The sequence below is a fragment of the Pinus tabuliformis genome, chromosome 3_2 (assembly GCF_031772625.1).
Source record: "Pinus tabuliformis cultivar Carrire ecotype Pingquan chromosome 3_2, CPIR1, whole genome shotgun sequence".
Taxonomy (NCBI): Eukaryota; Viridiplantae; Streptophyta; class Pinopsida; order Pinales; family Pinaceae; genus Pinus; species Pinus tabuliformis.
The window spans coordinates 223,063,047-223,351,404 of NC_142302.1; positions in this window are offsets into that span (position 1 = coordinate 223,063,047).

A 288,358-nucleotide genomic window follows, 5' to 3' on the forward strand; every position below is an offset into this window, starting at 1 on the left:
CACAAAGGGGGATTTCAAGGGTCACCTCACCCTTTGTTATAAATAGAACCTCATAACTCATAGAACAGGCTTTTGGGAGCCAAGCTTTTGGCTAAGCTTAGGCTTAGAAAAGGCTTGGGAGTATTCTGACGAGCCTTGTCTTCTCCATAGCATAGAGTGAGTACACTTCTTTGGAGGAGGAGGTGTTCTTGACTATAATGTTCCACTATTGGGGCTAGTGGTCATCAATGGTGTATGTATGGATGGAACTTTAACTTATAATAATAATACCAGAGCCAACACACTTTCATGCATATGTTTTTATTGTAGTTGGAATATTCTGGTTGCTTTAGCAATTTATGTTGTTTAAATTACATATTTTCTTATGAACTACTTTGTATGAAATTGTATGAATCTTGTTGGTTGCGTGTTGTAGGATTAACCCATCACTTTAATTTGTGGACTATTTCTCATTTTAGCTTGTGATGTCACTCCACTCGCGTGTTCCTTTCAAGATGTGTACTATTACAGGATTTGAAGGGGCACACTTCCTTTCCCCCTCGGTGTGTCAGAACATTCATGCATCGAACTTGACTCTTCGCAGGGTCACACACTTTCTTCCGCCCAACGTTATCATCCTTATCTCTGCGTGCTATCGCGGTCAAGGCATTACATTACTAGCCACTACTAGGAATGCTACTCCAAACAATTTGAGGTCTAGTTGGGACTTCTTATCAGGGAGATCCCTTGAATGTTGGCGGGTCCAACACTGTCAACAATAACTCTACCATGACTTAATAGAATTTAAGTTACTTTCTCAATACTAAATGCATCATCTCATCATGAGTACCATGAATCAAAATTTCATATGCATGAGCCATTTGTGAAGGAGACATTCTCTTCATACCTTAGGGATTACCTTGACATCCAATATTACAGTTGAAACATAACATTAAAATAATATACTATGCATACCTTGTAGTATTCAAATACCCACACACCTTATTTTACATAGGAAACTTGTAGCACTTTGTTACCTTTTCATCAAGTGACTTTTTGCTAGTTCTTATTTTCTTGCACTAGCCATCATCCTCGGGAAGGATCCACTTATAACAACTTATCAGGAGGTTGGAAGCATCCAAATACTCAGATATACATGAAAAAATTATAATTAATAATCAAAGAAGTCGAAGAAGAGGTTATGAAGAAGAGGAAGTCGAAGTGCTAGGCCAGATCTCTCTCTCTTGAGAAGGTCGAAGTTAGGGCTTCTGTGTTGGGACCATCTTTGGTTTGATCTTGGAAGAAGAAGAGAAAGGAAGGAAAGTGAAGGTTTATTAGGGTGTCTCATTAGCCCTAAGACTCAATAAAATTCAAGGGACGGGAGGAGAAGGCTAATCAAGGGAGATAGAAGTCTCCAAGAGAAGCATCAAAAATTCCCGAGAGACAAAATTTTGGATCTACAATGGGATGTCAAAGTTAGTGTAGCAGGAGACTGAATTGATCTTGATCTTGGAGGGAATTTGTCTGAGTCACTAGGTCATGGTATTCATCAATTGAAGAATCTATAAGAAGAGGAGATTTATGGGTTTCCCCCTCAAGAGGAGGGGTTTTGGCCCTGACTTGTAGTCTATATACTGTGTCACTATTATTATTGTCTTGGTAGCTATTTGATGTCATGCACACTGTTATAATAAGGAACAAAGCTAAGAAGTAAAAGGGTAACACGAACAATTATCAAGTTAAGAGAATTAAGATATTTACTACCTTATTGAATTCTCAACATTGAATTAGAGCTAAGGTTATGTTGTAGCGGCTCCAACCACCCTCCAAAATTTGTGCTCACATGAAAATTTTGGAGCCTCCCGTGGATCCTTTGATCGATCTTTCTTTGGTCACGTATTGGTAAGGCGATGATCTGAAGCCCCATCCTTGATATTAAGATATTTTTCATGTTCTCATCTTTAAACAGTATGTGTCATCTTTGGGCATCGATATTACTCTTTTTCATGCAAAGGGAAGATTTTTATGCTTTGAGGGGAAATATTTTTTTGTATGGGTTGTTCTCATCACATAGACATGTTTCACACTCACTTCATGCACTCCTCACATGAAGGTTGTTGCATCAAGAAAAGTATGTTTTATAAATTCTGGATGGTATATGTCATATCACTAAGTGTTCGTATGTGATCATAGTCAAGTCCTCTCACTATTTACACAAGTTTCACAGATCTCACACTTATTCAGTTTTTCAATCAACCTAGCCTCATCTCGCTTTCCAGAACTTCACACTCTGCTTCTGTAATGCTCAAGATTTTTCCCTTGCCTGCTAGAACTGCGCAATGTGCGGAGACCCCATCCTCCCTTGGCATCAAAAACTACACAGTGGCTTCCTCTAGTGTCCTTCCCCCAGCCTTAACCCACTGTCATTAGAAATTGCGCAACATTGTCCCTCATTTGTTCAGTTTGTCTTGCAACCTGAAGCTATGTAGTTGTGTCCTCCCAAGACCCAACCCGCAGTAGTTCCTTGCACTTAGAAACTATGCAGTATTGCCTCTCATTTGCCAAGGCTGCACTTCACTTAGAAAATATGAAGATGTGTCCTCCAAGGACCCATCCTGTAGCAGCGCCTTACACTCAGAAACTGTGTAGTATTGTCTCTCAACTGCCCAGGCTGCAATGAAATCAGAAACTGCATAGAGGTGTCTTCTCAGGGCCTCATCCTTGTAGCAATCACTCACCGTTGAAATTGCACAGATCTATCTCTCAGTGACTACAAGAGAGGATGAAATGCTAGATCACTCTCAAGGAGTTGAGGTGAAGGACCAAGAAACTAAGTTACAATAAAAGATCGGGACTATATCCAAACTTCATTGGATGCAAGATCAACATCTCTTAGTGTAGATTGAAGGACAAATTTTCATTACCATATCATTTTCTCTTCAATAAAATGCATGTTTGCAAGCACTAAAATTCATTCCATGAGTTTCCTCTACGTGTCTTTCTTCCTTTTTGCTTGTTGAACCAACTATCATCTTTGGCATGTTGATTGCTATGTCATGCTTAAGATTCAGTTTTGGTGACTTCGAAGGTTTGTATTTGTGTGTTTGGGTTGTCTTAGCTATGTGAACACCCATCACACTCACACATAATGTTGTAAGCACCGATGCGCAAGTGTCGCCACGGTTGTTTGAAGGTCTATCTCAAGTGTCGCACTTGTCGCTTTCACCACTAGACCTCCCCATAGAGGGTCATGCTTTGCTATGTTGTACCTATGTTTTGTGTTTTCATGGTGTCATGTATGATAAGTGTGTGATTACAATGTTGAGTTATCCCTAATTCACTTGTTATCACACTTAGCAATTTTTCTTGAAAAATTGTCTACTGGAAAACCTTCCTTCAACAGACCCTAACTGAGATGCATTGTGTGGTCTCAGCTCTCATTGACCCTGCTATACTACCCAGGAATGCACAGAGCTTGAGGCTATCCTCCGAGTCAGCTTGCACTATGCAATCCTAGAAGTGGGAAAGCTGACCGTCTCCTATAACTGTGCAGAATTTTTCACCAAGTTTTATCCAATCTGTGCTTCCTACAAGATCACTCATCAAGCCTTCCTCTAGTCTACTAAAAACTTGAACTACACTATGACCTGGGACTACACTACTCCCCAAAGTTGCACAGAAGTTTCCTAGCTGCTTTCCTTGTACTGTTTACAGAAACAACATAGTCATGTGAGTCAGGCCCATGCTTTCTTTCACTGCACTGTTCCAAGGAATTCTGAAGATTTGACTAGCAGATCCCTTGCTGGCTTGCCCTATTCTCCCTCTTATAATTGCGTAGATCTGACTTACAGGCCCCCTCCAGGCTTTTCCTACTGTCCCTAAAAATTGTGTTATACTGGCTGGTACACCTGCTACTACCTCACTCTGCATTGTTTCCGAAAAATTTGCAGCAACTGCCTATCCTGCACTATCTCCCAAAAATACATAGTTATGAACATCAACTCCCCACAACATGGCATGCCTTGCTCTATAAAATTGCGCAAAATTTCCTGATAGTGTCCCTTACTACTCAGCTCTATCTCTCTTAGAGAATCTACGCAGATTTTTAGTAGGACCCTGAGTGACCTGACTAATCCTCACCTTGAAAAATGCGTAGAACTATCTAACAGTTTCCCTGGACACCCTGCCTTGTCTTCCTCCAAGGAATTGTGTAGTTCTGTCCAGGTGGGTTCCACCTTGTAGTTGTCACTGCTATCCTAGATTGCAGAAATCTGCCTCCTAGTGACATCTGTGCAATCATGTGAGTCGGACCATTGTTTCCTATCACTGCACTATTCCAAAGACTTGCAAAGATTTGACTAGTAGGTCCCTTTTTGGCTTGCCCTGCTCTCCCTCTCAGAATTGCGTAGATCTGACTGATAGGCCCTCTGTTGGCTTTCCCTACTATACCTGAAAATTGTGTAGATCTGGCTGGTACACCTTCTACTGCCCTGCTCTGCACTATTTTTGGAAACTTTGCAACAACTTCCTATCTTGTAATATCTCCCAGAAATATGCAGTTATGACTAGTAACTCCCCATAGCCTAGCATTCCCTTCTCTCTAAAATTGCACAGAATTTCTTAACAGTGTCCCTTGTTGCTCAGCTCAATCTCTCTCATAGAATCTGTGTAGATTCTCAGCTGGACCCCAAGTGATCTGGCCAGTCCTCACCTTGAAAAATGCATAGAACTATCCAACAATTCCCCTGGACACCTTTCCTTGCCTTCCTCCAAGGAATTGCACAATTCTATCCTGCTGGGTTCCACCTTCTAGCTGTCAATGTTGTCCTAGATTGTGCAAATATACCTCCTAGTGACATCTGCGCAGTTTTTCCCAATAGTTCTCTGGAGCCTCTCATCCTGGCCTGAGATGTGCTCTGCGAAGTTTTAGTGTTTTATCCATCCTCCTTTTCACCTCGACCAGAAACATGAGAACAATGTATCATGCTAGGTTAGGAGGTTTTGGATTTGATGTCATCCCATCATGAGTGAATTGTAGGAACAAGTACATTGATGTATCATGGCACGATGATGAATAAGATGAAGAAGGATTGCACGCTAGAAGACTTTCTTGTAGTTGAACATACATACGAAGCATATCAAACAACAAGAGAAAGAAACACATGCATGGAATCATCTTGTGAAGACAAAGACCATTGAAGACCCCGCAACACCAAGCTATGCATAGATGAAGACAAAGTACATTTAACGACACAATCATCACTTAAAAGCACAACAACTTGACAAGGACACCACAGTTAGCCATTACATGTCAAGAGTGTCATGTCGAGTTGTGTTATGATTTGTTTCAGCCAACTCACTACTATGAGTCGTAACTATTGTCATTATATGTAATCTAAAGTGAAATTCCAAGTGTCATTAGTGGAATGCAAGCAATCATATTTAATGTAAAGATTCATATGTAATGAAGTTGAAGAGTCATGAGGGTAGTCCAAGAGTCTCAAAGGGTAATGTCAAGGGTCACCCCACCCTTTGCTATATATAGAATCTCATAACTCATAGCAGAGGATTTTGGGAGCCAAGATTCTTCTAGGCATTTCTTAGAGAGGGCTTGGAGAGTATTGTGATGAGCCTTGGATTCTCCTTAGTGTAGAGCGAGTACATCTCTTTGGAGGAACAAGTGGTGTTGACTTTAACGTTGCACTATTGGGGCTAGTAGCTGTCACAGTTGTATGTATGGATGGAACTTTCACTTTTATAATATAACAAAGCCAACACGTTTCATGCATACATGGTTATTGTAGTTCAACTATTCTGGTTACATTAGAAATGTATGTATTTTTAACATACACATTTATGTATGGACTATTATGTATGTGATTGTATGAATCTTGTTGAAGCGTGTTGTTGGTTTAACCCATCACTTTGGATTGTTGACTATTCTTCTTTCCAGCTTGTGATGTCATTCAACTCGTGTGTTCCTTTCAGGCTATGTACTATTACATGCTTCTAAGGGGCACACTTCCTTTCCCCCTCGTGTGTTAGAACCTCCCCGTGCATCTCCCTTGACTTGCTGCAAGGTTGTACACTTGCTTCTAATGAAGATATCTTGCTTACCTCTGCACACTATCACAGTCAAGGCATAGATTTACTACCAATTGCTAGGACCCCTACTCTAAACGGTTTGAGGTCTAGTTGTGACTTCTTACCAGGGAGATCCCTTGACATGTTTGCAGGTCCAACACAGTCAATAGTTATGGCACTAGAAGGAGGGCCAGATGACAATCTAAGTCCTCAAATTCTTTTGTGAATCTTCGCACATCTATTATGACTTATGTTAGAATTCATCCTCTGAGATGTATGTGTTATGGGAATGAATTTGAAATCCAGATGACTTATGGAATCTCTTGTCACAAAACACATATGAAGGTGAAGGAAGAATGACCTAGCTTAGACACATTGTTTTCTTTGTTAGTCTCTGTGACAACTACGAAGTCCATGAGGATTACATGATCTACACATTGTTCTTATTCACGCTTCATGGGCACCCATTGTAATGGTGTGTCACACTGTCTAGTAAATCCATTCACTCTTTAAATCACTCTGTTGCAAATATAGCCAATGCTTTCCATCATTTTGACCATAAAACACTCAATAAAGAAATACTGAAATTACAGAAAGCACCTAATGAATCCATTGAGAAATTTCACATATGTTTTCTTAATCTTTCATTTTGATTTCCTGAAGATGAAATTGATTGGGAATTTCTCAATGGAATATTTAAGTATCTTCTTCAAATATCCGAAAATCCACAAATATTAGAATAATTTGAACCCCTCTCGGCATACCTTAGTGTTAGAGCTTCCAAATCTAAGACTTACAAGGTTGTTGTCACAAGTGATTCTTGTGGTGAAGTAAAATTATGAGTGCAGACACAAACAATTCCTCTAGCCTAATAATGGGTCTAGCCACAACTGATACATTCTATGGAAGTTTTCCTTAGGTTAGAACCAATTAAGATGGTCTACCTCTTAGTACACTTATCCTATTTTACGATGACCTTTCTTGCTCGCTCCAGTTAACTCTCGTTTCCTTCTTTGAACACCTGAAACTAGTAACAGCAACAAACAACAACCGTGATAATAGACAAATTGTAATTCAACCTACTTAAAAAGTCAAGAAACATTAAGCCATAAACATGTAAGATGACACATCATGTAGGAAATCAATTGATAGTTTCATATATATTAAATCAAGAAGAGATTACAACCATTGTCTTGATGTTGTTGTTCTCCTCCGACAAATCCAGGTTCCAACACACTTTCGTTAACATTCCATGATGGCCTCAACAATGATAGTTTTAAGGCTCTTCCATTTAATCTTGACACTAAACCAAATTCACACTTCTCCCTCACACACAACTAGAGAGCTACAACTACGGGTAACTTACTGATCACTCCAAACTTAATTAGCACTAGCACATCAACACTAACACTAGCACACCAACGTTAACACTAGCTTGTGCTTGGGAAAAATGGAGGTTTATATAGCATGAATGGATGGGAGATGGATCCTCTTCTCATGGGAGAAGGTCTTATCTCTAGAGGTATTTCCATCCTTATAGGGGAAAGGAGGCCAAACTGACATCCTCGACCCCATCTAGCCAAAAAATTTACCAAACTTCTATTATGAAGCTTCTAGAGCTGGAAGTTTCAGCTCCTTATTTAAATAACGTTCCATAAAAGGATCCACGTAACTAGAACAAAGCTTAGTCACTCTTATTAGTGCTAAGGATAGTGTTAATCCCTGCATATCGGCGAGGAGGACAAGGGTTATTAGCGTCGGTCTTGTAAACTGGGAAAAATAGAAGAGTTTGGAGAAATGGTGTAAAAGGGAATTGTTTTGCTCATGAAGAGGGACACAATGGGAGTTTCTTCATGAAGGGAAAGCCTGTAGGGTTCATTGTAGAGGTCCTCCAGGATCAAGGAATGAGGAGTACAAGGATAGTGAAAAAATGTTGTGTAATAGATGCCCCCTAAAGGGTGAAGGCTGAACTAGAGTGAGGGATGAAATGCTTTATGAATTGGTAAGGGGAACCGGAGTCTGTCGTCGGAAAACCTGAAAGCAAGTACATATACATATACATAACTGAAAACTCTATCAAATGATACATGAATCATGACATGGATGCAACAATCTAGAGAATGATCATGTAAATGGATCCAGGTATGGGCACAACCATCCATTAAAGAGGATCATATCGAAACCAAGGTATGGTCACAATCATCCAATAATGAGAAGGATCACATATGATAACTGATGGTATGGTCGCAACCATCCATCTGAAAGAGACATGTATATCAACATAACCATGTCACATCACTTTGCAACCTAGATGTTTGTGAGTCCAGGGTCTTGCGCTCCAACACGACCCGATCAAAGTATAAATCCTAACATGTGAATAGATGTGTTGATATTGAACATGCTAAAAATTCACTTGATTACCAGTAAATGATGTAAACTATTAACACACACGAGTGAAACCACCAATTATGACAATGATCCTCAAGGTACTATCAACACTATTATCACAAAACCCAACCCTGATAGGCTGCTAATCAGGAAGACTCTGAGTAACTATTTGAAACCAACTTTTGGCTAAGGCTTAGCCTCCTCAACCTAAGAGGGCTCTCTCACTAGGTTAAAGATTTTGATAATGGATTAGATGGCTAACTCTATGAAAAAAGTGAAAAATACGAATGGTTGAACATGATCAGTAAACATCCATTCGAATTATGGAGTCAATAAATGCTTCAATATTACAATAATATTAACTTTACATGGAAGTCAGGGCATCTAGAGTTCAACATATCAGTAACACATCAAACATATGTAGGAAGACACAGTCTACAAATACATGAAGGAAGTTAGAGCATAGCCAATGAGTTCTAAGTATTCATGCATTCATACTACTGCAAGCAATGAAATGAAGACAACCATATGACAATTTAAACATTGAACTCTTTCTGAATCCTGAGGAGCAAAATCAAATACTGTATTACTTAAAATAGAGTCTTACACAAAAGCACAATATGAGAGTTTCTCTAAAAAATTTCCAACCCTTAGTGCAGTACATCTTCTCCCACATATAGAGTTCATTACATGACTTAGATTCCTTCCTCCAGCATGAGGGGGATTTGAATTCTTCCTAATTTGACACCTATTGACACTTAAAACCAACTATTTAATATAACTGACTGTTAACTAGTAGTTCAAGAGACATAATACAACTAGAAGTGTAACTCCTTATTATGATTACAACAACCTTATCTAGGAATTAAACATTCATTTGACACATATAACTCCATGAATTAGAATTTGATGATGCCCATAACCCTCCATCTAGCCTTTAATAACTTCTCCTTCATCTGTCCTAAAAACTAGGACATTGTTCTCTGCTCTATTCTAGCTGAAAAATAGGTGTTGGTATAGAGCTCGTATCTCCTCATAAAAAATGTATTTTGAAAAACTAAAAGAGGCTTTTGTAGACCACTCTGTGTTGAACAAAAATATCTTTTGGTTTTTTACAATACCTTTCGTACTGCCTAAAAACTGTCTTTGAATATCAGGTATAAGTTGGAAAATTGTGATTTTCTGAAAAACTGCTCCTATAGCAGTTTCATAGCGCAAGTTGATTCATCAATTTATCCCAAATAATAATGAATTTGAGGAAAATGAAAGCGTTTTTGGTAATTTAGTATGTTAGGAATAAAAACCTCTTTCAGTTTTCCAAAATATGCTTTCAGCTGCTCAAAGAACCTCTTGGAAGTTGACTACCTAAAACAGTTTTTTCTGTTGAAAAAAGGCTGCTTCAGTGATTTCGTAGCGCAAAACTAGTTTTTTACACTGTCTGCGCTACGAAAATGTGGATTCGTAGCTAGTTGCAAATTTTTCTTTAAAATGGCTAAACATATGACTTTCACAACATGATATGAGACCATAAAGTGTAAAACAAGGTTGTTGAACTTTATTTGATGATGGAAACAAGACTCCCTTGTAGGTCCTAGACTCTAAAACAAACCATGGAAAGACTAGACCAAGACTAACACCAATCTTTTGGAATCAAACTTATGTTCAAAATTTAGGAATTTTTCAATGATAATAGTGGCTCCACTTGGGATAGTGTGCCCTTGTGGTACACTAAGAACCTGCAGTTCCAGTGCTGCTATCCATCTTTTAGAATAGAATTTTGAAATGCTGCTCAATCTGCTTTCCAAGCATAAATGATTTCTGCAAGAGGGACTCAATCTGTACCTACTAAAAAAAATTCTCAGTCAACCTATCCTGAGCTTATTTTCATATTCCTACCTAACCTATCAGCTGCAATTTCCACTTTAGGTCAGGCAACATGATATTTCCAATAAAGCCAATCAATTGTATTTTTTTGATATTTGAGGCTCTTGACTACATTCGAACTCAAAATAACCATGATAGTGAGATGACCAAATCAACTTATAATGTACCTAATCTTCATAATGCAAATGAAAATGAAATATTGGTGTGCAAAGCTTTGCCATGTATCAATTTATAGGGTCAAAGAGGACATGGTTATTTTGATGATCATCATAACATTCTACATCTTCAGACAACTGATTCTCAATGACACAAAATTCCTTTGATATGCTATGCAACTTCTTTTCTAAATGATTCCCACAAACAGTGTAATTTTCCTCATTATTATGATCATTCTTTGATAGGCTGCTGCAAGGAATTACAAAAATGAACAACCTTTTCCTCTGCCTGAGGGTTATAAAAAATTTCTTCCATGATTTCTTCTTGGTGTTTGTAATCATTTTCATACTCTTTATGATCAAAAGACTGACAAGTTTGTTGCATCTTCACATTAATCTCAGAGGATGTAACATGGTTTTCATAAGTAAAACCCTGCTGATTTTCATGTTGCATTTCATGGGATGTTATCCTTTCTTCTATTTGTTGAAATGTATTGTTATGAAGAACCTCTAACATTTCTTCATCTATAAATTCATCATCATCGTAACAATCCTCCAAATATTGAATAAAACTCTCAGAATGTTTACAGCAATCTTTGACCAGCGATAAGGAGGGATGACACTCTTTATACATGTCATAGAATACATCATGGAAATCAGCAAGATAATATATTGAACCATTTTCCAAGCTTTTATACCAAGACCATGCTTTTCCTTCTAAAGTGGTCATAAACATCTTCATGAGACAATCTTCAGGGAACTGAACTTTCAGACTGTGTACATGCATATGGAACCTAACTAGATGAAGAGTAGCATTGTCTTTCTTTTCATCACTAAATATTAAAAGATCATCTAACCAATCAAACTTTGGCATAGGATTTGGAAAACTAGGGATATTAGACCGATTCATAGGGGCATACCTGGCATTTATTCTTGCAATGGAACTCATATTGAAACTTCATCAAGCTATTGATCTTCTAGCAGTGGAGTCACCTTCCAATTTGTTATTTGATGTGTGGAGTCGCCAAGGTAGTTGCAGCCTCAAACAACGTCCTGAGCTCCTGCTACCTTCAGAAGTTCAGCACTTTATTTCGGGAATGAATAATATTCAGGCTCCCAGCAGACGCACCAAAATGTTATCACAAAACCCAACCCTGATAGGCTGCTAATCAGGAAGACTCTGAGTAACTATTTCAAACCAAATTTGGGCTAAGGCTTAGCCTCCTCAACCTGAGAGGGCTCGCTCACCAAGTTAGAGATTTTGATAATGGATTAGATGGCTAACTCTATGAAACAAGTGAAAAATAGGAATGGTTGAGCAAAATCAATAAAAATCCATTGGGCTTATGGAGTCAAGAAATGCTTCAGTATGATAATAATATTAACTTTACATGGAAGTCAGGGCATCTGGAGTTCAACATATCAGTAACACATCAGAAATATGTAGGAAGACACAATCTACAAATACGTTGTAGGTTTTAACCCCGTACAGTAATTACCTGCATACGAATTCTAAAACATAGAAAATAAACAATGCGAGAGCATAACACATATACACAAAGATTTTCCCCTGGATCACAAAACCGGGACTACTAGCTTGATTTTTCATTATATTCCTTTCAATATTACAATACATATTTATACATGCCGAAGCATCCAATACCATGGACCGAAAACCATCGCGTCTAAAACCATGGACCAAAAACCATAGGTAGGTTTGCCCAACCTAATATAGAGTCCAATTTTTTTTTTCCCAGGGCACTGCCCTAAACCCCGTAGAGGGGGGCTACCCGCCCCCCTCAAACCCCCTAGATAGGGGGGGCTACCGCCCCCCTGTGACCCCTCCACTGTGAAATCAGTGCAATGAAGGGGGGGCTCCGCCCCCCCTCTAACCCCCCAGTTCACTATGTGGGTTAGTCATGGAAAGAATATAACACAACCCAACAATCTCCCACTTGTTTTTTTCTTTACACACGGGGCCACAGGAGAGCTTAGTCATTTTTCCAGCCCTGAAATGCCCATTGTTTCTCTACACCAAGAAAACGTCTCAGAGCTCACAGATTTTGTCAATGCATCTGCAGTATTCTTCAAAGTGTCCACCTTTACCAGCAACACCTTTTTGTCTTCTATCATATCCCTCACAAAGTGATACTGAACATCAATGTGCTTTGTCTTTGAATGATAAGCAGGGTTCTTTGCCAAGAAAATTGCACTTTGGCTGTCACAGTCTATTCTTATAGCTCTCTGTACTAACCCCATACTTGAACACAATCTCTGCAACCAAACTGCTTCCTTACTTGCATGAGTGGCTGCCATGTATTATGCCTCTATAGTTGATAGTGCCACTACAGATTGTTTCTTACTCATCCAACTGACTGCACCTCTAAATAGGTTAAACACATACCCACTTGTAGATCTTCTCTAATCCAGATCTCCAGCCCAGTTTGCATCAACAAAGCCACGAATATCCAACACTTTGTCCAATCCTGGTCTTCCTTGGTAGCACAAACCATAATCACTAGTGCCACGCAAATACCTGAAAACTCGCTTCACTGCTGTCCAGTGCTCCTTCCCTGGTTTTGACATAAACCGACTCAATACTCCCACTGCATGTGCAATTTCTGGTCTAGTATACACCATTGCATACATCAGGCTACCGACTGCACTCACATATGGAACACGGGACATGTCCTCTCCCTCTTCTTGTGTCTTGGGACACTGTTCAGTAGATAACCTCCCACTTATGGGAATAAGAACCTTCACCGGTTTACTATCCTGCATATTAAACCTCTACAGTATTGTCTCGACATACTTCCTCTGGTTTAACCAGAGCTTCCTCTTTACCCGATCTCTTTTAATTTCCATGCCCAAAATAAAGTTTGCAGCACCGAGATCTTTCATGTCGAATTTGGAGGACAATTGGGTCTTCAAATCCTTGATAATTTCTTTGTCATTTCCAACCAGCAACATATCATCCACATACAAGACCAGATATATAACACGATCACCAATTAATTTAAAATAAACACAGTGATCTGCTTTGCTTCTGGTGAAGCCAAGTCCCCGTATAAATGTATCAAATTTCTAATACCACATCCTTGGTGACTGTTTTAACCCATACAGAGACTTCTTTAACCTGCATACCAGTTCTTTCTTACCCTTCACCGCAAAGCCTTCAAGTTGCTTCATGTAGATTTCCTCTTCCAAATCCACGTGAAGAAATGCTACCTTCACATCCATATGTTCTACCTCAAAATAAAAAGTAGCAGCAACAGATAAAAGTAAACTAATAGAAGTTACCTTGGCAACAGGAGAAAAAATATCACCAAAATCAATTCCCGGCACCTAGGAATAACCTTTTGCTACCAACCGAGCTTTGTATTTCTCCACCTTCCCTTCTGCATTTGTCTTCTTTTTGAACACCAATTTGCTGCCAATGGGTTTCCTTCCAGACGGCAACTCCACCAGATCCCAAGCCTCATTTTTGTGCAAAGATGCCATTTCATCAACCATGGCCTCTTTCCAGAATTTTCCATCCTTTGAATATATTACTTCCTTCACAGTTCTGGGATCATCATCAGTAATAGATAGAGCAAAATTTGAACAGAAATCAGAAGGACTATACCTTTCTGGCTGCCTTCTTTCTCAAACTGATCTTCTCACAGCCAGAGTTTGTGGCTCTTCATCCTCTGATTCCTCCTCTGCTGCAGAGTCTGATTCTTCCTCCTTTAGCTCAAACTCTATCTTCGCATGTTCCTTTTGTTGGGTTTCATGTTTAATAACATATTTTACCTCTATGAACACCACATCTTGGCAGTACACAACCTTCCGTGTGACTGGGTTCCAAAGCTTATAACCCTTTAAACCATCCTTATACCCAATAAAGATGCACTTTTCAGATTTACTATCCAACTTGGTTCGTTTCTCCTTTGGAACATGTACATATGCATCACATCCAAATACCCTCAGATGTGAAAGAGAGGGTTTCTTACCATTCCATACTTCTTGTGGAGTCTTATCCTCCAACGCTGATGAAGGTGACCTATTGACCAAGTAACATGCAGTATCCACCGCCTCTGCCCAGAATTCCTGTCCTAACCCGGCACCATTGAGCATACTTCTTGCCCTTTACATCAACGTCTTGTTCATTCTTTCTGCGACTCCATTTTGCTGAGGTGTATATGGAGTAGTCTTATGCCATGCTATACAACACTTCTTAGATAATTCTTCAAATTCCTTGCTGCAAAGATCTCCACCATTATCTGTCCTCAGCACATTTATCTTCTTCTCTGTTTGATTTTCCACCAGAGCCTTAAATTCTTTAAACCTGTCAAAGACTTCAGATTCCTTCTTAAGGAAATATATCCATGTATTCCTTGAGAAGTCATCTATAAATGATACATAGTACATAGACTTACCCAGTGATGGAACCTTCACAGGTCCAAACACATCACTGTGCACAAGCTCTAATATCTGTTTCGCCCTCTTAGCACTAGAGGGGAAACTCACCCGATTCTGCTTCCCATATACACAATTTTCACAGAAATAAAAATCTAGAGAGCTATTACTCATACCTTCTACCATACCTTTACCATGAAGTATTCGAAGGCCCTTCTCTCCAATATGTCCAAGCCTTTGATGCCACAGCATGGTCTTCTCTCCAGAGACCACTAGATTTTCAGCTCCACTTTCAGGAACCACAAAATTGTTGCACCCATCAACAGTAGTGCTACCTCGCAGCTTGTACAGAGTTCCAGTCCGAATTCCCCGCATCAATACCAGTGCTCCCTGAACCATCTTGCAGGTATCCTTCTCGAACACTATTTTTACACCTACGTCATCCAACTTGCTTACAGAAATCAGATTTCTGGCCAATGCAGGAATATGCAGAACACCCGGAAGTGTTCTAACCCTTCCACCTTGCAACTTCAACTTTACTTTTCCGTGACCAATGATTCTAGCCTTCCTATCATCTCCTAAGAAGACATCACCACCATCGTATTTCTCATACTCACAGAACCACTCTCTATGGGGAGTGAAGTGAAAGGATGCACCTGAGTCAATCAACCATGCCTCATGATCTACATGTGTACTTGAAGAAGCCAAGTACACATCCCCACCTTCATCTGAGGTGGTTTTTGCCTCTGCAGAAGGAGCATCATCATATCCCTTTCCTTTATCAGGAGCTTTAGATTTATAGTCCCTTTTGAAGTGCCCTTCCTTTCCACATTTCCAGCACACCACCTGTTATCACTAGGAACTATAGTTCATGTATATAAGAGTGTCCATAAGTTTTTATAAAGTATTGAGGTCTTGTAAATAGGTTTGTTAGTTGATGTCAATTTCAAATTTGAAATTCAAGAGTTGTGGATAAGAATTCGTGTAAAGGCAAGATCATTAGACACCCTCCATCATTGTTAGTTATGTCATGTCATGTCATTGGTACTTTGCGCAGTTTCGCAGCGCGGGTATGATGTCTTTGGTACTTGCGTAGTTTCGCAGCGCGGGTGTGATTGGTCAGTTTTGCTGCGAAATAATGTTTGCGTGTTTTCGTAGCGCTCTGTTTGTCAGTGATTTCGTAGCGCATCCTCTTAAATTTGAACTGCCCGCGCTACGAAATCGGAGTTTCAGGGTTTTTTGCAGCGTTTTTCTCTGAATGTCTAATCCGAGAGTAGTGAGTCACAAATCTGGTTATGATTGTCTTTTCACACCCTTTCTATGTCATGATTAGCCATTATTTTGCCATAAGGTCCGAAGTCATATAGTTGTGTGTCAGTTTGTAGGACGTTATAGGGGGTGGTCATTCCATAATGAGTTCTTCATATCATATGAATGTTTTTGCTCTATGAAAAGCCTGAGCTTTGTTTTAAACGGACTACTGCAAGCGAGCCTGCTCTCTACAGCTAAAGATTGTTTTCGTGCTGCAAAACACCGTCATTCCCTTGTGTAAAAATACTTAAAGAAGCATGGAAAGAAAGGAACACCGTTCGGGTAAATGTGTGAGAACAGAGCCAGAGGGGTTAGATGTAACTCTCGGAAATGAGGAGGTAGCAAAGGCATTTCGAAGTGCTGGTTGTTGGCGATTTTGTGAAAAATTAAAGGGTGGACATGCAGAAGTGACCAAGGCATTTGCATTGAACTTCACTGGACTGAATTCGAAGGTGGCCATGTTGGAGTTTCCGGTGTCCCCTGAAGTCATTTCTACTGTCACAGAAATCCCGAGGGGTGGCCAAGAGTGGTTCAAGAATTTCAAGTTTGACATGGGTCCGTGTAAAGAGTTCTTGAAGGCACCTTATGTAGATGAAGATCTCACTAAAGCTGTCCCAAGGAGCTATCTAAAGGAGAATTATGCTATGCTATTGACATGTATCCAGAAGTACCTGACATGTGAGGGTAGGTACAACAAAGTCTACTCATACCACTTCAAGCTACTGTTACACTTCACTGGTAAGAGTTCAATAGACATACCTTTTTACTTGTTCAGGAGTATTAGCAAGATGTGTGATAAGATTCAGTTAAAGAAAGATGCTTATGAAACATCTCTTTTTCATCATGGTCTGGTTAAATTGCTGGTGTTGGATAGCCTACATAAAATTGGTAAAGACTGGGATTCATTTGTGTTTATGGCCGGTTTCCCAAGTAAAACGGGCCTCACTCCATTACCTGTAAGAGAAAGAGAAGAAAGGAGTGAGGAAACTACTTTGGCTGAAATTAGGAGAGAAATAACAGACCATAAGAAGCCCAAAGCTAAAACAAAGAAATCAGAGAGGTCTGTAACAGTTAAAGAAACACCTGAAGCATCAATGAAGAAAACTCCTAAGCCAGCAGTTAAAGAAACACCTGAAGCATCAGTAGATAAAACTTCAAAATCATCTAGAGTATCTGAAAAGGAAACCTCTAAGTCATCTCCCAAGGAAACACCTCAGTCATCAAAACAGAAGACTCACAAAAGAAAAGATGAAACTAAATCCAGTGAAGTTGAAAGGTTTTCAAGGGTGAGAACTAGAGGCCAGCTAAGCAAAGAAAAAGGAAAGTCAGCCCCTGTAGAAGAAAGTCCTATTTCAAAGGGTAGTTTAAATGACTTACTTGAAGCCATTGAATTAGAGCAAGATCATCCAATCCAAATTGAACCACTTGAACTTGAGCAAGATCAATTAGTATCACCAATGCATATTGATCTAACACAATCCTCACCTGAAAGTTCTAAGAAGTCAAAGGCTTCTAAAAGATTAAAGTTTGAAGAACCAAGTGAAGAGTATGCCTTTAAACCACGCAGACCAATGACTAGAAGGCAAATGAAAGAAGTGGAAAAAGCTCAGAAAGAGAAAGCACCTTCAGAGATGCCTAGGACAGAGGCACTTGAAGTCTTCTCTGAAATAGTCCAAGCAGCTAAAAACAAGAACAAGGATAATAAGGTTGTTATCAGTCAAAGTGGAAATGTGATTGCCATTAAGAAACAAGCTGAAGCAAGTAAGGAAATACCTCAGGTTCAAAATGTTTTTAAAGAAAAGGCAGTAAGATATACAAGCTATAAGAAAGCTGTAATGAAAGGTAAAACAAGTTTGATCAGTCAAGCTAGCTCAGTATCTGATGCCTATGTATGGACAGTGCCAGCTCTGAAGCAGGCGAAGACTATGAAACAAATAAATGCAGGTCTAAGAGTAGAGAACAAGAAGTTGAAGGAAGAAGTCATCAGCCTGAAAGAGAAGCTAGACAAACTAGCTAAATGATTCAAGAAGGGATGTGTTTTCCAAATTTTGATATATTTTGGCCATCGTCTTTTTAAAGCTTTTTGAGACTTTTTGATGTCTTTACACCTGTATAGAATGACTGAAGAAATCACAGACTTGAGTTATTGTTGCTTTAAGGTTCATGTATTTAATTTTGATGACCTACAGCAGTTTCGTAGCGCGCTACGAAACTGCTGTAGATGACTGGTTATGTTGAAAACTTGAGTTTGAATGCTGAGGTCAGCAAATATTTAAAGAGATGACTTAATGCCAGCATGGAGGTTATAGAAGGTCAGTCAGATATTTAAAAAAGGATGCCAGGTGTAAATATTCGAAGAAAAGGTGAAGTTTTGTCTCTTATTGAAAGTTTCACTTTATGTCCGAGTTTTTAGGGTTATGATAGAGCTGCTGAGGTGTTAAGTGATACACTTGTCTAGTTATGGGATGGCCAGATCATGAGTTTTCTTCAGTCACACGGGACTATCCAAGGATTAAATGGCTTGAAACTGGATCATTAATACATGAACATCGATGGGAGGCAGCAACCGAGAATATAGGCTTCATTTTCTTATTGGTTGATGAATCATCTATGCATCAGGTATCCGGAGCTGTCCATACATTGAATCTGCTTTCAGTTTGGGTTTGGTTATTATTGTAATGCTACAGGTGGCAAGCTCCAAGAACACAGCAAAGTATACGAGGAGAAAGACTTAAAGTGCCAATGTGATGGAGTCCTCTGTTTTCGTAGCACCATATCTCTTGTAATCAATTAGTTTGTTTATGATATAGTTAAGGTCATTAATGTCTAAATTCCGAGCTCCCTTCATGCTTGTTGAGGAGTCTCATGCAGTAGTGTTTTGATTGGCTATATATAGGAATAACTTTTATGTAAAAAAGGTTGGATACTTTATAGAAAAACAGTGTTGTTTTGGGCCATTGTAAGGCCTTTTTTGACAGTAATAGTAAAACAGAGTTATTCTCTTCTCAAGATTCTCGAAGGATTGTCATGTTCAAATGTAGTGATGGTGTTTTATACTTTATGTTCTTTTATAGTCTTGTTGTAATGCAATCACTCAGAATTCATAATTATATGCTCTGACTTCCTGTGTATTCAGCAAGCTATGTTTTGGTGGAGTATGTTTGACATGTAATGCTAAGATCCTTGATTTCCATGAGATCACTGTGTTTTCCTTGTTTACTTAATATTATAGACTCCATAGCCCAATGAGAGCCAGTTTGATGTGTTTCCAACCAGTTATGCTTTCATAAGTGAATAAAGAGTTAGCCATCTAGTGTTTGAAGGATTTTATCAAGAGTTGTGAGAGAGCCCTCTCTGATCAAAGAGGCTAATCTTTGGTCTAAAGATAGGTTGAAATAGTTACATGAAATCTTACTTGGTTGCAGCCCTCAGTAGTGATTTTGTGATAACACCACCTTTATAGGTTTTCCTGGAGATTTAGATCTCCCTCTAGATTTAGATCTCCCACTCGATGACTTATTTTTGTTTCTATTCTGGGACCATCCTCGTACAGACAAGGAATCACCATTCTGGATCTCCATATTTTTCTGTCTCATCTCCTCCGTCAGCAAGGCTGAGACGATTTCATTAAACTACAAAGCAGTTGCATTGCTACCTATTGCAATAACTAGACTATCCCATGAATTTGGTAGAGAACACAACAAACTGATGCACTTATCTTCATCTGAAATTTTAATATCAACAGACACTAACTGACTTACCAAAGTATTAAATTCATTCAGATGCTCTGTCACCAAGTCTTCATCTTTCATCCTCAGGTTATACAGCTTTTTCTGCAGGAACATTTTATTCACCAGCGACTTAGATTGGTACAAAGTCCCTAACTTGTCCCACAAAGCCTTCGCCGTAGCTTCCCCTGATACATTCAGCAATACTGAATCTGAGACACACAATCGTATTGTTCTCTTTGCATTCCGATCCAAATTTTTCCATTCTTCATTGGTCACTCCCATTGGTTTAGTACTTGGATCTACCATGATCCACTGATCTTTATCCACCAACAGATCCTCCATCTTGAGTTTCCACAACTCAAAAATCTGACCATTGAACTTCTCGATCTCTATATTTCCACTGCTCGCCATCTTCTTTCACCACTAGAATCGATCTTGCAGATATCCCACTGAACAGGGTCTACCACAAGCCCGAGCAAAACCCCTCAGCAACAAAGGTGTCCCCTTGAAGCCAAAACAGCTTTGATACCAAATGTAGGTTTTAACCCTGTACAGTAATTACCTGCATACGAATTCTAAAACATAGAAAATAAACAATGCGAGAGCATAACACATAAAACACATATACACAGAGATTTTCCCCTGGATCCCAAAACCGGGACTACCAGCTTGATTTTTTATTATATTCCTTTCAATGTTACAATACATATTTATACATGTTGAAGCATCCAATACCATGGACCGCAAACCATCGCGTCGAAAACCATGGATCGAAAACCATAGGTAGGTTCGCCCAACCTAATATAGGGTCCAATTTTTTTTTTCCCGTGGTGCTGCACCGGACCCCGTAGAGGGGGGCTACCCGCCCCCCTCAAACCCCCTAGACAGGGGGGGCTACCGCCCCCTCTGTGACCCTCCCGCTACGCAATCGGCGCAACGAATATAACACAACCCAACATGCAGGAAGTTAGAGCATATCCAATGAGTTCTAAGTAATCATGCATTCATACTACTACAAGCAATGAAATCAAGACAACCATACGACAATTTAAACATTGAACTCTTTCTAAATCCTGAGGAGGAAAGCCAAATACTGTATTACTTAAAACAAAGTCTTACACAAAAGCACGATATGAGAGTTTCTCTAAAAAATTTCCAACCCTTAGTGCATTACATCTTCTCCCATACATAGATTTCATTACATGACTTAGATTCCTTCCTCCAGCATGAGGGGGATTCAAATTCTTCGTAATTTGACACCTATTGACACTTAAAACCAACTATTTAATATAACTGACTGTTAACTAGCAGTTATAGAGACCTAATACAACTAGGAGTGTAACTTCTTATTATGATTACAACAAACTTATTTAGGAATTAAACATTCCTTTTGACACCTATAACTCCATGAATTTGAATTTGATGATGCCCATAACCCTCCATATGGCCTTTAATAACTTCTCCTTCATCTGTCTTGAAAACTAGGAGACTGTTCTCTGCTCTGTTCTGGCTGAAAAATAGGTGTTTGGTTAGAGTTAGTATCTCCTCAGAACAAATGTATTTTGAAAAACTGAAAGAGGCTTTTGTAGACCACTCTGTGCAAAACAAAAAAACTCTCTTTTTTTTTGCAATACTTTTCGTACTACCCAGTTTCATAGCGCAAGTTGATTCATAGCAGTTTCATAGCGCAAGTTGATTCATCAATTTCTCCAAGATAATGATGAATTTGAAGAAATTGAAAGAGGTTTTTGTATTCCAGTATGTTAGGAATAAAAACCTCTTTCAGTTTTCAAAAATATTCTTTCAGCTGCTCAAAAAACCTCTTGGAAGTTGACTACCTAAAACAGTTTTTTCTGCTGAAAAAAGGCTGCTTCAGTGATTTCGTAGCGCAAAACTAGTTTTTTACATTGTCTTCACTACGAAAACGTGGATTCGTAGCTAGTTTCAAATTTTTCTTTAAAATGGCTAAACATATTACTTTCACAACATGATATGAGACCCATAAAGTGTAAAACAAGGTTGTTGAACTTTATTTGATGATGGTAATAAGACTCCCTTCTAGGTCCTAGACTCTAAAACAAACCATGGAAAGACTAGACCAAGACTAACACCAATATTTTGGAATCAAACTGATGTTCAAAATTTAGGAATTTTTTCAGTGATAACAAGCACAATCCACAGAATGTGAATAGAGTAATTGAAGTCAAACACCCATGAAATCATTTGATCAAAAGCCAATGATGTGAACTTGTCATCGAGTGCAAAGAACTTGCCATTAGGACATGAAATATCTAAGGTATAGGAAGGGAATCTCTCGCTCAACTTCCTGGATAATGAGTTGAAGTCGACAGGAAGTGACCGTGTCAAAGGAGGGCCATAATGTATCCCACACATCGATACGAGAGAAAGGGATGCAAAATGATTTTGGATGATACAGAGAATCAGAGGTAAGTGTAACTGTAGAAGGACAACTGTTGAACATATCGGTGACATAACTGGAAGTTTGGTAGCTTTTGGATCCATAGGATCAGTGGTCATGATGACGTGGCAGAGATCAAATGGAAGGAAAAAGTAAATTACCCAACCCAGGGAGGTCAGGGATAAAACGTAGGATATCCCAACCCGACATGAAGCAAAAAGTGTCATGTTCAAGAGTGAGCTGCCGATACAACCGATTAGTTTTCCAAATTCCCCCCACCATTTTTGGTAGGTACCCCAATTATTTTTTAATCACAAGCTTGAAGGGGATATCATATGATTGCACTTTAATTTCATCCTTCAGATGAATCCAACCTAGCAAGTTTAATGAGCCCTAGGAAGGAGAAGCTCATGTTCATCATGGTGACGAATTCAATGTCATTTAATACTTTAACAAGTCCGAGAAAGGCATAACTCGTTATATTTTTCATGTTTAGAAAGTTTGAAAAAGACATGGAAAAGAAAACTCCACATGGTCCCTTTTCGTACATTTGTGTCATACATTTTGTTCTCTTTTACGAGTCAAAAGGGAAAAATACTCGGGAATAATTTTCATGTGAGTCTTATGAGTCGAGAAAAGAGCTAAAACGTGACTCGACATCATCATCAGACATCCATCACTTGTCGCTACGCAAAAAGGTAAAGTGCATTATTCAATTCTTGAGGAAAAATAGGTCAAAACATTTACAAAACCTAATATTTCATGAAACACTGAATAAAAGGGATGAAAATTAAATATTTTTTACCATTTACTATTTTACCTTTCTATGAAAGACTTTTCACCCACTTTTTCCCTAATTGTTCTGGAGCAAGTTTTGGGAGATCATTCGCCAAGCTGCTAGTTACAGGTAAGAGCCAAAGCCCTAAGCTTCATTTTCATACCATTTATTCTTTTTTTAAACCATTTTTTGGATTTTTGAGGTAGGTTTTGTCAAAAAAAATTGCCCTTAGTCGGCGCAACTTCCAGGCATGGAATCAAGCCAGCCGAGGGTAATTAAAATGGCCTATCACACCATTGACACAACTATTTTTAAAACAGGTGCGCTGACACCATGAATAGGGAAAAATACAATTTCCCCTCAAAACTGCTGTTGGAATCTGAATTTTATGGGCCAAAAATGATTATTGACATAAATCTATGGTTTTTGTAGGAAAGAATCGTCGAAAATAGTAGACTGGAAAGAACATGAGCACGAAGATGTGGAAACTCAGGCACTGAATGATCCAAATTGCCAGAATTCTTTGAGAGACTGTTGGCTCCTCAAGTTCTTTCTCACACTAGGGATGCAGGCCCAACCTGAGCTGCTTTGGTACTTGATTAGTCTCTGGGACATAAATTGAGAAATATTCATCCTTGGTGACCAGGAGCTAGAGTTAGAAACTTCCAACACATATTTCATCACAGGATTTTCCCGGAGAGGGGAACCAATCAACTTATATGGACCATGACTGATTGGGGCAAGCATATCAATGTTGCTTGCCAAACATTGCCCTGAAGCCCTCAAATCTAAGAGTGGCAAGATTGATATTTCCACGGTGCAAGATCTAACACTGAGAGTGCTACTATTGACTATCAACAGAGTGGTGGGGTCCCAGGTAGTGCATGAGGCTAACAAGTCAAAATTCCTATATGCCATCGACTGCACAACACCGATGATCTTCAATTGGGGGGAACCCATGAAAGTCAACATAAAACACTAGCTGACAAAAGCTAAGTCAAGGATTTTGAAGCAATGTTGCTTCAGATCCTTACTAGTGACCTTTTGCTTGGAACGAGTGCCTTTGTCTAGTACCAGTTGAATGAGGTAGATCCTCCAATCCCACGCAACCCGTGGATGGCCCGTTGGAGTCGTTTGATGCCTAGGATCACTGGGGGCTAGCACATGTCATACAGGCTTGCCTTGTTTCATGGCTACGATGATAGTTGATCGTCATGGAGGACTAGCCATACAGTTGCACTAATTTCCATTGAGATTCGGGCATGTTGCTGCTAGATGGAGAGGATTTTGATGACGAAGGTAAAAAAACAATTTTTTAATTTTGTGATTTCTTAATTGTTTTTTGATATATATGTGTTTATAACATTTCATTTTCTTAATGCAGATGTTGGACCAGAGTGTCTTGTTGGGATGTACCCAATAGCTAGGCACGTCACTTGCCAGTTTGATGTTGTCGCTCCTTATCAGGAGGGGAATGACAACGAGGACGAGATCACGAGGAACCTTGAAGGGTTGACTCGTTGTATCCCAGAGTATGCTCAGGCGGGAGACGTTTCTTACCAGTACCAGAGACACACGGTGGGAGTATAAGATCGGATCCGCTGATTGCTGACTCGTATTGCACGAGCCGTGTCATGCTACCACGATCACCATGTTGATTACTTCCTAGGTCCAACATTTTACATTTTTTAGGCCTGCGTGCCACGGATATATGAGGCCTGTGAGCCGCTGATGTTATTTTGGACACACATATTATATTCTGGGGTATCAAACATTATCACCGTATATATATGTTGTATTTTCTTTCTTACCATAGTACAAATGATTTGTTAAATGTCTATCCAACACATAATTAGCTAATGCATCTGTCAATGTATTCATGCGTCGAGGAATATGATGATATGTAATGTAATCAAAATGCCTTTCCAGTAGATGAATACGGAGATACATTCTCAATATCTGAGGATTTTTGACAAAATATTGCCCTTTGATTTGAAGGACAACAAGCTGTGAATCCAGGTTGACAACCAACTCTCAAATTTCAAGAGCAATGGTGTCTGACAACAGTTTGATGACTGCACTATATTTAGCAATGTTGTTAGTTGTGTGACCTAAACAGATACCTTGAAGATCAATCAACTCACCGTGAGGGTCATAAATAGCCCATGCCGTGGATGATAGGTTTCGGGTACTACGGCAAGCACCATCAACGAAACCGATGTGGGGAGTCACAAACATATGCAAAGCAGGGAAAACATAGTAAACATGAAAGCTATTTGAAAACTAACACACCAAACCATACTACACAGACACACTAATGTACACAAGTAACCATGCAAGATGACCTAAGCATAGTACTTCTTGAGGTAAAGCCCATTGCGGGGCTTGTCCAAAGGATTTCCTTCATAATTGATAAGCTCATAGGTCCCTTTTTGCAAAACATGTTTCACAATGTAGGGCCCATGCCACATGGGATCGAACTTGCTTGTCCCTAGATTATCATTAGCTTGTTCGTATAGTAAAACCAAATCACCCATAGAGAACACGCGAGGGGAGACCGACCGATCGAAATGGGACTTGACTCATTTATTTTGTGCTTCGATAACCAAACCAATGAGACAAAGAGTCTCATCAAGCGGTTCTAAATATAACAAGTGCTCTACTTGAGGTGATGTTTTGGGGATAAGTTCGACATCTAGCTTGAGTGAAGGAATCTCGAATTCAATCGGCAATGTTGCTTCCAGACCATAGACAAGTTGGAATGGTGTGAAACCAGTTGCATCTTTGGTCTAAGTTTGGTAAGCCAATAGATCTGAAAAGAGAACGAGATGCTAATTTGACTTGTGCATCCCAATAGTACGCTGAAGCATTGCAACCAAAACCTTGTTCACAACTTCAACTTAGTTGTTGGCCTGAGGGTAATATGGGGTTAAAACATCGTGGTGCAAACCCAACACGGAGGTCAGCTCAGCCATCATGTAATCTCGAAAATGGGAGCCATGGTCTATGATAATGGCTTGAGGTACACTGAACCTAGAAATAACATGATTGAAAAGGAATTGAGTCGTCGTTTTACCGTTTGCAGAGTATGTATGCATCGCTTCAGCCCATTTGGTTAAATAATCCACAACAATGATAATATAACCATGCCTCTCGGCCAAACAAGGGTTACATGTCATATAGTCGATGCCCCATTTGGAAAAAGGACCAACGGTAATGACGGGGTGTAGGTGAGTGGGTGGGGTGCGCATCTTGCATTGTTAAATTTAGCATTCATGGCACTTGCGAACAATAAAGATGCAGTCCTTGAAAATGGACAGCCAGAAATAACCAGTGCAAAGGATTTTTTGAGCAGTAGTATAGCCAGACATATGACCTCCACATGCCTCAAAATGGGAGTCATTGAGAACTCTCTTAGCTTCCTCGAGAGTAAGGGAGAAACAAAGAATTGAATCGACACCAACATGGTATAAAGTATCGCCAATAATATGGTAGGGTTGGGAGTGATGCCGAATCCATCGATGGTCATCCTTAGTCAACATGGACCAGAATGTGGACGTCTAGAGATACACGATGATATCGCCATACCATGGGTCAAGGGTTCTGATCAGGAAAAGAGTCTCATCCAGAAGCTATTCATCTGCACCAGTAGGGAGAGACGTAGAAGGAAGGGAACAAATCAACTCGAAAAAAACTAGTGAATTCTTAGATTTGGCAGTAGTAAATACCAAATCGAATTCTTGTAGGATGACAATCCATTTAGAATAATTTCCCCACAACAACTGATGAGTCAGGATGTTGGTCATGGGGTTGCATTCAAAAATCACAGTAGTAGTGCATAAGAGGATGTAGTGTTGAAAGCGTTGAACATCCTGGACGATAGCCAAAGCCAACTTATTGACATGGGCATAACACGTTTCAGTGCCGAGGAGATTACGACTAAGGTAGTAGATAACATGTTCGTTTCCTTCGTTGTCATCTTGGACCAAGACCATAGCAATGGTGTTAGGGGATGCAGCTAGGTAAAGGAAGTAATCTCGATGATAATCTGGGAGATGTAGCAGAGGAGTATTTACGAGGATAGCCTTGAGATCATCGAAAGAGTTTTGGGCAACCTCATCCCAGGAAAAGGGCATTCCTTGTTTGAGCAACCAACCTGTAGCTAGCCCAGAATAATTGGGTATGAAATGATACAGGAAATTTTCCTTTCCTTGCAGGCTCTAGAGTTGGTGCAATGAACATGGAGGGGGTAAATATAAAATGGCCTTGACTTTAAGTAGATCAAGGTGAATACTGTCATAGGAAATGATAAAGTTGTGGATTCGTCCAGATTTTACATAGAAAACACATTTATGCGTGTTTAACCAAATGTTGTAGTGTCTACAACGAAGAAAAATCCGTCGAAGATGGTTAGGGTGATCTTGGCGGTTACGAGAATGAGAGGGAAGGTCATCCAAGTAAGTTTGAATGATGTTGTGAATATCGTGAAATGCATAAGACATCACCTGTTGAAAGGTAGACCCAACATTTTTTAGGCCGAAAGGGAGATTTTTGTACACGAACGTACCCCATGGATAGATAAAAGTTGTCTTTTCTTGATCGGCCGGTGCGATGTTAATCTGATTGTAACAAGAAAAATTATCCATAAAGGAAACAAGTTCGCTCTTAGCACATTCATCAATGATCTGATCAATGAAGGGAGTAGGGTACTTATCCTTAGGACAGGCACGATTTAGATCATGATAATCAATGCAAATGTGGATCGTGCTTTATTTTTTCGTCACTGGGACAATATTTGACACCCAATCTATAAGAGGGATCGGATAGATGAATCCAACTTTGAGAAGTTTTCCAACTTCACCCTTGATAGCGGTGGCTTTCCTAGGGTGCACTAGGCAGAGCCATTGACGAACAAGCTTCGCGTGAGGATAAGTTCATATTTCATGCACAACAATGCTAGGATCAATGCCAGGCATTTCTTCATAGGACCACGCAAACACATCACAGAATTATTGAAATATATGAGTATAGGTCTTGATCTCATTCGAAGAACAAGTTACCCTGATATGAACATCTTCAACAATAACAGGCTTGATAGAAATATCAATCAATATCATTTGGGTAATATTACGTAAATTTCCTTCTGACCATACTTCATGACTCATGATTGGTGGCAGAAGCAAGAGGGAAGGAAACTGAGAAGAAAACTCTTCAAGATTAGTAGACATGACCATCGGGCGAGGCAGGAATGAGGAATTTGTTATAACCTGGATTAAGCCTCAGGCTGAAGGAAGGCAATGCCAGGGTAACCGCAAACCACTCTTAGGCAAGTAGCTAGCCCTACTAGGCTGGGAGAGGGCTCTCTCCATAAGGATCTCAGCCAAGATGACTGGATTAGGTAAAGGATATTAGGCTAGTTATAGTGGCACAAGGTTTGATTTGATTTTTAAGGGGTTTTACTAGATAAGGAGGAGCCAGACAGTTAGGGCTAGGGAATTAGGCCAAAATTACAGGGTGTTCAATGGGGAAAGGTAGGTATAAGGCTTAGCACTATAGGGCTTGATGGGTGAGGTGTTTTAAGACTGGTGAGGAGCTAGGAAGATCATGTGATTACCATGGATCCTTCCTAGACTGTAGAAAACATATAATGGTGAATATTTCCCTAAAGTAGAGCAGTGATGTTATGAATTATGTCTATCAAATTGAAAACATTCACTTAGAATCAATGAAATGATTAATGAAGTACACAAAACATATTAACATATGATCACAAGAGAAGAAGCTGAACTAAAACTCCATACCACATGGATCCCAAAGAAATAGCTGCAATTTTTATTAATCTCCTGCTAAACTGCTACAAAATGATGTACCATCAAGGCATAAGCATCCAGCTGAGTCCAACCCTTTACAATGAGAAAGAAGAAGAAGATATAGGCATTGTTTCAAGATCATCCCATCCTCAGGAGTTGAATCCCTAAGAAGTGGAGCTAATCTAACGAACACTAAACAAGAAACTGGAATATAGGCATCCTAACAACTTGCCTATGAAAGTGAGAAAACCGATTCATTTGTGCTCAAATTGACTTTTAATTTAATGAATCTACCTTCTACTACTAATTATACATGATATTTACAAGCTAAGTAATCATAGTCAAAACATAGAAAAATGGCCATCCGATGCAAAATTTGTCATACACGCAGCGCCACTGGTCCATCATGTAGCACCAATTTTAGGTCCTTTTTGGAGGCCTTCCCGACATCCAAATTGAGCTCGTGATAGCTCATTAGAATATATTCAAGTATACTTTCCAAAACACCTGTAATTTCTTCATTTGAAACTCATTTGACCCCTCAAAAGTTGATTCTCCCAAGACTGCTTCTTTGTGACTTAAAGTGGAAGAAAGGTCATTTTTAGGGTGTAATTGAGGGAGAATCTAGGGTTTCAAATTTTCCAATGTAAATTACCTTCAAACAATTCAATTGAAAATCAATGATGAGGTATAGTGAGGGCACTCACTTGTTTGAGGGATGAGAGGGTGATTTTGGAAGTTTTTATGAAGCTGGAGGCTCTTTTGGTCCTTGCTACTCAATGCGCAGCGCCTGCTATAGACACAACATGCCTCCTGAATGTGTAGTGCAGTGTTATTTTACACTGCCAAAAATTCCCTACGCACAACACTTAGCTTGTACGAGCAGCACCACCCCCTGAACGCATAGTGCCACCTTCATTGCCTGAAACGCATAATGCCAAACTCTAGAAGCGTAGTGCCACTTCTCCTTGGCCCAAAACTCACTCAAATTCTCCTCTTTTCTTCACTTTTTGACTCCTTATTTGCCAAATGAGAATGCTGAACTTGAAAATGAAATGTGACACGTTATATAGGAACAGATTTTGATTTTCACTAGAAAGACCCGCTTTCTAATGTTTCTTGACCTTTTTCAAATCTCTGTTTTTAATGCCTTTTCTTCTTTGTTCCTTTTTAGGTGGATGATGCTCAATTTGAACCGATTTTTGCAGTGTTTCTTTTTCTTGTAGCAAGGAGAGATGCATTGGTGTAGCTGGGATCATTTATTACATAAAGTGACTTAAAATTACATAAGAAATATAAATTAACTCAAAATACTATGTTTTCACCTCAAAAACATGTTTTCTGAGGTGAAAATTACATTAGTTAAAATGATAATTATATAGTGACTATGAATTACTAGCCATCATTCTTGATTTATTTATCATCCTCATCCCCTTGATTCCCTTTATTTACACCTTTAAATCATGCATTTGACCTTGGAAATGAAACCCTAAGACCTAATGAAAACATGATTGCATTTTGACCATGAAACCATGACTGAAGACAACCTGAAGATGGGTTAGCAAATATACTTTATGAGGGAGAAAGTAGATTTTCTAAAGAGAAGACAACCATCAGTGGATCAACTTGACATGACCTAACGAAATGATGTAAAAACTTCAGTATGGGACCCCTAAATGAACATGCAAAGAACAAATTTGATCTCTGATAGAAGTATGCAAATACTAACACTAACATTGGCCTTATTGGGGATGGCAGCTCCTTGGATGTGTCAATAACACCATAGACCAAGTGCCTAGCTGATTGGGCCAATACGGTCAAACAAATAGAAGACTAAAAAAAAAAAAAAAAAAAACCCTTCTTTTTTTACAATTTTAAAGAATAATGACCCAATACGAACTGAAAACTAACTCACAGCTGACTCTAAACTTGACTAAAAACCAAATCATCCAAAATCAACACAAATCATTCAAGCTTTATAGCCTTCACTTCGGGCCCCAAGCTCAGATGATAGTGTAGTTGAAATCTTGCAAGGAAAAGTAAACCAGTATTCACAATGACGGTGAAGCAACTTCAGGGAACAACATCAAAACTAGTAGTGTTTCAAGAGCTTACCATTCACTGGTCCTCCTGAGCACTCTTGAACATCCATTTCCTTTAAAAAATATGCATTCTGCCCTTGATAGGTTGATATCTTATACGGTCCTTTCCATAGATTGTCAAACTTACCATGCTTTCATTTTTCTTCATTTTGTGCATCCCATCGTAACATTAAATCTCCTAGCTGAAGCTTTTATGCCTTAGTTTTGCTGTCATAAATTTTCTTTATCTTCTATTGCAACCAGAAAGTGTTTTGGGAAACCTCTTCCCTTGTTTGTTGAAGGTGAATCATTTGATTAATTCTGCGTTGAATATCATCCTCTTCTCTGCCGGCTTCCTGTAATAATCTCATGATCGGGACTGCAAGTGATGTGGGAAATATCGTATCAGTACCATAAACCAACTCAAAAGGTGACACATCTATTGATTTATTGCTTCTCACTCTGTCAGCCCACAAGGCATTAACAAGATTTCTATGCCAATTCTTCTTGTTTTCCTCCAACATTTTCTTGATAATTTTCACCAAAGATTTATTTGATGACTCAGCCAATCCATTGCCCTATGGGTAGTATTCCATGGAATGACCCAATGTAATATTGTACTTGTTGCAAAAATTGACCATCCTCTTTGACTTAAATGCTTCTACATTATCTGTTATAATATTGTTAGGGAAACCAAAACGAGACAAGATATTAGATTCTAAAAACTGGATAATTATCATGTCCATGGCTTGCCTTGTTGGAATGGCCTCAATCCACTTGGTGAAGTAATCGGTAGCTGTCAAAATCCATCTGTGTTTTGCTGATGATGTAGGATGGATTTCTCCTAGGAAATCAAGTCCCGACTGTTGGAAAGGTGCATTTACTTCAAGTGGCTTCAGAGGAAGAGGAAGCAACTTCCATTTTCCTTGAAAAACTTGGCATTCATGGTAGCTCATGACTGTCTTATATAAATCTGAAAACAAAGTTGGCCAATAATATCACGCTCTCAACACTTTGTTAGCTATCATTTTCCAAAAAAAATGACAGCGAAAATCACCTCTATGAAAATCATTAATCGCCTGCTAAGCTTCATCTTCAACCAAACAATTAAGATAAACCCCTCTTGGATCTTTCCAATAGAGAGCACTATTTAAAATGCTGAATTTTGAATACTTTAGTTTTAGTGATCTACCTTTACTTCTTGACATTCCAAGAGGCGGTGAAGGATGCTAAAGAACATAAACTATATCGGAATACCAAGGTGATTTGAGAAACATTTCTGATACTTGAATGAGTGAGCCACCATCTTCATCATTTGACATTTTTGCAATGAGATTTATGTCTAGAGCGTGCAAATTTGATTCAGCCATCAGTTTTGCCAAGCCTTATCCTTTGATTAGTTTGGTAGGCTTAATCTCAAGATCATACTCCAACATTGTTGCTATCCACTTACCTCTTCTTCCCTCCAGATCAGTTTTCATGATAACATATTTGACAGCTGCGTTAGGAACATATGCTATGGTATGTGAATGCAGAATGTATACTCTGAAATCCTTCAGTGCTTTTATAAGAGCCAGAGCTTGTTTTTCAATGATATTGTAATGCAAGGAAGCATCTCTAATAGTCCTGCTGAAAAAACCAATGGGTTGCTCCACCTAATCCCTCTTTTGCATCAACATTGCAAACATAGTGTGCTCAAACGCAAATGAAAATATAATAAAATCATGGGTATAATCAGGACTAATCAAAATTGGGGCCATGGTCGAAGAAAAATTTACCAAGTTGAATGATTTCATGGCATCCTTGGTCCATTTCATAGTGTTGTCCTTCTTCAACATATTTGTTAATTCATGTAAATGCTCCGCCAAATTTGGTATAAATCTGCGTAAGAAATTCATCTTACCATTGAAAGCTTGAATCTCCTTTTTGTTTCACGGAAAGTCTATTTGCTGGATTGCTTCCACCCTTGAAGGATCAATGTGAATACCATATTTAGAAATTATATGACCAAGGAGTTTACCTTCTTCCACGGAAAAAAGACTCTTTTTCGGGTTTAGAGAAATTCCGAACTTCCTACATTTCTGAAAAAAAATCCTTAAGTGGTGCAAATTCTCATCATCAGAACCAAAGATTACCGTCAAATCATCTAAATATACTACCAAGAAAACATCCTTCTCATTAAAAAAATCTATGTCCATCGCCCGCTGAAAAGTGGCTTCGACATTCTTCAACCCAAATGGAATCTTGGCATACTGAAAAGTTCCCCATGGTGTTGTGAAGGCAGTTTTGTCTTGGTATTTTTCATGCCCCAAGATCTGATTATAGCCAGAGTAGCCATCTAGTAGTGACATCCGTGATGCTACAACTACTCTTTGTAGAATATGGTCCATATTAGGAAGAGGGTAATTATCCTTTAAGGACACTTTGTTGAGGTTCGATAAATCTATGCACAACCTTATTTCTCCAGTCTTCTTTTGTATCAGGACCAAATTTTAAATCCAATCAAAAAATCTAATTGGAACAATGATGCCAACTTTAAGCAATCTATTTACCTCTTTCTCGATGGATGGTAGCAGATTTGGATTGATTCTTATCAACTTTTGTCTAAAAGGTTTTTGATCCGGCTTGATAGGAATAGTATGTTGAATGATGTGCTTGTCATACACATTCAAATCCGAATAATCCCACGCAAAATCATCAGAAAATTCAGAAAGTAACTTAACATACTTAGCCTTTACTTCAAGAGACAATGTTTTTGATAACTTTTCAAGCTTGGGCTGGTCGAATGTTCCAAGATTTACATCTTCAACTCCTTTGTCTGTAGGAACCAAGGTCGGTTTTCTCGCCACATCATCTTGATCAAAGAGCTCCTATAAAGGTATGGGGCCTCTAGGAATAATATTATCCTTTAGCTGTAAAACCTCTATCTAATTTACCTCAATATCTTGTTCATCGGAATCACAAACATCATCAATGAAAGAATTATTAAACTTTCCTTCATTCTGCAAAAAGGCATTAATTTCATTGTCATCCCAAAACACTTGCCAATACCTCAAATTATTAGGAACAGTAGGCCTATGTTTGCCATGAATTTCAAATTTATTGCAGAATTCATTGGAATCATCAAATTGGTGGCTACAGTGGCGAGTGAACCTGCAATGATGTTTTGACTCTGGGGTACCGCTGTCAAGGTGTATTCTGGAAACATCTTCAAAATATCCAGAACCGCATTTCTGTAGGATCTCATCCACGAATTCTTTGCTTGATATTCTCCTTTTACTTGCTTAATCACCAGCTATGAATCACCATAAACATAAATCCTTTTCGCACCCAGTTTCTTCAAAATTTTAGACCTGTAATCAAAGCCTCATACTCCACTTCATTATTAGAGTAATCAAAAGCTAACTTGTAGGAACATACTCTAACATTACTTGGGACTTTGGTAGGCTGGAAAGCAAGGCTTTGAATCCAAATTCCAATACTGGCACCATCTTTACCCACAACACCATCGAAGTCCATGCTCCAAAGGCTGGCTTCATCTTCTAGATGCTGGAATTTTGTTTCATTCTCAATCTTACGTTCATTGATTACTTCATTTTTATACTCTTCACTGACCTTTTGCTGTTGTGTAAGTTGCTCAGAAGAAATTGCTATTTTTTCTTTTTCTTGTTTAAGAATTGCTCTAAAATTCTTGGAAATTTCTGGTACATCATCTACTTATACAAGCTAAATATCTACATCATTCAATCCACTATCAGAGTACAAAACAAAAGACTCTAAATTAGTATGTACAACATTTATTGGATGATTCACAGGCTTCTCTTTACTAGTGATCATATACTTCATTTTCTTTTCCCGGTACAACTTCCTCAATTGACCGAAAATAGGGATTGTAGCATAAGGGAAGTCAAGTTGTAATGTGCCTTTGAGTTTAGCTCCCCATGATCTAGATAAGAGCATACCAAATCGTCATGGTATATCAGAAACTACCACCTCCATCAATACATTTTTGGATAGGGTTTGATCTAAAGAAACCACCAAATCGTTGATGAGACCAATGCAACGAACTCTACCCGAATCAAATGAGTACAAATCATGATATTTCTGGGTGATATCTATGCCCAACTTTTCCATAATGGCTTTGAGCATCAAATTGTGGGAAGCTTCGGAATCTAACATGGCATTATGGAGAATATACTCATGCAGTATAAGACTCAAATAAAAGGGAGGGACTTCACTATCTTCAGGTTGACCTTCTATTGCTGGACCAAAAATGAGTTCAGGATGATCATCCTCGACATTCACCATGTCAGACAAAGGATCTATTTGCAATATTCTAGATACATGGTGTTTATAGTTTCTATTCTTAACAAGCTCAGTCAAAGGAATGGACACTTTTAATTTAGAAATTTCACTTTCTAAATTAAAAGATGAAACTTTCTCTACCTCTTTCTTACCAATGTCATTCTTATCTATTTTCTCTTTTGTTGCACTATCTTTTTGCTGATTGTTCTTCTCGTTTGCAGTGGTACTTGTTGATGGTACCTTGCTGGGATTCAGATCAGCAAACTCTTTGCCTTTCTTCTGAGTTTTTGAGGAATCATTCTTTGATTGCACATCCTTTCTTTTCTGAATGGGATTGACCAGTACATCTCTACTCCTTAAAGAGTAATACCTCTGCTATGCAGTCAAAGCATTCATATAACCACACTGATAATCATCAGATTCAGCCTCCAAAACCACATAATTTGCTAAGATGTAATCCTCATCCCTTTTAATGTTTGGAGCTTTTGAATATTCTTCATCTTCAGTTAGAAATATGGGAATACCATCAACAATGAAAAAGTGATTTGTTTCAATTACCAGATTGTCCCCATCTTCTTCTTCCATTCCTTGAACATAATTCTTCTGTAAGGGAGTTCTGATCTGTTGTTGTTGTGCTAGTTGCTTTGGTGCTTTTTGTTCTCTCTATTTGATTCGGAATTGGGGCTGCTGCTGTCCTCTAAAATTTGGATTCTGAATTTGAGGTTCAGGTCTATCTATGATGGATAACCAGTCAACCATCCTTTCCACTATTCGAATCAATGTATCCATCTTTACATTTGAAGTAGATTCTTCTTCTTTCATGGTCACTCTTTTCTCGGATCTCATTCTTGCTCTTTTGGCCAACAAGTTTGCTTCTACACTCACAGCATTCTTTTGCATGTCTTCTAGTGTTGTAGGATCATGTTCCCACAACTGATATGCCATATTAGTATCGAAACCATCCGGAAACTTGAGCAAATCCAATCCCTCCGATGGTTTAATGTTTGCAGGAATAGCATTGTATACTGCATTAAACCTCACACAATAGTCTTTTACACTCTCGCCAACATTTCTTTTGATGTTCTCATACTTAGAAAAAATATGAAATGGATTCTTCTTCACCTCCCAACGATCTAGGAACTGCCTATGGAGGATTGGTAAAGATGTGATAGAAGCTGCTGGTAAGGCTCTGAACCATTTCCGAACTTCACCTCCAAAGCATTGTACAAACAAACTCATCGTCACATCTTCAATTTCTACTTCATGGAGGTCAAATAAATCATTCATTGTATCTACATGTTGTTGGGTTGTAATGGTTTGAGTGGCATCAAAGAAAGGTATTTTGGTTTGATAATCAGCGGGCATGGCACTAAGATTTTGAGGTAAAACAAGGGGTGCATATTGGGCAGCCATAACTCGAGGTGGGGGAGGTGGATTTAAAGCAAGGATTGGGGTACTCAGTATATTCAAAGGGGAATTAAGAAAAACTGGAGTAGTATGAACAATCTCTAAAGATGAAAGTGTTGGCATTATGATACAAGTATGATACAGGTGTTCTCCTTGATGGCAACTCACTCAGATGACAGATCATAGTGCAATAGACCAATAGCAAAGAATTAATGATCAGACTACAAAGAATAAAGAAAAAGAGGTATACGCAAGTTCACCTTGACAAAGGAGCGTATACACGCGGGTTAACAGACCAGAAGAAGCGTATAATGTACACATGCACTTTCACAGAAGGGAAAGCGTGTACATGTTGGAAAACTAAGTTTTGGTCCGTGTTATTTGGTCCATGGTATTTTGGTCCATGTTATCTGGTCCAAGGTATTGACCCTAGGTATTTGCTCCAAGGTATTGGTCCTAAGTGGTTTTGGTCCATGGTATTGATTAAGGCCTAAAAATATATAAGGAGGAGAAGATCATTAGGCCAAGGTGTGCAAGTGGTGCAAGTATTGAATATCTAATGAAGTGTGAGATCTAGTATGTAGGTTATGGGTTTGTGAAGCTTTGCTTGATCTGAAACAAGGATGCACCTATGTGGATGATGATGAATGATGGATTGGGATCATAAGGCTTGGAATGTATTATCATTATGTGGTTTGATCATGGATAGACTAGATCTGAATTATTGACGCATGTTTATCCTATAAATGTTATGATCTAGGTATAACTGATGTCTGGAATAGTTGCAAAGTTATAAGTTAATATTTGCATATCTATACGCGGGTTTGCTTTGGAAAAAGTGCGTATACACGCTGGTTTGGTTCATCAAAGTAGCATATGCATGATGAAGTATGATATTTGAAGTTGTAGTTGGATCTGGTTGTTGTTGCAGAGTTCTATGTTCTGCTCTGTGTTCTGGTGACTGTGTTTTGTTGACAGGGTTTCAGTAATTCAATGTTGGGTGAATTAGAGATTGATGATGCAGGTGTAGTTGATGGTTGTATTGTAGTGGTGATTTATTTTGTGCTTCAATGTTTTTGATGGGTCTAGTATGAAAATTGGATGAAAAATGGCCTTCAGATTATGGTGTTGTGCTTCAGGAGTATCCAGTATGAAAATTTATGAAACGTGGTCCCTGGAGGAAGAGAGAAGGTCGTAGCCTTCTGTAGGCCAGCACCTATGTATTAGTAAATATATTGGCCAGTACAAGAGCCAGGGGGTTGGAGCTCCTTCCAGTGGTAGCTAGAAAACGAGTGAAGGTTGGAGCCTTCAGTAGGTCGGCGTCTACGTACTAGTAAACATATCAGTTAGTACAAGATCTAGGGGGTTGTAGTGCCCTTCCAGTAGACGCGGGAGAACGAGAGAAGGTTGTAGCCTTCTATAGGTGGGTGCCTACGTACTGGTATGAGTCTGCACTAGTACAAGATTGTAAACAAGTGGTTTTTGTCCCGCATTGGGTTTCCACCTTATATCATGGTGTTCATGTGTGTTTCTTATGTGTGATGATTTGTTCTATTTTTACTGCACCTAGTTACTGTTTATATGGTTAACGAAGTTCTAATGCACTGATTAAAGATCAACATATGATGAATTAACTAAATCATAAGTTTATTGGATATATGCTAGTTGCATTAATCATAGTTGTGTGTACACGCGAGTTCCCTTAATTGAAGTAGCGTATATGAATCTGATTATGGAAATGAAAAAGTTAGTGATTTTCTAATACTGATTCACCCCCCCCCCTTCTTAGTATTATTTCCAACAATTGGTATCAAAGCAGGTCCTTTGGTAGAAGCTTTATCACTTGAAGGAGATCCGTAGAACAATGGAAAGAAAGTGCGTAAGAAGAAGAAGACAACTCAAAGGAACAATGACAACCTGCCATTAGGTGGAAGCAAGTATTCAGATTCTAAATCACCTCAAATTGAAGATGAACAAGCAAATGAAGCATTAGATAAAATCATAGATCAACAAGATCTATTTAACAAGAGGGAGAGTGCCCTCAAAGAAGAAGTTACCAGATTAAAAGCTTAGCTGGAGTGTGCCTTCAAAGTATGTCAAATGTTGCAGGAGCAGAATGAAGAACAAGAAAATGAGATTCACAAAATAAGGAAACAAGTGGAAGAAGGAAGAAAGTCTGAACAAATCTTGAAAAAGCAATATCTGGAAAAGGAAGAACAACATCAGGTTGAGGTAAATATCTTGAAAGGTAAATTAGAAGAAAAGGATAAACTATTATGATTTCAAGACAATACTAAGATTTTGGATGATATTCATAGTAGTCAAAGGTCACTTGCTATCAAAACTGGTCTTGGTTTTTATGAATATGTTGAAGGTGAATCTAGCTCACAAGGTGAGGCAAGGAACTCTAATGCAAAATATGAAATGTTCAACAAGGAGACGAGAGGTCAACCCCATCAACAACCAAGGAAAGATAGTCTTCAAAGAAAATCTTTTTCTCCTAACTGTGGAAGTGATAGACGTTTATTTCCTTCGATGAATAATGTTGAATGTTATGTATGTCATAATCTTGGACATGTTTAAGAAATATGCAGAAGTAGAATGGTTCAAGATCGTCGCACAGAAAGAGCATCACATTCTAGGTACTTTAAGGGGAATGTTTTTCTTGCAATATGTTTGGTCACAAAGCTGTTAACTGCTACAGAAGGAATATGAAACATGTAATATGTTATGCATGTAAAAATCTTGGACATATAGAAAAGGAATGCAGGAGAAGATTTTGGGAACCATACCAAAATGAGAAAACATCATCACAGTTGAAGATATGGAAGAAGAAGGAAGTACAGTCAGAAATATGTGGCATAGCAGAGTATACAGACATGATAGACTCAGAGAGAGCTAAAAGTGTGGAACCTGTTAACACTCAGGTTGTTCCCTTTGACTCCTGAGGGAATACGGCCGGGGTAACCACTAACCAAGCTTTGGATTACAGGTTCTAGCCAACCAGTAATCAGAGAGGGCTCTCTCTTTTAGTTTTTACTTTCTTCTTGAGGATCTAAGGCTAGTTGTGAGGTATAGGTTTTGATTTAAATTTTTGGTTGAATGATGTCTTTCAGTGCCTAGGATGAGATCTTTAGACAGTTTCAGTCCATTGGGCAATGGAGTCTGTGATTGTGGGTTGTTTGAGGTGTTGAGTGAGATTGCTTGGAACTGCAGGGCCTTTAGATATGTCATGAAACAAACTTAAAATTGTGGTGATAAAATATGATTAGCCAGTGAAAGGCAATTAAGAATTTTTCACTAAGCTGGTGACGTGAGAAAGAGACATATCACCCAGGAGCATATTTGAATTCCTGAATAATAGTCTCTCTGAAAGTTTTAGTCTGAAGGTGCAACAATTAAGAATTACACTTTCACAACTAAAACTAGAGAAAAACATTCATAACAACATAGATTGAGTTTAGGGTATTCGATGAATAAATCCTGAAACTATTCTTTTTCTGTGCTATTAAACTGTGAAACATAGAGCATGAACGGATTATGAAAGAATGAAATACATAACAAGAAGGTTGAAGAAAACTTATTGTGCCATGAAATATGCAGGAATCCTGTAGCAATTAGCAAACACATCACAACGCATCAGACAACACAGAACTTTGGAAATTCCATTAGCTCCCTATATTAAACTCTGAAATTTACAACATAGGCTCTTTTGAAGAGAAAATCAACAACCCTGCAAGCTTATGCGAGGGGAAATATATACAATCGGTTTTACAAAATATCTTAATCGCTGAGTCATTTGATAAATAAATGCGTTCACCAACTTTCAAAATAGCAGATATGAAAGTTATTGTTGTCTTAAATTTATAATGAATGTCCTTTACTTTTGTCAGAAATATTTTGACCTTTGGAGGCCACTGAGTCGGTTGAGCGCTCTTCATTAATTTTGAATGATATGCTTTGATGGCTCTGTCGTGCTGTAGCTTTCTCGGCCCTGTCATCTGCACCTGTCACTGTTGCTTCCGTGGCCGAATTACTTTGCTGAGTTGGCTCATCCCAGTCTTTTTCAGTCATACTGAATGCATTAACTCTCTGAACCTGCTGATTATATATTTTTTATGCAAAAACTTGATGAATACCTGTTGGTTCACAACAATAGCTGTATCATGCTGCTCCACCATTCCTGTGTAGGCAACTGATGCCTCAAAATTGTGCCTAATGTTTCATCTGCCTCAGTATATTTGAAGTAAGTAGGAGGCACTTCAAATAGATGCTTGATTTCATTCATAATAAAAAACAAATTTTCTACTTTCTCATAGAGGCTCTGCCCAGATGCAGGCCCTGCTTCCTCTGGGACACTTGATCCTGCAGTGATCTGATTGGCGGCAAATGTGTTTACCCTTTTAGCTGGGAAGGCCTCGGCTGTGCAATGCTGTGAATTTATTAGTAAATTTGTTTACCTCTGTTTGCATCTCCTGGCACCTTCTATCCAATGTCTGCAGTAGATTTCTCAAAGTGAGGACCCTCTTTATTATCAAGATGGTGTCAGTTCTATTGGTGATCCCTATTGCTGCCAGATGAGGGCCTGTGCGGTTATTAAGGACATTTATCATTCTGTTGGCTATCTCAGGCATATTGCCTAGAGATGCCCTTGCTCTTTGGCTTTCCTTGTGTGCCCTGCCTATGAGCTCCATGTGCTCATGAATGGTCTCTATGTACTACCATTGATCTGTTATTGATTGGCCAATATTGGCCCATAGGACTTTCTTGATCTCGGCCACTACTTTCTCAAGGGTGAGTTCTTTCTCTAGCTCTTTTATTTTCTCCTTAAGAGCTTTCACCTCTCTTGCTTTCTCAGCTACACTTTGCTTGGATTTATCATATTTCTCATTAAGTGTGGCCAATTTCTCCTTGGCTTCATTCAGCTCTGCCATCTGTGCCTCTAGAACCTGAATTTCTTTCATCATCTTCTGCATGTCAAGGCTTTGAACCTGTTCTGATGTCGTTGCTGGTGCTGATGTTGATGGGCCTGTTTCAACTGTCTACCCTGTGGGAGGAGTGATAGTTTGAGGGGGCTCCTCAAGGTTGATCACTGGCTGAGGGGGCTGAGATTTTTGGCCTTCCCCTTTTTGCTTTAATGCCTCCTAAAGTGCAGCCTCTGTCTCTACCAGCTTCCCTTCTGTTGTACCAGTTGCTTATGTAGTGTTAGCAACATGGCTGCTACACCCTGGTCTTTTCTCTGTTGAGCAACCTCTTCCGTTTGAGGGTGAAGGGTTGTTGGGATCTTTATCATTTTTCTCAAAGCTGCAATGTCTGAATCTCTTATCTTTAGCAGTGCCTATATAGCTTTGGGATCCTTTGGGTCATGCACAAGCTCTATAATGATGTCTTCCAAAGACCTGATCCTATTGTCTTTGGCCTGAGAGGATGCCTTCTCCAACTCAATTTGAGCAGTTGTATTATGCAGACTGTTTTGCAACTTATGTGCCAGGAAGGTCTTGTCTGCAAGTGTTGAATAGACCATCTCACCCGTTTGCTTGTGAAGCTCTATCTGGTCCATAGGGTGGATGTCTTTGGCAAGAACCTCAAGGTTGGTCCTTATATAATCTGCAGCTGACTGTGGCTACAGCATGGTAGGCATGAAATGACTCATGGTCATTTTCCCCTCTGTTATGTCATATGCTGACATAAGCCTTTGTTGGTTTGTAGGGGCCATTTTAAGCAGGTGATTATAGAGTTGGAGCCTGACTGGCTCATTTCTCTTTTTGATGTCGATAAACTGCTGCTTTATGCCTGATTCAACTCTCCTTTGCTGGCTTGAGGAGCTGACCTCTCCTCCAAGGGTTCGTTCTTGTTCCTGCTGAAAGGAACTGGCATATGCCTCCATGCTAGGAGGGCCCATACCCAAGGATTGCCCAATAGGAATCTCCTCTTCAGAAAGAGGATTTAGTCTCTGCCTTTTCTCCCCTTTATTTGTGGATGTGGTGAGGGGAGTTTCCTGTTCTCTATCCCTCTTCCTGCTTTGTTCTTCGTTGAGTGGAGTTTGGAGCATCGAGGTCTCCACTATTGTTTCTTGCCTTGGAGGGACATTTTGTTGAGCCTGCTGCTCTGTAGAAATTAGGGCCTCAGCTGTTTCTTCTTGCTGCTTTGGCTGCTCTTTTTGTTGTTCTGCTGTAGGGGGTGGCTGTTCCTACTCCATCTCCTTTTCTTTACCCTTGCTGGCTGCCTGATGAGTAGTTTTAGCTGCTTGTTGGTGGGCTGTAGAGGATGAGGCAGCTGCTCCAAGTTGCCTTTGATAAGAGGAGGAAACCTGCCCACAAGTTTCCAAGTCAGCTTCTTTCTCAAGATTCCTAGCTTCTCTTTGTAGTATTTCTTCTCTAGGACTTGCTTCCTCTAAAGTGCCCTCTTTCCATCCTAACAGATTAGCATATTTTTCAATGTGGGGCAACCTTACATGATCATAACTAGCCAATTTATACTTGACCCTTCTAAGACTAATGAAGTGATTAGGGTCATAGGGTGACCAGAGGAAACTGGTTTGCAATCGGAGGCCCTCTAGGAGCTTATCTGCTTCTTTCCACGCCTCTTCTCTTTTGTTGTAAATGAATGGGCCTAGATGATTTTTGACCTTCAGCTGTACCTTCTTGTTTTTGCTGTGGAAATGGACCATGTCTGCATTTCCAAATTGCCTGAAGTACTCTAGGGCAAAGAGTCTCATTGGGACATATCTTGGTAATCTATGTGGGGCTAGCTCACAGCCATATATCCTGATCACTGTGTGGTTTTGGTAAAAATACCAATCCCCAATGCTGTAGGCATTTGAGAGCTGGAGAATCCTTTGCATCTCATCTGTTAATCTTGGGGGAGGGGTACCCAATAGCAAGGACATAGCTGGATGGATAAAGAGGTCTATGAAATCACAGTAGCTGTATGGTGAATAAGATATGTGATGAAAGACTGAAGTCCAAAATACCACAGACCTTGGGTTTCCCTGAGCATTAGGCTTCTTGAGAGTAATAGGGAAGCTATCTGGTTGATAAAATAGGAACAGGTGATAGATGTATGAAGTGTATCTAAACAACTTCTCCCTTTCTAGATTCATCAATTGCTCATGAATCTTGTTGGCAATGTATGCAGCATAATCATAGTGAACAGAAGGAGGCATTCCAGGGGAGAAAATAGACATCATTGCCAGAATGGTTTCATCAGCATCCTCAGCTGATCTGTAACCCAGGACATAACTGATCAAATCTACAAGCAACTTGCCCAACTCATTGAAATATACATTTCGTATAGGAGGGGTCCTCACAGTTTCAGAGCCTGACTCAATGAATAGCTGATTAATCTTTATGATTTGGGCACTAGATAGCTTGCCTCCTTTCTTTAGCAAGTCCATCATGGAAAGAGGAGTCAATGGCTTTGTAGAGTGAAAGTTCAGCATTTGATTTATAGCCTCAGGGGTGACATGGAACAAAACTGCACCTAAGGTATTGAGGACTGCTCTTTGACATGGGTCATAGTTGGCACTGCATCTGTGAATTAAATCTGGAAGGACATTGACTTGAGGGAGGTTATAAATGGGCAAATTGGAGTCCCAAATCCCTAGAATATCAATCCATTGAGGTGCTTGGCCTTCAGCTCATTGAGCATATGAATATTATATTTGGTGTGCATTGAGAGTGTTTCTGTTATCTGGTAATCTTTGTCACCTAGGGCCTGCCATTCCAGCTCTCTATGTGGGGCATTAAGAGGTGCAACATTCAGCGCAACTGGGGTCTCCATGTTTCACTAACACTTGGAAATGGATTTGAGCTTGATTTTGTAGGCACAGCAACACAAGGCAGTGAATTTTGCAAGAGCAAGGCGATTTGCAGAGGAAAATAGGTGAATTATGGTGAAAATAAGTCACAATGCTCCCGAAAGAGGTTCAATGAGCAGATATTGAGATTTATAGGTGGTTTTCCCGGTGAATTAGTGCAACAGAGGTTTAAGTTCACGAATGTGCAAACTGACTGTAAATTTATGGAAATTTGGCTCAATGTGGACGTCTGTAGGTGAATTTCGACCTTATAACTGAAGAAAAATGGTGGTCCCCGAGGATTTACTGTAGGTTACAGTGTTTTTCACTCCTTTTAAGCTTGCTTTGGTGAATTATGCACAAAACCAGGTGCGGAGGGGAGGTTTTGGAGAAATACCTGGTGAATTCTGGCAATGGTGGCAAATGCAGGCAGATTGAGGGCGCCCACGGTCTCTGAAATTGATTTCTGCAGGTTGACGGCAAAATGGTTGTAATGTGCATGCAGAGAGCAAAAAATAGTTCTTTTGGCAAAAGTGATAAAAAACGCGAATTTTGGTGAAAAAATGGGCATTTTGGGCTATTGGCGCTTTTTTGGATGACGTCAACATGATGTCATTGGGTGGGGTCGGGTACGGACGGGTGACGTGGCGGCCTGTGAGTGATCCACGGGGACTGGTGAGGTGGCGGACAGGTTGGAGCGATGGCAGGCCGGGCGCTGATGTGGGCAGACGGTATACGGAGGGCGGTAAGAGGTTCTATCAGACCGCTTATGGTACGGGGGCAGTATTGGCAGGCAGCCTCCCGATACACCATGGGAGCGACGCGTGGCACAGGCCTGACGTCATGGTCTGACACTTTTCGGGAGGTAAAGTCCGGACCTCGGGGGCGGCCCGATATCAATATGGGCCATCGGATGGGAAAGCCCAGATCAACGGTCGACGGGTCAATAAAATAAAGGACGATACGACAGCGGGGCGGGGAATAATTTATTATATTTCTTGAAAGGTGCGCCCGGGCGGTACTTTGGAAATCAAAGAAATATGGGTTTTTTCCAATGTTTTTTGTTTTCAATGCGCTTTAATCAAAACTTTGGGTTAAGGGATAAAGTGGGTTTATTGGTGTTTTTTGCAAATAGCGCGGGTTAGACATAATAGCTCAAAGGGGTTGTAAAGGGAAAACGAGTAGGGCCTAGGTTATTAAACCAACGTGGGGTTAGTTTAATCCCTGATTTTGAACAAAACATCTTGAACCAGACTTAGATTCTGCATGGTTGTCCAATACTTGGACATATGGTTATAATGCCAAAGGGGAGGGATATATACAATTTTTGGGGTTTTATACACCATGGTGTTATAGTAATAGGGAGGGGGAAGCATAGGGAGTTAAGTATAGAGAGAGTCAGTAGTTAGTTTTGGAGGGGAATGTGAATGGGAAGTGATAGATACTAAGTTTTTTAGGAAACAAACTTAGTTAGGGAGTAGATCAAAATGAAAAGAATTTTACACAGGAAATGTGGCTCTTTATGAAACAAGAATCAACAAAAGAGTTTGACTTCTCTTATGAATAGAGGTAGTATTGGGATGTTAGCAAGGAATGTGATGGGGGATGATTGGGAAGTTAGACATGCATCATTTTGCTACTACAATACTGCTGAATAGGAAGATCTGCACTGACACCATGTTTTTCCTTTGTTTAGGCCAGTGAAGGGTCATAAATCATGCTTCTGCAACCCCACCTACCTACCCATTCTATTGCCTAGCATTTTTTGTTACTTCAAGGAGGGTGCATTTAGACTTGCAAACCCTCATGTGCCTTTTTTTTTCCTTTGGCTTTTTCTTTTGATTTTCTATCTAAGGCTACCCTTATTACTTCCAAGGCCCGAGATTAAACAGTTGGGAACCTTCATTCTCTACCTAACTACTTTATCTGCCAAGATTGAACAGTTTGGACAAATTTCTTTCTCTAATCTACAACAAACAATTGAAACATGGCATGGCCCAACTTAAACTGTTGGATCACCCATTCAGAAGTAGGACAACATCAATCAACTGTAGGTATGTGTCATTCACAAGAATATGAGATCTTTGCATCACCAAAGTAGATCATATTGGCACTTCCCCTGCCAATCATGAAAAATGAAACCTATTGGTATAGGTAGCTAACAGTGGCTCCACTTGGGGATGGTTTTTCTACTTGAAAGACCAAGAACAGCAGGTCAGAATGCCTTGGCTTTTGAATTCTTCTCAAAACTTACAAATTTTCTCTCTGGACCTCAAAAACTGGAACCCGTGACCATTGTGGAACTTGCAGAAATGAAAGCTTTTTCCTGCTTATTTAAAAAACTTCTTGAACTGCACTATTTATAAGCTGAAAGGTAATAGTATATACAACTAATTATGTACAGGGGAAAAACCATGCTATATACATGCAAAGTAATCAAAGTAGTGCTTTAGCATCCGGCCATTCACAGGGCCCTCTTCAATTTCAGTGCCATCCAAACTTTCTAAGAAATAAGTGTTATTTCCTTGTACTGCTTGAATAACAAAAGGCCCCCTCCAAAGGGAGTCAAATTTGCCATGCTTACCCTTATCTTCTCTTCTTGAATCCCATTTAAGCACTTTATCACCCATAAAGAAATCTTCAGCTTTGGTTCTTCTATCAAAGGCTTTCTTCAGTTTCTCTTGAAGGATTTGAACTCTGTTATACACTTGATCTCTGGTTTGCTGCAAACATATAACCTGGTTTATTCTTCTTTGCATGCCATTTGGTTCAGCTTGACTTTCTTGAAGGAGATTCATGACAGGGACCCCTAATGATGACGGGAATTTGGCTTCCATCCCATAAACCAACTCATATGGGCTGACCCCAATGGATCTCTTGGTTGTTAGCCTGTCTGCCCATAAGGCATTTACAAGCTTCTTGTGCCAATTCTTCTTATTCTCCTCTAGTATCTTCTTAATGATGTTGATAAGACTTTTGTTGGATGATTCAGCTAACCCATTGCCTTGAGGATAGTATGCAGTGGAATGTCCCAAAGTAATGTGGAATTTGTGGCAAAAGTTCACCATTTTCTTGGATCTAAAAGCAGCAGCATTATCTGTTATAATCTTGTCAGGACAACCAAATCTAGAAAGGATATTAGTCTCAAGGAACTGAATGATAGTAGAATCATTTGCTTGTCTACATGGAACAACCTCAATCCATTTAGTAAAGTAATCTATGGCTGTTAGGATCCATCTATGTTGGCCTGAGGATGAAGGATGAATTTCCCCAATGAAGTCCAAGCCCCATTGCTGAAAGGGCCTTTCTGTTGCAATAGGCTTTAAGGGAAGTGGTAGCAACTTTCTTTTTCCCTCAAACATTTGACATTTGTGACATGAAGTGGTAAATTTTTTTACATCAGAGAAGACAGTGGGCCAATAGTAACCTGCCCTTAATATCTTGTCCACAGTGGATTTCCAGTACAAATGTCCACCACAATCTCCTGCATGGAATTCTCTCATAACATTGTTAGTTTCATCCATATTCAAACAGTTTAGCAGTATACCTTCATGATTTTTCCATAGTAAATCACCATTTATAACACAAAATCTTGAAGCTTTCATTTTTAGAAATCTAGATTTGGTTCTGGACAATCCTGGGGGAGCACACAGGTTTTGCAATATATAACAGATATCAGAATACCACAGGGATTGTTCAAAGGCTACATTGATCTTTGGAGTCGCCAGCTCTAGTTCATTGTCCAGTTGGTTAATATCCAAGGCTTGGAAATTCGTTTCAGACATTAATTTAGCCAAACCTTGCCCTTTTATCAGTTTTGTAGGTTTTATTTCAATATCGAATTCTAAAATACTAGCAATCCATTTTCCTCTTCTTCCCTCTAAGTTTTCTTGAGTTAGTATATCTTTCACAATGGGATTTGGTACATAAGCAATAACATGGGAATATAGGATGTAAATCCTAAAGTCTTTGATGGTTTTGACCAAAGCATAAGCTTGTTTTTCCATGATCTGATATTTCAGAGGTGCATCTCTAAGGGCTCTACTAAAGAAAGCAATGGGTTTTTCGTTCCCTTGATCATCTTTCTGTAATAAGACAACAACAATGGTATGCTGGGAGGCGAAGGAGAAAATGATAAATTCTTTGTCAAATTGAGGATTCGTTAAGACTGGGGTTTGGGTAAGGGCCAATTTAATACCTTCAAAAACTTGATTTGCTTCTACTGTCCACTTCACTTTTGAATCCTTCTTTAGCATGTTGTTTAATAATCTGATCAGTTCTGCTAAGTTTGGGATAAATCTCCTTAAAAGGTTAATCTTTCCCAAGAAGGCTTGTAATTCTTTGATGTTTCTTGGATGGGGCATTTGCAAGATGGCCTGTATTCTGTCTGGGTCAATTCTGATGCCATCCTTTGAGATGATATGACCCAATAGCTTACCTTCTTCCAAACCAAATAGAGACTTCTTAGGATTTAAAGAAATTCCATACTTCCTACATGTTATGAATATTTGTCTCAAGTGTTTTAAGTGTTCTTGGTCAGATTTTGAGAAAGGTGTAAGGTCATCCAGGTAAATAACAAGGAACTCATGAATCTCTTTAGCAAAAGCAATATCCATTGCTCTCTGAAATGTGGCTCCTGCATTTTTCAATCCAAAAGGAATTTTAACATATTTTAAAGTTCCCCATGGGGTTGTGAAAGCTGTTTTATCTTGGTCATCAGGGTGAACTAGAATCTGATTGAAACCTGAGAATCCATCAAGTAATGAGATTCTTGAAGCCCCCACCACTCTTTGGAGAATGTGATCCATTTTTGGTAAGGGGTAATTGTCCTTAAGGGATACTTGGTTCAAATTCCTTAGGTCAACACAAAGCCTAATCTCCCCGATTTTCTTTCTTGTGGGGACTAAGTTTGAAATCCAGTCTGAAAACCTGATTGGTGCTACGATACCAGCTTTAAACATTTTTTGTACCTATTTTTCAATTGAAGGGAGGAGCATAGGATTGATTCTTCTCAATTTTTGCTTGAATGGCTTTTGATTGGGCTTGAGAGGGATTGTGTGCTGAATAACAGAGGTGTCATAGGATTTCAAATCCTCATAACTCCATGCAAACACATCTTGGAACTCTTTAAATATATCAATGTATTTAGGCTTCTGGTCAGGAGGTAAAGAGGCAGACAATTTTATTATCTTGGGTTTTTCACTAGTTCCAATGTTGCATTCTTCAATAGCAGCATTAAGGGGTTGCATTTTTGGTTTTCTAGGAACATCATTTGAGTCAAAAATGTCTTCCAATGGAGTTAGGCCTATTGGTAGAAAGTTATCTTTTAGCTCTATGATTTCAACCTCTGTACCAGCTGCTTCATCAAAATGCAATTGTTCAAGTTCTTGTATTTTCTCCTCGTCAAAGTTTGTTGGACAAAGTATTTGATTTGTTGTTTTAGGTGATATTGTTGTTTGGTCCTTATCACTCACTGGCTGTGTGTCTTTCACAGTGTCAACATCGATGTTCAAGCTTGAAAATTCATGCTGCAAGGTTAGGAAACTATTTATTTGTGTGTCATCCTCAAACACTTGCCAATCTTTGACATTGTCTGGGACAGAAGGTCTGTGTTTTATCTCAGCCGTAAAGTAGTGATTGGGTTCAAAAGGCAATTTGCATGTACTGGCAAATGTAGCTAAACTGTGAGCATGAAGGTTGTGAGTCCTAGGTATTTTGGTTATTTGAAATTCAGTGAAAGCTTTGAGTATTTCAATAGTAGCAGCCCTGTATGACCTTAGTCTTTTGTCATTGGTGACAAAGTTTCCTTTTACTTGTTGAATAATAAGGTCTGAATCCCCCATGATTGAAACTTTTGTGGCCTGAAATGATTTTACCAATTTGAGGCCTAGCAAAAGAGCCTCATACTCTGCCATATTATTAGTACATCTGAAATTAAGCCTATAGGCTCTACCCTCTGCATGATTGCTTTGTTTGTTATGAATCCACACTCAGCTCCTACCCCTAATTTGTTGACTGATCCATCAAACTCAAGAAACCATAAGATCCCTTGGTTTAGGGGAGTTTCAACATTTTCTCTATGACTTGGGATTATAAGTTGGAGCTCTTGTCTTTCACCTGGTTTGCCTTCTAGAACAGTTTCATCACTTGATTGTACCACCTTGATTTCTTGGGGACTGGATTCCTCACTCATATGTAGATCTTGTTCAAGTACGATAGATTCATTACCACTTATTGGACGTGTATCATCATTGAACAGAATAAAGGAATCCATATCGGAATGGACTGCATAAATGGGGAAATTTTGAGGTTTTTCTTCACTGCTCACCATGTATTTCATGAGTGACCCTCTATATAGCCTCTTGGGTTGCCCAAAGACAGAGATAGTGGCATATGACATATCCAATTGCAGGGAACCTTGGAGTTTAGCCCCCCATGATCTTGATAACAGCATTCCATACTTGGGTGGGATATCAGCAACTACCACATCCATTAAGATTGTTTTATTAGGGTACTGGACTAGGGACACACATACATCTTTTATCATGCCTAAATACTTAACTTGGCTGGAATCAAATGAAAATAGGTCCTTATATGGTCTTGTAATATCTAGATTCAATCTCTACATGACTGATTTAGGCATAAGTTTATGAGAGGCACCTGAATCAAACATTGCATTGTGTAATATCTTATCATGAACATGCAAGCTGACATAAAAAGGTAGGATTCTAGTGACTGCTATCTTTCCATCAACCTCTGGACCGAAAAGCAGTTCTAGGGTGTCATCCAATACATTGACATCATCTTTGTGGTGGGTCAGTTGAAGGGACTTCTTGATTTGTTGTTTGTAAATGTCATGCTTGGCTAGCTCTGGAAGAGGAATGGCTATCTTCAATTTTCCAATTTCAGCTTCTAAGTCAAAAGGTTTTTCAGATTGGATCTTAGTATCCTGTTTAACAACCTTTTCTTTGTTAATTAAGTTTTCTTCATGATTCTCATTTTGCTCTTGAGGCTTGTCTTTTCTGTTTACCTTTTGAAAAGTGTTACTTGGATTATGCTGTGAAGGAGGTGTAACCATTGGTTGTTTATTCAAGGGAAATGGTTCGGTTACCTCTTCAACTGTTATTTCATCTGTAATTGAATCCGTCTTGTTAATAGGCTCAGCGACAATAGCTTCCTTAGGCTGCCGGCTATCCTTTGTTTTCTCAGGCTGTGTCACATTTATAGTTCTGCTCCTTAGCTTGTATTGCTTATGAACTTCATAAACGGCTGTGTCATAGCCTTGTTTAAAGTCAAATGACTCACCTGACTTGGTTTGGAACTGCTTGATGTCTTCATCTTCATGATCCTCTTGGCTTAGAAAGACTGGCTGATCATTGTTAAGGCCCATCAAATTGATGTGGGTATCATCTACCTGCTCATTAGCAGTGGATGTTTCAGCATAGTTTTCTTGGAATGGGGGTCTAATTTCTGGTTCAGAGCTAGCCTTGCCAACATTAGGATTTTGGTTTCTTCTAAAATTGGGATTCCTGATAGGATTATTCTGTGGTACTTCCCATGATGACTTCCTCTCAATTGATTCTACTCTGTCACCTAACCTATGCATGCCAGTGATTATTGCATCCAATTTCTGATCCCAGCCTGAAGGCTCTTCTTTGAAGGTAGTCTTTCTTTCGGTTCTGGTCCTATTTCTCCTAGCTATCAGGTTGGCTTCTACGCTCACTGCTATGTCTTGCATTTCAGCTAGAGTTCGGGGAGCTCTTTCTCTTAATTGGTATGCCATATTTGAATCAAACCCATCAGGAAAAGTGTATAAAGCTAGGTCAGGTGGGGGTTTGAGATTTTGGGGAATAGCATTGTAGACATTGTTAAACCGAGCACAATAGTCCAAGACAGTTTCTTGGGGACCTCTTTTGATGGTATTGTATTCAGATAAAATATGAAGTGGATCCTTTTTCTTCTCCCATCTGTTGATAAAGGTTTGATATAGGGCCTCAGGGTCACCTATGGAATTTACTGGGAGTCCTCTAAACCATGTTCTTACATCACCTGTTAGGCTTTGCACAAAAATTTTCATCCTAACCCCATCATCATCTATCTCATAATTTTCAAAGTAGTCCTGCATTTTCTTAGTATGTTGAAGGGCTGTATAAGAGCCAGTACCATCAAAATATGAAATCTTGCTTTGGTAATCTTGAGGCATAGGCCCTGGATTGGCAAGTAACTGCAGTGGAGCATATCTATTAGCCATGTCTGGTGGAACAATAGGGATAACAGGAATGAATGTGACAAGTGGAGGAAAGGGGATGAGCTGGGTATGTGTAGTTGATGGAGTGGCTGAAAGGATACCTTGTGAAGTGGATGAAGAACTAGGAGGTTGTGGAGTAGTGGTGTGAGGATGTGGAGAAACCTTAGCAGGGGTTGGAATGTCAGTTTGAAGACCTGCTTCAGAACTTGAATCTGATAGAGTCCCTTCCGATTTGTGTCTCTTGAGGATTCTTGGAATCAAGTTTGGATTTTGGAATTCAGGTGATGGATCAGGATCTGGGTTTGACCTGGTGTAGCGAGTTTTCTTCTTAGGAGCCAGTTTCTGTAAATTTCTTCTAGGAGAATATTCTAAGAGATAGTGATATTTGACAAGGACTGATCACGCATAGCACATCTGTATGGAACTTAAGACTGAATAAAGATTGACTGAGGCAGCTATCTGACTGTCACTCAGGCTTTATCTACCGTTTTAAGGATCAAACAGGGGTTATAAAGTTCATTCAGGTCCCCAGCGGAGTCGCCATTTATGTTAACACCCAGGTTGTTCCCTTTGACTCCTCAGGGAATACGGCCGGGATAACCACTAACCAAGATTTGGATTACAGGTTCTAGCCAACTTGTAATCAGAGAGGGCTCTCTCTTTTAGTTTTTACTTTCTTCTTGAGGATCTAAGGCTAGTTGTGAGGTATGGGTTTTGATTTAAATTTTTGGTTGAATGATGTCTTTCAGTGCCTAGGATGAGATCTTCAGACAGTTTCAGTCCATTGGGCAATGGAGTCTGTGATTGTGGGTTGTTTGAGGTGTTGAGTGAGATTGCTTGGAACTGCAGGGCCTTTAGATATGTCATGAAACAAACTTAAAATTGTGGTGATAAAATATGATTAGCCAGTGAAAGGCAATTAAGAATTTTTCACTAAGCTAGTGACGTGAGAAAAAGACATATCATCCAGGAGCAGATTTGAATTCCTGAATAATAGTCTCTGTGAAAGTTTTAGTTTGAAGGTGCAGCAATTAAGAATTACACTTTCACAACTATAACTAGAGAAAAACATTCATAACAGCATAGATTGAGTTTAGGGTATTCGATGAATAAATCCTGAAACTATTCTTTTTCTGTGCTATTAAACTGTGAAACATAGAGCATGAACGGATTATGAAAGAATGAAATACATAACAAGAAGGTTAAAGAAAACTTATTGTGCCATGAAATATGCAGGAATCCTGTAGCAATCAGCAAACACATCACAACGCATCAGACAACACAGAACTTTGGAAATTCCATTAGCTCCCTGTATTAAACTCTGAAATTTACAACATAGGCTCTTTTGAAGTGAAAATCAACAACCCTGCAAGCTTATGCGAGGGGAAATATATACAATCAGTTTTACAAAATATCTGAATCGCTGAGTCATTTGATAAATAAATGTGTTCACCAACTTTCAAAATAGCAGATATGAAAGTTATTGCTGTCTTAAATTTATAATGAATATCCTTTACTTCTGTCAGAAATATTTTGACCTTTGGAGGCCACTGAGTCGGTTGAGTGCTCTTCATTAATTCTGAATGATATGTTTTGATGGCTCTGTCGTGCTGTAGCTTTCTCGGCCCTGTCATCTGCACCTGTCACTGTTGCTTCCGTGGCCGAATTACTTTGCTGAGTTGGCTCATCCCAGTCTTTTTCATTCATACTGAATGCATTAACTCTCTGAGCCTGATGATAATATATATATATTTTTTTATGCAAAAACTTGATGAATACCTGTTGGTTCACAGCAATAGCTGTATCATGCTGCTCCACCATTCCTGTGTAGGCAACTGATGCCTCAAAATTGTGCCTAATGTTTCATCTGCCTCAGTATATTTGAAGTAAGTAGGAGGCACTTCAAATAGATGCTTGATTTCATTCATAATAAAAAACAAATTTTCTACTTTCTCATAGAGGCTCTGCCTAGATGCAGGCCCTGCTTCCTCTGGGACACTTGATCCTGCAGTGATCTGATTGGCGGCAAATGTGTTTACCCTTTTAGCATAATTTTCATGTGATAGGAGCCTTCCTGCGCTGTTCAGTAAGCTGGGAAGGCCTCGGCTGTGCAATGCTGTGAATTTATTAGTAAATTTGTTTACCTCTGTTTGCATCTCCTGACACCTTCTATCCAATGTCTGCAGCAGATTTCTCAAAGTGAGGACCCTCTTTATTATCAAGATGGTGTCAGTTCTATTGGTGATCCCTATTGCTGCCAGCTGAGGGCCTGTGCGGTTATTAAGGACATTTATCATTCTGTTGGCTATCTCAGGCATATTGCCTAGAGATGCCCTTGCTCTTTGGCTTTCCTTGTGTGCCCTGCCTATGAGCTCCATGTGCTCATGAATGGTCTCTATGTACTGCCATTGATTTGTTATTGATTGGCCAATATTGGCCCATAGGACTTTCTTGATCTCGACCACTACTTTCTCAAGGGTGAGTTCTTTCTCTAGCTCTTTTATTTTCTCCTTAAAAGCTTTCACCTCTCTTGCTTTCTCAGCTACACTTTGCTTGGATTTATCATATTTCTCATTAAGTGTGGCCAATTTCTCCTTGGCTTCATTCAGCTCTGCCATCTGTGCCTCTAGAACCTGAATTTCTTTCATCATCTTCTGCATGTCAAGGCTTTGAGCCTGTTCTGATGTCGTTGCTGGTGCTGATGTTGATGGGCCTGTTTCAACTGTCTGCCCTGTGGGAGGAGTGATAGTTTGATGGGGCTCCTCAAGGTTGATCACTGGTTGAGGGGGCTGAGATTTTTGGCCTTCCCCTTTCTGCTTTAATGCCTCCTGAAGTGCAGCCTTTGTCTCTACCAGCTTCCCTTCTATTTGTACCAGTTTCTTATGTAGTGTTAGCAGCATGGTTGCTACATCCTGGTCTTTTCTCTGTTTAGCAACCTCTTCCGTTTGAGGGTGAAGGGTTGCTGGGATCTTTATCATTTTTCTCAAAGCTGCAATGTCTGAATCTCTTATCTTTAGCAGTGCCTGTATAGCTTTGGGATCCTTTGGGTCATGCCCAAGCTCTATAATGATGTCTTCCAAAGTCCTGATCCTGTTGTCTTTGGCCTGAGAGGATGCCTTCTCCAATTCAAGTTGAGCAGTTGTATTATGCAGACTGTTTTGCAACTTATGTGCCAGGAAGGTCTTGTCTGCAAGTGTTGAATAGACCATCTCACCCATTTGCTTGTGAAGCTCTATCTGGTCCATAGGGTAGATGTCTTTGGCAAGAACCTCAAGGTTGGTCCTTATATAATCTGCAGCTGACTGTGGCTGCAGCATGGTAGGCATGAAATGACTCATGGTCATTTTCCCCTCTTTTATGTCATATGTTGACATAAGCCTTTGTTGGTTTGTAGGGGCCATTTTAAGCAGGTGATTATAGAGTTGGAGCCTGACTGGCTCATTTCTCTTTTTGATGTCGATAAACTGCTGCTTTATGCCTGATTCAGCTCTCCTTTGCTGGCTTGAGGAGTTGACCTCTCCTCCAAGGGTTCGTTCTTGTTCCTGCTGAAAGGAACTGGCAGATGCCTCCATGCTAGGAGGGCCCATACCCAAGGATTGCCCAATAGGCATCTCCTCTTCAGAAAGAGGATTTAGTCTCTGCCTTTTCTCCCCTTTATTTGTTGATGTGGTGAGGGGAGTTTCCTGTTCTATATCCCTCTTCCTGCTTCGTTCTTCGTTGAGTGGAGTTTGGAGCACCGAGGTCTCCACTATTGTTTCTTGCCTTGGAGGCACATTTTGTTGAGCCTGCTGCTCTGTAGAAATTAGGGCCTCAGCTGTTTCTTCTTGCTACTTTGGCTGCTCTTTTTGTTGTTCTGCTGTAGGGGGTGGCTGTTCCTGCTCCATCTCCTTTTCTTTACCTTTGCTGGCTGCCTGATGAGTAGTTTTAGCTGCTTGCTGGTGGGCTATAGAGGATGAGGCAGCTGCTCCAAGTTGCCTTTGATAAGAGGAGGAAACCTGCCCAAAAGTTTCCAAGTCAGCTTCTTTCTCAAGATTCCTAGCTTCTCTTTGTAGTATTTCCTCTCTAGGACTTGCTTCCTCTAAAGTGCCCTCTTTCCATCCTAACAGATTAACATATTTTTCAATGTGGGGCAGCCTTACATGATCATAACTAGCCAATTTATACTTGACCCTTCTAAGACTAATGAAGTGATTGGGGTCATAGGGTGACCAGAGGAAACTGGTTTACAATCGGAGGCCCTCTAGGATCTTATCTGCTTCTTTCCACGCCTCTTCTCTTTTGTTGTAAATGAATGGGCCTAGCTGATTTCTGACCTTCAACTGTACCTTCTTGTTTTTGCTGTGGAAATGGACCATGTCCGCATTTCCAAACTGCCTGAAGTACTCTAGGGCAAAGAGTCTCATTGCGACATATCTTGGTAATCTATATGGGGCTAGCTCACAGCCATATATCCTGATCACTGTGTGGTTTTGGTAAAAATACCAATCCCCAATGCTGTAGGCATTTGAGAGCTGGAGAATCCTTTACATCTCATCTGTTAATCTTGGAGGAGGGGTACCCAATAGCAAGGACATAGCTGGATGGATAAAGAGGTCTATGAACTCACAGTAGCTGTATGGTGAATAAGATATGTGATCAAAGACTGAAGTCCAAAATACCACAGACCTTGGGTTTCCTTGAGCATCAAGCTTCTTGAGAGTAATAGGGAAGCTATCTGGTTGATAAAATAGGAATAGGTGATAGATGTATGAAGTGTATGTAAACAAATTCTCCCTTTCTAGATTCATCAATTGCTCATGAATCTTGTTGGAAATGTATGCAGCATAATCATAGTGAACAGAAGGATGCATTCCAGGGGAGAAAATAGACATCATTGCCAGAATGGTTTCATCAGCATCCTCAGCTTATCTGTAACTCAGGACATAACTGATCAAATCTACAAGCAACTTGCCCAACTCATTGAAATATACATTTCCTATAGGAGGGGTCCTCACAGTTTCAGAGCCTGACTCAATGAATAGCTGATTAATCTTTATGATTTGGGCACTAGACAGCTTGCCTCCTTTCCTTAGCAAGTCCATCATGGAAAGAGGAGTCAATGGCTTTGTAGAGTGAAAGTTCAGCATTTGATTTATAGCCTCAGGGGTGACATGGAACAAAACTGCACCTGAGGTATTGAGGACTGCTCTTTGACATGGGTCATAGTTGGCGCTGCATCTGTGAATTAAATCTGGAAGGACATTGACTTGAGGGAGGTTATAAATGGGAAAATTGGAGTCCCAAATCCCTAGAATATCAGTTCCATTGAGGTGCTTGGCCTTCAGCTCATTGAGCATATGAATATTATATTTGGTGTGCATTGAGAGTGTTTCTGTCATCTGGTAATCTCTGTCACCCAGGGCATGCCATTCCAGCTCTCTATGTGGGGCATTAATAGGTGCAACATTCAGCGCAACTGGGGTCTCCATGTTTCACTAACACTTGGAAATGGATTTGAGCTTGATTTTGTAGGCACAGCAACACAAGGTAGTGAATTTTGCAAGAGCAGGGCGATTTGCAGAGGAAAACAGGTGAATTATGGTGAAAATAAGTCACAATGCTCCCGAAAGAGGTTCAATGAGAAGATATTGAGATTTACAGGTGGTTTTCCCGGTGAATTAGTGCAGCAGAGGTTTAAGTTCACGAATGCGCAAACTGACTGTAAATTTATGGAAATTTGGCTCAATGTGGACGTCTGTAGGTGAATTTCGACCTTATAACTGAAGAAAAATGGTGGTCCCCGAGGATTTACTTTAGGTTACAGTGTTTTTCATTCCTTTTAAGCATGCTTTGGTGAATTATGCACAAAACCAGGTGCGGAGGGGAGGTTTTGGAGAAATACCTGGTGAATTCTGGCAATGGTGGCAAATGCAGGCAGATTGAGGGCGCCCACGGTCTCTGAAATTGATTTCTGCAGGTTGACGACGAAATGGTCGTAATGTGCATGTAGAGAGAAGAAATAGTTCTTTTGGCAAAAGTGATAAAAAACGCGAATTTTGGTGAAAAAATGGGCATTTTGGGTTATTGGTGCTTTTTTTGGATCACGTCAGCATGAAGTCATCGGGTGGGGTCGGGTACGGACGGGTGACGTGGCGGCCTGTGAGTGATCCACGGGGACTGGTGAGGTGGTGGACAAGTCGGAGCGATGGCAGGCCGGGCCCTGATGTGGGAAAACGGTATACGGAGGGCGGTAAGCGGTTCTATCGGACCGCTTATGGTACGGGGGCAGTATTGGCAGGCGGCCTCCTGATACGCCATGGGAGCGACGCGTGGCAAAGGCCTGACGTCATGGTCTGACACTTTTCGGGAGGTAACGTCCGGACCTCGGGGGCGGCTCGATATCAATATGGGCCGTCGGATGGGAAAGCCCAGATCCGACGGTCGACGGGTCAATAAAATAAAAGGACGATACGGCAGCGGGGCGGGGAATAATTTATTATATTTCTCGAAAGGTGCGCTCGGGTGGTACTTTGGAAATCAAAGAAATATGGGTTTTTTCCAATGTTTTTTGTTTTCAATGCGCTTTAATCAAAACTTTGGGTTAGGGGATAAAGTGGGTTTATTGGTGTTTTTTGCAAATAGCGCGGGTTAGACATAATAGCTCAAAGGGGTTGTAAAGGGAGAATGGGTAGGGCCTAGGTTATTAAACCAACGTGGGGTTAGTTTAATCACTGATTTTGAACAAAACATCTTGAACCAGACTTAGATTCTGCATGGTTGTCCAATACTTGAACATATGGCTATAATGCCAAAGGGAAGGGATATATACAATTTTTGGGGTTTTATACACCATGGTGTTATAGTAATAGGGAGGGGGAAGCATAGGGAGTTAAGTATAGATAGAGTCAGTAGTTAGTTTTGGAGGGGAATGTGAATGGGAAGTTATAGATACTAAGTTTTTTAGGAAACAAACTTAGTTAGGGAGTAGATCAAAATGAAAAGAATTTTACACAGGAAATGTGGCTCTTTATGAAACAAGAATCAACAAAAGAGTTTGACTTCTCTCATGAACAGAGGTAGTATTGGGATGTTAGCAAGGAATGTGATGGGGGATGATTGGGAAGTTAGACATGCATCATTTTGCTGCTACAATACTGTTGAATAGGAAGATCTGCACTGACACCATGTTTTTCCTTTGTTTAGGCCAGTGAAGGGTCATAAATCATGCTTCTGCAACCCCATCTACCTACCCATTCTATTGCCTAGCATTTTTTGTTACTTCAAGGAGGGTGCATTTAGACTTGCAAACCCTCATGTGCCTTTTCTTTTCCTTTGGCTTTTTCTTTTGATTTTCTATCTAAGGCTACCCTTATTACTTCCAAGGCCCCAGATTAAACAGTTGGGAACCTTCATTCTCTACCTAACTACTTTATCTGCCAAGATTGAACAGTTTGGACAGATTTCTTTCTCTAATCTACAACAAACAATTGAAACATGGCATGGCCTAGCTTAGACTGTTGGATCACCCATTCAGAAGTAGGACAGCATCAATCAACTGTAGGTATGTGTCATTCACAAGAATATGAGATCTTTGCATCACCAAAGTAGATCATATTGGCACTTCCCCTGCCAATCATGAAAAATGAAACGTATTTTTATAGGTAGCTAACAGAACCTCATAGTTCTAAATCTCATATGCAAGTTTCATGAAGACAAGTCATGTATATACATGATTTTGAAGATACACAGTCGCGCATATGTTAAAAAAGTAGTGGGACAGACTTAGGAGAAAGGGCCTGATATGGATCAGTCAAATTATTTACTCTGTTTGATGATGGTTACAATCTGCTAATGATATGAGGAAAGATGTTGGTACTCATAAGATGCTATTTAGAAGTGCTTTTAACTTAATATATATCTGATTGATGATGATGCCTTGATACTTCTTGCTGATATATGCATGATCAGATCTGACAGTGAACATATGGAATAGGTTCAGGGATAGCATATGATTCAAATAATGCATTGTTGGAATTATGGTTAGAAGTCTTTGGTGATGATGCTTATGTGGATAAATGATACATCTTGCTACTTATTATTGGTTGGTCGAGAGAATGGTATTGCAGGTTACGGGTTCAGATGTTGTTGACAAATGCTTATGGTGCAGATCATATATGGTGTATGATAGTTGCTGATGACTATCATGGTCTTGATTGCTGGTCTTTGTTAAAAATGTCATGTATGTATTTTAAAGACCCATGGGTCTTATGATGTAATTTGTAACCTCACTATTGATGGGATGGATGATGTAATGTTTCTTGTTTTTGACATGTATAAACATTTGGTATATCCCCACTTGGTTGGGTGGTTGATTCAAAATGGTGTATCCCCACTTGGTTGGGAGACTTATGTATGTATGAGTCATTGGTGATAGGAAGGTCATACTCACTTAGTTGAATTGTAGAGTCATGTTATTCTTTTGAAAAATATTTTTGCAGACTCTACATGTGCTCAGGGGGAGCATGGACGGATTGGTACATTTGGGCATGTACAAAGGGGGAGTTAGATCAAATAATTCAACATGTGCTCAGAGGGATCATGAACGGATTGGTACATATTAGCATGTACAAAGGGAGAGCTCAATCAGAGATTTCAGCATGAACTTAGGGGGAGTATGGACAACAAAATGTATATCAAGGGAGAGAATATCTTGGTCCACCCTTTGCCGTTGATGTCAAAGGGAGAGAGTGACTTGGTGTTGTTGTTTCCATCAAGTCCAAAGGGGGATATTGTTGGAATTATGATATAGGTATGATACAGGTGTTGTCCTTAATGGAAACTCACTCAGATAACAGATCATAGTGCAGCAGGTCAATAGCAAAGAATTAATGATCAGGCTACAAAGAATGAAGAAAAAGAGGTATACACGGGTTCACCTTGACAAAGAAGCATATACATGTGGGTTAACAGACCGGAAAAAGCTTATAATGTACACACACACTTTCACAGAAGGGAAAGCGCGTACATGTTGGAAAACTAAGTTTTGGTCTGTGGTATTTGGTCCATGGTATCTGGTCCGAGGTATTGACCCTAGGTATTTGGTCTGAGGTATTGGTCCATGGTATTGAGTAAGGCCTAAAACTATATAAGGATGAGAAGATCATTAGGCCAAAGTGTGCAATTGGTGCAAGTATTGAATATATGATGAAGTGTGAGATCCAATATGCAGATTATGGGTTTTTGAAGCTTTGCTTGATCTAAACCAAGGATGCACCTATTTGGATGATGATGAATGATGGATCAGGATCATAAGGCTTTGAATGTATTATCATTATGTGGTTTTATCATGGATAGACTAGATTTGAATTATTGACGCATGTTTTTCTATAAATGTTATGATCTGGGGATAACTGATGTCTCGAACATCTGCAAAGTTATAAGTTAATATTTGCAGATCTGTATGCGGGTTCTCTTTGGAAAAATCACATATACACGTTGGTTCGGTTCACCAGAGTAGCATATACATGATGAAGTATGATATTTGAAGTTGCAGTTGGATCTGGTTGTTGTTGGAGAGTTCTGTGTTCTGCTCTGTGTTCTGGTGACTGTGTTTTATTGACATGGTTTCAGTGATTCACTATTGGGTGATCCAGAGATTGATGATGCAGGTGTAATTGATGGTTGTATTGTGGTGGTGATTGATTTTGTGCTTCAATGTTGTTGATGGGTCTAGTATGAAAATTGGATGAAACATGGCCTTCATATTATGGTGTTGTGCTTCAGGAGTATCCAGTATGAAAATTTATGAAACGTGGTCCTTGGAGGAAGAGAGAAGGTCGTAGCCTTCTATAGGCCGTCGCCTACATACTGGTAAACATATCGGCCAATACAAGAGCTAGGGGGTTGGAGCTCCCTTCCAGTAGTAGCTAGAAAATGAGTGAAGGTTGGAGCCTTCAGTGGGCTGGCGCCTACATACTAGTAAACATATTGGCTAGTACAAGAGCTAGGGGGTTGTAGCTCCCTTCCAGTAGAAGCTGGAGAACGAGAGAAGGTTGTAGCCTTCTGCAGATGGGTGCCTTCATATTGGTATGAGTTTGCACCAGTACAAGATTTTAAACAGGTTTTTCTTATATTAAAGGAAGACGAAAGCAGGTGGTTTTTGTCCCACATTGGGTTTCCACCTTATATCATGGTGTTCATGTGTGTTTCTTATGTGTGATGATCTGTTCTATTTTTACTGCACCTAGTAACTATTTATATGGTTAATGAAGTTTCGATGCAATGATTAAATATCAACATATGATGAATTAACTGAATCATAACTTTACTGGATATACGCTAGTTGCATTAATCATAATTGCGTGTACACACGAGTTCCCTTAACTGAAGTAGCATATATGAATCTAATTATGGAAATGAAAAGTTAGTGATTTTCTAACACTGATTCACCCCCCCCCCCCTCTCAATATTATTTCCAACAGAAAGAAGTGGGTAAGGAATTGTTTGAGTTGCAATAGATGTAAAGGAGCTATTTCAAAAATTAAAAGATGGCCTATTTTTCACCCAAATTTCTACGTTTGAAGAAAGGTTCTGCAACTAATCGAGAGCATGAATAATCTGTGACCCTGATTTAATTTATGTAAACAAGTCTTCAATGGGGCTATTAAGAGATATAGAGGAATCAACAACTATTTGATCAATCCAACTCAAATATTTATTGTGAAATAGACTTTGCTCAAAATGAACATCAAACTCAATATCTTACAGAGTGTCTAACCTTTCTGGGAGTGAATGAACATGAGGAATGAAAACTTCACTTGATTGTTCTTTTGCTACACTGAATTTCTCTGCAGCTTTCTTAGATTTCCGCCCAATTTTATGAGGATCACTAACAATGGTTGGAGGATTCGGATCTGGTGCACTTTCGCGAAGCCAGTATGCTCAATTTTGAAATTTTATATACTACTTTACAACTTTCCAATTCAGCCTAGTAAATTCTAAAACTCATCATCCACAAGCTTAAGAATTCAAATGAAAGTTATTACTAGGGTGATTAATCTTTTGCTCCCCAGTATGGTCACCACTATGTTATCACCTGGATTAAACCTCAGGATGAAGGAAGGAAATTCCAGGGTAACCGCAAACCACAATTAGTCAAGTAGCTAACCCTACTAGGCCGGGAGAGGGCTCTCTCCGTAAGGATCTCAGCCAAGATGACTAGATCAGGAAAAGTATATTAGGCTAGGTATAGTAGCACAAGGTTTGATTTGATTTTGAAGGGGTTTTGCTGGATCAGGAGGAGCCAGATAGTTAGGGTGATGGAATTAGGTCAAAATTGCAGGGTGTTCAATGGGGCAAGGAAGTAATAAGGCTTAGCACTCTAGGGCTTGATGGTTGAGGTTTTTTAAGACTTTTGAGGAGCTAGGAAGAGAATGTGATTACCATGGATCCTTCCTAGACTGTAGAAATCATATAATGGTGAATATTTCCCAAAGCATAGCAGTGATGTTATGAATTCTACCTATCAACTTGAAAACATTCACTTAGAAACAATGAAATGATGAATGAAGTACAAAAAACATATTAACATATGATAACAAGAGAATAAACTGAACTAAAACTCCATACCACATGGATCCCAAAGAAATAGCTGCGATTTTTATTAATCTCTTGCTAAACTACTACAAAATGATATACCATCAAGGCATAAGCATCCAACTGAGTCCAACCCTTTATAATGAGAAAGAAGAAGAGGATATAGGCATTGTTTCAACCTCCTCCCATCTTTAGGGGTTGAATCCCTAAGATGAGGAGCTAATCTGACCAAAACTGGACAAGAAACTAGAATATAGGCATCCTAACAACTTGCCTCTAAAAGTGAGAAAACTGATTCACTTGTGCTCAAATTGACTTTTAATTTAATGAATCTACCCTCTACTACTAATTATCCATCATATTTACAAGCCAAGTAATCATTTACATCAGTAAAACATCCTCCATGAGAGAAAATCCATGAACACCGTCAAAACACAAAAAATGGCCATCCTATGCAAAATTTGTCCTATGTGCAGCGCCACTGGTCCAACGTGCAATGCCACTTTTAGGTCTTTTTTGGAGGTCTTCTTGGCATCCAAATTGAGCTCGTGATAGCTCATTGGAAATATCTTCAAGTCTACTTTCCCAAACACCTAAAATGTCTTCATTTGAAGCTCATTTGATCCCTCAAAAGTTGATTCTCCCAAGACTGCTTCTGTGTGTCCAAAAAGTCGCAGAAAGGTCATTTTTAGGGTGCAATTGAGGGAGAATCTAGGGTTTCAAATTTTCCAATGTAAATTACCTTCAAACACTTCAATTGAAAATTAGTGATGAGGTATAGTGAGGGCACTTACTTGTTTGAGGAATGAAAGGGTGATTTTGGAAGTTTTTATGAAGTTGGAGGCTCTTTTGGTCCTTGCTACTCAACATGCAGCACCTGCTATAGGCACACAACACCCTCCTGAATGCACAACGCAATGTTATTTTACACTTACAAAAATGGCCTACGCATAGCACTCAGCTTGTACGAGCAACGCTACCCCCTGAACTCGCAGTGCCACCTCTAATGATTGAAATGCGCAACGCCAATCTCTAGAAGCACAACGCCACTTATCCTTGGCCCAAAACTCACTCAACTTCTCCTCTTTTCTTTACTTTTTGACTCCTTCTTTTCCAAATGAGAATGATGAACTTGAAAATGAAATGTGACACCTTATATAGGAGTAGATTTTTATTTTCACTAGAAAAACCCATTTTCTAAATTTTCTTCACCTTTTTCAAATCTCTGTTTTTAATGCCTTTTCTTCTTTGTTCCTTTTCAGGTGGATGATGCTCAATTTGAACTGATTTTTGCAGTGTTTCTTTGTTTTGTAGAAAGGAGATATGCATTGGTGCAACTGAGATGATTTATTAAATAAAGTGACTTATAATTACATAAGAAATATAAATTAACTCAAATAACTCTATTTTCACCTCAAAAACATGTTTTCTAAGGTGAAAATTACATTAGTTAAAAAGATAATTATATAGTGACTATGACTTACTAGCCATCATTCTTGATTTATTTATCATCCTCATCCCCTTGCTACCTTTTATTTACACCTTTAAATCATGCCTTTGACCTTGGAAATGAAACCCTAAGACCTAATGAAAACATGATTGCATTTTGACCATGAAACCATGACTGAAGACAACTTGAAGATGGGTCAACAAGTATACTTTATGAGGGAGAAATTATATTTTCTGAAGAGAAGAAAACCATTAGTGGATCAACTTGACATGACCTAATTAAATGATGTAAAAATTTCAGTATGGGACCCCTAAAATGAACATGCAAAGAGTAAATTTGATCCCTAATGGAAATATGTAGATACTGAAAATAATAGAATGATGATGAGTATCGCTCCAAGGTGGTTCCTTGAGAGACATTACTTGCATGATACTTTCATTAGCAAGAAAAGTCTTGGCTAAGGGATCAGGAGATTCCAAAGTGCCAAGCCATGGGGATTGAGAATACGTATCGAGATAGGTCTTTGAAACAAGAGAATCAGAGGATGCATAACTTGAGGCCGAAACAATCTCCACGTAATTTATTTCGGCAAGAATAAGTGGAACAAGCTCGCCCTAGGTATCAACAAGATCTGGTGAAGGTATGAACCAACGGTCAGATTTCACCGAGAACATGTTGATAGAGACACATTAAGGAGGTGGGAGCGGAAAAATTCCCATCAAGGAAAAATCTTTAAAATTACCTACCCCCACACTCTCATAGGGAGCACTAGTGTGCTTGACATATGGAACATTTCCATCCGAGGAGGAAGAGGCAAAGAAGGATAGTTGGTCGACAGTGACAATCTTCCCTTGATGGGGAAAATGAATCATGCAGAATAGGAAGGAGGCTACAACATGCATGGCATGGGTCTAGCTCCGGCTGAGTAGAAGATTATAATTGAGATTAGCATCAACAATCTCTACCTCGACTTGTACTATATTTCCCTCCAAAGTAATGGCAAGGTTAGGTAAGACATCGAAGGGCTGCGAATCATGCCCATCAAAAGCTTCCAAAGTGTTCGGGGATTGGTTCAAAGTAGGAGAACTAATGGCCTTCCAACATGCGATTGACATGATGCAGGCGGAAACACCTTCATCGATGATAGTCCTGTGGATGGTCTTATCATTGATGATTACCTAAATAAGAAAGGAAATTTGATGAGGCAGGTGCGAAACATGGTTCTCTATATCAAAACATATCAAATTGGAATCGGTAGGATCAATACCCCCAATAGTGGAAAATAAATATTTCCATTGTGATGGGAAAATTTGGAGCACCTCGAGAGCTAACATAGTTGATGGTGCTTGAGCCAAATCCTCAACAATATTATAGTGTTGAGCAGCTCAAGCGTTGGGATTGTATGAGGATTTCCTTAGCACACCTTGAGAGGGTGTTTGTATAGCAGAATTAGGGTTAGGGCGCTTGATATGAAGAGGGATAGAACTTAGGGCAGAGGAAGAAGGGGTGACCTCTTTCTCTTTCCCGACTGTCAGAGCAAGAGTTTGGTAATATTTTGATCTAGTAGCCACATTAATAGGTGTACTCATCATGAACACTTGAGATCCTAAGGAAGCAGATGATTGAGGTTGGTCTACCATTTGGGTCTACTGAGATGGAAAAGGCTCTTTCAAGATAACTGGGGTCCCTTTGAGGAAACAACTAACTTTCGATCGTTGGGGACAATCCTTGCTATAGTCATCCTCCTCACAAATTAGGCATAGATACTTGGGCTTCCATTATGAAGAATAACTAGTAGGCGACTTAGGAGGACCCTACTTTGGGGCATCGGCTTTACCCTTTCCTTTTAATTTCTTCTTACATTTCGAGGATTTGTCTACTGTGGTAGACTGGAAAGCGTAGACCTCTGAGGTTTTACTAGGGTCAGGTGGATTCTGGGAGGAACTACTTAAAAGAAGAGTTTGATATTGACTTCTATTTGGAAGAAGATTTAGTAGGGGTCTGGGACACTGAACCATTGACTCCATCAATAGGAGGTATAGCCTACGACTTCAATGCCGTGGGATCAGATGATGTCCAGGGAGCATCGGGTAATAACTCATAGAAAGTGCTAGACTGAGAGTAAACTAGATCTAGGTACTAGACACGAGAAATGGCTTGTTCTTAAGTAACACACCACCCATAGCTATATCGCGAGCAATTGGAGTTACAAATGACTTAGTGAACCATTCGGTGAGTAACTGATCAACAATCTTGAATTTGATCAGGCGACGTCTACGTCTCCATTCATGGATGTGATCAGAGATGTGTTTCATAGTATCTTGCTTAAGCAATGTGAGAAAATAGGTGCCAGTTTCATAGTGAACTAGCAACTGGAAATGCGTGAGGAAAGCAATGGCTAAAGAGTTAAAGTTATGGTAAGTACTTCGAGGAAGCTCGATGTACCACTTAGCTACAACACCCGTGAGGGTTCATTGGACAAGACAGAGACAAATAGAATCATCAACATAAGAATTCAAAGAGAACCAGAGGTGATATGTCATCACATGGGCTTGAGGATCTTCTTTTTCTTTCCCATCTAACTTAGGAAAATCGCTCAGGATCTTGGATGGAACCAGAGGCTAGTATGGCGAATGAAGGATTGGGTCATTCATAAGACGAGACACATCTGGAAACTCTAGCGTGGCCAAGAATGTCAATTGAGTATTAAAAGGCATTGGAGGTCGGTAACCGGGTCCAATCGGAGGGGCCCATCCCTGCTGGTAAGGATTTTGGCCCCATAGTGGGGGATTTTGGCCATATGGAATTTGGTTCTTCCCCCATTGTGGGTTACCTTGGACATAGGGAGGATTTTGACCTTGAATAGCTTGGAATTGTCCAGTCATAGGTTGTTGATAAGAAACATACAGGTTAAGAGGTTGTTGAGCCTATTGACCTTGAACATATGGATATTGTACCTGTTGTCCCTAAACATACGAGTTGGGAAACTGTTGCCCCTGAACAAGAGGATTTTGGATCTGGTGCCCTTGGGCATAAATATTGTACACTTGTTGCCCTTGGACATAGGGATTATGTACCTCCTTCCCTTGGCCAAAAGGATTCTAGACCTATTGACCTAGGACATTAGGATTTTGGGTCTGCTGCTGTAGGACTTGACCTTGGCCTTATCATTGCAAGGGTTGACCCTATTGATATGTATATAAGGGTTGTTGCTGCATGGGTTGGTTATGTTGCTGCAAAGTTTGACCTTGTGGTTGCAAAAGCTGCCCCCTAGGGCTGTAGAGGTTGTCCCCGTGAAGACATAGGCTGGGAGGTTTGCAAACCATACTACATCTGCTGCTGCATGGTTTGCTTCAACTGTTGTGAGGGTTGCCCCTGTGGTTGTTGCAGTTGACCTTGTTGCGGTATCATCTGCCCTTGCTATTGTGTGGATGGACCTTGCTACAAAAAAGGTTTCCCTTGTGGCTATAGAGGTTGTCCTTGCTGTTGCAAGGGTACTTGAATAGTGCCCGGAAAATTTCCGAACTGAATCTGGCCATAGCCACCTGGAAAGTGGATGAGCTAGGCTGAACGTACTGCCCAAACTGAAGGACGTAAGGTGGATTGAAAATTCCTTGAGAACCATATGGAACGTAAGGAGTTTGGTATTCAACCTGAGCCTTATAAGGCTACTAATATAGGAAATTTCTTGACCAAAATGGACCAACGGGATTTTGAATCTGTTGGTATTGGACATTGCTCGATCGAGTGGGATCAACAGGGTTTTGAATAACGCTAGAAGAAGGTCGGTTCATACCAACCATGTGAGCCTATGAACTACACACATTGGTGGAACCCGACCCCATAGAAACACTCAGATTCTGCCCCCCAGGTGGTGGTAAATCTTTGCCACTTACTGGAGGGATGGAAGAACTGGTAGAGACATTTTTCGAGACTGTCGGTTGAACCAGATGGGTAACTGGGATGGATGATACAAGAGGGTTCAGAATGGTGGGTTGCACTAGGATTGAGGTAATGACTTTTTGGGAGGTCGAGTTCACAATGAACAGACCTGTAATAGGCATGGCGCCAGATGCCCAAATAGGGTTATGGTAAAGTGATGAGGCACTAGGTGTACTTGAAACCAGTTGTGCCAAGGATGCATAATTATGTGGAAATTCCCGATGCACATTGATGGGAATTCTCCCTGTATAGGGGAAACCTTCAGGAGGAAAAGGATGTTCTTCCTCCTCGAGAGTGTGTGGAGTACAAAATTTTGACTCATCTAGAGAGGTGACTGGAGCATCGCCTTCGGGTTCCATAGCTGGGAGAAAATGACGACGAATGATCGAAGAGGTACGAGGGGATAACTCCAAAGGAACACCTGGCTGATCATACAGACTGTACGGACGTTGCGGTGATATCACAATAGGGTTGAAAAAAGGATTCAGAGGATAGATAACTAGTCCAAGTTGATCGTAAGTGGTTGACAAACTCTAAGGAGTTTGAACAAGATTGTCCGGAGATTCTGGGCCAAAATCAGCAGGTGACCCAGTATCTGAAGTAGGTGGAGGATGCAATGACAAAGGTTGAATGCTTAGAATGATTCCAAGTTCAACACCTTGGTCCTCGAGTGACTTTGGTAATTCAAGAAAAGGCTCCTCAGACAATCTTTCAGATGGAGGAGAGGAAGAGGAACTAGGTGAACCAGATGGTTCAGCCACGATGTCCTTGTCTTAGTTAACAGGAAAATAGAGAGATAAACTTCAAGGCTTTGAAATGTTCTTTAGGGGAAACTCATGATTTGGTCTATAAAAGACTAACAAGATGTTATAAGATCGTGGGCAATCAATTTATTAAGACGCATAAATAGACTAGTGCTCTTTTATTTTTTAAGTGTCAAGAAAGAAACAAAGATGACTCTATCGCTTTCGATTGGAAACGAGCTCGAAAGGACAAGAAAACGAATGATATTTTAAGTTTAATGAGTCAAAAATATCAAATGATTGCTCTAGATGATTAGGGTAGAAAGAATTAGTTGGCAACCGTGAAATGCAGAATACCTCCCAGTGAACCGAGAATTACGAGAAATCAATCTCCTCGAATGTTGTGTTCGGTGTATCACGTTTGCAAGGCATTTTGGCTTCCTATGGATAAATTATTGCAGCCTAGAGGGGTATCCTGTTATATACTCGACAGTACGGGGAGCACAAATCTGTACTAGCATTGTTTAGTGCCAAAGCTAACGACAGTTGTTAGGTTTAAAGACACCGAAACACGTCTCTAGCCTAGACATTCTAGATTTGATTGTTAGATTTCAAATACACCTTAGGTTAATTAATTTCATTTTAAAGTTGATCTTGAGTTATGTCTCAATTTTCAGGCCTTAACGATGTGACTCGAAAAACCCTGAATGCAACTAAATGAGACGAGACCCTTTCAATTCGATGAATTGCCTACACTAGAGAGGGTAGAAAACACAAAGTCAAATGCAAACAACCAAGCAACTGAAAGCAAAATGATTTTTCACTACTTCACTTTTTGAGAAAATAAAATAATGAAAATTACATTCCAATTCCTAATTTCCTGACAAGTACATTTCTAAGAGTCCTTTCAAAAGCAAAGAGAGTTCTTTTTCTTTTCAAATGCCAACATAATCCTAGTCTTCAATTACGCTAACTACCATAGCATACTGATGCAACAAAATAGAATTTAATACTTTTCATGAAATGACAAAATGAATTTTTCTCATAAAACACTTGAATGGAAAAGTTTTCGAGACAATTGGCTCTTCAAGCAAATGAAAAACACGAAAAGAGAATATCATTCAAACTAATGAGACACCGACTTTACCAAAAACAATACAAGCAATGTAATCCATGCCAAAAAAGAAACATTTAGACAAGCAAACAAAAACTTTTCAAACTTTTGTAATGGAGGTCAAAGTCATAGAAGGACCGCAAACAAAATACAGGGAGTAAATGCACCAACAACTCGACTTACTAAGTTCACAATCATCTGAATGGATGGAAATCTAGATGCCTTAGTGCGACTAACCATCCAATGACCCAAGAATCAAGCAGAAATATGACAAATCAACAAGTGAACAAATCAAATGAAAATCAGCTTTCTAGTCAAGGAGAAGATGGTCTAAAAGGCTTACATGGTTGAAATCATGAGAGAAAAACACACTGGCCAAGATTTGGGGCAAACCCTAATCTTCACTTACAAGCATCAGTGCAACTGCCTAACTGACAACAAGCACCAGAAGGGGGTCGACGCGACTGTTTCTCAGCATATCGAGTTGATCGGCGTGACTGTCAGCGAATTAAGCGCGCTAAGCGAGGAAGCCAATATTTTTTTTTTTAAAGTTGAGACCAGACTTGCTACTATGAATTTCAAACTTAGATTAGTAAGCAAAAGAAAACAAATAGAACCAAAGGGAAAAAGAAAAACTAGAAAAGTTCACACAAAACCATGAAATTCCAAGCAAACAGACAGAAGGATTGGCTCCCCAGTGGAGTCGCCAATTTGTGGTGAAGTAAAATTATGAGTGCAAACACACACAATTCCTCTAGCCCTATAATGGGTCTAGCCACAAATAATACATTCTATGGAAGATTTCCTTAGGTTAGAACCAGTTAAGAGGACCTACCTCTTAGTACACTTATCCCATTTGATGATGACCTTGCTTGCTCACTCTAGCTATCTCTCGTTTCCTTCTTTGAACACTTGAAACAAGTAAAAAACAACAAAAAACAATTGTGGTAATAGACAAATTGTAATTCAACCTACTTAACAAGTCAAGAAACATTAAGCCATAAACATGTAAGATGACACATTATGTAGGAAATCAATCGATAGTTTCATATTTATTAAATCAAGAAGATATTACAACCATTGTCTTGATGTTGTTGTTCTCCTCCGACAAAACCAGGTTCCCACACACTTCCATTAGCATTCCCTAATGGCCTCAACAATGATAGTTTTAAGTCTCTTCCATTTAATCTTGACACTAAACCAAATTCACACTTCTCCCTCACACACAACTAGAGAGCTACAACTATGGGTAACTTGATGATCACTCCAAACTTAATTAGCACTAGCACACCAACATTAACACTAGCTTGTGCTTGGGAAAGATGGAGGTTTATATAGCATGAATGGATGGGAGAAGGATCCTCTTCTCATGAGAGAAGTTATTATCTCTTTAGGTAGTTCCATCCTTATAGGGGAAAGGAGCCCAAGCTGACATCCTCAACCCCATCCAGCCAAACCATTTACCAAACTTTTGTTACAAAGCTTCTAGAGCTGGAAGCTTCGGCTCCTTATTTAAAAAGCTTTCCATAAGAGGATCGAAATGATTGGAACAAAGCCTAGTCACTTCGGTCGGCACTAGGGGCAGTGTTAATCCCTCCATGTCAGCGCGAGGAGGACAAGGATCATTAGCGTTGGTCTTGTAAACTGGGAAAATCAGAGGATTTTGGGGAAATGGTGCAAAAGGGAATTGTTCTACTCATGAAGAGGGCACAAATAGAAGTTTCTTCATGAAGGAAAAGCATGTAGGGTTCACTGTAGAGGTCCTTCAAGATCGAACAATGGGGAGTATAGGGATAGTAACAAAATGTTGTGTAACAATTCTCTATCGTCTTCTCATCAAACAACTCTAGCTCCGTAGTGCGAGGTGGGAGAAGGTGCACACTTATGTGTTGAAATGTCACATCCTCCCACCCCACCTGCTCTTAATATTGCACAGATTTGGCTTGCAAGACTGTTAGTTTTCACATGGACTTGTTTCCTCAACCTCCGTCCCCACATTTTGTTGATCCTCCAGATTTTATTGTGTTGTGTTCTCCCATTCCAGACTCCACACTTGCTAATCACGAGGATCGGGTTGTCGACAGAGTTGATGTTGTGCCTCTAACCTACGCTTTCATTCATCATGAGTGTGTGCGGGAACCTGAAGAAGGACCCGTGGTGAAGGATGACCTCCTTCTATCTGTGCCTCATCTTCTCTATCTTGACATATCTTGTGATTTTGCCACTTTAGATTTTCCTTATGAAAACCCATCACTAGGTGTTTCTAATTCCGATCATTCATAAGAAACATCAGATGTCAGTTGTTAATTGCATTGCAGAGAGGACACATATTTCTCTAAAAATCCATTCAATCTTTCATCTATCATTTCCAGAAACACAGAGGATGAACATTCTTGTTTCTCATCAACCCCTCTCTGTGATTCTTCAGATCACGAGGATGCCAATGAACATCCTGAATTTTATGATCGTGGTTTTGGTGATCTCTATACTCCTTCATTCAATCACGATGCTCGTTCACTTGTTGTTAATATTTCTAAGCCATTGGTCTTTGATGATGTATCTACTGATGAAGTGGAAACGCCTCAAGATGTTGAGGCACTTCAGCCCGCACTAATGGTTATGTCAAGCTCTCGTTATCTTGAGGTTAGCTCCACTCCTGATCAAAATTTTGTTGAAACACCTGAGGCTCCTCATTACTCTTCTGTGTTCATTGAAGATCAATATAATCCATAGATTTCACATCCTTCACCAGATTCACGTGATACCATCGCTCATGAATTGGAGGCATCATACACATCGAGCATCCTTGTGAAGTGCAAGTTGTCTTATTTCTTCATGTTTGCTCGTCAGTCAAGGTTAAAAGAGTGTACATGCTTATCATTTGCACAGAGTGTGTCACAACATCATGGTACACCTGCAGAATGCTTATCCTGCACTTTTACTCTTTTCTTTTCTGTGGATGCCTTTAAGCTCGGAGCATGTAGGTATTCACTATTTTATATTTTTAGTTTTCTAGATTTCATGTATATATTTCTTGTTAAGCATGCCTTCACCAACATGGGCCAACCAATGCACCAGTGGCTGCATTGGAAATATCACTTTACGTGAGTAGGCCCATGCACTATTTAACGTAGGAAGTAGGAGTAGTGTTTTCTTTCTTTCTTTCCTTTCCTTTCTAGTTTGCTTTGCTTTCTTTCTTTTCTTACTCATTTTTATTTCACTTTACTTCTACTCTTTGGTTTCTTGTTTTTTTTCTTGTTTGTACTCATAGGTTTAGTCTCACATGAAATGATGTTTGTCACTCAAGATAAGCCGAGAAAATATAAGAGGAATTGTACAACTATCAACACTTGGTTATATGTTGTCCTCTCTCTTTATGAAGAGCTTGTTGTCTTTAGTCGATGATACCTTGATGGAAAATATGTTTCATTCAGAGTGAGTCTTCGTGAAAACAAAACACTTGCACTATTAACTAGTACCACCTACTCTAATCAATTTTTTTGGGTTAACCCTTATCAACTTAGTTAAGTAGTGTAAGGTGAGGGGGGGAAACTTAACAAGTTTGTCAGAGGTATATATAACATACTTCTCTAAAGGGACAACCTCTTCTGCTCTTAATAAGTCAAGATGCCTCTTCTGCCTCCGAAATAAATAAGTGCCTATGCACAGTTCTTTGGAAAAATGAAAAAATGAAAAATGAATAAGGCGAAATAAGAGAAAGGCTTACTGTGTAGAGAGGTGATGCAAGTAACTCCGCCGGGGTACTAACCAGGCTCGCTGGTAGCAGAGTGATGCTTGTGTTCATGCGTGACTCCATCGGGGTACTATCTAGGCCTGCTAGCTGTGGAGCAACACTAGAGATGAAACTAAAACTATGAAAAGTATACTACTTGTGCATCCATATACCCCTCATTCCCAATCAAAACAACTCAGTTGACTTAGCTTGGTATGTGTGTTGACCAATCAAGAGAGTTGTAGGGACTACATCTTTCACTCTAGCTAGTGAGGAAGCCATGATGATCAAAGAATCGAGCAATGCTTCCAAAAGTGTTAGACTTGCTTTTCACAAAACAAGGTCTATACAGAGATATGGAGTTCTACCAATGTGTCACCATTGTTTTAGCGGCTACAACCATCCTCTAAATTTTTGGCTCACATGAAATTTTGTAGCCTACCATGGATCATGTGATTGATTGTTCCTTGGTCACTTATTGGTAAGGAAATGATCTCAACCCCCCTCATTGATCTTAATAGATTGTTCACGTTCTCATATTTATACAATATGTGTCATCTTTGGGCATCGAGATTACTATTTTTCATGCAAAGTTAAGTTTGTTATACTTCGAGGGGAAATATTTGTGCGTATGGGTATTTCTCATCACATAGACATGTTTCACACTCACTTCACGCACTGCTGACACAAAGGTTATTGTATCAAGAAAAGTATGTTTTATACATTATGGATGGTCTATGTTGTATCACTAAGTGTTCATGTGTGATCATAGTCAAGTCCTATCATTGTTTACACCAATTTCATGGATCTTACACTTAGTCAGTTTCCCGAGCAACCTAGCCTCATCCAAATTTCCGGAATTGCACACTCTACTTCTACAACCCTCAAGCATTTTCCCTTGCCTGCTAGAATTGCACAATGCACTGAGACGCCAACCTCCCTTGGAATCCAAAAATGCACAGTGGTTTCCTCTAGTGTCCCTCCCCTAGCCGGAACCCACTATAATTAGAAACTACATAGTATTGTCCCTTAGCTGTGTTAGAGCCCAGACCGACCTCAGGCTGAAGGGAGGCAATCCTAGGATAACTACAAACCACACTTAACCTAGTAGCTAGCCCTACCAGGTCAGTAGAGGGCTCTCTCCTTGTCAATCTCAGTGAGGATAGTTGCAATTATATCTTGAGATGACTGAAATGAATGCTGATTTTAGGCTAGGTATAGTAGATTAGGGTTTCTGGTTTGATTTTTAGGTTTTAGTTGCTGGATCAATTGGAGAAGGCAAATGGGTCTGGGAAATCAACTCAGGGATACAATCATGTTCTGTGGGGTGAGGTAGAAAAGGGTTTATGTACTAGAAATGATTTGAGATGGTATATTAAGATAGCATAGGAGTTGAGGAGGGCATAAAGAAACTATGAATCCTCTTCAATCAGTTGAAAACATTGAAAACAAATGCACTCCCAAGACAAAGCATATCAGTGTATTTTGTCCATTCACCTTGATTCATTTAATTTTAGAAGAGAAAGATAGATTTGGGTACATATAAAACATAAGAAAAACTCATTACAAAGAAGAAACAATACATAAACTCACTATCACAAGAATCCCACAAAAATAGTTGTGAGACCTGGTTTTATTCCTTGCCAAACTGTTGATACAAATGTTCAATGAGTGCCACCACTTCCACCAAAGTCAAACCTTTACAAATGAATCAAAAAGTACATGATATAGGAAAGGAAACTACTCATGCTAGCTATCAGGGGTCAAATCCATGAGAAGAGGGGTGGTTTCAACCATATCTAAACTAGGAACACAAAAGTAGGTAGTGGAACGACTTGCCTCTAAAACTTAGGAAACCAATTCATTCATCATGAAAACCACTTGAAATTTGATGTATCTACCCTTTGAGGTGTTTTTAATCCATATTTACATCAAATACATCATTTACCATGCATACATTTACCAAGGAATGAGGAAAAAGTCAATTTCCAAGAAAACTAGGAAAAATCCGAAAATTTAAGCAAAACTGGCAAAATCAGTTTAATGCATAGCACCATTTTAGGGCTAGTTTTGGAGGCCTTACCAGTGTCCAAATCAGATGAAAGTTGGCTTTTTGGAAATCCCTACCTATCTGGTTTCTGGAACAATTTTTTTTTTCTGATTTGGAGCTCATTTGCCCCTCCAAAATTTGATTCTCCCAAGACTGCTTCCTGTGTAGCAAAAAAGTGGCAGAGAGGGCACCTTTTGTGTGTTTTTTTGCCCTTTTGGTGACCAAGACCTTGTCCAAAATTTCTCAATATTTCTGAGTTGACTTATTTTTCCATGCTGATTCCAAATATATAGGCAATTTTTCAAATAGAGGTCCCTATCAAAAGCGATTGGAAAAACTTGTGTTTCAAAATTTAATGTGTAGCGCCCTTTTCAAACCCAGTTTTGGAGGCCCTCTCGGTGTCCAAATTGGGTGTAGGATAGCTTGTTGGAAAGATAATTGGGTCTAATTTCCAAAAAATCTTTAACTTTTGAGTTCATTTGCCCTGTCAACAGTCAAATCTCCCAATACTGGTCAAAATGTGAAAAATGAGGCTTGCTAAATGCAGAGTGTTGTTGCAATCAACTTTTGAAGGTCTGCATCAACTCCAAATTGAGCTCATGATAGCTCATTGGAAAGAGATTTGTGTCTAGTTATCATTTCACTCATCAAGTAAGTCATTTGGCCAACCAAGCTAGGATAAAGATTGATTTTCCCAAGGCCACTCCAAAGGTGCAGCAACCCTCCTGAGGCAACTTTATTTTTGACATTTCTCTAAAACCATGACACCTGTGTAAAAAGTGAAGGAGGTTTTTCTTCCTTCGCCTATTATAGAAAAAACCCTCTCTCACTATTTCCAAATTCATTTTTTATTTCCTAAAAGGAACATTTGAGTAAAACCTATGCCGATATGTGGAACAGGGGATTTGTCGAAATGAAGTGGATAAGGGGATTCTAAATTATTGAGAAATTTTTGGGAAGTAGGGAGGGATGTTAGCAAGTAGGGGAAAGTGAAACTTCAAATTTTGAGTGAGGGGAAGGGGTTCAAAAGGGAAAAACACAGGCCTAGCCTAGAAAATTGTCAAATTATAGCAAGAAGCTAGGGTTTGTGGGAAAATGATGAATTGGAGGGATATCAGTGATGGGAAGTGTTGTTGGGAAAAGTATCTATTCAGAACGCCCCTATCCCACTCTAAGGTGTGATAGTGCCTTAGCAACAAACAAGGAAAACTATTTTCGTATTCTTCTTTATGAAATGTAAACGAAGAGGAAGGATGTAACTAACCTGTGTCTTTCGCTAGTTTGTCGATCCAATCGCTCTCCTCTTTTGCTTGCTTCCCGCTGCCTGCTCCCTTACTGGTCCAGCTTCACCAAGTTCCTACAAGATCACAGAAGAGGAAAACTACACAAAAGACATAGATTTACATTCATAACTAGCTTAGGATCAGATTTAGGCTAAACATGCAAATATAACAAAGCATCATTGATACACAACATGTAGGAGAAACTCAAATAGTTTTATTGATATGATAAGAAAGTCCAAGAGGAGATACAACCAAGCGAGTCCCGATCCAGCATCTACCTCCCAGCAAAGGAATCCCTTCCTCACCTCCAACAAAGCATAAATGACCCAATGCACTAATCTCAATCTCAAACCAACAGCAATTCTCTGCAAAGTACAAAATTCCAGCCTCTGGATCTCTGGGATGAGGGATCCATATATAGATGTAAGCAGAGAGGATGAGTCAGCTTATGTTTTGACTTGTGGCTTCTCTCTGTCAGTTCTTGCTTCCACTTGGAGGCTGAGAGCCTCTTACTCATCCTTGGTCGAACTCAGTGAGGCAAGTGTCATTGAGGAAGATTCTGGAAGCTTCCATTGTCTGTACACCTCGCGGAATGACACTGCCATTTGGCATTTCTCACTCACCGCACCCTGGTAGTGCATTTAGGTGCGTTGCAATGCACCTAGCTAGTGTACTGGGGTGTTTTGCAACGCAGGCAGCTAGTGGAGCATCTGAATTGATCCTGAATTGACTGATTCTGAGTAGTTTTTGGTGGAGAACTTCTGGGAGAAGCTGTCATTGGTTGACCTTGTTCCTTTAGCGGCAGGAACAACACTTTTAGGGACTTTGGATCCCTTGGATTATGGACATTTCATGCTCAATGTTGTAAGGCACAAAAATGTCTATAACAGTTGCCCCCTAAAGTATGAGGTTGTTTATCGGGTGAAATGCTTTATTAGGAGGATCCGAAGTTCTTTCAATGCTGGGAGGAGACCTGTAATAAGATACAATACAATACATTATTTTTCATACTGTTTTCATGATCTAGCTGAGGCGGGCATTCCCATGCTCAACTTTATAAATTCATTTTTATGTACGTAGGACAGACAATCGTCTGATGGTAGACTGATGATCTTGATGAAATCACCATCCTTTTGGTAGGATGATTATCTGTGCTGCAATGTTGTACATGTAAATTTCTTTATTTTTCCTGAATATATATCGTAGCCCGGATGGATGAAACTAGATCCGGGGTCTTCAATCTCATCCGATCTTCACTCTAAGTACAAGTCGATCCATGTGAGAAATGTTTTGAAGTCGAACATGGAAAGACATCGCTTGATTACCAGTCAATGATGTAAATTGTTAACAAGCGCGAGAGGAATCACCGATAATGATAATGACCCTCAAGGTACTGCAGTACAATTCACATGGTGTGAATAAAGGACTTGGCGTCGAACACCACGCAAAATCTTTCGGTCGAAGATCATTGATGTATACCTGTCGCCGGAAGTGAGAAACTTGCCATTGAGGCATGCAAGCTTCAAAGTACTGAAGGGGGTGTTCCTAGATCAACTTCTTGGATAATGAGCTGATGTCGACAAGAAGCGATCCGTCAAAGGAGGGCCTTAATGTATCCCACATCAGTGACATGGAACGGAGCAAATGATTTTGATGGAGGTGAAAACGATCTGATGATATATGGTTCAGGGTGGCGGTCATGAAAGAATGAAGTATAATGTATGGTAGTGGATGGGACACAGGTGACTTCTCTGGATGACTTCTCTTGAACATATCGGTGACACTTATATGATGGATTGGTAGCATTTACCCCAAAGGTGGATGGTATGGTGAGACCATGGTGATGTGACCGGTGAATGAAACAACCCAACCCGACTCAGGCACGGAGTGGAAGTGTCATGTTCAAGAGCGACTTGCTACCAATAAAAGTTCTTTGAGTTTCTTCCCAATTTTTCCCCAGTCATTGCTGACCAGTACCTCTTTATTTTTGTCAAGCTTGAGGAGGATAACATATGCTTGTTCTATAATTTGCCCTTCGGGCAAACCCATCGCTATGTTTTAACGAGCCTAGCGATAGTGAAACTCGTTCTCATCTAAAGACAAGTTTGTCGCTATTAATGTTTTTAACGAGTTTAACGACAAAGATAACTCGGTCCTTTTCATTTTTAGAGAGTCTGAAAAGGTACGTAAAGATAACTCCGGAAGTCCTTTTTCGTCATCTAATCCCTTAAGTCCGAAAAAGTATAAAACAATACAGAAGAGATGAATTTTCGATAGTTTTAATGAACCGAACAATACAAGCGCTCGATCTTTTTGTGCAATAATCCCTCAGGTCCAAAAAGATTAAAATCTAGAGGAGGGATAGCACTTCCGGTCGCTTTAACGAGCTGGAAGGCCAAAACTCGGCAATCTTTTCATATTTTACGAGTCAGATGAAAAGAGCTTAAAGAAGACTCGTCTTTTGAGGAACGAGTGATAAAACGGGTAGCAGCTGATTCCAGGTAAGGGTTGGAATTTTCCAATCACGGCAGTGTCACAAGGATGGCTAGTGAAATCACTCTTCGCAGCTGTTCCTCAAAATGGGTAAACAATCAAATGGAGGTGAATGATCGGCCAATGGAAAAGTGGAGGTGACGGTGCAAACACGACCAAGGCTTTAATGGCTGATAAATTTACATTCACGGTGGTTATTTACCGGAGGATAGTTCATTTTTTAACGAGCTTAAACGCGAGTTGAAACACTTGCTCGATCTTATGTTTATTTTTTAACGAGCATGAACTATGTGTTAAAACTGCTCGATCTTATGTTTATTTTTTAACGAGCATGAACTATGTGCTAAAACTGCTCGATTAATCCAGTCGTATGATAAGAATGTCTCATTGAAGATGCGATTTTTTATGGAGCTTGCACCTTATAAAGCTTTGCCCCGGAATCCTTTCTTTATGCAAGTTCGGAAACGACTAATCCTACGAGTTTAAAGGGTTAGAGGTCCTAAAAATTTAAAAAATAAATAGCCGCCCCTTGCTTGCACTCCAAAAGGTTTGCATGCCCCCAGGTATAAAATACGATTTCAAGGTTACCCCTCAATTTGCAGATAAAACATTTGTTCTACCAGGAAAGGCCTACCTCTTTCAGGTTATTCAAAGTCTGTTTTATTTGTGGTGCAAACAAAACACTTCTTTGACGATGTCTACCGAGATAAACAAAGGTAAGCGGCGCCGACCCAGCTTACATAACTTTGACAAGAGAATCTTATTCTAGAATAACCCTCTTCCAGCATGGGCGGGGTACAGACTAGTCATATTCTCCCGCGGAAACCTACCCTATACCCAAAGTTTTCCTGCTGAAGTAGACCAGGATGCATGCCCCCTGGGTTCCAGTCATATCCCTCCGAATCACTCGCACTCATCGGGAGGACGGACCGTGGGTTGAGACATTTCTTGTGTGAAGAGACCATTTAGGGATGGTATATGACTATTTGCGATGCGTGATCTGGGAAATGAAAGCTGGTCCACGAGCTTGACCACTCTTCCTTCGTGCAGAAAACACATTACTCTAAAGAGTGAGGAGACGATGGCTCCCATGCAATAAATATAGTCTCGTCCAAGGAGTAGGTTATAATCCAAGGGTCCTTGAATGACCATCACGTTCATTTGAACGGTCTTCCCTTTCAATGTTATGGGCACATTGGGGAGGATCCCTAAAGGTCGACTGGTTCCTTTATCAAAGCCTGTCAGATTTCTCATTTCAGGCAAAAGCGATGGCGAACCAAGCGATTTCCAAGCAATAGAGGAAAGGATACTCACAGATGCCCCCTCATCAATGATGGTGCCAGCCATGACCATTCTATATATTTGAACGATAATTCGGAATGGTATGCTTGCTGGCAAACGGGGTCTGCCTAGTTGGTTCCAGTCGAAGGATACAACTAGGTTGCTTGGTGGTGGGACTAAGTAGGTGGCCGGGTATCGCTCTGACGAACTTCCTTCCTGTGATAAAGGAATGGGTGGGTTGCCCCCGTGTTCGTCGGAGTCTGTGTTGATGAAAAGAATCTGGATGGTGTCATCCTTATCCTTTTCAGTGACTATATCATTCGAAGGTAATTCCTCTGAAGGCAAAACCGGGTCGACTGCCGCCTCGACCTTTTGACTTTTGTCTGGTATGGATTCAGTTGGTTTATCTTCAATGATAGACGTTTCAGCTGACCACTTGAGCGGGCCAGCTGGATTCTCAACTAACGAAGGACTCGGCAAGAGTTTTTTATATCCAGGAGGAAGTCGTAACGGTGAAACCGGACGATCTTCCAAGACTCTTTTAGCCTCGTCTAAGAAGGGACAACGGTGGAGGGCATGGTCGCCTTCGCACAATCTACAGGGAGGTCTAGTTCTCCCTTTTTGCCCTGGAACTTCACTCTCGCTAGTTGACGGTGTACTTTCAACATGGCCATCAGAGGTTGACGACACCGGATTGTGCAAATGGGGAGACCAGTCCCTTAGTATCCGAGGGATGCAACGAAAATCTCTGTGAAAGTGGTCTCCCTTGCAAATGACACATGGCGATTTAGGCCTGGTCAGTGCTGTGTGTGGATTTTCATTAGACGACACTTGCTTTCCCTTATTTGCCTTTGGCTCCTTCTTCTTTTTCTCTTTCTTCTTCTTTTCCTTTTTCTCCTTAGGAACTTGGTTTTTAGCTTTACCAATCCCATCACGCGAAGAGGAAGGAAGAGAGGAAGAATTAGAGGAAGTAGAAGGTTGGTGGGAAATTCTGGACTCGTCTAACTGCTGATTTTACTATTTAGGAATAGTGGTGTTCTGAACGACATTGGTTGAGAAGAGCCAGGCTGGTAAGCCAATTGTCAGTCCTGGAAGCGACAATGTGGCCATATGGGGCGCACCAACATCTCCCCAAGAGGAGAAGGGACTAGGATTTCCACCAAAGGGAATTCCTTGGTTGGTAGGCTCCATTTTCTCAACCTAAAGATCAACGCAAGAAAAAGGGTATGAATATTCCATTTAAAATTAATTTTAACGACGCTTGGACACAACTTGCTTTTTCAATTTTAAAGAGTCGAGAAAAAGCAAAAGATGACTCTAGTCTCCTTCGATTTTTAATGAGCCTGAAGTGACAAGTGCTCAGATGGACCTTTTCCGTTAAGGAGTCTGAAAAGGAACGAAAGGGACTGCTCTGGAGTTCTAGGTAGAGGGTGTGCCAAACCAATCGCAAAACCGCAAAATACTTTTTAGGGTACGGGCGGTCAATCTTCCCGAATGCTGTGTTCAGTGCATTGCGATCAGTAGGGCAGCCGACACGGCTTCCTATGGATAAAGGTTTTATGCCTATAGGGGTCTCCCAATATATACTCGACGGTACGTGGGAGCACAATCCATACTGGCACTTGTCGTCTCTCAGGAGGAATCACCCAACCATCAGTGAGGCTAACAGTTACCAGGTTTTACGATGCCGGAACATGTCTCTAGCCTAGACCTCTATGTTGTGCGTTAAGTTACAAAGCGTTGTTAAGTTCATTCAATTTATTTTAGGTTGATCTTTCTTAGAAGTTTGCCTTTTTGGATCACCACGAGATGTAGATACAATTCCTAAATGCAGTCTAAAGATGATAATCAAGCTTTTATCTCTTTTCAACCATGAAAATCCTAGCTACAAGGGGAAAAGAAAGACACAATCTTTTCTCAAAGAGCATAGAGCACACTGTAAATGCACTTTTCCTAAATCAATCCATACAAACTGTCAAAATGCAAATGCACTTGTGCATGTATTTGTTTTCACTTTCTTAATATTGATGCCTAAAAAGAAAGTTGTTGTACAAATTTGAATTCGATTTCAAGTGAAAAAACACAAACAAGCTTCTTTTTCGAAATCAAAAAGACGATTACGACACTTTATGATTTTGAAGTAAACACTTGTTTCGACACTATAAATTCACAAATTCAAACCAAAAGACAAAAGTAAAAGCGCAATCAACTGTCAATAGCAAACAAACTTACTCCTAAGATCAAAACGACACTTACGACAGGTCTAGATCTAAGGGCCACAGTATGACTAGTTTACTTTTGTAATGGGAAACTGCAAATGATGTAACAAATACACAAAAACAAATACAATTTCTTTTATAAACTGAGGCAGAATTAAGGCAAAGAAAAGGGGTTTTCAGATAGGTACACACACTGATAACAGGCTGCAAAAATCAGAGATAAAAACTGAACAAAATGAAGCAGAGAACCACAGCTGCACAGGGCAAAGGCTGATCAGCGCACCTGTTGCACAGAGAAACTGAATTGCAGCACAGGTAGCCCTCTCGGGACCTGCGTTGAAATGCAGAACCTCTTCACAGAGCCTGCGCTGAAGCAGAAACGAGAATTGTCTCCGGGTTCAGGGTCACGGTTTGCAGTTTAATCTATGGCTTTTGGCCGGATAAAAGCTATCAATAAGGTACAATTAGAGGGATGATTTAAAGGAGGACTAAGAGCTATCACAAAGGGTTGTTAGAGCATTTTTGGATCAGCTGTTCAGATCATAAACAGGCCCAGTGAATGGACTAGAGTAGCAGATCTCTACTTTGTATTTGTAAATGGAAAATGCAGTTCGATTCGCCACTCCTAAGTTTATGAGAAGAACAACAATAGAAACACAAATAAACTAACTAGATACGTTCCCCAGCGGAGTCGCCATTTTGTTGTTGGGAAAAGTATCTATTCAGAAAGTCCCTATCCCACTTTAAGGTGTGATAGTGCCTTAGCAACAAACAAGGAATACTATTTTCGTATTCTTCTTTATGAAATGTAAACGAAGAGGAAGGATGTAACTAACCTGTGTCTTTCGCTAGTTTGTCGATCCAATCGCTCTCCTCTTTTGCTTGCTTCCCGCTGCCTGCTCCCTTACTGGTCCAGCTTCACCAAGTTCCTGCAAGATCACAGAAGAGGAAAACTACACAAAAGACATAGATTTACATTCATAACTAGCTTAGGATCAGATTTAGGCTAAACATGCAAATATAACAAAGCATCATTGATACACAACATGTAGGAGAAACTCAAATAGTTTTATTGATATGATAAGAAAGTCCAAGAGGAGATACAACCAAGTGAGTCCCGATCCAGAATCTACCTCCTAGCAAAGGAATCCCTTCCTCACCTCCAACAAAGCATAAATCACCCAATGCACTAATCTCAATCTCAAACCAACAACAATTCTCTGCAAAGTACAAAATTCCAGCCTCTGGATCTCTAGGATGAGGGATCCATATATAGATGTAAGCAGAGAGGATGAATCAGCTTATGTTTTGACTTGTGGCTTCTCTCTGTCAGTTCTTGCTTCCACTTGGAGGCTGAGAGCCTCTTACTCATCCTTGGTCGAACTCAGTGAGGCAAGTGTCATTGAGGAAGATTCTGGAAGCTTCCATTGTCTGTACACCTCGCGGAATGACACTGCCATTTGACATTTCTCGCTCAGCGCACCCTGGTAGTGCATTTAGGTGCGTTGCAACGCACCTAGCTAGTGTACTGGGGTGTTTTGCAACACAGGCAGCTAGTGGAGCATCTGAATTGATCCTGAATTGACTGATTCTGAGTAGTTTTTGGTGGAGAACTTCTGGGAGAAGCTGTCATTGGTTGACCTTGTTCCTTTAGGGGCAGGAACAACACTTTTATGGACTTTGGATCCCTTGGATTATGGACATTTCATGCTCAATGCTGTAAGGCACAAAAATTTCTATAACAGGAAGTGCTTAAGAAGGTAAATTAAGGATAGGAGAAGGTGAATGAGCATCAAGATATAAGTTTTGTTGATGATTTGACCATCCAAGAGAAATTACCTTCAAAACCCTAGGAGAGGAAAATGAGCCTTACCAAGTACAATTGAAACATGAACAAGGTGTAAAATGACCCATTGGAACCTAAAATGATGATGACAACTCTCTAAATGATGGTACACTCAGTAGAATGGTGACATGGATTGACATTTGGAAAAATTTGGAAGGAGTGAAAACAAACCCCAGACCTAATACCTAGTGACCAAATTTTACTTGAAGACTCACTGAAATGACAAAATTTGACTTTGACACCCTAAGACCACTTTGTAAGAGAAAATTTGATCACTAGTGGAAGGTTTCAAACACTGACACTAACATTGGCTCCAATGGGGATGGTTGCTCCTTGGAGTTGCCAAGAATCGTAGATCTTTGGGAGAGCAGACCAATGCCTTATCCATTGGGCAATATGGAATCAATATCTTGGCAAAAAAAACATCAAAAATCAAGACTCAAAACTCAAGACTCAAGACTCATAATTGATATGAATAAGAACTAAGACTAACTCAAAACTGAAACAAGACACTAAAAAGCTGAAACTAGACATTCAACGGCTGAAACTATCTTGAAACTGATGAAAACAAAAAATGACTCAAGACTTACTTAACTAAAACAAGTACTTACAAAGCTTTTTAACGGTAGCAGTCCATCGAGATTTGAGGTCTTCAAATCATGATGACGACCACCTGCCTACTAATGAAATATGTACAATCATGTGAAGTGGGCCTTCCAATGTAACCAATCCAACAGATGGCTACTCACTGAAATTCTGCTCTCACTTTCGCCGAGTAGGTAGAACGATGTACATGTAGGCAACTCACAATAACAACTGAAACCAAGGCTTATGCTAACGAACCAGGCAACATCCATCTTCTCTAGTGCTTGCAAAAGAATGCCGAAAGGATCTTGAAAGTCCTGAAGCACTAGCTTGTCTTGAGATCTAGTAGCAAAAATACAAGTACTCCCTTCATTCTAATATGAAAAAACAGTTGGTTGCTGATTGATAGGAAGGCATAGAGAGGTATAAGCTTTTTCTATCTGAGTGTTAGCTGTAAATTCCTCAAGCATGAGAAATTCTTACTAGATTTCTGGCATATTATATTTCTCAGGCTCATAATCCTCAATTTCATAGTCTAATTCATTATCAAACAGAAAACATTCTTCAAAATTATTAAACATGACAACCTTATCATCTTCATGAAAGAAAACCAAATCTATTTGCTAATCTACAAATCTAATTTCAATACTGTCATCATTTTCAAAAGTGGAAGAAGCCTCACTAAAACCTTCTTGACCATGTGCACACTGCAAACCTGCATTAGCTTGGGCTATAACATGACCTTATCTCATCTTCAGATAGAGGAGATAATACTTTTTGTTTTTTTTTTCTCAAATAGTGATTGTCTTCTTTCCCTCTGAAAGATTCACAAGGTTGTTGAATATCTTCATTAATTTCAAACAAAGGAGTATACAAATTTTCCTCATACTGCTGATTCATTTTATATGATTCCTGTTGACTATCAAGATGAAAAATTCCTTCATATTTAATCAAAGAAGAAGCTACTATATGCTGATTATGATCTTGTGTAACAGTGACTGGTTTCAATGATTTCCTCATCATCACGATATGAATCTTCTTCATCATCACGGTCTGAATCTAGATCTGAATTAGTCAACTTGACTTTATCACAATCTAAAATTGAAACTTGATTTCCTTGCATACTGTCTTCTGCTATGAGCAGATCGGAAGTAAGACCTTCTCTTTCATCATTTTCAATTGTACTAAGATCTTGAACCTGCTACAAATTTTCCTGATCATCTTGATAAGTATCGCTCTCTTTATGCTGTTGAAATGGATTTTCATACAAGGCTTCCATGATCTCATCGTCCATGAAGTCATAATATTCATAAAATTTCTCAAGACTTTTAATAAAAATATAAACATGTTTGCAACAGTTCTGAACTAAATTTAATTATGGATAAGATTCTTTATACCTTTCAAAGAACATGGTATGAAAATCTGTTAAATAGTAAATACTAGCAGGCCACAAACTTTCATACCAAGATCGGGCTTCACCTTCCAAAGTGGCCATGAATATCTTCATCAAGCAGTCTTCAAGAAAATCAACCTTCAACTTGCGAATATGCATGTGAAATCTAACCAGATGTAAAGAAGCATAATTCCTATCATCATCTTTAAACATAGTCAAATTCCTTTGCCAATCTACCTTAGGAATTTTATTTGGGAAACCTGGAATGTGATCTTGACTCATGGGAGCATACCTTCGAGCAAACAAATCCATTTTGATAACAATGAATTCACCAAGAAATTCTTCAGGCTACTGGTTCTTGAAGGGTGGAGTTGCCATAAAAATTCTGAACCTTGGGATTCTTAGACACTGGAGTCACCAAGTGAATGATTTCAGCCTTCCGGTGTCTAATCGCTGTCCACCATCAACAATCAGATCTAACTTGATACATTTTGCTGAGGAACATAACACTACGTTCCCCAGTATGGTTGCCACTATGTTAGAGCTTAGATCAACCTCAGGCTGAAGGGAGGCAATCCTAGGATAACTACAAACCACGCTTAACCTAGTAGCTAGCCCTACTAGGTCAGGAGAGGGCTCTCTCCTTGTCAATCTCAGTGAGGATAGTTGCAATTATATCTTGAGATGACTGAAATGAATGTTGATTTTAGGCTAGGTATAGTAGATTATGGTTTTTGGTTTGATTTTTAGGTTTTGGTTGCTGGATCAATTGGACAAGGAAGATGGGTTCGGGAAATCAAATCAGGGATACAATCATGTTTTGTGGGGTGAGGAAGACAAGGGTTTATGTATTCGAAATGATTTGAGATGGTATATTAAGATAGATGAGGAGTTGAGGAGGGCATAAAGAAACTATGAATCCTCTTCAATTAGTTGAAAACATTGAAAACCAAACGCATTCCCAAGACAAAGCACAGCAGTGTATTTTGTCCATTCACCTTGATTCATTTAGTTTTAGAAGAGAAAGATATATTTGGGTACATGTTACACAATAATTTGTCACTGTCTTCACTCTAGTCTTTCTACTGTGTCATGTGTCCAAGTCAAACATGCTCATATGAGACAAATGCTCTTTGATGTTGCCAAATGACCCACTTTTCCTAAGTTATCTACCTCATCGCATCTGTTGGCTAAATAAACGTGTTGAAGGGCGCTCCTAAATAGTCCAGAAGCACTGACATCATGGAAATACACCTAATTCCTGCGATGGTCCGATTTGATGCGCCAGCACGAGGTTGCTTGTAATCTTTAGCGATGACCTGACTAGCTACGTTATTCAATAGTGATGTCAGTGTTGAAGGTCAGTTATGCCCCCGCGATGATCCAGATTGGGCGAATTTGTTCCAATAGTCGGCCTTCCAGATGAATTTAGACCCGGTTGTTGGCATAGTTTGTGTCACCGTCCTTTCTCTGGCGTGGCTGTTTTGTCATTTGTGCTACCTTCCTTGGAGATAAGCCCACTCTTCCACCTTTCATGGAGACTCCTTCTCCTATTTAAACTCTCACCATTGCTATGCACTGCTAGTTTTTGGGATAGTTGCTGATAGTTGGCTAGTGGAGCAGTGCTGTTAGTTTTTGTGAGTTTGCTAGAGAGCTGGTGTGAGTGCGACAAGTATGGGATTGTTGATAGCTTGTGGAAGGTTGTGAAGTGCTCTTAATCTTGTGTAAAACTTGTGAGTGAGAGAGATTTTTATGTTGGGAGATCCATCTTCAAAGAGTGAATTCTTGAGGAACATGCTGACTGGATCCCTCTAAGAAGGCTTGTGACGTCAAGACTTTGGTTGTAAGCTTACTCTTTTTTCATTATTAATACAATCAATGATGTTTTCCTATGTCTTGTATGTAATGTACTTGATAGCTCATGACTTCTTAACTTTGTGAGTAAACAGATCATTGTTGTTTTCTGGTTACGTGCTTTGTTGTATTTCCTTTGCATTGTTTCGGGTTGATCACTCGTTAGGAGAAGGAAGCAGAAGCTGGAGTAGTGCAACGGAACTCCATTGACCACCGATTGAGGTAGGCCTCCAACTATGACTGTTTAAGGAAAGCTATTGTTGATCTGTCCTTGTTTGTGACTAGACCCACTTTAGGGCTAGAGGGGTTGCCTCTATCCACAGAGGGAACACTTTCCTGCATCACAAATTGGCGACTCTACAAGGGAGTGTTGGCCTTTGTTCTTTTTGTTTACTCTTGTCTTGATTTTTTGATTTGGTCTCTTTTGAAGTTTTAGGGATTAGTTATCAGTCTTCTGAGTTTCCTGGCCTGATCTGGGAAATGCCCTTATTTGATTAAAGATTTGACTATTTTTGATTTGGGAGTTTTGGTTCGCCTATTATTGTTTTGAAAGTCATCGCGGATTTAATTTTAACAGTTGCGCTATCATCACGATCACCTTTTTGTAGTGTCCTTTTCATCGCGTAATTACGCCTTATGGTTGCGACAGTTTTGAAAATCGGACCATCGCGGGAAAGTCGTGTACTTCCGCGCTGACATTGCTTTGTTGCTGTGGCTAGTGCTTTATCAGCACTTGTTGCTTGTGTATTACCCGTGCTGATTGTTGTAGAATTGATTTTCTCAATTTTGCCTCCTGGGTCCATCAGTCCCGCTAGCCACTTGCTGTTCTCACTTGTCTGATGACTTGTTTTTCACTGTTTATAGGTTGAGGCACTTTCTCATGAGCTTTGTTGAATGAATCTTGTTTTCTTGCTTTTGTGACCTAGTTTCATTGTTTCAAGTCTTTTGGATCAGTTTGGCTTAGTTGCTTGTTTGCTCAAAGATTCGTTCACAGCTTGTTGGTTTGATTGGGCCTTCCCCTTTTCTTGTTTTTGGTTGATTGTTTAGTGACTGTTATTGAACCTATCTTTGGCATTGATTCGATTTCTTTTCGCTACCGAACATAGATTACAATTGTTTGGGTCAACTGGTTTTTCCACACTTGCTTGTTGCTTATTTGTTTCTTCTAGATTAAAAGACATCAAAATAAAAAAGGATTGCATTCATTTAGTATAAGAAAGTGAAAGTGAATTTGCATTTCAAGTTTTCATATTGAAAAGTGAATGTTTAAATCTCTCATTAGTAGTATCCGTACACTTTAGGAATTGATGTCTGCTTGCATTGAGTGACTGCCTTTGTTGTCTTGGTTTTATTTGTTTGGGAATGATCTCTCTACCCTCCCATAGGTAGGTGTTCATCGAAGAAAAAAGGATATTTTATTCATTCTAGCTGCATCCTAGGATTTATTGTATACGCACAGTAAGGCCTGACAATTGAAACATAATCCAAGATCAACTCTAAAATGAACTGAATAAATCTAACAACGCATTGGAACATAATTCACACTATTTAGAGGTCTAGGCTAGAGACATGCTCTGGCATCGTTAAACCTAGTCACTTTTGTTTCCACTCAGGGTTGGGTGATTCCTCCTTCTGTGACTCAATAGTGGTCTAGCATGGAATTGTGCTCCCATGTACTGTCGAGTATATGTTGGGAGACCCCACTAGGTTATCCTTTATCCTTAGGAAGCCATGTCTGCTGCCTTTCAAGCCATAACGCACCGAACACAGCATTCGGGAAGATTGACTACCGTACGGAGTGTCCTTGGTTTTCATATGACTGCCAAGGTGTATATGCAGTTCTACGGATTTGTCTGGTAAACCTTTTTCCTAGTTCTCTAGAGTAGTCACTTTTGTTCCTTTTCGGACTCCCTAAAAGAAAAGGTCCATCTCAGCACTTGTCACTTCAGACTCATTAAATATTCGAAGGAAACTAGAGTCATCTTTTTATCCTTTTCTTGACTCTTTAAAGATGAAAAAGTCAAGTTCTATTCCCGTGTCTTAAAGTTTATTCGGCCACGATTCACATTTACCCTGTTAGATTTGTTTGCGTTAGATTGAGTAGGGTCCTTTCTCGTTAGTTTTCCTAGGGTTTTTGAATCATCATCCTGGGGGAATCACCGATCCTATCTCCCATTCCAAGTGACCAAGGGTCTCCTTCTTCTATTTCTCTTGAGATACCGGTTGTGAGTGATACTCTCCTTATTATTCCAAGTATCCAACCGATGAACTCTCGCACCCCAGAGAACAAGTCTTACGATATTCACTAGAACCCCATTTGGGAGCCTTCTGAAGAAGATATTCCCAGTACTCTTCCTAGTATTTCGGTCCCAGTGTCTTGTTCCGACATGGAGGACACATCCCCTGTTACGAGTGAAGAATCTGTTGTGACGAGCAGTGAAATTCCCATCTCGACGGAAACTACACCTTTTGTATTACCCCTCTTGGTGTCACATTGCCTTTACACTATAAGTCTTTGAGGGATGTTATGGGTTCTTGGACCTCCCTTATGAGTTCTATGTGGTCTCACATCGTCAATCTAACCTTGGAGTCTTTTATTCCTCAAATTCACAATGTGTCTGTCAGTTTCGTCCCGACTATTCCAGCTGTTTGTGTGGCTTCTTCAACCCCTATTGTTGGTGCTGTTACTACATCCTCAGTTGTGACCTTTGTTGCTGGGCCTTCTTCTGGGTCAGCAAATAGTGGCCCATCGGTATCTATACCCAGAGTTGTTAATCCTATACTAAGTGCCCCACCTTCTTTTGGTTCCATTCCAGTGGCATACGATCAATATCTGCATGCTCTTCAGAATCCGGACCCTCAAAATCCATTTCATTACTATGATTCTCCAGGGGCTCATCTCTATCACCATGGACCTTTACCATCGCAGCCTACGGTTGAGGTCACGGTCTCGTTATCTGTTGCTTGGGGCACCACTGGTTATGGCGGTGGCCAAGTATCTCCTGCGGATTTTCAAGGACCACCTTATCAAGGCCAACCGTCTTACGCGCAACCCTCTAGAGGGTAGCAGTATTATGGACAGTCTTATCTAGGGCAACCTGGAGGCCCATAAGGCCAACCTGTCTAGGGACAACCTTCGGCCTCTGGTGGTTCATCTTTTACCTATTTAGGGCAACCTTCTATGAATCTGAGACAACCTTACATGCAACAAGGCCAACCTGGTGTCCAGCAAGGCTACCCTTTTGGGAAAGTTGGTCAACCTTACATTCAGCAAGGCCAACCCACTGTCCAGTCTGGTCAACTGTCTAGACAAGTTGGTCAGCCTCAAATCCAATCAGGTCAACCAACTGTCGAGTCTGCTCAGCCATCTAGTCCATCAGGACAATTCTCAGTTGTGTAAGGACAACCCATTACCCAGCAAGCTCAACCTTCTGGGCAAATGGGTCAATCTCAATCTCAACTAGGTCAACCTTCTGGCTAGGTGGCTCAGCCTCAGTTCTCTCAAGGACATCCATCTGGGCCTGCTCAACCGGGCACTCAAATGATTGTTGCTCCTCAAGCTCAACTCGGTTTTCAACCCCAGTATGGACTCTAGACCCAATCCGGTTTTCAAATGCAGGTTGGATCTCAATCTCAACCGGCCTATCAAATGCCGCCTAGCTCCCAGGCTTAGTTTGGAGCCCAGCCACCTTATGGTTTTCAGTAATCCCAAGGGAAAAACCAATTTTCCTCTTACCAAAATTATCAACAACTGCAGGTGAGTCCTTATCAGAATTACCAACAACCATATGTTTCTCCTGCAGACGAAGTTGGTAATCAATGGAATGTTGGGGGGAAAATCCAGGGTCAGCCATCCTATAACCCCTATGGAAAAAATCCCTATGGACAAAACCCTCCTAGGTCAAATCCGTTCGGACATAATCAATCGGGGCAACAAGCAGCTGGCTGGAACGCTAGTACTACCTCCTACCCGCGGCCTCAGATGTCCTTTAACCCTCAATTACCCTTTTTAGCAATGTTGGAGTTACCGGATGTGTCCAAGCTGACCAATGATCCTATTCTTCATAATCCGTATTGGCCACCGGTTCCAACTAAGATTCCTGATGACTGTCCCAAATTTGATGGTAAAGCTGGAGAAGATCCCCAAGCCCACATTATGACTTATCATCTATGGTGTTCGTCAAATTCATGGCTTGATGATTCAATCCGGCTCTGCCTTTTTCAAAGGACCCTCACTGGCTCTCTTGCTAAATGATATATTAAGTTAGCTCGCAGATCTTTTCAGGATTTTAACTCATTGGCTATGGTATTTTTAACTCATTTTCAATTGCTGATTCAATATGAAATGGGCACACACCTCCTGACATCCTTAAAACAAACAATGGCTACACATATCTCTGATCATATCATGAATGGAGACGGCATCGTCGTTTGATTAAGTTTTGGATTCCCAATCAGCTTCTGACCGACTGGTTCACGACTTCATTTGTCGGTCCGATAGCAAAGGACATTGCTATGGGGGCATGTGTAACTGAGGAGCAGACTATCGGGTGTGCTTAGTACCTTGACTTGGTTTACTTCCAGTCTGGTACCCTATATGATTATTTGCCTGATGCCCTGAGACCCAGAACTTCCAAAGCCCCGCTAACCCCATCCATTGACGGTGTCATTGGTTCTGTTAATCCGTCTTCTAAGAAATCTTCCGCGAACCCTGGGAAGAAAAAGTCGAATGCTCCAAATGAAAATACTTCTCAGGCTGTATCCAATTCAAGTAATACTTCTGAGGTTAACTCCATCCAGTCCACCGCGGTGAACAAAGCCTCAAAAGGAAAGAAGAAGGGAAAAGGAAATAATAAAGCTGATCAACCCAAGCAGGATTCCCCTAAACCTCCACCAGAGGAAGGTGCCAAATGCAAGCCTAAGTATCCTTGTCTTATTTGTGACAAGGATCACTATACCAAAGACTGCCCGAGGTGGTCTGAAGTTAGTCGTTTGTTGAAAGGTGCTCCCAGGACTCCTGTCGTGCTTAAAGATCCTTTTCCCTCACAGAAAATGCAAATGGTGGCTGATCCATCCCAATCCTCTTCTCCCTTTGGTTCTCAAGTGTTTATTGCTGGGAAGATTTCTATCCACATTAGTACTTAGGCAAAAGAGTATCTGTTGCCTGCTGGGAAAGAGCTTGAGGTTCCCTCTAGCTCTCCTCTGTCCAGTTCTGGTCCACTCCATATCAAGAGACCTAGCACTGAGACGTCCGTCCGACCCCCTCCTAAAGGTGTACTCTAGAAATCTTCTTACAACCCTAATGCTCGTGTTGCTCAACACTATAGCATCGTTGAGGACTTAGCCCAGGCTTTGTCAGTTATGTCCGCTTTAGAAGTTCTTTATCTCAGAGGAAGTCCTTGCTATTGTCCATCGGTGGCATCGACCCGGCCGACTCGAATCTGATTACTTTTGACATTGATAGCCATATACCGAGGCTGCCTCACCAATTTTCCTTCCTTATCCAGGTCATCATCAATTCTAAAACGATTCATCGTACCATCATTGATGAAGGTGCTTCGACGTGCATAATGGCTGTTGCTTGTTGGAAGGCTATTGGTTCTCCGACTCTGAGCCAGTCTCCTATGAATTTGGAAGCCTTTGATGGGAGAGAGTCTCGCCCTTATGGTATACTCCAACGTTTGCCTATTACATTGGAAGGGAAGATGGTCGAAGTGGAGGTTGAAGTCGTTGATGCTAATCTAACTTACAATCTCCTTTTGGGATGAAGTTGGACATACGCCATGCGATCCGTGGCTTCATCTCTATTTTGTGTCATTCGTTTCCCTCATCAGGGGAAGATCGTCACAGTAGACCAGCTATATTTCTTCGCCTCCTCTTCCGAAGGCAACGTGCCTTTCGTGGAGCATACTTCCATCCCATGTCAGAGTGTGGGAGCTAGACTCTTTAAAGATCCTGCCCTGATGGGTGTTTTTTCACTCCCACCTCCCAACTTTGCTCCTATTGATATGATTTCCGTTCGCTCTGATCCGTGGGTTCTTCCCCCCGCCGATCAGATAGAATTTTGGGGCGACGAGATGACGTTGAGTCCTACCGAGCTTAACTATGTCGAAATTGTTACTGCATCGGCTCCATCATTTGAATCTGCTCCTTCGAGCAGAGCTCTTGACTCGTATGCTCATCCCCTTGGCTTGGAGATGACGCTTCTTCAGACCCTCTCAAGGAAATATTTCCTTCTGATGAAGCCATTATCGAGACCATGTCTCTCGAGGAACCAACTTGGTCCGATCATCACCATTGTTCCTCATTTCTCCCTACCTATTGGGAAATTCTTCCTTGTCTTGAGCGATTTGCTTCTGGTTCCCCATTACACCCTGTTGTTACCATCGGCCCTTTTGCTAAACAGGGCATAGATTATATGACCTGTAACCCTCGCTCTGCCAAGGCGCATGGGTATATCATCATTGTCGTTTATTACTTTACAAAATGGGCCGAGACGATTCTTACACTATCTGGGACGGTCACACAGCGGCGCAACGGGATAAGCCTCGAAATGGGCTTTACTTGAAAAAGTATTATGCGTGAATTCCATGCACCTTGATTTGTACATACGTGTGTTTTCAACAGGTGTGTCATGTGTGTGTGTTTTCATGTTCTTCGCTTGGTGTGTAGGCATGATTGTCGCTTATTGTGTCTTTTGCTTCTTGTGTAGATGTCTGGTGCACCTTACGTTGGTTTCGCTGATGGTGCCTGCCGCAGTACTCGCTACTTGTCTTCTACAGCATGGGTGATCTACGATCCTCATGGTGAGTTGATAGACCTCCAAGGTGTTTGTCTAGGTTGTACCACGAACAATGTCACTGAATATAGTGTTTTTATTGAGTTACTAGCTGAGGCGATCAATCTCGGTATTCGAACATTGGTTGTGAACTTGGACTCTTAGCTTGTTGTCCACCAGCTCAATGGGCGATATTCCGTCATAGACCATCGGATTTTAAGAATGTATTTACGTGTTAAATTGTTAGAAAGGAATTTTGATTTCATCACATATCAACATATTCCACGAAGATTAAACACGTTAACTGATGCATTGGCTAATCATGTATTAGACATACATTTGCGCAACATGTAATCAAAACAACATATAAGAAGCATGTAAAACATAATAATAAACCATAGGAATATATGTTTATGTTTATGTATATGTATATGTATATGTATATGTATATGCATACATACATACATACATACATACATACATACATACATACATACATACATACATATATATATATATATATATATATATATATATATATATATCATGTGGCGCACTGAGGCACTAAAAAAAATAAGTGTACATGTCCAGATAGAGTCTGTGTTTTCCATACATCCGAGACACATGTCTCTCAAAAAATCACCAGCAGGAAATAAAAACTAGGTGTCTACTGTGGTGGGTTATGCTCCCTATAGCATACCACCACCCTTGCCACCTGCCTTAACAGGCGGTGCACCCTGGGTTCCACTCCTACTGTGTGGATTTGGAATGCTATGGGGACCTCTTCGATCCCCATGTAATCTGGAATCCCCGCTATTAGGCCCTCAAGGTTCCGGGCCACTGTCTCCACCATATCATCAACCGAAGGAGCCAAGGCTAGTGCTGCAATGCCCTGCGCATCCCTCCGCGCCTCTGGAGCTAGCTTGACGGGTCTCACTGGTCCTAAAACTACATACCATAGCGTTCATTATCAGGACATATGCATGAAAAAATAAAAAATAAAATCATAAAAAATAAAATGCAAAAAAGTGATCAAGTGTCTTACCACCATCATCCCAGTGCTCTCCAGCGGGCAGCTACATGTCAGGATCTCTACGGAAGTCCATGCCGGCATATGGCCAATCCTCCACGAAGATCATCTAGCACTCTAGCCACTCTCGAAATAGTGTCCCCCATGCCACTGGTCGTCCGCCACCTCCTCATGGCATGACGTGTGCCCACCATGTGGCCCTAGTCTCACGTGGTCTGGGCAAATCCAAATCCATGCCCTGTAACTGCAATGCTAGCACCCTCTCCAGCATGAGCGGGACTAAGATGGATCCATAACCAAACTGCTTCATCTCTCCTCGACAGAGGTTGGTGAGTTGCCTCTTTATGTTCGTTGTCACCATTTCTGCCTAGTTAAACATGGTTGGATTGAGACATTCGAGAGCCAGCCGAAGATGGGTCTTCGAAGCCTCGTGTTGGGCTTGGGAGCCCGCTGCCCATGTCACCATGAATATCATAGCATAAAGGACTACGTCATCCACTATTGGGATTTCCACCTTCCCACTTCTCGTCTTGCATGCCCATGGGTACACTTGAGCCATCAACATCTCTAAGGAATCACCCCTGGGTCGCTGCCCCTCCAGAATGGGCCTCTCACCACGATGGGACAACCCGGTCAAAAAATATATGTCTGTAGCATCAAACTCGATATCCCAACCTCAGATGATGAATTTCCCATCTGTGGGATTCTAGGCCCTGATCAGTAGCTCCAGTAAATCAGGCTGTGACCGAAGGTGTGGAGTCAGGAAGAATTTGAGCAATCGTCATGCTTGTAATGCATTTCGGCACCCCACATCGGCGAAAGCTTCTATGTTGTTATCATCATGCATTAATTCTTGCCAGAAAAATGCCATTATCACCTGCATGACGAGAAAAATCAAATCAACACTTCATTCACCAAATTCAATGTGTAATTTGCATATAAAAATAAGTTTGCGTTGTCATCGCGTCTGTTTTTAAAATAGACGCAATGACGCAAGGTCGTTAGTTCTATTTTTTCATGGTCATCGCGAAAGTACATCACTTTTCGGTGATTATTAGAGCGCGATATGTGTCAATTTTTTTAGTCATCGCGGACCCGAAGGCTATACCCGCGATGACCGAGCGGCGGAGCTCGGTCCAAAAATCCGCCTAAACTAACACATTTAATGTTAAAAATGCATGAAAAAGGTATGGAATTGAAGCACAGGACAAGAACTAATTACTTGGAACAAGTTTTGGGGTGAATGATGGTCGAACAAAGCCAAAATTAGCTCGCCAACTTTGGTGCTCCAAAATTCTCCATAGTGAAATGAACAACAACTATGGTAAAAATGGTTGGATTAAACCCTTTTTATAGTAATTTTTGGAAATTAAAAAATTATTCTTTATAAATGTGGGTTTTTCTCATTTCTTGTCACATGGTTAGTCAAAATATGGTTTTTAAACTATGTTTTTACGATTATTGTTCATTTTATATCAAATGGGTTTACGTTTGACGTGCTTTGTGCAGAGCTACAGGTAGTGGAATTCGTGTACACTTGATCTGAAAAAGTCATCTTTAAGCTCTTTTCGACTCGAAAAAGAAAAGATAGCTGAGTTGACCCTCTTGACTCATTAAAAGAAATAAGGGGCGGTCGCCTTTAAGCTCTTTTCTGACTGTGTAAAAATGAAAATATTGCCGGGCCTTTGTCATTTCAAGCTTGTTACTGGTTCCGAAACAACGTGATTCCAACCGATTTTCTACTTTTTCGGGTCGAAGTCACTAGTTACGAAAAGTACTCCTCAATCGTAATGGTCGGGCGGTTCTTTCGAGTATCATTTTATACTTTTTCAGGCTCGAGAAACACAAATTTACGAAAAAGGACCCCCTGGAGTTTTCTTTTCCATGTCTTTTTCAAACTCTCTAAACGTGAAAAAGACTCGGAGTTTTACCTATGTCGAACTTGTTAAACCATGACGGCATTAGACTTGTCACCATGATGAGACTCGAGCTTCTCCTTCCTAGGGCTTGTTAAATCATTACTAGGTTGGATTCAAAAACAAGTTTATCATTGATTGTCTATGGCAACTAGTCACTCTTGAACATCGACACTCTTGCTTCTTGTCGGGTTGGGACATCCACACATCGTCATTTGGCCTTCCGTGGGTTTGGATTACCATTCAGCCTCATTCCATCTGATTCATGTCGTCTCCATCGAGCCTCTGATCCCTTGGTACTTGAATTCTTCCACCCTCCGGAGTCATGTCGCTGGCATGTTCAAGAGTATAATCCTTCTGCAGTTTATACCATCACCTTCTCCTCTGATACTTTGTTTTGCCATCTACCACTTGTTCCTTATCTCATGTCATTGATGGGGGAAACATCATGGCCCTCCTGTGACGAGTCATCTCCTGTTGACATCAGCTCATTATCCATGAGATTGACCTAGAGATCCCCTTTGGTACCTTAGAGCTTGCATTCCTCAATGGAAAGTTCTTCACACCTGACGGTTGACTTTCATCATTGGTCGTCGATTGGGTGATTCCACGAGTGTTCGACTCCAACTTCTTCTTCACACTTCGTGGATTGTGCTAGACAGTACCTTGAGAACGATTGGAATTATTGGTGGTTTCTCTTGCGCTTGTTAACGGTTTTCATCATTGATCAGTACTCAAGCGACTTCCTATCATGCTCAACCTTAGCACATCTATTCGCATGATAGAATTTGTACTATGGTCGGTTGGGTTCAAGACCCCGAACTCAGATTACACATGTTCAGGTTGCGTGGATTGGTTCATGATTACATGACTCATTGATGGATGGCTACGACCATACCTGAGTCTTCATGGATGGCTGTGACCATACCTTTATCATTATCATGGTCTCATTAGCTAGATGGCTGCGACCATACCTTTATTATTATCATGGTCTCATTAGCTGGATCGCTACGTCCATACCACAGACTTATCTCGTATGTCTTTTGGATGGCTGCGCCCATGCCTAGACTACATGTAATTCATTATCAGAGATATTAGCAGTACTTGCGTATAGGTTCTTCCAGATGGTGTTCCATCTCAGTCAGTTTTGTAAAGAATTTCACCCTCCCACTCTCTCGGGCTTCATACTTTAGGGGGCATCTGTTCATAGTAAATTGTCATTGTCTTCACTCCAATCTTCCTACTGTGTCATGTGTCCAAGTCAAACATACTCATATGAGACAAATGCTCTCTGATGTTGCCAAATGACCCACTTTTCCTCAGTTATCTTCCTCATCGTGTCTGTTGGCTAAATAAACGCACTGAAGGGCGCTCCTAAATAGTCCATAAGATGCCATCTTGAAAGTACACCTGATTCCTGCGATGGTCCGATTTGATGCACCAGCGCGAGGTTGCTTGTAATCTTTAGCGATGACCTGACTAGCTACATTAATCAATAATGATGTCAACACCAAAGGTCAGTTATGCCCCCGTGATGATCCAGATTGGGCGAATTTGTTCCAACAGTCGGCCTTCCAGATGACTCCAGACTTGGTTGTTGGCATAGTTTGTGTCACCCTCCTTTCTCTGGCGTGGTTGTTCCGTCATTTGTGCTACCTTCCTTGGAGATAAGCTCACTCTTCCACCTTTCATGGAGACTCCTTCTCCTATTTAAACTCTCACCATTGCTATGCACTGCTAGTTTTTGGGATAGTTGGTGATAGTTGGCTAGTGGAGTAGTGTTGTTAGTGTTTGTGAGTTTGCTAGATAACTTGTGTGAGTGTGACAAGTGTGGTATTGTTGATATATTGTGGAAGGTTGTGAAGTGCCCTTAATCTTGTGTAAAACTTGTGAGTGAGACAGATTTGTATGTTGGGAGATCCATCTTCAAAGAGTGAATGCTTGAGGAACATGCTGGCTGGATCCCTCTGAGAAGGCTTGTGACGTCAAGACTTTGGTTGTAAGCTTACTCTTATTTCATTATTAATACAATCAATGATGTTTTCCTATTTCTTGTATGTACTGTACTTAATAGCTCATGGATTTTTGACTTTGTGAGTAAATAGATCATTGTTGTTTTCCGGTTACGTGCTTTGTTTTATTTCCTTTGCATTGTTTCAGGTTGATCACTAGTTATGAGAAGGAAGTGGAATCTGGAGTAGCGTAATGGAACTCCATCGACCACCATTTGAGGTAGGCCTCCAATTATGACTGTTTAAGGAAAGCTATTGTTAATCTGTCCTTGTTTGTGACTAGAACCACTTTAGGGCTAGAGGGATTGCCTCTGTCCGCAGAGGGAACACTTTCCTGCATCACAGTACATATAAAACATAAGAAAAACTCATTAAAAAGAAGAAACAATACATAAACTCACTGTCACAAGAGTCCCACAAAAATAGCTGTCAGACTTGGTTTTATTCCTTGCCAAACTGCTCATGCAAATGTTCAATGAGTGCCACCACTTCCACCAAAGTCCAACCTTTACAAATGAACCAAAAATTACATGATATAGGCAAGGAAACTACTCAAGCTAGCTATCAAGGGTCGAATCGATGAGAAGAGGGGTGGTTTCAACCATATCTAAACTAGGAACACAAAAGTAGGCAGTGGAACAACTTGCCTCTAAAACTTAGGAAACCAATTCATTCATCATCAAAACCACTTGAAACTTGATGTATCTACCCTATGACGTATTTTTCATCCATATTTACATCAAATACATCATTTAAGATGCATACATTTACCAAGGAATGATGAAAAAATCAATTTCCAAGAAAACTAGGAAAAATCCGGAAATTTAAGCAAAACTGGCAAAATTAGTTTAATGCGTAGCGCCAAAAATTTAATGTGTAGCACCATTTCAGGGCCAGTTTTGGAGGCCTTACCAGTGTCCAAATCATATGCAAGTTGGATTTTTGGAAATCCCTACCTGTCTAGTTTCTGGAAAATTTGATTTTTCTGATCTGGAGCTCATTTTCCCCTCCAAAATTTGATTCTCCGAAGACTGCTTCCTGTGTAGCAAAAAAGTGGCAGAGAGGGCACTTTTTGGGTGTTTTTTGCCCTTTTGGTGACCAAGACCTTGTCAAAAATTTCTCAATATTTCTGAGTTGACTTATTTTTCCGTGTTGATTCCAAATATATAGGCCATTTTTCAAATAAAGTTCCCCATCAAAAGCGTAGTGCCAGTGGCGCTACGCACCTATTGGAAAAACATGTGTTTCAAAATTTAATGCGCAACGCCACTGATTTAATGCGTAGCGCCTCTTTCAAACCAAATTTTGGAGGCCTTTCTAGTGTCCAAATTGGGTGCAGGATAGCTCATTGGAAATATTATTGAGTCTAATTTCCAAAACATCTTGAATTTTTCAATTTGGAGTTCATTTTCCCTGTCAAAAGTCAAATCTCCCAAGACTAGTCAAAATGTGCAAAATGAGGCTTCCTAAATGCAGAGTGTTGTTGCAGTCAACTTTTGAAGGTCTTCCTAAACTCCAAATTGAGCTTCAGATATCTCATTGCAAATATATTTGTGTCTAGTTATCATTTCACTCATCAAACAAGTCATTTGGCCAACTAAGATAGGAGAAATCTTGATTTTCCCATGGCCACTCTAGAGGTGCAGCAACCCTCCTGATGCAACCTTAATTTTGACATTTCTCTAAAACCATGAAACCTGTGTAAACGGTGAAGGGGGTTTTTCTTCCTTGGCCTATTATGGAAAAAAACCTCTCTCATGTTTTCCAAATTCATTTTTTCTTGCTCAGAAACATCATTTGAGTAAAACCTATCCTGATGTGTGGAACAGGGGATTTGTTGAAATGAAGTGAAATGAAGGGGATAAGGGGCTTATAAATTCTTGAGAAAGTTTTGGGAAGTAGGGAGGGATGTTAGGAAGTATGGGCAATTGAAATTTCAAATTTTGAGTGAGGAGAATGGGTTCAAAAGAGAAAAACATGGGCCTAGCCTAGAAAATTTTCAAATTGTAGCAAGAAGCTAGGCTTTGTGGGAAAATGATGAATTTAAGGGATATCAGTGATAAGAAGTGCTTAAGAAGGTACATTAAGGATAGGGGAAGGTGAATGAGCATTAGGATACAATTTTTATTGATGATTTTACCATCCAAGAGAAATTACCTTCATAACCCTAGGAGAGGGAAATGAGCCTTACCCAGTACAACTGAAACATGAACAAGGTGTAAAATGACCCATTGGAACCTGAAATGATGATGACAAATATCTGAATGATGGTACACTCAGCAAAATGGTGACATGGACTACCATTTGGGAAACTTTGGAAGGAGTGAAAGCAAACCCTAGACCTAATACCTAGTGACCAAATTTTACTTGAAGACTCACTGAAATGACAAAATTTGACTTTGACACCCTAAGACCACTTTGTAAGAGCATATTTGATCACTGGTGGAAGGTTTCAAAGACTAACACTAACAAGCTACTCAGTCTGTCTTGCAACCTAAAACTGCACAGATGTGTCCTCCCAGGACCCATCCCATAGCAGTGCCTTGCACTCAGAAGTCAAAGTTGGGTTGAATTTTTGATGACTAGGCAGGATTAATGAAGGCACAATTTTGAATTTTTCTGACAGACAAAATCCGGCCAACTCCACCTAGATTCTGGGAAAAATCATGGCCTCATTAAAAAGACTCCTTCAGTCTAAAACCAAATTTCCAAAAATGCATAGAGTTTTTTTGTATAACAAAAAAATATAAAAAAAGTGTGGCAGGCCACCAACCCCACCACCCCTTATCTGCACGACATAACAATTGGTGGAGGGGCGGGCCACAACCCCCGAACCCTCCCATAGAACTGTGTAAACAAACCGGGGTGGGCATCCATAACCTCTCCACCCCACACCACGGAACTCCCAACGGATCCCACAGAACATGGCTCAATAACCCATGACATTAGTGGGTGGTGGGCCGACCCTTGGGGCAGAGACCCAACCATGCCCAACATGAAACTTATTATAAACACTGGTGGGAGGCAGGTATGGTGGGCGATCCGCCCAAGGCAAGCCCGACCCAAACAAAAATTTGATTTAAATAGAAATATCATTTATAATGTATTAAAAAAGATTTTTTTATGCAAAAAGAAGGTGGGGTTTGACTGCTCTACCTCCTCCATATTAACCAGACTTTCCACCAACTATGCTACAACAGTTTCCTTGAAGAATCTGCCACCAATATTTTATTTAAACGTAGTTTGTCAATGCGACCAAGGGAGGAGGAAATGCATGCATTTCGAGGTAGAGTTTTACAAGAGGGCTGAATTTTTACATTGTCAGAATTTGACAAATTTTATATGGTTTCAGCACTTCTCGATGCCATGAATGCAATGGCACTGCCCATTTCTCCATCAGAGTTCTACATTTTTGGCCATTTTTTGGTATGGAGGTATAAAATTCCTTTTTTTTTATAACTGATGCTTGTACTCTTCTTTCTCATGCCACTTAATGAATGAAGGCCTCCCCATTGATCGAGCAGGGCCCGAAGACGTAGTCCAAGTTGGATGAACTCCGTTATCAAGTCTTGTTGTCTTCTTTCATGCTTTATGTGTTTCTCCTATTCTCTCATGTGCACATTAAGTTTTCTATTTTTAATCTACAATTTATGCATGTAATTCTTTAACACATCTATAAGCAAAATATTTTGGATCAAGTGGTATCAAAGCAAGTCTTTTTTTAGATGTGAATTGCATGTTTGTATGCTAACAAGAAACAGGCTCCAAAGAGGCGAAGGGAAACTAAAGTATTTCGATCCTGAAGTGGGGCGTTCACAGCGAAGGAGAAACACAGTAGATGAAGAGGCTTGTCATGAAGAGGAGCGCAATTTTTCAAAACCTTCTATATAATGGCAGAGAATGTTAGTCAGTTTCTTTCAAGGCTGGAGAAAGTAAAAGAGAGAAATCTAGAAGAGCAAGGTTCAGTGCATGGAAATGGTGGAGAAGAACCCCCTCCTTGTCCTTCCATGAGTGAAAGTTCTTCTTCCTCTCATCACCATCATCATAGAAATTTAAGGGATGCATCTAAGAAACCTTTCTTTAAATTAGGTGTCAAATTTGATCTTCCCATGTTTAACGGTGAAATTAATGCAGAAAAGCTTAATAACTGGATTAGGAAGATTGAAATCTACTATAGGATTTAGTAGATCGAAGACAATGAGGCAATGATTCAGCTGGCCTCTCTTTGGATGAGTAGCACTGCTCTCGTTTGGTGGGAGAGCAAATTGTGAAGCAGTAAGCGTGTGGGTAATCTTTTTTCCTCATGGCCTAATTTCATTTCTGCATTAAAGTAACAATTCTATCCCTTGGGTTACAAACAAAAGGCCTTAATGGATTGGCAATACTTAAGGTAACGTAGAGGTCAGGATGTTCAAATCTTTACAGAGGAATTTAGAAAACATGCACTTTATTTGGGCATTGCACTTGACTCACTTGAAGTAGTAACTAAGTATAATGGATCATTACATAGTTACCTTAAACATTCATTTTTATTGTTTGAAACAACTACTATTGACTCGGCCAATGTAAAGGCCATTCATCTTGAGAATAGGGGCAAAAATGAAATAGATGATCATTTCAAGAAACCACCTTTCAAACCTCCAAATGGAAAACCCAAAGTGAAAGGAAAAGGAAAGGAGAAGAGGATTGCATCAACAAAGAAAGATGAAGGAAAAAGGCCTTATTGCACTCACTACAAAAAGGAAGGTCATGACGACGATCATTGTTGGAAACTGTACCCGGAAAAGAGAAAAAAGAAGTATTGAGGAAAAGGAAAGCAAAAGACAGTGGCGACTGTGCAGCAAGACCTTGAATCTGATTCCGGAGATGAAGCATTGGTCACAACAGTAGGAACAAAAAGTACTCTTACACCTCATGTTAATTCTGAATCACCTGAAAGCACTAGTTCAATAGATGAGTCTCTTCCTAATGAATGAAAGAGAATTGAGCTATTTCATATTAGAGTTATCATAAATCATACAAAGTTGGAAACTCTATTTGATACAGGATCCCAAGAAAACTTAATTTCAGAGTCCTTGGTAAAGAAGCTAGGATTGGAAACCAAACCACATCCAAAACCTTACCCACTTGGTTGGATACATGATAAAGCAAAACTAAATGTAACTAAGCAGTGCAAGGTTAAATTTGTGATTGCTTCTAAGTTAGTGGATAAGGTAAAACTTGATGTGATACCATTGGATATCTGTGGCATGGTGTTATGGAGTCCATATATATATGATAGAAAGGAAATATTCTTCTATCATGAAAACGAATGCCAAATCACAAAATACAGGGTAGACTATATTGTAAGGGCTCATCAAACTAAAATCAATGCCAGCCTTGTAAGTGCAAGAAAAAGGAAGAGGTTGGTGAATTCAGTAAGGGTTCCATGCTTATGGTTGTAAGGGGGAAAGATGTAGAATTATTTGATTCTTTCCAAAGTTGTGATCATGTGCATAAAAAGGAATTATGTGAATTAATTTCTAACTATGATGAGATGTTTCAGGAACCAAGGGGATTACCTCCGAAGAGGGAAATCCAACATGAGATCCATTCGCAGCTTGATGCTCCTTTACCAAATATTGGCATGTAAAAGATGTCAACCATTAAGATGGAGGAGATAAAAAACTAGGTGCAGGAACTATTGAACCAAGGGGTCATCAGACCGAGCACTTCTCCATGCAGCTCACGAATTGTCTTAGTGCCGAAGAAAGATGGCACATGGAGGATGTGCATGGAAAAATCATAGTGAAAAATCGTTACCCTCTTCCCCGTATTGATGACTTACTAGATCAGTTAAAGAATGCTATCTATTTCACCAGATTGGATTTCCATAGTGGTTATCACCAGGTCTGAATTACAGAGCAGGATGTGAGGAAAGTCGCCTTCAAGACCAAACAGGGGTTGTTCAAATGGATGGTGATGCCATTCAGACTTTGCAACGCTCCAACCACTTTCATGAGGGTCATGAATGATCTCTTTAGGCCTTTCATTGATGAATTTGTTCTCTTATATCTAGATGATATTCTTATCTTTAGTAAAAGTTGGAATGAACATGTATACCATGTGAAGAAAGTGCTTGATGTATTGAAAAGAGAAAATCTCTATGTAACATTATCAAAGTGTGAGTTTGGGAAAACCTCTTGTTATAGACATATTTGGGCACATCAACCCCGAACTTATATGTCGATGTATTAGGAGTCATCAACCCCTAAAAGAACATAGTCATCTGAATACATCATTCCCCAAAAGTTCCATCTGCGAAACCATCCAGAAATTGCCTAAATTGAACCATACTGACTGCTCCACTAGCAAAGTACGATGTACGCTGAGTGGTACACTGCCAGGGTGTGATGCATACTGGTTAGGCCTTCTATAGGGTACAATGGGCGAGGATGGAAAATGCGGAGATAGTTTTCTAAGTGTTTGGTCATGGAATCTTCTAGAAACTTCTCCTATGCCACTTGCCTCTTTGAATTCACCCAAGGATGAATAAGGGATCTAAGAAATCTCCAATTCCTTCTCTTGTGGAACTCATTGTTTTGGAAATAATACTGAGAGGGGGGGGTGAATCAGTATTATCACATCAATAAAACTTTTTCATTTCCATATTCAGATTCATATATGCTACTTCCACAACTTCTTATGATTCAGTTAGTTGATCCTTAATGAGTGCATTAGAACATTATCAACCATATTAACAGTAAACAAGTGTACTAAAATAGAACATATCATCACACATAAGCCACACACATGAACACCATGATATAAGGTGGAAACCCAATGTGGGAGAAAACCACCTGCTGCAAGTCATCTCAATCTTCTTCTTAATAAGAAAATCCTTTTACAATATTTCTGTGCTGGTGCAGTCTTATAGCAGTATGCGGGCTTCTACCTGCAGAGAGCTACAACCCTCTCTTGTTCTCCAGTCTCTCCTGGAAGGGAGATACAACCCCCATAGTTCTTGTACTAGCCGATCCATTTACTAGTACGCAGGCTGCTACCTGCTACAATGCTCCAAAGTTTTCAACTGCTACTGGAAGGAAGCTACCACCCCCTTAGCTCTTGTACTAGCTAAGATACTAGTACATAGGCGCCGGCCTACAATATTCTCTCCTCCAGGTACCACGTTTCATACATTTTCAGACTGGATACTCCTGAAGCACAACACATAATCTGAAAGGACACGTTTCATCCAATTTTCATACTAGACCCATTAATATCATTGAAGCACATAATCAATCAATCTTTTGAATCACCCAAACACCAGATCAATACATATACAAGGATAATATATGTGTTAGCACCCATATGTAGTCCATCATATCACATAAATATGAGTCATTATGATCCTGATCCAAGATTAGTTCTCATCCATCAATACTGAAGCTAAACATAATCAACCAAACAGGATATGCAGAATACTGACACCTTTAAACTGTCATCAAAACCCATCAACAACCAGAACCACTTGTGACTTCAAATATCATAGCTCAAATTGTATACGCTACTACAATGAACCAAACCTGCATACATACGCGCTTACACCAAAGCCAACCCGCGTACAGATCTATAAATATTCAAACATGACTTGCAGCGATTTCAAACTTAAGTTATACCCAGTTTAGATCATTACAAACGTTAGTATACAAATCTAGAATAAGCATAGAGATAGTTCATTTCAAACCATTTGATCCTGATCTATCCTTAGATCTTGTTCTCCATCAACCGGTGAGATCCCTCTTTAGCTCAGATCCAGATCTGCACCATAACCCAATCACAGTATTCCAGATCTAGCACTTTATCAGATATTCAATAATTCAGATGATGCTTTGCCAAATGATCTCCTTCCTCTTTTATAGTCTTAGGCCTTTCACAATACCACGGTCCAAAAACATAATAACACAATACCACGGACCCAATACTTGGGATCGACACTTTTGGATGCAATACCACGGACCAAAACCATAGGATCAAAAATTGTCAAACTAATACCATGAACCAACCATGAAAGTGCGTGAGATCAACACTTTTGGATGCAATACCACGGACCAAAACCATAGGATCAAAAACTGTCAGACTAATACCATGAGCCAAACATGAAAGTGCGTGAAATTTTCTCTTCATGAAAGGAACTTTTCTTTGCATGAAAGTGCGTGAACTTTTCTCTATATGAAATAAACTTTTCTCTGCATGAAAGTGCGTGAACTTTTCTCTACATGAAAGAAACTTTTCTCTGCATGAAAGTGCATGAACTTTTCTCTACATGAATGAAAATTTTCTCTGCATGAAAGTGCGTGAACTTTTCTCTACATGAAAGAAACTTTTCTCTGCATGAAAGTGCGTGAACTTTCCTCTACATGAAAGAAACTTTTCTCTGCATGAAAGTGCGTGAAATTGAAAATAACTTTGCTGCACTATAATTTATCATCTGAGTGATTTTCCATCAAGGACAACACTTGTCTCATAATGCCAACAATCTCCGCCTTTGGACTTGATGGAAAAGCTAACTTGTCACATGTAGAACTATCATCTGATTCCTTTGAGCTGTCCTGCACCCTAGGCATTCAGTCACATCTGATATATCTTCTTGAAGATTCATCTAGTTATAACTAAGTGAGATGTTCTTCTATGAGTGGGTTGCCATCAAGTACAACACATGCATCATAATGCCAACAATCTCCCCCTTTAGACTTGATGGAAACAACACCAAATCACTCTCCCTCTTTGACATCAAGGGCAAAGGGCGAACCAATATATTCTCTTTCCTAGATAAACATTCCGCTATCCATACTCCCCCTGAGTACCTGCTGAAATCTCTGAATGAGCTCCCCCTTTGTATATGCCAAGGTGTACCAATCTGTCCATGCTACATGCTGAAAGCTCTGATCTTGCTGAATTGTGATGTTCATGCTCCCCCTGTCTGTAAGCAAGGTTTGCAAAAAGGTGTTCTACAAGAACATGACCTTATATATCATACGTGACCTTACTAGCACCAAATACTCATACATACATCCATCTCCCAACCAAGTGGGGATATACCATAAAATTACAACCAAGTACATTACATCATTCATCCCAAGCATAGTGGGGAAACCAACATAGGCCGTTACATGACCTTGATATGACTAAAATATTTCATCAAATGACTACAATAGATAGAGACACACTATTACATCATGAGTCTTGATATGACCTTTACATCGAATGATATACATGACATTTATAACAGAGACCAAACACCTAAATAATATCATGATAAACATCAACAACGACACCGTATGATCTGCTCCATAGCATCTGTCACCAACAACTTGTATTAGTGCATGAATCATCAAGGTACGTCCGTATCAACTCATCCTTTTGAACATAATTCTGTATATATAGAATCATTCTATCATATGTGAGAAACAACATAGCCATCCAGATCTGCATGGACCAAGTATCATCAATTGGTAATATCAATCAACATATGTACGAAACAACCTATCATCATATAGGTAAGAACTCATCATCATCATGTCTCCAACAATGCAACTTTGAATAATCATCCATGTATCCAGCCAGCAATCCTCATCCATATATGTGCCAAGAACAATAGGAATCCTGCATCATAACTGTAATATATGATCTTTATGCATATGAAAACAACAACATATGATTGACTCATCATCAAGTAAAGAAGATGTGAATTCAAGCTATGTACTTCTCCTTATCCTTATGAAGATCACCATGTAAGCACCATTAGAGGATCAACCACAAATCTGATCTAAATATCAACTATGTAACCTCAAGAATCATCTAAACAACTCATAACCATATCATAGCAATATGAATCATTTATCCATATAAGCATTATCACCAAGGACTATTAACCATAATGCCAACAATGCATTAAAAGCATATGCTCCCCCTAAACTTGTGCCATCTTGTTTATTGTCAGATCTGATCATGCATATCAGCAAGAAGTATCAAGACATCATCATTATCAAGTTAGAAACAAAACACTTCTAACCATCAAGTCATTTCCACACATCATCAGCAAATCGTAACCATTATCAAATAGTGCAAATAATAAACCGAATCATGACTGATCCTTTTCCTGAACCTGTCCCTACTGCCTTTCCTTAAACAATCATATATGCGACTATTCCATAACCAACTCGCGTATATACGTGACTTCTCTTTAAGAAACTTATGTATGAGATTTAGGACACTGAAGTTTTACACTTCTAGCTCCCTCTAATTCTATTATGTCTGTATGTTGTGCTGTGCTGCCTCTTTCTGACTGTACTTCTTTCTTCTTCCACATCTTCAAGTGTGATGATGATGTTTTCTCCTTTTGGTATGGTGCCCATACTTTTTTCCTGCATTCCTTAGCTATATTTCCAAGCTTGTTACATGTGTAACATCTTACATGTCTCATATTTCTTTTATAGGAATCAACAGCTCTATGACCAAACATATTGCAAGCAAAGCAATATCCATTAAAGTACCTTGAATGTGATGATCTTTCTACATGATGGTCTTGAACCCTTCTTCTTCTACAGCTGGCTACAACATGTCCAAGATTATGACATACATAACATTCAACATTATTCATAGGAGGAGTAAAAGATTTTCTTTGAAGAATTTCTTTCCTTGGTTGATGATGAGATTGACCTTTCATATCCGTATTGAGCATTTCAGATTTTACAGTAGAGTCCCTTGTCTTACTTTGTGAACTAGATTCACCTTCAATAGATTCATGAAAACCAAGACCAGTTTTGATAGCAGGAGACCTTTGACTATTAAGAATATCATCCAAGACTTTAGTACTATCTTGAAATCGTAACAGTTTATCCTTTTCTTCTAATTTATCTTTTAGAATATTTACCTCAACTTGATGTTGCTCTTCCTTTTCAAGATACTGCTTCTTCACATTTTCTTCAGCATTTCGTTCTTCTTCCAACTGACATATTAGTTCAAGAACTTCATTCTCATGAGCTTGGAGTAGTTCTTTATTCTACTTCTTTGATTCTTCAAGATCTTCTTTTAGCGAGTAGATCGTGGCTTCAATACTTTCATAGTAACTGGATCTATCTCTGAGTTTCTTGATGGTTGTGCTTCTTTCATTGACTTCATCTCTTAGTGATGTTACTTCATCCTGCAAATTTTGATATTTGTCCTTGAATAACTTCCTTACCTTGTTTCCTTCCTCTAGTTGAGCTTTTAGTTTGGCAGCTTCTTCTTTGAAGACACATTCCCTTTTGTTCAATAGATCTTGTTGATCTCTAATTTTGTCTGTAAGCCTTTTAAATTCTGCCTCTATTTGATATCTTTCTTTCTCACCCATAAAAGAAAATTCAATTGTTTCGCTATCACTTTCATCTTTTCCAAATGGATAGATAGATGGAACATCAGAGGATAACAAATTCATACATGATAGTTCATCTTCATTATGAAATGATTCTGAATCTGAAGTGCTTCTTCCACATAATCCCCAATCGATTCTCCCACTGTCATAGTTCTTCTGAGATGTCTTCTTCTGCTTAGGCGCTTTCTTCTTAAGCTTCTTTCCCATTGTTCCACGGATCTCCTTCAAGCGATCAAGCTTCTACAAAAGGACTTGCTCTGATACCAATTGTTGGAAATAATACTGAGAGGGGGGGGGTGAATCAGTATTATCACATCAATAAAACTTTTTCATTTCCATATTCAGATTCATGTATGCTACTTCCACAACTTCTTATGATTCAGTTAGTTGATCCTTAATGAGTGCATTAGAACATTATCAACCATATTAATAGTAAACAGGTGCAGTAAAATAGAACAGATCATCACACATAAGCCACACACATGAACACCATGATATAAGGTGGAAACCCAATGTGGGAGAAAACCACTTGCTGCAAGTCATCTCAATCTTCTTCTTAATAAGAAAAATCTTTTACAATATTTTTGTACTGGTGAAGTCTTATACCAGTACGGAGGCTTCTACCTGCAGAGAGCTACAACCCTCTCTTGTTCTCCAGTCTCTCCTGGAAGGGAGCTACAACCCCCATAGTTCTTGTACTAGCCGATCCATTTACTAGTACGCAGGCTGCTACCTGCTACAATGTTCCAAAGTTTTCAACTGCTATTGGAAGGGAGCTACCACCCCCTTAGCTCTTATACTAGCTAAGATACTAGTACGTAGGCGCCGACCTACAATCTTCTCTCCTCCAGGTACCACGTTTCATACATTTTCAGACTAGATACTCCTGAAGCACAACACATAATCTGAAAGGCCACGTTTCATCCAATTTTCATACTGGACCCATTAATATCATTGAAGCACATAATCAATCAATCTTCTGAATCACCCAAACACCAGATCAATACATATACAAGGATAATATATGTGTGAGCACCCAGATCTAGTCCATCAGATCACATAAATATGAGTCATTATGATCTTGATCCAATATTAGTTCTCATCCATCAATACTGAAGCTAAACACCATCAACCAAACAGGATGTGAAAAATACTGACACCTTTAAACTGTCATCAGAACCCATCAACAACCAGAACCACCTGTGACTTCAAATATCATAGCTCAAATTGTATACGCTACTACAATGAACCAAACCTGCATACATACGCGCTTACACCAAAGCCAATGCACGTACAAATCTATAAATATTCAAACATGACTTGCAGCGATTTCAAACTTAAGTTATCCCCAGTTCAGATCATTACAAGCGTCAGTATACACATCTAGAATAAGCATAGAGATAGTTCATTTCAAACCATTTGATCTCGATCTATCCTTAGATCTTGTTCTCCATCAACTGGTGAGATCCCTCTTTAGCTCAGATCCATATTTGCACCATAACCCAATCACAGTATTCCAGATCTAGCACTTTATCAGATATTCAATAATTCAGATGGTGCTTTGCCAAATGATCTCCTTTCTCTTTTATAGTCTTCGGCCTTTCACAATACCACGGTCCAAAACCATAATAACACAATACTGCGGACCCAATACTTGGGATCAACACTTTTGGATGCAATACCATGGACCAAACCCATAGGATCAAAAGCTGTCGGACTAATACCATGAACCAACCATGAAAGTGCATGAGATCAACACTTTTGGATGCAATACCATGGACCAAAACCATAGGATCAAAAACTGTCGGACTAATACCATGAGCCAACCATGAAAGTGCGTGAACTTTTCTCTTCATGAAAGGAACTTTTCTCTGCATGAAAGTGCGTGAATGTTTCTCTATATGAAATAAACTTTTCTTTACATGAAAGTGCGTGAAATTTTCTCTACATGAAAGAAACTTTTCTCTGCATGAAAGTGTGTGAACTTTTCTCTACATGAAAGAAACTTTTCTCTGCATGAAAGTGTGTGAACTTGAAAATAACTTTTCTGCACTATAATTTATCATCTGAGTGATTTTCCATCAAGGACAACACTTGTCTCATAATGCCAACAAATTGTAACAAGTGGAATGATACTAATCAAACCCCATGGATGACTCACACCCTTGCACACATCTGTAAATGGATCCCTCATCCAAGAGATCTAGAGGCTGGAATATTGTGAATTGTAAGGAAGTGTTGATATTTTGTAATTGAGGAAAGAGCATTGTATTGTTGGTGTGATCTTGCTATTTCATGAGGTGAATAATGATTGAAGCTGGGAGGATGATGCTAGATTACACAACTAGGTTGTAATTCTCCTTTCTATTAATAAATCTCTTCAAGTTTTCTTCCATATGATTGTGCAATTGTGAATGTTATCATTTGTGAATGCTATCATTTGTTCATTATATATCTGATTCTATAATGTTTATGTTGTAATAGATCACAATGCTTTGACGATTCTTTGTTGCTGTACTTGTGCAGGTACTCTCCAAGCGTGTTAAGTACGGGGAAGAGTTGCAGGATATGTCAAAGGGGAGAGAGATCAAGAAAGGGATTAAGTGGAAGTTCCAGGTTGGTTCCATTATCTTTCTCTTATCTGTTACACATAGAAGAAATCATTGAATTGCTTTAAACTGTTGTTTCTAGGGTAACTGCCAAACCTAAAGGACTAGCATTCTTTAGGAATGCTAGTTTTCCCAGAAACAAATTGGTGACTCTGCTAGGGAATGAACAAATGTTTTTTTGTTGTTATTGTTGGTCTTGTGTTCAATTTGATAAGTTATAGACAAAGTCTGAAGTCAGCCAGGTAGCCTTCGAACTGCTCTTGCTCTGCAATTTCATAGTAGATGAATGCTACTTCAGTTAATCTATGGTTTAGTTTATGAATTAAACATTTGACTTACAAGCACATCTAGATTCCCTTTTGGTAGCTCATTCACCTCTCAAGACATTCCATCATACTTTGCTCTTTATTGTTCATCAAAACCCAACTTAACTCATTGAAAACAGCTGCACATTTGAGCCAAAACCCATTTTAGTTGCGCTCCCTGGACCATCACACTGTCTTCCACTGTGACTTAGTATGCTTCACACCTCCCCAGTGTAGTAAATGTGATGCATCTCAGGTTTTGTGAAGCCTAGGTGCGATGATTGACTGAACTCTTTTTCCATCTAGAAATTGAGGGTTTTTGACCTTGTTTAAGTTTGTTTAGTTGTTTTGCTGCAAATGAACAGTGCCTCTTTACTGAAGCTTACTTGCATCACTTAGATCAGCCTCAATTACATTAGGATTAGTGAATGTTTTTGTGTATTTGTTCCTCATTTACAATCCTTTGTCGAAAAGTTGTTTAAATCGATTTGTCGCTTTGGTACAAAAAGTGTAATCATTGTCATTTTGTGTCGAAAAGAGAAGCGTTGTAAATTCTTCCTTCCCTTGATAATCGATTAAACTTTTCTTCATGTATTTAGTTTGATTTGTTTATATTCAAAGTGTCAAAAGAATTTTTATTCAAAATTGAAAAGTGTCATCTTGAGTCTTCCTTTCTCTTTTGAAGAAGAAATTGTCGAAAATGTCATTTTGAGTGAAATATTTCAAATCTTTGCTGCATTTAGTTTTCCTTTTTGGCATTTTTCACGTTAAGGAGAATGAAAACAAATAAATGCATTTGCATTTAACATTTTTTTATTTGTGTGCGAAAAAATAATTTAGGGAAATGCACTAGTGTGTGCTCTTTGCTCTTTGCTTAAAAGCACTGTTACTTTCTTTCCCTAGTAGCTAGGATTTTCATTGCTAAAATAAACAAAGATTGTTTATCATTATAGATTGCATCTTAGGAATTTCAGATCATCATCATGTGGTGAACTATTGAAAGGAAAACTCTAAACAAGATCAACTTTAAAATGAATTTCAATGAATCTAACAATTCTTTGGAACTTAACGCAACATATCTAGAGGTCTAGGCTAGAGACGTGTTCCGACGTCGTTAAAACTAGTGACTATCATTTTCATTGAAGTTTGGGTGATTCCTCCTCCTTGATACGACAAGTGCTAGCATGAACTTGTGCTCCCCGTACCATCGTGTATATATTGGGAGACCACAATAGGCTTAAATCCTTTATCCATAGGAAACTGAGTCTGCCACCTTACTGATTGCAATGCACTGAACACAACATTCAGGAAGATTGACTGCCATACATAAGTCCTTGGTAATTTCTTTTTAATTTATCACCAAGGTGTATATTGCAATTTTGCAATTGGTTTGGTAATCCCTCTGTCTAGATTTTTCGGAGTAGTCACTTTCGTTCCTTTTCGACTCTTTAAAAGAAAAGGTCCATCTAAGCACTTGTCCTTTCAGGCTAATTAAAAATCAAAGGAGACTAGAGTCATCTTTAGCTTTTTCACAACTCTTAAAAACTAAAAAAGCAAAGTTATGTCCAAGCGTCATTAAAATTTATTGAATTTAGAATAACATCATTTTTCCCCTTGATTTTAAGTTGATCAAGTAATCTGCAATCATGGAAGAAAGTCAATCAAAACCCCATCGTCTGCGGAGACTAGCGAGTCAACCGTCTTTGCCTCCAGAAGTGAAGCCAATCCAGGCAAAACGGTCTTATTTAACTGAGTCCAATTCATCTAGTTTATTTGAAACTTTTGTTTCAACATCGTCAGAGACTCCCGTTACTCCGATTATTTCTAGTACATCTGCCTTTAGAGAAGAATTTCTGCAGTTACAAGAGGACATTAGAACTGATCCTAGTGTAATGGTAGACACTTTTGTACCTAAAAAAACTCCATCTAGAGTTGATCCAGAACCCATCTCAGTTCAAATTGAGGTTACATTGAACCAACAATTGTTCAAGAACCTCCCGTTGAGACTGAAGTTCATTTACCTGAACATTTGGATGTTGAATGTTAGTATTCAGAAGGTGTCGCCCCTCCAGTATCTGTCACTGCAGAAGCTATACCTTATTTGGCTCCAAAAATCTTTTACGGACTTGACGGTCTACCTCTTCCACCTGGTCTGATTGCTATAGAAGAGACAGTAGAGGATCCCCCATCTAGTACCTCGTTACATTTTGGAACTGGGATTCATTTGTGTCCTTCTACTCCTGAGTTTGGTTCTTTTAATCCTCCTTCATTAAAAGTTCCTATTGAATCGCTTGAAGAGCTTTTGGATAGACTAAACATGTCTGAGAAACCATCAAAATCTAGGATTGTGTCATCTAATGCAGCTACGGTGGAAACTTTTGCTGCTATTCCTATAATGTTTTCTGGTCCACCTGAGTCATATTTATACAGTACATCATCTGTTCTAGCTGGTTATCAATCACTAGCTGGAGTCCACTCAGGGGCTGCTTTAGCACCATGGTCTGCTCCTATTTATTCATCCGGAGTCCCATCTAGTCCTTCTTATGTTGAAACTTAGCAATTTGATCCTACATGTCAGTATCAATTTGGGAAAACTAGTTTTCAAAGACCGATATATCTTTTAAACACTGGACTACCGCCATATGGAGAGCAGTATGCCTTTTCATTGTTTCCTCCTGGGGAACAACCATATGAGAGTTTCCAACAACATTCAGGTCAAACTGGAATTACATTTAGTGGTTGGATACCAATACTGCTAGAACAACCAAGGGTTATATATCTAACGCAACGGATTCGACCTGTGTTGAATATTCCCAATACACCTGCTATTATGACTGTGTCGCAAACACAAGCACAGCCTGTTGTGTCTCAACCTCAACCTACACCTTCTTCCTCGCAACCTCAAGTCTTGAGGTAGAAGACTCAAGTTTCTTAGGTTGTGATACAATAACCACTTGTCTCTACGGCTCAACCGCAACCACAGGTTAGTGCTTCTTTATTTGGAATAACTCAGGCACCAACGAGTATGGTCAATTTGTAACTTGGTCAATCTTCTAGTATTGGGCAACAGCAAATGGTCCAACAACCATGGCTGGAAAAATACCAACAACAACAATTCCAGCAAACCCAACCTCAGTTCGAGCTTGGTTTACAAGCTCATATTGGATTTGGTCAATATCAAGCCTACCGAGGACCTGGGCAACAAGGCTTTATGGGTTATGGACAACCGCATTTTCAAACTGGTTATCAACAACCACACTATACAGGTTATGTCCTGTTAGACTCCGTCTCATGTCAGAGATTGATTCTTCTTCAAAACCATGTTTTGAAGAAGAAATCATTAATATGTAATTTGTCATGATGTTCTATAGCTCTACAGCTCTTCAAATGGCAGCAGTTTTCCAGACAATGCCACTGTAAGTGTGCCTGAGGAGTTCTTAAAATAGGCCGGGATTGGAAGTGGATTCTGAAAGTGGTTTTGGTTCCTTAGAATCCAAGCTCCTACCAGAGCAAGCCAGTTATTCGCATGAATCATGAAGCCAAAGTTGCCATGCCTTCTACCAAGTCAATGAAGAGCAGTTCAGATTTGCCTTTGCCAGGAAAGGAGAGTGAACCTGCAAATAGAAATACCATTAAAATGTTGGAGGCTGTAGTGCAAAGATTGACAATTCTCTGCTCATTGGTGAATGAAATGGAACCAATATGTATTCTAAACCATGTCTTTGTTTTAAGAGAGTACCTGCGGGATTGTGTACTAAACAACCTCAAGAGAAGGTTGATTATAATTTTAAAAGATTGATGGGACCTTCATGCGGCCTTCTGTTCTGGAATTATTGGTTCACCGTCACATGAATATATTTCATCTGGTTGAATAGCATGCAAGTATGGATTTAACGCAGGGTATGCGGGAGGTGTTATTGTGTGAGCCATTTTCTGGACCCATACATGGTTTGCATACTGTTGAGAAACCTGTACAGAACACAGACACAACGATTTCAATTATCTATGATTGGTACCTGGAGAATGTTGTTAAAGATGTAAATGGTGCTGGTATTTTATTTACACCTATAGATAAGTGCTTCAAGAGTGCAAGACCAGTTGGGGGGTACTTTGCTGAGGCGGTAACAGACCTTTCCGAACTCAAGGCTTTTGTTCAGTTGTTTGGTCCATATGGTGTTGATAAACTTGATGGTATCATTCGAGAGCATTTGACTGCTCTTTTGAGCTGCATCGATACTACATCGCGTTCCAACAAGGAATATATTGAGGCCCTCTCTGCACGTATGCATAATTGGAGGGAAAGGTATTATTATTTGAAACAGGTTCATGAGTTAGAGTCTTTGATTAACTTTTCAATTCAGGTAGGACAGGCATTGTGCTTTAGTTCTCTGTTAGCTGAAGCTACTGGACAAGTCCTTGATGCAAATACGCCTCTGCTATTCTCACTATGGTCAGACTATTCAATTTATTGATCCCATTTATTCAGTATCACAAGTGGAATCACAGTTCAATTCTCATATACTGAGATACGAGTATGGTTCACTGCATACACCTTCATCCATTTGTGACTATGATATGAACATTGGGAAATCAGTCTGAAAGAAGGTTGAACCGGTTTTGGGAGGTTTTGACAAGGAGAAATATGCGGTTCTTCGAAAATGGGTTGTAGTTTCTGATGGAACACAAGTGCCAATTTCCATTGTTTTGGTAAAACTAGATAGCACAGATCCTCTACTTCTTTACGAGTATAGCTCATATGAGGTATGCATTGAGCCTGATTTCAGAACAACATGGCTATCTTGGATTGATCGTGGCTTTGTATATGCAATCGCTCATATTAGAGGTGGCGGTGAGATGGAACGGAAATGGTATGAAACTGAAAAAACGGAACACTTTTACATATTTTATTGCTTGTGCAGAATATTTATTAAAAAATCAATTTGGTTCAAAGGACAAAATCTGTATCGATGGAAGGAGTGCAGGAGGGCTTCTTATCGGTGCCCAAATATGTTGCTAAGTTAAGGGAAAACAAGACTGATAATAATTTGTTGCTATTCAAGAGTGATTATGGGACCTGCAGCTGGGGGAACGCCTCCTTGTTAAATTTAGATCTTGAAAACCCACTGCTAGCAACTGCTGTGGAAGCTTTCCATCCATTGAAGATCAGGTTGGGTGGATCACTGCAATACAAAGTGATATATGATGTGGGGAATTTGAAACAACCTAGTCAACCTTTTGTCTCGACTCAATCAGACGCATTTTTTGTTCAGGTGGATGCTTTCCCATACAAAGATGGGATGCTTTGAATGGATTTTTCAACAAAACATGGGAATCTGTGGCTTTTGGATTGAAACGCACTGAATGGAAAGCAATTGACACCCAGCGCTGCTACAGGACCCTGGGATTCAAGCAATGCTTGTGATTTTATCCTGTTGATCATGGTTACAAGATACAGGCATGGCAATTAGGAAATGAGCTGTCCGGAAGTGGCATTGGAAACAACATCAGTGCCGAGCGGTATGCAGCTGAAATCGTTGAGCTTCAGAAAGTAAAACCACTCCTCGTTGCGCCGGATGGAGTTTTTGACGCTGACTGGTCCACGAAGTTCATTAAACTAACGGAACCAAGAATTTTGAATGTTGTTACACATCATATCTACAAACTTGAAACAGATTTCGGTTGCCTATGTTTATTTTTAGCAATAGGATTGACACCTGGAATGCCACTTCATCAGTTATCAAGTAGAAGGATGCGCCTTTCCCTCTTCAGAAGCGTTGAGTGTTTGTTTTTTTTTTTAGTTTTATTTATTAATATTGAAAAACAAATCCCTTGTCTTGGGGGGTCGATTTGTTTTTGCTTAACAGATTTTTAATATATAAAAAACAAAATCATTTGTAAGAGCGGGAGGAAGGTAGAGGGAGAAAAAAATTCTGAGTGCTGGAGGAGAACTGAGCTCCATTGTACAGTCTTTGACAGAGGGATTTTTAATGAAAATTTCACAGCTCTGACTTCTGAGATTCATGTGGTATGTTAATTTAGCATAAGTTGTTCCTCCGTTTCATATGTAATCTGTTATGTTCCATTTCACTACATGATCATATCTAAATGAACAAATGAAGTGTTAACGTGAGAATTCATGCCTGCCATGCTCCGCTTTTAAGTTTGTTCAATTCAATGTTTTCTTCTGTTTAAGGAGGATTCAAAGTTATTGTTTGCCCTCCTTAGCTCCTCACCAGTCTTGCCATCCCATTTAAATCTAGATTTGATGCTAAATTTCTTGCCTACCTTGCCTCAGGAGACAATCTATGTTGTTCATTATATTTCTCTGTTCAAGCTGTGATTTTGCCCATGCAGCCCAGAAAACCCCGTCATTTAATTAAAAACCCCCTTTGATCAGTTTACTAGCCTAATATCAGTGTTACCTTGTTGGTCATCTCATCCCATTGAAGATCTGCCGAGATTGACCGGAGAGAGCCTTCTCCTGCCCCGTAGGGCTAACTACGAGGCTAAATGGTTTGATGTTGCCTTGAGGTTTACCTTTCTCAGCCTGAGGTGAAATCTCAAGCGCTAACATACTGGCGACCATACTGGGGAGAACAAATTAATCATTTGCTCATTGACGTGTTATTTCATAAGTCTTAGACGGAGCCTGAAGTTACGCCAGGTAGCCTTCGAAAACGCTCTTGTTTTACATCAGCATTAGTAGATAAACGCTGCTTCAGTCAATCTCCGTGAGCTTGTGAATACAGCACTTCATTTTCATTTCACCCCAGTACATATATCAAGTTCAGATATGATGCTGATGGTGGACAGCAGTCAGATACATATGCAGGCTGAACCATTCACCTGGCGACTCCTACTCGATCCAGACATTCCAACGCTTGCTGATACATTCATGCAATGGAAGGGTATGTGGCAAACCCTACCCTGTGTGAAGCTGTAGAAGAAATAAGAAAGCTGTTAGCAGATAATGAATTTGATGAAAATGTTTTCAGTGCCTTGCTTCAATGCTTGAAATCTTTAAAGGTCCTCAAAACTAGTGTCTGTGAGTTAATTGTTGAAAGAATCGAAAAGGAGATCCAGTGTCTCGATGAGCAGATTCAGTCATATGATTTCCAAGACCCTAAAAAGTTCTTGGAAATCCTTCCTCCTTCACAACAAGCAATAACAGACTTGCCTATAGATGTTTACATTGACAGTGTGCAGCTGGAAGTATGTGTTGCAGAGTTGGGGCAACCACCAGAGTCCGGATTCTGTGATCCTATTGCGGCATACATGGACATATTTTTCAGTTTGATTGACAGATCAGGATGTCTTTTCCGTGACCAGGATCAGTACGTGCATGAAGGGCTGCCAGCAACTACATCTGTGGCCTGGTGGAAGTTTTCTCAACCTACATCATTTTCAGGTTTACTTGAATGGTTAATTTGGCATTTTAGTATTACCTGATCTAGTGTTTGTACAGCAAAGTAGGGTAGCTTTGTAAATAAATAAGCAGCCATAAGGGCAGCATCTTGTTTTAGTTTGCTTGAAGATGGTTTGAGTTTAGTTTCAGTTTGAAAATAAGTCAAGAGTTGTGTTGATGATGACTCCATTGCCCAATGGGTGGAGGCACTGTCTGCTCTCCCAAATTTCTACGGTTCTTGGCACCTCCACGGAGCGGCAGCTGCCATCCCAAGTGGAGCCGATGTTAGACTCCGTCTCATGTCAGAGATTGATTCTTCTTCAAGACCCTGTTTTGAAGAAGAAATCATTAATATGTAATTTTTCATGATGTTCTATAGCTCTACAGCTCTTCAAATGGCAGCAGTTTTCCAGACAATGCCACTGTCAGTGTGCCTGAGGAGTTCTTAAAATAGGCCGGGATTGGAAGTGGATTCTGAAAGTGGTTTTGGTTCCTTAGAATCCAAGCTCCTACCATAGCAAGCCAGTTATTCGCATGAATCATGAAGCCAACGTTGCCATGCCTTCTACCAAGTCAATGAAGAGCAGTTCAGATTTTCCTTTGCCAGGAAAGGAGAGTGAACCTGCAAATAGAAATACCATTAAAATGTTGGAGGCTGCAGTGCAAAGGTTGACAAGTATCTGCTCATTGGTGAATGAAATGGAACCAATATGTATTCTAAACCATGTCTTTATTTTAAGAGAGTACCTGCGGGATTGTGTACTAAACAACCTCAAGAGAAGGTTGATTATAATTTTAAAAGATTGATGGGACCTTCATGCGGCCTTCTGTTATGGAATTATTGGTTCACCGTCACATGAATATATTTCATCTGATTGAATAGCATGTAAGTATGGATTTAACGCAGGGTATGCGGGAGGTGTTATTGTGTGAGCCATTTTCTGGACCCATACATGGTTTGCATACTGTTGAGAAACCTGTACAGAACACAGGCACAACGATTTCAATTATCTGTGTTTGGTACCTGGAGAATGTTGTTAAATATGTAAATGGTGCTGGTATTTTATTTACACCTATAGATAAGTGCTTTAAGAGTGCAAGACCAGTTGGGGGGTACTTTGCTGAGGCGGTAACAGACCTTTCCGAACTCAAGGCTTTTGTTCGGTTGTTTGGTCCATATGGTGTTGATAAACTTGATGGTATCATTCAAGAGCATCTGACTGCTCTTTTGAGCTACATCGATACTACATCGCGTTCCAACAAGGAATATATTGAGGCCCTCTCTGCACGTATGCATAATTAGAGGGAAAGGTATTATTATTTGAAACAGGTTCATGAGTTAGGGTCTCTGATTAACTTTTCAATTCAGGAAGGACAGGCATTGTGCTTTAGTTCTCTGTTAGCTAAAGCTACTGGACAAGTCCTTGATGCAAATACGCCTCTGATATTCTCACTATGGTCAGACTATTCAATTTATTGATCCCATTTATTCAGTATCACAAGTGGAATCACAGTTCAATTCTCATATACTGAGATACGAGTATGGTTCACTGCATACACCTTCATCCATTTGTGACTATGATATGAACATTGGGAAATCAGTCCGAAAGAAGGTTGAACCGGTTTTGGAAGGTTTTGACAAGGAGAAATATGCGGTTCTTCGAAAATGGGCTGTAGTTTCTGATGGAACACAAGTGCCAATTTCCATTGTTTTGGTAAAACTAGATAGCACAGATCCTCTACTTCTTTACGGGTATAGCTCATATGAGGTCTGCATTGAGCCTGATTTCAGAACAACATGGCTATCCTGGATTGATCATGGCTTTGTATATGCAATCGCTCATATTAGAGGTGGCGGTGAGATGGAACGGAAATGGTATGAAACTGAAAAAACGGAACACTTTTACAGATTTTATTGCTTGTGCAGAATATTTATTAAAAAATCAATTTGGTTCAAAGGACAAAATCTGTATCGATGGAAGGAGTGCAGGAGGGCTTCTTATCGGTGCCCAAATATGTTGCTAAGTTAAGGGAAAAGAAGACTGATAATAATTTGTTGCTATTCAAGAGTGATTATGGGACCTGCAGCTAGGGGAACGCCTCCTTGTTAAATTTAGATCTTGAAAACCCACTGCTAGCAACTGCTGTGGAAGCTTTCCATCCATTAAAGATCAGGTTGGGTGGATCACTACAATACAAAGTGATATATGATGTGGTGAAGTTGAAACAACCTAGTCAACCTTTTGTCTCGACTCAATCAGACGCATTTTTTGTTCAGGTGGATGCTTTCCCATACAAAGATGGGATGCTTTGAATGGATTTTTCAACAAAACAGGGGCATCTGTGGCTTTTGGATTGAAACGCACTGAATGGAAAGCAATTGACACCCAGCGATGCTACGGGACCCTGGGATTCAAGCAATGCTCGTGATTTTATCCAGTTGATCATGGTTACAAGATATAGGCATGGCAATTAGGAAATGAGTTGTCTGGAAGTGGCGTTGGAAACAACATCAGTGCCGAGTGGTACGCAGCTGAAATCGTTGAGCTTTAGAAAGTAAAACCACTCCTCGTTGCGCTGGATGGAGTTTTTGACGCTGACTGGTCCATGAATTTCATTAAACTAACGGAACCAAGAATTTTGAATTTTGTTACACATCATATCTACAAACTTGAAACAGATTTCGGTTGCCTATGTTTATTTTTAGGAATAGGATTGACACCTGGAATGCCACTTCATCAGTTATCAAGTAGAAGGATGTGCCTTTCCCTCTTCAGAAGCACTGAGTGTTTGTTTTTTTTTAGTTTTATTTATTAATATTGAAAAACAAATCCCTTGTCTTGGGGGGTCGATTTGTTTTTGCTTAACAAATTTTTAATATATAAAAAACAAAATCATTTGTAAGAGCGGGAGGAAGGTAGAGGGAGAAAAAAATTCTGAGTGCTGGAGGAGAACTGAGCTCCATTGTACAGTCTTTGACAGAGGGATTTTTAATGAAAATTTCATAGCTCTGACTTCTGATATTCATGTGGTATGTTAATTTAGCATAAGTTGTTCCTCTGTTTCATATGTAATCTGTTATGTTCCATTTCACTACATGATCATATCTAAATGAACAAATGAAGTGTTAAAGTGAGAATTCATGCCTGCCATGCTCCGCTTTTAAGTTTGTTCAATTCAATGTTTTCTTCTGTTTAAGGAGGATTCAAAGTTATTGTTTGCCCTCCTTAGCTCCTCACTAGTCTTGCCATCCCATTTAAATCTAGATTTGATGCTAAATTTCTTGCCTACCTTGCCTCAGGAGACAATCTATGTTGTTCATTATATTTCTCTGTTCAAGCTGTGATTTTGCCCATGCAGCCCAGAAAACCCTGTCATTTAATTAAAAACCCCCTTTGATCAGTTTACTAGCCTAATATCAGTGTTACCTTGTTGGTCATCTCATCCCATTGAAGATCTGCCGAGATTGACCGGAGAGAGCCTTCTCCTGCCCCGTAGGGCTAGCTACGAGGCTAAATGGTTTGATGTTGCCTTGAGGTTTACCTTTCTCAGCCTGAGGTGAAATCTCAAGCGCTAACATGTCCAACAACCTTATCAAAGTTACCAGCAACAGATACATTATTCTGGTATGAAAATACCTACTGCTCAGGCAATTCCATCTTATCCTGGGTATGCTCCACCCAACCTGAATCAATAGTTGCCTTTTGTAGCAACTCTAGAATTACCAGATTTGAACCAGCTAACGAATGATCCAATTGCATAAACCCCTTTGTGGCTGGCGATTCCTCATAAACTCCCCTCTGATCTTCCTAATTTCAATGGAAATCTAGGTGAAGATCCATCGAATCACATAGTGACTTTTCATTTGTGGTGCTCATCTAACACTCTGAATGATGATTTGATTAGACTTCACCTTTTTCAGAAAACGCTCATTGGTCTAGCAGTGAAATGGTATATTGAATTACCTAGGGCTTCGTTTGATAACTTCACCATCCTTACCACTACTTTTCTAACCCATTTTCAGTTACCCATCAGGTACGAAACTAGAATAGAACTCCCTACCAATTTTAAATAGACAATGTCCACTCACATATCTCATCATATTCATGAGTGGCGGCATCATCGTCGAATGGTAAAGACATATGTTCTTGATCATCTATTAGCTGAGTGGTTTATTAAGTCCTTATTGCCATCTATCACTGAGGACGTGGTGAAAGGAGTTGTCACTGAAGAGAAATTCATTGCTCGTGCCCAATATTTAGATTTGATCTATGCTCAGTCTGGCACACTCTACGACAAATTTCTTGACACTCCTAGACCAGATTTTTTCGTTCCACCTCCTCCTAAATCGAGTAGTAGGACTCTCATGCCAATGACAGTGTGATCGGTGCCTCAAGCACACAAACTGCAAGAGGTCGATCTGGTCAAACTCTTACTGTTTCTAGTCAAAATGCAAATGACAATTCTCTTGCCTAGGAGATTAATGCCATGTCATCTGACAAAGGCAAAAATCCAAAAAAACTAGGAGGCAAGAAGAAAGGGGAAAATAATAATAAGAAACAAGAGAACTCCACTCCTAAAAAATCATCTAAAAACCCTACTGCGGCAAGGAAACCTCCTCGTTATCCATGTTTGATATGTAACGAGGAGAATTTTACGAGAGATTGTCCACATCGAGCTGAGGTTTCGAAACTTTTGAAGGCTTCGAATACCTCAGCGATGTTGACTGATCTGTTTCCAAACCCAGAAACTAATCTGGTTGCTATTGATAATGCTTTCACATCCCAAGTGCTTATGCTATCCATCACAAAGAAGCAAAATGATGCTTTGATATCGACAAGGAATAAAGATTATGGGAATCCATCATCGTCGACGACGACTTCACCAGAAGTTGTTCCACCCATTATTCCTGAATTAGCTATAAAGCCACCAAAGGGAGTCGTACATAAATCGACATTTAATCCTTGTGCTCGAGCTTCTCAATTATAATATAGTGGAGGATCTGGCTCAATCACCATCTGCTATGTCAACACTTGAGGTATTGCAAAATTGTTCCTCCCAAAAGTAGGCTTTGTTATCAGCAATAGGTGGGATCGATCCAACGGATTCCAATCTTGTGGCCTTTAATCATAAAGGATAGACACCTCAGTTATTGGCCTAACTCGCTTTCCTTATACAGGTAAAAGCCCTCAATAAAAATGTTCATCGAACCATCATTGATGAGGGGGAATCTACCTATCTTATGTCAATGAGTTGCTGGAAAACTCTTGGTTCACCACCCTTGTCATGATCACCAACAACATTAAAAACATTCGATGGAAGAACGTACACTCCATACGGGATTTTAAGTAGCTTGCAAGTTGAACTAGGGGGAAAGACAGTAGATACTAAAGCTGAGGTCATTAATGGACTCCTTGACTACAATATTTTACTAGGAAGGCCCTAGGTTTATGGTATGGCCACCGTTGAGTCTACATATTTTATAAATATTGCATTTCCCTTCCAAGGTGGAATCACAATCGTTGACCAACTAGCCTTTTTTGCTAACGGTTCACAAGCTACTGGAAGCATTCCATTGATCCATGGAAGTTCACAATTGCTTCAAAATGTTGGAGTGGGTCTCCTAAAAGACCCTTCCTTTATGGGTACTTTTTCCCTCTCGTCTCCATCTAGTTTCGCGGAAGTGGCCACAGTGGAAACCTATCATATGATCTCTTCTACATCATCTCAGTTTAAGAAGAGTTCGCACTATTTTGATAGTGAGGATCATCGCGAGGCGTTACCACCAAACCCCATCGAATCTTTGTAGCAATCAATTTTTTGGGCTTGGGCAGCAAACCCGAATCAGTACTCGACGAGTGTTTGGGTAGATAGGTCTTTAGAATATGGTACCTCTTCTAATCCTTAGTCTCGTATACATTCCACAGATGAAGGAATCATCCAATCAATGATGATAGGAGAGACACCGTGGGAAGATTATCATCATCATTCCCACCTTTGAGATGACAATGAAGATTATTCAAATGACCTCAATCACCCTTCAATTGTTGATTTTTTATTAAATTATGTAAATACAATAGATTCCAAGTGAAATCTATCCAACATTGAAGAGACTATCACCATTAATATTTCAACCAAACCTAATTGTTATAGACATTTTTGTGCCCTACAACTCCAAGCATGAAATGTCCATAAACCAAGGGCTCCTAAGTCCCTAAAAGTGTTTTTCTAACCCCTAAAGGAACAAGGTCAACAGATTACAGCTTCTCCCAGAAATTCTCCACCAGAAACTGCTCAAAATAAGTCAAAACAGGATCATTTCAGCTGCTCCACTGGCTAGGTGCGTTGCATTGCACCTAAATACACTGTGAGGGTGCATTGCATTTCAAAAGTCCCTTCTGTGGGGTGTGATGGGTGAGAAATGAAAAATGGCAGTGTCATCCCGCGAGGTGGAGAGACAATGGAAGCTTCCAGAATCTTCTCCTGTGACACTTGCCTCACTGAATTCGACCAAGGATGAGTAAGAGGCCTTCAGTATCCAAGTGGAAGCAAGAACTGACAGAGAGAAGACACTAATAAAATCACAAGCTGACTCATCTTCCTTACACATATCTATATATGGACCCCTCATCTCAGAGATCCAGAGGCTGGAATTTTCCATATTGTAAGGAATTGTTGTTGGTTTTTTGAGACAAACATCAGAGTATTGGGTGATCTATGCTTTGTTTGAGGTGAAGAGGGGCTTCTGTGCTGGGAGGTTGATGCTGGGTCAAGAACCACCGATTGTAACTCCTCCTAGATCTTTTCTTGTTTATCAATAAAAACTATTTGAGTTTTTCCTCCATGCTTTTGTATCATTGATGCTTGTTACATTTGTATGGTTAACTTAAATCTAATCCTAAGTTGTTTATGAATATAGATCCATGTCTTTGTATAGTGTTCTTCGTCTGTGATCTTATAGGTACTTTGTAAAGCTGGACATGTAAGGGAGCAGGTAGCTGGAGACTGTCAAAGAAGAGAGGGATTGGATCAAAGGATTAGCTCAAGACACAGGTTGGTTCTTTCTATTCCTCTCTATCTATAGTTCATAAAGGAAATACAAAAGTAGTTTTTCTCTATTTGTTTCTAAGGCAGCTGTCACACCTTAGTGGGATAGAGCAGTTATAAATAGACACTTTTCCCTGTAATACTAATGTTGTAGAGAATATTCACATTGGAAAATATTGTTCTCCATCAGAACTAGAAAATCACTGTGCTCTTTTTCACGAGTTCATAGATGTCTTTGCACGGTCATATGAAGAAATGCCATGCATTGACTCGAGAATTGTTGAAAATGAAATCAAGATGTATCCAGATATCAAACTAGTATGACAACGCTTTTGACCTATTCATCTAAAGAAATCCGCTGCCATTAAAGTAGAGGTTGAAAAACTTTTGCGTGCTGGCTTCATTTACCCTGTTCCTCTGACTGATTGGGTATCGAATATTCTTCCCATAATAAAAAAGCAAGGAACGATTAGAGTGTGTGTCGATTATAGGGATGTAAATCAAGCATGTCCAGAGGACAACTATCCTACACCCTTTATCGACCGAATAATTGATGAATGTGCCGGATGCGAAATCTTTTCATTCATGGATCGATTTTCCGGATACAATCAAATCAATATCCGTAAAAATTGCATTTATATGTCCATGGAGCACATTCGTATATCATAAATTACCTTTCGGTTTGAAGAACGCAGGGGAAACATTTCAGAGGGCAATGAATTATGCCTTCCATGACATCAAACACATCGTTTAACCATATCTTGACGATCTGCCTGCTCATTCGCGAAAATGGACTGATCATCTGCGTCATTTGAGAGCCATATTTTTACGTTGCTGACACTACAAAATATGACTCAATCTGCACAAATGTGTGTTTTGTGTTGGTTAGGGTCGACTTCTTGGTTTTGTGGTTTCTAAGAACGGAATTCAACTCGACTCAATTAAGGTTCAGGCGATTCTTGACATGCCTCCACCTTCAAATTTGCTTCAGATTCAGAGACTCCAAGGGAAAGCTAACTTTCTGAGGAGGTTCATTCCAAATAATGCTAAGCTCGCTAAAGGTTATAAACTTCTTTTGAAGAAAGGGGATCAGGTTGCGCAATCTTCCTTTGATGATCTAAAAGATTCCCTTATAAAAGCATCATTAATGTATGCTCCCGACTATCAAAAAGACTTCAACCTGTATCTAGTCGCTGCAGATACAACCATCGCTATGGTTTTAGTGCAAGAACATGACGGAATTGAAAATCCTATATATTATTTAAGTCATAATCTTAATGATACAGAAAGCAAGTACTCTTATGTTGAAAAGTTGGCTTTAGCAGCCGTTTAAGCAGTACAAATATTTTGACACTATATACTCCTTCGCAAAACTACCATTTTGTCAGATTGCAACCATATGACGTACATTCTGTCATGTCAACTGCTGGGGGGGAAATATTCCAAATGGATAGTAATTTTGTAGGAGCTTGATCTAGAATTCACCAAATCCAAATCAAAGAAGTCTCTTGTCTTTGCAGAGTTACTTTGCGACCTTCCTTCATCCTCCAACGATTTAACATCAAAAGCATCAATCGTGGATGAGACTCTGTTTCTCATATCGTTAAGTGATCCATGGTATGGGGATATACCGGTCTATCTCCAAACCCAAACTTTTAGGCCTAACACCTCTCGCCTGAACAACGACATACTCGATACCAAGCCAAAGATTATTTGATCGTTGGACCTGTCGTGGTGTCGATACGGTTTTACGAAGGTGCCTCATGCATGAGGAGGCCAATTTTTTTTTGAATGATTGTCATTCAGGTGCTTGTGGGGGGCATCTATCTGGTTACGCTACTGCACAAAAGATCTTATGAGCTGGTTACTTTTGGCCCACCCTATTCAAAGATTGCATAATTGCAGTCAGAAGTTGCCATGCTTGTGAGATTTTTTATCACAAAACTAGATTACCACATGCACCATTACATCCAGTCATTGCTGTTGGCCCATTCGCTAAATGGGGCATTGATTTCATGACATGTAACCCCACCTCGGCCAGGGGGCATCGTTATATTATAGTCGTTGTTGACTATTTTACAAAATGGGCTAAGGCAATGCCTACATTGAACAATAGCGGTGAAACGACTGCTCTTTTCTTTTTCAATCATGTAGTTTCTAGATTTGGTGTACCACAGGCTATAGTCACAGATCATGGGTTGCATTTTCGCAATCACATGATGATCAAATTAACTGCCAAATTAGGACTGTCCCATGATAGTTCTACTCCATATTATCTACAGGCTAACAGACAAGTTGAGGCAATCAACAAAGTCCTTAAGCACATGCTGTAGAGAATGATTGGAATCCATAAACAAAATTGGCATTTAATCTTGTACTCAGCTCTGTGGGCATATAGGACTTCGGTGAGAAATGCAACCGGATTTACGCCCTTTCAGTTGGTGTATGGTCTGGAAGCAGTCTTACCAATTCAGTGCGAAATCTCATCCCTCAAGCTTGTAATCGATCTGCTTCCCGAAACTTCTGAAGAAGAGGCTCGTTTCTTGGAATTAATCCATCTGGATGAAACCTATCGTGATGCCATGTTGGCTAATGAAGCACATAAGAAATGCATCAAGTCGTAATATGACCAAAATGTTAAGCCTCATGTCTTCTCAAAAGGTGACCCGGTCTTGCTTTACGATCATGATTCTGACAAATTAGGAGCAAGTAAATTTGAACCAATATGGATGGGCCCTTACATTGTTAAACAAGTATTAATAAAAGGAGCCTACGAGCTAGTCGATTATGATGGGATTCCACTGTCGTAGCCCCGAAACGGGTTGTATCTTAAACATTACTATGCTTGATTAAGTGTAGTAAACTCATTGTATGTATGATTTTATTGCATTTTTGAGTGTTTTCTTTTAAGAGCTGTCATTTTGGTTAGGTAATCCACTTCATATTTGTTACAGATGTTAGACTTTTTGGAACCATTTGTTGGGTACGCCGACGGCGCTAGTCATAGTATGTAGAACCTATCTTCTACGGCCTGGGCCAATTTCACTCCAAGCGGAAAGTTAGTGAGTTTCAGGTGGCTATGTATTGGTCGATCGACGAACAACATCGCTGAGTATAGCGCATTGATTGAACTTCTCTCTAATGCAATTTCACATGGCATACACCAACTCATTGTCAGGCTAGATTCACAACTCATCATTCTACAGCTTACTGGCATTTATTCCATTCGGAACCCAGCTATTTATCGCATGTTCCTAAGAGTTAGGATTTTGGAAAGACATTTTGATTCCATTCAATATCAACACATTTGCAGAAACTTAAACACATTGACTGATTCATTAGCAAACTATGTGTTAAATAGACATTTGAAGCATTTGTAAAAAAAGCATTTCACATCAACATTTGCATTAGGATTTCATCACTTAGCCAAAATAAAACTCCAAAAATAAAAAGTATATAGCTATTTATAGTTGTCACAAAATGTTTTGTGTCCAAGAAAAAATCAGTCATCTGACCAAGAGACTCAAAATGAATGCAGAAAAACATCCTAGACTAGTGATGATAGTGATAACATGTCACCGCCTATGCTATCATGCGTAGGAGCATAGTCCAACTACTCGATACACCAGTAGTATGGCACTGTAACCTCAAAGGTAACTCATTGGTCCTGACATCCTGAATGCCAAGAGTGAGGCCCTCGATCTGATCCCGCAACACTGCAAGGGTCTCCGATATGTCCAGATCCTGAAGGAAGGCCCTACCTACAGCCTCTCATGCTGGAGCATCACCTGCTTCTCGTGGGTGTGCCACTGGTCACACTAGTCTGATATCTGCACACACATATGAGTTTTTTTAGTCTTGGTAACATCAAAAACACAAAACATTATAAAACTAAAAAAACAAAGATGTGGTCAAATCATTTTACCTATAGCACTCCACTGCTCATCAGCTGGTAATGCCAAATCTGGATTACCTCAAAAATCCATCCCGACATATGGATGCTCCGCGAACACCATCTCCTGGCAGTTGAACCACTCGAGAAAGGAAACTGAGAAGGAGATCTGGGACTGGCTGGCATGTCTAGCCATAAGGTCCACCCATCTCTGCATCCATGGTTCCCTCGATGCTGGCAATCCTAGTGAAACGTTTTGAGGTTGCACCAGTGGAATTATCTCTAAAGCTAAAGCAGTGAATATGGATCCATAACCAAAGTTCTTGGTTCTTCCATTTTTTACTTTGGACAGTTGTTCTTTTATGACAGGAAGTATCACCTCACACCAATTGAACACGTTCGGTTCCAGGCATTCCAAGTTATAGTGCATGTAAGATTTGTTCGTTGAATGTAAGGCCACGCTACTAGCCAATCTAGCAAAGGTAAATAAAATGTCCCTCAAAGGTTGATCAGTAACATCTCGTATATTGTTTAGAATCTTCGGCAAAATCACATAATCAATCTTTTGTCGACGCGTTTCGAACCAACCAGTGTGGTTCATCGTCAGGACAAGTTGGTTGAGATCCATCCTTGCAGAACTGACGAATGTAATCTTTCACAAATTCACCCCCATGAGCAAATCCTGATAGTGAAAGAGGGGCACCATGCCTCGACAATCCTATCAGAAAATAAATATCCTTGACCATGAAAGGAATAGATTTACCTCTGATCTGGAATACCTGGTCAATAGGATCCCAAGCATTGAGAAAATATTGCAACAAACTGATATGTTGTCTCATGCTGGATATGTGGAAGAACTTCAGTAAACCACAGTTTCTTAATGCATCCACTATGTCCTGGTCATGTAAAGAAATCATATCCTCCTCTTCATGTTCTCGTTCATACCATGTGACAACCATCTTGATCCAACAAATATCTAAAATGCAGACAAAAGATAAGTTAGGATCTAATTTTGAGCAAGAATAGGTAAAAATTTGATGAAAAAACATTGTATAAAGTTACCTTTCTGCGCCCATTGCACCCTGCCTTTGAGCAAGGTGAGATGCATACTGATTAGCCTATTGGCATCTCAGTATGCTTCGTACCTTTCGATACTAGCTAGGTGCAATAATTGAGGAACGAAATCTTTAAACCTTAGGGACCCAGAAAAGTGAAAAAAATTGCTCAGAATCAAGAAAAGATGGAATGAAAATGAAGAGCTTAAGGATAGCTCCTACCTGGTCCTGATGGCACGGAGAATGGTCCACAGGATCTCCTGAAATCGACTGGTGAAATTTGAGAGGGAAAACCGCTCCAGATCTCCAAAATCCCAAATTTGAAATGATATGATGAAAGTGAAAGGTTAAAACTACCTTTTATGTTTACTATTCATGTACTTCAAAGTGAAATGTTAGTTTTAGTTCATTTTTCGTCCATATATATGTATTTCTAATCAATTTGATGGAGTTTTGAGCAGGTTGAGCGACTGATGAAAGAATCTAATGTGCTAAACATTGAACTGAACATCTTTGACCACCAAGCATAGTTTCTTCATTTCGATCTTGTGTAAAAATGAAACTGAATTTAAGCATAGTTTTTTGTTTCAAGCTTGTGTAAAAATTAAACCGAATCCAAGCATAGTTCTCCATGGTTCAAGCTTGTCTAAAAATGAACCCATTTTCAATTTTTAACCCTTGTTATTGCCATTCTATTAGATTTTTGAGCCTTTGCTGTTTTCATCTCATCACCACAATCTCTTCGGCCTATCATACGCTTTCACTTGGTTGCTTTACCCTTTTTGACGAACAGTTGCAATGAGTGGTCTTATTAGCTAGCCTCTTCACATAAATAAAAATGTTTTGAGAAGTTCCAAAATCACTGGAACTAGTTGCTACCCTAGACACACTCGTTCCTCAAAATAGAGTCCTCTTTAAACCCTTTTCAGGCTTGTTAAATATGAAAAAATTGTTGAGCACTTGTCTTTTCCAGCTCATTAAAGTATTGGAAATGTCATCCCTCCTATATTGTTTTATCCTTTTTCAGACTTGAGGGATTATTTTATGAAAAAGAACTTATGGAGTTTTCTTTTCATCCCTTTTCAAACTCTCTAAACATGAAAAGGACCGAGTTATCCTTGTCGTTAAACTAGTTAAAACAATAGCGACAAACTTGTCCATCTAGACAAGACTGAGTTTCACTGTCACTAGTACTCGTTAAAACATTAAATATCGACAGGTTTTCTCGAAGGGAAAATTATAGAACAAGAATATGTTATCCTCCTCAAGCTTGACAAAAATAAAGAGATACCGGTCAATAATGACTAGGGAAAAGGGGGAAAAACTTGAAGAATTTATGGTAGCAAGTTGCTCTTGAACATGACACTTTCACTTCATCACCATTATTGAGTTGGGTTGGGCTATTCCGTTCACCGGTCATCTCACCATTGGTCTTTCATACCATCCATATTTTGGGGTTAATGCTACCAATTCATCTCAGTGTCACTGACCTGTTCAAGAGAAGTCATTCAGTTGAGAAGTCACCATCTAGTTAATGTCTCATACACCGCAATACCTCCAACCTTCATTTTTTCATGACCACCAATATTGAACCTTGTGTTGTCAGTTCATTTTCACCTCCAAAAATCATTTGCTTCGTTTTGTGTCGTAGATGTGGGATACCTCAAGGCCCTCCTATGATGAGTCCCTTCTTGTCGACATCAGCTGATTATCCAAGAAGTTGACTTAGAAACACCCCTTTCAGTGCTTTGAAGCTTGCATACATCAATGGAAAGTTTCTCACTTCTAGCAATAGGTTGACATGAATGGCCTTCGACTGAAAGATTTTACGTGGTGTTTGAAATTGGATCATATATTCACACCACATGAATTGTACTACAGTACCTTGAGGTTAATTATCATTATCGATGATCCCTCTCGTGTCTATTAACAGCTCACATCATTGGCTGGTAATCAGGTGATGTCTTTCCATGTTCTACTTCAGAACATCTCTTCACATGGATTGACTTGTACATCGAGAGAAGATTGAATGAGTTTGAAGACCCCAGATCTAGTTTCATCCATTTGGGTTGTGATATATTCAGGGATATAAAAACATCAAATGTACAAAGGCTCTGCACAGATGTTCATCCTAATCATGGATGATGACTCTATATCTGAAGAATCACCAGTCTGAAATGAAATTTATAAAGCTGAGCATGGGAATGCCTCCCTCAGCTGGATCATGAAAATTATATTATGATGATGTATTGTATTGTAACTTATGTAGGTCACCTTCTAGTTCGAAACTTCAGATCCTCATGATAAAGCATTTCACCCGACATGAATATTTACGACCTCGTGCTTTAGGGGGAAACTTTTATAGACATATTTGGGCACATCAACCCAAAAATTATATGTCGATGTATTAGGGCTCATCAACCCCTAAAAGAGTTGTTTCATACCCTAAAAGAACATAGTCATCTAAATACACCATTCCCCAAAAGTTCCATCTGAGAAACCATCTAGAAATTGCCTAAATTGAACCATACTAACTGCTCCACTGGAAAAGTGCGATGCATACTAAGTAGTACAATGCTAGGGAGTGATGCATACTATTTAGGCATTCTATAGGGTGCGATGGGTGAGGATGGACAAATGTCTGAGATAGTTTGCTAAGTGGTTGCTCATGGAATCTTCTAGAAACTTCTCCTGTGCCACTTGCCTCTCTAAATTCACCCAAGGATGAATGAGGGATCTAAGAAATATCCAATCCCTTCTCTTGTGGAACTAATTGTAACAAGTGGAATGACACTAATCAAACCCCATGGATGACTCACACCCTTGCACACATCTATAAATGGATCCCTCATCCAAGATATCTAGAGGTTGGAATATTGTGAATTGCAAGGAAGTGTTGATAGTTTGTAATTGAGGAAAGGGCATTATATTATTGGTGTGATCTTGTTATTTCATGAGGTGAAGAAGGATTGAAGCTGGGAGGATGATGTCAGATCAGACAATTGGGTTGTAATTCTCCTTTCTATTAATAAAGCTCTTCAATTTTTCTTCCATATGATTGTGCAATTGTGAATGTTATCATTTGTGAATGCTATCATTTGTTCATTATATATCTGATTCTGTAATGTTTATGTTGTAATAGATCACTATGCTTTGACGGTTCTTTTTGCTATACTTGTGCAGGTACTCTCCAAGCGTGTTAAGTACGGGGAGGAGTTGCAAGATCTGTTAAAGGGGAAAGAGATCAAGCAAGGGATTAAGCGGAAGTTCTAGGTTGGTTCCATTATCTTTCTCTTATCTGTTACACATAGAAGAAATCATTGAATTGCTTTAAACTGTTGTTTCTAGGGTAGCTGCCAAACCTAGAGGGCTTGCATTCTTTAGGACTAGTAGTTTTCCCAAAAACACCTCTTTGGTTTACCTAGGTCATATTGTTGGTCATGGTCAGCTAAAAGTTGATCCTTCTAAAGTTGAAGTAATTGTAAATTGGCCTAAGCCTACTAGTGTAACCGAGGTTCGCAGTTTTTTGGGTGCAGTACAGTATTGGAGAATATTTATTGTGAATTTCTCTATTATTGCAGCACCTTTACATGCATTGACAAGTGTAAAGAAAGTCTTTCAATGGGAGGAAAGCAGCAGAAGTCCTTCGAAACATTGAAAGAAAATATCAGCACCGCACCGGTATTGGGCTTACCAGATCTCCAATAACCATTCGAGATTGAGACTGACATCAGCGGATATGCCATGGGAGTTGTATTGATGCAGCAAAAGAAGCCAATATGTTAGCATTCAAAGAAGTTCTCTCAGGCTGTGATAAACTATCCCACTTATGACAAGGAGTTATATGCCTTGGTCTAGAATGTGAAAAAGTGGAAACACTCCCTGATCGGCAAGGAAACCATCATCCATACGTATCATCAGCCCTTGTAGTATCTTCAGTCACAAACCAAGTTGTAGCAATCTCTTCATTTCAGGTGGATGGGTTTTCTTCAGTAATTTCATCTAGTAATAAAGTATAAGAAGGTCACTAGCAACAAAATGGCTAATATGCTATCTCGCCCTCCTATTTCTGCTTCTGTTATTTTGCATAATGCTTTGTTGTCTTTTGAAAGTTATGCTGAACAATATGCTAATGATGATGACTTTAAGGAGATTTATGCAAAAATAACCCATGGTTCATAGGTAGACAACTATCACTTGTAGGGTAAACTGTTGTATCACCTTGGAAAATTGTGCATACCCACAGGAGAAAGGGTAAATGTAATTCGGGAGGCCCACACCTCTCTTGTGTCTGGTCATTTTGGTATTGAAAAAACTGTGTCATGTATAAAGATTTTTTTTTTGGCCTCATATGAAGAACATTGTGACTTGCTATGTAAAGGTTTGTGTGATGTCTTCTGTTTCAAAGCCCTATAATATAAAACTCAGGCTCTACACACCACTCCCTATTCCGAGTCATCCACGGGAAAGTGTGTCGATGAATTTTGTAGGAGGTTTGCCTTTGTCTAGGAAAATTCACGACTATTTGTATGTCGTCGTTGACCATTTTAGTAAGATGTGTATTTTAATGCCTTGTAAAAAGTAGATCACTGTAGAGTAGACTGCTAATCTTTTCTTCAACATGTTTGGGTCCATTTTAGGTTGTCCACATCGATTGTGTCAGATCGGGACTCTCGCTTTCTCAGAGAGTTTTGGACTAGCTTGTGGAGGATGATGGACACCAAGTTGAAAAGAAGCACGACATTCCATCCACAGACTGACGGATAGACAGAGGTTGTCAACTGCACCATGGTACACTTGTTACGAGGCTATTGTGGGAAACATCCTAAATTGTGGGATGAGCATCTTCCATATGTGCAACATTCCTACAATCGAGTAGTACAATGATATACACATTGTTCACCATTTGAGACATGTTTTGGCTACCTGCCAAAAGACCCTTTTGAAATGGTCTTTGGAAGGGAAGATGACTCTAGTGGACGTGATGACAGGGACAAAGCGCAGTGGTTGATTCAGCAGATCCAGTTGATTCACCAAGCAATATAGGAGTAGCTGGAGAAAAGTCAAGCCCGGTACAAGGCTCGAAATGACAAACACTAAGTCGACCACCAATTTCAAGTGGGTGACAAAGTGTGGTTCCACATTAGCAAGGATAGGATGAAGGGAGAAGGGAAGAAGTTGTGACCAATTCGGTATGTTCCATTCACCATTTTGGAGAAGATTGGAAACAATGCCTTTCATCTCCATTTGCCGATATATATGCAAATGTACTCAGTAGTGAATGTGGAGAACTTAAAGCTATATGAGCCACCATTGATTATGGACATCGAGGAGGTGAGAACAATTCCTACAGTTGATGACTTTACACTAGAGTATCTCGATGAGTTACCTGAAGACAGTATCCTTGATAGAAGAACCAGGACTTCACAACAGGGAGATGTGGAATACCTTCGAGTTGGTTTCAAGGGGATGCACCATAGCAAGGCAAAATGGTTGGAAAAAGAAAGAGTGATGGAACAATTCCCTTACTTGGCAATTGACTGATAAAGCTTTTGGCGGTCCAAAAGCTCCTAAATGGGGAGGATTGATCCAGGCAGATCTCCAGACACCAGTGGCATGGAAAAGGCTCAAAATCCAAAGTGGCAGAAGGCGATGAACTTGATATCAAATCGAAGTGCATGTCACCCTGATTCCAATGGTGTGAACGACACTCCAATCCGAGTCCGAGTGAAGGAGATAGAGGAAGTCAAAGTTGGGTTGAATTTTTTATGACTGGGCAGGACTAATGAAGGCACAATTTTGACTTTTCTTGGTGGATGGAATCTGGCCAACTCCAGCTAGATTTTGGGAAAAATCGTGGCCTTGTTAAAAATACTCCTTCGGTCCAAAACCAAATTTCAAAAAAATGCATAGTTTGTTTTTATATAATAAAAAATATATAAAAAAAGGGTGGCGGGCCACTAACCCGCCCACCCCTTATCCGCACCACATAAAAATTGGTGGAGGGGAGGGCCACGACCCCCGACCCCTCCCACGGAATTGTGTAAACAAACCAGGTGGGCAACCAAGACCCCACCACCGCACACCACAGAACTCCCAATGGATCCCACAGAACGGGCCTCAATAACCCACGACATTGAATATAGTGGGTGGTGGGCCGGCCCTTTGGGCACGGACCCAACCATGCCCAACATGAAACTTATTACAAATGTTGACCGGAGGCAGGTACAGTGGGTGAGCTGCCCAAGGCGAGGCCGACCCAACTAAAAATTTGATTTAAACAAAAATATCATTTATAATGTATTAAAAAAGATTTTGTTATGCAAAAAGGAGGAGGCAGGGTTTGACTGCCCGACCTCCTCCATATTAACCAAACTTTCCACCAACTGTGCTACAACGGTTTCCTTGAATAATCCACCACCAATATTTTATTTAAACATAGTTTTTCAGTGCGACCAAGGGAGGAGGAAGTGCACGGAGTTCGAGACAGAATTTTGCAGGAGGGCCGAATTTTCACTTTGTCAGAATTTGACAAATTTTATATGGTTTTAACACTTCTTGATGCCACGAACACAATGGAACTATCCATTTCTCCATAATATTTATGCATTTTTCAGCCATTTTTTAGTATGGAGGTATAAAACTCCTTTTTTGTAACTGATGCTTGTACTCTTCTTTCTCATGCCACTTAATGAATGAAGGCCTCCCCATTGATCGAGCAGGGCCTGAAGATGTAGTCCAAGTCGGATGAACTCCGTTATCAAGTCTTGTTGTCTTCTTTCATGCTTTATGTGTTTCTCCTCTTCTCTCATGTGCACATTAAGTTTTCTATGTTAAGCTACAATTTATGCATGTAATTCTTTAACACATCTATAAGCAAAAGATTTTGGATCAGTCGGGCCTATGCTGCCTATCACTACATTGTTCCAAGGAATTGCAAAGATTTAACTAGAAGACCCCTTGTTGGCTTGACCTGTTCTCCCTCATAATTGCAAAGCTATCACTGACAGCCCCCCTGTTAGCTTGCCTTGCAGTCCCTAAAAATTACAAAGATCTGGCTAGTACACATGCTGCTACCTTGCTCTGTAACGTTTCTGAAATTACACAGCAACTTCCTATCCTGCATTGTCACCCAGAAACGCATAGTTATGACCAGCAACTCCCCGCAACGTGGCATGCCCTGCTCTGGAAAATTGTGGATAATTTCTTGCTAGTGTCCCTTGCTACTCAGCTCTGTCTCTCTCATAGAATCTATGCAGATTCTCAACTGGACCCTAAGAGACTTTCCCAGTACTCACCTTGAAAAATGCACAGAACTGTCCAGCAGTTCCCCCAGACACCCTGCCTTTTCTTCCTCCTGCAAATTGCGTCGTTATGTCTAGCTGGGTTCCACCTTGTAGCTATCATTTCGTTTCTATCCTAGATTGAGCAAATCTTCCTCCCATTGTCATCTATGTAGTTTTTCATGGCAATCCTCTAGAGCCTCTCATCTTGGCCTGAGCTGTGCTCTACGGAGTTTCAATGTGTTGTCCTCCCTCCCGGTCACCTCGACCCGAAACATGAGAACAATGTATCATGCTAGGTTAGAAGGTTTTGGATTTGATGTCGTCCCATCATGAGTGAATTGCAAGAATAGGTACATTGATGAATCTTGGCATGATGATGAACGAGATGAAGAAGGAGCGAATGCTAGAAGATTTTCTCGCAGTTGAACATACATATGAATCATACCAAAAAACAAACAAAATAAACACATGCATAGAACCATCTTGGGAAGATCAATATCATTGAAGACCCCGCAACACCAAGCTATGAGGAGATGAATACAAACTACATTCAAGGACACATCCATCATTTAACAACACAACAACTTGACATGGACACCACATTCAGCCAGTACATGTCAATAATGTCATGTCGAGTTGTGCTATGAGTTGTCTCGGCTAGCTCACTACTATGAGCTGTAAATGCTGTAATCAGATGTAATGTAAAGTGAAATTCCAAATGTCATTAGTGGAATGCAAACAGTCATGTGTAATGTAAAGAGTTATGTGTAATGAAGTTGAAGAGTCATGAGGGTAGTCCAAGAGTCACAAAGGGGAATGTCAAGGGTGTAGTGTTGTTTTATCAACCTTAATTGACTCAGGCTGCAACATTAATTATCAACCCAGGGTAGGTCTTGTTGTTTCAATGGAGTTCGCACTATGTGTGCCAATACACTCTAGCCAAGCATAAGGGATTCTAGAAAAACTGTAAAATATGTCGATGATCTAAATTACTGAATCAATCATATATGAAGATATAAAGAAATGATCCACATAATTAAATCACAACTCGTAGCTATTGAAATCAAGGCGTGCCACACCTAGAGCTAACATCTATTCCAGTTGGTTACTATTCCTCTATTGTTTAACTCTGTGTAACATCATAAGATAAATAGAAAAAACAATGAATGCAATCCACGATTTGTACAATAACATCGAGAAACTATAAATCAATAAACTGAACTAAAATGTACACTGCCTAATCACTGCAACCCCTGCCAAAGAGGAGGGCCCTTCCTCCTCAACAGGGCACAGGAAGACACAAAAATTGATTAACAGATCAGTTGCGAAGCAATCACAACATCACCATGCCAATTGATATTAAAATAAGTTCAGGAATTACAGAAACAAAACAACAATACTCTTCTATATCTGCGTGCTTTATACATAAAAAGTCGAGTCTTTTATAACTATTACATCCCAAAAATTAGAAAACAGATCAGCGATGAGAATCTCTAATTCTCATGTTGATCCAAAAATAAAGAAGTTGCAACCTACTGCTAAATAAATATACATTAGTTACAACTACTTGAATCTTGTTACCTCAAAAATAAACAATCTACTGCCAACAACTATTATGTGGAATAGTACCCACATTTCCAGATTCGGTGCAACAGTATTGAGAAAATGATGGTTTGGGATGACGTGACATAACTGAAGACAACGTTGTTGGTGTAACGGTGGACCCACGCGAGGTTTAGTAGCACCCTATGTGTAATAGCAACCTGTAATAACATCGATGTGTAGCAGCAAATTATAATAGTAGCCACCTGTAACAACACCTAGTATGTAGCAGCGATATGTAACAACACTCAGGGTGTAACAACGAACTGTTCTACCCTTTCCTGTAGTTAGGTCCTACTGCCTCTTTACTTCCACGAGCCAACACCTGAAAAGAATAAAATTACTGACATGCTCCTTCAATGCTCGTCCAGTTAGCCTAAAAAAGAAATAAAACCTCACATTTATTCGGTAAAATACACTAAAGTAACATGACAGTAAAATGGATGAAAAAGGTAAGAAAACAAGGAATTTTGTCATATAAGGGCACAAGTTTGTAGGTCATACAGATCAAAACAAAGGAAATAAGGTGCGGAAAATGGGTGAAAAACCACACCCAACAAAGGGTCACCCCACCCTTTTCTATATATAGAACCCCATAACTCATAAAAGAGGCTTTTGGGAGCCAAGATTTTGCTAGGCATTTCTTAGAGAGGGCTTGGAGAGTACTGTGATGATCCTTGGATTCTCCTCAGTGCAGAGTGAGTACATCTCTTTGGAGGAGTAGGCGGTGTTGACTGTAACATTCTACTATTGGTGTTAGTAGCTGTCATGGTTGTATGTATGGATGGAAATTTCACTTTTATAATATAACATAGCCAACATGTTTCATGCATATGTTTTTATTATAGTTCGACTATTATGGTTACTTTAGCAATGTATGTAGTTTTAACTTATGCAATTATGTATGGAATATTCCATATGTGGTTGTATGAATCTTATTGATCTGATAGTGAGATCTTAGACAATTATTAAGGTATTACAGACTCAAGTGCATGGATTTGCCTATGTTACTTTGTGCAATGGATCGATAAGATTGCGAAATACATAGACAATGAAGCAGTTAAAGAACATAATAGACAAACACACATAAACACAAAAAGTTTAATAAGGAGTTCACCCAACACTCTTGGGCTACATCTCTTGGTCCAACCTTCAATGGTGACCTCTCTATTATGTCTTTAGAAGAAGATTTTTTACAAAAGTGATCTCAATTTGAGTCTTACACAACAGATACAAAACAAAAAGGCTTCACTTGGATCCCCCAAGTCTTTCTAAGTAGACAGACTCTCCTCACTAACTCTCTATCTCTGTTTTCTCTCTGTCTGAGCATTTCTTGCCTCTATCTTCTGTCTTCTGTGGCTTTAAAGCCAATCGGCGTTGTCTGTTCATTTCCGCTTCTCAGGCTTTCTATCTCCTAGCCTCTGTCCGCTCGAATCCCCTTCTAAGCATTAGCAAACATTGGTAAAAACCTTCAGGGATGGTGGCCACCTGTTCTGTAAGGGAATGGACCATTGGGCCTTTGAAATCCCCAAAATTAGCATTCTCTATTTGCACAAAGAAATACACTAAAAACTATGAAAATTCACCAATCTGTCATTTATCGGATTTGAAACACTATAGATTCTGCCTTATAACTCCTATCGGGTCTGCCTTTATATTACTTATCGCATCTCCACCATTGATCTAAGAGATCTTGATCCAACGGTTGAGGTTCATTTCGGGCGACTCATTCATACGGGGGTTAACCACCTGAAAAGGGTGCTTTTCTCTCTCCACGGCCTGGACACGTGGCAGCCAATGTATGGGCTCAGGCGGAGCCCTACCAAAACCCCTTACCATGTATGGCCTGCCCAAAATCCTGCTTGTTCCATGATTTTCCTTTGCATTTTAAAAATACATTAAAACATGAAAATCCTGAAAAATGGCTCATATTAGACTTGAAATAATATACAATAGCATTAATAAATCCTTACGGGTTTGGTTTCATCGCATCAGCGCTTTTTCCTTTGTATTTCATTTATTTAATGAAAACGCGAAATACAAAGGAAAACACTGTTTTTTGGATCTCAAAATATATATAATATCATCTATATTTCCATCAAGTCTGGCTATCGCGAATCATATTTATATTGGACCCGCTCTGTTGAAATGCTCCGACACGATATTGCGATGCAATTGATCGCAATCACATATCGCATAGACCCCGGGCCATTTGTAAGCGCTCCTCTATAATTGTCGATTATGATATTGCGATTCAACTTGGGCCATCGATCTGTGCGCTTGATTGACGGTCCTCATTGACCATGCTGATCGCTATCACAATAAGTTTGTGGTAGCCTCCGATAGCCTCCGCTGATTGTGATATGCCAATCAGATCTGGACCATTGATCGGCCAGATCCGATGGCTCTCATGCAAAGTTGTTTTAAGCCTCTGATAGGCCTTATTTCCTTGCTTTCTTCATGTTTTTTCCTCTTGATAGTGTAATCCGCTATTTCTAAGAGTTCCTCTTTGGTGATAGTTTTGATCTTTAGAAGAATTAGAGGGTTTTCTAGGATCCATTTGGATCACGCCTTTCTACTAAAATTATTTTGGACCCCAAAATTTTGTTTTTAAGGATCAATTAAGTGAGGATACAACTTCCTCACTTGTCGAATCTCTATCCATCTTGCATTGCTTGGTTTTGAACCTTTGAGTCCGATTATGAGGTAATCAACATCCCCTCTGGTCGTAGTTCTCACCTTCTTGTCCAGAACTGTATCTTCCTGCAACTCATTGAGATATTCAGGCGACAGATCATCAATAGAAGGAAAATAACTTTTCTCTTTAGGATCTTCAATAAATGAAGGTTCATAGAGTCTCAAGTTCACCACATTAATGACTAAATAAATATGCATATAAGCTGGAAAACTGATCTGGAATTTGTCCATAACGAAGAATTAAAGGTATTACAGACTCATGTGCATGGATGTGCCTATGTTACTTTATGCAATGGACCAATAAGATTTCTAGAATACATAGACACGGAGGTAGTTAGAGAAAACAAAACAGTCAAACATGAGAAAACAACAAGTTTAATAAGGAGTTCTCCCAATGCTCCTAGGTTATGACTCCTGGTCCAACCTTCAGTGGTGGCCTCTTTATTATATTTTCAAGTAGATTTTTTACAACAGTGAGCTCAATTTGAGTCTCACTAAACATATAAAAATCAGTATAATTGGAGTACACATACTCTCCTTACTGAAACACGGCCCCTACTGGTCACAGTAGTATGACAGGCCTATGCCGAGGAGTTCGCTTGAACATCTCAAGCCTTCTATGGAGTACACAGGCTCTCTAAATCTCTTTGGCTCTATCTGGCTCGATGCTGCCTTCAGGTTAGCTCGGATTCTACTCTTTGTTCTCTGCTCTTAGCTTTCTACGTCTAGCTAACTCTTGCTCTACTTCTATCAGTTCATGGCTTTAAAGCTAGTTTGTTCTTTGATTTTTCATTTTCGCTTCCCGACCTTTTGATTTCCTGCCTCTGTCCATTCAAATTCCTCTGCTCTGCATCATCATCACTATGTAATGCCTCACAGGGAGGTGGCCACCTATTTCCTAACGAATTGAGTGTGTCAGATTCCATGAATCGTATTTGAATGGCCGTTATTTCCGTTTGCTTCAAGATTGCCCACGAATCACAACTCTTTTGCCAACTCATCATCCACTTCGAAATTAAAATCCCCTGTAATCTTGCTTCATAACTTCGTCAAATCTGGTCATTTATCAAGATGCACCTCCATCGTTGATCTGGGCCCCCCAAATCCTACAGTCGTTGTTCATATCAGGCTAGTAAGTTGCATGACGTTTACCTGTCTGATGCAAGCAATTTTCTCTCTCATCTGTTGGACGCGTGTCAATCGATGTGTGGCATTGGGCGGGACTCAATCAAAACTGCTTACCACCTCGAGGCCTTCCGATATCCTACTGGTTTGTGGAATCCCATGCTACGAAATTGAATGCACTACTTTTCCACATTTCATAGTATTTTTGGGTCCAAGCGCTTCGAGGCTTTCCTTCGATAAGGGGGACACCCTGCGATATGCGATTAGTGCTAATCGCGTATCAGAAACTACCCCCATTTCTCGAATTAGCCTCTGGTTTTTTGCCAATTTTGCGCCAGTGCACGTTACCATGGGCCAACGGTCTGCGTGCTCAACTGAGGGTCCTTGTCGCTCTGTGCTAATCACAACTGCAACTATCACAAGGATCCCTTATAATAGCTTGATCTTTCTAAGACTTGAATCTTTTGGCATAATTTGAAACAGTCATGAAAACTTAGAGAGTATTTAGGATCCAATTCAGATCACGTCCTTTCTGCTGAGAAAGATTTTGTACCACCAAAAGTTGGTTTTCTTTAAGCATCAATCAAGTGAGGGTATAGGTTCCTCGCTTGCTCAATTTCTATCCATTTTGCACTGCTTGGCTTTGAACCCTTGAGTCCAACCCTGAGGTACTCAAGATCCCCTCTGTGTGTGGTTCTCACCTTCCTGTCCAGAACTGTATCTTCTTGCAACTCATTAAGATATTCAGGCAAAAGATCATCAATAGAAGGCAAATGACTCTGCTCTTATGGATCTTCAATTAATGAAGGTTCAAATAGTCTCAAGCTGTCTGCATTAACAACTGAGTAGATGTGCATGTAAGCTGGTAAATTAAGGTGAAAAACATTCTCACCAATTTTCTAAAGTATTTTGAAAGGTCCATACCTTATTGGCTTCATCTTCTTACCTTCACCTTGCATTCTATCTTTGTTGATATACAGCCAGACTTGATCACCAACTTGGAAACTATGCTCCATCCGATGCTTATCATGCCTTGCCTTGTTGATCTGAAAATGGAATGTACTTTTTTAAGGGTGCAAGGTATCCATTTCCAATAATTTCAACTGTGAGCTAGACACTCCAAATGACCTCTAAAAATGTATAAACTTCTTATTTCTTATACAGAGATAGACTGTAGGGGAATTCACCGGACATGTCACCTCTAAAAAGAGGATGAGTTCCAGAGGCTACCTGGCCCTCTACAGGCTCTGCCTAAAGAAATAACAAAGTAAACACTTAGAAGTCTTTGACATACACAAACTTGTAGTATAATGTCCTTGCGGAATAAGACCAATAACTTTCTGTAGCTGAATAGGTGATTATGTGTGTATGCAATTTATGTATATTTGTTGTTTAAAACTTTATATCAGTTTTGTTTACCATATCATCTTCAGCAAATAAAGACATCAAAATGTTAAAGCAGTTCACCCCCTCTGGGCTACATCTGCTGGACCAAACCTCTTCAATTAGGCTTGTACTCTTGTATTAAAAATGCTACAAAGGCTAATACAAGAATATATGTGTCTCAAAAGACAGATCTGACTGTAAATAAAGAATCAGAAGATAGGAATTAGCCAAACATGCTCTTTCCCAAACACTAAATAGTGAAATTTGTACATTTTACAGTACTTTCCCCAATTGGCCCTTGTGGCTCTTTAAACTTGCATGGAGAATTTCGAGGTGAAGATGACCTCAATTGGTTCTGAAACCTTTGCCATTAGACTCATAAGGTCGAAAATAGCAGACATAGGCTTTTGAATCACCAAAAACGGATGAACATAGCCCCCAAACAACTCATGCACTAAAATGGCCTTGGTGGCCCTGAAAGCTTCCCTAAAGCTAAACAGTGAGAAGAATGTCTCAGAAGGCAAAACGAACTGTAGAAATGGATTCAGAAGGTTGGAAAACTTCAAGAATGACCTTTGTTCCACATTCACTGGCTGCACAATTCCCAATGCAGCTCCCAAATTGATTTGGCCCTAGTGGCTCCTGGAACTTCGACGAAGCTAAAACACCTGCAAATGACCTCAGATGGCTGTGAAACCTGTGCCAGTGGCTTCAGAAGGTCGAAGAGACCCAAAATCAAAAACAAATTCATCCAAAACGAACTTTCCTAGCCAAAGTTATGGCCATTTACTCCCAACTGCCAGTTGCCCTTGAAAAACTCCAGTTAACTGTAGTGGAGGTCCAGATAGGTCCGCCAATTATGGCAGGACCGCCCAAATTTGGCGCTCCGCCAAATCCGCCACTAACTGACCGCCGGTTCCCTGGGTAGTGGTCACATGGCGTGGTCATATTGCATGGGGGCTGGCCCGCTTTGGTTTGTGCCCAACCAAATTTAAACTTTAAGAGATGTTTCTGCCGCTTGCCATTCAACATCTAGTGTTGTGGTATGATGGTAAAACGTTTGGTTATATACTTGGAGGTTGTGGGTTCAAACCACACGCTTGACCAAAAATTTTGGAACTATATGCACCCACATATGTTGACATCATCATGGGACACGTGGCGGCCTCTTGCTTGCCACGTGGCAACCTGTGATTGATTGTTGAAAATGAATATTCCCTGGAATATTTTGCGGAATATTCCTTTTTAATTTTTTTTTTTCAAAATTCAAAATTCTAATGTTAATAGGCAATTCTTATTTTTGGCATAACTTTCTCATACAGCGACCGATTTTCGAACCGTTTGCGGTGCCAGAATCAGGAAGACAAGCTCTATCCGATCATTCAGGTTCCAATCAGTTCTGAGTACTTTCATTTTTGACCATTTTACGACACTTGGTCCTGAGCTCCTGATCACACCTCCCAAATGAGAAGGCTTTTGGTCCCCAAAAGCTTACTGACTCTTTGAACTGAACTGTACAGCACTTGAGGAACAGAAATATCCTCTCCCTTTCAGCCAAAAGAGCATACTGATGCCAAAATTTCCTGCCTTATCAACTGTCGTCATGGCGAATGTTGCTGCATAAACCAAGTACTCGTCGAATCCCGACCAAGCTTGTTCGCCAGACAAACTGAAAGTTTGCAGAAACCAGCAATGAAACTTGCTGATATATGAGCTAAAATCTTTCTCTAAACATGTGGGTTTGCCACTGTCACGATGCCCATCCATGGCACCTCTACTCCAGAAGAAGAACTGCCTCCCAAATGAGAAGGCTCTTACAAAGATGAAATACTTCATCATCTCTCCCCTTTACAATATTGGAGATCAAATTAACTTTTTCCAAGTCAAGATTACATTACATGCATGGTTAAAAACAAAGTAATCAACCCTTCAAGTTAATCACACATACATGTTTTAAAAAAATAAGGAAATCATCATGATCCCTGTGCACATGCATATCATTCTCATGCATGCAGTTTATCCTTCAACTTTCTCTTAAGTACAATCATAAGTACAAGATCCTCGATCACATGTACATGTACTTTCAAAGCTGAAATGAATATAACTTTCGCTACAATAGAGTGAGTCTCATACTCAGCTTTCCATCTTACACTTGCATTCCCTTAACAATGAAATGCATTCAATCAAAAGACATGCAACTTCAATTGGATAAGAATTCTAACCATTTCTTACCAATCCATTTCAAAGGCACTTCCTTTAACTGCACATCAATATCAACATGTGTATCATCCTGACACATATCAATGATGGAAACTTCCTTCCCATTCTTGCCATACTCTTGCTCCAATTTCTTTAACTTTTTTGGAAGCATTGTTGGATTCAGAGTCCAACACCTTTCAACAGTATGTCCATGCTTATGGCAATAAGTGCAACACATGTTCATCTTCTTGACAGCATGATTTGCATTGTTCGTTGGAACTTTGGCTTCTTGCCTCCTTTCCTTCAAAAGTTTCCTGCATGTTGCCATTCTTTTCCAACATCTAGAAACATTATGGTTAAACAAACCACAAAAAGAACATGCAATTCTTTTCCAATGCTTGTGTGGAAATTTTCCATGCTTTACATGATCAAAGGAAATATGATTGAAATCAGATTTATACCTTTGTCTTTCACCTTCATTACCTTCATGAGGAGGTGAATCAAATGAAGAAGAATCTCCTTTTGGAACACCATCAATCCCTTCAATGGTTTTAGAGCTTTCACCACTCCCTTGTTCAAGTGCATGCTTATGCACACCTTCTTGCAAAGCATGTTTCAAACTATTGCATTCCTCAAGAATACAACCTTTACAACCTTGAGATAAAGAACTTGAAATGAAACTCCTTCTAGGAACTGTTTCAATTGCCTTCATGGCTGCTTTGGAACATTCTCCATAAGAATGTCCATAACCAAGACCCAAATTCTTAGGCCTTACCTCAACCATTATTGGCTCAACTATACCCTGTGCATGTTTGCCCAATCCTTGTCCTTCATATCCCATTTTGGACATCAACTTGGACCCTATGCCTCTGGTATGTTTCTCAAAAGAACCAACATAAACATTCTTATCAGAATTTGAAGACAAACTAGAATTGTTTACCTCTTCTTCAAGCTGATACTTGGCTAAGGCTTCTTTGTCAACAAGGAGTTGTGTCTCCAACTCATGCATCCTTTCCAGCTTCATGTTTGCAATATGAAGTTGGCCTTCCATTTCCTGCAATTGGTTAGAAAGCAACTGATTCTCTTCCCTCATGGAATTCAACTGCTCTTGAAGTCTAGAGCTCTTTCTTTCATCCTCATACATTTCTCTCACCATATTCATCATGATGAAAAATTCTTGCTTCAAGCCTTCATCAAAGAATCTTGTGAAGGAGGACGATTTTGAGAACTCACTTATGGAAGTTGTCATTATAAAAATGAACAAAAGAGCTTCAACAAACTCAAACAACAAGTACTTTGCAGAATAATAAAGCAGTCAATCTCCAACACTGCTTAAGACACCTTTCAAGCTACACAATCAAGCTAGTGATGTCAGTCAAGCAACCTAGTGCTCTGATACCATCTGATCTGAAAATGGAATGTACTTGTTTAAGGGTGCAAGGTATCCATTTCCAATAATTTCAACTGTGAGCTAGACACTCCAAATGACCTCTAAAAATGTATAAACTTCTTATTTCTTATACAGAGATAGACTGTAGGGGCATTCACCGGACATGTCACCTCTAAAAAGAGGATGAGTTCCAGAGGCTACCTGGCCCTCTATAGGCTCTGCCTAAAGAAATAACAAAGTAAACACTTAGAAGTCTTTGACATACACAAACTTGAAGTTTAATGTCCTTGCGGAATAAGACCAATAACTTTCTATAGCTGAATAGGTGATTATGTGTGTATGCAAGTTATGTATATTTGCTGTTTAAAACTTTATATCAGTTTTGTTTACCATATCATATTCAGCAAATAAAGACATCAAAATGTTAAAGCAGTTCACCCCCTCTGGGCTACATCTGCTGGACCAAACCTCTTCAATTAGGCTTGTCCTCTTGTATTAAAAATGATACAAAGGCTAATACAAGAATATATGTGTCTCAAAAGACAGATATGACTGTAAATAAAGAATCAGAAGATAGGAATTAGCCAAACATGCTCTTTCCCAAACACTAAACAGTGAAATTTGTACCTTTTACAGTACTTTCCCCAATTGGCCCTTGTGGCTCTTTAAACTTGCATGGAGAATTTCGAGGTGAAGATGACCTCAATTGGTTCTGAAACCTCTACCATTAGACTCAGAAGGTCGAAAATAGCAGACATAGGCTTTTGAATCACCAAAAACGGATGAACATAGCCCCCAAACAGCTCATGCATTGAAATGGCCCTAGTGGCCCTGAAAGCTTCCCTGAAGCTAAACAGTGAGAAGAATGCCTTAGAAGGCAAAACGAGCTGTAGAAATGGATTCAGAAGGTTGGAAAACTTCAAGAATGACCTTTGTTCCACATTCACTGGCTACACAATTCCCAATGCAGCTCCCAAATTGATTTGGCCCTAGTGGCTCCTGGAACTTCCATGAAGCTAAAACACCTGCAAATGACCTCAGATGGCTGTGAAACCTATGCCAATGGCTTCAGAAGGTCGAAGAGACCCAAAATCAAAAAAAAATTCGTCCAGAATGGACTTTCCTAGCCAAAGTTATGGCCATTTACTCCCAACTGCCAGTTGCCCTTGAAAAACTCCAGTTAATTGTAGAGGAGGTCCAGATAGGTCCGCCAATTATGGCAGGACCGCCCAAATTTGGCGCTCCGCCAAATCCGCCACTAACTGACCGCCGGTTCCCTGGGTAGTGGTTGCATGGCGTGGTCATATTGCATGGGGGTTGGCCCGCTTTGGTTTGCGCCTAACCAAATTTAAACTTTAAGAGATGTTTCTGCCGCTTGCCATTCAACATCAAGTGTTGTGGTATGATGGTAAAACGTTTGGTTATATACCTGGAGGTTGTGGGTTCAAACCACGCGCTCGACTAAAAATTTTGGAACTATATGCACCCACATATGTTGACGTCATCATGGGCCATGTGGTGGCCTCCGCGCTTGCCACGTGGCAACCTGTGATTGGTTGTTGAAAATGAATATTCTAAGGAATATTCCTTTTTTTTTTTTTTTTCAAAATTCAAAATTCTAATGTTATTAGGCAATTCTTATTTTTGGCATAACTTTCTCATAAGGCGACCGTTTTTCGAACCATTTGCGGCGCCGGAATCAGGAAGACGAGCTCTATCCGGTCGTTTAGGTTCCAATCAGTTCTGAGCACTTTCATTTTTAACCATTTTACGACACTTGGTCCTGAGCTCCTGATCACTTGTACTTGGCTTGGCTCTTTTCCAGCTGTTCATGTACTGCCTGGTGAATCTCTTGGATTTGTTCAATGAACTTGGTTACCTTGTCCACATCACTGTGTCCATCAACTGCTATGTCTTTACCGAAGACAAGATCTAAGGGAGACCTTGGTGTGAAACCAAAACAGGTGTCAAAAGGAGATCTTTGCATAGAAGAATGTTTAGCTCGGTTGTAAGCATGCTGCACATAACATAAATGTTCATCCCAAAGCTTGGGATGCTTACTGTAATAGACTCTGAGCAACTGGATCACTGTCCTATTGACCACTTCTGTTTGGCAATCTATTTGCGAATGAAAAGTTGTACTCTTTTTTAGTCTAGTGTCCATCAATTCCCACAAACTTGACCAAAATATCCCAACAAATCAGGTATCTCGATCAGATATAATGGAAGTGGGTAATCCAAAATGAACCCATACATGCTGAAAGAACAACTTTTCAGTTTGTTCAGCTTTAAGCTGTTTGTTAAAAGGTATTAAAATACACATTTTGTTGAACCTATCCACAACAACATATAAATAGTCATGACCTTTCCTAGATTTGGGCAGTCCTCCAACAAATTCCATGGAAACACTTTCCCAAGGATGAGAAGGAACTGGTAGTGGAGTGTACAAGCCTATTTTTCTATTGTTGGGCTTTCTCTTAGCACACATGGTACACCCTCTTACATATCTAGAAACTATCTCATTAATTTTTGGCCAATAACAAAATATTTGCAGCTGTGCAATTGTTTTACTTACACCAAAGTGAGCTAATATTAGAGAAGTGTGTGCTTCTCGAATTATCTTTACTCTTTCAGTTTGTGGAATGCATAGCTTCCAAAAATGATACAAGATTTGGTCCTTGACATGATAGTCCAATTCTCCTACTATTTTGCCTTGACTTAAAGTTTCATACACATCTTCAAAATCTATATCTTGAGCATATTGTTCAATGTAGCTTTCATGCAATACTGAATTATGCTTAAGTATAGTAGATGCACTTATAATTGGTCTGGACAACATGTCTGCAACTTTATTGTGTATGCCCTTTTTATATCTGATGACAAGATGAAACTGTTGTAGAAAACCCATCCATCTATAGTGTCTTGATTGTTGCAACTTATTTTGGGAGTGTAAATATTGAAGTGGTTGATGATCAGTGTGTATAACTATCTCTTTTCCCAGTAAGTAATGTTTCCACTTTTTCACACTGTGTACTAATGCATACAATTCTTTATCATAAGTGGGATAATTAGCTACTACAGAATTAAATTTCTCAGAAAAATAGCATATGGGTTTACCGTGCTACATCAACACTGCTCCCATGACATAGTCACTAGCATCCGTTTCAATCTCAAATGGTCTTTGAAGATCTGGCAGTGCTAGTATTGGTGCTATACTAATCTTTTCTTTCAAGGGGTCGAAGGCTTTTTGTTGTTTTCCTCCCCACTGAAACACCTTGTTCAATCCTGTTAAAGCATGTAAGGGTGCTGCAATTAAGGAAAAGTTAGAAATAAACTTTCTCCAATATTGTGATGCTCCTAGGAAGCTTCTAACTTCTGTAGCAGATTTGGGTTTAGGCCAGTTCACAATGACTGCAACCTTAGAGGGATCTATCTTCAATTCACCAGCCCCTACTATATGACCCAAATAATTCAAATATGTTTTTCCAAATTCACATTTTGAGAGTTTAACATAAAGGTTTTCTCTTTTCAAAACATCTAGAGTCTGCTTAACATGCTTTAAATGTTATTCCCATGTTTTTTTGAATATAAGAATGTCATCCAAATATACAATGACAAAATCATCAAGAAAAGGGTTGAGTACATCATTCATTACTCTCAGGAAAGTAGCAGGAGCATTAGTTAAGCCAAAAGGCATAACCAGCCACTCATACAATCCCTGCTTTGTTTTGAAAGCAGTCTTCCATGCATTTTTCTCTGCAACCCTGACCTGATGATATCCACTATGCAAGTCTAACATGGAAAAATAAATAGCTTCTTTCAACTGATCTAACAGATCATCTATGCAAGGAAGGGGATAACGATTTTTTATCGTTATTTTATTTAGTGCTCGGTAATCAATGCACATTCTCCATGATCCATCTTTCTTTCTCACCAAGACAATTGGAGATCCACATGACAATGTGCTAGGCCTTATGAACCCTTTCTCAAGCAGCTCCTGTACCTGCTTCTTGATCTTTGCATTCTCTAAAGTGGGAAACCTTTTATACCTGTGTCTGTGATTGTTGTTTCATCCCCTAAGTCTGACCACAAATCCTTTTGAATAGCTACAACAGTCCTCTTCTTTCTGCCCTCGTTTTTCTTGGGTTTCAGCTCTGGATGTAGAATCCATTAGTGTTCATCATCATTCCCATCCTTCTTACAGTGAGTGCATGAAGACTTGCTTTTCTGTACGGTATTTGTCTTCCTCTCTTTCCATTTCTATTTTCTTTTCTCCTTATTCTTGCTTGCAGTGGGTTTGGATGATCCCCCAACTTCTAGGTTCACATTCTTCCCTCTAGCTTCTAGATGTGTAGTTTGGATGGATACCTCATCTATGCTAGTGGGATTAAACATGAGGATAGTGTGCCTCATGTAGATGTGTAGACAACCTATATACTTCAATAGAGTTTTAGGTTAGTCTAAATAAATTCCTAGAATCAAAGCTCTCTTCCTAAATTCTTGGGTGTAGCCTTGTACACTTTTCCCTTTTAGTTGGCAAAGAGTTTGCAAGCTCATCATGGCTTGCTACATATAGTCTAGTGGATATAATTGCTTTTTAATTGCAGAAACAAATTCACTCTAGATAGAAAGAATATTACCATGTTGCTTCATGTCAAGTTGTGTCCTGCCTTCCCACCATACCAAGGCAGTGCCCCCAAGGCATAGGCTAGCTAGCTGAATCTTACTCTTGTCTGATTCAATGCTCTGTACTCTGCAATAAACATCAATCTGTCTAATCCAATTATCCAGCTTCTCTGCATTCAACTCTCCATCATATATTGGTAAATCAAACTTAACATCTAATTTAATCAAAGATGTTTTCTTTTTATTCTCAGGGCTATTAGGAGGCATGAGAAATTTTTCTTCTTTCCCTTTACCCTTAGAGTGGTCATGGAGGAGAGATTCTTCTACTCCCTTGTCTTGTTTGGAGTTTGATGAATCTTCATCTCTACTTTTCTTAAATTCCTATACATTTCCTCTACAATGGATTTCATGGTCATAAAACTATCCATGAATGGGGAGTCTAATTCCAAGGGACTTTCTTCTGAAATTTTCCCTTTAGGATAGACTCTTCCAATTTCTGGGTTAGCTTCAACCAACTCTCCTTCTCCTAATTTAAGCTTTGATCTAGTTAGCATTCAACAACAAAATCTAGCACAAGCTTGTCTAACCTTAGTAACCTAGAGCTCTGATACCACTTGATCTGGAATTTATCTAGAACGAAGAATTAAAGGTATTACAGACTCATGTGTGTGGATGTGCCTATGCTAGTTTATGCAATGGACCGATTATATTGCTAGAATACATAGACACTGAGGCAGTTAGAGAAAATATAACAGTCAACACATGTAAACACAACAAGTTTAATAAGGAGTTCACCCAATGCTCCTGGGATATGTCTCTTGGTCCAACCTTTGGTGTTGGCCTCTCTATTATGTTTTCAAGCAGAGTTTTTACAATAGTGAGTTCAATTCGAGTCTCACTAAACAGATAAAAATTAGTAGGACTAGAGTACACAGACTCTCCTTACTGAAACACGACCTCTACTGGTCACAGTAGTATGACAGGCCTATGCCGAGGAGTTTGCTTGAACCTATCAAGCCTTCTATGGAGTACACAGACTCTCTGACTCTCTTTGGCTCTGTCTAGCTCAATGCTGCCTTCAGGTCAGCTTGGCTTCTACTCTCTGTTCTCTACTCTTAGCTTTCTGCATCTAACTAACTCCTGCTCTACTTCTGTCAGTTCATGGCTTTAAAGCCAGTCTGTTCTTTGACTGTTTTTTTCCACTTCCTGACCTTTTGGTTTCCTACCTTTATCCATTCAAATTCCTCTACTTTGCATCATCATCACTGTGTAACACCTCGTAGGGAGGTGGCCACCTGTTTCCTAACGAACTGAGTGTGTCAGATTCCATGAATCATATTTGAATGGTCGTTATTTCTGTTTGCTTCAAGATCGCCCGCGAATCACGACTCTTTTTCCAACTCATCATCCACGTCGGACTTCAAATCCCCTATAATCTTGCTTCATAACTTCGTCAAATCCGGTCATTTATTGGGATGCGCCTCCGCCGTTGATCTGGGCCCCCCAGATCCTACGGTCGTCGTTCATATCAAGTGGTTAAGTTGCATGACGTTTACCCATCTGATGCGGGAAATTTTCTCTCTCATCCACTGGACGCGTGTCACTCGATGTGTGGCATTGGGTGGGACTTAGTCAAAACCTCTTATTGCCTCGAGGCCTTCCGATATCCTGTCGGTTTGTGGAATCCCACGCTACAGAACCAAATGCACTACTTTTTCGCATTTCATAGCCTTTTCGGGTCCGAGTGCTTCGAGGCTTTCTTTCACTAAGGGGGACGCCCTACGAAATGCGATTAGCGCTAAGTGCTAATCGTGTATCAGAAACTACCCCCATTTCTCGAATTAGCCTTTGATTTTTTGCCAATCTTGCGCTAGTGCGTGTTAGCATGGGCCAATGGTCTGCGTGCTAGACCAAGGGTCCTCGTTGCTCTACGCTAATTACAACTGCAACTGTCGCAAGGATTCCTTCTGATAGCTTGATCTTTCTAAGACTTGAATCTTTTGGCATAATTTGAAACACTCATGAAAACTTTGAGAGCATTTAGGATCCAATTTAGATCAAAAATCAAGGCAAAAAGTGTTCTCAACAATTTTCTCAAGTATCTTGAAAGGCCCGTACCTTATTGGCTTCAGCTTCTTACCTTTACCTTTCATTCTGTCTTTGTTGATATACAACTAGACTTGATCACCAACTTGGAAGCTATGCCCAATTCGATGCTTATCATGCCTTGCCTTGTGCTTGGCCTGGCTTCTTTCCAGCTATTCCTACACTGCTTGGTGAATTTCTTGGATTTGTTCAATGAACTTGGTTTCTTTGTCCACATCACTATGTCCATCAACTTCTATGTCTTTAATAAAGACAAAATCCATGGGAGACCTTGGTATAAAACCAAAAAAAGTCTCAAAAGGAGATATCTGTGTAGAAGATTGCTTGGCATGGTTGTAAGCATGTTTCACATAACACAAATGTTCATCCCAAAGCTTAAGATTCTTGCTGCAATAGCCTCTGAGCAACTGGATCACTGCCCTGTTGACCACCTCTATTTTACTATCTGTTTGTGGATGAAATGTTGTGCTCTTCTTCAATATGGTGTCCATTAACTCCCATAGACTTGACCAAAACTTCCCAACAAATCGGGAATCTCTATCAGATAAAATGGAAATGGGTAACCCAAAATGAACCCATGCATGCTGAAAGAACAACTTTGCTATTTGTTCAGCTGTAATCTGCTTGTTACAAGGTATTAAAATACACATTTTGTTGAACCTACCCAGAATAACATATAAATAGTCATGACCTTTTCTAGATTTTGGCAATCACCCAACAAAGTCCATGGAAACACTTTCCCAAGGATGAGAAGGAACTGGAAGTGGAGTGTACAAGCCTAGTTTTCTATTGTCGAGCTTGCTTTTAGCACACATGGTACACCCTCTAATATATCTAGAAATTGTTTCATGCATTCTTGGCCAATAACAGAACCTTTGCAGCTGTGCAACTATTTTACTTACACCAAAATGACCTGATATTAGAGAAGTATGTGCTTCTCAGATTATATTAACTCTTTCAGTTTGAGGAATGCATAACTTTCCCAAATGATATAAGAGTTGGTCCTTAACATGATAATCCAATTCTCCTACTTGTTTTCCATGACTTAAAGTTGCATGTACATCTTTAAAATCTACATCTTGAGCATATTGTTCAATGTAGCTTTCATGCAATACTGAGTTATTCTTAAGTATAGTAGATGCATTTATGATTGGTCTTGATAACATATCTGCAACCTATTGTGTATGCCTTTCTTATATCTAATGACAAGATGAAACTGTTGTAGAAACCCCATCCACCTATAGTGTCTTGATTGCTACAATTTAGTTTGTGAGTGCAAATATTGAAGTGGTTGATGATCTGTAAGTATAATTGTTTCTTTGCCCAACAGGTAATGTTTCCACTTTTTCACACTCTGCTCTAATGGATACAATTCTTTATCATATGTGGGATAATTAACTACTGCAGAATTAAATTTCTTAGATTGATAACATATGGGTTTAACATGTTGCATCAACATTGCTCCCATGGCATAGGCACTGGCATCTGTTTCAATCTTGAATGGTCTTTGAAGATCTGGCAATGCTAGTTTTGGTGTTGTACTAATTTTTTCTTTCAAGGTGTCGAAGGCTTTTTGTTGTTTGCCTCCCCACTGAAACACCTTGTTCAATCCCGTTAAAGCATGTAAGGGAGCGCAATCAAGGAAAAGTTAGGAATAAACTTTCTCCAATATTGTGCTACTCCTAGGAAGATCCTAACTTCTGTAGCAGATTTGGGTTTAGGCCAGTTCACAATGACTTCCACCTTAGAGGGATCTATCTTCAATTCACCACCCCCTACTATATGACCCAAATAATTTAAAAATGTTTTGCCAAATTCACATTTTGATCATTTAACATAGATATTTTCTTTTTTCAAAACATCTAGAGTTTGCTTTACATGCTTCAAATGTTCTTCCCATGTTTTATTGAAAACAAGAATGTCATCTAAGTACACAATTACAAAATCATCAATAAAAGGTCTAAGTACATCATTCATAACTCTCATGAAAGTGGCAGGAGCATTAGTTAAGCCAAAAGGCATAACTAGCCATTCATACATCCCTTGCTTTGTTTTGAAAGAAGTCTTCCATGCATCTTGTTCTGCAACTCTGACCTGATGGTAGCCACTAAGCAAGTCCAACTTGGAAAATTAAACAACTTCTTTCAGCCGATCTAATAGATCATCAATGCAAGGAAGAGGATAATGATTCTTGATTGTTATTTTATTCAGTGCTTTGTAATCAATGCACATCCTCCACGAACCATCTTTCTTTCTCACCAACACGATTGGAGATCTGCATGGTGATGTGCTTGGTCGTATGAACCCTTTATTGAGCATCTCTTGTACCTACTTCTTGATCTCTGCATTCTCTAAAGTAGATAACCTGTACATTCCGATGTTAGGTAATGGAGCATCTTGCTCCAAATGAATATCATGTAATATTTCCCTTTTGTGTGGCAGACCTTTAGGTTCTTGAAATAGGATACCATATTCTGAAACAACTTTTTCTAAATCAGCTTTCTGTTTAGCATCACATCCTTCAAATACATTGGTTTTATCAAGGTTCTTTTCCTTTACAACCATTAGTAAAAATTGCTTGCATGAATTTACAATTATTTTCATCTGCCCTAAGTTTATGAGAGTGTAGTTATTTTTGAACTAATGAGCTCTTACAATATATTCTATTCCATATTTTGTGAGTTGATACTTATTTTCAGTTCTATATAAAATGGCTTTTCTATTATACAAGTAAGGACTTCCTAAAAAAATACCAGATACATCCAAGGAAACTATATCTAACTCAACCTCATCTACAAATGTTGACCCAAAAGCAAACCTAAGTTTACATTGTCTATTCACTTGTAGCTTTGCTTTATCACATACCCAACCTAACGGATATGGATTCTTGTGAGGTGTGGTTAGTAGTCCCAACTTCCTTACAATTGCTTCAAAAATCAAGTTTACTTGTGATCCACTATCAAAGAAAGTATCAATCTTTTGATGCTTGGAAATAACTCTAATATGAAAAAGCTCATGTCTTTTCCTCTCATTTTCTTCATTATCAATATATTATGCAAAATTACTAGTAGATGCTTCAGAATTTTTACCTTCTATACCTGTGATTGTGACTGTTGTTTCATCACCTGAGTCTAACCCCAAATCTTTCTGAATAGCAGCATCAGTCTTCTTCTTCTTGCCATCGAGCTTCTTGGGTTTCAGCTACGGATGCAAAGACCAACAATGTGCATCATCATGTCCATCCTTCTTGTAATGAGTGCATGAAGGTTTGTCTTTCTGTACAATGTTTTCCTTCCTCTCTTTCCATTTTTGATTCTTATTTTCCTTGTTCTTGCTTGTAGTGGGTTTTGATGATCCCCCAATCTCTGGGTTCACATTCTTTCCTCTAGCCTATAGATGTGTAGCCTGAACTGATACCTCATCTATGCTAGTAGGGTTAAACATGAGAATGGTGTGCCTCAAATAGCTTTGTAGACCACCTATATACTTCAACAAAGTTTCAGGTGAGTCTAGAGAAATGCCTAGAATTAAAGCACTTTTTCTGAATTCCTGGGTATAGCTTTGTACACTTTGCACCTTTAATTGGCGAAGAGTTTGCCAACTCATCATTGCTTGCCACATATAAGCTAGTGGATAGAATTGTTTTTTAATGGAATAAACAAATTCACTCTAGGTAGAAAGAATTTTACCATGCTTCTTCAAATCAGCTTGTGTCCTACCTTCCCACCACACTAGGGCAGTTCCTCCAAGGCGAAGGCTGGCGAGCTAAATCTTTCTCCTTTTTGAATCAATGTTCTGCACCCTACAATATACATCAATCTATCTAATCCAGTTATCTAGCTTTTCTACATTTAATTCTCCATCATATATTGGCAAATCAAATTTTACATCAAATTTAATCAAAGATGTTTTCTTCTTTTTATTTTTAGGGCTAGAAGGAGGTGTTGATATAGGAGGCTCTTCCATTTTTCCTTTCCCTTCTGAATGGCCATCTAGAAGAGGTTTCTCTATTCATTTGTCTTGTTTGGAGGTTGAAGTACTTTCACCTCGACCTTTCTTAAATTCTCGATACATCTCTTCTACCATGGCTCTCATGGTCATGAAACTGTCCATGAACTGAGAGTATGATTCCAAGGGAATTTCTTCTACCATTTTCCTCCTAGGATGGACTCTTCCAATTTATGCGTTAGCCTCAACCAATTCTCCTTCTCCTAATGTGAGCTTTGACCTAGTTAGCATTCAACAATCCAGCACAAGCTTGTCTAACCTTAGCAAACCTAAAGCTCTAAAACCACTTGATTTGATAGTGAGAGCTTAGATAATTATTAAGGTATTACAGACTAATGTGCATGGATTTGCCTATGTTACTTTCTGTAATGGATCGATAAGATTGTGAAATACATTGACAATGAAGCAAATAAAGCACATAATAGACAAACACACATAAAGACAACAAATTTTATAAGGAGTTCACCCAACACTCCTGGGCTACGTCTCCTGGTGCAACCTTCATTGGTGACCTCTATGTTATGTCTTCAGAAGTAGAGTTTTTACAAAAGTTAGCTCAATTTGAGTCTCACCCAGCAGATAAAAAACAACAAGGCTTCACTTGGATCCCCTAAGTCTTTCTGAGTACACAAACTCTCCCCACTGACCCTTTGTCTCTGTTTGCTCTCTGTCTTAACACTACTTGCCTCTATCTTCTGTATTTTATGGCTTTAAAGCCAATCGGCGCTATTTATTCATTTCCTCTTCTGGGGCTTTCTGGCTCTCGGCCTCTATCCGCTCGAATCCCCTTTTGAGCGTTAACAATCATTGTTAAATGCCTTCAGGGATGGTGGCCACCTGTTCTGTAACAGAATGGACCATTGGGCCTTTGAAATCCCCAAAATTAGCGTTCTCTGTTTACATAGAGAAACACACTAAAAACTGTGAAAATTTACCAATCTGTCATTTATCGGATTTGAAACACTATAGATCCTGCCATATAACTCCTATCGGGTCCGCCTTTATATCGCTTATCGCATCTCCACCATTGATCTAAGGGATCTTGATCCAATGACTGAGGTTCATTTCGGGCAGCTCATTTGTACGGGGGTTAACCACCTGAAAAAGGTGGTTTTCTCTCTCTAGGGCCTGGACATGTGGCAGCTAGTGTATGGGCTCAGGAAGAGCCCGGCCAAAACCACTTACCGCCTATGGCCCGCCCAAAATCCCGCTTGTTTCATGATTTTCCTTGTATTTTAAAAATACATTAAAACATGAAAATCCCGAAAAATGGCTCATATCGGACTTGAAATAATATACAACATTAATAAACCATTTCGAGTCTAGTGTCATCGCATCGATGCTTTTTCCTTTGTATTTCATTTATTTAACAAAAATACGAAATAAAAAGGAAAACCCTATTTTCCAGATCTCAAAATATATATAATATCATCTATATGTCCATCAGGTCTGGCTATCGCGCATCATATTTATATCGGCCCCACTCCGTTGAAATTATCCAAAGCGATATTGCGATAGATTGATTGCAATCATATATCGCATAGACCCCCAGGCCATTTATAAGCGCTCCTTTGTAATTTCTGATTATGATATTGTGATTCAACTTGGGCCGTCGATCTACGCACTTGATCGACGATCCTCGTTGACCGCACTAATCACTATCGCAATAAGTCTGTGGTAGCCTCTGATAGTCTCCGATAGCCTCTGCCGATTGCGATATGCTGATCGGATCTGGACTATTCATCGGCTAGATCTAACGGCTCTCATGCAAAGTTGTTTTAAGCCTTCGATAAGCCTTATTTCCTTGTTTTATTCATGTTTTTGCCTCCCGATAGTGTAATCTGCTATTTCTAAGAGTTCCTCTTTTGTGATACTTTTCATCTTTAGAAGACTTAGAGGGTTTTCTAGGATCCATTTGGATCACTTATTGAAGCGTGTTGTTGGTTTAACCCATCACTTTGGATTGTCAACTATTCTGCTTTCCAGCATGTGATGTTATTCGACTCGTGTGTTCCTTTCAGGTTGCGTACTATTGCATGCTTTCAAGGGGCACACTTCCTTTCCCCCCATGTGTTAGAACCTCCCCATGCATATTTCTTGACTCGCTGCAAGGTCACACACATTCTTCCGACATGAATATCTTGCTTGCCTCTGTGCACTATCATAGTCAAGTCATAGATTTACTTCCCACTTTTGGGACTCCTACTCCAAATGGTTTGAAGTCTAGTTGGTACTTCTTACGGGGGAGATCCCCAAACATGTTGGTGGGTCCAATACCATGAACAGGTTATATAAGGGAATCGTGAAGATCTCCTCTATTGTGAAGAAGTTCATCAAGAAGATTACAATCCATCTCAATCCATTACAAGCCATCCCAAAGTGCTTGTTTACTTCAAAGAAGGAATCTTCCAAAGAAACAAATGAAGGTCTCTTCTCGACTCTCTTCGACACATTCCAAGATGAAGACATTTGGGTAATCGATAGTTACATCAAGGCACATGAATGGTCATTCCAATCACTTTAAGACCTTATCAAAAGGAGAATCCACTTACTTGATGGAGTTTGGAGATAACAGGAGTTATCCCGTGAAAGGTATTGGATTAACCTCCATAAACCTAGAAGAAGGAAGCAACATTCATCTGAACAATATTCTATTTGTTCTAGGTTTTCACAAGAATATACTTTCTATTTGAAGTCTAGAAAATAAGGGTGATAGAATAGCCTTCATTGCTGGAAAGGTTGTTGTTTGGGGAAAAGACTTAAGTATAGATCAAGCCAAAGCTATTGGCATTTGAGAAGGAATACTCTACAAACTGATATCTCCTTTGGCCCAAGCCCTAGTTCACATTGGAATTATCCCATGTGAACTTTGGCATCGAAGATTTGGACATCTACATTTCAAAATCCTTCCTACTCTAAGATCCATAGTAGATGGAATCCCTAATTTGAAGGAGGATCATGAAGGTGTCTGTAAGGGAAGTGCATAGGGTAAGAATACCAAGAGACCATTTGGAAGTAGTGCTTCAAGGTCATAAGAAATATTGGATCTCGTTCACTCCAATTTATGTAGCCCTATGAATCCTAAATCACTTGGAGGTCATCTATATTACATCACATTTATAGATGATCATTCAAGAAAGACCTAGGTGATGAGCCCCAGAAATGGGTAATTATATGGGCTCATTCAGCCTCTTATTTTGACTTAATCCATTATTCTCATTAGTTTATTGCATGTTTTTGAATATATTTATGCTAATAGAGTGAATTGGGTTAGTCACTTTGCCATGTAGTCTAATGAATGTTTTATGCAGATTTTTTGGACAATTTTGGACAAAGTCAAGGAATTTATGAGCAAATGGCAGCCAAAACTCAAGGAAAACAGGGAAGAGGACTTGTAGGGGGGGTGTCTCCTTCATTAATGACCCCTTCCCTCAAATCCTCCATCAGCAACTTGGAGCACAAAGGTCCACATTGATGATTCCAAGGGGCAGCTGAGCAAGTAAAGTAGGACTGTTGTTTATCTTCAGTTCTAGGAAGCCGAGTTCCTTGATTTTAGGAGGACTGTTGGAGGTCCCCATTTGTATAAATAAGGAGGCTTAGAGCCTCAGTAGGTTAGCCAGTTATTAGTAGATTTTCGCACTTTTGTGCAGCACATTGTTCAACTTATTTTCAAGTTCCTTTTTTAGAACAGTTTATGTAATGTAACTGCTATTTTTGATAATGAAGATGAAATAGTCTTGGAGCCAGCACTAATCTCTTTTAGAGGGCTGAAGCTCTTGGGTTAGGGCCCAACCCAAGTTTCCTAGCACCTCCTACTGTGTACTTATATGTTTTTGCTTCAGTTCATGAGTGAATTTCTATTGCATAGATTCATTTTACTTTGTTAGATTAGGTTGCTTTTAATGGTTAGTATAGTTGTTTTTGTTTTAGTTGCTCAAGTAGGTTGCTGAAGTGATAGAATAAGATTCAAAAAGGCCAACAGCAGCCCCTGATCTCCTTTCTCACTTCCTGGGACTATGATCTGAGATCAAGGCACTACTGCTGCCACCAAAAACACAGTTTTTGCTCTCCCATGCAACTGCTAGTCTGATAACTTTGATTTGGAAAGGTTGATAATAGTTCAGATTCAATTTCTTAGATCATTTACTATTCTTTTCCCATAGTTCTCTAGCATGCTTTTCTGTTCATAAGGTACTGTGCAGCATTTTCTGTTTTTTAGGTCAAAAATTAGGGCAAGCTAGAGAAATTTCAGTTTTTAGTTCTTTCTTTGGTCAGTTTTGATAAGTAAATGTGCAGATCTCTTGTAGGATATCTCAGCCCACCATACATCCATAGCACAACTAGCACTAGCTCACTTCTCATAGATTTCCCCACTCATTCACAGCATTTCGCCAGTCTGCCCTAATTTCTGCGTTTTTTCCATAAAGCTTCTTTCTTGGCATTTGAACAAATCCAACCATCCCATTCGTCCCTAATATTCATTGACAAGTTCTAGACACCTTAACCCCTTCATCTAGCCTTCATCTCCCCTTTCCCATCATTTTTCCACCTTCAAAACTCCAAAAATAGCTTTCAGCCTCCTCCTGTAGATCCCCTGCAGCCTCTTATAGAAATTCCTATGAGTGATTTTTCGAAGTCCGATCGCTATGAAAGTCTTCGGAAGGGTACTAGGGGCTTCTTAGGACCTCCCCACGCCTTCCTCACCCTCTGTAAAAGCCAACTGCATCTTCCTTTGCCACCAAACCTCTGCACAGTCACAACCAGATAAATCACAAGCATAATAATTTCACATAAAAACACTCAAAAGTAAAAAAAGATGATTTCTTCCATTTCTTTTCAGAAGTAGCTTGAATAAATTCAATTTACCTTTTTAGTAGTCAATGGTCCTCATTTCATTAGTTTCCATATCTTTTCTTACAAAAGTAGGGTTAGTGGGTAAACTAGGGTTTGCTAGGGTTTACATTTCATTTCAGTTTTCATTCTCTTTCTGCAAATAGAATAGCCTCTGTAGAGTTAGCTTTCTTTCATCACAGTTAAAATATTCTTCTGAGAACTAATAGAAGTTGGCTAAAGCTCCTAGCGAACTTGCGCCAGCTGACCAAGTGACAACCTGCAGTAAGAGCTAGTACTTGTGCATACAACACGGTCACTTCCAAGTTTGTTACGAACTACCGGGTTGATAAAAGTAAAGAAGGAAGCCCCAGGAGTTGTAGCATTATTGCTGCAATATTGGAGCTCAACACTCTTTTTTGTGTCGTTGCCGGGGAAGCGTCAGAGTATTTTGTGATTACTGCTTTTCTTTTATTTTCTACTACAACATTCTGCTAAGTAGTTTATTTCAACAAAAGTAGAGTAGTTGTTTCATTTCAATTCTACAATTTCATTTCAGCAAGCGTAGATTAGGCATTTCCCGCTTTCATTTCAATTCTGCAATTTCATTTTAGCAAGCATAGAATAGGCATTTCCTTCTTTCATTTGACTTTTGCAAGAGTAGATTAGTCATTTCCTGCATTGATTTCAATTCTGCAATTTCCATTCCAACAAAGTAGATTAGTCATTTCCTTGATTTCATTTCAATTCTGCAATTTCATTAAGCAAGATTCATTTCAGTTAGTTGCAATTTGTTGTTCAATCCATTTCAGTTTTGCAGGTACAAGCAGGAAAAAAACAAAAATCACCCAAAAATAGATTTCCTTTCATGCCTCGTAGGAACAGAGACAATTCAGGAAAATTCCTACCCAACACCCCCACCACATCACTAAGTCACCCTTCTCTCTTCTTTGGTGGCAGTGATCTAGAAGAACCTATAGGTGAACCACCAGAGATATACGAAGATCCTATAATAGAAGAAGAGCAAGAAACCATTCCTCCTGAGACCATGGCTGAAAACAGAAACGTTAGAGGAAATGGGGAAAGAATAGAGGGTACCTTTCCTATCCGAGAGACCAATGGGGACACTAAAATGAAAAACATAAGTCCTTCAGCCTTACCTCACTTCCATGGATTGACTACCAAAGATCCTGATACCTTCTTGTTTGAATTTGTTGTTCTCTGTCGAACCTATGACTATGCAGAAGATGAGTAGAAGTTGAAATTGTTTCCTTCTACCCTCAAGGATGCAGCATTGCGCTAGTTCATGGGGTTACCTAGAAACAACATCACAACTTGGGCTCAGATGCAGCAAGCCTTTAACAAAAAATACCAAGACTACTGTAGGTCAAAGGATACCAAGGAAGAGATCTTCCGAATGACCATGGGAAGTGATGAATTCTTAGAAGACTACGAAGAGAGGCTTCAGCTCAGTTATAAAAGGGCCAGGTACACATTTGACCCTAAATCTTTGAATTTGGTCCTGCTCAGAGGAGTCCCTGAAGACCTTCTATATACCCTCCATTTGCTAGCTGGGAGAGACATCTACCAACTACCTTATGATGACATAAAGACTGTGTTTAGAAACCATTCTAGGGAAGCCAAAAAGAGAGGTAGGGGAAGTCAACCTTTAGCCAACACATCATCATCCAATTCATCCCTTAGAAGTGAATTTGAGAATCGACTGGAAGATTTCAAGAGAAAGATGAAGTAGACTCTTGCCATGCAAATGGATACCTTGCATATCAAAAGGAGACAAGAGGAAGCTGAGAGGGCTTTGGCCATCTTTTGTCCTAGGTGCACTAAAAGGAATCCTAGGAATGAATTTCCATTGAACTCTATAGAAGTGATTTCAATCTGTGAAGAAGACCATTCTACGAATCAGTGCGCTTCCTTGCTCGGACTTAAAGTTGCATATCAGGGGGTCAAAGGAGCCGTTGAACCACTCTATTTCATGAACCGAAGGAGGCCACATGAGCCCAAACCTTACTAGAAGGGAATGCAAGGGAAATCCTAGACCTATTACAACCCCAATCAAGCCACTTCCATGCCTTCTTAGGGCCCCCCTGCTCATCCTTCCTAGTCCACACCCCCTTCTTTGTCATATCCATCTCAATACCATGCTCAACTAGTTGCTCATTCATTTCACTCTTATGCTCAACCACAGCCTCAGTGGAATGCACCTTATCAAGGGTGGAGGCCCCAGTACAACTCTCTTCCCACTCTTTTGCCTCCACCACCTACTCAACCACAACCATTGCCTCCTGCTCCACCAAGGCAAACCCAAATACCTACTCAACTGAACCCGAACCCCAATAACAGACATGCCCAACAAGTATATAGTGGAGAAAGATCATGCCCGACCTATGCTGTGCAAATTTAGGAGATTAACCTACAATCTGGGAAGGTTATCCTAGATAACCAACCTCTCCCTAAGGAGGACGAGGAAGAAAAATAGGAAAGTGAACCAAAAGCCACTCCACCATTTCCTGAGAGACTAACTGGAACCACACAACCGACCCCAGAAGAAACTGAACTTCTGGGAGAATTGAAATAGTTAGGTGTAAAGATACCACTTATCCAAGCCATAAAGTATGTGCCCATATACAACAAGATGATCAAGGAGAAGTGCTTTAGGCACCCAGGCATGCGCAGGAGAGATGCCCCAACTATCAATGTCATAGAACAACTGTTTGACCTGATGTTGGGGCAGGTGATCTGTCCAAAATATCTAGACCCTGGAAGTCCTATAGTCTATGTCCACATCAATGGCACCATCATCCCACATACCATGATTGATCTAGGGGCTGCCATTAATGTGATGACCAAGGACACTATGCTCAAGCTCAACCTTCACGACTCCCTGAGAAAGACCACAACAATACTGCAGTTAGCAGACCGCTCCATTGTGACCCCTGAGGGGATTGTTGAAGATTTAATGGTCTCCATCAATTCTTGGGAGTACCTTGCTGATTTCCTAGTTCTCCAGCCAAAGGAAAAGCTCACTGGGTATCCTCTCATCCTGGGAGGACCTTGGTTGGCTACTGCAAATGCCTACATCAGTTGTCGAGTTAGGAACATGACAATCAAGAATGGGCATATGTTCAAGCAGCTAGTCCTATATTCTCCTTCCCAACCTTTGTTAGAACATGATTTACCTCTCTGGCTGGAGGAGGAAGATGAGGATGAAATCTATTCCGCACCATTTTTTACAATAGAAGCTACCATGGGGGGCCCACAAACTGAGGATGATATTATTGAAAACTTGATTCAGAATCCACCCCCCAGTGTGTTGCCATTAGAAAATCTAGTGGAAGAAACCCAAGCCAATCCTTTAGTTGATATCTGTGTCGTTGATCCGACCTCTCTCTGAGTTAAGAATGTGGAATTCGGCCTGGAGAGAACCTTGAAGATCAACTCATCCCTATCCACCTCTCAAGAGAAAGAACTGTGTAGCTTATTGAAAAACCACTTGGATGCTTTTTCTTGGAGCTATAAGGAGATGAAGGGAGTGCACCCTTCAGTCTGCACTCATCACATTTACATTAAAGAAGATTGTAAACCAGTCAGGCGACCTCAAAGGAGAATGAATCTAGCCCTTAAGGACATTGTCAAAGAAGAACTGCAAAAGTTGTTGGATGCAGGATTCATCTACCCTATCTCTTACAGCGATTGGGTCTCTCCTTTGGTGCTAGTGCCAAAGAAAAATGGGAAGTGGAGAATCTGTGTCGATTATCGGGAAGTAAACAAGGCCACCAAGAAGGACCATTGCCCTTTGCCTTTCATAGATCAAGTGTTAGATGGCCTGGCAGGGAAGAAGTTCTTCTCCTTCCTAGATGGGTTTAACGGGTACAACTAGATCCAAATCAGCCCGAAAGACCAAGATAAGACCACATTCACTTGTCCTTGGGGTACCTTTGCCTACCGGGTCCTTCGCTTTGGGTTCTGGAATGCTCCCGCCACTTTCCAGAGAGCAGTACTGAGTATATTTGCTGAACTGGTTCATGATTTAGTGGAAATCTATATGGATGACTTTACCCCTTATGGTTCTAACTTCCAGGAAGCTTTGACTAACCTGGGAAATTTTTTAGCCAAGTGCATTGAAATGAACCTGTCCCTCAGTCCTGAAAAATGAGAATTCCTGATGACTGAAGGGACTGTGCTAGGTCATATAATTTCTTAGCAAGGATTACAAGTGGATCCCAACAAAATTGCCATCATCCAAAGTGTCCCACTTCCTCAAAAGGTAAGAGATGTTTGGAGTTTCCTAGTCTTAGCGGGGTATTATAAAAGATTCATGAAGGATTTCAGTAAGCTAGCCTCTCCATTGTTTGGTCTTTTGGGGAAAGATGTTGAGTTCATATGGACTAACAACTGTCAAGAGCCTCTGGATACCTTGAAAAGTAAACTGGTAACTGCCCCAATTTTGAGAGGTCCAAACTAGGCTCTAACTTTCCACATTCATATAGATGCCTCGAACAGAGCGATAGGAGCAAGCTGAGGGAAAGTTGATGAGAAGTTGCCTTATGCCATATATTTTGTAAGTAAAAAATTGTCCAAGGTAGAATTAAACTACACTATAACATCAACTTTTGCTGCTGCGCTATTTGGCTGGACTAATCAAATGGGCTGATCAGAGCTATCAGGCTGGGCTATTGGCACCTCCTGGAAGTGATCGACTCTTGATTTCTTAGCGTAAAAGATGGATCGAGTGCTCATCGAAACCTGGATCAACTCTTGGATTGACTGATCGAGTAGCAGCAAAAGTCTTGGCATCGACTGCATCGACTCTAGGGCTTGAGTACCACCAACATTTAGTACCGGCATTGAGTCCTTGATTACAACTGGCTATCAGCCTGCCCCTATGGCTCTGTGACTGGCTGACTATAGTAAAAAAAGGAGCTCCTAGCTGTAGTCCATTCCCTAAATAAGTTCAGACACTACATCACCGGCTATCAAACATTCGTACACACTGACCATGCTACAATTATCGATTTAATGAACAAACTAGATGTAAATGCTTGTATTATTAAATGGTTACTTTTATTGCAGCAATTTGGTTTAACCATTGTTAACAAGCTAGGTAAGGAAAATGTTGTTGTTGATTTTTTGTCTAGATTAGATCTGCCTACAGGTGAAGAAGGAATGGTGGATGATCAAATGATAGATGAACACCTATTTTCTATCTCAGTACTCTCTCCATGGTTTGCTGATATAGCAAATTACTTGGTTTCCGCACAGTTTCCGCCACAACTGTCCTCAAAAGAGAAGAGCAAGAACGTGAGGAAAAGTGCCCCATTCACCTGGATTGGGGGAAATCTCTTCAAACATGGCCCACATCAGATTTTGAGGTGATGTGTCAGGGAGGAGGAAGCTTTTGACATTCTCCTAACCTGCCATGATGGGCCTTGTCGGGGCCATTTTGTAGCAAAGAGGACTGCCTTCAAAATTCTGCAAGCAGGTTACTATTGGCCCACTCTTCATCAAGATGTAAGGAGATATATCAGTTAATGTGACCGATGTCAAAGGATGGGGAAACCTACTCCAAGGGATGAGATGCCCCTGCAACCTCAAGTGACTTTCGAGCCATTTGAGAAGTGGGGCATGGACTTTGTGGGACTTATCAACCCTCCAAAAAGAAATCTTACATCATTGTGTGCACTGATTATCTGACAAAATGGGAAAAAACAAAGTTAATCAAGGCAGCAATAGAATAAAAAGTAGCTGAGTTTTTGAGGGAGAATATATTCTACAAGTTTGGATATCCAAGAGAATTAGTCACAGATCAAGGGAGTCAGTTTACATCCAATCTCATTAAAGACCTGCTCACACACCACAAAATTAAGCACATAACTTCCACCCCTTATCATCTGCAAGAAAATGGACAGGTGGAAGTCACTAAGAGATCTTTGGAAGGAATTTTTACCAAGGTAGTGAGCAGCAGCAGGAAAGATTGGGCAGATCGATTGGTTGAGGCCACCTGGGCCTATAACACCACCTGGAAAACCACCACAGGGTTCACACCCTATGAGCTGGTCTATGGTAAGAAGGCTTTGCTATCAATAGAATTTGAATATAACACATTAAGGATGGAAACTTATCTGGACCTAGATCTCAGCCATGCACAAGAGGAAAGGTTACTTCAGCTAAATGGATTAGATGAACAGAGATTGTAGGCCCTTCTCCACTCAGAGGTAGTCGAACTTCAAAGGAAAGTATGGCATGACAGACACCTCTAAGAAAAACAATTCCAGGAAGAAGATTGGGCATTGTTGTATGATTCAAGATATAAATATTTCAAGGGAAAACTAAGGACAAGATGGCTGGGACCGTACACCGTAGAAAAATGCAATGACAATGGTTCAGTTCCGATCTAGACCATCAATGAAGAAGCCATACCCATGCTCGTTAATGGGCATAGGTTGAATATCTACAGGAAGCCACTCTCCAAGCAGGAATTCATTGAGAATCTGAGTAAAACAGTGTTGGTAGTGGAGCAGGTCTTTGCCTCCACTCCACCCACACCCTAAACAAAACAAAAAAAAAACAAAAAACAGAAAAAAACAGAAAGAGAAAAAACAGAAAAAGAGAATAAAAGATCCCTAAGTGAAAACCTCCTAGAGGAAACCAGGGTAGGCAGTGAGGATGAAAACCTCCTGGAGGTGCCCCAACTATCTCATAAAAAAAAAGGTGAAAAGAAAAAAAAGAAAAGAAAAAGAGGAAAAAACAAAGAAAAAAGAAAAAACAGAAAAACTAACTTCTTTTGAATGCATTGCAGATTGCAGGAGGGTCACAGAAGAAAAAAGGACATGGCCAGGCTGAATACACCCTTGATAGCTCATTTCTCCATCACCATTGTCTTTTCCTAGGCCCTGGTCTCACTTGTTCTGGAAATTTTGCATCCTACAGGAAACTTTGTGCATTCTACAGGAGGCTCCTGTAGAAACCCCAGAGAGCTCGAAATCAATTTCAAAAAAGCATCAGAGGGCTAGAAATTTGTCTAGAAGACCTGTGGACCTCCCTGCCACCATTCATCCTCCTAACCCTCCATTCCATCCCTGCACCACTGCATTTCCACTCGCTTCTTTCTTACATGCACAAGAAAACATAGAAATCCTATTTCTTTTGTTTTTTTCTTGAAAAAAATGAAGGGTAAACAACAACATTCTTATCTTGTTTCTTACCTGGTGCATACCAGCTACTTTTACTTTTCCTTCAGAACCTTCCTCAACTATCTTTTCAGTCCCTGCTCAAACCTCAGCTAGAAATTTTAGAGGGAGAAGCAGTTACAGGAAATCCTGCAAGATTCCTGTAACAGCTGATCCCTTTAAAAAAACAAGCTCTAGAGGCAGGGTCAGTGCAGCCATAGGTGTATACAACGTGCAAGGAGTCATTCCTAATCAAAGATCACCAGCATGAGGTAGCCAAGCCACCATTTTGGAAGCCACGAGTGCCAACAATAACAACAATCCATGAACAGAGTGCCAAAGTCTGAGCATGCAAAGCACAATAGCGACTAACAGTGGCTAAACCCGTTCCTCTGTTGCATGAATATGATTTAGAAATTGCATGAACCATTGAGATGGTCGCGATTAAATGAAATCAGTGACTAGCTAACTAGCCACCCTCGTCTAGTTCGAAGAAGCCTCATCCAATTGAAATAGCATTCAGTGGGTGCAATCGGCACGTGTGTTCGTCAACTCGAGAAGAAAAACTCAAAACAAGTAGTGATGGCAGCGTATAATGGGAATGATGGAAGTGATTGCGGGCAGGCAACATGAAGTATCATAATGGCATTAGAGTAGGTACCAACATTCCAGATGGCGATAATGTACCCTTCCTTCCACCTCACCTCGTCACCGCAGAACACGCCATAAGCTTAAGTACACTGCAGTCGATGCCTTCATCACCTTTGTTCTCATTTGTATCGTCATGCTGTCAACTACAACAACTTACCTACCACCTTTAGAACCTAGAAACAGTCGCTCTTTGCCAGTTTCGAAACCCTTCCGCTTATCGGGCTCTACAGGAGAATTATGGCACTCTACAGGAGTAGAAACGCAGTCTACAGAAGCCTTTCTACAGGAAGGTCAGTGAGTAGCTCTACAAAGGGAAAATTCAGGATTTTGTACCAAATTCAAGCTCGAAAGAAGGTAGGCTCGGACAACCCACTATGCATGTTAATTATCTACAAAAGGTGGTGGATTTGAAACGAAGTCCTGAGTTGAAAAGGAAAGGGAAAGTGAGAACATAAGTCTTCATGTGTTTTTCTTAAATATATACAGTCTCTCCATTTTACTCTCTGCACTAAAAGTCTGTCTCTTTCTCCTCCGTGGTATTATCCTATATGAAGAAGTGATGCAACCATAGGAAATTAAGCCTGTAAAATAGTGAATTTGCATTGGGTGGTATGTGAAAGAAAACACTGTCTTGCTCTCTGTATTTTTTTTAAAGAAAAACTATTGATTTCCTCAAACAGTCTGAAAAGTAAATTAAGGTTGAGAACAGAGTCTGAAGGGCAGGAAAATTACAATTTGTTTTTGTTAAAAATAAGAAACATGAAAAACTCTCTCTGGTTCCAAAAAATCCTCAGCTGTTCCTCTGTTTTCAGGTTTGAGAATTTGCTGCCTTCCTCCTCACCGGAGAATTTCTAGTAGTCACTGAACATCATGATAGGGGGTTTTATGAGAAAGGAGCCTCTGAATTCCACCAAATTGCATGAACAACCAAAAGTGGTAGCCCTCTTTACCAAGGCAAATTGGATGCCTTTCTTTGAGAAATTTCATGGGTATGATGAGGAAGTTACAAAGGAATTTTTATTATCTTTAAGACCCATTCAAAAACCCATGCTACAGTCAGTTTCAGGGGTCTAACCATAGAACTTACACCAGAATTCATCAACAGAATTACAAGTCTTCCACTTGGGCTCCCCTGGAGCAAAGAAGAAAAGCCACTAGGAAAGGTTGCTAAAAAGACCCTTTTCCAGCCTGATGAACATCCCGTGGAGGATAAGAATGGGATTAGAAGGAAAAGTATGCCTTATCCATGGGGTGAGGTCAGCTATCAGATCATGAAATATATCTCATGTGAAGGAAGATACAATATAGTCTATGGTTATCATTTCAGACTGTTACATGAACTAAGATATGGAATGGACCTACCTACATCTAGAAAACTCAATCTGCCATATTTTCTCCTCCAATCCTTGATAGAGTGTAGCACCAAATTGAATGCAGGGGTTCCAGATCAGCTGGATCAGCATGGGCTCATTAAATTGCTGGTGGAGGATTCCCTCCACACACACACAATCCCTATAGCCTGAGAAATTTTCAGGAACATCACTAAAGAAGATGACATAAAAACTCTCACTGATGACCTTAGTCCATCTGGCAGTGAAGAGGAGGTGCAGAATGAGGAACTTGAGAAGGAAATCCATGAAGAAGCGCAAAATATTTAAGTAGAAGAAGAAAAAGAAGAAAAACATAGAGGAGAGGAGAAACATGACACGACCACAGTTGAACCTAAAGCAGAGAAGAAAACAACATCCAAAGCAGAAAAAGGGAAAACCATAGCAGAAAAAAGAAGAGGACAAGAACTGAAAATAAGAAGCCCAAGACAACTCAGAAAAAAACTACCACAGGAAAGGCAGAAACTCAGCAAGTAGAGGAGAAAACGAAATCAGAGACAACAGACATAGGCAAAGCAGTAGATGAAGAGGAAGAAAAACAGCAAGAAGAAGTGTCTCCTGAGACACTAGCAAGAGAAGCAGCAGTTGTTCTTGTTTCACTTAGTACTCTAGCCAAGCAAAAAGGGAAAAGAAAAAGACAACCATCTATGTACTTCAAAGCTCGAAGGAGCACTATAATCAAGATAAGGAAGCCTTAGCCACCTTCGAAAGAACCCGTCATCATTGAGGATGCACCTACTGTAACAAAGGAGGAATCTCCCTCCAAAATCTCCATCACTTACGAGAGAGGAAGTCCTAAGACCTCTACCTGGAAGGAAAGGATCAAATTAATGGAATCTAAAGTAGTATTACAGGAGGCATAGACCTCTCTACAGGAGACATTGGCAAAGCTCAAAGAAACTGAAAAACTTGAAAAGAAGGCAGAAGAATAGTCCTAAGAGGAAGATAAGTCAAAAGAGATACCAGAGCCTGGAACTCAGCCTAACTTAGGCTCCTACTACAACCTTCTGAAAGGTGGGAAGATCATCCCACAAAAGTTTTCAGTGACTCTTTTCTTCGAGCTGGAAAAGGAAAGTGTCAGGACCCATACATGGATGCAGATTGCAAAATCAAAAGGGGTAGAAGACATAGGGCACATGGAAAACAAGTTGAGAGAGATGGGTGTCTAGTCAATTTAATGTCTTAAATTGCTCTACATAAATTATCAATCTGGGTATCATAAATTGATGAAGTGTGGTGCACCATATGTGCTTAGTTAACCTTTCTCTTACTTCGTTGTTTTATAGTTTATGTTGTTTTTGGGATTTTGTTCTTGTTGCTTTTCTAAAGTGTTTAATGCAACTAGTTCAATCGAAATAAAATGCAATAATCAAATAATGAGAGAATGACTATGAGACCCAGTATCCTTGCTGCTTCAGCAAAAGGACAAGATGATTCTATCACGTCATTAGTTCATTAAAATGCTATGTGCATCACTAATCTACAATCAACTTGAAAGCAATTTATGTACAACTAATATACATGGTGAAATAAAATGAAAAAATAAAATGACATCTATACAAGGCAGGGGTCCCCTACCACCTATGAAATCAAATGCTTAAAGGAAAATAAAGACATCAAATAAAGGACTAATGACATCGACCTAGTATCTCTGCTGCTAATTTAAAATGAAAATGAAATCTAAGTGACACTACATAAAGGAGACAAATCACACTACTTTAACCTTTTCTTAACCTTTTTGCCTTTCAGCTAGATTTATCATGTGAGAATAGTTATGAACAAGTCAGCAATGTGAGTCTTAAAGCAAACTAAACCAAGTTGTACTAAGTGATATTTTGGCTCCAATAAAGTTATTTGATTATGGAAAAATAACCACCAATAGATGAACAACTTGATATCTAAGAGCATAAAGTAAAGTGCAAGTTAAAGAAATGATACTAATGAAAATCAAACTACTGAAAAATAAAGGTCAGCAACATAGACAAGATGATCACACATGCCACTAGTCATGAAATCAAAGCAAAATTAAACACACTTGCATGAATTAAAATTGCATGAATGAAAAATCTAATCTACCTTACATTCTACAAAGCAATATTTACAAAATGAAATATACTCTACCTTACATCCTAATATGCTCCATGACATCTACTTCACATCTCCTTCCATGTTGAGAACATCAAAGCTTTATTCAATTTATTCAAAAGTACAACAAAGTCCTCCAAAGCTTTCAAAAGCCATCAAGGAAGAACTACAAACTTGAGAACTAGAAACTAAAAATACTAAAAAGGACTAAAAAGGACTAACAAATGAAGGAGAGAGATCTCCTATTTATACAAAAAGATGAGAGCCATCTCATTAATGATAGTCCATGAATCTCTCCCTCTACCTCTAGAGTCCTAATCAGAATAGGAACTGATAAGACACATGTCTTTTTAGAGTTACAATACAATTAGGAGATGTGACACATATCCTCATGATCCCATGATTCTTTCCACTCAAATTCGAATTTGGCCTTGGGGTGCCACATAAGGGTCTTCTAGAAGTCTCCTTTCAACCTACACATGTCAAAAATCTCAACCCATTTGTTAGGTATAAGCATATGCACATTATTTTCTAATGTTTAACCACAAATTCACTTAAAAGGCTTAGAAATAATAAATATTGGAAAAACATAAAGGTGGCCCAATGATAATGAAAGTGGGATGAATGTGGTGACATAGTAGTGAAATGGAGGTGAAATGGAGGTGATATAATGGACATAATAGTGAAAGTGTAATGGAAATGAATGACATTTTCAAGACTCAACATACCCCCCAACTGAAGCTATTGCATGTCCTCATGCAATATATATTACATTAACTCTTTTGATCCTTGAGCTTTGGCTTAACTTTGCATGATATCATTTGATAACTTCATATTTTTGCAAAGTGTTTTACTTGAATTGCAACATGGTTGGTTCTTGTGTTACAAACAATTTTTTTTATTGTTGCCTTCTATTTTGATCTTTGAACTTTGCATAATGATATTTTGATTATTGTTGCAAAGTATATCTTTATTGGATTGCATGATGGTTAGTTCTTGTGTGACAACCATGATTTTGTTTGTATCCAATTTATCCTTTAAACACTTTTTCAAAAGCCATTGTATGCTCATAATAGCAATGTAATAATTAATATATGTTGGAAGTATGTGAGCTCTTGAATATGATATGGACATGGCAAGATATGAATATGAATGTATTCCCCCCCCCAACTGATGGTATTGGCAATTTTATGACATGAGGAAGAGAAATGTTTTTCCAACAATTATCATTCTAGCTTTTTATGGAATTCTATGGTCAAAAGTTAGAAAATGTCGTACCTTCACTTACCCTTTGGAATGGATGAGTTGTATGTGTAGTGGCTGAAAATTTCTGATCATATTCTTCTTCAAGTGGCTGAACAAGAGGAGTCATGGATAGAGAGATAAGATGACTTTTTATTGCTTCTACTAAAACTTGTTGAATCTGCTCCAAAATGCTGAAAATAATAGTCTTCATGTCTTCAAAACTCATTGGCACAACTCCTACTGTGTGAAAATATGTTTTGATGTTGAACATAGTAGGAAATTGTTGGCTTAGTGGCCATTAATGGATGCCACTAGTCAACACGAGAACTCTCACCATTGATGACAATGAGAGTCAAGATGCCCAAACACATCTTGCTAGGTACGAATGAATTTGCTGATGTCGAGTCACCTAGAAGATTTAACGAACAAGGGACATTAATGTATTCCCATTGTTTGTCAGCATGAGGACTTGCCATTAAGGCATGCAAGCCTCAAGGTGTTTTTACAAAGAACTTAGACTCAAAGGACTATGGACTCAATAATTTGCATTGAAGCAGGGCTTATTTGCGGAATGAAAATGACAAGGAATGGAAGATGAAAATGGAAGATGGAAATGGAGAACAAAAATAGCAATGGCAATAAGCATGTGAATGAGCCTCTTGCTTTTATTTGTGGGTTATGAATGGACAAAAAGAGATGGAAAGTGTATGTGAATGTAAGTGGAAAATATGGAGTGGAATGAGGTGAATGGTTTATTATGAAGTATGGATGGATGTGATGGAGACAATAGTATCTGAAGGTTTTTCAAATGTTTGGATCTGATTTTGCATCAGCATATTTCCTCTTTGTTGTTGATAATCCTTTTATGAAACAAATTGGTCTCTTAGAGAGACACCATTCTCTTGTAGTCATCTGTCCTTCCTCCTGAAATCTGCAAAAAAAACTAATACTTCTTCTGCAATGGAATGTAAGATTATCAAAGGAGAGAGGTGATCAATCTCTCTAGTTATGATATTTACACACAAAACTAAGAATTTGTATTAATGAAACAAGTTCTCAAAGGAAAAATCAAAAGAATTTATACCTGTTTTGGAATTAGTGCCTCAAGTTGATGTTGCTTCTTTTCAGCAATTTATTTCATTATTTGCTATTTCAAACTCTAATGATAGATTTATCATTGTATAGATCTTGTTGAGATCTTTCCAACGATACTTAAATCATCAAAATCTGATTTTGTATGAGAAAGATAGGCTGATTTGAACAATGAGGTTTTTCTGGCTGCGGAATTGGACTTTAGTTGCGGAATGTGCACAGTTCTGTAGCTAAAAATCTTGGATACAAAGTTAGCCATTCATTTTTCATCATCAATCCAAAATTAATCAATACCTTCAGAAAAGTGAGAAAATAACTTGTTCATTTCATTGATTCAAAATTATTATTTTTTTCTTGACATGCAGCGACTCAGTGTGGCGACTTAGTGATAACACACAATTTGACTTCCCTTTGACCGGGGTCTTTTTCATCAAATTTGATCGAATGAATAGGACACCATCCATGTACCAACATTCCCCCAGCTACCCATGTGACTTGTTTTGCTTGATGACACCTGCAACCTAGAGTTTAACAAAACAACTGCAGAAAGTTTGGGCTGGCTGCGGAAAGTGCAGTTTGATCAATTTTTTTTTTTTTTTTATGGTCTGTAGAGAAAAATAGTTTTATTGATGAAAAAAAATAGTCTATAACCATTATCATGACTATTTGACCCTTTCATAGACTTAAGCCCTTCCGGTTCTGCCTTTAGTTCAGTTTGACCGTATTTGCCTCCTTGTTGACCACGGGTTTTGATGACCGGTTTGGATGAGCTGGAAGGACACACACCATGTCCTTGATCCCAGAAACTTGCCCATGTGGCTCTTCTACCCGGAGGACACCTGGAACATAGCATTTAAGAAAATGGCTGCGGAATCCGGGATTGGCTGCGGAAACTGGGATCAGCTGCGGAAACTGGTGCGAGCTGCGGAAACAGTTTTCAGCTGCGGAAACGCTGTGTGACATTAATAGTTTATAGCATCAGCCAAAAGGAAGTTAAGGTGTAAATGAACTGATCTTCCATATGATAGACTTTTCCATGGAAATAACAAAGGAACCACCCTTTTTGATTGCAGAAGTGGTGAACCTGAAGGATGTTGTGCTTGACTCAAAGTCCATACAACACTATGTAGGTATCTGATGCATGACTTCTGAAGGCATTAGGCTTTGAGATAACAAAGAGAATCTAAAATTGAGACTCCCGCTTACTGGAACCATAACCTTAGTCTAGCGTCTCAGAGTTCTGGATGCCCTTCACCATCTCTGCAACCAAGCAAGTTAAGCATGTACACTGATATCGGGTTTTGGAATATGTTTGTAGATGAAAACCCTGCAACAATGGTTAAAGCCCAGTGTATAATAGGTAGCGGGAGTTATGCGGTGGAGAAGAGCCATAATAAAACTGGTCACTTGGTTCACACCATGTTTATCAATCGGCTGTGAAGAGCCGTATCCAACCAAATCACGTAATGGAGAGCCGTGTTGGATTGAAACTGTTGTTTAACGGGTCTTGATGAATTGGAATGGGTGGCATATGGGCAGAGGACGTGGTAGAGGTGGCAGCATAGAACCAAATTTGAATTCCCCTTCTTCAGGCACGCCGAATTCAATCACACATCAAACTATCAGTTAATTAACTCACGTTTTTCTTCACGCGGCGGCAAAAAAGAGGCTCCAAAGAACCAAAGATTTCTCCCAGACCGCCACGAATTTTCTCAAACGGTTTTTGGGTTATCTAATTAACCCACCTGGCAAAAAAACCCATGTTTTAGTTTTTTGAAATTCATCTCCATTTGGGCAAATCGAACGTTTGAAGTTTGACGTTTTTTCTGTGTTTACGTTTTTCTGAGTTATCATTTTTTACTGTTCTGAATTGTTGCATTCGGCTTTTGAAATGGTGGTTTTATTTGCTGAACCTCATGCCATGCAGCATTATCGACATCAAAAGTCCAAACATTCCCACTACCAATGACAATTGACAATTCTGTTTCTATGCTAAAACAGAGCATCCACAATCCGTTCAACATACAGATAATTTTCAAGGTTACCATTCCCGAATAGACAAGGGTGGTGTCAACAGACACCATGAGCAAATAAATGGCTGGCAACAGGAGGAACGAATGGTACTTCATCCTTCTCAGCTTCCGAAGCCGTAAAGGGTTCGGCCCTGTCTCTTCAGGGAGTAAACAACATCCATAGCTGTTACGGTCTTTCTCCTCGCATGCTCTGTGTATGTCACTGCATCTCTAATCGCATTTCAATCTGGCTGCATCAACCAATTCCTTGTGTCAGCTCCAATCTAACTAGTAGCAGGAGAGAAAGATAGATCAAATTGGGTGGGCAGAGTTGGCTTGCTTCCCAGAGAAAGTACACAGACATCTATGGTCTCTTGTTTCTCTAAAAATATTCCGGTGGTGGCTTTCAAAACCGAGATGGTCCAAAAAGAAGAAGGGTATTCGAAGAAATCTAACGTTTCTGTAAGGAAGACAGCCTTTTCCAAATAGTGGACCATTACGTGCAATAAGAAGTTTATGAAAATTATGAGAATCTTCTGGAAAAACCAGCATGCAACTATTCTGAGGTCACAAATCAGCGAGTTTGGCTTTCACCAAGCTTCAATATTGGAGAGATTATCTAATGCACGCATATGGTCCTTTGGATGAAGTTAAAAGCTCTTGGCCTGAAAAGGCTACAGGTTACATGGAAATTACAAGGAAAAAAAAAACAACTTTTGCCTGCCATTTCTTTTATTGTCAAGTGTATGACACAGATATGATAACAGGGATGAAGCACTGGGGCAATGATATCATTTTTTTTTTTTTGAATCAATTGAAGTGATGAAGTTTATTTTGTCTCCTATATTTTTTTCTTAACAATTCTTTTTCTAATCCTCCAGATCGCACAAAGTGTAGGAGGAGAGCATACTCAAGATTTTTTTTTTTTTTTTTACTTAACAATCCTTTTTCTGATCCTCTAGATCACACAAAGTGCAAGAGGAGAGCATACTCAAGAATTATTAACCTTTTTTTTTTTCAGATGTAAGAAATAAGGTCTCCTAATTACACTTCCCCGGCAACGGCGCCAAAATGTCTAGTCAATTTAATGTCTTAAATTGCTCTACATAAATTATCAATCCGGGTATCGTAAACTGATGAAGTGTGGTGCACCATATGTGCTTAGTTAACCTTTCTCTTACTTCGTTGTTTTATAGTTTATGTTGTTTTTGGGATTTTGTTCTTGTTGCTTTTCTAAAGTGTTTAATACAACTAGTTCAATCGAAATAAAATGCAATAATCAAATAATGAGAGAATGACTATGAGACCCAGTATCCTTGCTGCTTCAACAAAAGGACAAGATGATTCTATCACGTCATTAGTTCATTAAAATGCTATGTGCATCACTAATCTACAATCAAATTGAAAGCAATTTATATACAGATAATATACATGGTGAAATAAAATGCAAAAATAAAATGACATCTATACAAGGCAGGGCCCCCCTACCACCTATGAAATCAAATGCTTAAAGGAAAATAAAGACATCAAATAAAGGACTAATGACATCGGCCCAGTATCTCTGCTGCTGATTTAAAATGAAAATGAAATCTAAGTGACACTACATAAAGGAGACAAATCACACTACTTTAACCTTTTCTTAACCTTTTTGCCTTTCAGCTAGATTTATCATGTGAGAACAGTTATGAACAAGTCAGCAATGTGAGTCTTAAAGCAAACTAAACCAAGCTGTACTAAGTGATATTTTGGCTCCAATAAAGTTATTTGATTATTGAAAAAGAACCATCAATAGATGAACAACTTGATATCTAAGAGCAGAAAGTAAAGTGCAAGTTAAAGAAATGATACTAATGAAAATCAAACTACCGAAAAATAAAGGTCAGCAACATAGACAAGATGATCACACATTCCACTAGTCATGAAATCAAAGCAAAATTAAACACACTTGCATGAATTAAAATTGCATGAATGAAAAATCTAATCTACCTTACATTCTACAAAGCAATATTTACAAAATGAAATCTACTCTACCTTACATCCTAATATGCTCCATGACATCTACTTCACATCTCCTTCCATGTTGAGAACATCAAAGCTTTATTCAATTTCTTCAAAAGTACAAAGTACAACAAAGTCCTCCAAAGCTTTCAAAAGCCATCAAGGAAGAACTACAAACTTGAGAACTAGAAACTAAAAAGACTAAAAAGGACTAACAAATGAAGGAGAGAGATCTCCTATTTATACAAAAAGATGAGAGCCATCTCATTAATGATAGTCCATGAATCTCTCCCTCTACCTCTAGAGTCCTAATCAGAATAGGAACTGATAAGACACATGTCTTTTTAGAGTTACAATACAATTAGGAGATGTGACACATATCCTCATGATCCCATGATTCTTTCCACTCAAATTCGAATTTGGCCTTGGGGTGCCACATAAGGGTCTTCTAGAAGTCTCCTTTCAACCTACACATGTCAACAATCTCAACCCATTTGTTAGGTATAAGCATATGCACATTATTTTCTAATGTTTAACCACAAATTCACTTAAAAGGCTTAGAAATAATAAAGATTGGAAAAACATAAAGGTGGCCCAATGATAATGAAGTGGGATGAATGTGGTGACATAGTAGTGAAATGGAGGTGATATAATGGACATAATAGTGAAAGTGTAATGGAAATGAATGACATTTTCAAGACTCAACAATGGGCAGAGAATTGACCATGGTTAGGCATACAGAAAGCATCAGAAGAGCTCAATTGTAGGAAGAAAATGAAATGTTGAAAATGTAGCTACAAGAAAGGGAACCTCAAGGAGGAAATGAACTGTCAAACTCAAAAGGACATCAACAGAAAGATGAACCCTAGGCAGCTAGTGAGGTAGCAGGTAGACAGCAAAAAGAAGAGGAACCCTAGATAGACAATGAGACAATGATGAAACATCAACAAGGAAAAGAATCCCAGGCAGAAACTGAAGTGATGATTTTGAAAATCCAGCTACAGGAAAAGGAAGCCCAGTTAGCCTGCATGAACAGCTGGGCAATGGAGGCATTGCAGTGCAGGCAGCTAGCCAAATCATATGCACTGTACCTCAAATATCAGTGGCTCCAATTTCAGATTAAGACACTGGCCCAGAGGGGCATAATACCTTTTCAGGATTATGGCCAATTTATGCATTTATGTGATCACAGTTCAGTTGAGGATAAAGTGAAGCTAGAAGAGTTTTGCCTGCACAACATGGCACTTACTGACATGAATTTATGGGATCCAAATGCTGCATTGGGAGACTTGCAGCTAATGGATATGGCATCTTGGATGAGCCATGAAGAGAAGAGGGTAGTGGAAATCCAAAAAATGATGGCAAAAGAGCTGAGTGATCCCCTAATGATTAGAGCAGAACCAGCAGAACCCTTGGCTCTCATCTATGCCCACCAACACCTTGCAGCTAATTCTCAAGTTGTCTCTGACTATGCTGACAAGCAAGCCCAGGCTATTGCTCATTTCGAGGATATGGAGAGATTGTTTGGTGACGACTGCATTCATGCCTGCATGAGAAGGTGGAATACATTGCCACACAACCTAAGGATCAGGGAGTATCACTCCCCAAATAGGATGAGGGAAGCCATGAGTAGAGTGCCCCTGTATAAGCACTCAATGCAAAATTTGAAAGCCAACTTGATTGGCCTTAAATTCAGTCCCCCACTGCTGTTAGGACTGTTAGAAGGAGTAAAGGAGGAGGAAGAACAGAAACAATCGGAAGAAGTGGATAGGAAAGCAAGTTTCCATGATAAAGAGGAAGACATCACGTCAGAGGCTTGGGATGTCAGGGAATCTGTCAGAGCCATTAAGGATGAAGAGTTAGATTAGTTGCTCAGAGGATGAGGAACCTATTCAGCAGGGGGGTGATGATGAGCCCCAGAAATGGGTAATTATATGGGCTCATTTTGCCTCTTATTTTGACTTAATCCACCATTCTCATTATTTTATTGCATTTTTTGAATATATTTATGCTAATAGAGTGACTTGGGTTAGCCATTTTGCCCTATAGTCTAATGAATGTTTTATGCATATTTTTTGGACAATTTTGGACAAAGTCAAGGAATTTATGAGCAAATGGTAGCCAAAACTCGGGGAAAACAGGGAAGAGGAATTGTATTGGGGGTGTATCCTTCATTAATGACCCCTTCCCTCGAATCCTCCATCAGCAACTTAGAGCACAAAGGTCCACATTGATGATTCCAAGGGGCAACCGAGCAAGTAAAGTAGGACTGTTGTTTATCTTCAGTTCTAGGAAGCCGAGTTCCTTGATTTTAGGAGGACTGTTGGAGGTTCCCATTTATATAAATAAGGAGGCTTAGAGCCTCAGTAGGTTAGCCAGTTATTAGTAGATTTTTGCACTTTTGTGCAACACATTGTTCAGCTTATTTTCGAGTTCCTTTTTGAGAACAGTTTATGTAATGTAACTGCTATTTTTGATAATGAAGATGAAATAGTTTTTGAGCTAGCATTGATCTCTTTCAGAGTGTTGAAGCTCTTGGGTTAGGGCCCAACCCAAGCTTTCCAACACCTCCTACTGTGTACTTATATGTTTTTGCTTCAGTTCATGAGTGAATTTCTGTTGCATAGTTTCATTTTACTTTGTTAGATTAGGTTGCTTTTGATGGTTAGTATAGTTGTTTTTGTTTCAGTTGCTCAAGTAGGTTGCTATAGTGACAGAATAAGATTCAAAAAGGCCAACAACAGGCCCTGATCTCCTTTCTCCCTTCCTGGGACTATGATCTGAGGTCAAGGCACTACTGCTGCCACCAAAAACACAGTTTTTTCTCTCCCATGCAACTACTAGTGTGATAACTTTGATTTGGAAAGGTTGATAGTAGTTTAGATTCAATTTCTTAGATCATTTCCTATTCTTTTCCCATAGTTCTCTAGCATTCTTTTCTGTTCATAAGGTACTGTGCAGCATTTTCTGTTTTTTAGGTCGGAAATTAGGTCAAGCTAGAGAAATTTCAGTTTTTAGTTCTTTCTTTGGTCAGTTTTGATAAGTAAACGTGCACATATCTTATAGGATATCTCATCCCACCATAAATCCATAGCACAGTCAGCACCAACACACTTCTCATAGATTTCCCCACTCATTCATAGCATTTCACCAATCTGCTCTAATTTCTGCATTTTTCCCATAAAGCTGCTTTCTTGGCATTTGAACAAATCCAACCGTCCCATTTGTCCCTGATCTTACTTGAAAAGTTCTAGACACCTTAACCCCTTCGTCTAGCCTTTAGTTCCCCTTTCCCATCATTTTTATGCCTTCAAAACTCCAAAAATAGCTTTCGGCCTCCTCTTGTAGATCCTCCTGTGGATCCTCCTGTAGATCCACTGCAGCCTCCTGTAGAACTTCCTGTGAGTGATTTTTCGAAGTCTGATCACTATGAAAGTCTTCAAAAGGGTACTAGGGACTTCTTAGGACCTCTCCACACCTTCCTCACCCTCTGCAAAAGCCAAATCAATCTTCCTTTGCCACCAAACCTCTGCACAGTCACAACCAGATAAATCACAAGTATAATAATTTCACATAAAAACACTCAAAAGTAAAAAAAGATGATTTCTTCTCATTTCTTTTTAGAAGTATCTTGAATAAATTAAATTTACCTTTTCAGTAGTCAATGGCCCTCATTTCATTAGTTTCCATCTCTTTTCTTGCAAAAGTAGGGTTAGTGGGTAAACTAGGGTTTGCTAGGGTTTGTGTTTCATTTCAATTTTCATTCTCTCTCTGCAAATAGAATAACCTCTATAGAGTTAGCTTTCTTTCATCACAGTTAAAAGCTTCTTCTGAGAACTCATATAAGTTGGCTAAAGCTCCTAGCGAACTTGTGCCAGCTGACCAAGTGACAGCTTGCAGTAAGAGCTAGTACTTGTGCATACAGCGTCGTCGCTTCCAAGTTTGTTACGAACTACCGGGTTGATAAAAGTAAATAAGGAAGCCCCAGGAGTTGCAACATTATTGGTGCAATACTGGAGCTCACCACTAGGTTTAATTAATGAAAACCAAGGATGAAGTATTTACAAAATTTCAAGAATTTAAAGTTGAAGTGGAGAACCTTACAGAAAGGAGAATCAAGATACTAAGATCTGATAACGGAGGAGAATATACATCCAAAGATATTATAGAATTCTGTAAGGAATATGGTATCAAGAGGGAGCTGATAGTCCCATATAATCCAGAAAAAATGGAGTTGCAGAAAGAAAGAATAGATCTATTGAATAAAGTGTAAAGGCAATGTTACATGATCAGGATCTACCTAAGTTTCTATTGGGAGAAGCCACAAAGACAACTGTCTACATTTAGAATCAAAGTCCCCACAGATCCCTAAACAATAATACTTCATAGGAAGTTTTCACTAGAAAGAATCCATCTGTAGATCATTTATGAATCTTTGGGTGTCCTGTATATATCCATATACCAAAGGAGAAGAGAAATAAGATGGACCCTTTCAGCATGAAGGAAACATTTTTTGGGTATAACAACTCATCAAAAACATATAGGATCTACATGAAAGATAAAAATCACATAGAATTTAGTTGTGATGTCATATTTTATGAGAGTATAGCATTCAAGAAATCAAAGGACCTTTCCAAAGACTATGATGATGAGGAACTTTTGATATTTGAGGAGGAAGTTAACAAAGGGAAATAAGAATCACACCATGAAGAAGAAGATACCTCTGAACCTATTCAACCTGTGGTCATCCTTGAAATGAAGAAAACACCTAATAGGTTGAAGTACACACTACTTGATGCAGAAGGTCATGTAGTAGCGACAAACTCATTTAGAGAAAGAAAGAAACCCAAGAGATATTCTGCATATGTTGTAAACATGAAAAGCATGATAGAAGAAAAACCATCCTCCTTTGAAGAGGCTTCAAATCATTGAGAATGGAAGGATGCCATGAATGAAGTGTATCAATCTATAATGAAGAATGGAGTCTATGAGATCGTACCTAGGCCCAAAGAAAAGTTTGTGGTTACTTCCAAGTGGTTAATAAGGTCATGGGTTGTAACACACATTTCTAGACGTGCAGATGCTTTTACAGCGTTGCCATGTGTCTAATATTGCCTAGCAAGAAATATGACAGGTTAATCCACTGCTGATGGTGGAGATATTTCAACAATGGGAAATGGTAACTAAACACGATTGTTGCTCTTCCCTCACAAGTAATGTACTTAATGAAGAAGAGAACAATGTTCATCCATGGCTAGGGGAGTGACAACCTATCAATTCCCTTGCCTGTCTTAACCAATGACTTGCTTTCGTGAAGAAAATCCACTTTTAGCGAGGGGTCATTAACCTTCCTGGTAAAAAGTCTCTTCCCTTCTACCTGCAATCCTATTACTCTAGCAATAACTTCTTCCGTGACCTCTAATTTTAGTCCTCTGACTTCCGTTTGGTTTCTTTCCAAGTTCTTCGCGAATTCCATGGCCACACCATTGTCTGACCCTTCTAATTTCGGGAATAATTTGAACCAGCATGCATCTTTGAAGACCTGACATGCTTCAAGACAGCCTTCCAAGGCCTCTATAGTTCCTGGTTCGTGCCGTATCGTTGCTCCACCCATTTCTTCTGTAATTCAAATGTTGTTTCACCTGCTTATCTTCCCTTCAGCTAACACTCTAGTTGTTTCAACCTGCACTACTACCTTCCTTCTCTCCAAGCACTCTAAATAGGGATTCAATGCCTCCAGCAAGGGTGAATGATAGGGTGGTAGGGTGGCACAAGTGTAGATTGGATTAAGATTTGGCATGCATGGTTTGTATGGCTTAATAAATTTTTCTTTAATGGTGAGTTGTGGGGAAGCCTCGTCAATAGTGCCCTTACCATTTTTGGTATGATTTGGTATGAAATAACAATAACTCCTAGGACATGTTCCTTAATTTCTAGATTTTCCAATAATTACAAATCACGCGACAGTCATGTTGCGACATGATTCGTTCCCCCCAGCTTAATTATGATAGTTGTCCTCGGTCGTCAATCTAGTCATGTTAACTTACCATAATTATAAAACAAATCGAATGTAATATTACCTTTTTGATGACGTACCTGGGTGATGTGAGGCATGGTGATGGGTGGCGCAACGTTGAATCATACTCGGGAAGCGAGGCACATGAACTTAGATCTGCTGATGAGGCTCACGGTGATGTTTTCGCTGTTTATTACAATAAAATATTTCGTTTTATTCCTAAAAAGTCATCGGCTCTTACAAGTGTAATAGCCAAGACGACTGATATATATTAATTTAATTTTTACAAAAAGATAAAAAACAAAAGATCGTGTAACAACACTTATCGTATGATACACTTTGAAATACAAATGTTGTTGCAGAAGGTGTAATAGCCACTACCAGGTGGTTTTCAATTGCTACAAACAATGTCTGTCTGTGCTTGCAAAAGGTTTTCACAACCAGATTATTATTATTATTATTATTATTATTATATATCATTTTTTTAGGACCGTGTAACAACCGCCACCAGGTGGTTTTCGTCTGTTACACTTATTGGAAAAGTTAAATTTTTTGTAGCACAGGGGGGCTTTCCCCTATTCCCATAACCTGTAGATCTGAATTTGTGACAATGTTGACAGATGAACCCTTTGAGGTAGGTTTGTGACACAACCGGAGACGGTGTCCATTTGAAAGTAATGATGTCCTTGCATTGTCAATGATTACAAATTTATAGTTCCATTGTCAATGACTGCATCTACCCCATAAGGGCTTATCCATCTGGTGCAAAGCTTACCCTTGAAGTCCTTAAACCTTGAGTCTTATAAGACAGCCCAATCTCCTTTCTGGAATTGTTTCTTATTTATAAATCTATCATGCCACTTAGCTCTATGCTTCTGGATAATCTCTGTTTGCTGGACAACAGCCAACTGTTTCTCCTCCAATTCACTGATTTGGTTCAATCTCTGCCTTTGTACTGTAGTCAAATCCAAATTGACATGCAATGTTTTCCTTAGTGTATTGATTTCAAATTCAATGGGGAATAAAGGGTTCTTTCCATACACAAGTTCATGTGGTGAGAATCTAGTGGTGTTCCTCCATGTAGTTTTGTATGTCCATAACACTTCTGGAAGTTTGTCAGCCCAATTTCTTCGATGACTGGCCAAAGTCTTAGTAAGGATCCCCTCAATGACTTTATTAGTTCTTTCCACGTGGCCATTCACTTGTGGATGGTAAGGTGTTATGATTTTGTGATGGATTTTATATTTCTCAACCAATTCCCAGATCTTATGAGATGTGAATTGTGGCCCTCCATCTGTGACTATCTCTCTGGGTATGCCAAACTGGATGAAGATGTATTTGAACAGAAAATATGAGATAGCCTGCTCCGTGGCTCTAGTTAGTGCCTTTGCCTTGACCCATTTCGTGACATAGACCAAGATGTAGGATCTCTATCTAGATGAAGGATTGATTGGTCCCAAAAATCTAGAGCCCACTTCTTAAAAGGTTCTATGACAATCTGGGGCTATAACGACATCTCATTCTATTGCAGTGGTTGGCCCATCCTTTGACAACTATCACACCCCTTTACAAACTTCTTGGCATCCTGAAATATTATTGGTCGGTAGTACCCTATTGAAAGGACTTTGTATCTTGTTCGTTTATCTGCGAAGTGTCCTCCGCAAGGTTCCTCATGATAGGATTTGAGGATATCAAAGACCTCGTCTTCTCTAACGCATCCTCTAATCTGTAAATCGGGTCTAGTGTGGTAGAGGTTCCCATCTATCCAAGTATATGTAGCACTTTGTTGTATGATTTTCTTTTCTTCCCTGAAGGAAAAATACTAGGGAAACTTCCCTTTAATAAGATAATTGGCTATGTCTGCATACCAAGTTGAGTAAGTAGAAATGGCAAAAAGATATTCATCAGGGAAAGAATCTTCAGTAGGAGTGCAACTATCATCAATAGTTAGCCTAGAAAGAAAGTCAGATACTACATTGTCTTTTCCAGGCTTATCTATAATAATGTTATCAAATTCCCGTAACAAAAATAACTAGCGTGTAATCCTACCATTTTTAATTGGCTTATTCATTAAGAAACAAATGGCAGAATGGTTAGTGTGTACAAATACTTGATATCCGTTGATGTAATGTTGGAATTTATTGATGGTGTGCACAACTGCTAAGAACTCCTTCTTGGTCACTGTGTAGTTGAGCTCAGTTGGAGTTAGATTTTTACTTATGTAGTAAATGGCATAAGGTTTCTTATCCTCCAGCTGGCTCGGAACAACACCTACAACAATATCTGATGCATCCGTAGCTATGTGAAACGACAGCTCCAAATTAGGTCCTCACAATGCTGGGGCTACTGATACACAAAATTTCAACTTTAATAAGGCCTGCTCACACTTCCCTGTCCACAAGAAATCCACATCCTTCATGAGCAAGGAAAATAATGGCGATGCAATTCTTAAAAAAATTTCTATAAATCTTATGTAATACCCTCCATGCCCCAAGAAACTACGTACCTCTTTCTACATTTTGGGGGTCGGAATTTTTAGGATTACCTCTAATCTTGTAGGGTCTACCTTGATTCCATCAGCAGAAATGTAATTTCCAAGCACGATCCCTTTAGTCATCATCATGTGACATTTATTCGTGCTCAAGGAAACATTAGTCTGTACGCATCGTTCTAATACTTTAGCCAGGTTGACTAATGCTGCTTCAAAAGAATCTCCATAAGGTGTGAAATCGTCCATGAAGATTTCCAGACGGTCATTCAATAAGTCGGAGAAATTTCCCATAATTTCCCATTGAAAGGTTGCTGGTGCATTACAGAGCCCAAAAAGGTAGCACTTTGTATCCGTAGGTTCCCCAAGGACAAGTAAAGGTTGTTTTATCCTGGTATTCTGAAGCAATCTATATCTGACTCTAGCCACTAAATCCATCCAAAAATGAAAAGAAAGAGTATCAAGGACCCAATCTATAAATGGTAATGGAAAATGGTCTTTCTGAGTGGCCTTGTTGAGTTATCTATAGTCAACACAGACCCTCCACTTGCCATTCCTTTTAGGAACGATGACGAGCGGTGACACCCACTGATTGTTAGATATTGGATAAATAAAATTAGTACTCGGGAGTTTTTGTAGTTCCTCTTTCACCACTTCCTTTAGTGAAGGGTTCATGTAGTGTTGTGGCTAGTTGAGTGGTTTTCAATCATCCTTCAAATAAATATGGTGAGTGCATAGGTTAGGGTGGATCCCTTTCATATCCGTATAATCCCATGCAAATTCCCTTTTATACTTCTGCAACAGTTGTAACAATGGTTGATTCTATTTAGCAGTCAAATTGGGGTTAACATTCAAAAACTTTCCAGCCTAAATCTCAATTGGGTTGCTAGCAATATTCAGAGTTGTCCTCATTTGTTCAAAATATATATATTATACCTCTTCCTCCTCATTTTCATTTTCAACAGAAGTAATAGACCCATTACTAATAAAACCATTAATAACATCATCTTTTGTTTCGTCTTTAAAATATTGGGCTTTCCCCAGGGTGAGGAGTGGTAGGGAAAGATTTGACTCAGGCTCAAAGTCATCCCACCAACCATTGTACACATCCACATTTGGTTTTGGGGGGTAAAGATTAAGGTTCTGGGTTTCCTGGCCATTCGAGATCACCATGGATCTCAACCTACATCCTATAAATGCATCCATAGTGGCTAGCCAAGGTCTCCCTAGGATCAAAAGATGCCCCCCCAAGTTGGATTTGGGCTGTAAAATAAGGAAATCAACCAGGTATCTCCAGTAAGCTACCGTAATCACTATATCTTCTAACATTCCTTCGGGCTTAACATGGGACCTATCTGTCAATTCCAACACAGTAGGGGTGTGTTTAAGTCCTTGTAGCATGAGAGCGATGAAGAGATCTTTCCTCATTACATTAATGGCAACCCCAAGATCAATTAATGTATTGGCTATGAGTTGATAATTAATGTAGATGGTGTCTGTAGGCTTGCCTGGATCATTGTGCTTGGTAAGGAGAGGTTGAGTAGAAATTAATTCAGATAACTCTCCTGTCACATGTATGGTGGCAGGGTCTTTAGGCTTTCTTCCAGGTTTCTTGATGCACAAATCTCTCACTGTCTTGGCATAGATAGGTACTTCCTTAAGGGCTTGCAGCAAAGGGATTCATACATACAGATTTTGCAACTCCCTAAGGAAATTAGATTCAGGCTAGGAAGTCATCCTAGGTTCAACCAGTCTCTGAGGATATGGGGGTTCCTGCGTAACAACAGTTGAATCTGCTATTATAGGTGTATCAACCTTCCCTGAAGTAGTTGTTACGGATGTAACAATTCTTCTTAGGTTGGCTGTTACAGATGTAACAACTTCCTCTATATCAACTGTTGTAGGTTTAGTAACTGCCTCAGAGCCTCTGAATTCTCCGTTAGATGGTTCATAGTCTTCCTCTATAATGATAGGGGAGTGACTGATGTTAATTACCATTCTTGATCGTAATTGTATTTCATTAAAATCCATGGGGGTAATAAGGTAAGTCTGAAGGGTCATAGGAGCCTCTATGCCTTGAGTTGCTTTATTATTTTTGTTTGGGTTAGGTTGCACAGGTAGTTGAGGTCGTATAGGTGGCAGAGGAACAAAATCTTGGAAAGGAGGTAATTGCAGCTACTATTGCATGGGTGGTGCAGGAAAAGATGAATTCTAGGGATTTTCTCTCCAGTTCTGGTTCCATAGGTATGGTTGGGGTTGAGGATATTGGACAAGAGGAGATGGGGACCATTGGTTCCAGGGTGAAGGGACTGAGCTGAAGGAGGGGCATAATATTTCCATGGATATGGTTGATTATTATATGCATTGTTCCATGAATTGAAAGAGGAAAAGTCTTGAGACATACCTGGAGGTGATGGTTGCCATGGCCTCCGTGGTGCAATGAAGTAAGAGGATTGCACCTCTTCACTTGATACTCTAAGTGTTGCCTTTAGTCTAGGAAGCTCTGGACACTTCTCTATCGAATTTGCCAACTCGCATATGTTGCAGAGGTTGATGTTGTTCAATTCACATTCCCTTTAAGGATGTTTCTTCTGAAAAGTCATACATAACACATCTAGGGGTGTATCAACATCTGGTTGTGTCTTTTTGATCTATGTTGTTGTTATCTGGGACGAGAGAGTACTAAGGATATCAGTCTTGAAATTTTCGAGAAAATTTCTGATCTCCGTTCTAGTTACTCCTCCGCCTGCATATTTTTGTATGCGAACAAAGGCATCCTGAATCATACTTCTTCCTCTAGATGATCCTTAAGAGCATCATAGGCAGAGCTTGATAATTCCTGCAAACGGCTCTTGTGATATATCCCCCTTGCCTAATAGGTTCAGGGTATTAAGGCAGTCGTCCCTCATTCCTCTGATGAATATAGTCTTCAAGATTTCCAGGTCTAAATCACTGTGTTTAGACCTCTGCAAATTGTAGTGGAACTGTTCCACATAATCTTCTAGGCTTTCTTCCTCCTTCTGTGTCATTCTAAATATCTCTTCCCTCAAGTCCCTAGTCCTACAATAGTCTTGGTACTTTGACAAGAACATCTCCTTCATATCATTCCATGTTGAATTGGAAGCGGGGCCTAATCCAATGAACCATCTCAAGGATACTCCTTTTAAGGTAGCAAGGAATAGTTTTAACTTTTGAGCATTTGTTATATAATCATAACTTCTACACAAGACATCAAACTCAAATAGAAATGTATCTGGATCTTCCATAGTCATCCCTTGAAAGGATGGTAAGGATGATAGAGGAATATTCTTCATAGGAGCTTCACCCCTGAGATTCCCAATTGGGAATTCAAAAGTGGTAGTGGTGGTGTCTGTTTTAGCATTGTTATCATTGTTGTCCCCCATGATTAATTCTTCTAATCCTTCCTGTAGTGGACGTTCTTCCAGCTGCATTTGTGATGGCCCTGCAGACACAATTAATGCCTCAGATACTCTTGGAGTTGGCTGTTTCACCACACTACCTGTATCCAGATATTGATAAGTCTCTAAGTGCTTATCCTTCTTAGGTGTCCGATGTTCCCCCTCGGTTTCCCCTTGGCCCTCAGTCCTCAAATTCTAGCTACTCACTTCCCCTTCCTGCTCATGAATCAAATCCTTGATATTGAAGGTATGAGTGCTGGCCTTAGGATGATATGGTCTAGAGATGGAGGGATTGGAGGTTTCTACTTTCACTATGGGAGCAATAGCCTTCTGCGGTCCTGTCTTCCTTACATTCCTTTGAGAGATGGATTGTTCTTTTTCTACCTTGGAGATTAATTCTTGGATAAATGTCTTCCTTCCCAAATCTTCACCCTTTGTTTCCTTTTTACGACCCATCGTTCCTATGACTTATTAGAGTGGGGGTGATTTCAGTATCTCTATAAGTCCTAAAAAGTACACAAATGGACCCTATGTGTATCAAATCAAATTCTAAGTATCTCAGCCTTTGACAGTGGTGAGCCCACCTAGGTATGTTAGAGTGATGTGTAGGTTCTTACCTCTCGTCTTACTACCCAACAACTGAAGAGTTGAAGACACACTAATCAAAGCATCAAAATGTCCTAAGTGTCCTAGTGATCACAATGGTGAGCCCACCCAGGTATGTTAGAGCGATGCATAGGTTCTTACCTCTCATCTTATCGCCCAATAGATGTGGACTAGGAGAACTTTATATTAAACAAATAACTTGGCTGACTGTATGTCAACATGTCATCCTTGACAACGACACCAAGATGTAGTGATGTTTTATTAACCTTAACTGACTCAGACTGCAACATTAATTATCAAACCAGGGTAGATCTTTCTATTCTAATGGAGTTTGCAATATCTGTACCGATACAGTCTAGCCAAGCATAAGATATTGCAGAAAAAATATAAAAGATGTCGCTGATCAAAATTATTGAATCAATCATGTATGAAAATATAAAGAAGCGATCCAAAGAATTAAATCACAACTCACAGCTATTAAAATCAAGGTGCGCCACACCTAGAGCTAACATTTATTCCAGATAGTTACTATTCCTCTGTTGTTTAACTCTATGTAACAACATAAGATAAATAGAAACAATAGCAAATGCAATCCATTATTTATAGGAACAGTAAGAAACTATAAATCAATAAACTAAATTGAAACGTACAGTACCTAATCACTACAATCCCTGCCAAAGAAAAGGGCCCTTCCTCCTCAGCAAGGCGCATGAAGACACAAAAATTGATTAACAGATTAGTTGATAAGCAATCACAACATCACTTTTCCAATTGATATTAAAATAAGTTCAGGAATTACATAACTAGAGTAAAAGTACTCTTCTATATCCATGTGTTTTATACATAAAAGCCGAGTCTTTTATAACTATTATATCCCGAAAATTAGAAAACAGATTAGCCATGAGAATCTTTGATTCTCATGCTGATCCAAAAATAAAGAAGTTAAAACCTACAACTAAATAAATATACAGTAGTTACAACTACTTGAATCCTATTGCCTAAAAGATAAACAATCTCCTACCAACAACTATTATGTTGAATAGTACCCACATTTCCAGCTTCGGTGAAACAATATTGAGCAAATGATGGTTTGGGCTGACACGACGTAAATAAAGATAGCACTGTTGGTGTAATGGTGGACCCATGTGAGGTGTAACAACACTCGATGTGTAACAACAACTGATGTGTAGCAGCAACTTGTAACATTGTAACATCACCTAGTATGTAGCAACGATATGTAACAACACTCAGGGTGTAACAACGAACTATTTTACCATTTCCTGTAGTTAAGTCCTGCTGCCTATCTGCTTTCATGAGCCAACACCTGAAAAATATAAACTTCCCGACATGCTCCTTCAATGCTCATCCAGTTAGCCTAAAAAAGAAATAAAGCTTCACATTTATTTGATAAAATACAGTAAAGTAACATGATAGTAACATGGATGAAAAAGGTAATAAAACAGGGAATTTGGTCATATAAGGGCACAGGTCTGAAGGTCATAAAGGTCAAAACAAGGGAAAGAAGGTGTGGAAATGGGTGAAAATCCACACCCAACAAAGGGTCACCCCACCCTTTGCTATATATAGAACCTCATAACTCATAGAAGAGGCTTTTAGGAGCCAAGCTTTTGCTAGGCATTTCTTAGAGAGGGCTTGGAGAGTATTGTGACGAGCCTTGGATTCTCCTTAGTGCAGAGCGAGTACATCTCTTTGGAGGAGCAGGCATGTTGACTTCAACATTCTACTATTGGTGCTAGTAGATGTCATGGTTGTATGTATGGATGGAACTTTCACTTTTATAATAACATAGCCAACACGTTTCATGCATATGTTTTTATTATAGTTCAACTATTCTGGTTACTTTAGCAATGTATGTAGTTTTAACTTATGCATTTATGCATGGAATATTCCATATGTGGTTATATGAATCTTATTGAAGCGTGTTGTTGGTTTAACCCATCAGTTTGGATTGTTGACTATTCTTCTTTCCAGAATGTGATGTTATTCAACTCGTGTGTTCCTTTTAGGCTGCATACTATGACATGCTTCTAAGGGGCACACTTCCTTCCCCCCCCGTGCGTTAGAACCTCCCCATGCATATTTCTTGACTCGCTGCAAGGTCACACACTTTCTTCCGACACAGATATATTGCTTACTTCTGTGCACTATCACAGTCAAGGCATAGATTTACTACCTAATTTTGGGACTCCTACTCCAAACGGTCTGATGTCTAGTTGGTACTTCTTATGGGGGAGATCCCCTGACATGTTGGTGAGTACAATACCATCAACAAGTTATATAAGGGAATCATGAAGATCTCCTCTATCGTGAAGAAGTTCATCAAGAATATTACAATCCATATCAAGCCATTATTAGCCATCCCAAAGTTCTTGTTTACTTCAAAGAAGGAATCTTCCAAAGAAACAAATGAAGGTATCTTCTCGGCTCTCTCCAACACATTCCAAGATGAAGACATTTGGGTAATCAACAGTGGTGCATCAAGGCACATGAATGGTCATTCCAATCACTTAAATACCTTATCAAAAAGAAAATCCACTTACTCGATGGAGCTTGGAGATAACAAGAGTTATCTCGTGAAAGGTATTGGATTAACCTCCATAAACCTAGAAGACAGAAGCAACATTCATCTCAACAATATTCTATTTGTTCTAGCTTTGCAAAAGAATATACTTTCTATTTGAAGTCTAGAAGATAATGATGATAGAATAGCCTTCATTGATGGAAAGGTTGTTGCTTGGGGAAAAGACTCAAGTATAGATCAAGTCAAAGTTATTGGCATTTGAGAAGGAAGACTCTACAAACTGATATTTCCTGTGGCCCAAGCCCTAGTTCACATTGAAATTAGCCCATGTGAACTTTGGCATCAAAGATTTGGACATCTACATTTTAAAATCCTTCCTACTTAAGATCCATAGTAGATGGAATCCCTAATCTGAAGCAGGATCATTAAGGTGTCTGTAAGGGATGTGCATTGGGTAAGAATACCAAGAGACCATTTGGAAGCAGTACTTCAAAGTCATAATAAATATTTGATCTCATTCACTTCGATGTATGTGGCCCTATGACTCCTAAATCACTTGGAGGTCATCTATATTACATCACATTTATAGATGACCATTCAAGAAATACCTGGGTCTACTTAATGAAAACCAAGGATGAAGTATTTACAAAATTTCAAGAATTTAAAGTTGAAGTGGAGAACCTTACAGAAAAGAGAATCAAGATACTAAGATTTGATAATGGAGAAGAATATACATCCAAAGAGATTATAACATTATGTAAGGAATCTGGGATCAAGAGGGAGTTGATAGTCCCATATAATCTAGAAAAAAATGGAGTTGTAGAAAGAAAGAATAGATCTATTGAAGAAAGTGTAAAGGTAATGTTACACGATCAGGATCTACCTAAGTTTATGTGGGGAGAAGCCACAAAGACAACTGTCTACATTTAGAATCAAAGTCCCCACAGATCCCTAGACAATAAAACTTCAGAAGAAGTGTTCACTGGAAAGAATCCATCTATAGATCATCTCTGAATCTTTGGGTGTCCTATATATATCCATATACCAAAGGACAAGAGAAATAAGATGGACCCTTTCGGCATGAAGGAATGTTAGGTCCCTATACTACTAGTGTAATCCCTTATCGTCATTAGTACAACCCCATTACTATATTTTTGTACCCATGTAGTCCCCATATTGTTATTATTGTGCCCCATAGAAGACCACTATTGTTATTATTGTGCCCTTACATTATTATTGTTATGTTGGCTCTGATTATATTATGACCCCTTAGACTCCTATATATAGAAAGGAGGTATTTTCATTTGTATGATCTAATAATTGTTCATTTGTGTAATGTAAAGGAGGTTTCCCCCTCGAGACGTGGCATGTCGTACAAGTTTGCTCTACTGAAACATTATATAATCAGGTCATCTTAGGAGATTAGGCATAAGGCTTTCTTGGAGAATCAAATTCTGATCAGAATTGTGGGGTTACAAAGAGGACTGAGAGGGATACTGCAGAAGACAATTTTAGAACTTTGAAATCTGAAAGTACAAAGTTACAGTCATTTCAAGATCAAGCTCCTGAAATCAAGAAAAGGCGATATGAGGAAGTTTGATGGAAAGGATCCAGTAAATTGGATACTACAGATGGAGCAATATTTTGATCTACATGGTGTACCACTATTACAAAGGTATGTATTGCATCTTCATATTTAGAACTGGATCAATTTTTATGGTATAAAGGGCTTTTTGTTCCTGTAAACAACTTGTGACGTGGTCAACTTTCATGGAGGAAATGATAGCACATTATGAGGATACAAAGAGCAACACCTTCTTTAGAGAAACACCACAATAATTGGAAGAAAAAAGAGAAAAAGGGCTTTGTTACAAAGTGGAAAGAAAAATGGCAACAAGAAACTCTACCCCTTACAACTATAAAGATGGAAGTGTTATTTCTCCTAGCCTTCCACAACCTACAAGGGTTACACCACAACAATTGGAAGAAAAAAGAGAAAAAGGGCTTTGTTATAATTGTGATAACAAATACATTAAAGGTCATAAGTGTGCTGAGAAGAAATTATTTTACATTGATTGTGGAGAGGAGGAAGAAAAGGATCAAGAAATGTCAAAAGAAGAGTATATACACCAGGAACAAACCCCAGAGAAATAAGAAATGAATATGTCCATATCTTGTAAAGCATTGGAAAGAATTACCACTCTTAGAACTCTCAATATAGAAGGACATATCAAGAAGAAAAATGTTCAAGAAGTGAAAGATCACATTGAGAAAGAAGAAATGAATCCGACCATATCTTGTAATGCATTGGACACAATTACCACTCCTCAAGCTATCAATATAGAAGGACATATCAAGAAGAAAAATGTTCAAAAATTGAAAGATCACATCGAGTCTCAAGAAATCAATCCGACCATATCTTGTAATGCATTGGAAGAAATTACCAATCCTCAAACTATCAAGATAGAAGGACATATCAAGAAGAAAATTGTAAGAGTGTTGATTGATTCGGGTAGTACCCATAATTTTATTGATTGTAAGATAGCCAAGGAATTGAATTGCTTCTTATATCCAGCACCAGAGTGTCAAGTGATGGTTGCAAGTGGAGGAACCATAAATTTCTCTGGAAAGTGCCATAATATCAAGCTATCCATGGGAGAATATGTATGAATAGCCTAATGCTTTCCATCCTAATGGGTGGTGCTGATGTTTTACTAGGAGTCCAATGGCTACAATCTTTGGGTACGATAAATCTTAATTTCAAGAACTTTTCCTGAATTTTTTTTTGAAAGGAAAGGAAGTTGAATTGAGGGGTATCGAAGGAAAACCTGGAAAGATAATCAACTCTAACAACATGACAAATCTTCTAAATAAAGAACAATGGGGTGTAATTGGACAATTATGTTCACTAGAGGATCCGACATCAAAATCATGTGTTTCTCCAAATCTCCAAAACGTTTTGGACAATCATTCCAAGGTATTTGAGACTCCCAAAGGCCTCCCACCTATTGTTGGCATTATGGCTAAAGTATTGTCCTTGATGGCAACCCATACAGGTGATAGATCACAGTACTTCAGGTCAGTATCAGAGATTGATGATCAGTTCTTGAATATTGAAGAAAATAAGGGGTACGCAGGTACACCGAACAGAAGGTGCGGACACACAGGCATGTCTTACATAAAGTGCGTACATACCCGCAGTTATCCCGTGTAAAAGGTGCAGACCCTAGTTCACGCACTTTCATGCAGTGAAAAAGTACTCTCACGTGGGAATCCGATGGTGGACCATAGTATTTAGCCCGACGTATTTGATCCTATGGTTTGGTCAGTGGTATTGTTTTATATTATTATTATTATTATTGAGCCCCATGTTTTTGGGCCCCTTGTTTTGGTTATCTATGGTATTGATCCATGATTTTAGGAAGAGCTTGCCTATATAAAGCAAAGGAGATCATTTGGCTAGACACTTGTGAAGGAAGAAGATCTTAAGAGAAGCTAGATCTGAAATTCTAGTGATGGGTTTGTGAGAGAGAGTTGAATCAATATAAAGGAGAAACATGAGTCGGATCTACTAATGGGTTGAGATCCATTTGGCGCATGATCAGATCTGTAGATCTGATAGTCTAGGTTATCCTTGAAGTCTGAAAATTGTCTATACCCGCAGGAACGCAAGTGCAGTGAAAGAAAAGTGCGGAGATACGCAGGCGCAGAAGCGCTGCAGGTGCGCAGATACGCAGGCCCAGAAGCGCTGCAGATGCGGAGGTGCGCAGGCAGTTCATAAGACACAGAGCGTAGGTACGCAGGAAGTCCGTGAGGCACAGTACGTGGGTACGCAGGAAAGTAGTTGGAAACAGTGCGTACTTCTACGAAGGTGTTCTATGGGTGAAGATGCGTACTTCTCATAAAATCTATTTAGCTGCCCCTGCTTATTATTGTTGTGTTCTGGGTTTTGAAGTGATGTCTGGTTTCTGGTATTAAGTTCTGATAACAGCAGTGATTGATTAAATGTTTATACATTCATGGATGAATGGATCAGGTTCTTATTGACTCATTTTATGTGATCTGATGGACTAGATCTGATTGATGACTCACTTGTATATGTATTGATCTAGTGCTTGGGTAATTCAGAAGGTTGTTTGATTATGATTTTCAATGTTGTTGGGCCCAGTATGAAAATTGGATGAAATGTGGCCTTTCAGATTATGTGTTGTGCTTCAGTGTATCCAGTCTGAAAATTGATGAAACGTGGTACCTGGAGGAGAAACGATTGTATGCCATCACCTACGTACTAGTATCTAATCTAGTACAAGAGCTAAAGGATATCTTTGGAGCATTGTAGCAGGTAGCAGCCTGCGTACTAGTAAATGGATTGGCTAGTACAAGAGCAAAGGGGGTTGTAGCTCCCGTACTGGTATAAGACTGCACCAGTACAAAATATTGTAAAAGGATTTTCTTATTAAGAAGAAGATTGAGATGACTTGCAGCAGGTGGTTTTCTCCCGCATTGGGTTTCCACCTTATATCATGGTGTTCATGTGTGTGCCTTATGTGTGATGATCTATTCTATGTTACTGCATCTGTTAACTGATAATATGGTTGATAATGTTCTAATGCACTCATTGAATATCAATTAACTTAATCATAAGAAGTTGTGGAAGTAGCATATATGAATCTGATTATGGAAATGAAAAAGTTTTATTAATGTGATAATACTGATTCACCCCCGCCTCTCAGTATTATTTCCAACACCTATTTATGATCATGATCATGCTATTCATTTGATTCCATTAAGTGTTCCTCCAAACATCAAGCCTTACATATATCCATATTCCCAAAGGAGTGGGAACTCATTCAAAAGTTGCAGAAGATCCCAGTTCAAACAGTATTGCAAGAACCTGACAAGGAAGGAAAAATCATATTGGAACCTGAAGTAGTCACAGAACCGAGAAATAGAAAACTACAAAATAGATCAATTTTAGAGTATCTCATCAAGTGGAAGAACTTACCCACTGAAGATTCCACATGGGAGGACAAGAATTTATACAGAAGAATCAAGAACTACTCAAGCTTTGAGGACAACACTTTTTTAAGGAGAGGGGCATGTTAGGTCCTTATACTACTAGTGTAACCCCTTATGATTATTAGTACAACCCCATTATTATATTTTTGTGCCCATGTAGTCCCCATATTGTTATTATTGTGCCCCATAGAAGCCCATTATTTTTATTATTGTGCCCTTACATTATTATTGTTATGTCCGCTCTGATTATATTATGACCCCTTAGACTCCTATATATAGAAAGGAGGTCTTTTCATTTGTATCATCTAAGAATTGTTCATTTGTGTAATGTAAAGGAGGTTGCCCCCTAGAAGAGGGTTATGTCTAAGGCATTGATCTATCTTTTCTATATTTTTGTGAGCCGCTTTCGTAACAAGGAAACATTTTTTGGGTATAAGAACTCACTAAAAACTTATAGGATCTACATGAAAGATGGAAATCACATAGAAGTCAGTCGTGATGTCATATTTTATGAGAGTATAGCATTCAAGAAATCAAAGGAACTTTCCAAAGACTATGATGATGAAGAACTTCGAATATTTGAGGAGGAAGTTAACCAAGGGAAATAAGAATCACACCATGAAGAAGAATATCCCTTTGAACCTATTAAACCTGTGGTCATCCCTGAAATGAAGAAAATACCTAATTTGTTGAAGTACACACTACTTTATGTAGAAGGTCATGGAGCAGCGACAGACTCATTTAAAGAAAGCAAGAAACCCAATAGATACTCTGGATATGCTACATACATGAAAAACATGATAGACACAAAACCATCCTCCTTTGAAGAGGCTTCAAATCATCGAGAATGGAAGGATGCCATGAATGAAGTGTATCAATATATAATGAAGAATGGAGTCTAGGAGATCGTACCTAGGCCCAAATAAAATTATGTGGTTACTTCCAAGTGGATCTATAAGATCAAGCATGCAACTCATGTAAGTATAGATAAGTATAAAGAAATATTTATGGCTAGAGGTTTCTCTCAACTTGAAGGCATCAACTATGAAGAGACATTTTCTCCAACAGTAAGATATACAACAATTCGATCATTAGTCTCTTTGGCAGCATCGATGGGATGGAATATCCACCAAATGGATGTCAAGGTTGTGTTTATGAATGGCACAATAGATGAAGAAGTATACATAGAGAAACCCTTGGGATTCAAGGTTAAAGATAGAGAGACACATTTTTGCAAATTGAAGAAAGCACTATATGGCCTCAAGAAAGCACCAAGGGCATGGTATGCTAGAATGAATGCATACGTATAAAGAATAGGCTTCATGAAAATTTCTACCAATCCAAAACTTTATAACAAGGTTGTATATGGAGAACTTGCAATATGTAGATGACCTTCTCTTGATAGGTGTAGAAGGCCAAATTGAAGAATGTAAGAAGCAACTATCAACAAAATTTGAGATGAAGGATCTTGGGCTGATGCATTACTATTTGGGACTAGAATTCTGGCAAGGGCCTATTGAAGTTTATATGGGTCAAGGAAAGCATTTGATTGAGTTATTTAAGAGGTTTGACATGTTATACTGCAAACCTTTGATTAATCCAATGATAAGAAACTTGAAGAGACTAAGGTGTTCTGAATGTAGCCCTGTGGATCCTTCCAAGTGTAGACAACTTATTGGATCATTGATGTACTTGGTGAATGCTCGACCAAACATATTATTTGAAGTGAATGTTCTCAGTAAATTCCAAGTGGAGCTAAAGCATGATCATTAGGTAGCAAAAAAAAATATTCTCATATATCTACAAGGAACAATCCAATACTGTCTAAAGTATGATAGAAGGAATGATGTCTAATTAATTGGATATACAAATTTTGATTGGGGAGGCAATGAGAAATATTTAAGGAGCACTACGAGAGGATGTTTTAGTTTGGGGTCCTCCATGGTCTCATCGATGAGAAGAAAACAAGATAAAATTGATTTGAGTAGTTCTGAAGCTGAATATGTTACAGCCTATGAAGTAAGAAAAGTAGCAATATGGTTAGGGAAGCTACTATTCGATCTATTTGAAGGACTGATGAACTCTACAATGATACTTTGCGATAACACTAGTTGTATACGTTTGTTTCAAGATCCAATGTTTCATGGAAACACAAAGCATATAAACAACAAGTATCACTGTATCAGAGAGCTAGTACAAAATGGTGTGCTACAACTACAATAAATCTCCATGGATGAGCATGTAGCTGACATATTGACAAAATCACTTCCAAATAAGAAGCTTGTATATTTGAGAGACAAGCTTGGTTTGGTTGATATATCCTCCCTAATTGATAGGGGGAGATAGACACTACATTCTTGTCTTCATTTGGGAAGAAATAATGGAGTATTGGGTAACAATATGGCATTTGATACTTGTTGAGAATGTAGTAGGGCATTCAAGATAAGATTAGTTGTGGACCGATATTCTTTAAGGAGTAGCTATACAAGATAAGAATAGTCCAAAGGAAGTCCATACTCTGTGAACACCCGAGTGGAGTATGTACCTTGAGAGATAATGATTTTGGTGTCTATGAATCATTGCTCTCACCATCATTGTTCTCTGATCATGCAAATAGAGATGTTAGTCAAGGCCTTGCTATGTAACAATGTTGGTTCATATGATTCTAGATAGATGGGTTACCAATATGACTCTTTTTATGAGAGCTCTTTAGATTGAGAATGACCATGTACCTCTTATGAATACCTCCCTAGTTAAGAGGGAGTGTTGAAAAATGTGTAACTAGGTTCGATCTTCACAAATATGAAATGCATTGTTTTAAACAATAAAATGAAAAGAAATTATTATTAATGGAGCATGGGTTTCATGCTCCAGTTCTTTTATTTTATAGGTCAAGCACCGATTGAGTGTTTCTAGGGTTTTTCCTAGGTTTAATAGCCATTGTCATATATTGAAGACCCTATGGGAACATTCTATGTTGTAAAGAAAAAATATTTTTTCCTTAAAGTGTCGAAATACCTCCAAGATCAAGTTGGCCTAAAGAGTTGTCAAGTTGACCTACATAAAGAGCCATGTCCACCCTTCGAAGAGGCTATATAAATAGAGTAACTTATCCTCCATTAGAGACACTCACTCATATCATTATATGCAAAGAAGTGGAAGAGAAGAAATCGAAGAAGAGGGCATGAAGAAGATGAAGTTGAATAAGTAAAAGCGCTAGGCTAGATCTCTCTCTCTCTTGAGAAGGTCAAAGTTAGGGTTTTTTCACTATGACTATATTTTGTTTGATCTTGGAAGAAGAAGAGAAAGGAAGGAAAGAAAAGGTTTCTTAGGGTGTCTCATTATCCCTAAGACTCAAGAAAAGCCAAGCGAAGGGAGGATAAGGATAATCAAGCAAGATCGAAGCCTCCAAGAGAAGCAACAACAATTGTAGTAGTTGGAGGGAGATAGAATTTCAGATCTACAGTGGGAGATCGAAGTTAGTGCAACAGGAGGTAGAATTTATATTGATCTTGGAGGGTATTTGTTTGAGTCACAAGGTCATGGTATTCATCAATTGAAAAATATATAAGAAGAGAAGAGATTTATGGGTTTTCCCCTCAAGAGGAGGGGTTTTGGCCCTAGCTTACAATCTATACACTGTGTCACTATTCTTATTATTTTGGTAGTTGTTTGATGTATTGCACATTGCTATAATAAGGAAAAAATATAATAAGTAAAAATATAACACAAATTTTTATCAAGTTAGGATAATTAACATATTTAGTGCCCTATTGAATTCTCAACATGCCGAGGTTCACAAATGTTTTCCATTCCCTCCGCATGAAGTTGGGTATCAAGGATTCTGAGCAGCATTTGGTGCTCAGGTACCATGACTGTCTACACAAGTACATCCAAGATGAGATGGAGTTCATGGAAATCTCCTCTCTCGGCACAACATACCGATACACTGTCAAGATCAAGAAAAAGTTTAAAGAAAAGAAGCGAGACTTTGGATTTGTGAATCTGAAGCAAGGGAAAGGAACCCCCAAACCATAGAGAAAATTCCAAAGCCAAGGCGTGGTGACCCATGACAATCCTCTTAAACCGCAAGCAAAGAACAACACCAAGAAGACGAAGAAGGACATGGGAAAATGTTGTGACTTCCATAAGAGATCCACTCACAACACAAGTGAGTTTCGAGCTAAGCAGCCACTAGTGGACGAGATGAAGTCTTCTGAATCAGACGCATGTTCTGACTCTGAGTCATAACCTGAAAAGGGGAATGAAAAGGGGAAGAAGATCATTGACGAAGAGCCTAGTGCCACCGTGGCCACCAACAAGATCCAAAAGAATGATCCTAAAGATCCACAGGGGGGGGATGCCTATTCCACTCACAAATGTGGGTGAAGGGTTCTCAGCTGCAGTTCATTGTTAATAGCGAGAGCCAAAACAACCTCATTTTAGCATAGGTCATGAAGCTATTGGGCCTAATGATGAAAATAGATTCATAGTCATACACCATCGTGTGGCTTCACCAAGGATGAGATCTTCATGTCATCCAACAGTGCTACCTTCCCTACAACATAAAGCCCTTCATGGATGAGGTACTGTGTGATGTTGCTCCTCTTGAAGTTTGTGATGTATTATTAGGAAAACCATAATTGTGGAAGCATCATGCTATATATGATTCTAAATCTCACTCTGTGATTATTACTTTGGGAAATAATTTTGTTGGGTAGCGGAGACCCCATGTAACGGTTTTGGGGCTCAAAACCTGCAATTTTGGGTAAAAATATGGTAAAGGCTCCACAAAATGTGCGGAGCGCGAATTGTAATGAGTGAAGTCAAAGGGTTGTCTACCCAAAAATAATGTAAGAAAATTGGAAATGAGTTGGCCTTCCCATGGTCCGTGGACAATGGAAATGTATAAATAGAGTAAGGCTCTATGGTTAGAATTCAGTTTTTGATATGCATTATTGATATGGAATGTAATGGGTTTATGAAGCAAGAAGTTTTGGAGCGTCTGTAAGTTAGAGTCAAGGGTGTTAGTAGAGAGATAGAGGCTCTACAGCTATGTGCATAGAGGCCTGGTAGAGTCCATAGTTATTTGTGCAGGCCCCTGCAGTTGAGTGCGCAAGGCGGAGCTGGTTGTACTGAAGAAAAGATCAATAAATATAAGAATTTCTGGGTCATTGTGTGGTTTCTTGCGGATCTGTTTGTTGTTTATGTTATGAATTTATGCATGATCGATTATATGATTTTATATATTTCTTTATGATTGCGCGCCCCGGGTTTTATTATTAAATGTTTTCTTAAATATTATAATAAAAGCCCAGATTTGTAATAATTTCATTTATAAGAAAGTACACCTGCGCAGATCTTCCCGGAAGCCCAATAATTATCTAGAGTGGCGCAAGGCCACAAAATGGTTCGCGACCCCTCCAGACCACATCAAGACATCCCAAGGGTGCAAAAACCTGGTTCCAGCACCCTCCCCTGCTACCTCTGGTGAGACCTCAGTCCGCACTCCACAGGTTGTGGCCGAAAGGGCTGGTAGCTACAGGATTTGTTTGGCTAATAAATCTTTGAACCTGGGTTAGGGCCCAATAAGCCAACAAATGGTTCCATTGTTGGGACTGGGATCTGCCTAAGAGATGTCTGATGTCAGGACATTGGAACCCTACAAAGAAAGAACTTGAAGGTTGGTTGGATCAGAAGCTTCACAAGTTCGTGGTTCAAGAAAATAGAAATCCGTGAGTATCAGAGGAACGGTCGCTGTACCATTACATATACACAAAGATCCACAAGATCTTCTTCGCATAATCCCCAACAGAGTTGTATGAGTGGATCACAAGGCTAGCTGACAGCGTGGGAAGGTGCAGACTAGATAAACCCATTGTGTGGACTCCAGAAGTGGTGCGTAGGCTAGAAGCATCTAAAGATAAAATCGCATGTGCAGTAGATCACTGGTTGGATCGGGTAATAGGAGGGTTTATCACTAAATTCGTGATAGACTCAACTATGAGTTATATCGAATCAAAAATGCGCTTTCTCCAAGGACCACGGGGTAAGTACATCAAATTGTTGAATACTTGGATTAAAATGTTGTTATGTGAAAAACAGATTATGCGCATTCATTGATGTCCAGCGTAACGCGGAACAGAAGAGACTACCGAGGAAATGAATGATTAGAAAACAATCCTCTAATTTCTATTTCACGAGAAAGTGAGGAAGAACTATTAGGGTTCTCTCCAATATGCACAATCTGGTTGATTAATCAGTGCCTTCCACTAATACCACCACTGTCGACACCATCACCTACTTCACCTACATCAAATCCATCTTCGCCCACACCACCTCCACCACTACTGAAGGTTGGGATGGTGAGTGCAGTAAAGTTGCCGGTATTTAAAGGCACAAGAAATGAGGAACCAGATCAGTTCTGGTTTGTGGTCAAGGCTATATGGGTAGCACAAGGCATAATGGATGATAACATGAAAAAGGCTACTCTGGTTAGTGCATTGTAAGACCACGCGCTGACATGGTATATAAATTACTTGAGCGACCACCCAAATGCGAGAATAGCGATGATCCAGGATGCATTGAAGAAAGAATTTAGCCGGCCGAAATCAAAGACGCAGTTGATCATTGGGTTCAAGGAGATCGCGATGCTACCTGGCGAAACCTCGTGGGATCTAGATCAATGATTGAGAAGTACGATCCGTGAGGCTAACATGACATTATCAGATGCACAACACTTCGCGTGGTTTTTGGCGTCTTTGACTTCACATATGAGGATGGCACTATCACAGCAAAATATCTCAACCCAAGCTGAAGAATTAGAGATAGAAATGAGGCTACATGAAACTACAATACAGGATCTAGAGTTGGGAGTTTAGCAAATCCACGCACACCTACAAAACCTATGCTTAGAAATGAAAAGTTTGAAGCAAGAAAGGGCGCCCTGATCGGAGACATGTACAGAGGTAGGGTGAATTAAATGCAAAAGTCAAAGTCACGACAAAGACCACTGCCCCGTCTTCGTGAACCATCTAGTGGGAGGGGGCCCGATGCCATTAAGGATGGAGGTACAAGCAGGTCCAAGTATGGCACCCGCGCTCTGGTGCACAATTTGTCAAGTAGGAGGTAAGCATGCAATAGACAACTACCACTTGTTACAGAAATATACCTAGACCACACAAAAATGTATTGCAATTTTTGTAGATCAGTGGGTCACGATGAGTGGACGTGTCAAAGTTATGATTTAATGATGGAAACGACCCCAGCCTATCGAATGTAGACTGAAGCGTGAGGGTTCGACCCAACCGTAGGGCCACGTGGCAGATTCCAAGGGTGTGGACGAGGAAGAGGAATAGGGCATAGGTGAGGGCGCAAATAGCTGATCTGTTATAACTGCGGAGGGCCAGGACACTACGCTCGCGAATTTACTAACCCAACAAGGATATCTTGTCCATACTATGAGCAGTTTGACCATGAAATGGTAGATTCCTCGATGCTAATTTCCTAGATACGAGAAAAGGGAGTGTTAAAGACCACTCCAACTCAAAATGTCCAAATGATGAGGTCGAAACCACGCAAAGAAGACCCCAACATAAACATGGTACTGAGGAGTGGTTCAACCATAGGAGGAGATGTGTGGAAATAGTCTGCAGAAGATGAGAAGGTTCGCGATGCCCCTACAAGGGAACCTAACTTTGAGGTGGAACAAGTGAAGAAGATGCCTAAGGAAGCTCAGAAGAGCTTCAAAGAAGTCTCTACTCCAAGTAGAAGGGACCCAATTGAGCCAGGAATGGATCCCTCTATGCTTACTACCTTTTTAGAGACATGTATGAAGATTCTATGTGACAATAGAGCCGTTAAAGGACTACAAGAGTTGATCACTAGGTTCACAACGTCAGGCGAGCCACGCATAGTCTGGAAACTAGGAAGACATGCTCTGCACACCGGATAGGAGATGCAAATGATAGCGCAAATTGGCGAGTACGAGATGGACCAAGTCATTCTAGGTTTAGGATTGGATGTGAATGTGTTACCTAACCAAATGTGGGAACACATGGGTAAGGCTGCACTGCAGTGGTCTCCTATTCAACTGAGGATACCTAAAGAGCAAAAGATCTTGCCGATGGGCTAACTGCAAGGGGTGACAGTGGAAATTGAAGACGTAAGTATGTAGACTGACTTCGAGGTAATAGAAATTGTTGATGACAGTAATCCATACCCTGCATTGCTAGGAATAGATTGGGCCACGGACATGAATGGGATCATCAACTTAAAAAGACGGAAAATGATGTTTGAAAAAAAGTCACTACAGGTAATAGTTCCGCTAGACCCAACTGAAGGAGAGCGCTACACCGAACCGGTGTGCGATGAGGATAGTGATGATGAACTGGACTGCATCTACCAGATAACAGCGCAAGACTAGGATCGGGTGAATCCCATAGTGGATGGAAGAATCTCATGGGAGTGCGATAGTTCCTGCACCTCGGATTCAGATGAGGAGATCGAATGATGGTAGAACCAATTGCATAAAGTCACAACACTCAACTGTAACATGATGATTAGATTGCTACGACGCATGACAATGGAGGCATGGCAATAGCCAGTGGACAAAGGTGCAACAACGGAGGAGGATTTTGTCACTCCTGGCGGAACTTCAATTATAAGGTCGAAGCCACAAGGGGTGACAGAAGAGGCACTGCGTGCGGTAATCACACTAGGGAAGTGTGCACAACGGAAGATGATGGGGAATGAGTGTGGAGGTAGAAGGTAATTCCAGGTACGAATTGGAGGATGTGCATGGAAAACGCAGCTAGGGCAGCCATGACAGAGCAGGGTGGCCACCCATCTACAATGAAGGACACAATGGTATGATGCACAACCATCGACACAACTGAATCTGCACATAACCAGGGTCTGCTGGGCCGATAAGACCGCAAACAGAGTAGGGTGTGCCAAGGAAACTCTATCCACAGTCGGATAGGACGAAACAACCACTGTCCTTGCCATTCAAATAGAACAAACGTACTTAGACAAAAGATCCGGCGGTTGCAAGAAGCCATTCGGTGCAGTAGCCTGAGACTTCACGAACTGGAGGAAAAAGGGGAAAGGCTAAGAAGGAAAAGTGCGAAGCTGGACGAAGAAATTGACAACATAAAAATAGGTGACCCATAAATGGACAGTGCGAGCACACGAGGGAAGGAACCAGAATTGGCCGACCCCCCTACGATCTTGGCACAAGCTGTGACCCTGTTATCATGGTTGCGACTGCACCTACTGACCAAGGGAGTACAAACCAAAAGAAGCTATTCAATTCGACGGGATGCAAAGGGTGCTCGCGGCATGGGCTAGTAGGGAAAAGGAAGGCTCAAACGAAAGGTGCGACCACCTAACTATATGTAGGAGGCCCAGTCTAAATGCTCCACATAGTTGAGAGAGGGCGTGGGACTATAAAGCAGGCTGCAAGAAACCTACGCGATTCGGCTGTGGCGCGCAGGACCAGTCAAATGCATAGAACACACCTGCATACTAGGGGCTGTGCTGCCACGTGGAAGGGATGGAAGGCAACCGTTGCAGTTACTATTCATGATAAGATGTCCCATTTAAGACATAGAGGAGTGTGCGACAGGAAATTAAGGTAGAGGGGTAACCGCCAAGATCACATTAATGAGCCACGAATAGGCCGAAAGGCCGAATTTGAATTCGAAATCGTATATAACAAGTAAGTGAAGGGGAACACAACAAAGATTGATCATTCAAAGAATAGTACACTGTGGGTTCAAACCGAGAGGAGCAAGATGAATGAAAAACTGATGAAAGAAAGCTCGTGGTTTTAGGAATTACCAAAGGAAATATGAGAGTCATTACTCAGGTCGGTAACCCCCACCAAGGGAGTTCCACAAAATCCTATGCCACGGGAAACCAAAATCCCTAAATCACCTAGGACATCGCAGACTAAGAAGGATCCCCAGATACCAGGACCAGTAAGAATGTCGCCACAAAATCTATGATTTAGCAAGCTCACAATGGAAGAAAAGGGCAAAGTGGTTATGTTTGAAAGCGACGATGAGGGAGAGGGATCTTTGACCTATATTGAAGAAATAGAACCAGACGAAGAAGGTGAAGAGAATATCCAGCCACTAAGAAAACCAAAGTATGTTCCTCCAAGCAGAGGGAAGGCTAAGGTCCCTACAAATCTGGATGATGTTAACAACATACTCGTCACTCCGTCCCTCCCTAAAGAGGTACCGCTTGAAGGAACGATGACTAACCACCTCTTGACTATGAAGTTTGAAGGCTGGGACCTTGCAGATATTGATAGGTTTCCCCATTTGGTGACCAGCAAGATAATGAAGCAAAGTGTGGAAGGAACTGTTACGACACTCCAGCCAGGGAAGTGGTTACAAAAGGTGGAGGAAGCTGGGTTACTCTGTCTCCTGTCCATTCCACATTTTCAACGGCCCCTATCACAATATTGGTCATCCGACAATTGCTCTGTTTGGTACATAATGGACACTTATGGATAAGAAAGCCCGTTCAAATCATGGTCGAACTTATTCACAAGATCACGTAGCTTCGTTGTGAAGGCAGGGACCCCATGGAAATAGTTGCTATGAGCGGCAATGTGATGATGACAGAAACCTTGAAAAAGAAATACAATTTTGAGAAGAAGCAGTGATGGTATGCTATTGATAGTATTCCAGAAAAAGGGGATCACATTTCTACCCAGTTGCTAGTAGGAAAAGTGATGTAGAAATTTCACGCCAATGAGGTCCCAGTAGTAGTCATTGCGCTAGCGGAGTGGTGTGCAGAAGGTGAAAGGTTCAATTGGGCACAGTTCCTCTACGAAGAATTCCTGACAAACTACAGGGAGGTCCAAGAGGAAGGTAGGACTTTCCACTATGCATGGTTGTTGTTATCGATCATGTTGGTTACAAGTGAACTCCTCGAAGATAGCCAGTTCCCTACCTTGGACTAGGATTGGCCAGAAGCCACCAAATACACACCGCTTTGGGTGACGAGGGACACTACAAGAATCTGGGGTATTAATATTTTCTAGATATTAATGGATGTAAACGTCTGGCAATGGATCAACCAGAAACCCCATTTATCTAAGGAGACATATGATAGTGTGAAGAACATCGCCGAGTTTAAGGCAAACATGCACTATGTATACATCCAGGCACGCAAGGACCCATACCAGATGTGGTCCACAATCCCCTTTAATGCCATTGATGAAGCTGTCTTTGTAGTATTGGACACCTGGCCACCAGAGTGGCGCGGACCTGACGCGGTGGGGCGCGATGAGACCACTATCTAAAAAAATAAGGATAAAGCTAAGTTTGTAACACAACAAAAGAGGAATGAGCAACACATCACAGTAGTATGGGCGGCCCGGGAGGCAGCGCAAGATTCTACAAGTAAAACACCCGCAGAAGGGGCTGCAATGACAAAGGATGCAAGCGCTCCGAAGGTGCCCATAGAGACGACCACGGATATAGGGATGGAAGGTACACCACCCACCACCACGGGTATGCACTTAAAACAGCTGCAGCTGACAGAATGGACGAAGCCGCGGAAGAAGGCCAATGCGTCTAAATGGGATGGAGAACTGACCACATTGACTCAGGGTGATCTATGTGACATAAGGGACACAATTCGCGAAGCCAGGAAGCAATCGACGTAGCCATGTCGGAGCAACAAATTTTGTTGGGGGTGCTCTGTGCATAGATATAGTAACTTGGGACATGGGCCTCACAGCTGGGAACCATCGCTACTCGTGAAGTTACGGGTATGTCAGGCACTAAGTAGTTGCTAAAGGCCCAAATGGCTAATACTATCGTAATCCTAGCAGGAGTGTTGATAACAGAAAATGAGACAGACAGAGCTGTGGTGAGCCAGCTTACAGGTCTTGGATTAAATTTGGTTGCCCTCCTATGCGAAAGCTTGTACTAGCTCTAGAACAATGCAATGATGGAGCTCCGCGCTAGTGAAGGATGCGTAGAACAGGTACTCAGCAAACAGAGAATTAATATAGAATAATTGAGCCTCCAACGGGATGAAGCGGTTACACAAAGTCAACAGTTGGAGAAAGTTGTAGGGGAAGCATGTTCACATGCCCCTGAGCTAGAGATTGCGGCCGAGTTTCCTGTTGGCATAAGAATCCACAAGCCGGCTAGTGGGTTCCCGAAGCAAAGGACAAGGCCGCAAGGATTCAGTTGGCTCTCAGCTTGCAGATCGCAGAACTGAAAACTCAAAGCACACCCTTCTACACCACCGGAGGTCACTGAACAATAGAGAAGCATCATTCAATCCAGACAAGAAACAATAGCACGTGCTATGTAGGAGTGTTCCGATGTGTTGGATCAATCACTTCTTACACTCATGTCCCTACAGGAGGATCCAACCTTACAATGGTTGGAAATAGAGGCAAGGGAGTTATAGCAAGCCTATGATAATGTCAGGGGGACCACGCAGATGGTTGCTATTACGCAGTGGCTGGGTAAAATGAGGGAGGCCAAGCTCTAAATATCTAGGCTGATGCCGCTCGGCAAAAAGAAACAGTAATTAAAGAAAGGATCTAGCCTTAGCTTGATGAGACGTTCAGGGTTTCCACCACCAATTAGCGGAAGGTGGCCCACATGCGGCAACATATGCACCCGGAAAAGACACTGAAGTAACTACTAATGCATCGTCAACTTGCGTAGAACAAGTATAGAAGATGGCTGAAGAATTTGTTGCAAGTATAAGCGAAGCGTAGAAGTTACTGACTGACCTTCGCGTGAAGATTGTCGCACCAGCCGAGTGACTCAAGATGAGTAATGATGATTGTGTTGGGGGACTGTTGGGTGGTGGAGGCCCCGCGTAATGGTTTTGGAGCTTAAAACCCGCAATTTTAGGTAAAAATATGGTAAAGGCTCTGCAAAATGCGTGGAGCGTGAATTGTAATGAGTCAAGTCAAAGGGTTGTCCGTCCAAAAATAATGTAAGAAAATAGGAAATGAGTCGGCCTGCCCATGGTCCGCGGACAATGGAAATGTATAAACAGAGAAAGGCTCTATGGTTAGAAGTAAGTTTTTGATATGCATTATTGATCTGGAATGTAATGGGTTTATGAAGCAAGAAGTTTTGGAGCATCTGTAAGTCCAAGTCAAGGGTGTTGGTAGAGAGATAGAGGCTTTGCATTTGTGTGTGTAGAGACCAGGTAGAGTCCATAGCTGTGTGCGCGGACCCCTACAGCTAAGTGTGCAGGGCAGAGCTGGTTGTACTGAAGAAAAGATCAATAAAGACAAGAATTTCTGGGTCATTGTGTGGTTTCTTGTAGATCTATTTGTTGTTTATGTTATGAATTTATGCATGATCGATTATATGAGTTTATATCTTTCTTTTCGATTGTGCACCCATAGTTTTATTGTTAAATGTTTGCTTAAAGACTGTAATAAAATATCAAATCTGTAATAATTTCATTAATAAGCAAGTACACCTGCGTGGATCTTCACGGAAGCCCGATAATTATATAGAATGGTGCGAGGCCAAAAAACGGTTCGCAAACCCTCCAGACCACATCAAGACATCCCAAGGGTGCGGAAGCCTGGTTCCAGCACCCTCCCCTACTACCTCGAGTGAGATCTTAGTCCGTGCTCCCCAGGCTATTGCCGAAAGGTCCGGTAGCTGCGAGATTTGTTTGGCTAATAAATCTTTGAACCTGGGTTAGGGCCCAATAAGCCAACAAAGTTGTACAAGATACCAGAGGTAGCCCTACCTATTGCCATCTATTTGATCACTGCAAAGAAATGCAGTAAGATCATTTCCCAGACCAAGAAATTTATTTTCCTTATGATTCACCCTTAGGGCAGATCAAGAACAATCACCATCAAAGGATACAACTATAGTGAGATGTCAAAGCAGGACAACTCCTTCACAAGGGAAATTGGTTCACCAGGGACCAGGTTCAATAGAAATGCCGTCACCTCATGAAGTATCTACACACAATGGGGACCATTGCTTCCTAAGGAGGGATGACTGATACAGGTGGATATTGGTGGCCACCCACCTATTCCACCTAGACCTTCAGTCGGTTTCATCTATTTCCTTTTTTATTTCATCATTTACTATTTTTAGTAGTTTTTCAGGTCTTGAACTTCTTGAGTCGTTTTGACCCCATAACGACATGTTTTTGAGGTTTGCAACAAGCACAAGCTAGGCTTTCCATAAATCCTATATTACTTGGAGATTCATTTCTAAAAATGTATCATACATGCCAAACAAAGATAATATGACCAAGTTATGACCCCATGAAGTTGGTTGCTCAACTAACCCCAACGGGGCCTACAAACTCTTAGCATTCCACCTCCTGGCTAAGGGTTTCCGGTTTTTTATGGTTTTCCCTTGTTATTCAACAATAAATAGGCCCTTTAGCCTCATTGTAACACAATTCATAGGCATGTAGCTGCCACATCTCTTCTCATAGATAAGCTACCATTGCCCAAGCTAGTTTATTTCCATTCTGTTTGTAAGCATATTTCAGTATTATGATATTAATGAAATGAAGTGTTATTTCTACTACATATCTATATTTATGATTACATCTGTAATTTATTGCATTCTTGTTTAAATTTAGATCAGAGTAAAGGGGAGTAACTTGTTTTAGAGGAGATTTAAAGTGATCATAAGTGGATTTTACATACATTTTTTTTTTGCTACAATAATTTTTTTTTCTTACACTAGTATACCTTTTCTTAATATCACAACAATCATGGCTTAATCAAGGGTATCAAGAAAAGGAAAATGGAACTGAACAAACACCCCCATTGATAACATCCCCACTCCTTCAATTTCATTAGGGTTTACAAGTGTTCCATCTATGAGAAGCGGGGTTGCAACAACAACTTTAAATCTTGAAAAAACATTCTTTTGCACTGAATTTATTGTGTCTTTGTCAATTTATCATCATTGATGTAGTACTAGTTATATGTATGATTGAATTTGTCTCACATCATGTAAATGTTTTAGTTTCTAGAATGAATCTCTGTCTATATTTCATTTTATGTGTAATTCACTAATTTCTTATCTATATATATATCTACATCGATATATATATATATATATATATATATATATATATATATATATATATATATATATATATATATATATATATATATATATGATAGATATTAACATGATCCGGATTTAAACAGGAACGCAACAAATTACAGAAATAACCATATACACAAAGATGCAGCGGAAATAATACTTCATTTCATTAATGGAAAATACTAAAATATGCTTACAACCAGAAATGGAAATAAACCAGCTAGGGCGATGGTAGCTTATCTCTGAGAAGAGATGTGATGGCTACATGCCTCTGAACTGTGTTATAATGAGGCTCGAAGGCCTATTTATTGTTGAGAAACAATGGAAAACCCTTAACATTCCAAAACCTAACCCTAGGAGATGAAACGCCAAACTATGGGCCCCGTTTGGGGTAAATTGGTACATCAACTTCCCAGGGTCGTAACTTTGGCATATGATCTCCGTTTGACACGTACAATAGCTCATTAGAAAGATCTATCTGAGCACTATCATTGTTGGAACGGGCAACATTGGTGGACCCATGTTTCCCCCGGATTCCCCAAAAAACGTCGTTTAGGGCCTCAAAACAGCTCCGGAAATTCAGGACCCGACAAACTGCTAAAAATAGTAAGTTGTGCTACAATTAAGGAAACTGAAAATGCTGAGAAAGACAATGGTGGGGGTCCAGGTGGACTTGGCAGGTGGCCACCAATATCCACCTGGATCATTCCTCCCCCCTTAGGAAGCAATGGTCCCCATTGCGTTGAGCTCCTCCATGAGATGAGGAAACTTCTACTGAACTTGTTCCCTGGTGAGCCACTTGCCCTGCTGAAGGAGTTGGCCTGCTTTGACAACTCGATACAGTTGGATATTCTGTTGGCGAGTGTTCTTGATCTGTGTGTCCATGATCCGATCCGTTGCAGCTTGTTCCATGCAATCTGGATTTAATTTTGTGGGTTTGAGCTGTTCTGCAATGTCGGATGTGTCTAGCAATGGTGGAAAGTATGGCCAAAGGCGGTCCACATTGAACACTGGGTGTAGGCCAAGGAATGGGGGAATGCTGAGCTCAAATGCATTGTCTCCCATAGCCTTAGTAATGGTGTAAGGACCATATCGGAGTGGTCTCAATTTCCGATAGGCTCCAGTAAGGCGTTCCTTCTGCAAATGCAACCAGACTTTGTCGCCCACCTGAAACTTGTGTGGCACCCGATGTTGATCATGTCGCTGCTTGTACTTGGCATTTGATTTCTCAAGAATGTCATGGACCTGCTGGCGAATATGTTGGATGCGCTCAATGAAGCTGGTGGCCTTATCTGTTTCGGACTGGACATGAGCTGAATTCATGTGAGTAGCTGCAAGTGGCATGGCTACATCAATGGGGCATAGTGGCTGGAATCCCAAACCCACCTGAAAAGGGCTATGGCCAGTGGAGCTGTGAAGAGCTCGGTTGTAGCTGTGATGAACATAGGGGAGGCTCTCGTCCCATGTGCGTGGATGCTTTGAGTTATACATGCGCAGAATGTGCACAATCATCCTATTGACAACCTCTGTCTGGCCATCAGTTTGAGGATGGAAGGTTGTGGACTTCGTGAGTTTGGTGTCCAGCATTGACCAGAGGCTGGACCAAAATGTGCTGAGAAACCGACTGTCCCGATCTGAGATGATAGACTGTGGGATCCCAAAGTGCACCCACATTCGTTCAAAGAAGAGTTTAGCAGTGGCTTCTGCTGTGATATTCTTCTTGTAGGCCATCATAATGGCCATCTTCGAGAACCTGTCGATGACCACAAAAACACAGTCATTTCCATGCTTAGTGGAAGGAAGGCCTGACATGTAATCCATGGAGATGGATTCCCAAGGTCGACTAGGGGTAGGAAACGGGGTATAGAGGCCGTGCTTCTTAATGGTCGGTTTGGCAATGGCACAGGCAGTACATGATCGGATGTACTTCCCAACATCCTGTCGAAGATTCGGCCAATAGAAATAATTTTGCAGTACTGCCACTGTTTTCTCGACCCCGAAATGCCCAACAGCCCGACTGTAGTGTGCTTCCCAAATCATCTTGGCACGCTCGCTTGAAGGAACACAAAAGTGACCGAGGTGGCATAATAGGGCATCCTGGAGGTGAAAATCTGCAACATGCTGACCCTCCAAGGGTGTCTGGTATGTGTGGCCGAATTCTGGGTCGCTTTTGTAGAGAAGTGGCCAATCAGAAGTCTCGTGCCCACAAGAGTTGAGCATGGTGGTTAGCGCCATGATCGGTGGTCGACTGAGGCAATCTGCAACATTATTCATGCTGCTCTTTTTATACTTGATATTCAAGTGAAACTGTTGCAGGTATGTAGACCACTTCTGATGGCGATCATTCTGCAATTTCCCTTGGGTCTGTATGAACTGCAGAGGTCGGTGGTCTGTGTGGATGACCGTTTCCTTCCCCAAAATGTAATGCTTCCATTGTCGGCAGGCCTATACAATGGAATACATCTCTTTATCATAAGTGGGGTACTTCCGGACTGCGTCTGAAAGTGTTTCACTGTGATATGCCACTGGATGTCCATGTTGCGTAAGGATTACCCCAATAGCATAGTCAGAGGCATCTGTCTCGACCTCAAATGGTTGTTGTAAATCTGGTAACACGAGCACTGGTGCCGTGCAGAGGCGATCCTTCAACTCCCTGAATGCCTTCTGTTGAGATTCAGACCAAAAGCATTTTGCTTTCGCCCCGCCCTTGGTGACTTGACTCAAGGGCCAAGAAATATGAGAAAACCCCAACACAAACCTGTGGTAGAAGTTGGCAAGACCTAGAAAGCTGCGGAGCTCTGTTAGAGTGGTTGGAGAGGGCCAATCCCGAATGACTTGGATCTTGGCTGGATCGACATGCACCCCTTGTTCATTAATGATGTATCCCAGATACTGAACCTGGGTCATGCCAAAAGTGCATTTCTCCAAATTGGCACATAGCATGTGTTGCCGCAGTGTTTGGAGAACCTGTTGGATGTGGTGGAGGTGCTCTTCCCAACTCTGGCTGAAGATCAGAATGTCATCCAAGTATACTACTACAAAGGAGTTGGTGAATGGCCGCAAGATGTCATCCATTAGCCTCATAAAGGTTGCAGGAGCATTCGTCAATCCGAAAGGCATGACCAACCATTCGAAGAGGCCCTCCTTGGATTTGAAGGCAGTCTTCCACACATCGGAGGGCTCGATTGGTACCTGGTGATATCTTGACTTCAGATCGACCTTGCTGAAATATTTCGCCCCCTTTAGTTGGTCTAGGAGGTCATCAATCCACGGGATCGGGTACCTATTACGGACAGTGATCTTTTTCAGCGCCCGATAGTCAATACAGAGTCTCCACGCCCCATCCTTCTTCTGTACCAACACGATTGGACTCCCACAGGGCGATGAACTCGGATGGATGTGACCTTTCTGCAGGAGCTCCTGAATCTACCTCTTGATTTCATTGTTCTCCAGAACGGAGCGCCGATAAATTGGTCCATTGGGTAGTGGCGCACCTGGGGTCAGATCGATGGAGTGCTTGACTTGACAGTGCAGAGGAACCCCTGCCGGGGAGGTGAAGATGTCCTCGTACTCCTCCACAATCTTTTCCATCTGTAGTTGTCATGCAGAGGGACCCCGTTTGGAGGCCGCGGCCACTGTCTTCTTCTTTCCTTGAGGGCGTATCATCAGGAAAACAAATTTCCTGGTTTTGGAAATGATCTTACTGCATTGTTTTGCAGTAATCAAAGAGATGGCGGCAGGTGGTGCTACCTCTGGTATCCTAAACAACTTATTTCCCAATGTAATAATAACAACACGAGGCCTGGATTCATACACAGCATGTCGCTTCCACAAGTATGGTTGTCCTAGTAATACATCACAAACTTCAAGGGGAGCAATGTCACACAATACCTGATCCGTGAAGGGCTTGATGTTGTATGGAAGGCGACACTGCTGGCTCACGCGAAGATCTCGTCCTTGGTGAAGCCACCCAATGGTGTATGGTTGTGGATGTGCTGTGGTCGATAAGCCCAACCGCTTCACGACCTCTGCCGAAATGAGGTTCTTTTGACTCCCACTATCAACAATGAACTGTATCGGGGAGCCCTTTACCCACATCTGGGAGTGGAAGAGACGCTCCTCCTCCTCTGGATCTTCGGGTTCATTTTTCTGGATCTTTGCGGTAGCAACAGTGGCGCTGGGATCCGCATCAATGATCTGCTTCCCTTTTTCATACCCCTTATCGGGTTCTGACTCAGAGTCGGAACATGCATCTGATTCTGAAACCTTTAGCTCAGCCACCAGTGACTGCTTGGCCTGACACTCACTTGTGTTGTGAGTGGAGCTCTTATGGAACTCGCACCATTTTCCAGTGTCCTTTCTCAGCTTCGCGGCACTGTTCTTTTCTTGCAGCTTCGGCTGGTTGTCTTGGGCTGTCCCGCCTTGGCTTTGTCGTTTGTTCTGTGGTTTAGGGCACCTTTCCCCTGCTTTGGATTCGCAGATCCAAAGTCTCGCTTCTTTTGTTTAAACTTCTGCTCGACCTTGACGGCATATCGGTATGCTGCGCCGAGTGAGGGGATGTTTAGGAATTGTATTTCTTCCTGGATGTACTTGTGCAGGAAGCCACGGTATTTGAGTATCAAATGTTGCTCCGAATCCTTGATACCCAACTTTGTGCGAAGGGTATGGAAAAGATTGGTGAACTCCGGCACGTCTTGGTCCCTTCCCTGCCGCAGCGTGGTCCACTTTATGTATTCATCCACATAGCTTCCGACAGGGTAGTACTGCTCCTTGATGGCATCCCGAAACGAATCCCAGGTGGGTGCGGCTGAAAATAGTGAGCCAGTACTTTCATCCTTCTGCTCGCAGTAGGTTTCCCACCAGTCCTTGACGTGGGGGGCTACTTTGAGAAGAGAAAAAACAATCTTTTCCCGACTCGAAAATTCATGAACAGAAAAATAACCCTCTAGCAGATTTAACCATTTATCTATGGCATTTGCGTCTATCTGACCCTCGAATGTGGGGATTTCAAAATTAACTTGTACCTTAAAGGGTGTGGCGTTTCCAGAGTAGCTGCTGGAAGCCGATGCGTCGCTTCTGGGTAGCCACTGAAGGATCTGGGCAAAGCTTTCCATCATCGCGTTCCGTTATCGCTCGAGGGCTTCTTCGAGCAAGATTTTGATGGGATCTCCTGCCCCCTCGTCTTTCTTCTCGTCCGCCATGGGAGGCCGTCAGGATTTGCGAGGCTGGTATTGCAAAGGTTCAACCAGTTCAAGCCCTAACTGCTTATATCCCGACCTTGTTGGGGACATGCAAAGAAAAACAGAGAAAAAGCAGACCGCTCTGATACCACTGATCCGGATGTAAACAGGAACGCAACAAATTACAGAAATAACCATATACACAAAGATGCAGCGGAAATAATACTTCATTTCATTAATGGAAAATACTGAAATATGCTTACAACCAGAAATGGAAATAAACCAGCTAGGGCGATGGTAGCTTATCTCTGAGAAGAGATGTGATGGCTACATGCCTCTGAACTGTGTTACAATGAGGCTCGAAGGCCTATTTATTGTTGAGAAACAATGGAAAACCCTTAACATTCCAAAACCTAACCCTAGGAGATGAAACACCAAACTGTGGGCCCCGTTTGGGGTAAATTGGTACATCAACTTCCCGGGGTCGTAACTTTGGCATATGATCTCCGTTTGACACGTACAATATCTCATTAGAAAGATCTATCCGAGCACTATCATTGTTAGAATGGGCAACACTGGTGGACCCATGTTGCCCCCGGATTCCCCAAAAAACGTCGTTTAGTGCCTCAAAACGGCTCCAGAAGTTCAGGACTCGACAAACTGCTAAAAATAGTAAGTTGTGCTACAGTTAAGGAAACTGAAAATGCTGAGAAAGACAATGGTGGGGGTCCAGGTGGACTTGGCAGGTGGCCACCAATATCCACCTGGATCATAACATGTCCTCTGTGTCCTATTCTAGGGGTCGCAATATCACACGGTGGATGCTTGTATTGTCATGTCCTCAATGTCCCATGTCATCATGTCAAGTGACTTAGCTCGCAACTCATTTTCCATTAAACAAATTATATGACGAACACCCAATTCGATTCTCCCATTAATCAAATTGGATGTTGAATGCCCAATTGACTTCCACAACATATCACCATTATGATCATTGATTGTAATTAATGGGAAAATTCACAAATTGGTTCTGTGTAAATCTAATTTCCTCGTTTGTTGTATTAGTGATAGTGAGAAGGAGGTGTTCAAACCAATTGTAACCATGAATAGGGACATTTCAAATAGAGTATTAATTTGTTTTAGCAATAATAGAGTGTTTTTTTGAGATTAAACTAACAAATTTGTTGTTTGTATCTTCCATTATCTTAAATTATCTCCCCAATTGTTTTAAGTTGGTTAAGGACCCCCATGACCTTCATAGGAGTATTTAATGAGTGTTTATAAACATATTGTAGATGCCACTAGGTGGCTCATGATCCAGTCTCTCTATCGATGATTTGGTCTTCTCCTTTGTTGGAGCAAGTGGATTCCTCCTTATCTGTAGTCCGTCCAAGGGAAAGTATGATGGGGCCCCTTTTTGGATATGAAATAAAAAATAAGGCAATCACAATGATTTCAAACATAGATACACAATATTTTGTAGATGGTGGTAGTAATAGGATGATTCAGGAAGTATGAATGAATTTACAACTCACGAAATCATCAAACCTAGCATTGCAGATAAAAGTTGGTGAACTCACAAACATTGTAGAAAATTTTGAATTGGAAAACATATCACTAAAGAAATGGTCCAATGACAACAAGGAACAAGATTCCATCCACCACCCCCATAATTACACCTTACATGGAAAAATTATAAATCTTAAAACAAGCAAGAGGAGGTAAGATCTTAACAAGCTACCTTTAAACATGAAATAGAAACTTATATAGCCTCATGGGCACTGATATTTGGACGAAGGGATAAATTCCCCCCAAATAGGTGTTGAGGAGGTGCTACAAGCTAAACTCGTGGAGGAGCATACCCAACGGGCATGGGAATTGAACATCAAAGTGAGAGGGCTCCATTTACCTCTTTCATCCTTAGACCCCATGGTGGTTGCAACCTTATTCTCAGGAGATAATATGATTCTCCTTAATGTGACTCTTGATATGGCTTGGCTTGCATCCAACTCCACTCCTTTTCTTTAGTCCAGGTTTGTGGTTGATTGACTTCAGGATCTTATAACTAAACACAAGTTTTTCTCTTCCTAATAAGATTTTTTTTCACAAATATCTACTAAACATAGGTTGCATAGCTCAACACTCCAAGGAGTTTGTTACAATGATTAATAAGGAAAGGAAATGGGTAGTAATCAGGAACCTTAGAGCATTCATCCAAGATATTTTTCCACCTAGGTGGAAATCCTATTTCAAGAGTTCCAAATGATGGGTTTGTTGGGAAGGGCAATAGGGTAGATCCATTTCTATTAGTTGTTGGAACATGAATGGATATTTTTGGTCATTTTCAGGTATATTGTATGATTCCCTTAGATCGTTAAACAATTTATTCATCATCGAGACGCATGAGAGCGATATTTGGCTTCTCTTGAACATTACATGATACCTTTGGTTTTCAACATATAAAAAAGAGAGAGGAACTTGGTGGTATCAAGGTTCAAGTGGAGTTGCTTGTTTCCTTAGAGACTCCCTTCGGATAAAGATTTCTTTGGTGGTTGCATATCAATTTTCCAGGTGTTGTTCCTTTATATATTATTGGTATGAGGACTATGCCAAGGCACCAAATTACCTAAAATATTTATTTGATATAAATTATTATCACTTCCTAAGTATTATCAAGGACAATACACTTATAATTAACATTATTAAGTAAATCATTCAATTGCAACAAAAAATATATAAATGGAAGCTAAGAGGGGTATAAAAAAATAAAACTAGAGGATTTATAACATTAAAATAGTACTCAAAACTCTTATGTGTTTGAATATAACATAATCCATATATGTGAATCACTTTAGTAACTTAATGAAAATGGAAGGTATGTTGGATAGAAATTGAATCCTTCAAAAAAATCACTTTTCTCATAACACTATGCAAGCATATGTGAAAGGGGAAGTAGTACCCAATAGTCACTCTTAAAACTTCTCCATAGCAATGGAATAAGTATATGGAGGAAAAATCTTTTGATTATTAGGTAAATACTTTACAAAGCATTGAAAACAAATTTTCGCTAGAAGGAGGATTGAATCAAACAAATTGACAAAACAATATTGTCCTACAATATTTAGCAATACAAATTTCTCGATCCCTTTGTGTCTAATATTTCCTTGTTTTTATAAAAGAAAATAAACTCTAATAACAATTTATTGCAAGTAGTGTCCCCCATGGGTAGTTCACTTGGAAAACCTGTGATATGTAAATTTATGTGACTGATTAAGGTCCCATTTTCAATTCCCAAAACTATTAAACTGTTGGAAATAATATTGAGAGGGGGGGGGGGGTGAATCAGTATTATCAAATCAATATAACTTTTTCATTTCCATATTCAAATTCATATATGCTACTTCCATAACTATGATTAATGAAACGAGTGTATATCCAGTAAACTAATGATTCAGTTAGTTGATCCTTAATGAGTGCATCAGAACATTAGTAACCATATGACTAGTAAATAGGAGCAGTAAAACAGAACAAATCATCACACACAAGAATCACACATGAACACCATGATGTAAGGTGGAAACCCAATGTGGGTGAAAACCACCTACTGCAAGTCATCTCAATCTTTCTTTTAATAAGAAACTTCTTTTACAATGGATCTGTACTGGTGCAGTCTTATACCAATACGTAGGCTTCTACCTGCAGAAGGCTCCAACCTTCACTCATTCTCCAGACTCCCCTAGAAGGGAACCACAACCCCCTTAGCTCTTGTACTAGTCGATCCATTTACTAGTACACAGGCTGCTACCTGCAGAAATGCTCCAACCTTTACTCATTTTCGAACTGCTACTAGAAGGGAGCTACCACCCCCTTTGCTCTTGTACTAGCTAAGATACTAGTACGTAGGTGTCGACCTACAATATTCTCTCATCCGGGTACCACGTTTCATACATTTTCAGACTGGATACTCCTGAAGCACAACACATAATCTGAAGGCCACATTTCATCCAATTTTCATACTAGACCCATCAATATCATTGAAGCACATAATCAACCAACATCAATCTTTACATCACTTAAAATTGAATCAATGAAACCTCAATTTATAGAATCAATCAAACTCTTCTCAGAATGTTATAACCAAAAAACAGTAACAGTAACCAGACATTAATTCAGAACCCTGAACACAACAGTAAAATCAGCTAAAACATATTTTCTGAGAAGTTTGCAACTTGACCAAAAGGAAGCCTACGGGTATCCGCACTTTTTTCGTGTCTGACCTGCGGATCACCGCACCTGCATCTCCGGCTTGCCTGTGCACCTCCGTACCAGCTGCTGTGGTTTTCCTGTGCAACCCCGCACTTGCACAATGTCTGGACTATGTACCTCCAGGTATAGATAATTTATCATTCTTCAAGCATACCCCAGACTATCAAATCTACAGATCTGATCATGTGCCAAGGAGATCTTGACCCATCAGTCGATTTGTCTATAATACTCAGGTTTCTCCTTGATTCAGATCTAGTTATCACTCACCAGCTGATCACAGGTATTTCAGATCTCGCTCACCTTAAGATATTCAACACATAAGTATGTCCAGCCAAATGATCTCCTTTCCTTTATATAGGTTAGGCCTTACTCAAACCATGGACCAAAACCATTGAGAAATAATACCAAGTGTTATAGACATTTTTGTGCCTTACAACATTGAGCATGAAATGTCCATAATCCAAGGGATCCAAAGTCCCTAAAAGAGTTGTTCCTGCCCCTAAAGGAACAAGGTCAACCAATGGCAGCTTCTCCCAGAAGTTCTCCACCAAAAACCACTCAGAAACAGTCAATTCAGGATCAATTCAGAAGCTCTACTAGCTACCTGCATTGCAGTGCACCCCAGTACACTAGCTAGGTGTGTTGAAATGCACCTAAATGCACTACCAGGGTGCGCTGAGCGGGAAATGACAAATGGCAAGCTCATTCAACGAGGTGGAAAGACCATGGAAGCTTCCAGAATCTTCTCCAATGACACTTGCCTCAATGAATTCGACTAGTGATGAGTAAGAGGCTCTCAACCTCCAAGTGGAAGCAAGAACTGATAGAGAGAAGCCACAAGTCAAAACATAAGCTGACTCATCCTCTCTGCTTACATATATGTATGGATCCCTCATCCCAGAGATCCAGAGGCTGGAATTTTTTACTTTGCAAAGAATTGCTGTTGGTTTGAGATTGAGATTAGTGCATTGGGTGATTTATGCTTTGTTGGAGGAGAGGAAGGGATTCCTTTGCTGGGAGGTAGATGCTGGATCGGGACTCACTTGGTTGTATCTCCTCTTGGACTTTCTTATCATATCAATAAAGCTATTTGAGTTTCTCCTATATGCTTGTATATCAATGATGTTTTGTTATATTTGCATATTTAGTTTATATCTGATCCTAAACTAGTTATGAATGTAAATCTATGTCTTTTGTGTAGTTTTCCTCTCTTGTGATCTTGCAGGAACTTGGTGAAGCTGGACCAGTGAAGGAGCAGGCAGCGGGAAACAAGCAAAAGAGGAGAGTGAGTGGACCGACAAGCTATCGAAAGACACAGGTTAGTTACATCCTTCTTCTCCATTTACATTTCATAAAGAAGAATACTCAGATAGTTTTCCTTGTTTGTTGCTAAGGCACTATCACACCTTAGAGTGGGATAGGGGCATTCCGAATGGATACTTTTCCCAACAACACCAAGGATCCAATACTTGGGTTCAACTCTTTTGGATGCAATACCATGGACCAAAACCATAGGATTAAAAACTGTCGGACTAATACCATGGACCAACCATACGATTTCCCACGTGCGTGCATTTTTCTCTGCATGAAAGTTTGTGAACTTTAGGTCCGCACCTTTTGTTTGGAACACCTATGAACATGTTCTCACCTTTTTAACGGCACACCCGTGGACCCAGCGTAAGGCCACATCTTTGTGAACAAGAACCTGTGGGCCTTTCATTTTCTGCATTCTTTGTAGTCTGATCATCAACTTTTTGCTACTGCCCTACTGCACTATGATCTGTCATTAGTGTGAGTTTCCATCAAGGACAAAACCTGTACCATAATGCCAACAATCTCCCCCTTTGGACTTGATGGCAAAGCTAATTTTCCATACTGAGAACTTGTTATCCGATTCCTTTGATCTATCCTGCATCCCATGTATTCTGTCACATCTGATATCTCTTCTATAGATTCATCTAGTGAGTTGTTCTTCTACAGTTTCCATCAAGTACAATACATGCATCATAATGCCAACAATCTCCCTCTTTGGACTTGATGGAAACAACACCAAATCACTCTCCCCCTTTGAAATCAAGGGCAAAGGACAGACCAAGATATTCTCTTTCCTTGATAAACATTCCGCTGTCCATACTCCCCCTGAGTACTTGCTGAAATCTCGGAATGAGCTCCCCCTTTGTATATGCCAAGGTGTACCAATTTGTCCATGCTCCCTCTGAGTACATACTGAAATCTCTACTCTGCTGAAGTGTGATGTTCATGCTCCCTCTGACTGTAGGCAAGATCTTCAAAAAGATGTTCTACGAGAAGAGCATGACTCTATACATCATAAATGACCTTCCTATCACCAAGGACTCATACATACATCCATCTCCCACCAAAATGGGGATATACGAAACGTGAATCATCCACTCAATCAAGTGGGGATACATTAAGGTTTACACATGATAGCACAAGAGTATAACATCATCCATCCCAGGCATAGTGGGGAAACCGACATAGGTCGTTACATGACCTTGATAATGACTGAAATATTCCATCATCCTTCATATGCATGGGGGTACAAATGACCAGAAGAGATCTCACCAATTGACTACAATAGATAGAGACACACTATTACATCATGAGTCTTGATATGACCTTTTCATTGAATGTTATTCATGGCATTTATAACAGAGACCACACATCTAAATAAGACCATGATAGTCATCAGCAACTATGGTGAATGATCAACTCCATAAGCATCTGCCAATAGCATCTAGATCAGAAATCCTATATATGCCCATTAGTGTAGATGACATCATCCTGTGACAAGATATGTCAGCATCAACTTCATCCAGAATCATTCATATTATATGTGAGAAATACCATAGCCATCTCATCAACATCAAGATCTGCATGATCCAAGTATCATCACTTGGGAACATCTGCAACAACCATCATATGTAAGTATCAACCTATCATCATATAGGTAAGAACTCATCATCATCATGTCTCCAACAATGCAACTTTGAGTAATCATTCATATATCTAGCACTATGTATCTTGAACTCAAGATCATTTGTCAAGACTTCTTTATATCATCAACATCAACAATCCTCATCCACATGAGTGCCAAAAACTATAGGAATCCTGCATCATAACTGTATTATATGATCTTTATGCATATGATGACAACAACATATGAGTGACTCATCATCAAGTAATGAAGATGTGTGTTCAAGCTTCGTACTTCTCCTTCTCCTTATGAGATGGCCAACTCATAACTATATCATAGCAAGATATATGAGATGGACAACTCATAACTATATCATAGCAAGATATATCATTTAGCCATGTAATCATCATTACCAAGGACTACCAACCATAATGTCAACAATGCATTATTGAAAGTGTATGCTCCCCCTGAACCTGTGCCATCCTGTTTATTGTTAGATCTGATCATGCATATATCAGCAAGAAGTATCAACAATTTAAGATCAAATCATTTAGGTGTCAAGACATTACAACATCAACAGATTCCAACCATTATGAAACAGAGCAAATAATGGACTGAATCATATTAGACCCCTTTTCTTGAGTCTATCCCACTGCTTTTCCTCAAACTAACATATACGCGACTGAGCAGTAACCAAATCATGTATATACGCGACTTTCCTTTATGAAACTTGCATATGAGATTTAGGAAACTGAAGTTTTACACTTTCAGCTCCACCTGAGTCTGTTATGACTGTATATGGTGTTGTGCCACATCTTCCTGACTGTACTTCCTTCTTCTTCCATATCTTCAAGTGTGATGATGTTTTCTCCTTTTGGTGTGATGCCCGTACTTTGCTCCTGCATTCCTTTGCTATATGTCCAAGCTTGTTACATGCATAACATATTACATATTTCATATTCCTCCTGTAGCAATCAGCAGCTTTGTGACCAAACATATTGGAAGAAAAGCAACAACCATTAAAGTACCTGGAATGTGATGATCTTTTTGCATGATGGTCTTGAACCACTCTTCTTGTGCATCTGGTTGCAACATGTCCAAGATTATGACATTCATAACATTCAACATTATTCATTGGAGGAGTAAAAGATTTTCTTTGAAGAGTTTCTTTCCTTGGCTGTTGATGGGGTCGACCTTTCATCTCCTTGTTGAGCATTTCAGATTTTGCATTAGAGTTCCTTGTCTTATTTTCTAAACTAGATTCACCTTCAATAGATTCATGAAAACCAAGACCAGTTTTAATAGTAGGAGACCTTTGACTACTAAGAATATCATCCAAGATCTTAGTACTATCTTGAAATCATAAGAGCTTATCTTTTTCTTCTAGCTTATCTTTTAGCATATTTACCTCAACCTGATGTTGCTCTCCCTTTTCAAGATACCTCTTCTTCATGTTTTCTTCAACTTTTCTTCCTTCTTCCAACTGATGTCTTAGATTGAGAACTTCATTTTCTTGTTTTTCATGAGCTTGGAGAAGTTCGTTATTCTACTTCTTTGATTCTTCAAGATCTTCCTTCAGCGAGAGGATCGTAGCTTCAAGACTTTCATAGTAACTGGATCTATCTCTAAGTTTCTTGATTGTTGTGCTCTTCTCATTGACTTCATCTCTTAGTGATGTTACTTCATCCTGAAACTTTTGATACTTTTCCTTGACTACCTTACCTTGTTTCCTTCCTCTAGATGAGCTTTTAGTTGGTAGCTTCTTCTCTGAAGGCACATTCCCTTTTGTTCAATAGATCTTGTTGATCTCTAATTTTGTCTGTAAGCCTTTTAAATTCTCCGTCTATTTGATATCTTTCTTGCTCACCCATAAGAGAAAATAGTTGTTTCGCTATCACTTTAATCTTTTCCAAATGGATAGATACCTGTATCACCAGAGGATAACAAATTCATACCTGATAGATCATTTTCTTGTTCATCTTCATCATGAAGTGATTCTGAATCTGAAGTGCTTCTTCCACATATTCCCCAATCGATACTCCCACTGTCATAGTTCTTCTGAGGTGTCTTCTTCTTCTTAGGTGCTTTCTTCTTGAGCTTCTTTCCCATTGTTCTACGGATCTCCTTCAAGCGATCAAGCTTCAACCAAAGGACCTGCTCTGAAACCAATTGTTGGAAATAATACTAAGAGGGGGGGTTGAATCAATATTATCAAATCAATATAACGTTTTCATTTCCATATTCAGATTCATATATGCTACTTCCATAACTATGATTATTGCAACCAGTGTATATCCAGTAAACTTATGATTCAATTAGTTGATCCTTAATGATTACATTAGAACATTAGTAACCATATGACTAGTAAATAGGAGTAGTAAAACTAAACAGATCATCACACACAAGAATCACACATGAACACCATGATGTAAGGTGGAAACCCAATGTGGGTGAAAACCACCTGCTACAAGTCATCTCAATCTTTCTTTTAATAAGAAACTTCTTTTACAATTGTTCTGTATTGGTGCAGTCTTATACCAGTACGCATGCTTCTACCTGCAGAAGGCTCCAACCTTCTCTTGTTCTCCAGACTCCCCTAGAAGGGAGCTACAACCCCCTTAGCTCTTGTACTAGCTGATCCATTTACTAGTACATAGACTGCTACCTACATAAATGCTCTAACTATTACTCATTTTCCAACTGCTACTGGAAGGGAGCTACCACCCCCTTTGCTCTTGTACTAGCTGAGATACTAGTATGTAGGCGCCGACCTACAATCTTCTCTCATCTGGGTACCACGTTTCATACATTTTCAGACTGGATACTCCTGAAGCACAACACATAATCTGAAGGCCACATTTCATCCAATTTTCATACTGGACCAATCAATATCACTGAAGCACATAATCAACCAACATCAATCTTTACATCACTTAAAACTGACTCAATGAAACCCCAATATATAGAATCAATCAAACTATTCTCAGAATGTTATAACCAGAAAACAGTAACAATAACCAGACATTAATTCAGAACCCTGAACACAGCAGTAAAATTAGCTAAAACATATTTTCTGAGAAGTCTGTAACTTGACCAATAGGAAGCCTGTGGGTATCCTCACTTTTTCTGTGTCTGACCTGTGGATCACCACACCTGCGTCTCCGACTTTCCTGCGCACCTCTGCACCAACTGCTGTGGTTTGCCTGCGCACCCCCACACCTGCATAGTGTCTGGACCGTGTACCTCCAGGTATAGAAAATTTATTAGTCTTCAAGCATACCCCAGGCTATCAGATCTACAGATTTGATCATGTGCCAAGGAGATCTCGACCCATCATTCGATTTGTCTATAATACTCAGGTTTCTCCTTGATTCAGATCTAGCTATCACTCACCAACCGATCACAAGTATTTCAGTTCTCACTCACCTTAAGATATTCAACACATAAGTATGTCCAGCCAAATGATCTCCTTTCCTTTATATAGGTTAGGCCTTACTCAAACCATGGACCAAAACCATTGAGAAATAATACCAAGGATCCAATACTTGGGTTCAACTCTTTTGGATGCAATACCACGGACCAAAACCATAGGATTAAAAACTATTGGACTAATACCATGGACCAACCATAAGATTTCCCATGTGCGTGCGCTTTTCTCTGCATGAAAGTCTGTGAACTTTAGGTCCGCACCTTTTGTTCAGAACACCTGTGAACATGTCTACACCTTCTAAATGGCGCACCTATGGACCCAACCTAAGGCCGCATCTTTGTGAACAGGAACCTGCGGGCCTTTCATTTTCTACATTCTTTGTAGTCTGATCATCAACTTTTTTCTACTGCCCTGTTGCACTATGATCTGTCATATCTATGAGTTGCCATCAATGACAACACTTGTACCATAATGCCAACATAAACATGTGTGTTTTCCTCAGAGATGAGGTGGTTGCACCTTGGATTCTTAATGGTAGTGTTTGGAATTGATTCTGTGTCATGTGAGAATGAGCATGTCCTAGTTGTTGATATCTTTGGTACAAAAAAAAATAATTAGTTGCAAGTAGCAACTTTATATGACCATAATTATAGAAATGGATTTCAACGGTTCAGATCACTGATTGCAAAGAATAAGTCAGATTTCGCATAAACCTATCGAGTTCTGACTTATTCACTCATGTATATAATTCCTGATGATGAACCATAGAGGTTGGTTCGAAACGTTGATTACAACAAAACCTAAATGCGATGACTCTGGAAGACAACACTACACAGAATATAGATCGCAGAAGTCTCAAATCAACAATTTTTGACCTGTACAGGAGGGAGAAATTAAGAGAAGTTTGTTTATTAGAGCGGTTTAGATCATTGATTGCAAAGAAGAAGTCAGACCTTGCATAAACCTATCAAGTTCTAACTTATTCACTCATGAATCTAATTCCTGATGATGAACCATAGAGGTTGGTTCGAAATGTCGATTCCAAAAAACCTAAATGCGATGACTCCAGAAGACAACACTACACAGAATATAGATCACAGAAGCCTCAAATCAACAATTTTCGACCTATACGGGAGGGAGAAATTAAGAGAAGTTCGTTTACTATAACGGTTCAGGTCATTGATTGCAAAGAAGAAGTTAGATCTCGCATAAACCTAGCAAGTTCTAACTTATTCACTCATGGATCTAATTCCTGATGACGAACCACAAAGTTTGGTTTGAAACGTCGATTCCAACAAACCTAAATGCGATGACTCTGGAAGACAACACTACACAAAAATAAGTTGTATCGACGTCAAGTGTTGATTGTTGTATGCTTATGTTGACCAACTATTGGTTGAATATCATACTGCAAACCAAGAAAGAAAATCCAAATCTTCTCCCACACGATAATTGCATGTAGCTATATTTTGTACACAATTTCTAATTATATATATTTTTAATAAGTTGGAATTGTAGATATTTTTTTATCTGCTATAAAATGTAAAAATCATTAATCAATTTCCACAATTTTTTGTCTTTAGACATTTCTATTGATGTTCCTTTTAATTACTCTTTTAATTTCTTGAAAAGACAACTAAAAGACTATGCATTTAATTGTCAACTCGAGACTCGCATGGAACTTACAAGTTACTTTGCAATGTATATGCATATCACAATTTTTACTTTCATTGGTTTGTTTTATAGTTGTATTATGAAAGATATTACTTTTTCAGATGGAGTATTGGTAAGCCGCAAGCTTGGAAAGGTTATACAAATTCATAAGTAAAGTGATTAAAGTTTCTTGTAGGAAGGTAACTAGATTTATTGTAGATTAAACACACTTTCAAGAAAGTAAACACGATTACATGAAGTTAAACAAACCTGTAGGAAAGAAAACATACTTGTAGGAAAGTAAACACGATTGATGGAAATTAAGCATGCTTGCGGGAAATTAAAGATCACACTTGAGAAATTGGAATAACACACTTCTACCTAGTTGTATTAGGACACTTAACATTGTAACCCTTAGCACACATAAAACAAACCATACATGAAGGAAATAAATCACATAAACAAAAATAAATCAAAAGAATAATCCTTGCCATGATGATCCTTGATTTTACTAAGACCAACAAATGTAATCATTGTGTTGAACACATTTATTCAACAACGTAAATGAATGAAAACCATTATGAAATGTAAGCACATCAATTAGAAAGAAACATGAATAATTAATTGTGTAAACATTTTGATAACTAAATAAATAAAACCATGCACAAATAAATAAATCACACATCCATAAATGAATTACATAAGTAAATAAAATAAATTCTACATGAAAAATAAAACCAAGTTAAATTACACAACTAGAAAAAATAATTTCCTAAATTATACAACACATTGTTCTATTGTAGTGTGATGTTGGAGCATTAGACCACCCTTAATAAAAATTAAAATTTTGAGTTGTGAAAGTGGAAACGTGGACAATCATTGGAAACTGGGAGAATTCTGTTTAAAACAGAATTAAATTGATGGAATTGATAAGTCTCTAGAAGGCTTAATTAAATGTAATTATTTGCCATGTATGCATATAAAGATATTTAGGGGATTTGATTGAGCGATTTACGGGAGGAAATCATGGATCTTAGATGATCCATGCCTTTTTAATTTCATATATAAAGTGAGTCTGTGTTGTGTGAAATACATAGGAGAGATTGGATACAATGTAATCAAAATGATAATTTGTGACTAAGGCTGAGATGCCTTAGACTGTAATCTAGTTCTGTATATAATGAAATATGCATGTTTTCTGTATTTCGTGTGTCTGTGTATTGTTTAATCATAATTTAGATGTATGTGATGGAAGAGTTAAAATCTCGTGTTATAGGTTTATTGATCAATCATCGATCACTATAAGGATTGATGGCGATCCAAACATAATTTGATATCATAGAGTCAGCTTTGTATGGAATGATAGGAGTGTAGGATGAAATTCCTATGAACTTCACCTTAAATAGAGCATGGCAGAGATAACTCTGTGTTGTAACGTAATTCCATAATAAGCAAACGAGATCAGGTCAACTAAGGAGTTTGAATAAGCATAGAGGAAACTGTCGGATCATCTACGATCGACGGATAATATTGGGAAACGAGAAAACCCTAATAAATTCGTGAAGGGACTCGAGAGTATATTTGGATCGTCCGATCAAAAAATCCATAGATCTAACGGTTATCGCGTGGTTATAGGCGCTAAGGTTTAATCCTAAAAACTAACCTGAGAAATCATTAAAACGATTTTAAAGTCTAGAGGTGATTAGACCGTCCATTGAAAGGTGATCAGACGCATGTCGCGTGCAAACAAGTGTGGCCGTTAATTCCAAAAATGGACATGATGAAGTTTTATTCAACAAGGTTAAAACCTCATTGAGTTCCGGCCATCGAGACCATCCGTTGAATGGATGATCAGACAGTAATCATGTGTGAACATGCATGTAGGTTAACATTTCGAGCGGACCTAATGTGTTATCAAAGCAGCTTGAATTTTATTTGGATTCTGGCCTTATGCGTTCAAAGTGGGACCAACGTTGTAGGTCGGGTTTATCGTGATTTTGCTATTTATTTTCTTTTGGGTTTAATGTGAAGGCTGCCTATTAAAATTATTTCAACATAAATGTGGGCCCATAACTCACATGCCCACGTACTAGTTATATAAAGTGATAGCTTTGCTGCCTCAAAGTGGCTTAGCTGTCATCATAGTGGACCATGTCTCCATAGAAAAAAGTGTTGATATCTTTCATCACTTGTTACATTTTTTTTGCTAAGGCAAGAGCGGATCCTTCTATTCAATGAAAAAGGGAAATAGTGTACAAATGGCGACCTCAGTGGTTGGGCCCACCAAAATGACAGGCCCACCCCAATCCATGGTTGCAAGACGGTAAAGTGAACCCAGAGATGCGGCCCACCAAAACAAACCAGTAGTCTAAACCTGACTATTGGATACTAAGCTAAAGATCTAGCGGATGAAAAACATATTGGGTTTCCAACAAGCTCACCTTTTAACAAACACATTGGACCCAATGAACCTTGTAAACCATAATTTATAATCATATCGGGTCCATTTTTGTCATAACCGGTGATCACTTTTACCTCCCAAAATCCACCATTTGTGCGCGATTTCCATGAGGTCATCAAAAAAGCTCGAAACATAACCGTTGTATCAGACCCACCAACATGCACACTCAATCCTAGCTGCGAAATGTCCTCGCTCGATCCAACGGTTAGGGATCATATCGCGCATACTAAAAGAACCAATAGTTAGTGCCCGATGAGGGTGATATTTCCTCCCCACCCTTAGCCACATGTCACGTGGTGAGTGGAATCGCTCCCGATTTTGAAAAACCTCTTTTGGCCTAAAGAGCATGCAATAAACCGAAAACCACCCTGACGGCAGTAAGGCGATCACAGGAATACAAGTGGGGGTTTTGTGCCTGCCGAGAAAATCTGGATTCTAGCACAAGGGCCAAAGGAAGATGAAGATCCCTCCTTCTGGTCGTCCCTCTAAGACTACTGGTTTGCTGTTACCTGCGTTAAGGAGGTCGACATAGACCTGCATCCTAAAAAGGATCTTACATATGTCATAACATTTCATAATGAATCCAGATCGATGAGACCCGTCTATGTGGCTCTGTTTCAGAAATTTTGTCTCCTGATTTTCCTGATGCTGATGTCAGTCGCTGATGGCCCTGGATAAGCATCGCTCCTTCAACCTGTCATCCATTATCTCCTCCCACCAACAACACAAGTCGGTATGCTTGTTTTGTACCCCCTCATTTGCAAGCCACACCGCAACTTTGTTGGCTTCCCTGTGAACATGCACCAACCTAAGAGTTCTCAGTCTTCGTAGGTGCAATTGGATTATTTGATAGACTTGTAGAAGCCGCCAGTGTTCTAAGATTTTCTCAGGAGTAGCACCATCATTTATCCTCTTCACTGAGTTAATGACTAATTCTGAGTCAGCCTCAATGATGACATTGTGAATGTTGTGCTTGAGCAGTATTTCTAGGCATAATTCCATCGCCGTGAGCTCAGCCATATTGTTGGTTTCTTTTCCTAGATAACTGTGGAAGATTACTTGTATGTTTCCTTCCTCATCCCTCAAGACCCCTCCATAACCAGCTTCTCCCGGATTCCCTTTTGAAGCCCCATCTATGTTGAATTTTAAAAAGCCATGAGAAGGGGGTTGCCAAGAAGACTTGTCTGCTGAGGTCTTCTTGTTAATCCACATTGAACCCTGAGGGTGATGAACCTTCAGCTCTAATTTATCCAAAATTCTGGCCTCTCTTTGTCTGATGGGTTTGCCAGTAGCTGCACCTCCCAGGATATGAACAATCTCTTTGAGTTGTTTAAGGATTAGCTTAAGGATGTTGTTCACCAGACTCACTTTCTCCTTGAAAATCCCGTTGTTGCACTCCTTCTAGACATTCCAGATTATGAAACATGGGAACAACATCCAGGCGGAGTTAATGATCTCATTGTCTGAAAACGTTTTTTTCCAATTCTTCAACATAGTAGTGATGTCATTAACATTTCCGTCTGTTTTCTTAAAGACTTCTCCAACCCAATTCCAAATTATTGTAGTGAAAGTGCATCTATTCAGTAGATGATTTGTAGTTTCTTGTTGTTGTCTACATAAGTGACATCTTGAGGGGCAAACAAAGCCTCTTTTTCTTAGGTTATCACATGTCAGAATCTTGTCTTGTTGAACCAGCACTTGAACAGTTTTACTTTCATCCAATGAGGATTTTCCGAGATTTCTTTCCATGTCTTATCAGTGTTTGGAAGGTTAAGCCTTGCATCTATTCTTTTAGCCTCCTTAAGGTTGAAGAGACCTGTCTTTTTCTTTCCCCATCTTAGTTGATCATTCAAGTTTGAGTTCAAGATTTGTCTCTTGTATAAAAGACCTTGAAGGGCTATAGCTTGAGTATGTAGCATGCCCATTCCACTATAATCTGGAAGTTTCCAAGTTCTCCATTTCCCATTGTTCCTTGATTGGTCCCAATAGTCACTTACCCACCTTAGCCCTTCTTTGTTGGTATCGGTGTGAATGTCTGCTAATTCTTCACTTTGGAGATTGTCCTCCTGCTGCTAATTGTCCTCCCAGAACCAAGCCAGGTTCCCATTTCTGATCTCCCAGAAACTATGGTTTTGGACTAGGGCCCTGTTCTCCCATGCCCTATTCCAAATTGCAGAACCTTTTACTTGTCCTGTCATTGTAATTAGATTTTTCTGCTGCCAATCGCTAGCATTTTTGTGCTTCTAGAGTTTTGCCTAGGGGGCTTGTATTTATTTCAACCATCTCCACCAGATTTTGGCACCAAGAACTCTATTTAGAATTCCTGGGTCATGAAGACCCAAGCCACCATGGGACTTAGGTTTGCATACTCTGTCCCATGCCACAAGGGCCCATTTCTTCTTTTCTTCACCTTTACCCCAGAGAAAGTCTCTCTAAATGTTCCTTATGTTGGTAATTACACTGGCTGGTGCTGAAATGGTAGATAGCATATAGATAGGGATACTTTGGAGGATAGCCTTAGTGAGAATCAGTCTCCCTACTATATTTAGTGCTATGTTTGTCCATTTACTAATCTTATCTTTTAGCTTATTAAGAATAGGTTCCCAAATATCCTTGTGAAGCGGTTTGTCAGTGAGAGGAACTCCCAGGTACTTCACAGGTAGTGACTCCCTTTGAAAGCCCAAAATTCTGGAAATATTTCTTTGAATTGAAATATCTGTATTGAAAAAGAAAATCTTTGATTTAGTGAGACTTACCTTTGTGCCTGTTGCCCTAGCAAACTCACTCAGAATCTGTTTGAATGCTTTGGCTTCCTTGGCAATGGGTGTGCCTTGAAGCATAGTGTCATCCACAAATTGCTGATGTGTCACCGTGTCCCCACCTTCAGTGAGTATTAGACCCTGAATTCTCCCTTCCTCCTTAGTAGCTCTGATAGCTCTTCCTAACCCTTCCATCATTAGAATGAAAAGGAAAGGAGAAAGAGGATCTCCTTGCCTGAGACCTCTAGAAGGCTTGAAGGTTTTGGAAGGAGAGCCATTGAGAAGAATTGAACAACTGGCTATGGTAACTAGCGCCATAACCCATTTAATCCAATTGCAATCAAATCCATGGGCTTTTAAAATTGCTCTTATGTACAACCAACTAACTTTTTCATAGGCCTTTGCTATGTCCAGCTGCATTATCATTCCTGCCTATTTGTTGGTAATGAGTGAATGAACCATTTCATGTGCTTGAATTATATTATCTAGAATTTGTCTTCCTTCCACATAGCCCATTTGTTCCTCTGACACTAGGGTTGGGAGGAGAGGTTTGAGACGGTTGGTAATGACTTTGGATATAATTTTGTATATCACATTGCATAATGCTATAGGTCAAAATCTGTCTAGAGAGGTGGCCTTCTCCTGTTTGGGGATTAAGGCTATGAAAGATTCATTGAGCACCTTTAAGACTTTCTTAAATCTTCGAGAGTCTTTCACTACCTCCACGATGCCCTATTTCATTATCTTCCAACAAGTTTTGAAAAAGTCCACATTAAAGCCATCTCGGCCTAGTGCTTTCCCATTTTGCATCTCTTTCACGACTTCCTCAATTTCTTCCTCTATTACTGGTCTATTGAGATTGAAATTATCTTCCCCGGTAACCAATTTAGGGATGTACTGAGTGAATTTTTCCACAAACTGGTATCTATCATCCAAGGTTTCCTCAACAATTTTCTGAAAATGCTAGAGTAGAACCTTCTCCATCTCTTCATGAGTGTTTCTCTCTATTCCATGCTGATCTGTAAGTTTCATAATTCTATTGTTGTTTCGGTGAGCTATGGTGGATATGTGAAAGAATTTGGTGTTTCTCTCCCCTTCTTTAATCCATTGCACTCTGGATTTATATCTCCAGAGTATTTTCTCTTGAAGGCATCTGTTGTCCCACTCCTGCTGGAGTGACTCTGCCATCTCTTTCCTTTCATCTGTATAGCCTTCTGTGATAAGAATCTGGTTTATTTCCTTTAGTTTCTTTTCCACCTCTCCTTTAGCTTTGAAGATGTTTCCAAATTCCTTTTTATTCCACTCTTTGATTCTACCTTTAACATGTTTGAGCCTGCAGTGAAGAAGGAACATCTTTGTACCTTGAAGGTGAAGCTCTTCCTTCCACCATTTTTCAATGTTGTGAGGAAATCTGAATGTGTGAGCCAAGCATTCTCAAACCTGAAGGGGGTGTTCCTTGGTTTGCCAAAAAGGGAAGCTTCCAATTGGATAGGCCAGTGATATGAACCCCCAAAAGGTAGTATGAGTGCAGTAATGTTGCTTCCCCTAAGAATAAGTTCCTCTGAAACCATAAATCTATCCAATTTTGAGGCCACTTGGGTAGGGCCCCCTCTTTTGTTATTCCAAGTGAAGATTCCATTGCTTGTTTCCATATCAACCAATTTCATATTGGTGATGAAGTTCTGGAAGGCAATTGAGTCTCTACCAAGTATTCTAGTTCCTCCTTTCTTCTCCATGAGTGATTTTGTTATGTTAAAATCACCTCCAAGAATCCAAGGTAGAGCTGGGTATCTGTTCTTCATATCCTCTAGTGTTGTGAGGAGTCAAAGTTTGTCCTCCATTGGTTGCGGACCATAGAAATTGGTGATCATGTAACATTTTCTGTCACCCACTGGTTGGAAAATCAGAGAAAGGTGATGTCTGGATGCCTCCACATCAATCCCAAATTTCTATGGATCCCATAGAGTGAGAATACCACCAACAGATTTATTTGCCTTAACTTCAAGGTATCCATATCTACTTACCCATTTGCTATTTTTTCCGCGGATCCTCTCCACTGAGCATTTTGTTTCTTGCATGAATATCAGGTTTTTCTTCTCTGATCCTTTTACCTAGATTCCTCTGTTTTCTTCTGATCCCTAGTCCTCTAATGTTCTAGGTTGTGATTTTCATTAAGGTGGGGTTTTAAAGGAGTAAGTAGAAAGGTATTTCATCCTTCCTGAATCAATCATGAGTTTTCCACACTCCAGTAGTAGTTCTTTCTGTATTTTTCTTCCCCTCCTCTTGTCTGGATTCTTTGTTAGTTTTCATGTCATTAATCCTATTGAGGAAGTCCCTTTTTTTCCTGGTTGCCATGTCCTCTTTTAACTCCTGCAGCTGTTTGATGTGCCTGTTAAGGAATATCTGTTGGACCTTGTCCATGTCCTCCTGAGGGATGGAGTTTATTCCTAGGTTGCCTCCCTATTCTAGAAACTTTTCCAACTCTAGGTTCTCCCTTTCCAAGATCTCCTGTATATCTTGATCCTTTGTACCACTTTCACTTTGAGTCATTTCTTGGTATTTTTCTATTTCCATGGTACTCAAAGGGTCCATCATGTGTTGATTCTATTCCTGAGTGTACTACATGCTGGTCTCTTTTTCTTTCCCCCTTGCTGTCTGATTCTCTGTACTCTCTTTATCCCCTCCATCAGCTTCTTTTTCTCCTAAGATCTCAAAACTGTTGTAAATTTTTATTGTATCATTCACACTAGGGTTCTTTTGTGTCTTCCTTCCTCCTCCTTTTCCATTTCCTCCTACTTTGGTGAAACCTGTTTGGTCTTTTCCTTTGTTGGTATTTAGGTTTTCCTCCCTTCTATTGAGAGTACAGTCTCTAGATAGATGCCCATGCTCATGACATTTGTGACATCTGAACGGGATATATTCATAGTCAACTGCTTGAACCCATTCCTCGTCATAGACTTCTAGAATGACCTCATCTGGAAGGGATCCTGATAGGTCCATCTCCACACATATACAGACATAGGATGTATATTTTCCCCTTAAAGTTGCCTCTAAAACTTTTAGGAAATGACCTAATTTATTTCCTATAGCTTTTAAAGACTCTGGCATCCAGTAATCTAAAGGTAGGGAGTATATTTGAATCCATACCGGTACCAAATTGAAGGTTTCTCGTTCTGGAACAAAGTTCATCGTCCATGGCCACATATAGAGACCAGCAGCTGCAAAGAAGTATGGCCCTCCATAAAAACTTCTGTCTTTATCTTCCATGTTCATAAACACCACAGTGAAAAAACCTTTGGATCCAAGATGTATATTTAACTCCCCCTTTGGTTTCCAGTTGTATTTTATCCAGGTGTACAATGCTTTCTCTGATGGCCAGATTCCCATAAATTTGCATATGATGGCATAGTTAAACATGTGATCCCTATGCGCTTGTAGAGCTGGATCATTCAGAATAACCAGAGGTTTAGTTATGGTCTTGGGTTTACAGGGCCCCATATTAGCTCTGTTATCTGATCCTTGACCTATGTCTTCCTCTTTCTCCTCCTGACAGTCTTCTTCGTGGGCCCCTTGTGCTGCATTGGTTTTGCTGCCTTCCACCTTCTGAGTCTCTGTGTTTTTTTCCTTGACCTCCAAGGGCTATGGAGGTTTGTTCTTTTTCCCTCCTCTTCCTCTGTTTGCTTCCATGTTACTGTAGGAGGGAGTGGAGCTCCCTCCTCCCTGTGTCTCCATGGATGCTTGTTGCCCTCAGTCACTTGCTTAGTTAAACCCTAGAACCAGAGCTGCCGTGGCCCGTCACAATCGGATAAGATCCTTATAACTTGTTACATTGGTAACATAAATTAATATTTAAAAGAAATTAATATTTCATAAATATGTAAAGAAAATAAACACAGAAAAAAATTTAAATTAATTAATCACATTGTAAACTATGAAAATTAAAACTACAATTAAAATAAAAGAAAAATAAGTAAAGTATTTCATTATAATTTGGACATTTCTCTAAGAGTCCTCCCCATGGAATGAGAGATAAATCCTTTTATACATAACATTTGTTTAAAAACAAAATAACAACCAATAAATGAGATCTACAAGTTTCTTACATAGTTTGCTAACAATTAGAAAACAATAGATGTGTTTCCACTAAGTTTTTCATGTGGTTTTCTAATAATTAGAAACAAAAAATACATAATTCCAAAATAATCATTAACCGAGTTAATCATGTCTAATATCAATTCAAATTTAAATATTGAAAAAATAATTGTGTTAATAACTGTGTAACAACATAAAATCAAGGTTTCACTGGTTGATGGTTCCATGTTGACTTGTAGTTATGCGAGTTGCAACACAAGAGTTGCAACAATGATTTGTAGCAATGAATTGTGGCACAAAAGTTGGAACAATGAGTTACGACACCATACTTGAAACAAGGAGTTGTAGCACTAAAGTTGCAACAACGAATTGCAACACCAAAGTTGTAGTAGTGAGTTGCAACGTAATTCCTAAGTTGCATCAACAATGCTCCAAAGTTGTAGCAATAGGGTTCCAAAGTTACGACAACAATGCTCTAGAGTTACAACAACATACTAGAGTTACAAAATTTGGGTTCTAGAGTTGGGGCAATGATGTTATAGAGTTGTAGAAACTACATTTAATAGCTAAGTTGCAACATTAGGGTTCCAAACTTGCAGCAACAATGCTCTAAAGTTGGAGAAATTGCATTTCATCACTTAATTTCAACATTAGGGTTCTATAGTTGTGGCAAAAATGCTCTAGAGTTACAATAACTGCATTTTTTCACTAAGTTACAACATTAAATTTGCATCAGCAATGACCAAGGGACACCTTGTGGCAACATTACAACATGTACAACAACCTTTTTGGCACTTCATCCTTGTACATCAACTCAAAGATAAATACAAATATGATCTTTTTCAACTGTTTAATAAAAAATTCATGTAAAATACTAAGGAAGTGCGATGAAAAACAATTTATAGCTAAATTCCACATATAAGCATTAGAATGGACTAATACAGGTCATAGGCAAGTGAAAGGGAATTAAGAATAGGGAAAAGAGGAAGTAAAAAGATGCCAATTCTGAGGTCCATCACTATCATATTTGAAAATTGATCAAATTTATTTCTCTCCTTTAACAACAATTCTTTATAATCTTTCTTGCAGAGTTATATTACCTTTCTTTCCCTAACAAGTGGGTAAACCCATTTCTAGCAAATGATTAAACATGTTCACAAATTGTTCAAGAGTTCGTTCTATTACATTGCATTTATTTTGAGCCTGTTGAGTTAGATTTTTCTTGGTCATTAACCTATTTGGCTCCATTATTAATTATGTCTTGTTAGTGACTCCTAGTGCATTTAGATCTTCCCATGCCTTAGAGTTAATAAATTTTGCAATTTTATTTTCGATTTGAGGCTTATTTCCCAATTCATCCCATTGTTGAATAGTCTATCATGTTTGATATAGTAGTGCAAACTCCTCACCAATCAGTCTAATTTTTTTCTATGATATGGTCCAACAAGATATACCTAGATCCAATTAAATATGTTTTCCCTATCAGCCTATTATGTACTTTCTCCAAATCTTATTGAAGCTTAGCCTTAAGTTCTTGATAGGTTGTAATCATGTACCATCTTTCTTAGAAATACGCCCCAAAATATGCAACTCATCATCTTTAATTGTGAATTCTTTTAATATTTTTTATTTCAACTTCCCTTTAACTCAAATAAAAAATATTATTTTCTAAACATTCTAATGGATCTAATGGTGTTGATGAAACAAATGAAGTCACTTTACAAATATTTTTGTCCTTTCTTAGTCAATGCTTCAATTTCTTGCTTACAATTTTCCATTTTGATATTTAACTATATAGTTTGACTCAATAATTGACCCTTTTCCTATTCCACTACTAATAATTAGGAGTCAACACATGTATTTGGAGCCTTAAGTCTCTTCCTCAATGCAAGGATATCAATATCCTTTGACTTCACTAAGGCTCGAATAGACTTAACATCATGGGGATTTTCTCCCAACATTACTATCCAAAGCTCCAACTCATCTATCCTCATCTGCTTCATTATGTTGAGTGATTTCTCTTGTTTAAGTTGATTATCCATTTTGGATATGATAGCCTATACATTAGATGCACTTAATGAAGTTTTTATTAGGTCTCTAAATACCATATATCCTATTTATCTATGCAGATCCTTCTTATCCACATAAACTATCATATCTAAATTTGTTGAAAACTTTAATGCTTTATAATAATTGGTTATTTTGATAGTGTGAGTCTTTGGCTCTAGAATTGAATTTTCCTTTCTGAAATCCAATGGTTGACAATATTCTAGTCTGTGAAGGCCCTTGTTTCCATAGTTGTGAATACAAATCTTGTTAAATTTTAACATTCTTTTTCTTCATTTCCAAATATTGAGGGAATAAGTTCTCTTTCTTTACTCGTTCTATTGATGATGTAGTTGTTGGGATATCTTGTTCACTAGGAGTTGGTATGAGTGTGATGGTACATATTTTAAAGAAAAAATAGTCTCCCTTAACAATGCCTCTTCTACCTTGTGAACTCATACCTCTCTATCTCCTTCATGTTCTTTTGTCCTCTGCCTTTATCCTAACCATTGATTATTTCATCCATCTTTGAAACTATTTGGACGTTTCTTGATGGGTCCTCTTGTGATTTTTCTCTTGTCATTGAGTAGTATCTATAATTGGTGGTTTAGAAGAAAATTACGTATTTGGCTTGATGCTCGACTACCTACTACTTAGACTCCTAATTATCTTTATTTTCCAATTTCTCTATTTAATTTTATTAAGTGAACATATGGATTTGATCCCTATTTTATTATTTTATTTGAAATAATCAAATAAGGGTCTTAAGCCTATGATTAACCCTATAAGAAATTCATTTCCTTTAGCATTTGTCCACCTGTTTTAAAGTTTCTTTGGCATCAACAATTAATGGCCCAACCTCCTTGTTTACTTAAAGGCAACTTGTTTCTTTTTGATACAAAATGAATTTGATTAGACTCCAATATTTGTCTAATAAACTCTAAGGAAAATGTTCACGTAGTTAGAAAATTTGGTTATTAATAGGGAGGATATTCAAAACCATAAATCCTTATCAGTATGGTGTTGGAAAACACGCCAATCACTAGCTTTAATATTTGGCTTTAATTGAAAGAATTTTTTTTTTATTTTTTTTTTGTAAAAACACTTGGGGGCGACTCTTCACGAATAAAAAATTATACAACTAACATGAATTTATTGACAAACTCATAAAATATAGCACTTTGGGGTTGTTTCCTAACTACGAAAGTCCATTGAATGGTTATCAGTCTCATATTGTAAATTCAGACCTGGACTTGATAACTTCTCTACTTTGAAATACAAAAATAAACCAACAAGATAAGTCTAAAACCTAAAATACCTAGTTACATTAAAATGGGTGAATTGGAAATTTATTGTATTTGCTAAATGCTGGCTAGAGTGGAATCTGATTAAGGGTTTATTCATGGAAAAGAGAGTAGACAAACCCAATATTTTTTCATCCACTTTTCAGTCATGATCAAAGGCTAACAATAAACACATCATATAAATCCCTTGTTTTGAGATGCAAAAAAATGTTGGTTTTTTAAGGTGGTGGGTTTTCTAGAATAGTATAATATGGAGCAAGAAATATCCGAAGCAAGGTTTCTTTTTCTTCGGTTGATAACTCATGATAAGAAGAAATTAGAGTTTCTTCCTATAGAATCCTGGACTCATGAGGTACAATAATGATTTGCAAACTATTGTGGATATTCCACTAGACAATTTGTCACAAAAGATTTGATAAAAATATATTGAAAATAAAAAATCTATAGTATGAGTTAAATTTTACTTAGATTCCAAGATCTATTAAGTTGTGGTTTTCTTTTTATGCATGTAATATATAAAATGTGTAAAATATAGAAGGGGTAAAATGCAATTACTCATAAACCATAATAACACCAATATATGATCTGGGAAACCTATACAAGGGAAGACCTAATAGGAAGGAGAGGTGGGTCTGCTCTCTCTTTTGTGAATCAAAATTATGAAAATACAAAGGAATGAGGTTATGGCCCTTGGTTTTATATAGAAAACAAGCCCTCTCTATTATTCTCTCCATATATCCACTCTCAAATACTCTACTCAACTATGGAAAAAATTGCATGCGAATAGAATGGAACTCCTTTTCCTTTGAGTGGCCTGAGTATAACAAAACTTGATTACCTACTAGTGGTTTAGTTTGAATCCTTTAATTCTTAACTAGACTTACAATATTGACCCTTATAAATCCTTATTCGTCATGGTCATGTGGCTATCCCCTTATCCATGAGCAATGCGGCTGACATGGTATCTTCTTGAATCATGGTGAACAAAACAAGAAGGTCAACTTTCAGGTGGCATAACTTTTTTATACTGACTCAATTTGATGTCTTTCTTGTACCATTGGAAATGTTTCTGAGTGTAGAACAATGTCATGGGGTTTTTCATAAGTAAAAATTATTAGTCCCTAATAAATTCATGAAATTCCTTAAACTTCCTCTGGAAGGTTTAAAATTCGAATTTTCCAAATTGGGGCCTCTTAGTAAAAATGGTCTGGTTAGTTGATTCCTCCAATTTTTATACTTTTGAAACATTAACATGGATGAAAAATAAGATAATGATCCATTATAGATCATACCTCCCCATTTTGGGAGGATTTTGGTTCAATTTGTTTTACTAAAAGGGATGAAGACAATTTTCCTCTACCTTCTCCTTGGAGTAACGTTTAGTTTTGCATGGAATAGCTCCTTTCAAGCCAATCTCTCAATGGTCATGCTACCCCTATCTTATAGTTTTGTACCTCTTTTTCAAAATTGTATCCACTATCAACTCTCCTTGAGAAAATAATGCTAAATCCTATACAAAAGGTAGGACATGTCCCTCTTCTTGATCTAGCATCGAAGGATCATAGAGTTTCATATTGTATACATTCATCATTGGGTGAATACACATGCATGGGGGAAGAATGACTCTATATGGATTATCTAATACCTTTTCCAGTATCTTGAAAGGACCTTATTTCATAACCTTTATTTTTTTACTAGGATCTTGCAACCTTTTCTTATTCAATTGTAACTTTACTTTATTTCCCACTTTGAATAACTAATATGTTTTGTGTTGATCATGCTTGGAATTCTAATTTTCTTATGACTTCTCTAGTGTCTCATGTACTTGAATATGGATATGCTTGACCTTCTCAACAAATTTCTCTACCCTTAAATCATCCTCTATGAGATACTCACTCTTCCTTGCTGCTCATATGAAATATCCAAATGTGAAGGTGGAGAATATCCAAAACAAGTTTAAAATTTGGACTTACTAGTAGAAGTCTGGATTGATCTATTATAAGAGTGTTGTATATATACTATATTCTCATCCCAAATGTTCATATGCTTATGAATGTAATCCCTCAAAAGTTGCACCAAAGTCATGTTGACTACTTTTGTTTGTCCCTCTGTCTATGGATGGAATGTTGTAGACATCCTCAATTTTGTGTCCATATTCTCCCACAATGTAGTCCAAAATGTATTAATAAATCAATTTTCCCTCTCTAAATCGATGCTCTTTGGTATCCCAAAGTGAACCTAGACTTGTCCAAATAATAAGTTCATTGCTTCCTTCCCATTGATGGTGTTTTTACAAGGCATAATAACGCACATATTTTTGAACATTTCAACTACCACAAATAGGTAGTCATGTCCCTCCCTAGTTATTGGTAAGCCTCCCAAAAATTCCATGAAAATGATTTGTGAAGGATAAATGGACACATGAAACATATGGCAGTTACTAGGTGTTTAAGAATGTAGCTATGGTTGGTCTTAATAATCATTGATGTATCTATAATATTATGTAAAAACATCAAAGAAAATTAAATTTTAAATTAGAAGAAAGAAAAATAAAAGAAAGGAAATCAACAAAACCACTTAAAAATTAATATCCTTGAAAATAACTTAGGCTCACGTAAATAACATATTTACCATAAGTTACTGCCCACCATAATTTAAGAAAGTATTTGCATAAAAGACAAAATAGGAACAAGACGTAAATAAATATACTTACTAGGAGTTACTTCCCACCATTATTTACATGATATTCAACACTTTAACAAATGAGTAAAAATGTAAATGTGTTGAATTAGTAGAATTTAATTTACAAGGAGACGTGATTTAATTAAGGGACATGTCTCTTGGGTATAAAATAGACTTGAACTTTTTCATTTTGAATACACACTTATCACTCACATATCTCTCTCTCACACACATTGTGATATCTACTTTCTTTTCATGGTTATTATTTGAATTTCTAAAGTGTGATTGCTTGATGAAGATAAAATAACTATAATATATATTCACAAGTAATTACCATAGTTCAGAAATAATGTACTTGTATCAATTGTACTGAAAAATAAACATGGTATCAAAGATTTGGTAAATGAAAGAACACAAAGATCAGTCCTAGAAAAACTCTACCTTTAGGTCACTTTGTAGAAACCCTAGATCTATATTCAAGTTGCATTCATGGCCCTCACTATGAATTCATAGTACAAGTTAGAAGGGACGGCTAACTTTAGGGCTTGGAAGATAATAATTTACCTAATTCTTGCAAAATAAGATCTTTTGTAAATTATGCAAGGAAAAGTGTCTAAACTTACAGATGAAGCTAGAAAGAATAAGTACAAGAAATATGACATCACTGTCATGGGGATTATTTTGGACTCCATCAAGGACCATATTATTCCACACATCTCAAATATTGACACTTCAAAGAAGATGCATGGTTCCCTAAATAATTCATATACTGTCAACAATATTTGTCAAGCCATGACCTTGAGAAATGAACTTCATGATATAATAATGACAAAGAATGATATAGTGACTTCATACTTTGTGAGGATTTCTTAACTAAGAGATCAACTACAAACTATTGATGAAATTGTCTCTGATAAAGAACTTGTGACTTCAACATTTAATGGACTACCCCTTTCATAATATTCATTTGCAGTAGGTATAAGAAACATAAAAGAAGCTCCAAGTTTGGAAGAACTATGGGCAACTTGTGCTAATGAAGAATCAAGAATTCTATCTAGAGAAAAAAAGCCAAAAGAAGAAGAAAATTCTTAAGCCTTTGCATCTCATTCAATGAAAGTTGGAGGAAGTACGAAGTCCAATTTTTAGAAGAAGAAAAAGAGTTTTGATAGAAAACCCAATCCTCAAAGGAAGAAATATATGTCTCAAATTTAGTGCTTTTGTTGCAACAAATTTGGTCACTTCAAAGCCCAATGTCCTGAAAGGTTCAATGATAGGAATACAAAAGGAAATCAATATGCTACCATGATATAATTTGATGAGTAGTCCAAGAGATCCAAAGTTGAAGGAGATAAATATTACTTCTACTATTATGCACTTGCAAGATATCTTGTAGATGAAAACAATATATGGCTGATTGAAAGTGGAGCTTCATGATGTATGACAGGGGAACATGATCATTTTAAAAGTTTGATAGAAATAAGATTGACACAAAATGTATAGCTTGGAGACAGAAACAACTATGCATTCAAAGGAATTGGGACAACATTCAGTGAGATGGAAACACGTGGAAACATTCACTTGAGAAACATACTCTATATTCCAGGTTTGAAATATAATTTGGTTTCAATTTCATGTTTAGAAGATAAAGTAGATAGAGTGGCCTTCATTGATGGGAAAATCCTTGTGTGTGATAAGGGCTCTAGTATAAGATTTTCTAGGGATATTGGGATCCATGAAGGAAGGTTATATAGACTCCTGGGGAAATATTCCAAATCTTTAGTACATAATGATATTAACCCTTGTGAGCTATGACATAGGATATATGCACATCTTCATCATAGAGCCTTGCAAGATTTGAAGTAGATTATTTCAGGTGTACCAGATTTGCAGATAGATCATAAAGGTGTGTGTAAGGGATGCGGTCTTGGAAAGAATGTTAAGAAACCATTTCCAAGTAGTGAACATAGGTCCAAATAAATTTTGTATCTAGTGTACTTCAATGTGTGTGGTCCCATATCGATGAAATATCTTAGAGGGGCTCCATATTGTGTATCATTTATCAATGATTTCTACCACAAGACATGAATCTATCTGATGAATTTAAAATATCAAGTTCTTAGAATGTTTCAAGAATTCAAAGATGAATTGGAGAAACAAACAAGGAAGATAATCAAGATCCTGAGATTAGATAATAGAGGAGAGTACACATCCAAGGAACTCATTTTCTTTTTTAATGAAGCTCAGATTAAGAGGGAGATGATAGTTCCCTATAACCTAAACAAAATGGAGTAGCCAAAGGAAAGAATAGATCTATTGAAGAGTCCATGAAGGTGATGATACATGATCAATATGTAACAATGTTCTTGTGGGGAGAACCTTCCAGGACAACCATCTACATCTTGAATAGAAGTAATCAGAGGCTTAAGACTCCCGAAGAAGCATTCATAGGTTAGAAACTATAAGTTGATCATATGAGAATCTTTGGTTGTCCAGTGTTCATACATATACCCAAAGATAAGAGAAACAAGTTATAGCATTCTTGTTAGAACGGAATATTTGTTGGGTGCAATGAAACATTAAAAGCCTATAGGATCTATGTTCAAGGGAAATGATAAGTGGAAGTAAGTAGAGATGTGACTTTTGATGAAGATGATATTTATTAGAAATCCATAGAAGAGAACTTAGACACTGAATATGAAGAGAAGAAGCATGTGGCTCCTAAAGAATAGGTTATAGGTCCTCACTCATCCTCCACTCATCTTGAAGATCATGAAGATATGCCAGAAGGACCTTGTGAACCGTTGGATCTTGTGGTTGTTCCAAAAATAGAAAATGACCAGTTTGACTGAAAATATTTACAAGATGATGAAGAACATGTAGCTTCACGATGCACCTTCAGGGAATATGAGAGACATAAGAAGTATTATATTTATGTAGCTTTAATTACTAAGCTGTTTGAATCCAAACCTTCCAACTTTGAGAAAGCGTCTACTTCAGAAGTTTGGAAGGATGCAATGATGGAGTAATACCAATCTATTATAAAGAACTATGTTTGGGAAATTGATCCAAGACTTGAAGGAAAGTCTATGGCAACCTCAAAGTGTATTTAAAAGATAAATCATGCAACAAATGGGAGCATTTACAAATACAAGGCATGATTTGTGGCTAGATGATTCTCCCAGAAAGAGGGGGAAGACTATGATGAAGTCTTTGCACTAGTTGCTAGATCAAAGGATGCATTGTATGGACTCAAATAAGCTCCAAGAGATTGGTATTCTAGAAATGATGGATATCTGACAAGACTTGGTTTATTTAAAAGTGTTGTTGATACAAATCTTATATCAAGGTTGTAAAAGGTGAGCCAATGATACTACTACTATATTTTTATGATTTATTCCTAACCAGTTCAGAGCATCTTATTAGTCATTGTGAAAGGGAATTTCACTCTGAATTTGACATGAAGGATCTTGGATTGATGTATTACTATTTGGGGCTGGAAGTCTAGTAGAACCCTAGTGAAATACTTCTTGGACAAGGAAAATATGTCATCAAGATAGTTCAGAAGTTTAGAATGATGGAGTGAAAGTATATGGAAACTCCTATGGTGATGAACCTGAGAAAGCTAAGAGATTTTGAGACTGACCTAGTGGATCCTTCCATGTACCGAAAGTTGATTGAATCATTGATGTACTTTGTAAATACCGGGCTCTATATTTGCTTTGTAGTAAACACCTTGAGCTAATTCGAGATGGAACCAATACATTAGCATTAGATTGTAGCAAAGCATATAATGAGATATTTGCATGGTATTGTTGAATATTGTTTGAGTAATGGTTCAAATGGTGAGATACAGTTGCAGGGATATAGAGACTCTGATTGGGAAGGGAGTACAGATGAAAAGAAGAGTACATTTGGTGTATGTTTCAAATTGGGTTCTACTATGATATCTTGAATGAGGAGGAAGGAGACCTCTATTGCACTCAGTACTTTAGAAGAAAAGTATATTGCAACTTGTTTGGCATGCTGTGAGAGAGTATGGCTTCAGAAGCTACTCTCTAGATTGTTCGACCAGATGTAGGAATTGACTATGCTATTATGTGATAATCAAAGCTGTGTGAAGCTGAGGACAATCCAATGTTTCATGATAAGACAAAGAATATTGAGATAAAGTACCAATACATTCATGATATGGTACAAAAGGGAGTAGTGATGCTTCAATATATATCCATTGATGAGCAAATGAGTGAAATTATCACAAGCCCTCTGTCTTAGGAGAAGTTTGTATACTTCAAAGAGAACCTTGGACCAATGGATAACTCATCTATTAGTGAGAGGGAGCATTGATGTGATATAAACAAGAGCATGGATTAGAGTTTTGATAACAATAGGATATTGGTCTAGACTGTTGATGGGTTGACAATAAGGCTATGGCTTGGACTATTGGTGACAACATGAGAATGAACCATAATTTTGGTGAGATAGCATGAGCGATGAAAATTCCTAAGAGCAATGGTCTTTGAGGCTTGGAAACTCATGGAGTGGGTGCCTCTTCAAAATAATGGCCTAGAGGGAGGCCTTTGGATTTGAGACATGGGTTTCCCTAGGGTTTGACCATGGGGGATGACAACCCTGAACTAGTCTGAGTACCATGAGGTGAGACACCCATGGGATCATGGTGACTAGTTGAGTAAGTACCATCAGTTAGGAGAGATAACCTTAGTTGTGGTACATATTGATCATGATGCTGATGTAGGTCAAGGGTATTTACCTAGATAAAGATGTTATCGATGAGATTTATCTTTTTTCTTTTATGAAAGTCCATGCATACATAGAACATATGAATAGTCATTATGAATACCCCCCTAGCTAAGAGGGAGTGTCAAAGAATGTAGTTATGGTCGACCCTCATAATCCTTAATGTATTTACATACTATGTAAAAACATAAACAAAATTAAATTTTAAATTAGAAGAAAGGAAATAAAAAAAAAAACCACCTAAAAATTAAGATCCTTGAAAATAACTCATACTCATGTAAATACGATATTTACCACCAGTTACTATCCACCATAATATAAACAAGTATTTGCATAAAAGACAGATTAGGAACAAGATGTAAATAAATATACTTACTAGGAGTTACTTCCCACCATCATTTACACGATCTTCAACACTTTAACAAATATGAGTAAAAATGTAAATGTGTACAATTACTAGAATTTAATTTAGAAAGAAATGTGATTCAATTTAGGAGACATGTCTCTTGGGTATCTTGGGTATAAAATACACTAGAACTTTTTCATTTTACATACACAATTATCACTCACATATATTGATGAGTCTCGTCAATAGGTAAATTATATGGGCCTTAATGCCACTCTACAGCTTATTAAAATAATTTTTTTTTACATTTATTTACATATTTTACTATATTTTTCTTAGTGAGAACGGTAAAGGTGAGATGTTATGTCATGTGGCCTAATGTGCATTAATTGCAGGATTCAGAGAATTTTTTGGCTAATTTAAGTGCACAAACTCAAAGTAGACAAGAAAGATGGATTTTAAGAGATTGGATCTCCCTCCTTAACTCCTCAATCACTCAAAGATTCCTCCACTTGATCTCATCAACTCAGAGTTGCAAGAAACCAAGCCCACCGAGTTCATTGGCAACCAATCTAGTGATAGTTGAAGACAAGTTAACCTCAAGTTTGGGAGCCAAGCCTCCCTAATTTTAAGGAATTTGTTGGTATCTTCAGTTGTATAAATAAGAAGGCCTAGGGCCTCATTAGGATTCTATTCTTTATTGTAGCCAAGAGGCAATTTTGAGCTTAAGATAATGTGATTGTTATTCTCATGTTATTTTTGACATTTTGGTGATAATGAAAAGGGTTTCTTTGATCCAGAACTGAGTTAACTTAGAGGGTTGAAGCTCTTGGTTTAGGGCCCAACCCTAGAAGTAGATGTTCCTCTTATTTTTGTACTTGTATCCTTAGATTAGAATCATAGATTACTTGCTGAAATTATTTCTGTTTTATTTAATTTGCAAGTCTTTGAATGATTGGTTAGTTTTGCTTCCATTAGTTGGAGAAGTAGATCAATGTTACAGTAGGGAAAGAAAAGACTTAAAAAAAACTTGTGACAATGGACTGATACCCATCTCCCTCATGGGATCATGGTTTGAATACCCCACTCTCATAGTCCCAAAAACAAAGTTATCTTGTGCTTATTTCATAACTTAGGGTTTCTTATTGATTAGGCCGTTGTTCATGATTCCTTAGAAGAACTTGAAATTTTCATCTTTGTTTGTTAAGTTTTCCATAGATTAGAAAGCATTCCATTCCATAGAGTTGATCCATTAGCCTTCAACAAATCAGTTCTCTTAAATTGAACTCATCTTTTCCACATTTACATAAATTTGTGCATAAATGAAGAAATGAATGTGTGTTGTTGCAGGAGTTGTTAATCTACAGGGATAAATAATTCCACCAGTCTCATCTAAGTCTTCGCCACCTCTCGCCAAACCCTACCAACCATCAATTTCGATTTCTGTTTTGTAGGCCACTGTGGCAAGCCACCTTGAGAAAATCCAACTATCTTGAAGAGTTGGGCTGATCGTTGGGTAGTGTGCACCTTTCCCATACCTTATTACACCATCATCCATATTCCTAACACTTCCTTTAACTCTCCCTACCTTCCTACATATTTTAACTAAGTTTCTTGTAGTAAATCAGGATATCCTATAGTAACTACAAGAAATCCTGTAGCAACTACAAGAAACCCTGTAGCAACTTATTTTAGATTGTAATGGGTACAAATAATGACTAGAGCCTAGGGTATGCCCTCAAATTGACCTCCCTACCCCTCAATGCCATTTTTGACCATTTTTCCCATACCTTCCTCCCCTGCAAAAGATCAAATTGATTAGTTTAACATTTATAATTCTAAATTGAAAACCAAAACATTCTTTTCTATAATATTTAGCTAGTGCATGCATATATCAGTATTAACAATATTAGGATCATTTCCATGCCTACTTAGTCCAGATAACTAGATGATAGAATGCAAGGTTAAAGTAGGTCTCTTTTGAAAGTAATGTGTGGTAATTCCTATCTAGGTGATTTCATGTAATTTTGTAGCACTTTATATTCAGCACTTTCATTTCCTTAACATAGGCAAGCCTTTACTTTCTACATTAAAAATAACTTGACATTAATTGTCATAGTCAGCCTCCTTCTACTTAATAGAAGATTGGTTTGAAAAATGCTAGTGGTCTATCACCCGAGTTGAGAAGTTAAAAGAGTAGACTGTTTCATCTGTTATGCATATAACAATGCCACATCCAAGTTTGTACGAACCCTGGGTCAATAAGGTAGAGTTGGTTGCCGTAGGAGTTGCAACATCCTTGCTGCAAGCTGGCTACTACTAATCCACTCTCCCTCAAGATGCAAGAAGATATACTTGTTGATGTGACCAGTTCCAAAGAATGGGGAAACCCACTCCTAGGGATAAAATGCCTATGCAACATTAGGTGACTCTTTAGCCATTTGACAAGTGGGGCATGGATTTCATTGGGCCTATTGATCCACCATCAGGGTAGAAAACATACATAATTGTGTGCACTGATTACTTGAAAAAGTTAGCTGAAACTAAGGCTATCAAGATAGAAATAGAAGAGAAAGTTGCTGAGTTCTTAAGGGAGAATGTGTTTTACAAGTTTGGGTAACCTAGAGAGTTAGTCACTAACCAGGGCACTCATTCACCTCACACCTAATTGAGAATCTATTGAGTCAGCATAAGATCAAGCACAAGAATTCAACTTCTTACCATCCTCAGGCCAATGGACAAGCAGAGGCTACCAAAAGAACATTTGAAAGCATTCTCAGAAAGGTTGTGAGCAACAACAGAAAATATTGGGCTGAAAGACTAGTGGAGGCCACTTGGGCCTATAATACAACCTGGAAGACAACCACTGGCTTCACCCCTTATGATTTGGTCTATGGGAAGAAGGCTCTTCTCTCCATTAAGTTTGAGTACAACACTAAATGAATGGTAGCGTGGTTGGAATTGGATGTTATAAGGGAAAAGCAAGATAGGTTGCTCCAGCTGAATGGTTTATATGAATTCAGGATGTAGGCCCTCCTACACACAGAGGTGACTTAAGTACAAAGAAAGGTTTGGCATGACAAAAACATCAAAGAAATTTTTTTCAAGATGTGATTGGGCTCTACTATATGACTCTAGGCTCAATGACTTCAAAGGAAAATTGATGATCATGTGGTTGGGTCCATGTCTAATATAAAAGTGCCAGGAAAATGGGACTATGCAAGTAAGGACCATTGATGAAGAAGCTATCCCCTTAATGGTCAATGGATACAGATTGAAAGCTTATAAAAGGCCTTTGTCAAGGGAAGAGTTCACCAGTACCATCTGTAAGGAAGTTAATGTACTTGGAAGTGTCCGAGCTTCTAGCTCCCCAAATTCTTAAAGACTGTTTTATTTTTGAAAAAAAAAAGAAAAAAGAAAAAAAGGGCCTTAGGTGAAAACCTCTATGAGGCACCTGAAGCCATCTTTTGGGTTGAAAACCTCCTTGAGGTAGCCCAAGAGTGAAAAAAAAGGGAAAAACAAAAATATACCTGGGTGAAAACCTCCCTTGAGTTGCCTAGGGCAGGCAGACAGGTTGAAAAACTCCTTTGAGGCAACATGTGTGCCTTTAAAAAAAAGAGAAAAAGAGGCAAGAAAAAACAAAATAACATGGCAAGGACTGCAAACCTACCCATTAATAACATTCTCTGATTTTTGGAGGTTTTTAATGGAAACAAATGACACAAAGTTCAAAGGATAGCAAGCCAAGAAACACCCCATTCTTCCTTCATTCAGTTCGTATCTCCCATGCCTACCATGTCTCCATCATCCATCCTCACTTCTAGGCATCAAAAACTAGTTTGTAGGCAATTTTCTGAGTTATATAGGATTTCCTGTAGTTACTACAGGAGTTTCCTGTAGTACTATAGGATGTCCTAAAACTTTACAAGAATGGAATTCCAGTTGGTAAATGATGATTCATGCATGTTATGGGTTGAAAGAGGGGATCATACACCTCACCACTTCTCTCCCAACACCAACTCATGATCGTACCACCCTTTGTGTCCATCAAAAACCACTCAGAATATATCTATATATATATATATATATATATATATATATATATATATATATATATATATATATATATATATATGAAAAATAATAGAAAATTCCAAGGGCCATACCATCATTGGCCTCACTCACCTACCACTCCATATCCCCCATTTCCATCCTTTCCTCTCCTACATCACCACCCATTACTCCTCCAAGTGAAAAAAAAAATAGAAAATATGATGAAAAAGGCAGCTACAGGTTTCCTATAGTAACTATAGGAAACCCTGTAGTAGCCTATGCCCTCACAGCAGTAGCTTTCCATGCACTCTCCTTCAACACCAAGGCAAGAAAGGAGCTCCAACACCCCTGAAAACACCATGACTCCCATTCAGAGCTCATCAACAACAACATCAAGACAAAGCATCTGCACAAAACAACAAAGAGGACAACCACATCAACAAGAAGAATTATACATAAAAAATGACCAAAGGAAAAGCTCTTACCTAAATAAAAATAAGCATACCAGAGCCATCCTTGAGAATGCAAAAACCAATAAAAGGTAGGCACAGGTATGGCACCTCATCTAAGTTCTTCCCTATGTATGATATAGTAAAATTGTAGGAATATGAAAAAGTAGATTTTATAAGCTGGAGGTGGCCAATTAACTTGGCCACCCTCAACTCGAAAACAAAAAGTGAACTCCTAGTCAGCTTGACATGTGGCACCATCAAATCAAATGGGAATGAGTTGAAAACGTCATCGAGATAAGTTTTGGGAGAGTGGGTAATGATTACGAGCATAGGATGCATAACAGCTAACGGTCCATAAGAGGAAATCCCGTACACTGGCAACCAATACAATGCTCCAAGGAATCAACCATACAAAGCAAATATTCCAATCTCTCATGCACCATTTGTTAATTTCCAGATTAGAGAGAACTAGGACCACCTTGGAAAGCCATCGAGGAGGCAAACCTGTTCAGCCACCCCAAATGAAACACAGGGAGCTACAAGAAACAATGGAAATTCACATAGAATGCTAAAAGGAGGTGCATAGGGTCTAGTTTCTCAGACATTCTCCTCATCGAAACCGTCACAGTGAAAGGTAGGTGGCCCATATCTCATATGCTTTGAATTTATATCTAGGCACAGGGAAAAATGGTTTTTTAAGTGAAAACAATGGGCCCAGGTGTTTAAAATAAATAAAAATTTTGTGAACAGTTTGAAAGTTGTGTGGAGATAGTAAAAAAATTACAACCATTCACCACCCTAAGTCACCAATAACTAAAGCTAAGCCTACCAGACTCCTTACAATCAACCAACCAGAAAAGGAACATGACTAGAGGGTATAATTAAAGGGAACCCATAGAGACATCCAGGATACACCTCCATCCCCCTATGGTAGAAATATTTAGAACACACAACTAGTCGGGATTCTTTGAGCTACTCAAAGGGTACAATGATGATGTAGCTCAAGAGTTTGCCATGGCACTTAATCCGCAAGCTAGGATCAATGCTACCATGGTGGTAAGAGGACTGTCAATTACAATTACTCTTGAATTAATTAACAAAATCACTACACTTCCTCAAGAGATGCCCTAGAGAAAGGAGGATAAGGCTGCAAACACTTTTGAAAAAAAACTTCTTCCTAAGGGATGAAGAGCCAATTGAGGATTAAAATGGGACAAGAAGGGAAAGCCTTCCCTAACCTTAGAATGAGGTAAGATATCATATTCTCAAATATATCTCTTGTGAAGGGAGTCTGAGTATATTCTATGACTATCAATTTAGGTTCCTTTATGAGTTGAGATTAGGAGAGGGGTTACCCAATGATAGAAGACTTAGTATACCCTATTTCTTGCTGCAATCAATAATAGGCATGAGCTTAAAAGTCCAAGAGGGAAAATATCAACAATTGGAACACCATGGACTTATTAAGCTAATGCTAGAGGATGCCTTTAGCTAGCTCAAAATCCCCATTCAATTGTCCACATTCAAAGACATTGACAAAGAGGTTGTGATTGATTTACAAGCACTTGAATATGATAGGGAAAATACATCTAGTGCTAAAGAGGATGCAGAATAAGAACTTGAAGAGGAAGAATAAGAACCTGAAGAGGAAGAATAAGAACCTAAAGAGGAAGAAGAAGAACCTGAAGAGGAAGGAGAAGAACCAGAGGAAGAAGAGGAGGTAGAAACAAACAAAACAGACGAAGAAGAAGCAAAAGAATAAGGAGAAGAGGAGAAAGGTGAAGAGATGGAACATAAGGTAGAATCAAGCCCTGAGAAACACACTTAGGAAATGAATGAATATCCAATGTTGTCTCCTCAACCAACTAAGAGGGTGGAAACTACTGCCTTGAATGCCTTAAGCACACTTGTCAAATCGAAATGGAAGAGACAGAGGCAAACTCCTATATATTTCAAAACAAGGAGGAGCACTAGGATCAAATAGGGGAAACCACAAACACCCACCAGGACTCCTATCATTATTGAGGACTCACCTAAAGAGAAAGAAAATATAGTCTCCCCAGAAATAAAAGGTGAAGAGGGAACATCAAAATAGGCTTCCCCAAAGTCTCCCATCACCTATGTTAAGAGGGTTAACACCAGGTTAGAATCATCAAAGAAGAACAAGGAACCTTTGACCCCATTTCAAAGAGTAAAAATCCTCTTACAGGAAAGTCAGACAGTGCTATAGGAAACTCTGTCAACAATACAGGAAACACAAAACAAGAAACAAGAAGTATAGAGGAAAGGCAAGGAAGCATTAATACAAGTGCAGGAGGAGGTAGATTCTCCAAAGACATCTAAGGGAGAATCTCAAGAGATATAGGAACCTAGACCACAACCTAACTTGAGCTCTTATTACAGATTCATTGAGGGAGGCAGAGTAATACCACAAAAAAATTACATCCCTCTCTTCTTTGAGCTTGAGAAGGAGAGAGGAAGGAAACATCACTAGATGAAAATTGCTAAATCAAAGAATGTATAGGTGTTGGGCATGGAATTCCCCCCACAACATGTTTTGAGTTGATATTGTTGTAAAGCTCCACAAATTGTGGGCGTGAAATGTATGTTAGAGTCATAGGGCTGTCCACCCTAGTTTTGAATGTAATGTCAGCCTACCCATGGTCCGTGGACCATGGGATTGTATAAATAGAATGGAGTGTAAAATATGGTTAAGGATAGGAAGTGAGAGATAGAAGCAGAGAGCAAGTATCTACGAGTATCTTGGGTCGTAGGGTAGGAAGAGGCTCTACAACTAAGTGCACAGAGGCCTAGTAGAGTCCGTAGCTGAGTGCACAGACCCCTGCAACTGAGTGCACAGGGTGGAATAGAGTTTGTAACCGAAGGAAGAGAATAATAAAGAGAAGTTTTATTTGAATTTCGTGTATCTGTTCTTCAGTTATTACATGTTTGATATCAATTGCTAATGTGCTTTTTATTTACTACGTGCACTTGTATAAATGATTTATATTGCTAAGTATACTTTACACATGCAAGTAAGCTAAGTTAATCAACTAATATTAGGTTACTAGTGAGGACTAGGGTAATAACCCTGTTCGCCCCCCGAGTAGGGCTGTGTGAAGGTAGCATCACAAGCTACGAGGTACGGGTAAGTGCGTGTAGCGACGTGCGTGCAAGGTCAAACCGCAGACTACTAGAAACCATCAAAAATCTTCAGAGTGCGGAAACCTGGTTCTAGCACCCTCCCATACTACTTTGGATGAGACCTCAGTCCGCGCTCCGCGGAATATTGCCGAAAGGGCTAGTAGTACCAGGATTTATTTGATTAAATCACCTCTCAACCTGGGTCAGGCCCCAACAAGCCAACAATAGGATGTGGGCCATACGGAAGAGAAGCTAATGGAGATGGGTAGAGAATTGAGTAGGATAAGGGACATGGAATGAATTATAATATCTCAACTAGAGGAAGAAAACACATGGCTAAGGAGGCAAGTACAGGAAAAAGAGAGTCAATTGGCCACCATTGCAAGCCTCCCCATGGAGGAACTCCAGTATAGGATGCCAACAAAGTCATATTGCTTGTACGTCAAAGATAAATGATTGCAATTTGAAATAAAGACACTAGCACAACAGGGGAATATTCCTTTCCAAGAATATAGTCAGTTCATTGAGCTATGTGACCAAATCACCCTAGAGGAAAAGGCAAATATATCTAAATTCTACTTACACAACTTGGCTATAACAAACTTGAATGTGTGGGACCCCAATGCAGAGTTGGCGAACTTACAAATAATGGCCCCTACATCATGGATGAGTCATGAGGAGGGCCAAGGAGGTGAAGAGGGTGTTGGAAAGATAAGAAAAAGAGCCCCTTTACATTAGAGCAGAAAAAATCAATTCTATGGTTGTCATTAGCACCCACAACATCATCGCCAATGATCCCCAACTTGCACCAAGATACCTAGCTACACAAGAGAAAGTAGTCACACATTTTGAGGACACCTTTATATTACTAGGGGATGAAAGCCAACAATCATGCAAAAGGAGATGGAGCACCCTACCATACAACCTAGGGATAAAGGAGTATCATTCCCCTGAAAGAATGAGAGATGCACTAGAAAAGACCCCACCATATAAAAAGGCACTACAGAGACTCAAAATCAACTGGATTGGTTTAAAACTCAGTCCACCCTTGTTATTGGGTGTTCTAGAAGGCAAGAAGGAGGAAGAGGAAAGAAAGAAGTGGGAGGAAATAGAGAAGCATGCATGATTTTATCTACAAGAGAAAACACCATCAACAGAGACTTGGGATGTCAGAGAGGCCACAAGAGCTATGAAAGACATGGACATAGACTAAGTTTCTTAGAGGATGAGAAACACTTTCAGTAGGGGGTGATGATGAGGCTCATCAATAGGTAAATTACATGGGCCTTAATGTCACTCTCCAGCTTATTAAAATCAACTTTTCTCACATTTCTTTAGAGATTTCATCATATTTTGCTTAGTGAGAAGGGTAAAGCTGAGATGTAATTTCATGTGGCCTAATGTGCATTAATTGCAAGATTTGGAGCAGTATTTGGCTAATTTAAGTGAAAGAACTTGAAGTAGACAAGCAAGAGGGATTTTAGGAGATTGCATCTCCCTCCTTAACTCCTCAATCACTCGAAGATTCCTCCACTAGATCTCATCAGCTCAGAGTTATAAGCAGCCAAGCCCACCAAGTTCATTGGTAGCTAAGCCAGTGATAGTTGAAGACAAATTAATCTCGAGTTTGGGAGCCAAGCCTCCCTAATTTTAAGGAAAATGTTGGTAGCTTCAGTTGTATAAATAAGAAGGCCCAGGGCCTCATTAGGATTCAACTTTTTATTGTAGCCAAGAGGAAATTTTGAGCTTAAGACATTGTGACTATTATTCTCATGTTATTTTTGACATTTTGGAGATAATGAAAAGGGTTTCTTTGATCCAGCACTGAGTTAACTCAGAGGGATGAAGATCTTGGGTTAGGGCCCAACCCTAGAAGTAGATGCTCCTCTTATTTTTGTACATGTATCCTTAGATTAGAATCATAGATCAGCTACTAAAATTATTTATGTTTTAATTTGCAAATTCAAATTAAAACAGAGTTATCTTGTCCCCAAAATAGAGTTATCTTGTCGTTATTGCATAGCTTAGGGTTTCTTGTTGAGTATGTCATTGTTCATGATTCCTTAGTAGCACCTACAATTTTCATTTTTGTTTCTTAAGTTTTTTGTAGATTAGAAAGAATTCCATTCCATAGAGTTAATCCACTAGCCATCAAGAAATAATTTTTCTTAAATTCAACTCATCTTTTCCACATTTACATAAAGTTGTGCATAAATGAATGTGTATTGTTGCAAGAGTTGTTGATATGTAGGGAGAAATCATTCCACTAGCCTCATCTAAGTCTTCTCCACCTCTAGCCAAACCCTACCAACCATCAATTTGGATTTTTGTTTTGTAGGCCACCATGGACAACCACCTTGAGAAAATCCAACTATGTTGAAGATTTGGGCTGATCCTTGGGTAGTGTACATCTTTCCCATACCTTATTCCACCATAATCCACCTTCCTAGCACTTCCTTTCACCCTCCCTACCTTCCTACAACTTTCAGCTAAGTTTCCTGTAGTAAATTAGCACATCATGTAGTAACTACAGGAAATCCTGTAGCAACTACAAGAAACCTTGTAGTAGCATGTTTTAGACTATTTTGGGCATTAATAATGACTCTAGCTTAGGGCAGGCCTTCAACTTGACCTCCATAGCCCTCAATGCCATTTTTGACTAGTTTTCCCATACCTTCCTCCCATGCAAAAGATCAGCTTGATTAGTTTAACATTTATGTTTCTAAATTGAAAACCAAAAGATTCTTTTCTGCAATATTTAGCTGGTGCATGCATCTATCAGTCTTAAAAATATTAGGATCATTTCCATGCCTACTTAGTCCAGATAACTAGATGATAGAATGCAAGGTTAAAGCAGGTCCCTTCTGTAAGTAATGTGTGTTAATTCCTAGCTAGGTGATTTCATGTTAGTTTCATGGCACTTTCTATTGGGATGGGGTCCCCTGGGTCAAATTTTGTTCAAATATTGTAAGTCTCCACATTTTTAGGAGTGAAGTGTGAGTAGCGTAGGTACAATAGGAGTCAAGGGGTTTTAGGAAGGTCAAAACCCCTTATGTTTTGATATTGTTTTGAGATCCACCTATGGTTTGCAGACCATGGTATTGTAATAGTGAAGGATATATAAAGAGATGTATTGGCAAGTATAGGGTAGTCAATCAATGAATCACTTGTTATGATATTATTTGGGGTCTATAGTCATAGATATTTCTGTGTTTTTGGGTGAAGGTGAAGGCTCCTGTAGCTAAGTACGCAGAGACCTTGGTAAGTCCACAACTGAGTACGTGAGCCCCTGCAACTGTGTGCATAGGGTCTGGAAGGGTTGTAAAATAATATATGAAGTAATAGAAATATATTGAAAGAAAATTTGTGTCTATTTTTATGCACTGTGTATTTTCTGTATTTTCATGCAACTGTATGATAATTGTCTGTATTTTACCTTAATTACGCTACGAAGATCTGGATCAACTATTAGATGTTGTTTTATACATGATTAGATAGTTACATGAAGTTTATACCTTTCTTTAACTGGAATTCATCTAAGGCTCATGAATAAGGGTTTATGAAGGTCAAATCTGAACTGAAACTATAGAAAGTGCCTTAAACCGCATCACATAACCTTTTGGATGCAGAAGCCTAGTTCTAGCATCCCCTAATACTGCCTTGGGTGAGACTGCAGCCTGCGCTACATGGGTTGTTGTCGAAAGGGCCGGTAGTATAGGGTTTTGTTGGTTAGTGTAGCTAAATCTGACCCTGGGTTATAACCCCCTCAAGACAACAAATGGTTATGTTGTTGGGACCGATATTTATCTGAGGGATGTGTGATGTGGCATAAGTGGATACCGACTAAGAAGCAAATCCAAAAGTGGATATATCAGAAGCTGCATGATTTTGTAGGACAGGAGAATAGGAATCCATGTTTGTTAAAAGAAAAGTGGTTACAAAGGTATCTTTACACAGAAGTGCACCAATTTTTCTTTTCATTGTTCCCTGCGAGTTATACGAGTTGCTACCGAAATTAGCAGATATCGAACCTACTCATAACTGCGACGATGCTATTGTGTGGACTCCAACATTCGTCAAATGCATTGAAAAATCTGATTATAAGGTTGCAAGGGATGTCGATTATTGGATTGATGGTATCTTGGGTGGTTTCATCATTGAATTTTCAATAGATACATCTGTTTCTTACAGCAAAGCCAAACGACGATTCTTCAAGGGTCTAAGAGGTAAGTACTTGAAATCGCTAAAAACCTGGATTAAAATTTTGTTGTGTGAAAAGAAGGTTATGCCTTTACCTTAATTTTTAAAATGGGTCTAATTGGATCTACATGAACTGGAAAGCAATTCAGCATAGTTCAAGAAAAAATTGTCGAAAGTGAATACAGTACCTTATTAGGAGAGTCGAAAAGTGAAGAAAAATGAAGTAGTCCTAGTATATGTAGAGTTGCGGCGTAGATTGTAGATCATGATACTTCTGGAATTCAACATCCTACCACTCCACCTCCACCTTCACCTCCACCTCATACACCTACACCTACACCTCTACCTCCACCTCATACACCTACACCTACACCTACACCTCCACCTCCACCTTTGCTATTTAGTATGGAAAATACGATAAAAATGCCTGTGTTTAGGGGTTAGGGATTAGAGGATCTTGAAAAGCTATGGCTCGTCACAGAAGTTATGTGGAAAGCATAGCAGATCAATGATGATGATAGAAAGAAATAACAACTAGTTACAGTGCTACAGGACAGGGCACTCATTTGGTATATTAGATACAACACAACTCACTCGACTGCTTCATTGGCTAATATGAAGGATGCACTCAACATGGAATTTACGAAGCCAAAGTGAAAACCTCAGTGTGTGACTGAGATCAAGGAGATTAAGCAAAAGGTTAATGAATCTACATGGGATATAGATCAATGACTGAAGTGTTTCCTAAGTTAGTCTAACATTTAGATCTCAGATGAACAACCTAAGGACTGGTACATAGCTTCGTTATTACCTCACTTAAGGTTTTTTGAAAATTATGGAAGAACTTGTTATTGTTTTGAAACCAACGTTTCAGACTAACTAGGTGAGCCCATCATCAGGGTTGTCAACTAAAAGTTTGAGAAGAGAGAGCGTGGATTCTTGGAGCGATTATCATTATCTTAGCAGAAGAGTGTGTTGCAGGCCGAAGCATTGGAAATCACCATGAAGCTAGAAGCTTCGTAGATCCAAGATATGAATGTAGGAGTTCAGAAGATATAGGTACAGCTAGCAAGCTTGCATATGGAGTTGTAGGACCTAAATAATGGAAAGGAGGTTAAGACATAGACACACTATGAAGTTTTGTGCATAAAATGCAAGGCTAAAGGCTATCGTAAGGATAAATTCCCTGTATTCTAAGATTATATAGTTGCGGGAAGTCCTAACCCACTAAAAACAGAGTCTTCCGCCAGATCAAGAACCAGTGCAAGTACTAGGTGTAGTATTTTCCAAGTTTCAGGACAACATTCAACCGATAATTTCTCCTTATTACAGAAGTTTATACAGTCTCCAAAGAAAAATTTTTGTAACTTTTGTAAATCAGTTGGTCATGACGAGAGGAATTGTCAAAGCTATGAACTAATGATGGATAAAACTCCACTATATAGGATGCAGGTTGAAAACCATGCGTAGAATGACCAAGGCTCACCTACAGCTCGAGGAGGATTTCAAGGATGGGGAAGAGGATGAGGAGGAGGAGCTGGAAGAGGTTGAGGCTCGAAAATTTGTTACAACTGTAAACAACCATGACACTTCGCGCGACTGTCAAAACCCAACGCAACCCTCATTTCAGTACTGCCATTAATTTGATCATGTTATAGAAGATTTCCCGATCTTAATAGTGAAGATGCAGGAGAAGAAGACCCAACAACCAACTGTTGGGATGGGGTCCCTAGGGGAAGAATGGAATTAATTAGTCATTTTTTGTAACAAATTTTGTAAAAGATGTAAAGTCTCCGCAAAATGTGGATGCAGAGCGCGCAGTTAGATAGAGTCAAAGGGGCCTTATCCCCTTGTTTTTGGTTAGCTTTTGGATTCTCCCATGGTCCGCGGATCATGGTATTGTATAAAGAAATAGTATAAATAGATGAGTCTTAGTGAGTATTAGAGGAGAAGAATTAAGTATTGATATAGAATTGGGTTCATTCAAGAGTTTTGGATAGGAGCTAAGGTAGGAAAGCTCTACTTCCTACGCTTAGGTAGAGAAGGGAAGGCTCCACAACTGAGTGAGGAGAGGCCTAGGTAGAGTTCGTAGCTAAGTGCGTGGACCCTTGTAGCTATGTGAGTAGGGTATTTTTTGTTTGTAATCAGTGAATTGAAGATCAATAAAGACAATTTTCTAGAGAATTGTTGATTATTTCCATTTGTTTATGTTTATGTTATATGTTGTCAATGAATGACATGTTTTATGAAATAATGATTAAATGTTACACAAATGTCTTGAATCTGTCGTAACAATGTATGAAATAAATTCTTACCCACTTCCCCGAAGTTTCATAACATTTCTCTTATGTTTTATAATGAATAAAGTAGATCTACGTGAACTCCAATCTAGGGTTACGTTTTGATATACGTAAGTAGATAAATCGATTGTTAAGGGCCCGCAAGGACTAATTGTGGTCCTTCGCGAAGGTATGTAGGCCTCTTTAACTAAGTTTTAGTAATGTGCCCTAGAAGTTTATTGATATGCATGGAGGTAGATCCAAGGTACTAGAAGACATCACACTAGTCTCTAGATGCATAAACATGGTTCTTGCATCCCCCCATACTGCTTTGGGTGAGACTGCAGCTTGCGCTACACAGGTTGTTTCCGAAAGGGCTAGTAGTGTAGGGTTTTGTACAAATAACTCTCAACCTCGGTCAGGACCCCCTATGCTAACACCAATCCAGAATATCCAAATGATGAGATTTGAGCTACGAGAAGATGATCCCCGTGTCAACATAGTCACGTGAAGTGGTGTAGCCACTAGTGAAGATAAGGTTAAGGGAAAAAAACCAGAGTCGGAGTCATGGTTTCGAAAATATGGTGAGAAAAATGTTGGGTTTGACTTACATAAGGAAAAAGAGACATTCATGGAGGCAAGAAATAATTTTTTGAGTCCAAGTGCTTCTACATCTTAGAACCTGATGTTGATAGCCTCGCGGAAGGAGAAGCTTGAATATGCTACTACAACCCAAGAGTCAGATCCTACAATGTTGAAATCGTTTATGTAGAGCTGTATGAAGTTACTATGGGATCAGAAGGCTGTAGAGGGACTGTAAGAGATGATAGATAACTGTGCTAGAAAGGATAAGTCGTCACTAGGATAACACGTATTTAATAATGAAAACCAAAGAAATAAAAGAACCAGTAGGGAGATGTGGCTGACTGCATAGATCGATGATTTCGAAATGGATTAAGTAATCCTAGACTTGGGCTCCGATGCTAATGTACTACTGAAGTAGACTTGGGAACATATGGGAAATCCTATGTTGCAATGGAAAGTAATTCAATTGCGCATGGCGAATCAACAAAAGATAATTCCAATGGGGCACATGCATGGAGTAACTGTAGATATTGATGATCTAGAATGTTTTCTCTTATAGATGTATGAAAATAATCACATGTAAAATTGTAGCTTAACACTGAAATTTAATGTGCACACAGAAAAGCAAGAAGAAGACACATATAAGGCACAAAAGAAGACACCAAGGCTTGATAACAGAGTTCGTCCAATTCAGACTACGTCTCTAGGCCCAGCTCAAACAATGGGGAGGCCTTTATATTAAATGGCATGAAAGAAGAGAATTTAAAATCATCAATGGCATACAAGAGGCTTATACCTCCAATTGGAAAGATTATTGTGAGATGAATACCTTAGATGGAGAAGTGGGCAGCATCAAAGCAACCGTGGCACTTAAAGGGGCTGAAAACATCTAAAACTTGTCCCAACAGACAAATATGCACTATCAACCTCCTACCAAATGAGACAATGTGCTGCAAAATCCTCCTCTTCCAACCATCGTGTTTTTATAATGGGTTTTTGGAAAGAATCCCCATTTAAATCGAGGATGTCTGGTTCACAATAGAGGCCGGTGGCATGGAAGGATCAATGGGCGTAACTGACCCATAAAACAGTCTCTTATCGTTGAGGCAATAAGACTCTAAAAATCCCAAAAAGCACTGAAAATCTAACCGAAAACCATTTACTTGGACTTCAAAATTTATCAAATCGGTCTTATATTCTTATCGGGTCTGGGCCCGACATCGCAATCGGCGTATCACTATCTCTAAGGTCCTGTAACCAGGGAAATGCTGATCATCGATCACCAATCTCCGATATTGGCATCAGCCAATCACATCAGCATCTTGCTTATATATTTCCCCGGTGTCCCGATAACGATCCCGCCAATCGTTTCATCGTCGATTGCTCTGCCTGCGTCGATACATATATATAAGATCTTCCTCTAACTCGATTGCCCTCTGGTCACCGATCCGATTTATTCAGGGATCGACGATCGGGGGTTCCACTACACCATTCTTAAGTGTGCCTCCATGAACCGTTCGATTGCGATTTTGCCTTTGGGGCTTAAAACCCATTTTTAAAGGAAAAATCCTCATTTCCTTAAGGAACAAAGTAACCTTCTTTCTGTGATAACTTCACCATCCGGACTTGGATTGAAGTAACGTTTGCGCCATTGGAATCAGGATGATGAGATCTATGCTTTGGTCCTGAGTTGAATTCATTCTAAGCACTTTGATTTTCTGAGATTTTCCATGCCATTGTATCTAAAGATCCACCTAGGTCAATCCTCCCCATTGAGGAGCTTTTGGACCGCTGAAAATTTTTCATTAGTCAATTGGCAAGTGAGGGAATTGTTCCCTCACTTTCTCTTTCTCCAGCCATCTGGCCTTGTTGGGGTGCATTCCCTTGAAACCAGCTTGAAGGTATTCTACATCTCCTCGCTGTGAAGTCCTGGTTCTTCTGTCAAGGATGATGTATTTGGGAAACTCATCAAGATATTCTGGTGAAAAATCATCGATAGTAGGAACTATGCCCACCTCATCAGTGTCCATGATCAAAGGTGGTTAATACATCTTTAGGTTCTCCACATTCACTACTAAGTACATTTGCATATACACTGGCAACTCAAGACGAAAGTAATTTTTCCCAATCTTCTCCAAAATGGTGAATGGTCCATACCGAATTGGTCACAATTTCTTTCATTCTCCCTTCATCTTGTATTTACTGATTTGGAACCACACTTTGTCACCCACTTGGAATTGATGGTCGACTCGATGTTTATCATGTCGAGCCTTGTAATGGCCTTGACTTTTCTCCAACTGCTCTTGCACAGTTTGGTGAATAAATTGGATTCACTGAATGAACTTTTGATATTTTTCCCCATCATTACGTCCACTGGAGCCATCTCCCCTTCCAAAGACCATATCAAAAGGGCCCTTTGTTAGGTAACCAAAAAATTTCTCCAATGGTGAATGCTGTGTAGATGAATTCACTGCTTGGTTGTAGGAATGTTGTACATAAGGGAGATGCTCATCCCACAACTTGGGATGTTTCCCACAATAGCCTCGTAACAAATGTACCACGGTACTGTTAGCAACCTCTGTCTGTCCGTTGGTCTGCGGATGAAATGTCGTGCTTCTTTTCAATTTGGTGTTTATCATCCTCCACAAACTAGTCCAAAACTCTCCAAGAAAGCGAGAGTACCGATCCGACACAATTGATGTGGGTAATCCAAAGTGGACCCAAACATGTTGAAAGAAAAGAGAAGTAGTCTGATCTACAGTAATCTGCTTTTTACAAGGCATAAGAATACACATCTTGCTAAAATGGTCAACGACGACATACAAAATTCGTGACTCTTCCTAGGCAAAGGTAAACCTCCTACAAAGTCCATTGACACACTTTCCCATAATGACTTGGAAAAGGGAGTGGTGTGTAGAGCCCAAGGTTTCTATTACAGGGCTTTGAAACAGAACACATCACACAACCCTCTACATAGCGACTCACAATATTTTTCATATGAGGCCAAAAAAATATATTTGTACATGACATAAAGTCTTTTCGACACCAAAGTCTCCATACATAAGAGAGGTGTGGGCCTCTCGAATTACATGTGCTTTTTCCCCTATGGGAATACACAATTTACCAAGGTGATACAACAATTTCCCCTACAAGTGATAGCTATCCACTTGTGAACCATGGGTTAGTTTTGCATAAATCTCCTTAAAGTCATCATCGTTAGCATATTGTTCAACATAACTCTCAAAAGATAATGAAGCATTATGTGAAATAACAGAAGTAGAAATAGGAGGGCGAGATAGCATATTAGCCACTTTATTGCTAGTGCCATTCTTATACTTTATTACCAGATGAAACTATTGAAGAAAGCCCATCCACCTGAAATGACGAGAATGTTGCAACTTGGTTTGTGACTAAAGGTACTGCAAGGGCTGATGACCTATATGGATGATGGTCTCCTTGCCGATCAGATAGTGTTTCCAATTTTTCACACTCTGCACCAAGGGATAAGGTTCCTTGTCATAGGTGGGACAATTTATCACAACTTGAGAAAACTTCTAAGAATGGTAACAAATTGGCTTCTTTTGTTGCATCAGTATAGCTCCCATGGCATAACTGTTGGCATCAGTTTCGATCTCAAATGGCTATTGGAGATCGGGTAAGGCTAAGACTGGTGCGGTGCTAATCTTTTCCTTCAATGTCTCGAAGGACTTCTGTTGTCTTCCTCCCCATTGGAAGACCTGTTTCACACTTGTCAATGTGTGCAAAGGTGCTTCAATAATAGAGAAATTAGCAATAAATCTACTCCAATACTGGACTACACCTAGAAAGCTACAAACCTCGGTTACACTAGTAGGCTTAGGCCAATTTACAATTGCTTCAACTTTAGAGGGATCAATTTTTAACTGACCATGACCAACAATATGACCTAGATAACCCAAAGAGGTTTTCCCAAACTCACTTTTTGACAATTTTACAAGGAGTTTTTCTTTTTTCAGTACATCAAACACTTTTTTTACATGACACACATGATCAACCCAACTCTTGCTAAATACTAGCATATCATCTAGATATACAAGAACAAAATAATCAATGAAAGGCTTAAATATATCATTCATAACCCACATAAAGGTGGCTGGAGCATTGCAAAGCTAGAATGGAATCACCATCCATTCAAACAATCCTTTCTTGGTCTTGAAGGCGGTTTTCCACACGTCCTACTCCGTAATTCTGACCTGGTGATAACCACTACGTAAATCCAACTTTGTGAAATAAACAACACTTTTTAATTGATCTGAAAAATCATCTATGCGTGGAAGGGGATAGCGATATTTCATCATTATCTGTTTGAGCGTGCGGTAATCCACGCACATCCTCTAGTTGTCTTCTTTCGTTGACACTAAAACAATCGGTGAGCCACACAGAGAGGTGCTTAGCCTGATGACACCTTGGTCCAACAATTGTTGCACTTATCTCTTGATTTCTTCCATCTCAATCACCGACATCCTGTACATGCCAATATTTGGTAGAGGGGCATCATGTTGTAGATCGATTTCATGTTGGATTTCCCTCTTCAAAGGTAATCCCTTCAGTTCCTGAAATAGCCCCGTCATAATTAGAAATCAATTCAGTCAATTCCTCTTTATGCTCCAGATCGCAGCCCTGTAACGTATCAACAAATTATGCCCCTTTCTCCCTTACAACCATAAGCATGGATCCTTTACTAGAATTCACCAGTCTTTTCATTTGTCCAGTGATTATAAGGCCAGCATTAATTTTATTTTGATGATCCCTCACTATATATTCTACCCCATCCTTGGTGATTTGATATTTGTTCTCATGACAGAAAAATACTACCTTTCTATCATACAGGTATGGGCTCCCTAACACCATGCCACAGATATCCAATCATATTACATCCAACTCTACTTCGTCTACTAGCTTATACACAATCACAAATTTGACCTTGCACTATTGGGTTACATTCAATTTCGCTTTATCATGTATCCATCCCAGCGGGTAAGGTTTCAGGTGTGGTTTTGTCTCTAAGCCAATCTTCTTTACCAGGGATTCTGCAATTAAGTTTTCTTAGGACCCAGTATCAAATAGGGTTTCAACTTTGGTATGATTTACTACAACTTTGATATGAAATAATTCAATTCTTTTTCGGTCATTCGAAAGGCACTCATCTACAGAATTGGTGCCTTCATGTGATTTAGAATTAACAGGAGGTGCAAGAGTACCTTTTTTTCCTGCTGCTGTGATCAACGCTTCATCTCCCGAATCCGATCCAAGGTCTTGCTGTGCTGCTGCCGTTGTTTTCTACTTCCATTTTCCTCCATACTTATTTGGACACTTTTCTGGGTGGTGCTTCCAATAGTGATCATCGTCGTGGCCTTCCTTCTTGCAGTGATTGCAATAAGGCCATTCTCCTTCTTTGGCTACTTCTATTTCTTCTCCTTCCCTTTCCATTTTGCTTTGGATTTTCCATAGGGAGGTTTGAACAGTTTATTTCTGGACTAATCATCTCTTTCGTTCTTGCCTCTGTTCTCAATATGAATTGCTTTTACGCTAGCTGAATCAATAGTGGTTGGTTCAAAAAATAACAATGAATGCCTAATATAACTATGCAGTGAGTCAATATACTTAGTTACAACTTCAGGTGCATCAAGTGCAATACCCAAATTCAGTGCTTGCTTCCTAAATGTTTGGTCCCTATAATACTAGTAATTACCCCATTACTATTGTAGTTGCATCCCTTATTAATATTTTTGTGCCCCTATTATCCCCATATTGTTATTACTGTGCCCCATAGAATCCCTCTATTGTTATTTTTGTGGCTTTATATTATTATTGTTAGGTCGGCTGGGTTATATTGTGACTCCTTAGACTCCTATATATAGAAATGAGGTTTTGTCATTTGAAACATCGAAGAATTGTTCATTTATGTAATGTAAAGGAGGTTTCCCCCTTGAAGAGGCTTAATTCTAAGGCGTTGATCTATCTTTTCTATCTTTTCTTGAGTTGGTTTCATAACATTTGGTCTCAAAGCTTTGGATTCTAGGGTTTCGCTGCTCCAAACAGGTCATCGTGGAATTTTCGCTATAAATTTTTTTCTGCGATGTTTCAGAAGTTGTAAAAAAATCCATTTGAGAAGAAATCGCATTGAACCTTGGATCTGAATTTTAGAGTGTTTCGTGCTATATTTGCGGAGATATGATCTGAGGCAGTTCGTCTTTTTGCAGACTCCTGAATTACATTCCAAATAGGTGACCTGGGGAAAATCGTCATAACTTTCTCTTTGGGGATCGGATTGAAATTTTGTAAGAAGGTACAGAAAGAGGATAGACTTTAGTTTCTTGTATGCATTTTTCATATTCAAAGGTTAAAACAGTGACTCGTGGCACGTTGTACAAGTTTGCTCTACTGAACTAGTCTATAATCAAGTCACTGTGGGAGATTTCACATAACTCTTCCTTGGTGAATCCAATTTGGGTCAGACTAGTGGCATTGGAAAGAGGACACAAAGGGCTACTGTAGGTCACAATTTCAGAACTAGATGATCAGAAAGTACATAGATACATCAGAGGCAATATCGAGCTCCTACAAAGTGAAAAAAGGTGTGTAGATTTTCTTAAATTTTTGCTTAAGCTTGGTTTGAACATCTATTTTGAAGGAATTCAAAGGGAATAGTAGAGCCCTATTATTGGTAACTAATGCCCCGAGGAAAGAAAATGCAAACACCTAGTAAGCAACCTGAAATCTCTAGCATGACTCATGAAGAAGAGGAAGAAATGCTACATGATATATCAAAATTACAAGAACAAGTGCAACAAATGTCACTGTCACAAAAGCTAACAGAAGCTAAGATAAATGGCATGGAAGCTAAGATGAATGGCATGGAAGCTAAGATAGACAACTTGAATATAGATTTGAACACAAATTTGAAGACAGGCGTGGCAGATTTGAAGACAGATTTGATAAATTTTCTACAAGAAATACTTACCAATGGTGAAAAGGTAGTAAAGGAAACTCATGATGCGAACAAAAGAAATGTTAATCATGATTTCTTAGACTCTAATGTGGGATATGAGGAAGTTTGATGGCAAGGATCCCGCAACATGGATATTACAAATGGAGCAATTTTTCGATCTCAATAATGTGCAAAACACACAAAAGGTACGTATTTCAACTTTATATTTGGAACCAAATCAGTTTGTATGGTATCAATGGCTTTGCTCTCGTAAACAAATTATCACTTGGGCAATTTTTACGGACGAATTGATAGCACATTATGAGGATACAAAAAGCAACACTTTTTTTAGCCAATTGATAAGTCTCAAACAAAAGGGTTCAATAATGGGGCACATTGAGGAGTTCCAAAATTGAACATAAGGGTTAAAGATATTCCAGAGGAGCATAGGATTGATGTGTTCATAGGGACTTTAAAGGATATATCCAACATGATGTTCGCCTTTGGGAACCTGATTCATTAGAGAAGGCATTCAGGTTAGCAAGAAAAATGGAAAGCAAAATTATGGCAACCAGGAAGCATACCACTCACAACTATAAAGATGGAAGTGTGGTTGCTCCTAGTCTTCCAAAACCTATAAGGTTGACACCACAACAATTGGAAGAAAAAAGAGCAAAAGGGCTTTGTTACAGTTGTGATAGCAAATACACTAAAGGTCATAAGTGTGCTGAGAAGAAATTATTCTACATAGATTGTGAAGAGGAAGAAGAAAAGGAGCAAGAAAGGTCAAAAGAAGAGGATATACTCCAGGAACAAAGCCTAGATAAAGAAGAAATGAATCCGACCATATCTTGTAATGCATTGGCAGGAATTACCACTCCTCAAACCATCAAGATAGAAGGACAAATCAAGAAGAAAAAGGTATTAGTGTTGATTGATTCAGGAAGTACCCACAATTTTATTCATTGTAAGGTAGCAAAAGAATTGAATTGCTTCTTATACCCAGCACCAGAGTGTCAAGTGATGGTTACAAATGGAGGAACAACAAATTTCTCTGGAAAGTGCCATAATATCAAGCTATCGATGGGAGAATATGTATTGAATAGCCCAATGTTTTCCATTCCAATGGGAGGTGCTGATGTTGTACTAGGAGTACAATGGCTACAATCCATGGGTACAATAGATTTCAATTTTCAAGAACTTTTCATGAAATTTTCTGTGGAAGGAAAGGAATTTGAATTAAGGGGTATTGCAGGGAAACTGAGAAAGATAACTAACTCTAATGGTATGACAAGGCTTCTAAAAAAGGAACAGAGGGGTGTAATTGCAAAATTATGTTCGCTAGATGTTTCCACATTGCAATCATCTATTTCTCCAAATCTCCAAAAAGTCTTAGACAATCATTCCAAGGTATTTGAGACTCCCAAAGGTCTCCCACCTATTCATGATCATGATCATGCTATTCATTTGATTCCAGGAAGTGTTCCTCCAAACATCAGGCCGTACAGATATCCCTATGCCCAAAAGAGTGAAATTGAACGTATGGTTGCAGAAATGCTAGAGGCTGGTATAATTCAACCGAGTCAAAGTTCTTTCTCTGCTCCAGTAGTATTAGTGCACAAGAAGGATGGATCATGGCAAATGTGTCCAAATTATAGGGATCTCAACAAGCTCACTATTAAAGATAATTTTCCCATTCCCGTCATTGATGAATTACTGGATGAATTGCATGGATCAATTTACTTCACAAAGTTGGATCTTCGTTCAGGATATCATCAATTAAGAATGAAGACTGAAGACATTCTGAAAACAACATTTAGAACTCATGAGGGTCATTATGAATTTTTGGTCATGCCTTTTGGCCTTACCAATGCACCTTCAACATTTCAAGGTTTGAAGAATTCCATTCTCAAACCATTCCTTAGAAAATTTGTCTTAGTATTTTTTGATGATATACTAATCTACAGCAAATCTTGGAAGGATCATGTTGGACATGTTGACAGGGTGCTACAACTATTGGAGGAGAAACAATTATATGCAAAAAGATCCAAATGTTTCTTTGGAGTACAAGAGGTGGAATATCTGGGTCATATTGTATCTCATGAAGGAGTTAAGGTAGACCCTAGCAAAATTAAAGCCATTAAGGAATGGAAAATCCCCACATCCATAAAGCATTTGCGAGGATTTCTCGGGTTGACAGGTATTATCGCAAGTTTGTTAAGAATTATGGGAGAATAGCAGCACCTCTAACAACATTATTGAAGAAAGATGCATTTTCATGGACTCCAGAAGCAACAAAGGCCTTCGAACATCTTAAAGAGGCAATGTGCTAAGCACCGGTCTTAGCTACACCGGACTTAACAAAAACCTTTATTGTGGAATTCGATGCTTCAGGAAATAGAATTGGTGTTGTTTTAATGCAAGATGAAAGATCCATTGCTTTTGAAAGTCGTCCAATTAAGGGAAAGTTTTTACACAAAGCTATTTATGAGAAGGAAATGTTGGCAATACTCCATGCACTTAAGAAATGGCGACCCTACCTAATGGGAAGACACTTCAAGGTAAAAACAGATCATGATAGCCTTAAATACTTTTTAGAACAAAGATTATCCTCTGAAGGGCAACAAAAGTGGGTCACAAATATGTTGGGTTATGACTTTGAAATCATCTACAAAAAGGGAAGCAAAATGTGGTGGCAGATGCACTCTCAAGAAAGGATGAGGATGTGGAAGCATTGTTGTGTGCCATTTCTATTATCCAATCAGATTGGATAAACGAAGCAAGGGAGGAATGGAAGAATAACGAAGAAGTATGGGCACTTATTTGAAAGTTACAACAAGATTCCAGTACATCTGATACATTTAGCTCGCAAAATGATTATTTATGGTACAAAGATCGCTTATACCTCTGTAAGAATTCCCAACTAAAACAAAAGATTCTTATGGAATTGCACACTTCTCCCTTAGGAGGGCACTTATGATTTTTAAAAACTTACCACAGGGTTAAGAAGGAATTTTTTTGGGAGGGCCTTAAAGAAGATATTCAAAAATTTGTGGCGGAATGTTTGGTTTGCCAACAAAATAAAGTTGAAACAATTAAGACATCGAGTCTATTACAACCTTTATCCATTCCAAGCCAACGTTGGGAGGAGGTTTCAACGGATTTTATCACAGGTTTACCCAAGTCTGATGGAAAGAGTGTCATCATGGTGTTAGTTGACAGACTTACCATGTATGCACACTTTTGTGCATTATCACATCCATTTAAAGCCAGTACGGTTTCTACTGCATTTATGGAAACAATTCAAAAGCTACATGGAAACCCAAAGATTATTGTAAGTGACAGAGATCCCATTTTCACTGGAAATTTTTGGATAGAATTATTTTCTTGTCTTGGTACTCAGTTAGCTCATAGCTCATCTTATCATCCTCAATCTGATGGGCAAACTGAGATAGTAAACAAATGTTTGGAAGGATATCTTCGTTGCTTTGTATCTGATAAACAGACACAATGGGTCAAATGGTTGCCTCTGGTTGAATGGTGGTATAACACTTCCTTCCATACAGCAACAAAAATGACCCCATTTATGGCACTTTATGGATATCAGCCACCATCCATCACATCATATTTAAGAGAAAATTATAAGGTTCAAGTAGTGGAACATCACATCAAACATCAACAACAAGTCCTCCAACTCTTAAAGGATAACCTCGTGTTGGCACAGAATAGAATGAAACAACAGGCAGATTAACATCGCAGCGAAAGAAGTTTTGATGTAGGTGATTGGGTATTCATACGGCTACAACCATATAAGAAAATTTCCCTCAAGCAAGCTAAGAAGGATAATAAATTATCACCAAAGTATTATGGTACGTACAAGGTGTTGAAAAAGATTGGTACTATGGCATACAAATTGGAGCTTCCTGCAGCTTCTCGATTGCACCCAGTTTTCCATGTTTCATGTTTAAAGAAGGTTATAGGCGACAAGCTCCTAGTTCAAACAATATTTTCAGAACTTTACGAGGAAGGAAAAATTATATTGGAACCAGAAGCAGTCATAGAACAAGAACTTGACAGCTACGAAATCGATCAATTTCAGAGTATCTTATCAAGTGGAAGAACTTATCCGCTGAAGATTCCACATGGGAGGATGAGAATTTTATACAGAAGCATCTAGAACTACTCAAGTGTTGAGGACAACACTTTTTTTGAAGGAGAGGGGCATGTTGGGTCCCTATAATACTAGTAATTACCCCATTACTATTGTAGTTGCATCCCTTATTAATATTGTTGTGCCCCTATTATCCCCATATTGTTATTACTGTGCCCCATAGAATCCCTCTATTGTTATTTTTGTGGCTTTATATTATTATTGCTAGGTTGGCTGGGTTATATTGTGACTCCTTAGACTCCTATATATAGAAAGGAGGTTTGTCATTTGAATCATCGAAGAATTGTTCATTTATGTAATGTAAAGGAGGTTGCCCCCTCGAAGAGGCTTAATTCTAAGGCGTTGATCTATCTTTTCTATCTTTTCTTGAGCTGGTTTCATAACACTAAATTCTTTTGTAAAAATTTGAACATATTTCCCTTTGCATTGCCTTAAATAATGGCAATTCATCAAAGCTTTCTGCTTGTATCCCAAGGGATAAAATTGTTCCTTTAATGCAGAAGTGAAATCAGACCATGAGGAAAATAGCTTACCCACATTATTACTGCTCTGCAATTTTCTCTCCCACCAGACGAGAGTTGTGCTGCTCAGCCATAGAGAGGCCAACTAGATCTTTTCCTCATCCTCCACGATCTACTGAATCCTACAATAGACCTCAATCTGCCTAATCCAATTATTAAGCTTTTATGCGTTACTTTCCCCATTAAACATAGGAAGATCAAATTTAACATCTAATTTAAAGAAAGGTTTCTTAGATGTGTCCCTAGGATTTCTAGGATTATTATGGTGAGGGGATGAAGAGCCTTCATTCATGGGAGGGGAAGGAGGGGGGTCTCCTCCAGCATCTCCATGTGCTGAACTTATTTCTTCTGCAATTATTCCCTCTGCTCTCTCCAGTCTTAAAACCAACTGACTGACATTCTCTGCCATTGAGTAGAAGGTATTTCTGAAATTACGCTCCTCTTTGATATGAGCTTCATCTTCAGCCATGTTTCTTCTTCGAAGTGCATGCCCTGCTTCTGGATCGAAAGGTTCTAGTTCCCATTCACCTCTTTGAAGCTTGTTTCTTGTTAGCATACAAACATGCAATTCACATCTAAAAATCCTTGCTCTGATAACACTTGATCCAAGATATTTTCTCTTATAGATGTATGAAAATAATCACATGTAAAATTGAAGCTTAACACGAAAATTTAATGTGCACACAGAAAAAGAAGAAGAAGACACATATAAAGCACAAAATAAGACACCAAGGCTTGATAATAGAGTTCGTCCAATTCGGACTACGTCTCCAAGCCCAGCTCAAACAATGGGGAGGCCTTGATATTAAATGGCATGAAAGAAGAGAATTTACAACCATCAATAGCATACAAGAGGCTTATACCTCCAATCTAAAAGATGGATGTGAGATGGATGCCTCATATGGAGAGGTGGGAAGCATCAAAAGCGTCCGTGGTGCTAAAAGGGGATGAAAACATCTGTCCCAATAGACAAATATGCACTATCGGCCTCCTGCCAAATGAGATAACGTGTTGCAAAATCCTCTCCCTTCGTGCTCTTCCAACCATCATGTTTTTATAATGGGTTTTTGGACAAAATTCCCATTTAAATCGGGGAAGTCTGCTCCACAATAGAGGCTGGTGGTGTGGAATGATTGGTGGGTGTAACCGACCCATAAAACAATCTTTTATCGTTGAGGCGATAAGACTCTAAAAATCCCAAAAAGCACTGAAAATTTGACCAAAAACCATTTACCCAGACTTAAAATTTTATCAAATCGGGCTTATATTCTTATCAGGTCTGGGCACAACATCGCAATCGGCGTATCACTGTCTCTAAGGTCCTGTAACCGGGGAAATGTCGATTGCTAATTGCTGATCGCTGATATCAGTGTCAGTCGATCACATCGGCATCCCACTCATATATCGCCCTGGTGTCCCGATAATGATCTCGCCGATCGTTTCATCACTGATCGCTCTACCTGCACCGATACATATATATAAGATCTTCGTCGAACCCAATTGCCTCCGGTCACTGATCCGATTTAATTGGGGATCGTCGATCGGGGGTTCCACTGCGCCTTTCTTAAGTCCGCCTATGAACCCTCTGATTGCGATTTTTCTTTTGAGGCCCATTTTTAAAGGAAAAATCCTCATTTCCTTAAGGAACAAAGCAACCTTCTTTCCGCAATAATTTCACCATCCAGACTCGGATTAAAGTACCATTTGTGCCGTTGGAATCGCTCTGGTCCTGAGTTGACTTCATTCTGAGAACTTTGATTTTCTGAGCTTTTCCATGCCATTGTATTGGAAGATCCACCTAGATCAATTGAAGTGGCAAGAGCAGTGGCTGATTTCAAGCTATTTATATTGTTGATGATAGTAATCCATACCCAACATTGCTCAGGATTTATCAGGCTTTTGACATGAATGCAATCATCAACTTAAAGAAGTTAAGCATGGTATTTGAGAAGAACTAACTTTGAGTAATTGTCCCATTGGATCCAACTGAAGGTTCATGATACATAGAACCGAATTGTGACTATTATGAAGATTATGACATCGAACACATCTACAAGTTAACTATGTGGAATGAAGATTGGATCAATCCTACTGCGAATGGAAGCATCAACTGGGAGAAGAGAACTCTTGGAAATCAGACTCGGATGAAGAGTTATAAAAATTGCATAATCGTTTGCATGAAATATCTATGTT